At 42.3% G+C, this 288,358-nt stretch overlaps 15 protein-coding genes across 16 annotated transcripts; 6 read left to right on the top strand and 9 right to left on the bottom strand.

Moving 5' to 3' along the window:
- Positions 1–300: 300 nt before the first annotated feature.
- fhdc1 (FH2 domain containing 1) lies at positions 301–12,219 on the bottom strand (the record flags this gene model as incomplete). The annotated part of the gene is made up of 11 exons (XM_079219127.1): positions 301–2,481; positions 3,094–3,258; positions 3,402–3,519; positions 4,067–4,137; positions 4,740–4,847; positions 5,383–5,453; positions 6,924–7,024; positions 7,816–7,901; positions 8,061–8,163; positions 10,196–10,257; positions 11,737–12,219. The coding sequence occupies 11 exons, from the start codon at positions 12,217–12,219 to the stop codon at positions 301–303; spliced, it is 3,549 nt and encodes a 1,182-aa protein (XP_079075253.1).
- Positions 12,220–27,619: 15,400 nt separating this feature from the next.
- Positions 27,620–40,035, bottom strand: arfip1 (ADP-ribosylation factor interacting protein 1 (arfaptin 1)). Of its 2 annotated transcripts, XM_079219642.1 has the most exons (10): positions 39,987–40,032; positions 38,230–38,618; positions 34,562–34,663; positions 33,804–33,912; positions 33,198–33,299; positions 31,724–31,836; positions 31,266–31,487; positions 30,233–30,390; positions 29,062–29,236; positions 27,620–28,977 (listed from the first exon to the last, which is right to left on the bottom strand). In XM_079219642.1, exons 2-10 carry the CDS (start codon positions 38,614–38,616, stop codon positions 28,822–28,824), a joined length of 1,524 nt encoding a protein of 507 aa, XP_079075768.1. In that variant the 5' UTR covers positions 38,617–38,618; positions 39,987–40,032; the 3' UTR covers positions 27,620–28,821. The 2 variants fall into 2 exon arrangements, with proteins under 2 accessions (XP_079075768.1, XP_079075769.1); XM_079219643.1 differs by lacking the exon at positions 38,230–38,618 and having other exon boundaries at positions 39,987–40,035.
- Positions 40,036–41,421: 1,386 nt separating this feature from the next.
- On the top strand, positions 41,422–58,504 carry fam193a (family with sequence similarity 193 member A; the record flags this gene model as incomplete). The annotated part of the gene is made up of 23 exons (XM_079220351.1): positions 41,422–41,643; positions 42,724–42,792; positions 44,657–44,899; positions 47,360–47,535; positions 47,630–47,797; positions 48,460–48,706; positions 48,841–48,965; positions 49,214–49,361; positions 49,493–49,567; positions 49,669–49,743; positions 49,836–49,948; positions 50,735–50,977; positions 51,108–51,264; positions 51,430–51,576; positions 51,841–52,119; positions 52,917–53,139; positions 53,240–53,605; positions 53,930–54,212; positions 54,347–54,533; positions 54,790–55,032; positions 55,177–56,077; positions 56,817–56,898; positions 57,501–58,504. The coding sequence occupies 23 exons, from the start codon at positions 41,422–41,424 to the stop codon at positions 57,592–57,594; spliced, it is 4,866 nt and encodes a 1,621-aa protein (XP_079076477.1). The 3' UTR covers positions 57,595–58,504.
- A 3,903-nt stretch (positions 58,505–62,407) lies between these two features.
- On the bottom strand, positions 62,408–65,657 carry tnip2 (TNFAIP3 interacting protein 2; the record flags this gene model as incomplete). Its single annotated transcript, XM_079219974.1, has 6 exons — positions 62,408–63,545; positions 63,639–63,755; positions 63,910–64,161; positions 64,309–64,398; positions 64,570–64,872; positions 65,343–65,657. The coding sequence occupies 6 exons, from the start codon at positions 65,655–65,657 to the stop codon at positions 63,252–63,254; spliced, it is 1,371 nt and encodes a 456-aa protein (XP_079076100.1). The 3' UTR covers positions 62,408–63,251.
- Positions 65,658–68,525: 2,868 nt separating this feature from the next.
- sfrp2 (secreted frizzled-related protein 2) lies at positions 68,526–71,370 on the bottom strand (the record flags this gene model as incomplete). The annotated part of the gene is made up of 3 exons (XM_079220078.1): positions 68,526–70,252; positions 70,560–70,640; positions 70,869–71,370. 3 exons carry the CDS (start codon positions 71,368–71,370, stop codon positions 69,948–69,950), a joined length of 888 nt encoding a protein of 295 aa, XP_079076204.1. The 3' UTR covers positions 68,526–69,947.
- A 17,412-nt stretch (positions 71,371–88,782) lies between these two features.
- dchs2 (dachsous cadherin-related 2) lies at positions 88,783–116,212 on the bottom strand (the record flags this gene model as incomplete). Its single annotated transcript, XM_079219975.1, has 20 exons — positions 88,783–91,373; positions 92,995–93,136; positions 93,838–94,124; positions 94,245–94,375; positions 95,325–95,476; positions 95,595–95,806; positions 96,494–96,607; positions 96,690–97,550; positions 98,060–98,269; positions 99,878–100,012; positions 102,940–103,179; positions 103,777–104,620; positions 106,210–106,379; positions 106,463–106,562; positions 106,978–107,165; positions 107,810–108,835; positions 110,846–111,082; positions 111,870–112,101; positions 112,261–112,452; positions 114,482–116,212. 20 exons carry the CDS (start codon positions 116,210–116,212, stop codon positions 88,783–88,785), a joined length of 9,795 nt encoding a protein of 3,264 aa, XP_079076101.1.
- A 3,914-nt stretch (positions 116,213–120,126) lies between these two features.
- plrg1 (pleiotropic regulator 1) lies at positions 120,127–125,932 on the bottom strand. Its single transcript, XM_079220260.1, has 15 exons — positions 125,837–125,932; positions 125,503–125,609; positions 124,634–124,770; positions 124,387–124,440; positions 124,177–124,270; positions 123,961–124,051; positions 123,757–123,855; positions 123,555–123,647; positions 122,823–122,972; positions 122,611–122,712; positions 122,271–122,373; positions 122,060–122,168; positions 121,148–121,287; positions 120,783–120,976; positions 120,127–120,685 (listed from the first exon to the last, which is right to left on the bottom strand). The coding sequence occupies exons 1-15, from the start codon at positions 125,843–125,845 to the stop codon at positions 120,626–120,628; spliced, it is 1,542 nt and encodes a 513-aa protein (XP_079076386.1). The 5' UTR covers positions 125,846–125,932; the 3' UTR covers positions 120,127–120,625.
- Positions 125,933–128,123: 2,191 nt separating this feature from the next.
- Positions 128,124–132,006, bottom strand: fgg (fibrinogen gamma chain; the record flags this gene model as incomplete). Its single annotated transcript, XM_079219752.1, has 9 exons — positions 128,124–128,314; positions 128,560–128,837; positions 128,982–129,166; positions 129,629–129,762; positions 130,175–130,305; positions 131,219–131,300; positions 131,475–131,661; positions 131,753–131,800; positions 131,944–132,006. The coding sequence occupies 9 exons, from the start codon at positions 132,004–132,006 to the stop codon at positions 128,124–128,126; spliced, it is 1,299 nt and encodes a 432-aa protein (XP_079075878.1).
- Positions 132,007–140,368: 8,362 nt separating this feature from the next.
- lrata (lecithin retinol acyltransferase a) lies at positions 140,369–142,905 on the top strand (the record flags this gene model as incomplete). Its single annotated transcript, XM_079219600.1, has 2 exons — positions 140,369–140,908; positions 142,753–142,905. The coding sequence occupies exons 1-2, from the start codon at positions 140,372–140,374 to the stop codon at positions 142,903–142,905; spliced, it is 690 nt and encodes a 229-aa protein (XP_079075726.1). The 5' UTR covers positions 140,369–140,371.
- A 1,462-nt stretch (positions 142,906–144,367) lies between these two features.
- Positions 144,368–146,024, top strand: LOC306737636 (lecithin retinol acyltransferase; the record flags this gene model as incomplete). Its single annotated transcript, XM_079219385.1, has 2 exons — positions 144,368–144,859; positions 145,869–146,024. The coding sequence occupies 2 exons, from the start codon at positions 144,368–144,370 to the stop codon at positions 146,022–146,024; spliced, it is 648 nt and encodes a 215-aa protein (XP_079075511.1).
- A 7,955-nt stretch (positions 146,025–153,979) lies between these two features.
- On the top strand, positions 153,980–155,098 carry npy2r (neuropeptide Y receptor Y2; the record flags this gene model as incomplete). Its single annotated transcript, XM_079219976.1, has 1 exon — positions 153,980–155,098. One exon carries the CDS (start codon positions 153,980–153,982, stop codon positions 155,096–155,098), a length of 1,119 nt encoding a protein of 372 aa, XP_079076102.1.
- A 5,430-nt stretch (positions 155,099–160,528) lies between these two features.
- On the bottom strand, positions 160,529–171,794 carry LOC306737632 (PDZ and LIM domain protein 3-like). The gene is made up of 7 exons (XM_079219381.1): positions 171,645–171,794; positions 166,872–167,023; positions 165,455–165,539; positions 165,162–165,349; positions 162,946–163,073; positions 161,793–161,904; positions 160,529–160,992 (listed from the first exon to the last, which is right to left on the bottom strand). The coding sequence occupies exons 1-7, from the start codon at positions 171,735–171,737 to the stop codon at positions 160,803–160,805; spliced, it is 948 nt and encodes a 315-aa protein (XP_079075507.1). The 5' UTR covers positions 171,738–171,794; the 3' UTR covers positions 160,529–160,802.
- Positions 171,795–173,295: 1,501 nt separating this feature from the next.
- sorbs2a (sorbin and SH3 domain containing 2a) lies at positions 173,296–222,185 on the bottom strand. Its single transcript, XM_079219720.1, has 26 exons — positions 222,123–222,185; positions 203,147–203,202; positions 202,018–202,107; positions 200,339–200,365; positions 200,090–200,214; positions 199,271–199,873; positions 198,172–198,579; positions 196,512–196,632; positions 195,282–195,457; positions 193,539–193,605; positions 192,580–192,630; positions 192,238–192,451; positions 192,013–192,127; positions 189,253–189,324; positions 187,630–187,686; positions 186,914–186,963; positions 185,991–186,166; positions 183,817–185,625; positions 182,660–182,739; positions 182,314–182,360; positions 181,830–181,944; positions 181,408–181,536; positions 180,889–181,083; positions 176,214–176,251; positions 175,919–176,025; positions 173,296–175,494 (listed from the first exon to the last, which is right to left on the bottom strand). The coding sequence occupies exons 2-26, from the start codon at positions 203,154–203,156 to the stop codon at positions 175,433–175,435; spliced, it is 4,944 nt and encodes a 1,647-aa protein (XP_079075846.1). The 5' UTR covers positions 203,157–203,202; positions 222,123–222,185; the 3' UTR covers positions 173,296–175,432.
- Positions 222,186–241,982: 19,797 nt separating this feature from the next.
- On the top strand, positions 241,983–245,139 carry tlr3 (toll-like receptor 3; the record flags this gene model as incomplete). The annotated part of the gene is made up of 4 exons (XM_079219134.1): positions 241,983–242,435; positions 242,537–242,731; positions 242,886–244,735; positions 244,908–245,139. 4 exons carry the CDS (start codon positions 241,983–241,985, stop codon positions 245,137–245,139), a joined length of 2,730 nt encoding a protein of 909 aa, XP_079075260.1.
- A 1,994-nt stretch (positions 245,140–247,133) lies between these two features.
- cyp4v2a (cytochrome P450, family 4, subfamily V, member 2a) lies at positions 247,134–254,063 on the top strand (the record flags this gene model as incomplete). Its single annotated transcript, XM_079219079.1, has 11 exons — positions 247,134–247,326; positions 247,473–247,585; positions 248,139–248,224; positions 249,991–250,181; positions 250,295–250,364; positions 250,476–250,602; positions 250,692–250,865; positions 251,275–251,377; positions 251,718–251,852; positions 253,606–253,785; positions 253,894–254,063. The coding sequence occupies 11 exons, from the start codon at positions 247,134–247,136 to the stop codon at positions 254,061–254,063; spliced, it is 1,542 nt and encodes a 513-aa protein (XP_079075205.1).
- Positions 254,064–288,358: the final 34,295 nt, after the last annotated feature.

Here is a 288,358-nt window from a genome sequence, read left to right on the forward strand (position 1 = left end):
GAGGCTCCTGGGTAAAAACAACAACTTGCCATTTGTCAGTTTAGTTAAGGCCCACTTAGAACAAGAAAGGGAAGTTGTGAAAACAACAGCAACCAAACCGGCGCACGTGGAGCAGCTCATTGCATCTTGCTCTTTGCAGAAGCAGCTACTGGGGGAACCGTAAGTGTGGGAATAGCTTAAAACTTGTTTTCAGATTCCTGTCTTCTGCAATTCGTCTGCATTGTAGAAGGCGAAGAAGAGCGGAATAAAAAAAAAGTTCACGTCAAAGTGTCTCTTTCTTCTGTTTCCGCCACGTTAGCTTTATTTCCAGCTTGGTTTAGCGCCTCTGCTGAACGTCACCAGGTCTCTGGAATGGATGGACTTTTCAGAAATGCTAGCCTTGCGACCGTCGTCCCGTGCTGCGGGCGGCGGGGGCGTCCCGCTCCGGTAGGCGCTGCGACTGGTCGCTTTCACGCTCTGCACCCGTCGCAGGTTTGTCCCCTGTGGCCGCTCTTCGGCGGTGTGAACCGCGGGCGCCGACTTGTTCTGCTTCGCCGGGCTTTGTCGACCTGGGAGCGAGGGGCTGCGAGACGGCGTGGAGGGGACGGACGGGACGGCGGGGTCGGAGGGCACGGACAGCATGGCCAGCTCCTTCTTGGTCCTGGAGGTGGAAGCCACGGTGTTGCGGAGGAAGCCGGGGACATCGGAGGCGTTCTTTGCGCTGAGCGTGTTGCAGCTGCTGTTCTCGGAGGAAGCGCCGCCCTGAGCCAGAGCCTGAGCTTGGGCCAGCGCTCTCATGGTGGAGCGGCACATCTTCTCCTCGGGCGCCGGCTTGGGGATGTTCCTCAGCGGTTTGGCGCTCGGCTTGCTGATGGAGGCCTTCCTCGGAGTCGAGTCGCGTGCCCACCTCGAGACGCCGCCCGCGATGCTTCCCCTCTGATCCTTGGACTCTTCCGGAGGCAGACTGGAGTGTCGAGGAGGTCTTGTGGTCCTGTCGCTCCTTCCTCTCGCTGGGGTGCTTTGGTCACGGAGAGGCCGGAGCAACTCTCTACGCGCCAGAGGCCTCTCTGCTGCCTTGCTGCCACCCGTCCTTGTGGGCTTGTTGATGGGCACCACTTTCCTCATGCCCTGGCTCTCGCTGCTGGTCAGCGTTCTCACACCGCGACCTCCGCTGCTCTTGGCTGCTTTGCTCTTTGTATGCGCTGTTGGTTTTCTGCTGCTTCTCTGTGCATCTTTCTCCGCACCTTGCTTCCCCTCGGCCGTGTCACAGCTCTCTGTGTCCCACTCCTCTGTGGCGGCAGGCACCGGGGTCATGGACGCAGATTTGGGCTCCGAAAGCTCATTGGTTGAGGCGGACTGGTCCTTGGGCGACATGGACTCCAAATTAGAGGACAGAGAGCTCGGCTCTCGCTTGCTCTCCTGATCGGATCTCCTGCGGCCAACCGTTCTGATGTGAAGTCCCTCTTTCGTTAGAGACAAGCTTTCAACCTCGGAGTAATCAGAGGTGACAGAGCAGTCCGTTTCTGTGCAGTCTAGTATACAAACCGTTGGTTTCTTATTGGATACAGATGGATCTAGAGGGAGGGGTGTATCGCAGGTTGTTGATGAAACTGTGCTGTTGTCCTCTTCTTCTCTCTCAGGAGAGATGCCAGCCGGTGTGGGAGGATCTATTTTCTCTCCCCAAGCCACCCTGGGACCTGCTTCTCTTTCTAAAACGTTCTCATCCTTAAAGTCCAGATTTACAGGAAGTGACTGTCTGTCCTTTTCCAAATCGGTCACCACGACATCCCCCTGGTTGACAATAAAGTGCATAGGATTACTGTTATTGTTCGGACTAGGGAGGTCAAAAGCTTGAGGGCCTCGAACCAAAGTGTGCGTCTCGACACTAACGTTCATGTGGCTGCTGACCGCTGGGTTGGGGAGCTGGGAGGACTTCTGAAAGACACAAAAGGGACGAGGCAGAGCGCTGCCCTCTGACACGGACGAGTAATTGTTGTTGCTGTATGGTTCGTTGTCATTCAGCCCGGAGGAGGAAAACCTGGCCAGCGGGCTGATGGGCTCAGTCTCCGCACGCGGAGACGTCGCCTGTCTGTCGCAGCCCAGCTCGCGGTTGTCGACCTGGTCCGAGATCCAGGGGGTCGTCCTCCGCTGCACGGAGCGGCTCGACCGAGGTAGGCTGTTATACTTGGAATAGTCGGTGGGCTTCCCGGTGCCTCCTAATAGCTCCAGGTATCCTTGGAGATCTCGGTCCGCGATGGAGGTCATGGTGTGGCGGTGGCGGCGGGCGCTGGCGGAGCGTCCCAGCGGACTGTGTGGACTCTGAGACCTCTGCTGGAAGAAGTCCAGCAGGCCTTCCTTGGTGAGCATCTCCACGTCGTTCTCGCTGCTGCTCCGACCAAACCCACCGCTCTGATCTGCAGCCATCCAAGCGAAGCGCTTTTCCTCCAGCTCTCGCAGACGACGCTGTCTGGCCGCTTCCTTTAACTCGCGGTCCACGTTGTCCTGAGAAAGAGAGGAACGCGGAGAAATGTTCACAGGCAAGCAGGAAGACAGGGACACAAATGCATCTTAATATCAAATTGGACTTTAAAAAAATCAGCATTTTTTTACCTGGAACTCATTTGAATAGATATATCCCAGCTATTTCATCATGGCTCTTACTTTCATAGATTTAGCCATGATTTATCACAGCACAGTGCTTTGGTTGACAGAATAGGACAGAACCGCCCAAAGCTTGTTCTCATGATTAATCAAATAATCCAACAAGGCACACATTTTAAAAGGAAAAAAAAAATCCCCCAGGGGCTAATAAAGTTAAAGCTGAAGTTGAACGATGAGGTAGACTGTAATGGATGGTTACAACAAACAGTTGGGGTATTAATCTTACAGTTACATTTTTTTCTTCTTTCATTTTGCAATTAAAATTGGCTACGGTGGGTTCTTTAAAACTTGTGTATTTTGTCTTGTTGTCTTTCCTGCCCAGTCTGACCTCTTTTTACAACATTTGATGTGTTCCCTGATCTCAGAAATAAAATGCTATTATTACCCGCTGGAATGAGGCACGACTACAAAAAGTTGTGAATAAACCAGAATAATCGTTTCACTAACGCTGACCTTCACAGCTTTCTTGAACTTGATGCAGAAGTCCTGAAAGATGCGGAAGCACTCGTCCAGCTTAAAGGTGTCCTTGTCTTCGCAAAAGAAGTCGATGAGAGCGTTCCCCTCTTTACGCAGATCCAGCCTGCGTCTCTTCAGGTCCTGCAGGGTCCGCGCTGAACTCTGAGACATCGGGAACATGCATTTTTATGGGTGTCATTATCTCCAGCACTTGAGTCAGCAGTGCCAGAAATGTACAGTGGCCTGGATCCAACTTTCTGTGTGTGTGTCTGTGCATATGAAGTATTTCATTACTGCTGCATCACCTGCAGAAAGGGCTCCAGCTGCTGCAGAAGCTCCTGGTCTCCTTGAACTTTCTCCTCCAGGGTTTTAATCCGAACATATAAGGAGGAGAACTCCACCTCGATGTTTTCCACTGAGATTCTATGTGAAAACATTACAGCAGGGACATTCAAGTCAGGAACATGTTCACAGTGTCCTGATAATACTGCTGAGCATGATCGTGTTTGACAGACTGTCATCGGTTTAAGGTAAAGATATGACCACTGTGAGAAAAACTTTCACAGGGAGGGAGGGAGGGAGGAGACCTTGTGAAGCTGATTGAGCCGGACAGCCACCAGCATCACACTGCCTTCTGAACTCCATGACTCAAAAGTGTTTAAAGAGGCCGGATATTGTTGTCAATTCAGCAAAACACAAATGTTAAACCCACGGTTTTTGATCAAATAAACTTTTGCCCATTTACAGAACACAGAAATAAAAATAACTAGGTACTTAAAAACTAATGTCCCTGCATGTAAAAACATTAAAGAGAGGCTATTATGGAGAATAAAAGTAAGTGTTGGAGTAACTGGTGTCGTTAAATATTATATGAAGCGGTTTTAAATGTGACGGGTGCAGGACGAGTCGTGCTGCAAGTTACCACAAACCAAATATTGTTACAACGTTTCCGATTTAGTTTGACGTTTACCTGGATGCGCTCTGGACATCCTGAACTTTCTCTGGAAACTTGAGCAGCTTCTCGTCTTTTTTCTTTGCCTCCTGCGTGGAGAGAGAGAGAGAGAGAGAGAGAGAGAGAGAGAGAGAGAGAGAGAGAGAGAGAGATCACACTCTGTGCATCTAAACTGATTTGCGTCTCACTTTACTTTAACTTCACACATTTGAAGTTGTGTGTGATTTAAGTGCTGTGATCAGGATAGACTATAAAATATTAATAGGATGAAATTACTGTTGAGTTCTTTCAGATATACCGGAGCAGTGTCTCCGAAAGAGTTCCTATAGTAGAGTGCATTACTTAAATTTACTATTATGATGATGAGTAACTCATAGATAAAGTATGCATTCTTCACTTTAAATATACACAATAATGGCTTTAAAAACACAATCAAATGTATAATATTCTATCTAGTAAAGTATGTAGACTAGAGGTTTGATGTAATGCAACCGGCTAAGTAAACCTGTAACAATCAATAGCACTGGGAAGCTTTCAACATTACAATTTATGTTGACATTGTGCCAGAGAAGTGTTGACATGGTAATTTTCTGACGCCCCACTTTGCCGTACCGTGTCCGGTTACAGAAGATAGTGCAGCTCTTAAAAGGTATTGTGTGCGTCATATTGTATCCCTGGAGTCTTCACTAACCATGGCGACAAAGTGCAGCAGGTTCATCCCCGGCTTGTTGGCCTTGGTGTCGGCCAACGAGAGGAGGGACGACAGCTTGAAGCCCACGGCGTTGCCTGCGTACCCGCCCTGAGACGCACAGGAGGACCAATCAAAGAGAAGCAGAGGCAGAGCAAGAGGCTGAAGGTTAAGGCCGGTGATATTCTGTATTTATTGCCTGTGCCAAAGATACACATGCTTTTAAAAAGGAATATGTTGACATTTTGAAAAATATGTTTATTTGCTTTATTCTCAGGAGTTAAATAAGAACATAAAAATGTTTTATTTGTCGATATCAATTAGCTTAGAATGAAGACTGGAGGGTGGAGAAAAAAGACCCTGTCTTCGTCTAAAATTCAGCATTCCTGAACACAATAAAACAAACTAGAGATAAAATGTTAGTTAGTGAGCTTTAAAAGAAGTGATTCTTAATGCTAAGCTCAGCTAAACATCCCTACCAAATGCACAATTTACTCCCGTTTGAGAAATAATTAACACAAACTACAGCGCCCAGCTGATTGAGGACATTTTATTTTAAGTTTAATATTTGTCAGCCTAATCCTTTAAATCAGACAGAGAGGAGAATGATGTTAATGCATCAAGTGAGCATAACTGCTGGACTCACGGCGTTCATGATGTTTCCAGCCTGCAGCACCAGATGCAGGATGGCATGAAGCTCCTCGCAGCTCATCAGCTCTGTATGATGAGATCAATAGAAACTCACTTAAAGAGTCCAGAGCAGATGTCATTACACACTTCTTCACCTTCTCAGCACCGCACAGAACGACCAACAGCAGGAAGAAGGACCCTGACTCAAAGAAAGTTGACATGCATATATTTTTGCCTGTTTAGTACAAACAGAAAGAGTTTTAAATTGAATTAAACGGTGTCACAAAAGTTCAACTTAATTTGTCCCATGCGGCGGTTAACTGATGGCTCTGCATTGCAGTGAAAAGGTCACGGTACTGTAGAAGGGTTTAAGAAAAATCCAATAAAGCACAGAGCGGCAGGACATTGTGACTCAGCTAAAATGACACAAACTCAAGTGATGAAAAAAAGGCCACTGTGAATTTTTTTTTTTCACAGTTTCTAGGTCAGTTTATAAACACCCAGAATATGTTTTGAGAGACAGACACAGGTGTCTGTGTGTGTGTGTGTGTGTGTGTCACTTTTACATTTAACAATATGCAACCAATGGCTGCTGGCATGGCTGCAGACTCTTAGACCAACATTAGCAACGCGATAGATAAAGACTGAGGTAACAATACACAGGTGTAAGCTGAAATTAAACAATAATTGGGGTCATTTTGGCAAGCGTTCATGGTAAATATTTATAATTTAAATAATGTATGAGATACAATGAGATAATCCTTTATTAGTCCCACAGCGGGGAGATGTGCAGTATTATAGCAGCAGAGCAACAACAAGAAGCATCAGTAAAAAATAATAATTTAATAGACAAACAGTTAAGATATAATATATAAATGAACAGTAAAACTAATATAAATAATCAAATTCAATTAAATATAGTCATATATGTAATAGTCAGAATATCTTTATTCCATTCTATTTTAATAGTTATCCCTGATTTTATTTGCTTTGTGTGTGTTGAATTTGTGCGCCTCTGTGTTGCATGTCTTGTTGGTACTTGACAATGTCTAAGAGTCTCCTGAATAATGATACTACGTATATTAATATTCTCACTCTATTCATTGTTTGTGCACGCATTGTAAAGCGTCAATATTGTATAACCTTGTATATTTAATCTTATTTCTGTTTTTAGGTTTGTTTTGTAACATCTGCCTCTCGGGACTACAGATGAAAAATAGCCTCATGGCTAACTCTGGCGCATTTACAGAAATGTTTTTGCACTGTCCCCTTATCACATAAACCATTATTAAAATAATCAGACAGAAAGTATCATTTATATGTATGAAAACAAATCAACAGAACAAAGAAGACACAGCCATGTCTTTCCATTCTGTCCCCACATCCCCGTCTCTCAGGTGACTCATTCTCACTTCTTGTGAAGCAGCACCACTGACAGCTCAAATATCTGGGTCACCTGTCTGAGCACATATGACCGCGTGTGTGTGTGTGTGTGTGTGTGTGTATGTGTGTGTGTTTGCGTCTCTCTGTGAAAGCAGCCGAGTCGTGTGTTATTACCTTGAGTGGCGACGCGGACGACATCGATCTCGCGGCTCATCACAGCGCAGGACGGGCAGAACTCTTCGCGGAGGACAATGGCCTCGATCCGGACATCGAACCTGTTGGAGGCGAAGCGGAGAGCTTTAAAAATCTGTGATCTGAGGAGAATCTGGGAAATAGAGATGGGACGGACGTCTTTTAAAAAAAACTGGCTATGTTTCTGCAGAGAAGCCTAAACATAATTTCCACTGTTCAATTTCCAGGCCGAGCCCAGCTGATCGAGACTATGACTCAGACGGCACTGAAGGTGCAGGTAGAAAATCCACGGTCCGCCACTGATAGAAACTGTAAAAGGGTCCAGTTATTGCCATTTTCCCGCAAAAAATAAAAAATAAACTACATGTCTACACAACAGAGGCTGCTAAGACGTTTCTACATTGTATGATTTTCAATAAGATATTCTCTATTAGTCCAGCAGTGGGGAAATGTACAGGATTTCAGCAGCAAACAGGGTAAAGTGAACACAAGAGACATAGTAAAAAATCAATATAAATAATAAACGGTAAAAACAGGCCAACTATATAATAATATATCATATCATTCCAATTCACATGATACTCAGCAGGTGCATCCTATGACTGCAGGTCATTTTTTGGAACGAGATTACAAATACCAAATTTTTCCAATTTCTGATGCATAACATTTTAATTGCACAGCTAAACAAATGCATCCAGACAGATCCGATACTTTTGTAGGAACACGTGTGAATGAGGAACAAGTTCGTTGGAAAGTTCCCACAAAATGCAAATCCTGACTCACAAATTGCACGGTGCAAGCCCTTTCTTCTTTCGTCGACTCTCCCTTTGACTGAAAACGACGCTATGTACACACAGCAGTGAAATCCACTCACCGAGGCACCTGGATCAAGAGGAACATAAAGGAATCCACCAGTGTCAGCTTGTCTGGGTCTCCTTTAAACGCCTGGAGTTTCTTAATCTGTTGAGGGAAAATAAAGAGAGAGAGAGAGGAAGCTCAGCATATTGTTTTCTGTTTACATTCGCAGTCGGTTATCATCAGGTTTGGTCTTTCGATTCAAAATCTTGACACTATTCAGGATTTTCTGAAAGCCACACATTGACATTCATGGACACAGACCTCCTCCACGTCAGGCAGGAGCTTCAGCAGGTCCCTGAGCAGCTCCGCTCCGTACATCTTTCCGTCTCCCTGTCGTATGTCTTCCACAATGGAGCTGTTGGACCTGAAACACATTCATGTTTAGTTCAATGGATAAACAGCACAGGTGCTCTTTTTTAAAGCTTTCTCCCCAGTGTTTACAAGAGGACTAAACAAAGGGCTGACGATGACAATGTTCAGCCGTATGTGTGAGCAATTCTTCACACAGTTCAACATGTATCATCTCATTATTTGTGGTGACATTGATCTATGACACACCCAAGTCACTAGTGCTGCAACACAATCCCAATTACATCACTGCTGTCAACAAAAAAACCTTCATTGGCAATATCCAGTCAGGTGACACTCACACACACAACATGATGTAACCCAATGCAGTAGCTCGGCGATAACCTTTGAGACTCGTAATATTCAACCTTTGTTGTTTTAGATACAAGTTGGTCCAACTCTTCACGCCACAGTTGGATCAACATTCACTGTAGTTGTAACAGTAGAACAGTCATTTTGGACTCTATAGATTCACAAACTGGTGCAGCATGAACACTCTTTTGTTTAGTACATAAGAGTGACTTACATGCTGTGTGTAATTTTTTGGCGTAAATCAAGGGATTGTTGCATGATTGATTCAGCACAAAAACACATTTAATAGAGGATAAGATATTAATGTCCGTTAATAAGGTGGCGGCATACGAATGAAAACATAGTCATGGGTATTGTATTCCATTTCTGCCAATAAATAACCCTTACACACTGCTGAACAGCTGAAAGACTCAAAAACCCCAGCCCTATATAAGCCCTAAAAACCCCAGCCCTAATATATATATATTAGGGCTGGGCAAAGTTGAACAAATTTAACTGATTAATCGCATGATTTTTCTGGGATTAATCACGATCAATCGCATTATGCGCCAAATTCAATAATGAAATAAAAACTACTATATTACGCTCTTTTATTTTAAAGTAATGTTATCAGAACAATATAACAGGCCCTCTGGAAAAACAGCAAGTTAACAACAGTATATACATCAAAAATATATGCTAGGGAAGAAAAAATATATTTCATTTTTGTATGTATCTATATATCTATATAGGACAGAGGATAAATGCATACTAGAGCAGAAGAGAAAGACACAAATAAACCCTCCCAGTGATGAGGTCATAACTCAGTGCAGTATGGCTGACATTCAAATGTCATTTAAATACAGTGGAGAGCCATGCAAATACACCGGCATGCAAAAAAAGACACCCAACACACTTTTTGTTCTCCTCACGACAGACAGTGTCAAACACATCTCGAGATTTCCCGAACCAATTAACTATTGAGAGCTTAGAAATAATAATGTGGTACGTGAAGTAGGATGAACCAAAAAATGAAATAATCGCTCTTACTCCTTTTCCCCTCAGTTTCCCATCACCTCACTGCCCTCCTCAAATATCTCTCTCTCCTCAGTATTCGTGAGGACAGTTTTGCCGAGTTTGACAGTTTGATCGGCGTTCACAAACAGTGATTGACAGCTGCTTTAGAGACTCGACCACTCTGATTGGTTGTTTTTTTTCGGGGGCGTGGAAATCCCAGAAGCACCGACAGGAGTGCTCAGACCGGTAAAATGAATGAATGAATAAAATGAGGACAAGTGATTGACAGGGTGTGCTGGATGTTTCGGCTCCTTCAACAGTCAGAGTTTGTCATCCGACACGTCTGCCCACACGACTTCTGGAGCATCATTTCCAATCATCGATTCGTCAACTCCCCGTAAAAGCAAAAGCAATCTGATCATATTTGCTCTTCCAGCAACTGTACCATGACTACGTTTTCTGTCTGTGTGGGATGGCAATCAACCGACATGCGGGACACAACACACAAGCAGTCTTTGGAAAACCGCTCCCCGCCACCGTCATTAAAACACCAGCGAGGGAATAACGAGTCTTATTCGACTCCAGAGAATCTATAACAAGGAGCATCAAAGCCGTTCTGGAGGCTTACTAAGCGGTTTCAGGCTGGTTTTCATTTTATTTTGTCTGAAATCTGTAAACACTCCACTGAGCTTTATGGAAGCAGCTCTTCCGTCAGGCAGTGAAGCAGCTGGAAGACTTACTTCTTAAACTGCTTCAGGAAAATGCCCACATTCATCCCCCTCTTGGAGTCAAGGATGCTGATCTGAAAACAAAATGAGAGAAAGTTGTGGTCAAACACACAATGAAACACACTCACACACACACACACAAACCCACCCCCTCCCTTCTTTTAACCACTCCTGGTTGTTGTTGCTCGTGCTGCCTGCAGTACATCCCCCCCCATTGTCACTCTGGGAGACTGAAACTCCACCGGGCCTCACGTGGTTCTCGCCTCCTTCATCAACAATTACATTATGTACAGTACATTCTTAAAAAAGGCTCCCTCACAAGACACAATTAGAGATTTTAAAAATAGCAATTAGACACTTGTGGTTTGAATGAAAGATGCTAAGTAAAGGTGAGGAGGAGGAAGAAGACAAGTAAAGAAGAATCTTCAACATACCTGAAGATATGTAATAGAGCTGGAATGATTAGTTGATTGACAGCGTATCAATATAAATTTGACTTTTTGACTGCAGCCCTAATATGATGAATATAATGTAGATCTTCTTCCCTTTGTGACCGTCGCAGCAATGTAAGGATTGGGACAATGTACTTCCTGTATAATACACAAAGAGCAGCAACTGGAGATACAGTATGCTTCTTTGTGCATTATCTCAAACTCCCAAAGGAGTCTTTAGGAACGGCTCACTTTGAGGTTTGACCAGCTGCAGCCAGCTCATTGTGAGGACACAGAGGCGAGTTATCCTGTGACATGAATCTCCCTTCGCCTCACGCTCGTATTGAGTTGCAGTTCACATGTTACTGTCCAGGAGTCCAATATGGCGCACGCATGCTTTTGTTATGTTTATGAACACAAATCATTTCTTACACTCAAAAAAAGCTGTGACCGAGCACTGCTGCCTATAACTTGTCCCTGATGTCTTAATACAGTGGAAGCAGGGTAGAGTTTTGCATGGTTATGAATCTGGGACTTCCTGATCCTGTCAGTGGTGAGTTCAGTACCTGAGGTAACTAGCACGTTATGCACATGTTCGCAAAAACAATGGCAGTGGACGTCAGAGTTTGGAGGCATTAGGACTCCATACTTCCACTAATCAAGCTTGTGTGTTTTCTGAAGCTGAGATTTGTAATGAGGGACTGGAACAGAATTACAATAATCTAATATTGTCCATTACGAGCTTTAGAGCATTTCATTTGGTAAGATTCAGGCCCGACTGTCACATATTTCTGGTTTACAGAGTTATCAAGAGACAATAACACTTACTGGTGTGCAAAACCTATTTTCTGCTTCAAATAAGAAGAAAATAATATAAAATCTAAATCTGGAAAACCCTTTCCTCAAGTTCAGCAAGTAAAAAACGTAAGCACAAATAAGGGCACTTATCTCGTAATCTTATTGGTCTAAAGTAAATCCAGGGAATTATTTATCAGACATGGGCCACTTAAATTTTAAGAGGATTGATGTATAACAGCTGTGTCAGGACTCTTAACTCCACCACCACCTGTCATCTTTGGTTGAGTCAAACTGTCCCAGTGTTGCTGGCGTCAGCAGACTCACCTCATCCTTGCTGCTCTCCTTGAAGGAGCGAGTCCTGGAGAGCCGGGTCGAGGTCCCGGAGGCCGGCGGCCCGCCGCGCGCGCCTGTCGCCGTGTCCTCCTGCTGGCCGAACAGCTCCTCCACCGAGCGAACGTCGATCTGATACTGCTGCTGCCGCACCGCCATCGTCCAGATGTTGGGCTTCCCGCGTACCTTCTCCTCTGGTATCGGCTTCCAGAAGAAGCTGCGGACGCGGCGCTTCTTCCGCCCGTTGTGGTTGGCGGAGGTGGTCGCCGGGGGCGGGGGCGGCAGGGGAGGAGGCGGGGGAGCTTCGTGCTTTGAGGTGTGAGGGGCATCGCCGACGGAAGGTAGGGCGGCCCGAGTGTGTCCGGACATAGAGGACGGGTCAGAGGTGGTGGTGGAGGAAGCGGTGCGGCTGCTTCCCTCACTGCTGCTGCAGCTCTCTGGCTCATCGGTTGTGGATGGACAACTCATAACAAGCATCACAGGGATGAGCAGTCAGCATATGAGCTCTATGCTGAAGTAGTGCACAAAGTGAATATATATTTCCTCTTCTTCCTTTTATTATTTCCAAAGGATGTGCGTCAATTGGCTCTGAAGAACATCAAAATGCAGCAGTGTACGTCCCCTCACGGCTGGAGGAAGGTAGACGTCCCTTCATCTGGTCACAATGAAGGGAGCACGTCCTTTGATTCCGGCCATCTCCATCACTCGGCTGGTCGTCCATCGTGCTGAGCAGAGCCTTTGAAGGTTACCTCCCAGGGGGAGAGGGCGGGCGGCGGCGATGGCCATGGAGCTACGAGAGCGGAAAAAGAAAAAAACAGCATCGGACAGGATTATACAGGAGGTAGTCATGCGTGGTTGTCGTGGACAATCTGAAATTAGGAGAAATTAAGGGGTGCGACAGATCAAAAGAGAAGGGGTCCCCAGTCAAAGGGGCTCACAATGAGGGAAATGGCAAATCCTATTTTTTTCTATTGTTGAAAGGCTTTGAAGTCGGGCTCTGGAGTGTGTAATGGTCAAGAGACATTACACCCACAGCTTAGCTCCCGTTACACAGTTTGGTATAATTTTCCTTCTTCAGGAGTTCTCATGTAGCCGACCACTAAGAGAGATACAATGTTATTGCAGGTTAAAAAAAAAAATCTAATTTTTAAATGTTATGTGGCGCTAATGATCTCTACCGCTCTTGCATCAGACCGACACATCAGTGAATGTGTCAAATAAACAGATAAATAAATTCTAAATAAAATAAAAGTCTGTTTAATTATTTCTGGCTGTTGACTCTTCAGTGTTAGTCTAATAATTGAATTAACCTATTTCAGTATAAGTGTAACCAAGTGAAACGCAACAATTACTAAAAACTCAACTAAAGATTTCCTGATTTAAATCAGAGGAGCAGATCCTGGTGGCCAATCAGCATCCAGGAGGACTGTAATTATATGGAAAACAACCAGCGGTCTCTTGTGTATTAAATCCAACGTCATCTGTTGCCATAGGAGCCGTCACGTAAACAACAGGGCACCAGAAAAGTTGAAGTTAGTCGAATTTTGTCAGATTGCCCTGCAAGGTCAACCCGGAAAAGAATGTCATGACAAATCCCACCAAAGCAACTGAAAAGCACGTTTATGTCTCGATACAAGGCTCATTTTGCTCGATGGCAAAGATGAATCTGTAAACTGCACACTATTAGAGGATTAAACCTCTCAAAAACACCGGAGGATCATTTATTTAATTGGTCATTGATAATGTGGTAAATGACGATGGGAGAACCTCTCTCTCTCTCTCTCTCTGTTGGAGGGAAACTGATTCTGTTTCAGGACAACACATCACTCACTGCCATAGTGGACGTGGCTACAGTGATCCGATACTCTTCTTGGCCCAAACAAAGAGACGAGGGCTGCTTCTGACAAAAAATTTTAAAATAATTGTTGTCGGCGCGTTAACCAAAATAATTTGGTTATTTTCTATCTTTGGGATGCGTTTTGAGATTATATATATATATATATATATATATATAATAAATAATTATTGGCACAAAATACTGCATTAATGGCCACTTTGTGGTTTCTAGAATCAACACTCATCTTATACTATATACTACTATATAACTTGGTAATATCTTATTAAGACCCTCCGATTAGTTATCAGCCTTTTCCACCTGATACCCAGGGAGTATGAATTATTAATAAAGCAGACGTCACAAATGGCCTCATGTTGCTAACATCAGCGCGCAGCTCAGCCGTCCTCATACTGGACCACACCGTCGCTCATGTCTAATTCATAAGACTCTGTGAGAACAGCTGACCTCACACCGAGTCATCTTCTTCTGTGGTGTTAAAAACGTGGCTACATCTAACAGATGCTATGGAGAACTAAGGAACAAAAGAGTTCAGCTGTCCATCTCTCTTGTTACCTTTTCTATCATTATTCTGTTCATCTCAGCTGCTTTAAAAAGGGAATAGTTTGACATTTTGAGCTTTACATTTATTCGCTTGTTTTGCAGAGAGCTCTCATGTCTGTATGCTATGAAGCTACGGCTAGCGGGCGGTTTGCTGAGATTAACTTAATTTAGCATACTAGAAACAGGATGAAGCAGTTAAAAAAAATAATCTAATTTACGAACATGTTTCATATTGATCAGTACAATAATTTAAAGCCCTGAGACTCCCAAGTCACTGCGTCTGACCAAGAAATAGTCCAGCACATAACCATAAAACAACAAATAGTGATTTATACGCTTTGTTTTTTGTACGGATTAAACAAAAGAGACTTTTAGAGGTGCTGGTAGGTATTTTCTTTATCCTTTCAAAAAGCGCAAAGCTAACTCCCACTGAGTTTCATGCTGTGCTAAGCTAATCGCTGCATAGGCTTGTCATTACATAGCGGTAGCCAATTAGCACCATAGATTAATTTTTGGTATCCAATTCAATAGTCAACTATTTTCATAGTGTTTAAAAAAATATAAATTAAACAAACAAAACACAACGTAATGTGTTATTTAATGAGCTTCAGCAGTGCTGCAACGCATATTTATTTATTTTTTACCTCTGGCTATGTTAAGCTAGCTAACAGGATGATCACAAATGAACACTACTTTCGTGATCTTTGAAGTGTAAATGGCATCAGCAGAAGTAGTAAGCCACACTCGCATGACTTCTCATCACCACCAGACAGTTTATGTCGGACTAGTGTTCATCGAGATTACGTTAAGGAGTCCCAGTTGGCTACTTGTTAGCAACCACCCTTTTAAAGACGTGTTTTAACTGTCGTAGAGCAAAATGTTAACACATCTTAAGCTCTAGTTAACCACAGAACTTATTTCAGGCCACTTACCAAAAACTAATTCAGAACACCCATTGCCTTTGAGACCAGAGGGAGCTCAATATCCCGGGTTTTAGGACTCATTCAATGCAGCGCTGCATGTGCTCAGGCTCCAGGTACATTAATCCAGCCTCTCTAAAGAAATCAGCTCTGTGACAGTGATTGATGTGTGGTATTTCACATTCATTTAATTATATTTCAACCAGCCCACGAGGCGGTAACGCCTAAATGCTCCTTTGCCTAAAATGATTCCCAGAGGAAGCACACCTGTCAGTAACCCTATACGGAGAAGCCCTGAGGGACAGAAACACAGTCTGTGGGTCTGGCTTCCCCACATCCATCTGCTGCCTTGAATGAACACAGGTCGTGGGGCTGGAGGCCCACCTGCAGTCGACCCAGAGGCGTTCCCTATCAGTCTTCATTAGTGACAAGAGGTATCCCTCTGCATTAGTCTGCGACAGGTAACGCAGCCCAGATCAGCAGGGCAACGTTAACATGGATGCATAAATGGACAGCAGTGGTCTCAAGGGAATCCAAGACAAATCCGAGGTAGAGGTTCTGACGGGGTCCCTCACTGAGCCCCAGACCCATGACCCGAGACGAGCCGGGGAAAAATAATACTGAGACTTATTGTGTCTGCGTAGCGGCCCTTTCTATTGTCGTTTGTGCAACTTTTTCATTGTTGACTAATCCTTTTCTTAAGTAATCAATTAACTTGGGTTTTTTTTTTTTTAAATGTCAGACTAACTGTCTAAAACCAAAGGATGTCTAGTTTACTGTCATAATAGAGGTTGAAACCAATTCATTTTTGCTTATAAAATTATTTAAAATTGTTTGCAGTTTAATTATCTGACTATCAGCTAATGAAGCGGTTGGTGAGTATAAAAATGATGTGAATTCTACGCCTTTGCAGTCAGCAGATATTGATCCACTCATGTGAGGGTCCAAAAGCACAGTGAGCAAACATCTTTTAGAAGAATGGCGTTCATCCCTCCAGTCGTGTAGAGACTTCATGCGGTCTCGTACTTTCATTTGTCACCTGTCTTTAGTGTCATAATAAACTAAACGTGACGCACAGAGACCTCTGACTGCCTGCCGGATTGTTTTCCTTTTTCCCTTGTTCTATAAAAAAACTAATTTGGGGAGAAAAAAAAAAGAAGAGGGATTTCAACCGGAGGTAGCCGTCAACAAGCTTCCAGGGAGCCACCGAGTCCAAAACAAATAAAATCCGCTCTCACTCACTACTTTGCGATGCTGAAGGTCAAGGCGCCACCGGCTGCTATAATAATCCCCTGTTGCTAACTTCCAGTTCGGTTTCCTGAGGGTCAGTGAACGCCCCGCAGAGCGGAGGTCTTTCAGTGACACCGTCGGGGCAAAGAGGTGCGTTCAGGAGGAATTTGCCCAGTTGTGCTCCTTCATCATTACCATGGCGACGCTCGTTAGCAGAGAGACGCTTTGTGTCGGGCTCAGTGGGATGTCGCTGTCAGACCTGTTTGTTTTTTGATCTCTGCTTGTCCAAACGGTGGTGAGTGGGGGGGATGGACATCATCACAGAGCCGCCATTTAAAAAAAAATTGGTGAACAATTATCACAGTTGTCGTTGACTTTTAGCACAAGTTTAATCTGGAAACAATCCTTCTGACTTTGCCATTAAACTGGGGATTCGTTTGTTTTATGTCTCTCCTGTCAGATTAACAGATTCAATCATTGAAGTATAACTGAATCTATTAGGTACAATAATTATAATAATAATAAAACAAAATACAGACACATTGTGTGTTTCGGTGTCGTGCAGCAGATGTTTTCTGGGACTTCCTGGATGAAAAAGACTTCATGTCCACTTCTTTTCAATGTAGTGCTGCCATAAAGATTATTTTCATTGTAGTTTAATAAATTAGTTGTTATTAGTGTATACAACCTCATAAAATGGTGAAAAAAAGTTAATCAGATGACATTATCAAATGTCTTGTTTTGTCCACAATTCAAGAGTTTAAAACTAAAATACACAATATTCACTTTTTTTTCTTTGCTAAAGTTACTCGGCTATCAAAATAGTGGCCGATTAATTCAGAGTTGACAACTAATCAATGAATCGTTGCGTCTCTTCTTTACAGCGCCGGCTTATCTCTGATTTCCATGTCTTGTTTTCAAAAGAGAGGACACACAATAGAAAGAGAGAGCGGAGCATATTATCAGCAACAAAACACACACACACACACACACACACACACACACACACACAAACGGCCACGACTGCCCGGATACCAAAGACAAAAGGACCGTGTTGCCGAAAAAGCTCAGAGGAAATGAAATGACACCTTTTAGGTGCGTGAGGCAAACAGAGCCAAACGTTTACAGCACAGCGGTTCTAGGCAACAGCAGAGAGGCTGCAGTTCCTCATTCAGACGGAGCAGAAGGTGACAGACTGCAGCACTAATGTGTTCACGCCCAATAAATCTGATCTGCTATGAATTACCAAAAGGCTCCCAGCCTCAAACCCAATGTACCTCTCGGTCAAATAAAGTGTGCATTGCTTCTGTGTCAAACAATTGGACAAAATGTACTGAAGTGGCGCACTAAATGTCAGATATGTGGTGACCTGCAGGTTATGTATTACCCCGTGCCCCTGCTTGTGTAATGCGCCACAATGCCAGAACAAAAACACAGCAGAAAAAGTCGTCTAATCGGGCAACGCTGTGGACAAGGGGCCCATTATTCAGGAAATCCTGGATTTGTCAAATATTTTGAGCGATTGAGCGCTCGGTACCGTTATGACTGTGTTTTCTGAGTGAACCCTGACAGAGTAAATTATTCATGTTACCGTGAATAAAGCAACCCCTCTTCAAACCCAACCTTCTGCTCTTCCTGAGCAGAGACCCAGGAGCAAGTCACCTGTGCACATTTATGGCTCGGTGTAATATTTATGATGCAGGAGGCAACATGTTCAACTTCTGGGTCTTATCGAGAAAATAGACACTTTTTGGGCTGTGTCAGGGTCTCTGCACAGTTCAACTTTCTTTTACCACAAAGAATGCAATGAAATACTTATTTCATGGTCATACCGGTACGACGATATGGATTAAAACCAGTAGGGGTGATATGGCCTGATATGATTTACTTAAGTGCATAGATTAATTTATATTATGCGTCTGTGCTTCCCAGTATTATAATCGACCTTGGCTTGTTTTAGCACCAGACAATGGATGAATGGATAAACCATGCAGTTAAAATAATAACTAATTAATCCAAGGTCAACATATGAATTTGACATACATGTCAGAGGTCTGACCAACAGATTTGTGCTCAAATCACATACAAAAATATCTTATAACCAACATAACTGACTGAAATCAATGCTGTATCAGATTTTTCAGCGTCTTATAAACGCAGTGTGTAGGTGGATATTTAACACTTAAGAGCTAAATTAGCTCCATATCACCTTATAAGGGATGACTGAGTTAAAACACTTAAGCTTCCAGCACCGACTCCCTTGGCACAAAGCCATCAGGATTTGTACCATTTGAGCAAATAGATCAATGAACGTGTCAGTTCTCTGTCCCCGAGCTGTCCGATCAGATAATCCCCATCACGGGAGTCTCCTTCATTTCCTCTACTCACTGCAACACGTCTGCTTAGCTTTCAGCTTTTCTTCAAAACTTGTTAGAGTTCAAGTCCCGGCCCCTACCAGGCTCTTTGTTTCCTAAACCATCCCTAATTTAATCCATGATAAAAGCCGGAAGTCATTATTTGGTAACAAAGAGGGAACTCTGATTAAAGCCGCTGCATGTGACGTGCAACTTCAAAATAACTTTGCAGAATCAGTCCGGCTACATCAAGAATTCAGCCTGACCGGTTTGCTGCAGGCCAACAACCTCCAAAACAATGATACAGTAGGCTCTGCGGGGGGGATTAACACTGAACAGTTTCTTCACCCTCAAATCTGCAAAAACTGGCGTTAAGGGGATTATTACATGGTGTTATGTGTCTAGAGTGAGGAGGCCAAGGTACAGGACTTAGCACTTCATGCCATGTAAAACTAAACCTGACTTATTGAAGAACATGGACCTCTGCCTCACAGCTTTATCTGCTAAATGTCAGCAGAGGATGATCTCTGTCTGGCTTGTCACCAATAATCATTCTAACTGAATGATGTTAAGAGGCAAGAGATAGGGGAACAAATGCTCCTTAAAAAGTGAGAGGTCTCCTACAAACAGCTTCTTTTTAAAGTCTGCACTGCGCTGCAGACAATTAAGGTCTTGCTCGATGTTCAGCGCAATTAAATTGGCCTTAAAACTGTCCTTGATGTTCCTCTGCTCCGGTCTCAAAATTGGCACACAATTCACGAGCGGTACTATAAATAGGCCGCAATCTCCCTTCCATCTCTCCCTGCGTCAATGACCCGTTCAGAGTGGGAGGAAGGCTGTCAGCTGGAGGTGACAGGGCTGTCTTTTTAATTCATAAAGTTTGGTTCACAGCTCGATTAGAAACCTCCGAACGTCAATTATCGAGTTGTTGATGCTAGAGGATTAAAATAAGTTACTCTGTGGGTATTTTGTTTTATTGTTAAGGATAATTGGACGACAATGAATATCGTCTAATCGAGTTGTTTGAAACTTCAACAACAGAGTTTTTATCCATGAGTTGTTACGGCAGCAATGTGGGTTTCTGGGTTATGTAGGGCGGCTTGGAAAGTACGAAACACTTAGTGGGCTATTTGGAGATCTTAAAGTTCTGATTAATGATCACGTCGGATAATTATGGCATTGTGTTCTGCTGCTGCACTGAGTCCTGTTTAATGAGTCATGAAGTGCAACCGTATCATCTACTGACTGAGCTTCTCTTCATTAGGAATGACGGTGATCTCAGTTTTTTTTAAATGCCCATGACCTATAGACTGTATGATACGTTATAAAACTGGTAATATGTATTTAACAGTCAGTTTTTGGTGCTACAGTAATGTTTAATGGAGCAGCACCATCATTGTAGTTTTCAGATTTGATTGGCAGATGAAGAGCACCTCTAATGTGATTTAAAGTGATAACGGACAACATCCACAGTTCCTCTGTGCAAAAAAAAAAAGTTTCAAAGATTTATCTGACTTCAATTTGAGGCTTTCAGCCACAACAGTTAGATATGCGCCAAAGTTTTGTTTTGATTATTTAGATGCATCTTCTTCACCTGGCTTATATTTAAGGTGCCTCGTCATTTACTGCCTTAGTTTTTAAGTCTTAATCGCTGCTTTTAATTTTATTTCTACCTCTTGATCCTATTCTAGTGAATTCTTTTCAAATCTATTTTAACATTTTATTGTTGTAATTGTTTGTCTTGCAAAATAGTATTGTCTGTTATTTAGTTATTTTATTGTGTTATTATTTTGTTCGTGCTGTTTTAATCTTGCCCTGTAAAGCACTTTGTGCTGCATGATTGCATGAAAGGTGTTAAAAAAATAAAGAGTTGAGTTATTTACTTCACCAACAGTTAATGGAGGAACTTCCCTTTATAATTATTAACACATGAAGAAGACTCCCAGCACATTCACACTCCTTGTTAGTGTGCGCCAGCCTGCAGACTGCTTACTCATGTCTTATAGGAGCCTTAACAAGTGAAGATCTTATTAATAACATGAGATCTATTGGAATTAAAAGCTGGAGATCGGCCAAAACACTAGGAGTGCCAACAAATCATATCATATATTACATCATCTCTGCATAGCAACATGTAATCAATACTGTTCTTGCATGTGGAGGAACAATCTAACAGAGATGCATAGTGACAAAGTGAAAACCCTTGACTGCAAAACAAAAAAACAAGCAAACTGTCCCTCTGCCTCGTCTCGCTGCACAAACACCTGCAGAGCCGGAGGAGGAAGGGTTTTGTAAAGACTGTGTGCAGATGCAGTCGCCCCAAACACAACATATCCCCCGAGCTTAGCATAAATCTGGTAATAACAGCCCGTGTCTGAGATGAGGTTCTCCGATTTTGAAGATTAAAGCTGCGAGTTTGCAGAACACGCGATGCTGCTCCGGCAATGACTGTTTAAACAGCTTCAGACGGGTTCTGCTAAGACTAATATGAAGGACTATCTCACCTGTAACACCGGTTACAGTCAGCTAACCTGTAACTGAGGAGGGAATTCATCTAATCATACAACCAGCGACTAAACCTTTCTAAACCCGACTCAAACAAACCAGGAGTCTTATCCTCCTAACGACTGCAGGCAGAAACACGTCTCACTCATTACAGTTTTGATGATAAACCGCTGATAGTTCAGAACTACGCGTGTGTATGTGGGCTCAGAATGATAATATCCCACACACACACACAATACAAAATAATTATTTGTTGTAATGACACACATCAACCTCAAACTTACTTCGGAGAGCACGTCTAACACTGCTGAAGTAATAAGTGGACTCTTTGAATATAGTGGATCGACATGTTTTGATTGATTCATCATTTATTAGGCATAAACTTCAACTTTGCTGGTTGTGGCTTCTCAAATGTTAAGGATTTGCTGCTTTTCTCTTTTTCACTGGCGCAAACTGAATATATCTTGTGTCAATTGTCAGACATTTTACAACACCATAGTATCTAAACTCAGTTGCCACTTTATTAGGTACACCTGGGTAATACTAAGAGGTGTTAAAATACATTCTCCACATATTTATTTATACCCATGAATGTAGCCTGAATATTACATTACTTTCTATTTATTGTTTACTGGTCTTTCATTGTTTTATTTTTCATATTCAGTCTCTCTTTGAAACTCTCAAACCAGTTTGTGATTTCTGGAGTGGAAAGACTTACTAAAACGAATGAAGGAAGTGAGTTTTACAATAACTGGTAAGTTGAAATGTTTGTCAATGGAGTCTAATGGCTTTGAGGAGAGCATATTACTTATGTTTTGTACCTTAATAAATAAATAAAAATGTATATTTATGACATTGTGCGTCTCATAACATCGCACCGCAAAAACGCCGTCATTTGTCTCGGACACAACAACTTAGTGTTTCCTGAACTTTACTTTATATCTTGTTAGCACAATTAAAACCAACACAGAGGAATTAATCCATTCAACCCACTTCTAATAGGAACGACACTGTTGCATACATAACACAGCAACTTTTCACAATACATTACGCTTCAGATGTTAAACAAACACTGAATCTCTGAATAACAAATAAATACAAATGCATTACTCACCCAGAGAAAATCTAAACCAGGTGAAACAAAACCCACTCAGGCGAGGAAATGACAGGAAGGAGGGAAGGGACAGGACAAAGTACACCATCTGCGAAGCCACGGATCAAAAACAGAGCTTTGACTCTTCTTCCGTTTGTTCTTTTGTTAACAGGTGATCGGTGTCCGGCCTGCAGCACACCACTGCGCCTGCATCACCTCTGGCTCTGCTATCCGATTGTTGCTCCAGCAATCTGAGCCATGGTGCCAAGATCAGCTTTAGGCAAATCTCGCCGTACCTCTTGGCTTTCACAGTCTTGTGCAGCACTAAACCAACGTCGGCCACGGAGGATTACAGAGTTTACGCTTGGAGCGGAATAACACGTGCGTCGTTTGATTTAGTTCAAATTGGCTGAAAGCAACAGATCCTTAGTGAGGTTAGTTTTATACATTGGTGACAAATAAAGCAGGTGTTCAGGTCACCATGGAGACAACAGCAGGGAAACACGGGGGGAATGCAAACATGTTTACATGGCGGTGAGGAAAAGTGTTTGCCCAAGGGCCCAGAGACACAGCAGGCTTCATTAGAATACAGCTTAATACCTGCAAAACACTACTTACAGGCACACAGGTCACATTGCAGACTCTCGAAAAACACCAAAGCCACTGAGCAATGTTCAGAAATCCCCAAAACAATATTTATCAAGACATATATTGTAATTTTGCATTTGAGTTTGAGCTGAAAAGATGAGTCAGGTCTTGAAACGTTTCTTCAGTTTTATTTTGGATTTTACTTTCTTTATTAGACAGTCTATAGCTGAGCGATCTGGGTGGTAACAGGTGGGAGTTTGGGGGAGTGACGTAAGAGAGAGGCATGCAACCAAGAACACTTTGATTCTTTTCCTTCTTTTATTTTCTTTTTTTAATTTCCTTTTACGGTTTTTCATGGACGCATATATAAGACGAGGACAGGTTTTCAGGCAATAAAGACCGCTCGAGTTGACCCAAGTTGGCGACAAACTATTCAGCACCTCTCCTGCTCCCACAGAAATAAATCAAGCACCCCAGCATCTTCGTCCCAGGGGATGACGTCAGAGAATTGAGTTTTCCGTGTTACTCTCGGCTTCCACAGCAACCGGTGGGGTGAGGCGGGTGTGGGGGGGGGGTGGGGTGACACCGCCCTCTCCCTTGACCTGACCCGGGAAGAAACCCCTTTTTTTCCACGGGGGTATTGTTCCCAACACTTGAATGGATTACCCTCTAATTCATCCCAGCATGTATAGTCGGGTACAAAAGCCAAGGAAGCCAGGGTCTGAGGTGCAGAACAAAACCAACAGGGGTAGAGTTATAAAGCCATACATGCTGAAGTAAAAGGGCTGTAAGTCCTGTTAGTGAATCCACAACAACCGCCGCCAACAGCGAAACACTGCTTCCTACTCCAGTCATCACTGTAACGTGGGAGGAAAATGCCCACCAAAAATACAAGTTCATCTGAAGTATCAGAAACTGTAAAGTACGGAACATTAGCATTGAATGTCTCGACAGATCGGAACAGAACGTTTAGTTAAATCATTTCAATTTTATGGACGTTTTATTTCGGCAAAGTTCTCGTATGTCTGGCTGTGAAAGGGCTTTTGAAATGTGAGAACTTTGGCTATAGTTTCGGTTAATTAAAACAAAGATTTTGTGGGAAAGTAAGTATCGGGAAAAGTATTACATTTGTTGCCAAATACCAAAATATATAATGCAAATATCGGAACATTGCAAACTATATGTATGAATAATACAACATGTATGGATCAAGCCAAACATAAACGCTGCAGTCATCTGCAAAAAGAGACTCTGGACTGAAAGCTACAAATAAAAAACTATTACCCCAACATGAAAAACTACTACATTGTATTGAATAAAAGTATTCTGATAATGCCATGTTGTTGCTTTCTGTTGATCAGTGTAAAAAAAAAAACTTACATTATTCAATGTTATAATGTAACACAAAAAACATGAAGACTTTCTACTGAATGTGTCTACCTATCTTACACTACAATGCAGTTGTTACTTAATGACATTAAGTAAATTGAACATTCTTAATTTCTTAAGTAATACTTTGCACGTGGGCTTTCCAGTACATACCATTCTTGAATGGAATATTTACAATACAAACAAGCCAATGTTTCCTTGAGTGTTTACATGGCCAGCACACAGTAGTGCAACAGACTCAGGCCTCAAACTGCACTAAATCTTCATTATGATGTCATTTCGGACCCTGCCTGCATTGCAGGACACCTTCTGCTGTCCCCTTCAGAGCGAAAAGAGACAGTGGTGGGAAGGTCAAACGCTCTGCTTTGCTAAAGATGCAACCAGCATGACACCGCTGTAACGGTACAAGGACTTCTCACGCACACACACACAAACACACGCACACATATGCACACACACAGACAGTGATGCGGCGGTGCCGTCCTGCTTGACTTACCGGGAGGGATGTGAGAGGGGCTTCGCCGGGACACGTCACGCGCTCCGACGCCGTCGGGGAGTTAGTGGTCGATACTTTTCAGAGGAGAAAATCTGCGCCGCGCTTCAGGTTAGCAGGCCGGTCAGGTGAGCTGCTGCCGGGCTGCAGCTCAAGAGCACAAACACTCAGCAGCAGCAGCAGCAGCAGACGGCGGCGGCGGGGAGAGCTTCCTCGTACGTGATTGGGGCAGGTGGAACAGGCGCGTTCACGTGTCCCCTGCGCGCGCCAAACGCTGCTTCTGACCCACTGGTGCAATCTTAAGGCTGCAACCAGCGATATCAGGTGAGTTCATGTATTGAGGTACTTTTACTTAAGTGCTACCATTAATTATACATTTGAGGGACTTGTGTTTCCATTGTTATACAACTTTACATATTGTACAAATACTGTACTTTTTACTCTACTCTATTTATCTGGCTGAAGTACCGATTGGCTCCATCTTGAACAACTGCAACAGTAAAATGCTGCGTTCACGGTAATGCATCTGTAATATGAATCCTATAATATAAAGTATAGTAACTTTTGAATGCACAACTTGTAACAGAGTAAACGTACTCGGTGCTATTTTCTCTTTAGTCCAGGTCTAAATACTTTACTTTAATTTTAAGCAAAAATGTAGTTTATTACACCACATTTATCTGTAGGTTGTGCTTCTCGTTTCAGCTTAATGACATCATGCATTTGAGACATTATTTGGACCTGTCCTTTCTTTTCATTTTGTCCGTTTTTGTTTATCCTTCCTATGGAGGATTTTGACATCGCAAAAATCCATAAAAATGTGAAGATAAAGCAGCAACATATTGGCTACTTGAGAACATTTTACTGCTTAAACTTTTAACCAACAATCTGAATTGCTATAAATTGCTACTTTACGAGTTGAACTCTTCATCTACAACTTGTGAGAAAGTGAGAAAGAAAAGATGACCAAGAGATTCTTCAGGGGTGTACTGGAGTGTCTTGTTTTACACTAGTGACAGAATTAAGTTAATCGCTGCTTAAATATCATGATATAACAACTGATGAAGCTTTTTTTTCTCTCACAGGAAAAAGGTTCACAAGTCCACACACGTTGACTGGAGACGAGGGGGTTCACATGTTTGCCCAGAATCAAAAACAAATCTCGTTAGGAAGTAGAGAGTTCTATTAAAGTTCTTTGTCTTTTTTTATTTTATTTGGCAGAACCTGCTGATTCTGTAGTTGATAAATGATTATTCCATATATTATACCAAATAAAACTCAAAATCAGAGTTCTGCTAGAATAAAATACATTTACGCGAAATCAGAGAATTATACACCTTAAAAAAAAAAAAAACAAGGATCGAGACAAAAATCAAAACTATATTAAAAAAGCACATCAGAACTTTTCTATTCATTCATACATTTGCACAATTAGGTTTATACTATTAAAATAATAATCAAAGATTGGACCAGATGTATTTTCCTCCAGTTATATTACACATCCTTCCATCTATGCACAAATTACTGAGCAACAAAATAGATGCATGAAAATAGTTATTCGTTACTGAATTAAAGGCATTTACAATTAAAGCACTTGCTTTTTAAAATTGCAGATAAGACTTGACATCTTAGGACTGCAGCCACTGATAAACATTAACCTGCTGCTGTGAGTCTGATTAAAGGTTATCTATTTGCTTTGCCACAATTGATAATTTAATTGACAATGTACCTCAACAGTCTGTGACCAACATCCTCAAGGCTTTCCAGAGGATTAACCAGATCCTGTCAAGTGTATAGGCGAGGGTGTGGCGGGGTTGTGATCATGAACACCTAAAAAAGGGAAACCTAAAAGCACCTGGACTTAAGTAAACACCAGTCATATTGAATCCACATGTCAACAGACTATAAAACCGTCGCTGACTTTCTAGACGGGAACAAAAAACAGGATGAATGCAAAAAAGGTTTACTCTAAACATAATTGTAATATTTCATCGGGCATATCGGAAGCTTTTCTTGCCCCCTCAGTGACAACATGTGCATCTTCTTCTCGCTCGGCGTTTCTTTGTTGGCCCCTGCTGGTGACTTCTCATACAAGCCGCTACTACAAAACACCACGAGATGATAAAGAAAAGAAACTTTAATCTTCCCAAAAGAGTTTACACAACATTCCGAATCCTTTTCTCAACTCAACATTTGTTATTGTTTTATTATTACAAAAAGGTAAAGACCCACTAGCAAATACTAGTACTAGCACATCATTCTGTAGGTCTTCAGGAAAAGAAAAAAAGAAAAACAAAGCCAAATGGCGGCATTGATTGTAAACTACAAGGTCAAATAGAGAAAATTACAAATATATATATCAGTCTATTTCAGGGAAACAATAGATTGTTGTACAAGATTCACACTCACAAACTGCTATGGTGAGCCATAGGAAAAGTACAAATCGAGTGAGGACGTGACAGCTGGTTATCCATAACAGAGCACAGTAGGTTCTCTTTGAAAAATATACTTTTATAGCCCAATGAAACAAACCGTCAGCAGCTCTGACAAAGGGATGCTGGTATTTCAAATTTACAAAAAGTTAATCGTATTTTGGTTTTCACCTCACATATACAGTTTTTTTTAATTAGTCTCAAATGCATAAATGTGCATGTGTGCAATATGGATAAATATCTTTGAGAACAGCAAGCCATAACAACATATTTAGACTCTCTGAATGTTACTGGAGTGTAACACAGCTATCCTATGTGTGTTGAGTGTTTAAACATGTACAGTTGCACAGGCTCTAACTGTACGGTCCTCTGAGAGTGTGTTTGGTCCAGTCTCTTCCTTTGAAAGTTGGTCCTGAAAACCGGAAGTGAAAGCTCCTTTCCCCGCCCCCCTCCCCCCCCAAACCACAAGATCAAATATCAAAGCACAGGAGGGAAGAGATGAAAAAAAAATAATCAAGAATTCAAGGCACATTTAGTCACATAAGGCTGGTCCTTCATTATTTCTCTGGGATAAAAGAGAATCAAAACACTTTTACCCATTCAGTCATATGTTAACCAGAGAATGATATCGATTAGAAATAGCATCCTGTCAGTATAGTCATATACATGCAGCGTTTGTTGTGAACAGACATAAACATAATTTTAACGTATCGATTTAAAGAAATAGTTTTACATTTTGGGAAACACTCATTTGTTTTTAGTTAGACGAGAAGATCAAAAACAATTTTCATGTTTGCACTTTTAATCTAAAGCTTCAGCTAGCAAAAGGATAGCTTAGCATAAAGACTGTAATCAGGGGGGAACCGTTAGCCTGGCTCTGTGCAACACTCTTGTACACTCTTGCACTTTGGTCTTCATATTGGTGAGCTTAAGCGGTGCTGGGAGACTAACCGTTGTTCACCTTTTGAGAGAGCCAGTTTACCCTGACTGCTAACCATTTCCAGTCTTTATCCTAAGCTAAGCTAACCAGCTGCTGTCTGTAGTCTTATATTGAACAAACTCTCAGCAAGAAAGCAAATAGGCTCGTTTCCCCAAAATGTCAAACTACCACTTTAATCAGTTTGCTGGCCAGTTTCCATGCATGATCCATACATCTGAATACCGCTTTGCTCCGTTTATCACAACAGGTGTCAAATCAAATCATGAGAATTCATGTTCAGAGTCTCCTGAAGCCTCCTGATTAGACTTTCATAGAGTATTTGTCTAGTATTCGTCAGTCGACTGATAAGAGTACTGGAGCCGGCAGTCATTTGAATCCCGTAGCCGTCCTTACAGAGCCAACAAGTCCGCTGTGCTGAGATACAACATTCATATGCTGGATTGCAAAAGGCCATTTACAGTTTCCAAATGTGTGGACTGCGGCAACTCCTGTTCATCGGATTTATCAAACAAGTTTAAAAAAGTGTGTTTCTTATGATTTCAAATCACTGCAAGATGAAAACAATGATTTAACAACAAGAGTAAAAGGATTGTAGGATTGTTTTTTTGTATCATTTTGCGTATTGAGTTAAAAGATTTACAATTGTGAAAGTTTGAAAGGCAGTGACAGTCGAGTTAAAGGGGGAAGGAAGGGAGGGTCCTGCTGAAACTGAGCCGCTGTGGCTTCAAACGGAGTGATTAGTGCTCTTCCAGCCAAGATGGACTGTCCCCACCTGGCATTTTCAACTTGATGTGGAACTGCTTGAGAGTCTGTTCCAGCTGCTGTTGGTTTCCGGCGTAGTACGCAGCGATGGCGTTGTGGAACAGGATGAGCTGGTTATGCAACACCTTCACCTGTTTGGGGAAATAAAGAGACGGTGAGCACACTTGGACCGTGAAGCCGTCGCGTACGTCGAGCAAACCAACTCTGTGGCCGACCTTGTTCTCTTCCAAGAACTTCAGCTTGACGGAGACGGCGTTCCGCATCCTCTCGTACTTGTCGCGGTAGACCTGGAACTGCTGCTGGGAGAACTCGATCTTGGGCATGGTGGTGGCGTCACGTGGCCCCAGATTCAACTCCTCCAGATCTGTACGGTACGCGTCGTACTCGACCCTAGACGTGCGGTATTCAAAACAAACATCACTATCTGGGCACAGACCGTTAGGAAAAAAAAAAAAAAGGGTATGTTCATATGTGACTGAACTGAAAAATATTTGGTTTTGTTTGAAAGAATACTTTAAGTTCCACCTTAGGGTACCCTAACTAACTAGGGTCCTTGCCTTTAAAATAAATTATGTTTAAACTTATTTTCAGCATAAATGTGATCAAAAGTCATGAGTCTGAGCAAGATTCCCCAAAAATGACTACCTGAGAGCTCCAGAGTTTTTATACAAGTATTGTTTGGTGCCTTCCCAGCAACCCACAGACTAATACTGCACATCTTTAGAAAGACTAAGACCTAAATCATCTACATCTGCAACACTGCACAAAATGACATACTTTGAGCTGATTCTTGCTCGTACCATGACAAAATGACCCCCTACTTCTGCATGTGCATTCAGAAGCATTTTTGTGCATTTTATGTAAAAGCACACGCCTCTTCTCACAAGGGTTATGGTACTTTAGCAATTTAAATGATTTAAATCGACCATGTGGATGAGGAGATAGCACAGTTTACTTCTCATTTTTGGGAGAAGAGAAAAAAAGGGAAGTTTTAATATGTATTCATTCACATGTATGGTTTGAATATTTCTGTGCAGATGCAGTATTCAAGTCCCTGCCTGTATGAGAGTGTACATGTTAGCTTGCATCAGGACTTAGTTGGCATTCTTATTATGAAGAATGTGGCATTTGCCACGAAAGCAAACAATGTTTTTTTCTTGCAGAAGACAACACAATCAACACCTTTTTTCATTATCACAAATAATACTCTTTACAGTGCTTGAGGTGAGGACAGTAGAGTTTCTATGGAGGTCTTTTGACCCGACTATGGCAAAACATATTTGATCTCACAAAAGATCCAGCCAGGCCTGAAACTCTTTCTCCTGATGGTGAGATATTATCTTGTGGTTTGGAGATGGTGCCCACACATGATCAAGCATTACCTACCTGGCAAATTCATACTGTTTGATATTAAGCAGGGTGTCTTCAATCGTTTTGTCCACGAGTGTGTTCACACTGGAGATGAAAAAGTTGATGGCACTCAGCAATGTGTCTCCATTTTTGGACAAAAGCTTTTGGGTGTCAGCGTTGTAACCAAACTCCTCCTAAAAAAACAGAGTCAAACAAGTTTTAGTGAATTTTGCTTATTTGGCCCTGCTGTCCTGAGTGGCTACTGCAGGTGTCAACATCATACCATTGATTTGACAAGTACATATACAATAGGGATCGTGATTGTCAAAACTATATGTGACACAATAATTTCTGCATTAAATTAAACAGAAACATTTAATCCATGGAGAGATCAACTCCTGCTTGTTCACCTCTACCAGTTTGCATCCAGTGTCCATCCATTGTGTGAAATTGTCATGAATAGCGTTTGGCTACTTGAGTTAGGTCTCAGTGACCTTTGACCACCAGAATCTGATCATGTCACCCTTGAGTCCAAGGGGACGTTTGTATTAAATTTGAAGGAATTCCCTTTTGAATAGATCGGGCGAATGGACAAGCTAAAAACATAATGCTGCCGGCCACGGCTGTAGCCGACGCACAGGCATAAAGATCAATGACTGCACTCTGTAGAATATTATAATAATAATAGAAGAGCATCAATGTCTGAGATACAAAATACATACTTGTATTTCTGTAAGAAGTATTTTGTATACAAGACACTCAATCAAATATAAAAAAGAATGCTCTTGGTATTTGAATAATGGAGCAATAACGATAAATCATCTAACACACTTTGAGGACTCAGGAAGTGGAGGAGGACCCAAACTTGAATTATGCAAGATTCTTTACTGCCTTTGAAGCCAATAACCTGTGACGCTTCAATAGAATACAAATAAACACGAGTCAATAAACATTCTGCATGACTTTAGGACTTTTTGCTGGGACACTTAAGTGAGGATGATAACACGCCCCTTCCCGTTTATCCAACGCAATCTGATTGACGAGAAGGTGCGTGAAGACATGGACTCACGTGCAGTTCTGGTGACTTGAGACTGAGGTCGGCGAAGGCGTCGCCCAGCTGCCTCTGCGTCTGCATTATCTCGGACAGCTGACTGGACAGCGTCTGGGCCAGCTTGATCACATTCTGGTACTTTCTCTTATTGTCGCGGAGGACTTCGATTTGAGCCTCCAGCTCCATGTCCACGGTCCGCGAGCCCCGACCCAGCTTCTCCGACAGGATCTGCCTGGTACACTGCAGAGGACAGAGCGTGGTTAAAACATTACGGTGGGGGTCGCCACAGCTAAGTCGAAAAACAAGAAAAGGATATCAACGATTTGCGTTTTTCAGTTTGGGGCACAGTTCACATTTCTGCCAACACCCTAATGAACTGAGAGGAGATTAAGATTGGGACTAAAGATGAGAGAAGAAGCAGGGTAAGGAGGGACATGAAAAAAAAAAAAAAAAAGAAATCAAGGACAGAGGATTACTTTATATGTGTTGATGCTCCACTTCCTCACTAGGTCCAGTTTTTCCATGGCCGGGCTCTTTAAGTCCTCTGAAAGGACCACCGCTCCGCTCATTGGCTGTTCATTCATCGTGCCTGGACAATTAAAAGTCATTCACTTAGTGGGTGACTAAGTTATTGGGTTTGCAGGCTACAGAACTGTGGTGGAAATGAAAGGAGGTACAATTCAAAGTGTTACAATCATCAAACAGCGTGGTGAGATTGTCATGTTAACACTAAAACTTCAACACTGAATTTAAGGCATTAGAGGACGCTGATGACATCTATGGTTATTAAAATCACAATGAACAATTAAAATACAATTAGTCATGACTTACCGTTTTCAAAAAACAGTCAGGGTTTAAGTGAGGAAAAGTGCTTTAATATGGTTTGGGCATAGAGGGGAAATGCTGGAATACATTGAGCGCAGAAACTGACAACATATAGTTAAAAAGGATATCAGACAAGTAATAGAATATAGCTGAATACATCATAATAATATTGTTAGTTAAAAGGGCCAGTGTGTAACATTACGGGGAACCTATTAGCAGAAATGTAACATAATAATCATAACTATGTTTTCCTCAGTGTATAACCACCTGAACCGTTAGCTTAGAATGAGTCCTTCATATCTACAGAGGGAGCGGCTGCTCTTTACGGAGTCCGCCATGTTTCTACAGTAACAGACAAACCAAACACTGGCTACTATTTTTACTAGAGTCTTTCACGATCTGCAATCACACCGCTAGATGTGCACTGTCCCTTTAAATAATTAAAATGTTGTATAGTTTTTTTTTTTAAGTTTCCTTACCAGATAATATGGTTGATTACAATTGCGTGCACTGACTGCTGAAGGTTGATGAAGAAGGTTTCATTCAGCCAGGCAGCTATAACTGAAAAGGCTGGTGGTCAATGTGTTTAAGATTTTTTTTAAAAGGATCTATTGATGTATTCTGTTATATCTTTTTGTCTGACAACCTTTCCCAATGTGTGTCACTTTTGGGTCACCATAGAGAGAAACTAGGGGAGAGTATAGGTGCGAACTTTTGCATGGACAAAGGTTACAAGCAGGAAAACCCACTGTGATTAAGTGCGAAAGCAGTGCTTTTCCCAGCCAAGCAAATGCTTTCGGCACCAAGAGGTTTCATCAGACCTAGAAATCCTGAGACGTAGATCCTCTGAAAAAAATGACTCTACGGGGCGTGTGAAAGACATTTCATTAGACACTGCAGAGCAGAAAACTACTTCAGTAGACAGTCTGGAGAGCCAATAAACTAGGAAGGAGAAGAAGAAGAAGAAGACGAACGGTTTGATTAGGAATGGAGTGCAGCCTGTGGGAACAAGGAGCAGGTAAGAAACTGATGAAAACCAAAGAAAGCTACGACAGGCCTGCGGTGAGTTCAGTGAATTCAGTGTGCACATGTATCGTCCAATTCGTACTCCTTCGCTGCTGGTACCTTTCTCAGCCTGACTATCGCTGGAAGAGCGCGCCAGGCGGCTAGCAACAGCCGAGCTGGGCGCTACAGGTGCCACGGGAGACGCGGGCAGGCTTGCTGACCCTGGGAGATATTCAGAGTTATGATTCATTAGTATGTCGCCATCCGGCCTCCACAAGCGTAAGAGGGAACTTCTCATTGATGTTGATTTCCCGCTCGTGTTTTTTCTTATCTCTCCGTGTTCGCAGGATGAATGCGTTAATGAACAAAAGCCGACCTCAACTAAATCACATGGAACATAGCCATGGCAACATGGGCTACAACAGCTCCCCATTCTATGGTGGAAATGTTCTTATTTGCATTTATAACAAGGGCATGGTGATGAAAAGGAGAGTAGGGTCACAACGCGGAGATCAGAGAAAACTCATTAAATTCAATTGGATGTTCACCTTTACAAATTCAAATGTCTGCCTTTCAAATTTCCCCGAGATTAAAACAAAAAAAGTGGAGCGCTGCGTTGAGAGTACACGGAGAGAAAGATCGCCTGTAAACACAGAACGCTGCAAAGCAAATCAGATAAACGGTGAGCGAGGAAACGGTGCACACGCGAAGGGAGAGATGCGTTACCTTTGTACGGCCGTGATTCAATGATGCCCTCCGTTGTTGAAGCAAAGTTGCTGGAGGTGACACAGGACTCTGGAAAGTTTGGGGCCCCGGGGACACTAGGGTAAGAGTCCTGTGGAAGAAATAAATAAATGCGTTGGGAAAATGCGTGTATGGGCAGAAGCAAACGCGTCGTGACATTCATGTCACTGATGATTGAAGTTAACTCACTGCAAAGCTAAAGCAGGGAGCTGCAGCTGCCTGATTTAAAGTCTCAAAGCTGCACACATTCTTGTGATTGTGACGTCTTCTCTGCCGCAGACCGTCAGTCAGACGTCTCCAACTAAAGGACTTCACTGCAGAGGGATCTGACCTTGAGTATCTGAGAATGTCTCTACTACACAGAACGAAACCCATTGTTGCAGATCTGCAACAATTTGTTGAATATTCTTTTCTGATTCATTTAGATAATTATGGTTAATTGTTGCATCCCTACTATTTAGCATACAACGCCAAAGATATAAATTATACATATTTGTTTGCACTGTACATTTTTATTCAGAAGCAGAGTTTTCAATATTACAAGTTGAGCCAATTTAATGCGAGATGAACTGTATTTAACTTGACAGACATCATAACAAGGGTTAGGTTGTTGTTACAAACACAATTTTCATAAGTAAGGACTTTGAAGACCTCGTCAAAGTTCTGTTTGGGAAACCGGTGAACTCATATCGACAATTACACAGTTCTGAGGGATGCTGCTCTCAAAACAAAGCCCTTACCCTCTGGAATACGGTCTCAGGGTTCTGATCCAAGTCTCCATTGCTGGTGACTGGGATCTCAGCGGCTGAGCTTCTATGGGACTCTTCAGTCATTGTGCCTTCCTGTAACAAACAAGGTGACATGAAGCAGGCTATTCTGGAAAGCTTTCCTGAACAACTTCAAAGAGGGAAACCCCCTTAAGAAAAGAGGACTCAGAATCCAAGACACAATAGGACACAATAGTGGTGCCATCTTGTGGACACAGCCATGGTGGAAATCAGGAAACGACAGTTGATAATTAAAGTTGTGGGTTCCACATAGTGATGACATGAGATATCTGGGTAAGTACATTGGTAACAACAAGAATACAAAAATGGACTCCGATTACAGCTGAACTGTGCCACCCCAAGAAAATATTTGCATTAAACAAGCCTGTATTCTGGTAAATCCGTCCTCCTTCTATGATTTCCGTCATACATTTTCATGACAGGACAAAGAGCATAGTGAGGTATAATCATTACATCATCTACCAGGATAGCTGAGGTTCTTGTGCAACAACGGGCATCAATTTTCGACACTCCCCTATTTTACAACACCGTTTCTGTTTAATTACTAAACACCGCTGGACGGAATATGTCACCAAGCGCATTACCCCATCGTCACTCTTTACATACATTCTTCATTTAGTGGAGTATTGTAAAGATGATATAATAGGTCATAAAGGTTTAGTGCACAACACCTCCACTCATGCAAAAAAAAAAAAAAAAAAAAAAAAAAAAGGGAATCAAGCCATTATCTCCAAACATCTGCTGTTCTCCATAGCAATGTTTTTGGACCGACAGTATTTGCTTCCTCGTTGCCACGTTCATGTCAGTGTTTCCCAGCAAAGACCAGGCCTTACGTTTTACAGTGACATCAATTACTTCCTACCACATTAAACCCGGCGTGCCATGTTTTATAACTGGTGATTTTGTGGTCCAACTCAGAAAGATCCTGCAATGCAGCAACACACAATAGAACAAAAGTCTCTTTGACCTTGAATATAATTAACGATCACAGGGAAAGAGCTACTATAATCTTTAGGAAAACATACAAATCATAGCTCCTCCTACTTGTGCTTGTGGATTAAAATGGCACAGTGACACATTGGTTTGCATGTCGGCTCGTTTCAAGCCTCGGGGTGGAGACAACAGTTTGTGGATCAGTTTTGTTCAGCCTATAATAAACTAGACGTCTGAAAGTTCCTTCCAGGATGAAAATGCAGCTGTGTTAGTTTTAGTACAATTTATGGCCTAGTCACTGTGGATTTAAGAACTAGGACACTGACCCAACACTGTAAAAGCTTTACATACGAGAGCCCTGTGAGGTCTGAGAGTGTAAAGCTGGTTAATGTGGATTAATGACACGCCAGCCAAAGCGGCTGGCACAGAAACAATGTATTATAAATCAGAATGTTCATCTTTGAACAAGCTCCTTCAGACAATAGGCAGACCTTGAAAAGTGTCTTAAATAATGCAAATAGCTACCAGATCACCAGGTAACGAGATCTGGGACTTGTCTAAACTGACCGACTGGTCTTCACCGTGTGAGCAACAAAGCAAGTTTAAATCATGGGTTTATATTAATAACGCATTTCATATCACAGCTAAGCAGATGTATTTACTGACAGCTTCAATTCCCTAAAGTACTGGGTCAATATATTGGATTCCAGCTTTGAATTATATTAAATAATACTAAACTTAAAGAAAACACACAGAAAAGGAAGATGTGACTGAAGTTAACTCCTTAAAGGATAAGGAAGCATGTGATCATAAAATGACTGCCAAACATTTTTTTTTATCACAATGTGTCATTTGATACTGTTTGTGTGTGTTTATAAAAGGTTAAAACGTGTAAAGAACCTGCTGATATCAGGCTCTCTCGAAGCCAACCCAACCTCTAGTAAAGCCAGAACCAAAAGAAGACCTATATGCATAACCAGAATATAACATACTAAAAAAAGACCAAAGGAAAGGTTTCATGTTTGCATGTGCAACAAAGACTTCACTTTGGATCATGTGACAGACACATAAATACTTAAAAGGTCAGATGACGCCCGCATGCAGGCAGATCAGTACAGACATACACTGGTAGGCTTGTCCAGCCACCTGCAGATAAACCAGACTCCTGCCTGATAATCATCAGACATCCAGTATAAACAGGTTGTCTGGGTGATACACATCTCTGATTCCATGCATTTCTAAAACAGGGTGTAAATTAAGACCGATTGTAATGATATTTGCGGACAAGCACAGTTTGTTTTCTTTTAATTTAGCTGTTGCAGAACTAGCCCATGTTTCTCAATTTAAGAGGATTCTTATATTGCACTGGGACTGATTCAGCCGGGGATCACCAGAGGTCTCAAAGCCAACACGACCCAACCCAACATCTACAGACATTAGAGCAAGCTTCCTTGCAGAATGTCTATTAAAGCCAACATGACCCAACCCAACATCTACAGACGTTCTGCAACGAAGCTTGCTCATAATGTCAGCCTGCTGGAGCGAAGTGGCTGCAAATGAATCAAGCCTTTGAAAAAGCCATGGTATGGCAAGTCACTGTGTGTCGCTCCCTACAGTTCAGTATCCTGGATACGTGCTAAAATGACGTGGGATGAAGGGATAACAACAATAACCTAATTGTCCCAATTAGCTGCATCAGCTGAAGAGGAAAGAGTCATAGCTTGCCTCTCAAACTACAGAAGACACAGCCAAGTAGGACGATGCCGGGTTTAAGCTGCAGACGGAAAGGACGGAAAATGCATCTGAACGTAATATCTGACAAGTCTGGGTTACAACTGTGATGCATTTATGGCTTCTAAATGAAGAGGGTTTACAAACACGTTTGCTTTTTGAATTCCTGTAATCTGACGTGTAATACTGGCACTGAAACCCAAAATGTGAATCAACAGCGCGAGCGAGGAGTCACACATTCCAGCAACGCAAGAATTGTGGGACTGCCAGAGAATGTGCAGTCGGGACTCCAAATCTTTTTCACTTACCCAGTCATCTGTTTGACGGTATGTAGAATTCAAAATCTCTATGTACCCAACTTACAAACAGGGAAACATTGTGAGGAGGAAATGGTGTCATGTGCACATCATGTACGTCAGTGTCCAAAAAAACAAAGCAAAATGTAGAGAAGTGTATACTTACTGACTTATAATAATAATAATAATAATAATAATAATAATAATACACAGATTTCATGGTAATAAAGACAAATTAATCCTTCTCAACAATCACTTTGAGATAAGCCAGCATTGATTCAAAGCAGAGGAATTGTATAAAGCCTTGATCGTCCCCAAACACGTTAGGCACCTCACAGAGCAACACACAAGTAAAAGGAAGAAAGCCATCAACTGCACCATCAACACAGAGTGACAGCTACACCCTTGAGCAAAGCAGAAGAAAATCAGAGGCACGTCTACCGGGGAGAAACAAACTCAATCTCTTGAGCTATGACTCAGGTTCATGTTGTTGATTATATGAAAGAAAGCTTCACAACTAAAGTCAATCCAATAATAAATTGGTTGTATAGGAAAGAGACCACCACCAGACCAAGTAAAGATCGGAGCAGCAACATGAACACAAGCACAGTAGGGAAGCGCTTAGAGAGGTTGAAAGTCCAAAGTGAAGGCAAATATCACCTTTGTTTCAGTGTGAGAATCTCCACTTTCCTCCGGTGTTTCAGCGGATTCAACATGATGATCTGTCTCCTGTCCCCCATTTTCTACACTGTCAGACACGTGTGCAGCGTCGCTGTCACTGCGCGTCACTGCACTCTCCCTCTGAATGCCCTCATCCGCCTCCAGAATGGCCTCGTCACCGTTCTTTTCTGCATTTTCTTCAGTGCTGTCAATGTCAATGTCGTACAGCACATCGTCTCTGTCATCTCTTCGCCTACTGTCGTCTACACTCTCCTGTTTTTCATCCTCACTCAAACTTTCTTCCGATTTTTCAGCCCCCTCACAATCCATCTCAGAGTCCTCGGCTGAGATCTTCCCCGATTCAGCCTCAAGACTAATTTCAGACATACCTGAAAACAGACAAATAGAAGGGTATAAATGGGTCCTACCAAGCCACCTGATAGCTTGGAATGCACCAAAACAGTACAATAAAAAGGAGTGAAATACAAACCTACTCCCATTTTGAGCTTGTATAATCATTGTATTCAAGTCACAGTGCTCGGCATGCATGTTTTCCTTTGAAAAACACACAGGGTTGTCTAATAACATTTACTGCTACTGCTGTTTTTTCCCTAAGCATCTGGATGTAAAAAGTGTTCCAGGACTGTTTTATAAAAATATGTTGTTACTATTCCTGCCATGCTGTGACACTATTCTCAGGTGGTAGCTGGAAACAACATATTTCCTTGCTCACTTTGTACAACACAAGAATAATAGTAATGTATTATTGTGAGTAAAGGTATGTATAATAGATAACCTTAATTGTATCCTTGTTGTTTGCAGTATCTATGCCTATGAAACATATATGCATCCATACAGCACGGGCCAGACCGACCCACACAAAACATGTACACATAGAAATAGATAGATAATTTGGACTCATGTCCTGCAATTTAAGCAAAGACGTATTTCCATCTAATACTATTTGGTTGGTTTCATCACTTTGTAACTTGCCTAACTTTGTGATTTACAAATATAGACTATTTCATCAGTTTTTTTTGCTGCTTCTACTGATCTCAAGCCTTCATCAATAAGACATGTACAAACAACCACATATCGGCAGTCACCAAAGCAACCCTCGCCTTGAATACAGATGAACACAGTGGAGCTTATTGCCAGCAGGGCAATGCTGAGGAGGGAATTTCCTGGTTTTCAGCTCCCTGCAGGAAAATCTGACTCATTTACATGGCGATTGCCAAGTGAGGTTGGGTACTTTAGTGACGAAACGACGTGGATGCTATTATTCGTCCAGTTGACAGTCAGACAGCACAGCTGTTTTTCACCATTTTCACCGTTTCTCTCGTTAACGTCCCACCCCGGAACTGGATCACACGTTTGCACAATTAGCCTACCTGTTGCAGCACGGTCACGTGACTAGCAAGGGCGTCCAAAAAGTAATGAAAACACTTATAAATGTCCTATAATTAAGTGTCATTGTTATTATTGCATGGTTAAGGTTATTCGGAAAGCAAGCACCGGGACAAACGTGCCGATAGTTTCCCCCTCCCGGCCCGTTAGCTTTTCACGATTTCCACTAGTTAACGAGCATCAGAGCTGTTGACGTGTTAGCTAACGCTGATCTAAGCTAGCTAAACAGCGGACCACAACTTAAATAAAAGCACTTTAAATGGCCGCTATACGACTATTTTGCCAGATGTGCAACTATACGCCACAAGGGAATAGCGATGCTCAAAACTTTGGTCAACACACGAACTCACCTGTGTGCGGTCGTGGCTAACTATGTAGGTTAGTTAGCTGCAAACGGTTAGCCGTTGTCACGGTTCAGACCCTCGGTGACGACAAGGCGCTATGGTGCTAATGCTGCATGTGTGTACTACCAATTCACCGCCGACGGTCCTCCACTCTGCGTGGTAAACGCTAGACTTGCTGTTTGAACCCCGGAAAGACTGAGCCAATGTGCGGGCCCTCGGCTGTCATCAGACGCGCACCGCATCGTTTGCAAAAAATTGTGCTGCACGCGCTCTCCCCCTGCTGTTAAAATATGCTAATTGCAAGGTTGTGTCCAAGGTCTAAAATCAGTTAAAATACTTTTTTTTCCCATAACCGAGTTAAAATATTGAGGTAAAACATGACAATGAACAGGCTAATGTGCTGGCAAAGTCTTAAAAAAGAAGCTATTATCAATGTTTATTCATTTTATAAATTGTCAATAAGAAATGGCAAAACCCCTTTAAATACATTTAAACTAACATGCCAGGGGGGCAAACGCAGAGAATAAAAAATAAACAGAAAAAAGCTTAAACATAACATAAAATTAAAAAAGGGGCACTATGGCACAAACTCTGATTGTGTAATTACAAACATATAAACATGCAATGCATGTTGGAACAGCATTAGATACTTAGAGACATTTTAAACAAAAAATGGCTATTTGGCTTGTAAACGTACACTTATGAATATATAAGTTGGCTAACCCTAACCCTAGAATGTATATTAAAAAATATATAAACATGATTTTTAATTACTGTGTTTCCTTTTGTTTCAGTTTGGAACGAATCACAAGCATTAATGTCCTCTTTCATGAAAGTTTATTTCATACATCATACATGTACGCCCTTTCCTAAAAGTGTCTGTCATAGCTAAATAATCAAAATATAACATGATAGTAGAATAATGCAATTGTTTTGTACAAAACATTGCTCGTACATTGTGAGACATTTTCCCATCACTGACGATGCCAAAAAAGATGAGACACAGTTTCAGGTTGAGCTGTGCAAAAGGTACAATATCTTTATATCTAAATATTTCTTACATTTCTTTAGAACATGCTTTGCAGGGTCAAGTCTTAGTCATCAACGTTTATCTCAGCTATAACCACTTTTTGGGGTTTTCACTGCTCTGCTACAAGGTAATATCACACAACAAACTCAATTTCCCAGAAGCCCCCGCGAGGGAGACGTACAGTTGCGTTGCAACGCAAGCTGCCTAGTTGAAGGCAGCACAGCTAGAGGCCATATTGGAATCTATGAAGTCGGTTTGCACTTTGATGGAACTGAGTGTCTGTCGTTTTTGGGGAGTCTCTAAATCGCTGTCCCGGATTCACACCCGAGTGATCGCAACAGACATTCCACTCGAGACCCCGCCACGTCCGGACGGCACGTTGTCTCGCTTCATTTCGTGGGGGGGGGAAAAATGAGTCCAACCGATGCTAAACGAGGGGCTAAACGCAGGAAGAACAAGCGGGGCGGTGGCAGCAGTTGCAGCGCTGTCTGCAATACCAGCGGTGGCAAGGCCGGGGTTGCCTCGGCCCTGGGTTGTGCGGGGACAGCAACACCTGCCTCGGTCGTCAGCTTTTTAACAACCGGCAGTGCGGGCAGCGGGAATATCGGGTCCATCACGGGCATCAACGGAGAGGTGAGAGTGTCACGCGTTGTGAACCGGCGGATGTCAAAACGGAAGGGGGGCGACTAGCTAAGCAGCGATATCAACGACACAAATCTGATTTGGGCCCGACAGCGATGCAAGGAGGGCAGCTAGCGAACCAACGTTTGCGTAGCTGGACATGAACAGGTTTACATGCAGATAAATGCTGGGTGTTTTTCCAGCTTCGTGGTCCGCAGTGTCGGCTGACGAGTCGCACAGCCGTGTAGTCGAACTGGCCTCGTTATATCTGTGTTACACTGTCGTAAACATTAGCGTCGGGCTACTTGTGCGCTCGTTAGCTCAAGTTAAGATATCGCAGCTGAATCGACAACAACTTGAGTCACCCAAGAAGCGTTATTTGTTTTGTTATTTTAGCAAATGCAGACCAGGTACGTTAGGTGCAGATTATTTAGGAGTGTGATAAGGTTTCATACAGTTGGACCGTGGGGCTGCTTTTACGCAGATACACATTAATGCTAGCTTATGCTAACAGTGAGGAGTACTGACAACTTCAGCCCCGTCGGGCCTCGATGTGTACAAGCTGACCTTCCACTTTTCTTGCTGTTATAAAGAGTGTAATATGATTATATTCACAAGAAAATACGCTAAACAAACTAACTACCTGTATATGTCCAAAGTAGCTTAGTTGTACGCCATTAGCACAAAAGTAGACACACAAACCCATACGTTACAGTGACACCATGAGATGTGAGCTAATTTATTTGTAACCGACCTGTTTTGATAGTTAAACTCAAAGATGTAGTTTTGAAAGATAGTTGGTTAGTTTTGGGGTCAATCTGTTTTTACACAAATTGCCAAAAGCGTAAAGAAAACCTCAAGTAGACGCTACTAAGTACAAGTGGGCCAAACGCCTCACCATCTGTTAAGGACACATTGTGTTTATATTGTAGTCTATCTGCCTTCCCTGAGCAGGGCTGATGGTATTACTTCACACATTTTAGAAGATTGTAAACACATCTACTTTCACAACGTAAGAATTGTCGTTACACTAACTCTGATTAATCAAGTGTGTAAGTTCTGTGTAAACATTGAGTTGTTTGTGTCCCTCAGGTAAGCAACAGTGTTACACCCCAGTTTACGGAAGGACCAGTGAATGCTGACTTCTCCGGGGTCCTTCAGGTAAATTCACATCCGGTGTTTCCAAAAGTTTGTGTAAGGCCACAGTTATAGATTTATCTTCCGAAGCCGTGCCCCTTTCATCCCAACATATTTACACCTTTTATGCCAGATTTGTAGGCGCACTAGATGGGGAAGCGCACTACAAGACTTCATTTATTCACCTTACGCATAACATTTTAAACGTTTAGTGTCTGAAGTGGCTTAACTGTCACCAATATCAAGAATATATTAAATTCTGATGGGCACCAAATCGTTGTGCGCTCTGCCGCAGCATGGCACCAAGATGGTTCAACATCTGTATTTACGCTACACATCTGGAACGTGACTGAAGTCTCGTCGTATTAACAGCTCGCCCTAAGTGATCAATTACAGCAGTGATTTCAGTCTCTGCAGCACCTTTTTTTGACAGCAGTGTTGGAAAGCTGCATATGCATTATCAGCACTGTTAGCAGCTCGCCATATGTAAAGTGACTGTCATCGAAACATTTTCTTGAATTCAATATTCACAAACATAGGTAATTAGCTGAACTGAATGTCACAACATCAGGACAATTAATGACTAACATTATATCCAAATAAGTGTTATTTGAATGTATGCCTTACTGCATACAAGGAACCGTGCCCGTATCTCAGTAAAAATAATCCACAATATAATGACTGTTTTGATACTGTTTATATTTATTACTTGTTTATTATTTTACTACCATCTCTTGCTTCTGTAATCCTGCAATTTCCCCACTGCGGTACTAATAAAGGACTATCTTATCTTATCTTAAATCTCTTGTCAAAAAGCCCAAATGTTCTATCAAAACCAAATTAGTCTTATTTGCAGTTCTAACAAAAGTATTGACATGTTCATTACTAAACATGTTAAAAATATGTTGTACTGCTTTTGTGCATCAGTGTAGTAAGTAATCATTTGCGCTGTAACAATGTGTTTCCCGTGTATTGTTAAGAACGATGTATATTTTATTCAGCACATACAACAAATCAAATAATGCACCCTGCCATGTCCAAAATGTCATGTGGCTTTTGCTTGAATTTTTTTAGATTGTGTTTTGTCACCACACCTGATTTTGTTATGTTGTTCACACCGCTTATGTTATGCAGACAAGAAATTACTCTAAATAGGTCAGGCAAAAAAAAAAAGCTTTAAAAAAAAAAATGTAAAAACGGGAGGAACATTGTAGGGTACTGCTTTTTTGTTGCGTTAAAAATGTATTCAAATGTGACACAATTATACTGGATTGAATCAGATTATTTTAGTTGGTACGCCCCGTCTGACCTTTGCAGTATACCAAAATATACAAGCAAGATAAGAACTCCCCAAAAAATACCCCTGCTGGAGGAGTGACTGAAGCTGAATAACCCACAGCACCCACAGATTGAGAATCTCCTGGAAACTACTGGTACACTTATAAAATGTTGCTGAAATAGATGCAAAGGCTTTGTGCTCTCTGACAAACTGCGCTGTTGTGGAGATCATTAATTGAAACTTCTGACTCATAATTATGTGTGTTGTGCCACTCTGTGGTTCACTCACTGAGGAGGCTGCACATTAAGAGCAAGTTCCAGTGTTTTAATGGCGTGCAGAGGGGCGGTTTAGACAGCTGGCGGACCCAGAATGCAATGGCTTACAAAGGAGTATGACCTGCCTTGACATCATGCAGTTTTACTGTATTGGTTAATCTTGGAGACAGTTTCTATTTGCACATTCTTTTTAAAGAAAGGCTTTAGTTTGACAGTCCATATTGATTTACATGATTTAATGTTTTATCACACTTAATGCACACATAACTGCAATCTCACTGTATTTAATAATGTATTGCTACTTCCTCTCACTCCTACTAAACACTCACCACAGACCCCATTCACGTTCGGCTTGAACCAGCGGGCCCCCTACACGGCCGGCGATAGCTGCCTCTTATGCCGATGTGAGCGCAAAGACACTTCCGTGCCTCCAGAGGCAGGGATCTCGGGCCTGAACGGTACGGCGCAGCCCAACAAGACGCCCAGCGCCCTCCAGCTGCCTCTGTGGGTGTGCTCTGACTGCAGGCGCACAGTGGAGAAGGAGGACCGACACACTGCTCTGGAGCAGTCTTTGGGGGTAAGGCACCTGGGTACAGACAGAGTTTGGAAATTGTGGGGAAGGTGTTTGAAGTTCAAAGACGACGGACAAAGGTTTGTGGGTGTAGTGAGAGATCTGCGGGTTTTCCAGTTCTTTGAACGATTCCACAGTTTCCAATCGGCATCCGTCTCAGTGCTGATATGTCTGCCGGTTAACTCACACAGCTGCAGCCGGTCTTTCAGTAGATGGCGTAGCTCTCGTGTTTACATCCGTTTCTTTGCCAGAGAAGCAGAGCAACAGCTGTTGCCGTTTAAAAAAACAAAAAACAAAAAACGTTACAAACAACATACTATCCTTTAATATTTTGGACTTTGCTTCACTTTTATCTACAGCTAAATAATAGTATTTAGGCAAATTCTGTCAAGCTCTTTAAACAAAGGACAATGCAATGAATCAACGGCTACTATGTTCTTTTCAGTATGTGTAACCGTAATGTTCTTTAAACTTAGTAGTTGGATCTGCTTGACACACCAGCTGTACATGACTGTAAATATGCTCTCTGGCCTATGTTGTATGATGCCATGATGTCTAAGACTAATGCCTCTTCATATAAAGAGCTTCTTTATGTTCGACAGCCTGGCTATGTGTCTTCGTGAGGACATCATCAGTGTAAAAGTGCAAACATCTTGTGATTAAACATAGTTTTTACTGGAATACAAAGTCATTACTATATACTGAAGGCACTCTCTTTTATTTATTTTGTATTGGATTGAAATCACACAAGTTTTTACTTGTGTGATTTGATTAAGTGCAAGTTATGAGCAGTCATTTGTTGTCTAGACTCTAAGCAATAGTTTCATATTCCATTATTCCTTTTTGAGCAGAGCCAAAGGCTGATTGTGGTTACTGTTTACATATATCTTCTGCCACTTTGCTGTGCTACATTTCAGTTGTGTGACCTGAGCCTCAAGTAAACTCTTATCTATCATAAATCATGTGTAGCCATCTCTGCTAACAACAATTATTGCATTAACACAGAGGTAAATTCTGGATAATTTCGCTGTTTACACATTGATGACATGTCTCTGACTTGTTCTGTTTTGTTCCTGAATCATTAATCAAGCATATACTTGGATTAGGAAATGAAAAATTAGAAGAAGAAAAAAAAAAAAAACACCAAATGGGGAGTTTTGTAACATTGTAACATAATTTCATAAATAACGCATGCGTACAGCGTGCTGGGTGCAAGATTTCTTGACTACAATGACATGGGCTCAAAGACACACTGCCTTACTGACCTGTTCGCTTAAGTTTACACTTGTAAGTTGTATAACTCAAATCCTTATTGAGTACCTCAAGTTGTCGTAATGGATGCATTGCTGAGCTGGTACATATACTATTGATAAGGCTTTATTTTAAAGTTGTCAGGTATGTCGGAGTGGTTGGTTTCCTTGTTGTGGGTCAGCAAGGGTGTGCCTCGGCTGTTTTGGATTGGGTTTGGTTTCCTCATTAATGTATTGTTCCTCTGCATCCTCACATCAGTGGGGTTGATGCTGACTCATGATACCATGATCCCCGTAGCAAACAGAGCCAAACCACTGGAAAGCTTTTACTGTGAAGCAGCTGCTGCAGAAGGTTGGCCTGAACAGAAACATTCTAGCGCCAGTAGCTTGTTGATGATTAGACCAGACCGGCCGGACTCCTCTCTTAGTTACATAGGTGTGCAACTTAACAATGGTTTAATTAAAAAAACACTTGCCTCATGACACTCCTGTTGGCGCAGGACTCTCCTTGGATTGGCTGATCCGAGCTGCTCTGTCTGGACTTCTTCTGTTATCGGTTCATAGCACATATTTCTTCTTTGTAGCTGCCGTAGTGAACAAGGAGAAAAATAATGCTGAGCTATATCGATATTCAGAACTCTGATGTTCCAGCTTCATATAGATATCCTTCATTATTGGGGAAATAACGTAAAAAAACTTCTAAATATATTGTATTGCACATGATACTATGCTAACAGTTACTGTGCTCGTCATATGCTGTGTTGTTGCAGCATGTTTTGGATTTAAGACATCAAAACATCCATTATCTTTCACTGCTTATCCTGGTCAGGGTCACGGGAGCCGATTCCCAGCTGACATTGGGCGATGGTTGCAGAGCTGACAAATGGAGACAGACAACCATTCACGCCTACTATTTAGTGTCCTCGATTCCTCTTAATCTGCGTGTTTTTGGACTGAGAAGAAACCCGGAGTGAACCCAAGCTGCCACGCGGGGAACATGCAAACGCCACACAAAGGGCTAGCCACTACACCACTGTCACAGCCCACATCGAATACGATGAACACAATCAACAGAAATAATTGTGACTTGACAAACAACACAGCCAGTTGCTAAGTTTCTTTAAAACGTTGCGCTCTTGCATCTTGAGGAAAGTAAAAAAAAAAATTTAAAAAAAAGTTATTTATCTCAGTGTGCCGTTTGTGATATTTCCAACAGAGCCAGGACTTCCTTTTGCACATGCCCGTGGGTAACGGAAACCTGGGCCAGGAGGCAGCCACGGGGGACAGACTGACCACTGCTGTGCCTACACTACCCATGCTCCCCGTCCCGGACCTCACCGCACCAATGCCTGCTGATACAGTGTGCAGCTGTGAAGCCTGCAACGAGAGACGGTCAGTTCAGAGGGATCGCCGTTGAAAGGGAATTCCTTGTTTTTAATTTTCTACGTTTTTAAAGTTCTCCATGAATTCCTGTCCTGGATCACAGGGAGATCTCTGCTGAATCAGAGAGGGAGTCACAGCAGCTACAGAACCACTGGTCGGAGGTTCGCTACCTGGTGCGCTGCATCTACCGTCAGACAGGAACGCCGCTAGCAGACGACCACGACCAGCCCTTAGAGAGGGACAAGGAGGGCATGAAGGAGCTGGTCGATAGGTAACGTGACGGTCTTATTTCTCTCTTTTCGGTGTTTGTCCACTAGGGGTCTCTATTGAACTGTGGATGCATTACCCAAAAAAAAGCCTCTGTCAAATCTATCAGGCCTGACGACCGAAAGGAATGATGTCAACAAGTTGAAACTACTTCCACCTCAACTGTATCAGTCAGATTAAAAGCCCCGTAAACTCTCGTCTTTATTTCCTTGATATGATGTATTTCCTGTTGAACAGGACCATCGGCTGTGCCATGACTCACTGGGGGAACATTTTAAACTGTAAACAGGGGGAGGTTAAGGAAAGAACCAGTTTTGTATGGCCGTAGTTTTGAGAGTTTTATTATTGTTTTAATTTACGCCAACCTGTCCAGTCTGAACCTTGCATAGTAAGACATACCTCCTCAAGGATGGTCTGATTGCATCTATTATATCTGGTATATAGGGGAAAAGACCCTCTTGCTAAGTCATTTCTGAAAGCTAGCCACATAGTCTTGGTCAGCGTTGAGCAGAGGATAATGCGACGTTGCCCTCGCAAAATAAAGGGTGCAGAGTAGCCGGAGGGGGGGAGGAGAATGCCACGTGAAATACTCGACACAGTCTACATTTGGAGAGTCACATTAGTCCAGTCTCATTGTTTTACCATTTCTAATTTTTACCCCCGTAGGCTCTGTGAGAAGGACCCGTACCAGCTGTATCAGCGGTTGGAGCAGCAGGCGCGTGAATATGTCTTGGAAATGAAGGTGCGGCTACTGAAGCACCTATCGACAGGGCCCAAGACTACAGGACCTGCGGGGACTGTGGCTGCAGCCCTGGGTCCTCCTCAGGCCTACCAGTTCATTTCCCTGCTGCTGGAGGAGTACAACGCCCTCTGTCAAGCTGCACGCACCATCAGCAGCTTTCTGCTCACCCTGGTTAGTTTATCTCGTGTGTCACCAGAGCTACAGCTTTGCAGAGATGCGGTTTTAGTTGCCCTACAGGTGGCATTAAAGGCAATTCATAGCCTGTTATTTACTGACAATGTTTATAAATGTTGTTCTTTTCTCAGGAAAATGAGCACCTTCAGAAATTCCAGGTGACGTGGGAGCTGCACAACAAGCACCTTTTTGAGAATCTGGTGTTCTCTGAACCGATCTTGCACAGCAATTTACCTGCACTGGTTGCACAGCTGAAGTAAGATATAGTTGTACTAGTTTAATGAAAGATATGATTAGCTACTCATTGTTCATCGTTATAACTTAATCTGCTATTCTTGACCCAATTTGGACCGATTTGCCCCCCACTGTTTCAGAAGTTTAGAAAATAAAAGTTGCAAATTAACTGCTGACCTTCGTGAACGCAAATTCTACACATCTCTTGTCCATTAAACCATACAAGTGTCTTTTAATGACTTGTCTTATTTTGCCTCTGTTTTGTTTTAGACATGGCACAGCCTCCCATGATTCATACAATGAAGATATGTACAGGACCTTGTTAGAAAGCTACCATCAGCTGCAGAGGGAGATGGCTTCGGTGGCTACTGAATGGCAGGAGTGTGAGAAGAGGATTGATGACTATGTAGATGAACAGGTATATACATCCGAGACAAAGCATGAACATATTTGCTACAGGAAATAACAGTACGTTTTTCTTCTTTTTTTTAATGTGGTACTTTATGAAGATTGCGTAATTAAAGCTCTAAGAATGTGACTCTTTTGCAGCTGCTTTTTAAGGTGGAGGGTCAGAGTCTCACCAACCAAAGAACAGAGCCACACAAGTCTTTGATTAGCAAAAATGTAAGAGACTTGAAAATGATATTGAAACAGTCAGTTTGTTATCGTATCTTAAAATTGTAATTCATTTAAATTTACTTTTCTAATTATCTGCCTATTTCCAGACTTTGAAGACTAAGCAGCGAATGCTGAAGGAGGACTGGGAGTTCTTTAAGCAGAGAAGATTTATAGAAGAACAGGTACACCACAGTGTTACGGAGCCGTCACGTCAGATTTAATTGTGTAGTTCTGCCCCTCAGAGCCGTTTTTTAAAATGTTGTTCTCTTTATAGTTACCGAACAGTAAGAAGCCCCCCACCGGAGACCACAACTTCACAGACACTATGAGAATGCTCTCATCTCGTCTGAGTATTCCAGACTGCCCAAACTGCAATTATCGAAGAAGGTGAGTCTATCATATCACTTTCAATAGCCAGCGTTTCCACTATCGCGCCATTTAGAGCTTGGGGCAGCTAGAACGGAAAATATTTGCTTTTCTACTATTGCACTCTCACACTATTTCCCTAAAATCCACCTAGAGTTCTGCTTTGTGAAATATGGCAAATTTATCATAAGAACTGAGTGACTTGTGAAAAGTATTTTTGATGACTGACAAGGAGGCAAATTCTCATCAGACATTTCTATTTAAGGTGCGACCTAAGACCAGAAGTGACAATGGACAGGAAACTGGCCTTGGCGTGCATGAGATCGCCCGTGTTTGGCGCGTTGGTAGAAAAGCGGCTGTTATATAGCGAATTTTAAATATACTTGAAACTGCTTTTATTGACAAATGAAAGAAATGTATTCTATGAACAATTTCATTCCCCAACTTTGAGTTGAATTGAGCCCATATTACGTAATCATTGAGCTAAAGTGTGAAAACAAAGCATTTATTGGTTGTGTTCTACATTGATGGATGCATCTGTAATTCTGGGTTAAATTATTATCCAAAGTAAGGCCACCATGAGCTCGACTTTTAATTCTGCCCTACCTTTATCCCCAATATGTGAGGTTTGGTAATAATTTGTTCCTATTGTTTTTTCTTTATATTGTATTATATCAAAAATATAATTGTTATATTGTAAAAAAAGGGATGAACATGAGTCGATGTGAATACTAATAATGGTACTGATAATAGTGTCATAGGTTTTGCAATATTGAGACCGTCCGTATCGTCCATCACTACCAACAGGTGCACATGTGATGACTGTAGTCTCTCCCACATCCTGACCTGTGGCATCATGGATTCTCCCATCGCTGAGGACCTCCACATCAAGCTGCCCCTGCAGGGGGAGCCGCCCCGCGACTACCTGGCAGAGGTGCATCCTCCCAGCCTCTCCTCCGGCAGCTCAGCCTCTGGCTCCAACTCCAGTTCTCCCATCACCATCCAGCAGCATCCAAGGCTCATTCTGGCTGAAGGAGATACCAGCACTTTGTAAGTTACTGTCCCATCAAAATGGTTGTTTAAATTTAGGCACAGATCATAATTGCACACCTCTTCCTGTAAACAATAATCCCCCCACACTTTCCCCTAACACGACTACTCATTTCCCCTCTTCTTCTAGTATCAGTGATGATGACGAAGTGCCTCCGTTGTCCAGTAAGTTCGGGGACATCTACCCTATGACTGGTTATGAGGATAACCGCGTTGTGACCGCTGCTGTGAACGGCCTCCATAATGACATCAATGGGGAATGTGAAAACGTGGAACTAAAGGCAGGGGTGAGTTCTGTGCTGCGGAACATTACTAAGATTAGTTGTGGAATTCCCTGCCGAGTTTCTGGATGATGAAACTGATGTTCGTTATGAGTGGGCTACCAGTTTTGTGTCCTTTTCCTCACCTGTTTCCTAATTGGTTCTTCTTTGTTCAACACATTTCTATCGCAGTCTCCTCACATGACCAGCAGCAGCAGCTCATCAGAGGGCGACGAGGAGGAAGTTGACGGTGAGGTCGGTGGGGAGCCCAGGGGCCAGCTGGAGGAGCTTTCCTCAGGAAAGACCATCAGCCCTCCACCTTCTTACAACCACCAACAGGTGTGGTAACACCTTTTTAATAAGCTTTCTAAAGTCAATAAACCTGTTGCACATACACAGTTAATACTTTAAAGTATGATAACTTGCCGACCTGCGATTAACTATAGTTTTCATTATTAATTCATCTTTTATTAATAAAAAAATCCGAAACATAATTTGAAGTTGATGCAAAATCTTAACATTGAAATATATGGAACCAGAAAGGTTTCTGCCACACACACACACACTGCAGAACATATTTTTAATTTGTGTTCCGACTCTCAGGTAGAACAGGTCCAGCATGCCTGCGAGTGCCACGTGTGCAACCAAGACCCCAGCTCCTCCGCCCTCGGCCCTGCCGCATGCCTGCCCCCTAGTCGCCTCCACGCTGCACCTCCTCCCACTGTTGGACACCAGTTCTTCACAGACAGCAAGACGCCCCCTACCCACCCTGCCCTCCACCTCTACCCCCACATCCACGGCCACCTGCCCCTACACAACTTCTCCCGGCCCCTGCTGCACCCTACACTCTACCCTCCCAGTCCTCCTCTCACACACAACAAGGTGAGGATTGAGCCCATACATCACTAAGGCTACATATCGTCACCATCCTAAAATAATGGCCCAAGTCGTTTTTTGACAAAAAAAATGTTCTGGCCTAAATCATCTCCTCGTAATACTGGCCACCTCTGGTAAAATCCCTTACATCCTCAGTTGACTAAATCATGTGATTCTACCCCTATAGTATAACAGCCTATGTCAAGAGTGTGACTTAGGGCTTTTTATTTTGCCAAGTCAAAAGACAATGTGACTTAGGCAATTTTACAAGGTTAGTTCGCATTTTTAAGCTAGCATTTAAGCTAGCAATTAAGTTAGCATTTTTGTCAATGAAAATGAACATAATATTAGTAATCATAACATAATTTGACCGGTATTACAGTATGCCTGTTGTGCAGTGTATAGAGGCAGCTTGTGCACCCCGATTACATTTGGTCAAGTTTTTTGTGTTTTCTGAAAAACCATTATTTTAGGAAGGTGACAATATTAAATATTTTCCTCCTGATTACTTTCTTTATCTAGTGTGTGTAATTATAGCGATGAGAGTACTTTCAAGGGGAATTGTATTAATTTCCTTATCACTGGTTTTTTTTTTAAGTTTCCAGGAACAATACTGAGCTTAGTTATATTCCAGTTTCACTTAGTTTCCCTGTAGTATTAATCGTCCGCCACAAGGGGTCAGGCTGAACCAATCCAGGCCAAGGCAATCCCAAACCGTATTATACACCAGCTCAAATCAGTGTCTCATAATCCCAAATTAGTGACAGGATTTGTTTTGTAACTTATTTCTTCCTTTCCTGAAGCCTTTGCCCCCAAACCCGACATCAAACCACTCAGCGGCCAAGCAGCCGGCCTTCAGCCCGTCATTGCCGGAGCACGTTTACCAGAACTGCTTTGGCGGTGCATGTGGAGCTGGTGACTGGAACAGCTCGCTGCAGTGCCTCTCGCTCAAGTTTGAGAACCTTTGGGACGCCGCTGTGATGAAGAGCTGGAATCCATCTGTCCTGTTGCCCGAGTCCCTTCCAGGTGAGCCTCCCTGCCACTGCAGAAATAATCAATACACTAATAAATTCAGCAAGTCAAACAGTGTTGACGGCATGAGTTGTCTGTCATCATTTATCAACAGGTGACATGCTTGGCCCGCCCCTCGCTGACATGCCCCTCCCCCCAACATCATCGATCGGCCCCCAAGGGGAACACGCCTCGCTGCCCACCCCTCTACCCCCTTCCTGCTGCGCTTCCTCGTCATTGTCATCGTCTTCATCATCGTCGTCATCGTCGTCGTCATGCTCCTCTTCAGAAGCCAAACAGCAGAAGAAGAGTGGCGCCAAGAAGAAGTGTCTCTACAATTTCCAGGATGCCTTCATGGAGACCAACCGAGTAGTGATGGCCACCTCCGCCTCCACGTCCTCCGTGTCCTGCACTGCCACCACTGTCCAGTCAAGTAATAACCCACCCATCCACCTAGCATCTAAAAGACCCAACTCTTTAGGTAATATGGGCGAGGAGCAACGCTTCGATTTGCACTGATGTTGACCGATTCATTGGCCACTTAGAAAATCATCCCGTCATTCCAGGGTTGTGACATCCATTGTAAAAACCCATCAGGCAAAAATGTTTTGCCTTTTTTTTTTTTTTTTTAACCGTCCGATAGACATACAGATCACAAAACAAAAATCAAGGAAACGGATATGAGTGCTAGTTAGTTTTCTGATAACTTGCTACTTTGTGTGAACTTTGTGATTAACTGCATGTTTTTTAAGATCAAAGAAAAACTAAACAATGCTCTCAACCAATGTATCTTTGTTTCCTCTAGACGATGTATTTCACAATCTAGGTAAAGAGGACCATCGGCAACCCGCTCCAGCCCCCCCAAGAAACTGTCCCACGGGACTGACCTCCCTCCCTCCACTCTCGGCCCCCACCCTGCCCCCAGCACCCACCACGCACCTTCCCACAATGGGATCCCAGCCCTTTCCAAAGATGGCTGCTCCAGCCCCAGACTTCATGGAGACCCACCAGGGTTTGTGCCTCCCGCCCGCCGAGCCACCGGCCTCCTCAGCAGATGGTCCCGTCAGTGCCCCACCCAGTGTCTGCAGGTAAGACCACCAGCATGTCCTACAGGCTCACGAAGAAGGACATTAATCAAAGATAATACCAATGACTGGGACGGATCGATTAGAAATATGCGTTTGTATCTTTCGGGACCAGTTTTAAGTATGATTCTTTTCAGTGATCCTGACTGTGAAGGCCATCGCTGTGAGGGGAATGGGGCCTACGAGCACCAGCCGTACGACGGGGAGGAGAGTCAGGACGAGGACAGCTGCTCCGAGCACAGCTCCTCCACCTCCACCTCCACAAACCAGAAAGAAGGAAAGTACTGTGACTGCTGCTACTGCGAGTTCTTCGGGCATGGCGGGGTAAGAGGCGCATATTTATTACTCACTGAAATTAGCATGTTCACCTCAAATGTACATGTTTTTTGGGGGAGGATACAGTACTTTTTGAATTTCAATTCTGCATTCAGTTTGTTTTAAGCTAAGAATTAATATATTTTAAACGGGCATTGATCCCCTTGTACATAATGTAAAACAAAAAAAATGGAGATTTGCAATCTAGTGAATCATAGAGTAGCTTAATGTAATAATGTATTTGATCATTCTGTTTCATTCCCAGCCCCCAGCTGCTCCTACCAGTCGAAACTATGCAGAGATGCGAGAGAAGCTGCGCTTGCGTCTGACAAAGCGGAAGGAGGAGCAGCCTAAACGGGAGGAGCAGCAACCAGTGATAGAGCGAGATGGAGGAGGGGTGGAGGACCACAGGCGGGTGGAGGACCTATTGCAGTTCATCAATAGTGCCGACAATAAACCTGCCTCCAGTTCTAAAGCAGCCAAACGGGCCAGGCATAAACTAAAGAAGGTAAGCGTCCCTCCCAATCACTTCACAAGTCTTTTTTTTTTTTTTAAATGACAGCAATGCACCAGAGACTCTGGTAGTACTTCATTGTTTTGGGCCGAAGTTGTTGGCATACTGAAAGTGTATGCATGTCTGTGTGTGCTTCAGATGGAGGAGAAGGCCCGTCTGGAAATAGAGGCCCGTGAAAGGGAGGAGCAGCAGATGTTGGAGGAGCAGCAACGACGACAGCGGCAGCAAGAGGAAGAGGCGGCGCTTCAAAAGGAACTGCTCCGGCTTCAAGAGCTGCAGCAACATCGGGCGGCCAAGAAGAAAAAGAAAGAGAAAGCGAAGGAAAACACCGCTCCGCCACAAAACAACCCACAGCCCCTCCGACAGACAGCTCAGAACGTCTTAGATAACCTACAGAACGGAAAGTCACACTCACTGCTTCAAACCCTCATCAGGCTCCCCGAAAAGAAGGAACCAAGAATAGAGCCCTTACCCCGCCCCAACACACAGCACAGCCCACGACACACTAGTGAGAGGGGCTTTTCTACTGAGACCAACATCCCCAACTGTAAGGCCGTCCTCCACAATGGCACTCCTACATCCCAGCTTGAGGTCAACAGTAAAGTAAAGGCCAAGCACTCTTCTAAGGTGGCCTCTTGTGAGGCTGCTGTAAAGAAAGCCCCAGAGCTTCTCAGGAGCTCAGATGTGGTAGCAAAGCTAGCGAATGGCACCACCCCCACTACACCAGACATCAAAGCAACGCGAATCAGGCCTGCTGAGGCCCTGACTCCCCTCCCAACCACTGAACCGAGGAGGGAGGACAGGTGTCACATTGGAGGCGGTGGTGGAAAAAGGCAGCATCAGCAGCTACAACAACAACCGCTGACCCAAACAAAGGAAGACAGGCGAAGTCCACCTGTGTCAAACCCTTCCCCGTCACCCCCTCCAGCCTCGCAGTCTGAGCAGAATGGCAAACATCCCAGTGCAGAATCCCCACAGCCCAAAGGCAAGACCAAGAGGGGCAAGAAGAAGAAGGGGGACAAGATGAACACCTCAATAGGTTGGTTTTGGGAATTCACAATGAAATTTTGAGGATTCGGGTGTGTGTGTTATGTCAAGTAGTTGTCTCACTCCTGAAATAACAGGCGTGGCTTCCCAGACATCATGCTGGTGCAGGAAATACGAACTGTGTTCTTAACGGGGAGATCTATTTCCTCGTGTGTGTGTGTGTGGGTGTGGGTGTGTGGTATCACAGCGTTGTTAGTGAATGTGTGCACTGCAGATTGCTGCCTTTTACGTCTCACTGTCAGGAGCAGGTTCTATGAGATGCTTAAAGTAGTTTTACAATATGTCACAAATATTAGTGTTCTACTTATTTGCAACGTGTGGTGAAACTGGGCCCCAAACACAATCTCAAAGTGATGTGAACACTCTGCCTACTCTCACTTTGGCCTTTTTTTAAACCTGCTGAACGACAACCAAGCGAATGCGGGCGGCTAGAGAACATTTACAACAATCTGGTCCAGAATCTGCTGATCTGCTCAGATGGTTTTGTTTGGGGATTCAGGTTTGTCTCACTTGTGGCTGCTACAGCTTTTATTCCTCTGACAAACCGTCTACATTCAGATACTTTTTTCTCTTTTATTCGAAGCTACTATGTGCATCATTTCCAACTGAAACATTGGCAGCCATGCGTATCCAAGTTCCTCTCGGAGACTAATTTCATAATGCACTTAGAAAAGTCATTTATATATTAAACATCGCAGCAATTAACTTGCATTTGTGTTATTTTGTTTTAGATGACGTATTCTTACCCAAAGACATCGACCTGGATACCACTGAAATGGATGAAACGGAGAGGGAGGTGGAATATTTCAAAAGGTATGTGTATTGCCATAAATATATATATATATATATATATATATATATATATATATATATATATATATATATATATATATATATATATATATATATATATATATATATATATATATATAGATATATATAGATATATAGATATATATATATATCTATATATATATATATATATATATATATATATATATATCCACACACACCCAACGTGTGCCAACTGATGAGATATTCCTGAAAGCTTTTTGTCAACTTTAAATGTACCCTGTGGCGTTTTTGGCCACCAGTAGCGCTTTGGAGTAATGTCGTCATAAGTGGATTAATGCACCACAGTTATACGCTGTTCTGTTGATTGACAGTTGAATAGCAACGAGGCAGACGCACATTGATTGCTGCTGACAAGCAAACCAGGATATAAACAATGTTGTTTTGTATTTGCCTTCCATAATAAAAGATAAATATTTTATGAGGAAGGCAATTGGTATATTTATTATACCTCAGAGCTACACGGAATGTGTTCTGGCAATAAATCTTACACAAAAACATCCCAGGTTTTTAAAAACAATGACGTAGTGTGTTCATGTTTTTTGTTTTTGTTTCTCCTGCAGGTTTTGCTTGGATTCTGCCCGGCAGACCCGCCAACGGCTTTCCATCAACTGGGCAAACTTTACTTTGAAGAAAGCTACGTTCGCTGCACATTGAGGCTGTTGGTCAGTGACTGTCGGGACACAATCAGTACCTCAACAGCTATACCAACCCACACGTTCCCCCCCGCTCATCCCACAACCTCCACCCAGCTGTTGTCCTCCCAGAACTTCTCTCCTGCTGTGCCCAAATCACACCCACGCTGCCTTGCTTTGTTCTTGTCGCTGTGGGGTTCCAACACCGGGACCCTTCTGGATCGATTCCACCTGCAGAACTGAAAACTGAAAAATGAAATTAAATGACACAAAGAATCACAAAATGCTACTTTACATCTGATTTAATTTTCCTTGCGTGCTTGTGTGCTTTTAGTCCGAGTTGGGCATTTCTTTTGACTTAAAAGGCCATGGTCTGAAATTATTTTTCTTTTAATGGCTTACCTGTAGTCAAAAGATGCTTACTATGTCTGGATGGTTTCCTTCCAAAAAAAAGAGACAATGGAAACAAAACAAAAAAAAAGAGAAATGTAATTAATTAAAAGCTGTATTTGAGATATTGTGGCTTAATATCCCATCGTTTCCCGTTCCTAGCACGACATCTCATCCACATGATTGGCAAGGGAACGGGCTTGGTCAGCTGGTCTCCCCCCTCCCCACCCACACCCCCAACCACCCTGTTTCACAGAAAGGAGGAAAGCGTAATACTTGACAATGTTCTTTTTTTTTTTTTGGTTTTTAAGTTCTGTTTAACAAACTGTTGAGTAAAAGTGTACCAGTTACAGTTTTTGTTTTCTTTATTTTTGACCTGTAGCCAGCTTGTATCAGAATACTTTCAGAATGAAATCGAAAAAGAACAATACTCACACTATCAATCTGTCATAGAGTGTATATTGTATTAACACTGAAGCCAAACTGGCTACTTTTAACATATTGTTAAGTAATATTAAATCTTGTCTTTCTTTTTTGAAAGATGGAATACAGTAGTATGGCAGGATTATGCGTCTTGTGTCAAATCTTATTTCTTACACACTGTAGAAAGTTCCAATAACGGGGCATGAACACTTAAAACTACACATACATGGAAATAAATAGTTTTGGGACAGAAGCGCACTCACAAAGCTCACAAATGTGCACGTCATAATGTATTTGTTTAATCTGTTATGAAAGAATGGCACGTAAAAATGACAGTTGGCTGTTTTACAGACCAGCAGCACATCACCTCTTTATAGAACGGCATATATTTCGCGTTTTTACGTTCACTTCTTTTTTTACCGATCAAACAAATGAGATGTAGCATGTTGATGTGTGTTTTAGAGGTGGCGATTGGTGGAATTTTTGTTCAGTCTTTGTGCTAAGCTAAGCTAATTTGCTGCAACTTCATTTTCAACAGAAAAAAGAGAATCGTATCAGAACCCGTTTTCCAATTTTTTATGTTTTTTTTTTTAAATACATATTTTTTAATGTGAGATAATCCCTTTCAAGGTCCTCCGTGTGGGACGGTTGAATACAGCATTACTGCTTGTGATGGCGCGGGAATTCTCACCCATTATTTCTGCTCTGCATGTCTGCAGCCACAAGAGTTTGCAGGGTGAGTCACACCCTCAAATAAATACGTGTTCCTTTTTGGGAAATCCATTAATTGTCATGAACAATCTATAAGGCCACCGCATGTAGATCCCGAGGTTCAGTTTCAAATCCAAAGTACGTGGAATGAAGAAGAAAAAAAAGGCAGCTGCCATCCGGCCGGCTTCAGGCATTTACATAAGCGGCCCCAATAAATGTACATGAAGCTCTTGGGAAAATTGATTTGAGGCAGTTTTGAAATCAAGTACATTCCCTCGGCGCAAAAGTGAGCGTGAAATGAGGTCAGGCTTATCTAGATGTAGATGAGCATTTAAAGAATCAGAATAGTCACATATTGTAATTCTTACAGAAAATGAAACTTAGAATAAGGAGCTCCGGGTTTAAAAAATAAATCAAAAAAATAGTTAAAACATGCTGTGAAAGTACAGTATGTTCATGTTCAAAGCCAAATGGATGTGTAGAGGAAGTGAGTTACAGTTGTGTTCCTCAGACTGCTTCCTCTCAACTTATCAAAGGGTGACTGTCTCTTAAAACCGAGGGATTTCACAATGAAAAATTACCACTCCTACAAATTTGATGATTGAGAAAACTGTGGTAAAGGTACTTCATTCAAGGGAAGACAAAAGGTTTTAGTTTGTGAGAGCCACCAGACCCCGTCTGACTCATAATTTATTTCAGGTATGAATCATGTTTGTCGGGCGCGCTCGCTCTCAGTCACCAGTGATGTAAGATGGGATCTACCACATTTCAGCAAATGCCCCGCAAAACTACGCTAACGTAGACGAGCCAAAAACACCGAGCCAAATGTCTGAGAGACGTATGTGGGCCATGATCTAAATAAAACATGACATTGGCACAGATTTTAGTTTTTTTTTTTTTACATATGCAGAGATTAGAGATACTTAAGACAACCATTTCCCTCAGTTAATGATTGATTTATAAGTCAAACAAACAAAAAAAGTTAAATTCCATCATGTGTTATGTTCAAAAATGTTTACTTGTTTTGACCGTTGCTGTAAAGAAACATCTGGGTTGACATGGAAAACACACAATGGTCTGACAATGACGGCCGAGCGCCAATAGGATTATTAGAAGGGATCACAGCTGCCTTGTAGCTTGTAATCAGAAGGCTGATCTTTTCATTGTCGACTGCCTGGAGCGCTTCAGGATCACATACACTTACAGAGGGAATCCCCCCCACAACCCCTTCTTGTTCCTGACTACATCTGCCACAATTTTAATGGTTGAAACCCTGGACTTTCTTTGAAAAAAAACAAAAAAAACCTATTCAACATTAACACAAACTACCTGAACCGACATATTGTACATTAAATCAAAAATGATCTGCTCAAGTCGACAACGCTCTATTTTCAAATAATAAACTTGTCTGCTTTATTTTTGGGAATTCCCTCATGATGGCGGGAAATTCCCGTTCTTTTAGGATACACATAAGATTAAAGGCCGTATATCCATCCATTCTGCATTTGTCTGGATAAGTGTCAGGCTGAAGTTTTCCCTCTTTGTTAAAGTACACGACGGCTAAAGCGATACATCCTGATGCTTTGAATCTAGTTTCCAACAGGAACTGATCTTCCGCCGTCACCTGACTTTTTCTTATTAATTCTTTTGTTTCTTAGAAAAGTTCCCAGACACTCAGGTGGGGACTTGTGACCTATTTCTTTCCACTCTCAGATCAGTGGGTAGCGCTTCTTTCTGTGTGGAAGTTCAGTCACTTATAGACCCTGTTTTAAACGCGTGGGTGTGTGTGTGGCGGGGGGGAGAATCCCCAGCAGACAGCTCGTGGCCTTTTTAGGGGCTGTGTGTATTTCTACCAATGCAGAAAAAAAGGGCAACAGACGACATACTGAAGTTGCCCTTTAAAGCCAAAATAAGAACCAATCGTTCTGCGGGCACATGAACTAGAGCCATATGTAAATTACTTGAATTATTGAAACTAATTTAGCCACAGAGATCTTCCACAGTTAGCTGATGAGTAAGTTAGCATGTGATGCTGCGTTTGACGAGTTGGGTGTCATTTTGTCTTCAGATAATCCTTCAACACTTTTTTCTTATTATAAAGCTTGATAACCTCTGGTTTTGGTAGAAAGATTTGAAATAGACCACCAAGACTAAATGCAAAATATACATGAAAAATTATTATATATTTTGGGAAATACATTTAGTTTGAGTTTTTTTTACAGTAAATATGTTGCTACCGCCCGCAGCCAAGTTAGTCTGTCTAGCCTGGCTTTGCCCAATGTTACAAAATCCTCCTCCCAGCACCTCTAAAGCACTTAACAAGTTAAATGTTGTGTGTTTCTTGTTTAACGAGTAGCTGTAAGACAGAGCCCCCCCGCCCCTCCGCTGCAACCAAGCTTTGTGCTAAGCTAAGCTAAGCTAACCGACTGCTTCATATTTCCCATATATACAGAGAATCTAATGTTCACTGATACAGTATTTAAAGTGAGACTATGCAACGTTGTTCAAACATGAACCACATGTATCGCTTAAATGATGCTAGCAAGTACTGGCGGACTCCAAGCAATCTCTAGCTAGCTAGGTAAGAATGTAGCGGAAAATAAAACAACCTGGCTGTGTTGAATTGAGCAAAAGTACGTGTTATTTCTCATGGATTCAACATATCATTTTAAGAAGGACGTGTAGCTTCCTCTTTAAACGGTTTCATATTTTTATTTTTTAAACAATTATGTTATTTGATCAAAATGCGTGTGTTGTGTTCATTCACACACAGACACCGCGGTGGTTTGGCTGAGTCTGTTCTGTGCACTTGCACCAGCCTACTTCCTTTTAAACAGGGGATGTCCAGCTTCCTGTGCTTACTACTCTAAACCCATGACAAGTGAATCACCCGAACAGCACTGTTGACCTAAATGTGTCAAAAAGATACTGCAAAATGTGTTGGTCACCAACCAAGCCGCAGGATGTAACTTGAGCTTTCTCTGGTCCTCTCAGTGGCCCCGTAGTGTTTTGCTGTAGCCACACAACAGCTGGGAACATGGCTGTGACAGTACAGCGTGCCCATTCAGGCAACTCGGAAAGGGGTTTTCCACCCGCGCACACAAGCACATGCACGTGACACAGATGGACACACACACACACACACACACACAGAGACTTAGATTAAGTAGCGCCAGCATTTTCGTGGTGAGGCTGTGATCTGTGGTTACAGCTCGAGGCTGCAGACTGTCAAGAATTAAAATGCACCATGCGATAATGTGGCACACTTGAAGCTAGATAAATCACCCGAAGATAACAAAAAGTGTGGGTAAACAGTATTTTATTACAAAAATAATGTGCCAGCTCAACAGAAAAAGGCACAGGATCTCCAAAAATAAGTATATTATTGTCAGTTGGGATGCAATCTTTACATACGCTGTTACACAAAAAGAAATTGGATAAAACATATATTTTTCCAGTTATAATGTATAAACATTTATCCTTAAAGTGTACCAGGAAACAAATATTTCATGGCTTCGGTGGGAAAAAGGCATCAAAAGCATTTGCCTTTTCCAAATATTTATGCAACATGAATAAATATTAATATAGTTATATATTTTTAAATCTCTTATTAAGAATATATAATTTACAGGACAGAATATGTAAATTTCAATCAAAAAAACAAAACAACTAATAGCACCACATTATCCAAAATAAGAAGCTTATGCGTCATGAATGTCTTAAATCGTACGATTCCTCGATTCAGTTTTGGGCTAAAATGTCAAGAAAGTGCAAACAGGTTTGTAATTTGACACATTGAGGTATATGATATTTGATATATTGCATTGACATCCACTTTCCCACCATAGTAATCTCCTGCACTGTCACAGGGGAAAACTCAGAACCTGACTGCTCACTATGCAGACTTTTAAAAGCCTGATCAACTCATTTCTCTTGCATCGGGGGAACTTTTGGGTTGTACAGTTTTGCTCCACGATGAACAAATGTCTCCAGTCAGTCGTTTCATTTGTAGTCAAGTCTCTCCGGATCGGAAACTCCACACTGGTTGTTTTTTTTTGCCGTGTAGTGCTGCTCTTCAGTGTTCAGTTACTGTCAGCAAGTGATAAGTGTCTTTTCCCAAAAAGAAAGGAAAGAAAAACGAGGCGATGCTCCGTTTTATATTCTTGCACACTCTTCACAATGGTTCAGGTACTCTACGGCGTCCGAGTCGCTGAACGTGGCGAGGCATCGCGGGCACTGTAGCTCTGACAGGCCCGGCCGCTCGCTCCACATGGGGCTCGGTGTGACCGCTGCTGCTGCTGCTGTGGCGGCGGCGGCGGGCTGTTGCTGAAGCTCAGCCGTGGTGCTCAAGCGAGGCTCTGGAGAGTCCTTGTGTCGCCTCGAGGTGATCCTGTGCCCGATGTGCACCCGGCACATGGGAACCACTTCTCTGCTCTCTCTGCTCGCTCCCTGCGGAAGGCAATTAGCACATCGACTGTAAGGATTGCACAAGGCAACACGAGATATGGAATACATGCGAGTTTTTGAGGGCTGTCGTCTCACCTTTTTGTGTAGCTGCTGTTTCAACTGATGAATCTGCTCCTTCAGGTCTTGGATCTGGCCCTGTGCTCGCTCCCGGTCGGCTCGCTCGGACTTAAAGTCATCTGCGTAGATGAGGACCTGATGGAGGGACAGAAAGAACTTTTAGTCAGTTTTTTAAAAGACATATCAGAAGCCAAAATAGACGTTTGCGAGTCAAATTTGATTGGTGAAATCTGATTGGACGTAGCATAATATACAGATGTGTAAAGAGAACACGGTGTGGGGTACAGACCTGCTGCTCCAGAGTCTGGAAGCGCTCTTTGTCGTGCCTCCTCATCTCCTCCACTTCTTCACACTCGTTCATCTTCTCCTCGAGTAAGCCGTTGAGCCGGGAAATCTCCTGTTGAAGCAAACCGGTGCTTATGGGGCCGATCCCCGGCATCAAGCCCGGCCCAGAGGTCTCCTTTAGCCTCTGACATAAACCTCGGATGTAGTCCTCCCTGCTGGAGTCATACTTCTGCCACTGAGAATTCAGACTCTGGACCTAAAAAGAAGGAACGACAACAAGTTGAATATATTGAATATATATAACAGCACCAGGTTAATATCACGTATAAATGTTTTTCTTTCAGGGGAACATAAGTATAGTCCTTGACCCCAACTTGTAAACTTGTTCTGGGTGAAGACTTACATATGCCACCCGCTTCTTTAGCTGTTGATTCTCCTCTTGAAGTTGACAGATTTGGGCGTTAACGCCACTCATGTCAGAGGACTCTGTCATCTTTCGAGAAAATGGTGAAAGAGAGGTTACAAGCGAGCTAATGCACAAGTAAATAAAGGCATATTCAACACAGACAAAGGTTCTCACACACACACACACACACACACACACACACACACACACACACACACACACACACACACACACACACACACACACACACACACACACCTCTTTAGACTTTTGCTGGAGAGCCACATCCTCCACTTCTCCTCCTCCCTTCTTATCCGTCTCCAGCCTGGCCAGCAGCTCCTGGCACACCTTCACCGTGGCGCCAAGCTGACCACGCAGCTGGTCAGCCTCCTCCGCCAGGGAGGTGCAGAGCACGGCCCTGGTGGCCTCGGCCCGCTCCCGGTCCTCCAGGGCCGCCCGCAGCCGGTGGACCTCCTGGTCCTTCTCGTGGTCCGGCTGACACCGGACTCTCTCCAGCTCCAGCTCCTTCTCTCGGAGCTGCATGGTCAGCCTCTGGATCTCCTGGGGAGGAAGAGAGATGAGTTGCATGGCCCATGTGTCATCTTTTGACATATTTATAAACATGATTTTTAATTACGGCGTTTCCTTTTGGTTCAGTTTGGAACGAATCACAAGCATTAATGTCCTCTTTCAGGAAAGTTTAATTTCCATTAAATAAAAGATGTCATTCTGATCATTACCAAATATTAGATTTTCTTTCAAATAATAAGTATACTTGTACCTATAAGGAAGTAAAACAATACAACATCATCAACAGTCTACATTTGAATATAGAAATAGGGATTTGAGGGTTTTTAAAGCTTATTAGTTGTTAACAAAGAGACTTTATTTAAATCTACAATTAAAAACAGACCTGTCTCTGTGCTAACTTTTCTCCATTTTAGGCTCCACTGCCTACAAAACACTCAAATGCACGGAACATCGTATCAAAAGCGTGTTTTATTTATTATTATCATGATGTATTCTTTTACCTCGGTTTGTCTCGACGCCTTGAACTCCACGTCGCTCCTCTTCAGTTTCAGTTTGCAGATCTCTTTGCACAAGCTCTCCAGCAGAGACTTGGACGGCCCGACGACCACGGACTCGCTGTCCCCCACGGCCATGCAGATCCTCTCATACCTGCCCAGCCTCGCTTTCAAATCTACAATGATATTGTCCTTCACGTTGATCTGTTTGTTCAGAAGCTCGATTTCCTGCCGCGTCTCGTGGTACAGAGTATTCAGCGTGCTGCAACTCCGGAGTTTCACGTCGTTATTATCCGAGGAGTTCAAACTAACGTGGTCCATTGTGTTGGCTTTTATTTGACAGACGTTGACGTTTCTTTTTTTTTAGTAATCCAGCATTTGACACCTCTGCCGACAAGCCCTGCGACTGTAGAAATGTGACCGGAGGAGGCCAATTGTGTCGACTCTCTGGCGCAGAATAATATCACCGTCTTGGGGGATTTCCTATAGGGAACTTCCCCGCGGACTTTTTTGAGCTTCGTCAAACTGAGCCCTGCCTGCTCCTAAAGAGTCACCGAAAACAAACAGACACAATACATAATAATAATCTGGAATACAAGCTAAAATGAGTTTTTAAGTTAGGTTACCGCTAAACGGCTGGAAAAGAAGAAGAAAGAGATATAGAAAGAAATAGTGGTGCTGCCTTTCATGACGGTCGTAAACTTGGACTCTTGAAGCGAGAGGCGCGCTTTTTCAACGCACCAAACGAGTAAACCGTGAAAAAAAAGAAGAATTAAAAGGTTTCTATAAAGGATTGTTTGATTTTTGTGAAAGGGAGGAAACTTAAAACATTTTTCCCCCACCCACCCAAAACAGTTGTGATTGTAGGCTTCCAACACATATATATTAAGTCCCCTAAAAGTATTAGCTAATATGTTGTACGGAAGTACAAACAATACTATTTCAACAGCATTTACATTTTCCCAACGGTAGTTTACAGGGTTTCCACGCATGCCGCCCCACAAACGTCACATCGGTACCTTTAGTGTTTCACAACAAATTTCCCCACACTCACAGAGATGGTGATTTTTCCCATTATTATGAAGGCATCGTAATTGCGATCGCTTCCCGTAGTAATTCTTCTAAGCAGTCTGGGGTTGCGCAGTTATGGACACACCAGTGTGTGTGCGTGGAGTTGTATTGGAGCCGTCCGGACCAGGCCAATGGGCAGATTCATACATTATGAGTGACCTGTATTCCTGATCATCCAGTGGGGGCATTTCCATACATTTCTGCCCTCTTAGATATTGAGAAAAAGCATAATTTCTGTTAAAAATAAACTAGCCCACATTATTCATATTAGGAATTAGCCCATTGTGCCATCACGATACTTTAGTTTACCACAAGTGATATTTACACAGTATCATAAATTATTATCAAAAACCATTCCTCATTGCGTTTGATGTCTTTCCACAACCGATGATGATAATTGCATCATGTGTCTGTAGCAGACAGCCCGGCCCTCTGCTCTGAGCATGATGGTGAGAATAATACAATATTCTATTGTATTATTCTCACCATCAATATTGTAAGGGGTTTACAAGGCAGTTTACAAGTTAAGTTATGGCTCACTAGCACGAACAACACCGCTGGTTTGAACGTTTATGATCAAGTGGATTAATATTGTAGCTGTTCGAGGTGGAGCCAATTTATTTTATTTAGAGTTTGTATAATGAGAAATATTTAATAAAAGGGACTGCATGTACAATCTTACATTTTGTGAAGTCGATTAACTCTCAAGTAAATGTAGTGAAGTGCAAAAGCACAATATTTCCCTCCTGAAGAGGAGCAGAGGTATAAAGGTCCAGAAAATAGAAATACTCAAGTCAGGTTTGAAATTGTACTGAAGCCTTTGCAGGAGCGTTACACACACAACTCATAATCATTCACACCCATAAATGAGCCGGATGTCATATCTCGTCAGGGTTGGACCCTGGACTATAACCACTATCATCATCATAATCAGGTCAAACTGAAACCGCTGTCTAGACTCTAGACTGTAGGTGGACATGAAAAGACCTTCTGCACTCTTCAGGCCTCATCAGCTCTGCTGGCCGGTGGGGAGTCCCAGGTATTTCTGGATCAATCATACAATAATGTCACGAGGGCTCCAGAGGTGAGTCATTGAGGTCACATGTCATGTGACAATTGACAGAGCCAACATGAATCAAGGTTGAAGTGTGTAAAACCAGAGAGAAGAGAGTATCGCCAGTAAAACTTCCCCACTTGACAACTTCCATGAACAGAATTATTTTACAAGTTTTCTGACATGAAAATGGATGAATATGAATATGCAAATGAGGCTATGACTTATGACATATGTGCTAATTTGCATACATTTACCAAACAGATATGAATAGTCAATCATGAAAATAATCATTCATTACGGCCTGAGTTTGATGTTTCCAATTTTTTCTTGGACTTGGATGCCTTTTTGGTAATAAGTGAAAAGAAAATAATGATTTTTATATGGCACCTGCCAAAATAAGTCTCAAAGGTTTTTAAGTGAGCAGAATAGTGACACGGCATTAAAACACAAATCAAAATCAAACCAGTAATGACGTGAGACAAAATCAATAAGTAGATAAGGTTTTCCAAAATGTATGGGAAAATTGCAATAAATGGGCCTTTTGGCATCTTCTTCCACAAAAAAAAGTACCTGTAATATTCTTAAAAGCATCCGGCCTCTTTCAGATTCACAGTGAGTGAACAATACAAAAATGTACCACAGTAATCTGTAAAACAAATGGGCATCAGGAACATATTTCACAAATTTCCCCTTGGGGATTAATAAAGTATATATCGATCATACAATAAGTGCCAATGCGTTTCTTAAAAACGTGGTCAAAATATAAAACCCTTTGTATGAAAAGGCTAGAGCTTTATTTAGCATTATAAGCCTATACGTTCAATGGTATTTTTCATGGTATATGTCAAAACGATAATTACATTGTGTTGCAAAAACATCACCACCCATATTTGACCAATGACTTCCACTAGATGGCGGTGTTCCATCAAGATTATACACTAGGTTTATTTTCATTATTAAAACTGTGGCATATGATTCATTTTTTTAAATTTATTTTTTAATTCGTGAGTATATTGATTTCCTGCCACACACGCACCAATGAAATGAGCCACTTCAAAACATGACGTTGGCAGCTTTTATTAGCTGGACACTATACAAGAATAAAAGTCAGTATTTGATATTTACACAGTAATACTTTCAAACATACTTTTTACATTGCACACTCACGCACGCAGGGGCACTTGATTATAGGCGCCTAGCAAGTTACTGCTCATCAAATCAAGCCAACCAAAACTCAGATATTCATCCTCTATTAATACCACAAAAAAATAATCAAACAACAGCGTAAAGATGCAAACCGAAACTCAACATAAACGTTTAACTGAAATATGAAAGCCTGGAGTAGAAAAATATTAGTTTTAACATACTGTGGTAGAAAAGTATGCAGTGACTCAAGTATAAAAAGATGACCGAGAGTATTAAGAGAATATAGCCAGCTATCTCTCATTTTTTGCTTGAGAAAATGGTAGGAATACAAAAACACTAACATATTTGTCTTTGAACATCACACTACGCACACTGGGATCACAGCTTCACTTAATATGCACCACACAATATGAAATCAGCAATTATTTAGAACTATGAGAGAATAGTTTTATTTAGGACGACTTCAAACTCATAGTTGTTTATTCATTTAAGGCCTTTGACCTTTGTGACGTAATTTGTTCCTTTTACGAGTTTTGAATAATCCCCCAAAAAAAAAACTGCTGATGATGTCACCTTGTTGGAGGAAGCCCCCATGAAAAATAAAAAAAGGTTAATTTTTTAGGTTATGATGCAGAAGCAGAAAAAAAATCCCAGGGAATACCAGAGGGGAAAAGAAAAACGTCTTAAAATCACCCCCGGCCGGGATTTAATGATAAGCCACATCTGCCAATGCATTTGATAGTCAATCATTTCTTAATCCTGTATTCAAAACTCTGCTAGTTTTCACTCTAACCGCGTAATTGGGGATCCAGATGAGTGCAATTAGGTGACAGCGAAGGCAGCACCCCCAGGAGAAGACGCACCACTGGCCACTGGGGGGCGCTCACGACTCACTGAGTGCAAACACAATGGGATGAAAACAAAAATATCATATTACTACAATCCTAAGGGACTTTTTCTTTTTCTTCTTCTCCTCCTAGACCTACTCACTCCTGTACCTGTACCAGATGTAAATGTGTGCCCTACTCAGAAGACATGGACACGTAAAAGAATAGGAATAGTGTGGCTTCAATGGTGAAGATAGCTTGAGTGTATTAGCGTAGCACCTTTTAGAACATGAAAATCCTTAAGAATTATAGAGTTTTTAGTTTTTTTGCCAGCACATGTGCTTTATATTGTCTATTTTTTGGAAGTGGATCAAATACAAATCGTTGCTGGAATCTATAGGAATATGATCCACAATTGACAACTGGAAAGGGGTAATTGCAAAGGAAGCTCAACTAAACTTTTTCTTCACCGGTGACACATGCAGTCCCTCCTACCCTCCCCCTCGCTTCCTAGCACTGCAGCTTGCGGATGCTGCGGGAAATCCTCTTAAACTCTCGCTGTCCCTTCTGCCAGCGCTTCAGCGAGGTGATGACCAGATGGCCGTCCATCTTCTGGCCCATGACCAGGTAGGCGGCGTGGATGTCGTTCATCTCCTCACAGATGCACTGCAGGCCGTCCTTCAGCCACAGCACCGTCTTCCTCAGTTCACGCTCCGTCACGCCGTTCAGCTTGTAAATGGTCTTGCTCTTGTTCTCCGGCACTATCTTGGTGTCCCCGTTGATGTAGGAGATCTCTTTAACTTTGATCTTCAGAGCTTGATGCAAACAGGAGAGAAAATAAAGGATTTGCTTTCACAACATCTGTATAAAGATCATCTTTCCATCAAAATTGAAGCCATATGAGAAGGCCTATTTATGGTTTTGTGCTATGCAGGTCAAATCAAAAGTAAATAGAAAAATCCTGGTAATAATACTCATTCTTTTTTTTTTTTTACACTTTTTTAGTGAATGAAACACATTTAACAGGGAAGTTTTCCTGAAACTTCCTCCAACCTCCATTCATGACCTCTGGGGCCCCTGAGCGTCACCTTGAATTATAATAAAATAGTTGGCTGTACTTACCAAAGTCATTCTTACACAGGTTGTCCACAATTTCGTTGTCATTTTCATCCGTTTCCTTGCAAGCATCACACACCCTGGGCACTAAAAGAGAAGTTAGATGAGGTGAACATGATATCATCTCCCACATTTTAACCGGAAAGGAGCTTAAATAAATAGGACACACAAATCCAGATGTGACCACAGTGTACGATGGGGTAATAAATGCACAGATAAGAGAATGATTTGTATGCGCCACAAACTTAATGGAGCTTTTACGCACAAGACTTGGGGGTCAATGTGCTCCTAAAACACAGTTTCACGAAGCCTTACCTTCTTTGGTGACTGGCACAACGTTCTCGAGGCCTGCAGGCGGAATGCAGAGGTCATTGTCGAGTGGGAAACGGTCGCAGTCCAACATCTTCGGCCAAGGGAAGCCGAACGCGGACATCACGGGCACGCAGCCGTCCTTGACGCTCTCGCACAGAGACCTGCACGGCTGGATGGGCTCGTCCAAATCGTCCAGGCAGACGGGGGCGAAAAGGGAGCAGAGGAACTTCCTCGTGTCGGGGTGGCATTGCTTCTGCACCAGCGGGATCCAAGACGACGCCTGCTGCAGGACTTCGTTCATAGTTTCGTGTCCGAGCAGGTTCGGGAGGCGCATCTCCGTGTACTCTATGTCGTTGCACAGGAGGAGATTTGCCGGAATCGCCTTGCAGTTGTTCTTTTTGTGGAATAACTCATGCTGTCCGAAATTGTACAATCCGTGGATAGCTTCCATGCAGGGTATTGTCATCACCCACAGCACTGTCACGGTGGAAATAAAGGCCCTCATTTTATGCGCGTAAAACCTGCAAAATGTAAGTCGGGGGTTGCTGAGCACCAGTCAGCGTGGATGGAGTCTCTGTCAGTGTCCAGCAGCTACTGTTCCAAGAGGTTTTCTTCCAGGCGTGTCTGGGAGGAGTCTGCATGCTGTGCGTAAAGACCGTTTCTCCATTCAGCACTTGGTTTCCTCATATCAGGTGAACCTGGAGATAAATGGGTCTAAAAAAAAGGCCCTAAATTCTTACTTGTTGCTCCTCTGGGTCTCACAGGTATTTTTGATTTCTAATTAAAGTGCATGGTGTTTTATCACCAGACGTTTTTTCCCCTGAACAATTGCCCCCTCTATTTCATCTCCTGCCCTTCGTGGAAATCACAACAAAACGTGTCTGACAGCTTTTCCTCATTACGCCCAAATCAACAGCAATATATCCCGAGTGATCCCTTTAACTTGCTGTTTTTAGCCCCGTGCTGTAAATAGTTGGGAGATGTTGTCAGTGGGGGCATTTAGCTCAGCTCAGTGGAGCGTTAATTTTCCATCATTAGGGGGTTCAGCGGTGAAGACCTCTGGGCAGGTCTGCAGGTTCATACCACATGGTGAAATATTGTTTGCCCTGGTGTGAGAGGCAGACCTCCACTCAGCACACCCAGGGGTGAAACCAAATCTGCAGCTCTGGCTCCGCTCTCAGACCCCCTTGAGCTACAGTCTGGTCTGCAGACTGCAGTGTGGTTCTTCTCAGGCTTGACCCTCTTGCTCTGAAACCAGTGAACACTTAAATCTCGCATGTGATGTTTGTGGAATTTCTTGCTAAAAGGGTCAGTTCACCCAAATTGCAGAAACATATTTTCCCAGTTACCCCTTGTGGTTTCTAGACATTCGACTATTTTTGGTTTTACTTTGCACAGATTTAGAGACGTGTCATTGAGACGTCTGCATCCAATAAAACTAAACGGTACATTACATTGACATTGTGATTCTATTTCCCAGGGGTAATACATTGATCGGCATTCATCTATTTTTAAAAACTCCTCTGCTGTGAGAAGTAGCCTCACATGTTGATTCCTGTGTCGCCGGCCTCTCAGAACCTGCTCAGCTGTCGGTTCAGTCATTCACCAAAGGCTGCGAGTCACTTCTTTTAAGTAGTGGGGGAAAGTATTTGAATAGAAAACACAGTTGTAGTTTATTTTCTCTGAATTATACCTGTGATTAGAGTTTATAGCTCTAGGTGTGCCAAATTTCTTTTTTTTGCAGACCTGAACAAAGACGGTCGTTTTGGAAAGAGGCCCCGCTTCTTTTTCTTTCCATAGGAAAAACAAGCCAGAACGTATTTAAAGAAAGATCGTGAACGTGGCATGTAGAAATAGTGTTTAATGAATAAAGTGCTGCACCCTTAAATGAGGTGTTTGATTGTTTTGCCAATGTAGGTACGTACGGTAAATGTTTCCTGACTCCTTCACAAAAGAGCCTGAAGCGTCACACTGTCTCATGATGAATCCACCTTATTGACATTGATCGTTAATATTGCTCACACCCAGAAACTGAGAGGTTACTGTACATGAGAGCAACACAGCAGTAAGTGTGCATGTTGTAACTGGTGACGGATACAATACTTCAATACTTATTTCCAGCGAGACTTTGACTAATTAGCGTGCACCTCTGAGTCTGTCCACGCCACATCTCGCATTCTGCTGCAGCAAACAGCATTATATTTTGGGGTTCCAGCTCCAGGGGCTTAAAACAAGGTGAGAGCGGTGAGAGTGAATCAAAACAGTTGCAGGAACTCAAGAGTCGGCTGAACTCGTGTGACATCTTTCACGATCCACGCGGTGATTTGATCCACACTGTTAGTTCTGAAAACTACCGGTCATAGCTTCTTTTAAAGAGAAAACGTCTTACGAGCTTATTAGGATTGAGCTGGCATGCAGAGTCGAAAACTGCGTTGGTTGGTGGGGGTCGTGTTGCTTCAGGTACCAGCGAGACATGAAATACGATCCAGGAAGTGCAGTTTGAGTGACAGGTCCATGAGTTTGAAGGATTGTTAGATGCCAAAACACTGCGTGACGGTTTATAATACTCTGAGACAGAATGATGTCATTCTGCAAAGTTAACGCGCTGGCAATTATCATTTGTCACAATGATTTCCCGCTGCAGCACCAGATCTAAACAAATGAATGAGAGGGTCTGAATGCAGCCGAGAACACTGGAGGAGGGACTTCAGTCTGTGTCGGAGGTTTAGCTTGTTTTTATAGGGCAACTCTCCCCCTCTTATCCCCTTTCCTTCAAAGTGTGTTCATTCTATTCAGGTCTCTGTAGAAACACTTATACGGCCATTTAAGGGCCTGAGCCCCCTATTAACCTGCAACTGGACTCCCTTTAGCCGAGCAGCGGGTCAGCTGGCTAAACTGTGGTGTGGCAGGTCACATGCTAACCTTTCTTGGGCTACTAAATGTGATCAGCTGTAAACATACTCCTGGGCTGTGTGAAAACTCTTATGGGACATGCATTGAGGCGTTATATATATTCAAAACATTTGTGCTAAGGTAGTCGGAGTGATACATCCTCTGGATACGTCCGCTCATCTTTTGTGATTACAAGAAACAAAGACGACGAATCATGGAAATGGACTGCAGCTAGGATCGGATAAAGCCTTATCAAGCTTAAGACTATAGATAGCATCCAGACTTCATTAACAATACACTTTCACAGACAGTTAGGGTCCCGGGATAGAGGTAAGCTGATCCTAGGCCTGTGCTTATAGTCACCCCAGCGGGTTTTCATTACAACTCTGTGTGAAAATGAGACGCAGCTTGTCAGACCTAGTGGTCCATCTGTTGCCCCTTCGTTCTTTGTCTTTCCCTTCCACTACCATCAACCCTTTACCCTTTTCTTTCATAAAATATATATATATATATATATATATATATATATATATATATATATATATATATATATATATATATATATATATATATATATAAAGAATCAAGGGCTACACTACTGTCAAAAACAATCAGAAGATATATGTTGCAGGTTCAAAAGAAAGCCAAACCCCAGTGGGAATGTTTTGAAGAATCAATTTATTAAGACTCAGTGTGAGGAGCATCAAAGCCATCAGAGCTCTAATGTAAACCAAACCATCTCTGGTTCTTTCTTTTTTTAAAGTCTTGTTTCTTGGTAGATTCCCCATAGTCACATTTTATACAGAAAGGCAACTCAGCTCCAAACAGGATCTTGTGATTTGGACAAAATGACATCATAATAACAGATTAAAAGATAGGTCTGGTGATAGATAATTGTTGTCTGTCTGGTCAACGCTTATTCCTCAAACAAAAACTATTAAAAAACACAATGTTGCACTGCGTGAAAGTACTACTTCAACGCTAAGAATATGGACACCTTAGTTTATTTTGAATCAGACCTTCATATGACATCCTGCTGCCGTAAACACGCTAGTGCACCGCATGTGTATTCATCCGCTGATGAAAATAGTCCCCAAGAAATGTATTATTAGTTGTATGTTTTGAGTAATGTTGACTAAAAACGTCAGTGTCCAGCTGCTTTAGGAAATTACTGAGCCTCCTTTAAAAAATAATTATTCATTTATCTTTATAAATAAATATATTTATAAAGATAAATGAAAGAATTGACTTCGGGCTGAGTGACATAGACGCTCTGGAAAAGTCGGAGAGCATTGAGAGATAGTTATGGCTTCTTAAGTAAAATGTAGAGTAATGACAGCCTTATCCTTTAAAAGATTGTATCTTTACAAAAATGTTGTTATCTGCCTGATATTAGGGATTATTTAGTAGCCTATAAAAGACTCTGAAGCCTTCACGGTTAGGCCCACTAGTCTTCATCTTCCACGGCCCCTTGACTGCCAACTTATCCATCATACAGCGCTGAACATTGTCTTGAAGTGCACTAATGAGCTTGTTAACTTCAATCACTCCTTCTGCATTGACATTTGGGAAAGAATGTATCCCATCCAAGAGGAATTAATCTCCAGAGACATATGGAGCTTAAAGCTCCAGAGACATATAGATTGTGCCTGCTTGGCGTAATTGATGTTCCTATTGTACAGGTCTAATTGACTCAGTATGGGGGTTCAGAGCAGCTGTGGGACACGTAGACGACTCGACCAGACTTTGGGATAACCACATGTATATTATAGGGCACTGTACGTAGCAATGGACAAACATGTGACTGTTATTGAAGTATTGAAATATACATATTTAATGGTAAGTGATCAGCCATTTATGAGTAATGGAAAGCAATCATTTTGACTTATATGCTTACTTGCAGAGAGTATGATGAAAAGATCTCAGAGGTGGAAGAACTCAGAATAATATATGTAAAAGAAAATATGAGTGATGCATTGATGAGTAAGCATCACGAATGTTGCAGCTGCTAAAGGTGGAGCTAATTGTAAATACTTTCTTCAGGCCTATATAGGGTACTGCTGGGTAGCTTAACTTAAATATATGTATGTATATATATATTTTTTTCTATCAATAATCAGAATCTGCATCATGATGAGTAAGAACAATAATGGCTTCCCGAATGTGGAGTTTAAGAATAAATAAGCATCAAATGAAAATACTCAAGTAAAGTACAAATACATCAAACATTGTCCATAAGTACTTGAGAAAATGTACTTAGTTACATTCCATCACCGGAAGATTGAGCCCACTCCATAAGTATAAACCACCAGATGTTAGCTTAGTTTAGCATGGCTAACAGGCTTTGTCCAAAGGTAACAAAAAACGCCTGGCAGCATCTCTAAAGTTCACTAATTCAAAAATCAAAGTGTTATATCTTGGTTTTTTAAATCATGCAAAAAAACTAAGTGTACAAGTTACAAGTTGCGGTTCGGTGCCAGACTAACCTGAAGTAAAAAGACTTCTGGAAGTCACTTGTGTGTTACGGGATCCAAAAACAGTGTGTTTGTCCCATAACACACATCAGTGAGCCCGGAGGGGTTATGCTGCAGGATGTCCATGGATCAGTGTGACAAGCAGATCCTTCTGTAGGGCCCTGCTCTTTGACCCCTGACCGAAACCAAAGCTGGAAGACTCACACTGTGAAGGGCTCTCGGGGGATATTTTACAACTTAGACAAAAGTATGAGCAGCTCTGCCGTCACTGAAGTGTTTTCTGAATGACCCGTACCTGATCACCCCATACGGAGCCGGGCACCCCGCAGGCCGGCCCCTCGTCACCTTCGTGACATTCCTCTCAAAGGAGACGTTGCTGTTCTCCGCTTAAGGAGGAGATGAACGCCAACGGAATCCACCATGAATGAAAACCAGAAGATGGTTTAGAGGTTTCAAGTCAAGTTCTCTCTCACAAACTGTTTTTAAATTTGATGGAGATAGATACCAGTCAGCATTCTCTACTTTTGACGACCTTAAGAGTGAAACCTTAAACAGAGGTGATAACAAAAAGAAAACATATCATTGGTTGTGATGAATAATATGTTAGCTGAAGTAATATGCACAGTTTAAAATTGGCTGGTTTTTAGCTGCTACGTTTGCCTTTGATTTGAACATTTTAAATGATGCTACACCACTTTTTGTTCCCTTTTTTATTTATTAATCACGGGCAGAAACAACATGACTGTGGAATTGTTGATGCTTATCAATGTCCGACTAAATTCTCAAGGTTTCCTTTTTTAAGTATATGTATTAGAATGTTGTTGATTAAACATATTACTTGCTAATGTCGATATGAAGGATTATGCTCAAATAAAATTAAAATTACATTGTTTTAGTCACATTTTCTGGAGTCCTTATTGTCTGTGAGAGGCTTTTCCTGCTCTGAGCATATACTGTATGAATTACATATTATATATAGTGTCGAAAACTACTCTACATTTCACTGTACGTGGGGTCTTCATAGATGTTTGTTATTAATAACACTCTGCAAAGAACAATTTATGTTTCTAAATTGGCTTTTTAGAGCATTCTCAAGTGTCATTTTGAAGTGTTTTAGGTACATTTGATAAATGTGGGTCCTGGATATCAATCAGCAATTTGAATGGTCCGTTTGGTTCTTTTTTATCTAATTTTCGATTAAATATACAATTTACATGTTTATTGGAACAATTAGAAAGACAAATGATGTGATCCTTAAACACATTTAAAGTCAAGTCTTCAATATTATTTACTTCCTGCAAAGACAAGTTCTCCTTGACAGAAGCCATGGATCATTTGCCTCTCGACAGTTTATGTTGTGAAATATAATCTCACAAACCTTCATCAGAGGAATTTGGGGGTTAGAAAAAACTAAAAAGAAAAATCACCCCTCTTAATTTTAGCGATCGTGGCAGCGGGTTAGCAAGTGACCCACAGTGACCCCTGGAATACCAGACACGGGCTCAAGTGTAAATAAAGGTTTGGTATTCATTCACCGTTGTGACACAGCAACAAGGACACATTTAGTTCGGAGGTATAGCTGAGAAGAGACTTTACACAAGTTCAGCGCAAACTCTGAACAACCTCCGCTCACCAAACTTCAAAACAGCCACTCTGAACCTTGAAACAAGATTTGACTTGTAGTTGGTTTCTACAGTTTCAAGAATGGGACAAAGCCATTAAACATATATCTATCTCCATGCAGGAACCAGTGGAGCACAGAAAACAGATCTCAAAGGGGATCATTTAGATTTTCACAATCATTTATTTCCCCTGACACTGTAAAATATTCAGTTTCTCCCAGTGTAATACAAGTAAGACTGATAACTCAATTCTATTATTATTAAGAGTAATTTAATCCTGAGACCCACGACTTGGCAAATATACACCATAGGATTCATGGCTGCGATGGATTTTAATGGCCGCAGAGTTTCATGACCAAAAAATGGTCCATATACTGTTATTTTTCAAATAATTTCTCCAGCATAAGCCACTTCAGCCTAAATATGCTGCTTGTATTTGTCACCACAGTCAGTTGTTTATGTTTGTAATTCATGATGAACGTAGATGCGTGCAACAAAAAAAGAAAAGCGGTAGTAATAACCTGTACTATCAGCCTCAAACAAGCTTTTTTTTACTATTATAAAAATGTTTTCACTACTTTGTACCTCATCTTTTCATATTTAATCTTTTCCATCATACAATGTCTGGCATTTTTATTTCATTACTTTGCAGACTTGATGTCATAGCTTATTTCCAAAAATAGACATATGTTCTCCTCCGTAGAGGTAAGTGCTTTTCCAAGAGTGCCAACTACGTATGCTAAGTATCGTCTAATGGACCCACAAACATGTCATCGCTGCTTCCCTGTTGTGTTCATAAAAAGGAGGCAACTCTAAAACCCCACATGCTACATCCTCCGACTGTGGTAAGAGAGGGAAACACCCTAAATGCAGTCAGAGGGAATCACCAAGACCTTTATGATTCCTCAGTGGACTCGTGTTAGCGCTGTCGAACAGTAGCGTCATTACTTTGTGTGTGTGTGTGTGTGTGTGTTTCTGTCTAATGGCAGATGGAACAAGCCGGAGGCAGTGGGCATTAAACCTGCAGAGTCCTGCTGGGAGGAGGAGGAGGAGGAGGAAGAGGAGGAGGAGGAGGAGGAGGAGGAGGAAAAGATCTTGCGTTATCCTAAACTCTTTGGGGAGACACATCACTGCACACACTTAAAAACCGGCCTCACATTAACTAAACGATGGCTTCCCCTCAACGCAGGCTTTTGCAACCCCAAACATCCAACAAAAACGACCTCATCCAGAATGCTGCTGCTTTAATCTTATGACATTCCGCTTGTATTTATCACAGATGATTATCACATGAAACAGAAGCTCTGGGAAAGTGTTTTAGAGCATCATCAGCGCACCACAAGGGCACACGACCAGAACGTAAACACGGCCATGCTAATCTTTTAGCGCCTAATTAAATTTTTGCAAATCGTAGCTTGACCGTCCTGGTTAAATTAGGGTGATGCCGTCATATATAGAGGTATCACGTGCCAACCGGGCCTCATACTGCCAGAAGTTACGTATGCCCATATCAGATGACACATTCAGTGTACACAAGCTTAAATATGACATTCATTCTAATCCGTTCCATGCGTGATGTCTGGGTTTTAAGGCTGCTCTTACAACTTTGATGGGAAGCAAAATGTGACAAACTCAAGATGCTGCGACTGCTTTGTCTGCCGTGTTTTTTGTTGTTGTTGAAGAAAACCTTTTGTTACTGATGCCCTGCCAAAAAGAGCATAAAATATCCCATTGTTTATAAGAAATAATATAACCAAAAGCTTTTTTGTATTCTGAGAAAATCAAACCGTCATTCAATACTCCAGAATACCAGATTTAAATGATTTTAGGTTGGTGTAGTGCATGCATAATGCATTACTGCGTCCCAGGCCTAAAGTATCATTATGTACACGACAACATGATGTACGTGCTTGCAAAAATTATGATATTATGATATAATGCTGTCTATCAGAGAACAGAGATGATTCACTGTTCTGCTGCAGCCCGGCTTTACAGTTTGCATTTTACTTTTAGATAAATACGGCTGTAGGTTCAATAGACATATATTTTTACATACATGAGAATTTTAGAGACTGAACTGAAGTACATGTAAATACCACAGGGAATAAAAGGTAAGTTAAAAGAATACTTGTCCCTTAACAACTGTATGTTCACTGTGCTGTTTGAAGCAGTTTTTGTTCAGCTACGGTATATCTTTATAATGTATATATATACATATATATATGTATACATATGTATACATATATATATATATATATGTATATATATATATGTATATATATGTTTTTGCACTGTATATAAGTACATAAAGAAACAGACGCAATCCTACATACATAAGTGTAAACCACATAGATGAAATGAACACATGCTTTGTGCGTCTACATTCTGCAGATTATCCTCAAAATGAAGGGACAAAATGAGCTCCACATGGAACACTGTGCACACACACACACACACACACACACACACACACACACACACACACACACACACACACACACACACACACCAATCTTTCCCCCCTGTCTCCCACATCTGTGTCTATGGCCCTAATTGTTTAATACCTTTCCCTTCCAACCTCCCTGTGCAGCTGAGGCACTAATAGGCCCATCAAATAGCTGCCGGGGCCTCTGATTCTTGTTACCCTGAGCTAACCGTTGGGGATTTCACTGGTCAGTGGATGAACTCATGCTACTCACCACCTGTGTATATTCCACATGGCTGTTGCTGCTGGGTTGAGTGGAGGATGGTAGAGGGGTTTGGGGTATTGCTTCTTCAGTGGGCTGAGGGGAAGAAAAGGTTTCTGCTCTGCTTCTTTCAGTCTGTCTGTACATTTAATACGTACATTTATTTTTGCTGCGTGCATAACATCATCTCTCTTTTGCTGAGCAGGGCAAAGACAAAAACTCAACGATATAGCACCACCAGCAAGATCGACATTTGCTACCTGTTTAAAAGTTCTACTACGTGAGGTTGGAAAGACTTGACCCTAAATGTGTTTGACCCCACCTCCATCTTTCCGATGTCCCCACAGACAAAAATGGATGGACTCCTTTTGTACTAGAAGGGAGGAAAGCTGTCATTGCCACCTCGTCTACGCCGTGTCAGACGCAGCCGTTTGAACCTGAGGTTGGGGCATAAATCTCCACTCTCGGGCCAGCCTTGACATTCTGTTCCCAGATGGTGCCTCCCCCGCTGTGGACTTTGCCCCAAAGGGGCCTGGCATCTCAGCCAGACCCATCCATCATAGGAGAACCAGGCCCCTTATACTGGGAGCGGAGGCCCCAGTAGGGAGCACCTGCCTGGTCTTCACCCTTGTGGCTAAAACAACCCCCACCCTCCGGTGCACACTTCATCCCCCGCTGCTTCCCTAAGGGGTTAGAGGTCACTTGTGGGTGTGAGGCAACTTTGCATGTCCACAAACACTCTTTTAAGGTGACATTCACACTCTAAAATCTATTAGGCCTCATATTACAAGCAGGTCAAAGGTTGAGATATGTTAACAGAAGGCCACACAAGCGACGGACAAAACACGACTCGAACGAATGCTGAGAGTGAAAACTACCAAACATCACTTGAAAGAAAGACCACAGTATGGAACATGAACAAATAGAAATTTCAGAAAAGAAAAAGAAAAAGCGGCAAAGCACAGATCAATCGCCCTAAAGCAAAAACGAATGTTACTTCTTCACTCCAAACAGCTTAAATACAAAAGATTTGCACTCCTCCTATTTTTGGTCCATCTGTTTTATATAGTGTGGCCAAAAAAACATCACTGATTTGATTGGACCCAAATGTGATGCTTGAGGCTCCTTCATACATCCAAAGCCTGTTTGACCCTCCCTTCTCCTGCCCTCCACCAACAAAGCCTCCCTCTCCCCACTGGTCTCGTTCAAGGGGCTCCAGGCCCGTCGATGTGTGTGTGTGTGTGTGTGTGTGGGAATGAGGAGTCTGGTTGCAGCTTATTGGGTTTCGGAGTATCAAACCACCTGTAGGCGTAAAAGGTGGCTCTGAAAAGTACGGTTTGCTGTAGCCAATATTTTGGAATATTTTATTTATGCAGGTATTTGGGCATAAACCAAAGTATTGGACAAAAAACAACTTACAATAGCTGCCAAATATCATGGCAATCCATCCAGTATCTATTTACAGATATTTAATCAGGAACAAAGTGGTGGACTAACTGACAGACCGATATTGCCATCCATGAAGCCATGCCCTTCGAATGGCTTAAAAAAGTAAAAGGCTTTTTTTTTTACACAACAAAATGTGTCAAAAGAATATATACATGTAATGCTGAATGGCTTCTTCTTATATTACCTTGCATTGTATTGTTACACTATTATTTATGGTGCATCTAACATTGTAGTACATCACATCAGTTTGTTTAATGTTAACTATGAACTGTTTTAATCTACTATAATCATACTTTAAAAGGCCATCATACATTTTGTATCGAAAATCTGCAAAGTAAATATAGTAGCTTACCGATAGTCTCATTGTAGTGCAGGAAGAAGTACAATATTTACATCTATAGTGTAGTGCTGTATTATTATAAATAGCATAAAATGGAAATACAAAGTACAAGTAGCTTAAAATTGGTGACGGCTAGCAGCTAATGAAGAGAAGCTCTGATTACGACACACAGTGACTTCTCTGCTTAGGTAGACATTGCTTTACATCGCAAATAGCTGTTTGCTGCAATATTATTGGTCAGAATATCAATTTTAACACCTTCAAATACTTCCCACTATTGCTGTGGTTCACTGTAAATAATATAAATTGGGTTTGACATATTTAAGAGGTATGGTTTTCCTTTAGCCAATGTACTTCATGGTGCTTTGGAATCAAACTCCACAGTTGGTGGAGACATAAAAAAACATAAACTTGATAAGAGCCTGGAAGAACGAGCCAGTTTCTCCACTCTTCAAATCCTTGTTCCCAGCTCTGCTCAGCTATCCCACATCATGTCTGTGTTCATTTCCATCAGGATCACAGCAACTACTCTGGCATACATCATCCCACACACTTGTCAAACATCTGAAAAAGAAAAGATAGAAAGGACGCTCCACATGGTTCTGATAAAACGGCGGTAAGTTGTGGTCAGCGCAGTTTACTCGTTCTCGTTCTGGGATTCTTTTACGTAAAGTGTGTTGCGATTCTTTCGTGGAAAATAGTAGCATTATAAATAAATGTTAAAATTGCGCCGCATTATTAACACATCATAACATTTCTCTCTTCTGCTATCAAATGTGCCCTTTTGTTTCAGTGGAAGGAAGCGAGAACAGAAAACGTTGGATTGCTTCCAGCTTGCAAATGAAGCGTAACGCGTGCTCTCCGTGTGACCGCGTTTACACAATCTTTCAGCAACACAACTGAGATGAACTTACAGATTTATGGGAAAATATCAAGATTCTGTGCATATGTTAATTGTCTGGAGTCAAAGGACCCAGTGGTAATTTATGAAACTGAAGATGGTGATTTATGTTTTCGCCACAAAGCTGCTGACAGACTGCAAACAGATTCTGTCTCTCCTCTAAACTAAAAACGCTCTCCTGCAACCACTTAGTCAACGCGGAGAAAACAAGAAACACAATTATAATGACTATTGTAAACATTAGATCTGCTTAACGTCAGCATGGAAACATTGTCATTGTGAGCATGTTAACATTAAGCTCTAAGCACTGCTGTAAGAGCCATATTAGTCTTAATAAGATGTGTTTAATGATGTGGAAAACAAAAATGTTGAAATGCTCCTTTAGCTACGCCACTGACTACGTCACAGCCAACATCCCTCAGTCGAGGTTCATCAAGACCGTTTTCTAACTGTTTTCTGACAGTTTTTTGGACGTTTTCTGACCTTTTTCTGACCAAGTTGAGCGCAGAATTAATCTTGTAACTTTATTTTTGTTGAGTAAACCTTTTATGGAGTTACTGCCTCTGGAGACTCATTTCGCGTCACGCTTATTGCCAATACACAGCCTGCAACAGTAGCGGTAATGTCGATACATTGGTCTGTAGACTGCCGTTTTGAAGCCTTGAGTTTGATATTTTGGACGTTGCCATCTTGGTTGGGCGGAGTTAAGTATAACCGAACGCTGAAAAATAAAAAAAATTAGCCGATCAAAAAGGTTACAGTGAACTGAAAACACACTGTATAAGGGTTTAAGTCGTGAAATAAAACCACGGAAAGCTCTCAGATGAGACAACACAGTTGTAGTGGCCTGTCAATCACAAGGTAGCCACACCTTTAAGCATAACCTGCTTTATTGTTTTATTGTATTTGACTCTAAATGGGGCCATAATTTACTAATTGAACATGTTGTTATGAATAGACTTGAAATTGTAGAGATTGAGACCATTTGCTTGTGTTTACAATGTTTGCTGAGGGAATAAATCAAGTGAGAAGAAGGGTCATTTTCTCATAGACGTCTATACAATCAAACTTCTTTTTGCAACCAGAGGAGTACCGAAAGAATGCAGAGTTAAGGCACTCCTGCATGTGCTTCACTATACAGACCCAAATGCTTAACACTGGAAAGGTAAAAAGCTAATTATTCTCTTCTGAAAAAATAAATAAACAGTTGAGGCTGTGATGCATAAAATACACATGCATTTTTTTTTGACCATGAAAAAGTCTAGTATATAAGAAAATATGCACAAATAAAATGGCTTTTGAAGAGCAGTTTAAGTTCCGTCTATAATCTATACCATCTTTCATGTAACATAACTTCAGAGGAGTTCCTAGAGGCTCTTGTTATAGCTTTACTTACAGGTGGAATTTTCTAATAAAAAGCACATGTCACAAATCTGCATCACATATAGATTTTTTTGTGACTGGTATTCAGGTAAAAGTCTAACAACCCACTGTTCTTCTGGCACCAGACATAGCAAACCAGGATCGGACTTCTGCATATTGGTTTAGTTAGATTTTACATTCATTAATGGAAAAAGTTCCAGTTCAGCTAAACTCATAGTGACACACAGGAAACACAAAACCACCATCTAACACTTTTCTGTATTTCTTCAACTCCATCAAATCATATTTTATTCAAAAGGAAAATTTAGCAATGCATCAAAACTCTTATTACCGGATATGTAAACATTTTAAAACAAATTATTATTTAATCAACTGTCACCCCGACTTCACCTTCCCGGTCTACAAACAATTCTCCGCCAAGTGTATCTAATCTAAATTCTTTCAGTGCATCGCAGCCTAAAGTTCCCTGAGAAACAAAACCAGAAACCACAATGCAGAACTTGTTTGGAGGCCAGTACATATCTCAATATAATGCAAACAGATATATATGTGAAATTCAAGCCAGAATGAGAACACAGCTGTGCTTTATTTGTCAAAAAGCTCCCCTTCCAAGTGATTATCAGATTGGACTAACAGATGATAATCTTTTCTTCAGGGGAATCTATGAGCTCACCCCCGATCAGATTTGACAAGTGGTGATCTAATACAGATGAGTATACATTACTGTGGAGCTTAGAGATCTATATTGGCCTTAATTTGAGTTTGTGTTTTGTGTTTTGTTGACACTGCTCTGTCCACCAGTATCATTTGCTCAATGCATTCTTGATTACAAACTGCCCAAAGTGGGCATCTGCCCCGGAGCCCAAGAGCCCGATAGGCTCCAAAAGCCCCAGGTTCAATGTGTGTCAACCGGTTTGTGGTAATTTGATGAATTAAAATGTTGTTTGGGAATATATATAAGTCAAGAGACATGATAAAGGCCTTAAGGTTGTCTCTTGACGAGGGTCCCTGTATGCGCCTGGCTCAGAACCTCTAAAGTCAGCACACATTTCCATTTTGTTCAGTAATTCAAATGCGATATGCAGGTTGGCACAGCTCTGCAGTCGGTCAACTTACAGGAGTAACACCTCCTATATCATTTCATTTAAAAGACAAATGTGGTTTGTGCCGAGCAACCCTGAATGCAGCGTCTGTGTAGACTGAAAGTGGCGTTTACGGGCCCCTACGCCAGTCACTGCTGACAGCTAACATACACACAAAACAGTGCGATTGCGTGCACTTAAAGGGACAGTGTATATTATTTGGTGCCATCTAGTGGTGTGGTTGCAGATTGCACCCAACTGAATACCCCTCCACTCACCTTTCCAAGACTGCGGTTAACGCATTTTCACAAGAACTACGGTGGCTTTCAGGTCGGTGAAAATCAGAAAGGCTCTTTGTCGAACTTTGGTTTGTCCGTTCTGGGCTACTGTAGAAAAATGGCGGCGCAACACAGTCGGCTCCGTGAAGATGACCTGCTTCCTGTAAAGATATAAAGCGCTCATTCTAAGCTAACACAAATAAATAATTAAACACTAATAAAAACTAACATTATTTTTGAATGGTTCAGAATTTCAGGCCTTGTTACAGGATGTTCTGGCAGGCTATCATCAGAACTGGTAAGAGGAAAAACAATGCAATAAAACAAAATGAGAGAGCAAAGAATAAGAAGAAAGAAGTTAGCAAGCACCAAGCATGGGGCCAGGTAGTATGTCAGCATCCCATACATGCTGCAAATAGAGTGCAACTTTGCCAAAGGGCTCCCTATATAGCAGGTTAATCTGCTAGTAATTTGTTAATAATCTCAAGTATGCATTGTTCATAAAAAAGTGTTTCTGCCGATCCAAAAAATTCTCAGTCTGTTTAAGAAATATTTTTGTACTCGAGACCTTTTGACCTCTCTCAGCAAATTTCGTTGCCTGACTGACGTTCAGCGTTTGATCCACTGAACAGGACCGCTGAGCTGTGTGCTGAGACACAGAAGCTTGTTTGGCCAGATCACCTGATACGGCGAGAGATCTCCTCCATCACCGTGATCCCGAGGCCAAGGACCTGCTGAAATCACAAATACGCAGAGCTTGTCAAAACCCACCGAGGTGCAGAGGAGAGACTGAACAGAGTCAATAAATAATTACGATCAGTGACTACATGCAGGACACACTTGGCTGGTGTGGTTCGTGGTTCTGGTTGTTTATTATCTTTCATGAAACTATCTGATAAAGAATTTAGCTCCTCAGCTCATATGTTCCCAGAAGCCAGCACATTTGGATTCACAGCAGACCAAGTGGAGCCATGTTCAATCGATTTGTATTTCTTTACGTTTCTTCTTAGAGGCAACATTCTTAGATCTTCAGATCATTGTTACAAGCAACAAAAATTCAAAAGTATCTTTAGCTATTTCTATAATAAATAAAAATTGAACCAATAATTGATGGAACTGCTGAAGAGTAGGACTACTTTGCTGAATGTAAGAGATTCTTAAAATGAGCTGTGATACACTGAGATAAAGGAAAAGTGTAAAATGATTTCTAGTAAAATCAATATGGAAAAAAACAAACATCTTTCACTCGAGCATGATGTGGCCTCAATGAAGCCTCAAAACCAGAGTTCACTTATAAAGTGTTGTTCTCTATCATATGGAAATGTTTTTGAAACTTTGAAGCTACTTAAGACAATTTTTTAGGAAAAACATCACAAATCACGAGATTAAGATCAGGCTTGTAATTATGGCATTCCCACCTATTATTATGTGAAATGCAGTATGAATTGCTTCACTTTGGAGTCTTGTTTATAAAACAATACAGAGTGGACTTGAGCAAAATTAATTCAGGGGAAAATGCTCATTAAAGCAAAAATATAATAAATCCTATGATACATTTTGAAGAGATGCAGTTAAATTCCAATATTTGATGTTGCAGTCTCAGCTCAATGTGGTAACATTTTCTTGATTTATTATCCTATTTTCTTTGTTCTTTTATTATTTCCCCAAAGTTAAGAAAATTCTAAATTATTGTTTTTTAATTTAGTAAATTGAATGAACATTATGAAATCCTGTCTTTGAATATAACATTATGCACATGCATGCTGTAATTAATCATGATGAAAGACAAGCAGTACCACAACACCATGAACTACGTAATCAAGAAAGATTCAGAAGAAAGTTTCTTTATTGCTAACTTGTTTGTAAATGAATTAAAGTTTAAATTCATACAATTCTCTGGAAATTGTACATAAAGTGCTGTCTATTATCAGGGTGTCTGTAGTCTAGAGTTAGCAGACACAAAACCAATCATGAAGGGACAGGCTATTTCTGTTCATGATTAAAAAAAGTAGGACGGACAGAATCTGGAACTAGTTTATGAAAATCTGCTATTATGCTGACCAGTGACATGACAATGAAATGAGATTTATTGAATCTGTACTAAATCAGTGTCAATGAAGAATTTTGTTTTGTCTGCATGACTCTTAGAATTGAAAGACACAATATAACATGAAAATTAAGAACAGTCCTTGATTGAAGGAATACAATAAGTTCAGTTTGACAAGAAATTTCACTGGCAGTTTATTGGCAGAATATATTAAAGAAGAGGGAGGCAAAGATGGCTTCGTATTTAAAGTCCTGTTAAACACAATATTGCTTTCCTTCGCTTATTAAAGTTGAACCAACCTTGAAAGGTTTTCACGTAGAAGCTGCAACCAACCGCATTAACACAGTGTTTCATTTTCTCCACATATAAACACGTTTACAATAAAACATTCAATAATTAATTGCCGACTTGAACATCTGCTCCTATTCAAAGTGTAACATTACACGAATATAATAAAAAACTGAGTTCAGGCTTTTCCAGATATACATTTTATTACAGAAGCGAGTTATGAAATCAATCTCAATGTTATCGTAAGTAAGTAATTAAATTAATACATTATTAATAAATGTTCAAATGACAACTTTGCCTGATATTGCCCCTTTCAGACCAAACCCATGACACCATGAGTCTAAAACAATAAAAAAGTTGTCAATACATTTTTTTACTTAAAATGTGTCCCTTAAAGCCTTTTAAAATACTAAAGAAAATACCGTCAGATGCCGAAGGAAGATTATTATAGATAAACTTGATCAAAGTGTGTGTCTATACCTGGATCTCTGCCTCTAATAGGCTTGCAGTAAGGGGTCCTGAGTCAAGTCTGATACCCCCCACCCCGGTCTCAGAGACAACTGGTGAGGCACTGGGGGTCCTAATGGTGAGAGAAGTCAGCGATGGGGAGAAAGTGGGCGTCATGGCAGAAGGGGTAAGTCCTGTGTTCCTGGCTAAGGGGGAATATGCATATTTGGGGTAAGATGGCTTCCTTCTCAGACTCGGCATGCGCCCCAGTTTTCGAGGAGGCACAGTCCTAATGCCAGGCTGAGCTACTCCTGTGATGAGAGGCGGTGGGTACATGACGGCCGCCAAGTCCTCGCGGCCGCCTTGAAGCTCCTCGTCAGGGAGCATCCCGATATCGGCGAAAACCGAGGCCAGAGGCTGGAAGCTTGGCTCCCAGTCCAAAACATAGTCCCAGCTGTAGCTGCCATGCATCTGCTCCTCAAGACACATTAGCGAAGAGAGAGAATCTGCAGAGGCGTGGGCTTCCGAGAGGGGAGCGTACCCATTTGTCCTCATGCTCTCTTCCAAATCCCTCACCCGAAGTATTGCAGGAAGTAGCCCCTCGCCGCCTCCCTCCTCTTTGAAGTGATGGAGACTTTCTGTGCTGGCCATCCCTGTGACTAAACGTTTTTTGACGGATAAAATGTGCTCTGGCCCTACATCTATAGAGTGGCAGGAGATATCATCCCCAGGTAAAGCAGAGTCTGGGAGCTCGGTGGCCTGGTTGCCTTGAGATTGGTCTCTTTTACGGCAGGGGTACTGATTAATCCACTTAATCTCCTGGTCCTCAGCAGTCTCACCTTCTGCTGACCCACGGCCGCTCGAGTCTGACGGGTTGTATGTGTTCAATGAATCCCTGTTGGTCACCAAGATGGGGGGCTGTTTCATCTCCTGCAGAGAGATTGCACTTTGGCTACCAGATCTATCGAACGAGTCTGTATCGTGGTTCAAGTTTGCGGCGATCGCAGCAGCCTTTTTGATTGCCGCTTCCTTGATCTTGTACCTGAGAACCAAGCCCACAAAAATGAGGAGGACGAGGAGGAACATGATTAGTGAGACGCTCAAACTGAGCATGTGCGGATCAAGAGGCACTCCGGTGAGCGCTTCAGCTGAGCTGGAGATATTGACGAAAACTAGGCAGGCGGTTGTCCTGGAGGCCAATCTGGGACTACCTGCAGACACGACCAGCTCCACCATGTCCTCACCGGCATGGCTGCCTCTTCTGCGATATACAGGACCTGACACGAAAATGGCGCCAATTGTTTTGTTTATTGAGAAGAACGGCGATGACCTTACAAGGGAGTACTCCACCAGCCCATCCACCCCTCCATCGTGGTCCATTGCCATCACGTAACCAACTGTCTCTCCAGGTTTGGCGTTTTCCGGCAGGAGGAAATGGTACTGCTTTTGGGTGAAGACGGGGCTGAACTCATCTGCTCCCTTGATGGTCACCTGCACTCTCACTGTAGCTGCTTTGTCACCTTTGTCCCTAGCCTCCACTACAAAGCAGTACTCACTCTCGCGTTCGTAATCAAAGGTCTGCCTGGTGTGAATGTCGCCTGTTAAGGGGTCGATGGCAAAGGCCTCCTTCTTCTCAGGGTTGCCACTGCCGTAGTCCATGAAGCAGGAGGACACAATAGAGTAAGAGAGCTGGCCGTAGAGGCCTAAGTCGTTGTCGACAGCATGGACAGAACAGGTGTGGGTAAACGCCGGGAGGTTCTCCAGCACCGAACAGTTAACGGTGGGGAACATGAAGTATGGCGTGTTGTCATTTTCATCCAACACCGTGACGAAGACCACCGTAAAAGACACTTTGCGTTGTTCAGATGATTCGACACCATCAGATGCTCGGATGGTGAGGGTGTACTTTGAGTCTTCCTCATAGTCAAGTGAGTGGTTGACCACCAGAAGGCCAGATTGGCGGTTGAGCTTAAGGTGACCTTTGCCGTTCCCTGAGATAATGTCGTAACGCAACAGGCCGTTAATTCCCAGGTCGGGGTCCTGAGCGCTGACCTGGACCAGCCTGGTACCGACATGGCTGTTTTCACTCACCTGAGCATGGTATCCTGTGCTGGAAAAGACGGGGGCGTTGTCATTGCAGTCTGTCACAGTAACCATTACAACAGCAGAGCTGTTCAGTGGAGGCATTCCTCGATCAGACACGCTCACTGTTAGCGCATAGCTCTCCGTGGTCTCACGGTCTAAAGGGTTGCACAGAACAAGTTTTCCTACATTTCTCATCTGATTCTCAACCTGAACCATTTTTACTTCCAGACAAAATCGCCTTTCCTCATTTCCTTTGAGGATGCTGTAGTCCAAGTGGGTGTTTTCAGGGCTCCAGTCCTGGTCCTCTGCAGACAGCGTCAGCAGGGTGGTGTCCGTGGGCGTGTCCTCTGGGACGGTGAGTGTGTAGATGTCCTGATGGAACAAAGGCTCATGGTCGTTGGTGTCCAGAATCAGCACGTCTATGGCGGTGACAGTAGACTGCACAGGTTCACCTTCGTCTCGGGCCTCGACCAGAAGATGGATCAGGTTGCTGTTTGTGATGGCCTTCAAGGGCTTATTGGTAAAAACAGACCCTACAAGACAAATCATGTGTTATTGAGTGAATCATTTTTTCCAAAGCCGCCCTAAACCATTTTTTATAGTATAAAAAGGATCCAATGACAGTGTTAAAGTTGCTGATAGTGACAAAACCCACGGACTGTTGACGCCTCAGTTCTATTGGGATTATTTTAGCTAATTCCTGTTGTTTTACGACCGGAGTGGAGCATCTAGCTGGCACAATGAATGCTCCACCATGCCAAACTAAAGTTACATTTCATAGGAGTTGGCAGATTTGATTTGGATGTAAAAAAAAAGCAGTCGGGTAGGATACTAAAATCTGTTTCAATTTTATCAAACCATTATATTGGCGAGACATCAAGCACTCATTCAAACAATGTTGATTTTGTTTTACAATAAAACTCTTTAGAAAAACTCCAACATCTGGTCTCACCAATGTAAAACTATAAAAGTGTTTTCGATTGATTTAACAGATGGTTAAACAAATACAGTGATTGTTTCTGGATTAGTTAGTTTCTTTTCAGAAAAAAGTAACTATAAAACATGTCCGTTTATATGACAATATACTGGCAGTTAAATCTAAATTATGCCATTAGATACCGCAATGCAACATAATTTCCTGTGTGACTATTCTTTAATTAATTCCATATGCAGACTGTAATAGCAATTGTTCTTCTTGGATGACAATACAGTGTTTGTCCATTCAATTCATTGTTCTACTTCAATGCCACTTAAACTTTTCCACAGGGTAACTTTATTAATTCTGAGGCTCTACACTAAAGCAGCGCCATTCATTGTCTGTGAAACAAATGGGTTTGGAAACACTGAGAGACACCGCACCACAAAAGCACCATATTAAAGTTCTTGATTTAGACAGCTTTGGTCAACATTGAAATGCAATTTTCACTTTCCATTTGTGCTCCTCACGGCGAAAATACGGACAAAAAAACATTTCTTTGATATTAAACTTTGGAGTTCAAACATGACAGAAGCCCATAAATCACACTTGAGTGGGAAAGACTGGCCAGAACTGAGGAGGGGTGGTTCCATTTCAGCTCTCCGCGATTTATCTTCTTTCTTTGGTTTAGACATTTTTAAAAGGGCGATAATAGGATAGGCATGGCTCCTCTGAAGCACTTTATCTCAATGCTTTCTAATTGCCTTCTCTGCTGCTTCTCTCTCCCCCCGTCCAAGAAACCCACTCGCATATCCAAGACTAGCGAAATATAAACACTGGAGAAATATAGTGCTGCTGGCAGAATGACAACGTTCAGTAACCCCTGATACTGTATGCTGCTCAGAATGAGGCAAAGTCTTTCCCTGTGCCCTTTTCTTTGGCATGTGCCCCTTTAACTATGCCAGAAAAACTGATTTTAATGTAGAGAATAGGAGGAATGAATATGAAAATCAGACCAACAGACAGTCATAAGTCATAAAACCTGTAAAGCTTGGGGTAATGTATTTTACAGAAGAACTGCAATACATCTTGGATCATTTTCCCTCCGCTGACTTCTTAACCTCTAACTTTTCTATCTATAAATATACTCGATATACATACAGTGAGGTTCAACTGTCAATGAGACATTCATCAGAGCTATTGCAGGATGTCTTTTCCATCAGAAAAGCTGTTCTTACCGTTGTCCGGCTTAATGTAAAAGCCCTGTAGAGGAGATGAAAGCAGTCGGTAGGCGATCTTTCCGTTGAGTCCAGAGTCACTGTCGGTAGCGGACACAGACAAAACCAACGTGTCCGCTGAAACCAACTCCGACAACTCAACCTTGAAGAGTGAACAAATAATGAGTCACACCTGCAGTAAGATCACAATGTATGATCTACATTAACGGATATCTAATAAAGGAATATCTATATATCCAGTCAGCTACCACTTTTTTTATATGGTTAATTCACATGTATTAATGCTTTATAACTTTATAAAGTACCAACATTTTGGTTGCCAAGTTTGAAAAATCTCTACAGCAGAATTTGTCTTTAGTTAACACTTTATTTCATGGCCTCCTCAAATGTATAGTCCTACTCTTAAACTGAACAACATTACTGCAACAAAATTCATACATTAGCAATTAAAAACTTCTGACTTGCTCAAAATGATTTACTAAGTTTCCATGATGTGAACTGTATCATCCAGTGTTTCTGTAGATTGACCCATACTAGGGACTAAAAGTCAGGATCTGTCAACCTGTTCTGCTTCAATTTGGACTATTCTTTTCTAAATCTGCCTTTTGTGCATTCTCCAACATTACGGAAATGACTGACCAAATCACTGGAGCACAACGACTTTTACAACTCGTCAACCCAACAGATTAATCACTTTAATAATAAACATTAATAAACAATGTCATTTACAATGTATAAATCCTGACAAGACATGCTGTATTTCCTGCATCATCTTATTTTATGGCTTGTTGACACCAACCTGTCATCCTTGAACCCTTTGATTGATAAATATCTCATCTGTACCTGGTAGGAGACCTTGGTGAAGACCGGGGCGTTGTCATTGACGTCAAGCACTTCAACTTTAACCTCTCCGGTCGTCTGGTGGAGGGAATCAGACGCCCAGACCGTCAACGTGTACTCTGTCTGCTCCTCATAGTCCAGGGCTCGAGTCAGGGTGACCACACCGGTGTATCGGTCAATAGCAAAGGGAAAGTTGGTGCTACTGTTGTCTGAAAAGCTGTAGGTGATGGTTGAGCTTAGGTCTACGTCATTCGCAGTCACCTGGGTGACCATGTAACCTGCAGGCAGGTCTGAAGCAAAAACAGAAAACATCGAAATAAGTCCACAAATAGATAAAGAACATAGACAGTGTTTATATCTTAATGAGTGTTTATCATTGCAAGCAGTTAGAGAGCAGCAGAGTGTCTTACTCTCTGCTATAACCACAGGCTCCATAGGGGGGATGGCAGGGCTGTTGTCATTGACGTCCACCACTTGGACCCTGAAGGTGGCGGTGCTGCTGAGAGGAGGGTTCCCCCTGTCTGCTGCCTGCAGAACCAGCCTGTAAGGCAGGAAACACATGATGCATATTATGGAGGGAGTACCATTGTATTATGCTGGGCTGGAACTGTATAAAATATAGAGTCCCAATAATAGAATAAAGCTGATATTTTAAATATTTGTACTTTTTCTTTATATTCTAAAAGCAGTAATAAGATAAGATAAGATAATCCTTTATTAGTCCCGCAGTGGGGAAATTGCAGGATTACAGCAGCAGTGCACACAAGAGACACAAGAGAGTAAATAAAAAAAATAAAACAATCAAGAAAAATAATTATTTCACTTGCACAGATGTTTGACCCTTGCACTGAATTACTTTGAACTACTTTATAAAAATGTAAAAAAAAAATCCAATTAGAGAGCTTTCTATTAAAATAGATTTTGACAGTGCACTGTCATAATAAAATAACTGGATCAGAATCAGGGGCCCAATTCATCAAATTTGCCGAAACAAGATAATTTCCTCTCACTCATCACAGTCGACATGTTTCAATTATTAAACGAGTAAACCATGCATGAGCTTGGAAGATCCCTGTAGATCTTGATTGCAACAATGACTCTTCAAACATAATAATGCTGCAGGCATCTGCGATCTGCCCGCAGAGCCAGAACGGCCCTCCCACTGCAACCACATACATTTAATGACTTCCCATTTATACTTCCATCTCCTAACAAACAACAATTATTTTGTTTGCGCTCGACAACTACAACTTCCACAGGGGTTTGACACTGAGCCAATGGCAAAGACTCATGGGAAGTTGTTTGCTGAAACAAAGTAACTGTTGTTAAATGGCTTGTTGATAATATCCGATAGAATACTGATAACTTGGGAAACGTAGAGGCTAGCTATGAGAGGACTCTCCGAGTAGAAACTTACAGATATACTGTGGGCTCATCCTACATTCTAGAAATGCTTCCATAATACTTTTTAATACACGAGGTTGGCGTACTTGTATGAGGGAGTGATCTCTCGGTCCAGTAAGACTTTGGTGGCAAGGATCCCACGAACAGAGTCTACGACGAAGGCGTCGTTGGGGTTACCGGACACGATGGAGTACTCAATCTGCCCGTTCATCCCGCTGTCGGCATCAGACGCAAACACCTGCAGAAAATACGTGATAAGTGATGGTTATTAATACAATCTGATCAGAACTGAATATGTGATATACCCACACGGTATTTCCAATGGCAAAGAGGGCATAACTACTCATAGTGTCTACCTGCATGATGTAGGTGTTGTGCGCTTGCCCCTCCCAAACAGCTGTTCTGTAGTTGCTGTGTTCAAACACTGGCGCGTTGTCGTTCATGTCCAGCAGGCTGATGGAGACCCGGCAGTGAGCCGTCTGCAGCCCGTTGTCGGCCAGCACCACCAGTTGGATGTCAGGGCTCACCTCATAGTCCAGAGAGTTATCTTTCTGCACACGGATCTCACCTGTATGAGAGGGAAATATATAAAAGGCACCGTATGCCGAAAACTGTGCAAACACAACATTAGAGACTAGAATAGCCTATTCAAGTTTTTGTTTTTCTAAATTATATTCGGGAAAAAGGAAGTCACTGTAATGGAAAGACAAACATCACTTTTCATCTATTGAAAAAAGGTGTTGATAGAAGCACTTTTAGGTTCAAGTCTTTGTGGCAATCCTAAAAAAGTATTTATTCCGATGTCGGTATATGAATGTGTATTTAATTGTAACTGTGACCACCTCATTACTTTATGGAAACATGGGGTAGAATATGATAAAATCAGGCAGGCAACAATCATAATTCTTGAGGAACCAGATGAAGCAGATTTGCTGACATTTAGAAAAGAACCACAGAAAACAACAAAAGCCCAAAATGGTCGGATTAGACGCTCTTTTTGGTGAAACACAAAACAATTGCGATGACTGGAAATCCAAAGTTATTTTTTGGATGCATTTGTGGAAAATAAAATGGATGAGTGAATGAGCATTTGTGCTATTAGCATAATTCAATTGATGAAAGCATGCATGAGTTTCCTGTAAATACATAACAAGAATCCCATCTGCTAATCATAACCAGTGAACTCCAGCAACGACTTTGGATGGGAGCAGCAAGAAAAAAGCAAGAAAAGCAATGTTTTGGTTTGGTTTCTTACCCGTGTGACGGTTGATGGAGAAAACATGATTCTCATTGCCACTAAATATGGTGTAGGTGATCCTTTGTCTGCTGTTGGTTTGGTCACTGGCCTCCACTTTGGCAATCCAAGTGCCTTGACGAAGAGACAGTGAAATGGTCGATGAGAGGTTTTTAACGGCATCGAAACAGATAGAAAAAGAGGTGGGAAAACCTACCAGCTCTGCTGTTCTCCTTGGCGGTAGCGTTGTACACTTTGTGTGTGAACTGTAGTCCTTCGTGCTCTCCCTTCAGATGGATGAAAACCAGACAGGTGGAGGTTAAGACAGGTTGTCCTTTGTCTGAAACCACAACCTGCAGTTTCCTCCCAGAGAAACCTGCTCTCACTCGTCTCCTCAGTGAAATCTCTCCCGACTCGGCGTTGATGTCGAACAGGTTTTCCTCGTCAGACAACGTAAACCGCACAGTCCCATTGTCACCCTGGTCGGTGTCGGTCGCCGCCACCGTGGTCACTATCTGGTTGGGTAGAGTCCTCATGGAAACCCACGCGTTGAGGGGATTCTGCTCGCATGCCGGCACGTTGTCGTTCACGTCCTCCACCTGTATGGTCAGCGACGCCACAGAGCTCAGTGGCCCTTGGGTGCAGCCGTCGGCGGCCACGGCTCTGAGGGTGTACTGCGCCCGGCTCTCTCGGTCCAGAGACCTCGTGGTGCGGATCACTCCCGTGAAAGCGTCCACCGAGAAGGCCCCCTGGCTGCTGTCCTCTGTCAGAGAGTAGGTCAGGTCCCCGTTGGAGCCCTCGTCAGGATCAAAGGCGCTAACGCGCAGGACCTCCGCTCCCGCAGGTAGGCCCTCGCTGGCGGAGGCGTGGTAGCTCTTACGGGCGAAGGAGGGAGCGTTATCGTTCTGGTCCAGCAGCACCAGCTGGAGTTGGGTGGAGGAGCTGAGCGGGGTGGGGCCATAGTCACGGGCCTGTATGGTGAGTGTGTAATTCTGCCTTTCCTCGCGGTCCAGGACTTGTGTGGTGCCGACGGCACCAGTGTGGCTGTTGATGGTGAAGCGACCCCTGTAGTCCTCATCTAAAGACAGAAATTAAAAAGGAAGTTCCTGGTTAATTTTTTCCCCATTATTGAAACATTTAACTCACCAAATGAATTACTGAGATCTTAACGTTGTTGTTGGAAAACAGACAATAGTTGAGCAAAATAATCTAAACCACCTAAAATGTCGCAAGTAATGCCTCATTGCGCAGACAAACTTTGCAAGTACAATAATTGATAGCATGATTGCTCAAAGTTGAGCCGGTAAGTTATTCTGTTAACTGTAATATATGTTTACAATGGACAGTTTGTGACGTTTTATGATTTACCTCCATTTTCTCTCCTAAATGAGTTTGAATTACCTCAGCATTTGCTTAAAAACCTGCATGATCGCTTAGTTTCGTTCCCCTTTTGGACCTCTTTTTCATAATGCCAATGAGTTATTAACTTGGTGAGAACAATTTTATTACCAATAGAAATGACAGCCCAAACTACCAAACCATGACCCCAAACAGCTTGATATACAGAGCACTCTCCGGGCTCCCTACCTAAAATGGAGTAGTGTATAGTTCCATTCTCTCCGTGGTCTGGATCCGAGGCCTGAGCGGTGTGGACCACCCCTGGAGGAAGGTTTTCTGGCAGGCTGATCTGGAAGGAGGACTGCATGAACTCCGGAGGGTTGTCGTTGTCGTCCAGCACAGAGCAGAGCACTGTGGCCGTACCCGACAGAGGCCGCGAGCTGCTGTCACGAGCCTGGACTGCAGACATGAACCAAGAGGAAGTCACACCTTACGCTCACTGCAGACATCTCTGTGTGGAATTTTATCTAATTTTGATCGTCATGGGAAGTCAATAATTGAACCAAGGGCATTGGAAATCACAATATATATAGTTTTTTCACCTCTGGGCCACAAAGACGTACTTTTTAAAATGTTTTACTTACTTTACTTTGTTGACATGCAGACGCTTAAAGGGTCTAATGTTTAACATAAAAAAATAAAAAACATATGACCAAATACCTCAAAAGCTTAAGTATTTGAGGCATTCACTTATTTGACCTGATGATGGTGCTACAAGTAAATTCAGGGGGTCAATAACGTCCTTTGGGGATTAAGTATAATAATTAAAAAAACAATGCTCCGGTCAACATTACATATACTGCTACAGCTTTTAATACGTGCTGAAAATAATTTGTATTTCTTTCCAAATTCATCTGTCGGCAGAGCAAATTGTCCCCACATATTTCAATATTTCCCAATAAGCCCTGCGTGATTCTGGCACAACTTCAAGACCTTTACGCTTTTCTGTTATTAACTTTAATTGTTCATCAGACTGCTGACTGTGCTAATATTATGATAAAACATCTGAAAGCAGTTTATCATTAAACAGGGCGGAGTAGTTTGAATGTAATAGCTGTGTCTGCCCACGGGAGAGTGAAAGCAAACACTTCAAAAGGCACAGGGAGCAGTCAGTGGAGGTTAGACATACTGTACCTCAGCCCCTTAAAAGTCGACCGTTTCCTCAACATAAATCAATCGGCTGAATTATGTTGCCGTCAAACAAAAGACTGAATTCTTTATGACTTTGGCTGTGAAGCACACCAAGAGAGAAGGTAGAGAATGAGAAACAGAGAGCGAGAGAAATGTGTCCGTTTGAAACTGTAAACTGTATGTGGCAGCTTTACATTTCTTTTTGATATTTCTACAACCCTTAGAATCACAGGCCTTCAAGCAGTTGGTTGGGGCTGAGCTTTACACTGGAGAAGATTTTCATTAAAAAACATTTTTCATTCAAGAAATCCATATCACATTCCTTGGTAATGTACTGTAGGTCTAGCTGGTCAATACAAACGTTAAACCTACATCAACTTAATCTCTAAACCTGTGTCCATCTGGAGATTATGAAGAGTTGGATTATTTACCCATCGGCACCTGACTTAAAAGTAAGTAAAAACTCTTCTTTTCCCATCTGGACATTGCAAAATGATGCTCAGCGAAGGAAACGTACGACGTGATCAATCTGAGCGGAATCAGGCTAACGGCGCATTGCATCGTTATCCATGGAGATCGAAATGGCGCTCATTAGCAAACTCATTCATTTGGTGTGTGATGTAGCGCCACTGCTCATTTCCCATGAAGCGTAGTGATCTTTACATTTAAAGCTGTTACCTCAATGTCTTCTTGACTGTCTCTTCAACAGGGTTTCTGAAGGGGCAGGGTTTTATTAAATTACAAGTAACACACCCTCAAAGTGAAGAGACAAACACCATCACTTCAAACTGCTCGCCAAGGGCCAGAGTGTGTTTCAAGGCTCTATTTCTAATCCGCTCTTGTGTGTCTCTCAGGTGTAACGGGTTTGCGTTGTACCTCTGAGAGTGAAGTGATGCTGCTGCTCTCGGTCCAGGTAGGAGGTGGTGGTGATCAGACCGGTGTACGGGTTGATGCTGAAGAGCTCGTAGCCGGCGCCGGGCAGCAGGCTGTACCACACCACGGCGTTCTCCTCTGGGGGAGGAACACGGGAAGGTTAACGCTTGTTTACAGGCTTCAAAACAAAATTTCATAAAATGTGTGGGAAACTACTAAAATAAGCGAAACCCAAAATGTATAATTACGGTTCCAAAATGATTATTATTATGGTTATTGATTTAGATTTATTTATTTAAGTGTTCTGTACCACATGGTGCCCGGCATGTGCAAAAACACTTAGAGAGAAATGTCCTCGTGTGACAGACACCAGGAACTCTTTTATAAATCTCTCAAGCTAAAATATCATCCAAAAATACCTCATTTTCCAGGCTGTATAATTAACATATGGCTCTGTATAGAAAGCTGAAAGTTATTTCAGTTATCATTCTTCCATGCTGGATTAGACATGAAATACTGTCTTTGTCATGAATAAGACCTGAAAAGAAGTCAATAATTACATAAATTAGCTTTTTTTTCCTTCTATAAAACAAGATAAAACTACTTCTATAATCATATTTTCTTTCAATCTCAGCATTCACATCAGTCCTGAGGTTGAGTTCAGCACCTCATCAGGTGAGTTGATGTTTATGGCTTCCTTTTCAGACAGGCATTATTAACAGATGCCATATTGAAAACAGGACCACAGGGTTTAGTAAATCACAGAATCACCTTTAAAAAAAACGGACAGCGGAGGAAAACCGTAATCTGGGAGCCCTTTGCTGCAGCAGACCGGCCCTGAAACTGTCCTCCGTTTACCTGGACTGGACAATGAATGGATGCAGTGTTCAGGGGGAAAAAGACAATATGAGAGCTGGTGTGATGAAAAAAAACCCTGCATCATGCAGTCATTAAGGCCGACTTCTCCTCACTGAGATCAGTTTTCAGTGGAAGTATTTTCTCACAAAGAAACAAGTCTCTATGAAAACTGCTGCTCGCTCTGTGGATAAATATGTTTGATGGTTGTTGTTTTTTCCAGAACTAAAGTGAGAAATGTGTTTTTTGTAATTTGAGTAAACCAACATTGCTGACAATTGTTCTGTAACCGGATTGAAACGTTTGAATGGTATTTGATATTTTCTCTTTTCCTAAGATATGGGTTGCATTTTTAATACAATTTTGACCCGGAGGACAACACAGCTATTCTTTAAAAATCCCTCAGAACGTCTGAACAAAAGTGGAACCCCGAGGTTAGCTGTCTCACTCGTTGATATTCTACTTCTCCTCTGACTGACTTCAACACATGGAAACTCGATACCGGGGCCGACACGAGCACAAAACAATGGTCATCTTTGGGGAGCGTTGGTAGGGGGGAAAAAGCAGCAGAAATGATAATCAAATAAGACTGCTGGGAGAGCGGGCTGAGCCGCCAGACGAGGCGATTTGAGGAGACAGATGAAAACACGGCGCCTATTGGCACAGATGGCTTGGATTATGGAAATCATCATGAGAGAGGACCTCTCAAATCTCCCAGAGGAGCTGTGTGCTTGCTGTTCTTGGACAATTCTCACCCCCAGTTCACATCAAAACCTCCCGTGCAGATGCTCCTGCCACATGCCGTCCACCTTCAGTGTTTAAAGGGACTCGTAACACGACGAGATGAGGTGGAACCCCTCCTGAGCACGACGTGGTTAAATAAACAGGACTGATGTGTAGATTTGTTAATATGATTATGGGGTTAGATGAATGAGATTGACTGGGATGCACAGTGAACATATAGTATATGAAGAGGAAGAAAACGGGGGCAGGGGTTGGTTCCAATTAAACCGCTAATGGAGTGAAACAAAACAGACGACCTTGATTCACTGCACAAGTTTAAAGAAAACACGGCAGCAGCTCACACAGTGAGCTGCTGCGCCACTGCATTTGTCATGTGGGGTACTTTGCTTTAAAGGCAATAAAAACAAACTAGTAGCGCTTAAAACAGAGACATGTTGAAGGGGAATTTCCTCTTTTTGCCATTTAGTACATTTAGTAATATTTACATTTTTAAATGCTACAGAAAAAACAAACTACTATTCATGTCTTCATTATTGTTGATCAAATACACCAGTATCTTTTTAGCTTAGACCCTTTTTTATGTGTTCATTGTTATATTCATGTGTCACTGTTTGGTTTTATGCATTTTGAGTCTGTGCATGGTTTGAGGCTGTTCGGCCTCAAGGAGACAAGCTAGTGCTGCCATCTAGGCTCCTTAGAGGCAAACTGCCATCTGCACTCCACAGAAGGATTTCAGGCTGGACTTGAAGGCTAAGGGATGGAAATCGCAGCTTGTCTAACAGTTTCCTCATAAAACATAACCAAGATTTTAAGGAAGTCCAGTGATTTTCTTATAAATTGTAGTTTTTTTTTAAAACCAATCTCCATCAATGGGAGCTGAGGTGTTGTTGGGTCGTCCCGGTTCAGAGTGCATTCAGATCATTCTTTATTTTCTCATACTTAAAATAAAATAGCATGCTCCCTCAGAATGTATGTCTAGCCAAACATAGGCAGTGTGTATATTTGTAAACACTACATAAAAAAAACTAGATATGCAAGTGTGATTTTTTTTAAGTGAATAAAAACCTTATTTCTCTTAGATGGCTTGCAAACAATGTTGTAAGGATTTGGTGATATAAATAATAAATATTAAATTAAATTAATTAATGTGATAAACTTAATGTCTTATGTCTTTAAATGTTGGTTGGGCCAAACACATCTGGATCATCATCTTGGGCCTTTGGAAATTGTGATGGGCATTTTTCAATCCAAAACGATTATTACATTTATTTAAATTATAAACTGTAGATGAATTATTATTATTAACATTTAATCCAGGGCTGCGACTAGTGATTATTTTGTATTGTGTTAAAATTCAACCGAATTATTTTCTCCCATTGTTTTACTTCTATATGATAACATTAACTCAAAAACACAGAATTAACACCAAACATGCTGATAATTCCTAATAATCTGATAATTATCACCTGAATCATCGTCAGCGGCAGAGACCCGGATCACTGGTTCTCCGGGGTCTCTGTTCTCCGCCACACTGGCGTTGTAGACGCTCTGACTGAAGACCGGCGTCTGGTCGTTCACATCCCCCACCTCCACCGTCAGAGTCTGGGTGGAGGAGAGCGAGGGCCGGCCGCGGTCCACCGCACGGACGGTCAGGCGGTGGAAGCGCTGCGTCTCGTAGTCCAGAGGGGCCGACAGGAGCAAGAGGCCTGTGGAAGACGGAGGGAGATGAACTCTGAATATGATGATGACGTCTGGTAATCGTGCTTTAAACTTTCTAGAGTGACATGCAACAAAACAATACAACATACCGATTTTTCAGTAACAATTATTTGGTGACACACGTTAACTTCCACATGAGAATAGGCAAACATTTAAGATTTTAAATCAAGTTTTCAGGCGCTTCAATCCTTTGACCAATCAGAATATGTTTGTACTGCAGGAAAAGTATTCAAATTAAAAATGTCCAACCAATAGTGGAGGCAAATACCAATATTAATATTTAAATGTAACGATATATATCTAATATGATCTTGTTTTACAAGCACATCACATAAACAAACATTATTCATAAGGTACTTCTAAAGAACCTGTACCCACAATATCTACAGACTGAGACATTTCACAGTTAAACTTGTCGGTGCTGTGGATGAAAAACAGTAAAATGGAAACAATGCTTCAAAATATCCTGCACAAAAATGTCTTTTGTCTGATCTATTGACACAGCAACACAAATATAACAGTAGTGAGCTAACATCTTCTGATATATCCGCCCAGTGTATCTCTAAATAAAATAAGAATCGTACCTGTTTTCTCTGCCAGTGTGAAGAATCCGTCCTTGTTTCCAGCGATAATGACGTATGAGACCACCCTGTTTTCCCCGAGATCTCCATCTATGGCCACAAAATGATGCAGCAGACTCCCCACTTCTGCATCCTCCATCACCTGGACCGCGTCCGCCGATATGAACACCGGCCTGTTATCGTTCACATCCAGCAGGAACACCTGTGCCGTCACCGACGCCCGTCTCCGCTCGGCCTTCCTCTTCGCCTGGTCTGTGGCCGTCACAGTGAAGGCGAAGCTGGGGTTGGTCTCGCGGTCTAGCGGCGCCGTTATGGTCAGGCTCCCCGTGTGAGGGTTGATCTGAAACGGGAAGCGTGAGGAAGGCCTGCTCAATTCAGGGTCCAAAGTCAGGGAGTAGCGGAGGTCGCTGTTAGGAAAAGTCCCATCGGCGTCCCTGGCATGAAAAGCGAACGCCAGCGATCCGACCGCGGCGTCCTCCCACAGGCCGAACGTCACCAGTTTGTCAGGAAACCAGGGCGTGTGGTCGTTGACGTCCTCCACGATCACACTGACCAGCACAGACATGTTGGCCCCGGGAGAGAGAGCAACGTCTTCAGCTTGCACCATGAGGAGGTACTGCATGGCCGACTCGTAGTCCAGCGGCTGGTTGATGTAAATGTCCCCAGAGGAGCCGTCGATGCCGAAGTGAACGCTCCCGTCGCCCTCGGAGATGGAATAGTGGACTCTCCCTTGATATGAAACAGCGGCAGAGCCGATGACGGTCGCAGGCTCAGTGTCCTCTTTCACCGTGAAACGCCTCATAGTTTGGTGTTCGGCGTGGCCGTACAGAGCCTCCAACCCATGGACCTGCAGGGGAAATACAGTTTAAAAACTCACGGCAAAAATGTGACATAACAAGCCAAAACACTGGGAAGAATTAGAAGGTAGGAACAAAAAAACTGCCATGAAAAAAAATCTCGTTACATACGTTAATAGAACTGTTGGCTACTTCAATACATATGGCACAAAATCATATAGCATATGCAAATTGGACATTATTGTGATGTTCCGGACCTTTGCATGAGGAAATTCTCTCTAACTAGAACTCGCTGAAATTTAGTTGAATACCCCTGAGGTCAGAGTATAGAACCCTAAGGTCAGAGCATGGAACCCTGAGGTCAGAGAATAGAACCCTAAGGTCAGAGCATGGAACCCTGAGGTCAGAGAATAGAACCCTGAGGTCAGAGCATAGAACACTGAGGTCAGAGCATAGAACACTGAGGTCAGAGCATAGAACACTGAGGTCAGAGTATAGAACCCTAAGGTCAGAGCATGGAACCCTGAGGTCAGAGCATAGAACCCTGAGGTCAGAGCATAGAACACTGAGGTCAGAGTATAGAACCCTAAGGTCAGAGCATGGAACCCTGAGGTCAGAGCATGGAACCCTGAGGTCAGAGCATAGAACACTGAGGTCAGAGTATAGATCCCTAAGGTCAGAGCATGGAACCCTGAGGTCAGATCATAGAACCCTGAGGTCAGAGCATAGAACACTGAGGTCAGAGTATAGATCCCAAAGGTCAGAGCATGGAACCCTGAGGTCAGATCATAGAATCCTGAGGTCAGAGCATGGAACCCCATAGTGACCATTTCCCATCGTGAGTCGTCACTGTATAAAATGACCTGCGGTGACCTTGAGCATAATCACAGCTTCACGAACTTTTACAACCACAGATTAGATACCTTGGGCTTTCAGACGATATATGGCTTCCTTCGCTGTACTGACAATAAACGGGTTTCTGAGAAGTTTCCCGAACAGAAGTGCTCGCCATCAAACTGTCGAAAAGCGTAATTCTTGCAGAATTCTCCAAAAGTCAAAAGTATCTAGATAACAAATCACAGTATGACTCTTTCTATGGTGTTCCTCAAGATCTTAGTGTCTTAATGTGGTATTTTGGAGTCACTTCACATTTTGATCAATTCTAGAGTGGTCAAAAATGGTTACATTTCGCACCAAATCTGTGTAACAAATGATGTCAACCAAAAAATTGCTACAATTTATGAAACCTAAGTGAGCATGGGAGTGGCCGTCATATACTTCCATCGTAATGTTCAAAGTGCCTGAATAGGCGCCGGACCAAGACACAATGTTTATTACAGATTTAATGACACAGTGCTCAAATTAACTTTAACCCTCATGCAGGAAGAAACTGATGTTTTTGCTTGTGACACTCGTCGGATAATGCTGAAATAATAACAATAATAACAAAGGCAAAGTGTTTTGAAATAAATACATAGTAATAAACTATATGTTTGTCGAATTGGAAAACACTGACGTTTTTCAATGTTGTACAACAATTACAATTCCATAGAAACTCACACGGCTAATTTCTGAGTCAGAATCAGTACATGCAGACTCCCTCCAGTAGTCGTGGTACGAAGTGGAGCGATAACCGTACCTGGACATGAATGACTGCAGTGTCCTCCAGAGGTGGGACTCCGCTGTCCTTGGCCGTTACTTTAAGGGTGTAGAGCGGCTCGGTGTTCTCGGTGAACAGCTCCGTTGTTCGGATGTCTCCGCTTTCACTGTCAATCTCAAAGTGTCCAAAACCCTCAACCTGTAACTCAGCTGAGAGAAAACACAAGACGGTGCTACCCAGGAACTCATCCATAACACGGGAACAGGGAACATGCACAGTGTGTGTAACTCACCTGTAACCATAGTCAGTGTGACTGTTCCATTTTCTCCTGCGTCTAAATCTTTGGCAAACATGTTGGTCACCAAGGAGCCAGCTGGGAGACCGGCCCATATCTGCAATAGGTGGAATATACTGGATATGTAACCACATGTCAGCCACATGGCACACTTTAAAGATGCATATCTGCATGTCTGCTGATGTATTTAAAAAAAAAAAAGTTTTACATTACTATAATCTCACCGGATGAAAATATAATTGTTAATGCTGCAGACAAGTCATTAAGGTGAAAAGGTGACCGGAACACATCACAAATCAAGAGTGATTGATGTTCAGTGATCCACTCTTACAAAAAAGGGGAAACTCATCTCAAGGTCATTTTCATCAGAATAAAACTAATAGAAGAAAAAAAGTACACACTCTATATTCTATCAAAATAATCTTTCTTACCACCATCAAAGGTCTGTCCGTCTACCAGGACCACACACACTCTTGTAGTTCAACATCCAGGTGAGATTCTAACACGATTACCTGCACGTTAAGCTCCTTGCTGGCAGGCAGGTGTGTGAACTGGGGCGTGTTGTCGTTGATGTCCGTGACCAGGATGTGAGCGGTGGCGGTGGCATTGAGACGAGGGTGGCCCTGGTCCGTAACCATCACCTTCAGACTGTGCTGGCCGTGCTGCTCCCGGTCCAAAGCCACCCAGTTGATAATCTCACCTGGAAGGGTAGAGAGAAGGGACAAAAAGGTGAGGACGCTCAGTAAAGCCCAATGCGACCTCAAGGTGGCGCTATCGATGTGACTCCTTGGTTATGCTTTATACATCCTAAAGATACTTATAATACGTTATAATCTTCATATCACTGTATAATCAAAGTTATAAGCACTCATACATATCAATAATGCTTTATAACAATAATCATAGCACATTATAAAGCCTTTCATAATAACTTATAACGGTTAAATATCAATACTGACATTGTTTTCCCCAATGATCACAGTGTATTATAGTTTCCACTGTTTCACTATTAATAATGCATTATGCGATTATAAGTTACTCTAAATCGCTTTAAGTAAAATATTACTTCACAACCTTTTGTGTTATTCTTTCATAGATGTAATGATATATTTTAACTTGACGACCACTAAGAGTAACTTCTAATCACATAATAATGCATTAGAAATTATAAAAATGTTTGTGAATGACCAGCTCAGTATTATGATATTTCTTACGATGCTTTTTGTATAACGCATTGTGAATAATAATGATTGCTTATAACTATGATTACACAGGCATATAAGCAGTTAATAACACACATTGTAGACATGGGTGCCATAGCAAGCGTTACCAATGTGTTTTTACCTGTTTTCGCGTTAATGCGAAAGAACTTCCCGTCGGTGAGCAGGATGTAGGACAGCTGGGCGTTTTTCCCAGAATCCTTATCCACGGCCTTGACCGTTCCCACCAGGCCTTGAGGCGACGCCCCCTCTGACACGGTGAAGTAGTAGACCTCGCTGCTGAACACCGGCGGGTTGTCGTTGATGTCCAGCACCAGCACGATCACCGTGGCGGTCGCCGTCATGTTCGCCAGCGGGGCCTCCCCGGCCGCGGCCAACACGCGGAAACGAAACGTGGATTCTGTCTCAAAGTCCAGATTGTGGGAGAGGAACAACCATCCGGTGTTTGGGTGAATCCGAAACGGAGCAGGAGGAAATCCGGCCTCCGTCTCCAGGGAGTAGCTGAGGCCCGAGTTGGACATGTGAGCTCCCCGGCTGCGGTGCGCCCTCACCTGGATGACCCTGGAATCCTTCCTGTAGCCCTCACCGATCTCCACCTGGTAGACCAGCGTCTCGAAGGCCAGGCTGTCTTCAGCGGCGGTGCGGTCCACGTTGACCGTGAGGGTCAGTGTGGAGCTCAGGGAGAGTTCCCCTTCATCTTTAGCCACGATCTCTAGGCTGTACCTCTGCTGATGACCCGCCTGTAAACTCTGGATCAACGTGACCGTCCCGAGGTCGCGGTCAACGACAAACATCCCACTTCTGGTACTTTTCAGGTGATACTGCACCCGCCCGTTGGCACCGCTGTCATAGTCGTGCGCGTGAGCGATGAACAACACTGTGCCCGGGAGTGTGTTTTGGGACACTGTGATGGTGTCGCCCGGTTTGGGGAAAACCGGAGCGTTGTCGTTAATGTCGGCAATGGTGATGTTGACCTGTGTGGTGCTGTACACCGGAGAGGTGTCCGTGAAGGACTGAAGCATCAGCAGGGCGTACGGCTGGGACTCGTGGTCCAGAGGGTGGACGTTGCTGATCAGGCCGGACTTCGGGTGAACGGAGAACAAACCCTGAGGGTCTCCAGAGGAGATCCGGTAGGACACTGATTCTGAGTCTGTGAAGGCGAAGCGTTTTTATTAATAGATGAGCATCAAAACAGTAAAGGGCCTGTTCTACTAAATGCTAAAGTAAAAAAAAAATGGTCCAGACTTTTTTGACATCTCTACCTCCCCAAAACAATGGGGGTTTATGAAAATTTCCAGTCCATTTGTTCTTTTTCACAACGATAAAAAACAGTATCTTCTACATATTAATCTTTACAGTACACAGTAATTTGCAGTTAGTATACCAAAAATATACTTTACTGTTTGTTTTTGTCAAAGACTAATTTTAACATAAAAATGTGCCATCAAAGATGTTTTCAGTCTATAGAATATGAGTCAACATGTCTCTGCAGCACAACAATATTAAGTTGAAAATGGTATTTAAAACCACATTTTGCCTCCCGTGATTTGAAAATTGCATTAGGCCATATTGCAATTTTGATAACATTTTGATTTTATCTGCAGCCCTACACAAAACACAAGCATTCTTTCGTATGCATACATAGATAAAAATAAGTATATATTTTGTCAGTTTTCCAGTGTGAACATACCATACACTTAAAGCCTGTTTAGAATTAATGAGCCGGATTAAATTGTGGAAGAGCTTGTGTCTCCATTACAGCGCGGTGATACACAGACCAACTGTAAACAGTTTTCAGAGGCACTATTTCTTTGGTAGAAAGTAGTTCTGCTGAAAACAGCTCATAGTTGTCTTGCTGATTATTTATTGTGGAAAGTGCTTATAGATGACTTTTTTAAATGTAATTTTTTGCTGTGAACACCACAAACAACATTCAGCTACTTTGCTTTGGGGAAGAGGTGGAAATGTCAGAGACAGAAATCCCAAAAGCAGGACAAAGAAAACCAAAAAAACCAAATAAAAGGAAAAATAGGAGAACAAAAAATGATTAAGAAAGAAACTAAACTAAACTGCCTAAAATTAGTATATTAATTTGCAGTCTTATGTGGGAAAAGATGCCCAGAAGAACACCAACATGAACACACAGCACACACAATAAAGCAACAATAAGTAATTACAGCTCAGGAGATCTCATTAATCCCCTCTAAGTGTTTGGTGCTCTTCAATTGCAACCAACAAAACACTGAAACACACAGACAGCTTATGGGCCCCTGACCCTGTCAAACAGGCCCAAATCTGTTGTTTCTGTTAATCTGTTAATTGATTAGACAACCTTAAATGACTGTTGAGTGTCAGGGAGCGCTTTAGCTGCTGGAGGGACTAAGAGGAGTTAGTGACACATAACTATGGGGCGATAAAGAGATCATCCTGGAGGAGCTAGTTTGAGGTACATCAAATATTATGCAGAATGCAAACTTCTTTATCTCCTCTATTTGTTATGTAAAACTCACTTTTACCTTTAAATACATCAAATAAACTCTTGCTAAACAAATGCTATTGTGATAGGGCTGCAGATAAAATCCCTCCAAAAAATAATCAAAAAGAAATAATCAAAATAAATCAAAAAGATAAGATGCTATTATGATAGGGCTGCAGATAAAATCAAAATATTACGAAATTTCCTCTTGGGGATTAATAAAGTATATATTCATTCATTCATAAACATATTTGTAATAGCAATACATTCTACACCAGTCCAGGTGTATATGTAAGTTTATGATTATCTTTCACCTCTCAGAATACTGATATAAAATATAGTGTAGAGTTGTCTTTGACCCTTTATCAACTGTGCATGTGGCTAATGAGGATTAAAGATTAAACCTCTTCTTCACTGCTGGCTTCTTCATGTCTGGAAGGAGATTTAAACAATGACAATGATCGCTCAATTGTGTTTGTCACGATCTGTCAGGACAAAATCCTGCTTTAATGCATTCCTGCAACATCCTGTATTTGAGAAATGTGCCTTTTAAATCATTTAGATCACCTTATTTATTTTAATATTTTTGTTTAAACCGGTCAGGGTAAATTCCAATGTCTCAAAACATCAACCTCCAGCTGTTCTCAGACCAGAAAACGAGAACGTGTCCACATATGCACTCACCCGCTGGGTTTATGGCCTCCACCGTCCCCACAGGAGTCCCTGGCGCTGCGTCCTCAGGCACCGTAAAGGTGTAGCGAGACCTCTTGAACACAGCTGGAGCCTGAGCGCTGCGTAAAACATTGATGGTGACCTCTGCGGGCCTGACTGAGGTCAAGCCCTCCCCATCCTGTGCCGTTATTGAGAGCTTCACACTGGCTGCACCCAGGTGGGTCAGAGTGGAGGTCAGCAGGAGCATTCCTGCAGGGACAGAAACAAGTTCAATGTTTTAGTCGTGAAGCTCAGACAAGGCGATACATTCCTCTACTTAATGGCTAGTCATTGTTATTCTGTATTTGCCTTTATCTAACCAGGTACAAGTTTCATTAAGATTAGTGCTAAAATTAGTTGAATACCCCAAACATATGTCAGTCATTTGATCATGTCAATCATTTTTCAAGCATTTTTCTCACTTGAAAGAATTTGCAGATTTTTCCTGTCAATTAAAAATATTTTTTTTTTTTTTTTTTTTTAAAAGTAGGTAGCACATGAACAGTGCTACATACAATAAAGACAACAGCAGGGTAAAGAAAAAGATAGTCTAGTTAAGATACCTGTTGAAAATGTTGGTCTTATCGTCATACTTTATTCAGCATTACATTGCGGCTGCGTGGAAATCTTCCGCTACTCTCGGCCACATGGGGATATAAAGCTTTGGGCCTTCTGCGTCAACCCCTGCTGAGCAGTGACACTGGCGATCACGAGGACTTACACAACGTAAGTAGTTGTTTATCCCTGAATGCTGCACTGCAGTCACATAAGTTACTGCAAGACGGCTGAATGGATCTTTGTGACCAGTCAAATTCAATAAATCTTTGTGGCAAAAACATGCAACCCAGCTAGTCAATAAAAAGAGTTATTGTCTCTGCCTTTGCTATTTTGTGATGTTCTTTTTCAGTTTTGTAAATGTGTTTTCTATTATTGTTGTGTTTTATTCTTATAAACCACTAAAGATGCTAAAAGGCCGTGTTTTCTCATGGCTGCCCACCTGTTTCTTTATCCAGCGTGAACAAACTGGACATGTCCCCGGGAAGGACATCGTAGGTGACCCGTCCGAAGCTGCCAGCGTCTCGGTCGGTGGCGATAACGTTGAGGATCTCCGTGCCGGGCTGCGCGTGGCTGCTGATGCTCATGGCGTACTCGTCAGGGTTGAACACTGGAGCGTTATCGTTCAGGTCTTCCACCTCTATGTGCACGTAGGTTTGAGCGCTCAGGCCTCCCTGGCGTTGGAAGAGTGAGGAAAGAAGAGAGTTTTGTTTGAGAAAAGTAAAATCGACGCTGCCGTTCTCGTCACCATCACAGTGCAGGGGGTAAATGATGATGCTTCAGGAAGAGAACTGCATGTGAAAGCTAATTGCTCCGAAATGAAGTCCACTCACTGGATCTTCGGCCTTGATCAGAACGTCGTGGACCGTCTGCCCCGAGTCTCGGTCGATGTCCTGAGAGACACACAGCTCTCCGGTGCGGGGGTGGATTTTGAAGAGCGGGTGTTTGTCCTGCATGTCAAAGCCGTCGGACAGAGAGTAGAGCAGCGTGCCGAACTCGGGGCTGTCTGCGTCTGTGGCCACAACCTAAAAAGTGATAAAACACCGTTATTAACATCTGAGGCGCATTAAGGAAGAAATACAAGTATCAGGAAGAAGGAGTCTTATATAATCCTCAATGGATTTCCCTCAAACATCCTCTTGCTGGAACTGCATTCAATGATTTACTGAATAAAACTAGTGGAAAGAGACATTCTGCCCTCAAACGCCTCACTGTTGTAATATATGATGTTGTATTATGCATTTGTATGTACAATGATGTTTTATATGTTTTTATGTACAATTATGTATTATGTGTTTTTATACTTGATGTTATATGAATCCATTTTCATGTCTTTAAAGCCACTTGTGTAGCCGTTGTCGCTACACATCTGTTATAAGCTATAAGCAGAAGGGCCGTCTGAAGTCAGCGTTATCTGTCAATGTTAAGGTGTAACCTCTGTTGTAATCGTGAAGCATAATACGTGTCTTGTTCTTTCAGAGAAGGTCAACATCATAAAAGCATAAAACAATCATCATAATCAAAGGGGGATGAGGATCACTTCAGTGGAAAAGAAGCGGCGGACAAACTGCAGAGGAAAAGTCATGCCTCGGATCCTTTCATGTCTCGCCTTTCATAAAGATAAATAACATCTCAGAGTTTCTGAACTCTGATCAGAGGGAGTTTTACAGACTTGGGTCATAGTCTGACTAACACACTGGCTTTTCAATCAACTTCCTTTCTCTTTAGCACTGCCAAGAAAACTATTCTAATGTATTATGTTTATCATCTTTGTATTTTGGACTGTTGGTAAAGATCACCTTGATCTCTGGGATAGTCTTAATCTGAAACTAAATCATCTTAATTGATTATGAAAGCTGGCCGAGTTGCTTTCACTCTGTTGAACAATTACTGGTATCGCAAACTCATTACCACATAATTCTAAACACACTTTTTGCAAATAACTACACACTTTTATCTCCATTAGACACATTGTTTTAAACTAAACACTTCTGAGATACCACACTCAATTAACAGCCACCTGCACCCAGAATGCACCTGTGAAAACACCCGTTATCAATTAGATCACTTATAAATCAGAGAAAGTTCATGGCATCTTCAGTTAACGTAGTTGTGTGTGTGATGTTGTTCTGAGTGCTGAGAAGAAACCAGTTGCATTTGTGTTCTTAGTCTACATTTGATATTTTGATATTTCGGTATTTAGTGAATATGTTTTTGGTTTTCGTGAGTAGTTTTTGACAAAGAGGACCCTAGTTTCAAAATGTGTTTTTCAGAAATTGAAAAAAAAAGTATCTATATATGCAGTCAATACTTAATCTGTTTGTTATGTTTACAGAAACAACATTGGTCAATGTATCTTCTGTGATGGGCTTCAGCAGGAGTGGTACCAGGCATCACAACTGCCATTAGTCACAGTGCTGAACTGGGAAGGGTGTGTTTGTTGTGTTGTGTGTGTTCAGGGCGAACACTGGTGTCTTTGTGTCTTTGTGTCGTCAGACTGAAGGCTACTTTTGTCTGTAGTGTAAAAACCTTGATGGCAAGAATAAGATGTTGAATGATCACACTGGAGACTATTTTTAATTGCTCTGGTTTGCACTCAAATCCTGAGCTTTTTGTAAAACTAGTCGATGTATAATTGTCAAATTTAAAGTGTGAGTAAGTGTGTCGTTGATCAGCAGTTTTGCCACATGATCCTTTAAAATAAAGCAATGCTTACTTACGTCCTTGTCAAAAAGGTAAAACTAAGAGACCTCTTGTTCTAATCCCTGTGCTGACATAAACTAAAACAACTCCTCTTGTTTGTCTGAACAAGTCTTTCATTTCACTCGTCTTGGAGGCCTAAACCGGATGGGATGAAACTTGATCTAGTAGTCTTCACTTCCATCTTCATTTCCTGTCAGCTTTCGACTACATACTATTGAATAAATTGCTTAAAAATGAACCTAAAAACTTGAAAAGTGTACTGGTGTGTGAAGGCAAATTTCTGCTATTTGCATGGGGGTAAGTGAGAAAATGATTTTTTGTGCACTTTAAGCTAAATATCCCCCAACATACTTGTAAAAAGCAGCTCCCGACGTCACTGTGCTCGGGTATGGACACGTTGTACAGCTGCTGCTGGAACACAGGCTCGTTGTCGTTGACGTCCTCCACCAGCACGGTGACCGTGGCCGTGGATGACAGAGCCGGTTCCCCTCCATCGGCCGCCACCACCAGGAACCAAACCTCCGCCTGCGTCTCTCTGTCCAGAGCTGCAGCTGTGGTGACCAGGCCCGACTCCGGGTCGATGCTGACCAGGCTGTCCCGGCTGGACTTGGGGATGGAGTACCTGACATCCGAGTTGACGCCCTCATCGTCGTCTCGAGTCCGCATCTGGATGAGGGAACTCCCCTGAGGGGCGTCCTCGGACACACTGATGATGTACGCGTCCTTCTCGAACACTGGGGGGCAATCGTTGGTGTCGGTGACCCTCAGGAGGAGCAGCATCTCACTGTACAGGGGTGGGCTCCCAAAATCGGATGCTTGCACCTTCAACTCATACAGATCCTGCTCTTCCCTGTCTAGCTCTGCGTTGACACACAACGCATACAGGAAATCATCCGTTTGGGTCAGAGTGAACTTCCCATCGTCCTCCTCGAGCGTGACGGTGACCCTCTGCTCCTTAAAATCCGGGTCCGACACTGAAATCCGGGCAACGTAGTCCCCGACCCCCGCGGCCTCGGACACAACCGCATCGCCCGCCTCGCTGAGAAACAGCACACTGATGGTGGGGCTGTTGTCGTTGATGTTGAGCACCTTCACGCCCACAAACGTGCTGCTGTACTCCGGCTGAGCCCCGTTGTCTCTGGCGCTGACGATCAGCTCGTGAAAAGCCTGAGTCTCGTAGTCGAGCGGCTTGTTGAGATACACCACCCCGCTGGTCGCGTCGATGGAGAAGACCTCGTTTGGGTCGCTCTGCCGCCTGTTGATCTCGTAGGCGATCCGGCCGTTGTCGCCCAGGTCAGGGTCGGTGGCGTGGACCCGGCACACGGCAGACATGGCCGGAGCATCCTCGGGCAGCGAGGCGTGGTATTCAGTCTGGTTGAACGCGGGGGGGTTGTCGTTCTCATCCAGGACGCGGACGTTCACCCGAAGGGTCCCCGTCCTGGCTGGGACGCCTCCGTCGAAGGCCTCAATGGCGAGGGAGTAGAAGTCCTGAGTTTCTCTGTCTAGTTTGCTTGTGAGGATGAGATCCAGACTCCGTTGGTCCTCAGACCCACTGCGATACTCCAGGTGGAATAACTCCCCCATCTCACTCTCCGTGATCCTGTACCCCTGGGTACCAAACTCACCCTCATCTTCATCTTTAGCGCCCTCGAGCTGGAATCGACTCCCCGAGGGGCTCAGTTCGGAGATTTCCAAGTCAACCTCCTCCGAGGGAAACACTGGCGAATGGTCGTTCACATCCTTCACCTCTAGTTTCACTCGTATCATCTCCCCTGTCAGAGTAGCTGCCACAAACTCGTATTTATCTCTGCTCTCTCTGTCCAGAACCAGCGCGGTGGAGATGATCCCCGTGTCTGCGTCTATTTCCAAGTCTCTGAACACGTAAGAGTCTCTGCTCTCCGAGATAAAGAATCCGGTGCTTGGCCTGCTTAACCCCGCTCCCAGATCTCCAACGATGGTTTTAGCGGGCAAACCCTCTTTGATGGACAGCGTCAGGTTGAACACCTGTCCGAGCGCCTGTGCGCAAAGCTGCGACAGCAAGAGCGTCCGAAGGAGCCACGTTGCGGCACTTTGGCGACCCATATTGCTCCTTTTCCACATTGCCTCCGTTGACCTCTTAGTATGTGAGTCGAAGTTGAGCTACATTATTTCCGTGTCAAAGTCAGGCTCCTCAATCACATTCCAGAGCACTTCTCCAAACAAAAACAGGTAAACGCACCGTGCATTTTTGCGCGCCGGGAAACAGCCAGCAGTCATTCTCCATCACAATATTCCTGCAGCTTATTGCGTGATTTTTGGAGGCTAGAAATCCACGCATCCAGCAGCGCAAATCCCCAGGGCTGCTTCTTCACACATCGTGGTACGGAGTGGCCACAGAGCACCAACTGTGCGCACTGAACACACCTCCTCCTGCAGGCGGCACGTCCCCGCGCTGATCGGCTCCATCTGTGGCCCTGATTGCTTAAGATTTAATGAGCCTGAGGGATTACCTCCAGTGCCGCGTGCTGAAAGGTGCCATAGTGGCTCGAGGTTGACCTGTTGGAGATCCTCAGGTGTGCATGGAAGTGGAGGAAATCAAGATGGAGCTCATGCAGAGTGAGGTGCTGAGAGAGAAAAGTAGAGCTATATACTGAAACCTGTGATCCAGCCCGCCTGATTTTGGTGAAGTTATTTGAATAAACCGAATAAATAAATTGTTTAACGAGGTTCACTTTTGGCAAAAGTCCATTTAGTATCGGCATGGCACCCTCTTCTGGTAAAAAACGACAACTGCAGGCACTGCACAGCGGAAGTTGTTGATGCAGCACAACCCCAAGCAGACAAACAAGCACTATTTGTTGTTAAATGTAGTTCAATTATGGACTCAAATTATGGATTTGACTGAAAAGCTCAGGGGACAAACTGTTGGGCCAATTTAAAGAGACATCCACCAACCAGGAAGAGACTTTGAGTATAGAACGATTAAACAACCACAAAGAGACACAAAACCACAAAGATATCTGTGTCCGAGGAGAGGGATCCTCCTCTGTTGCTCTCCCTCAGGTTTCTTCCCTTTTTCCCTGTGAAACGGTTTTTACTATCTTTATTTGGGGGAGTTTTTCCTGATCCGATGTGAGGTCCCGGGACAGGGATGTTATGTGTACAGATTGTAAAGCCCTCCGAGGCAAATTTGTATTTGTGATTTTGGGCTATACAAAATAAACTGAATCTGAAATGACTGTATGGACACTATATGGACATTGCTTCACAATAATAAAGTCTAAAATAAAAAAAATGTGGAGAGTTGGTGGGGCCTTCTGCACACTTTGGCTCAAAAGTGTGTATTCTAAAAATCTGAAATGACGCTTGGAAATAATTTCAAAATCTGTGGTTGTCTTTGTAAACCTGTGAAAAAAAAATGAAAATGAAAAATGTGTTTGATGAAGTTACAGAAGGAGGGTTCTCCCACAGTTTTCAACTTCCACTCTGTTTTTCAAACAAGCAGCCCTTTATCGCATAGTCATAAGTGCACACATATACAGGTGTTGACATCTTTCACCTTTTTTGAGGCTATAGCCATTAAAAGGATGACAGAAAACTGAAACGAACCAACAACCGCATAATAAAACATGTATTAATGAAATAATACATGTATAAAGATGAAAACATAAACATCACATTAGGATTTATTTTTACTTTGAAATTCATAGACAGTACATTTCAAACCATTCTAAATGAGAAAAAAAATATGATTTTAAATACATTAACTACATGACAAATACAATATGTGTTTCTATTGTATCACGCTCAAAATATCAAAAAACAAGGAAAAGGTTCAGGTAAAGTTTCAAAAGGTTTTTTTCAATTATTCCAAAAATATCCTGAAGAAAATACACTGAAAGAGTAACGGATTAAAAACCCTAACCAAACAATGAGTCCTTCCGTTTTACACGTAAAACCTTGATTATTATTGCTCAGCCCTAACTGGTCCTGCGGGGCTGAGTCGCCATCATGCAGCCTCCCATCGGTGTTTGCCAGCCTTGTAACCGAGCAACAGGTAACCGAGCAACAGGTAACCTGAGCGCCGTACCTGAGTAAACACGCAGCATAGCTACGCGTCCCTCTTTGTCTCAGTTGGTCCGGCAACGCCACACAACTCCACCACAGGAGCCTCGGACAGGATTACTTGAAAAAGAGGGAAAATGCCGTCTCACATTATGCTCTCCTACCAGTGGGACGACCAGGCTCTGGTGAAAAACATATACACCCGCCTCAAAGAGGATGGCCTGTCAGTGTGGATGGATATCGAAGGAGGGGTGACGGGGAACATAAACGACGCGTGAGTACCGTAACCACCGATGGGATAAATGTGTCAGTGAGGTAAGTTAGACCACTCTGAGCAACATGGAAGTGTGTTTTCAGGATGGCTGCAGGCGTGGAGGAGGCCGTGGTGATTTGTCCGGTCATGACTCCGGCTTACCAGGCGTCCCGCAGCTGTAAGAAAGAGCTGAACTATGCGGACACCAGGGAGGTCATCATGGTGCCCATCATGCTGACCAACAACTGGGAGGCCAGCGAGTGGCTGGGGCTGATCACTGCAGGTCTGCTGTGGGTGGACTTCAGGTGAGGAGGCCTTTTAATAAAAAAAAAAGGACAGGTGACACAAAGGTTAAAATGGATGAATACTGATGTTGCCACAAAGATATTTCACATCTTACTGTCAACGGTGTCCTATTAGAAATGCAGAGAAGGGAGAGGAGCACTTTGAGATGTGCGTCAGGTCTCTGGAGGAGGAGATCATGTTTAATGTCGGCCACCTCCTGGCAGTTGAAGAACCTCAGAGGGAGGTGGTGGACCAGCCAGAAGCATCCAAACCTCGCCTGAAGAAGAAACCCGGCCGAGGGTTTCGCCATGCTGTGTCACAGCTCTACATCCGCGAGTCAGGTAAACACCAAAGGAGCTAGAGTCACCGCCTCGTGGTCCTATGTCAGGTTGCAGTTTACAGCCACGTCTCTCCAAATGTCATCACTTATCATTTTTCTCCTGTTCAACAAGTGTGTGAAATTGTCATAATTAGCACATCAGTTCTTGAGTTACGTCCAAAAAGATTCTTTGTGAGGTCATTGACCTTTGCCCACCAGATTCTACTCAGTTCATCCTTTGGTCCAAGAAATTCTGTCAAAGTATTCCTGACATGTCTCGTTCTCGACAATGAGACAGACGAAGACAGACAACCTAAAAAAAATACAATCCCTCTGGCCACGGCTAAACTAAACTTAAATAAACATTTTGACTGACAGCTCTGAGGTGTTTTGCCACACTAACGTTTTCACACTGTCACTGTTTGGTAGAAATAGCTCCAATTACAGTAAACATTGATGTGTGAAAGATGCAGGGCTACGGGTGGACATGGTGAAAATGCTGCTGAAATATCTAAAGACTCAAACAGCTGGATCGGGTATCATACATCATTATCTCAGTCAATTACAATTCACTATAATATATCATAACATGTATGTATTTGTTCAATTTAGTTTGAAAAACAGTGTTTTCAGTCAAGTCTGATGTTGATTTACACACACACACGATCCTAGTCTCTTGCATGGTGAAGCGTAGCGCTCAATGATTAAAACACACAGAGCCCAGGTGTGTGTATCGTTATCACGTCTGATGAAAAGTCAGGTCGGTGCCACTGTGTGGGCCAGAGAGCACAAAGTGTATTACTTGTAATTTGGGTTTGTCTTTTCTAATCTAATAGCACTAAGCCTTGCACTTTGAAACGTAAGCCTTCTCTTGTGCCGTGTACTTGGCAGGTGAGCGTGATGAGCAGGTAATCCACCCACCTGGTGGCAGCAGGAACTCAGTGCGGCTCAGTGAGACGTGTGGAGATTATTGCTGCTGGGTGGAGATTAAGGCGAACGGCTGCAAGTACTACAGGAGCGTGGTCACCAGCAGATACCTGGGTGAGCGAGCTAACTTGTCTTGAAAAACAACAACAAAACAGCAACATATGTGAAAAATGTTTTTATTAAAACAGAGCAAAAATAAACTTCACATTGAAAACCAGAAAAAAAAGGGCACAGTTTGTTTCAGTATCTGTAAAACTGAGTCAATCCTAATTTTTTTTTCTTCTTCTTCAATTATGAAACGCACCACACGTCCTTCTGCAGGGTTTGACGCCAGCAGGAATCGGGTGCACTCGGAGGTCAGTCCGTCTGCGACTGAAGAGTGGCTGATGTTGGTGGATCAGACGGACCAGAGCCACCAGAGAGCCGTCATCATCAAGAACAAACACTGCGGGAGGTTCCTCGCCGTTCAAAAGGGCGACTTTATTGGACTAACATCGTACAACGAAGACTGCAAATGGCTTTTGGAATAAAACGGGACAATGTGGTCGCATTCGATGTTATGAAAAAAACAGTAGTGAGCAAAGCTTGATGGGCGTATCTACATCAGGAGGTTTGGTAGAAATAAAAATTAACAATGCTACGGTGACAAGAGCAAGTGGAAACATGATTAGAATCGTTTTCTCTTGAGGATTTCTGGTTTCCAGTTGACTGGATGGCTTTCTTCCGTCTGCAAAAAAAGGGAAACAAGAGTTTTCAAATGATCCACCTGCTGCCCGCGAGCCAACACTAAAATCTAAAACGATAAATATCAGGGTACAACTTACAGCGGTGTCGTCCTCCTTGTACACCTTGATGGTCTTGTCGGCCTCGGCGGTGATCAGTCTGCTCTCAGAGTTGTCGAACTTGCAGGCGAAGATGCCCGACTCGCTGTCCAGAGATCCGGGCTGCACAGCGGCGTGAATCCGCTGGAAGTTGTAGCCCGTCCTCCAATCCCACATGTGGATGGTTCCATTGTCGGCTACAGAGAGAACAGAAGAGTGAATCATCATCATGCGTTTCTAATCCAGTACTGTAATCATCTGCATCTGTAATATCCACACAAATAAAAAAATAAATATTATCACACACTAGAAGTTTAAGATTTTTTTTAAAAGACAAAACAAGTGACCGTGTGGCTAGTTATGAATACCTCCAGACACCAAGACGCCATCAGAGTTAACAGCGAGAGTGTTGATGATGGCGTTGTGGCCCGACAGGTTCTGGATGAAGTTGCCGTCTGGGAACATCCACTGCTTGATGTTGTCCGCTGAACCGGAGGCAAACGTGTATCTGAGACGGGGAACAGGAGGAAGAACGTCAAGCACTTTATAAACGCTTCATTCGCTTCATGACGGTATAATTGGTGTTTCATAAAGCCAAAGGGAAAACAACATCTTGCTGTTCTTATTAACTAAAAAAAGGCTTTGACCAACTGTAATTTGTTGTAATATTGATTTATTTTAGGATTACAAGTCTACAGAGCCCAAAACAAGTTCTTCAAATTGCTTATTTTGTTGGTAAGAAAATCCCAAATGTATTCAATTTAAAAAAGACACAAAACTGAGAAAAGCAACATCCTAAAAAAAAAAAAAAAAGAAAAAAAAAAAAAGGAAACCACGGTTGAATAACAGTTAATCAGATATTCAACTGTTGACTATAATCAACATATTGTTTTAGGACTACACAAAACTAACCAACAGGGCTGTAGTCCTTGATTCTGGTCTCACTTTCCAACACATTCTTTCAAGTCTCGCTGATGGCCGGTTAACACAATGGATGTTTAATGCACCTGTAACCTGCTTTGAACTTGCTACATTTGCCATTTATGTATTTTGCTTGCATTAACCAAAATGATCTTTAATCTAAGCTGTATGTGCACGGTTACGCAGGAGAGCAGAGCTTCAGCATTGGAAAGACACTATTGCCTACAATGGTCTTGGAAAGGACTCCATTTGCTCTGGACCTGGTCTTGGTCTCGTCTTGGTCTCGTATGGAGCGGGTCTTGAACCACAGCCCTGCGAACTAATCACACACACTACATTTCAGGGTTGTATAAACTTACTGTCTGGGATGCATCGCCAGGGTTCGGACGGACTTCTTGTGGTTCGTCAGAGTTGCTCGGGTTTTCCCAGCGATCAAATCCCACAGTCGGATGGTGGAGTCGTGGCTGCCTGCGAGAAGTCAATCAGTTGTCAGAGTAGTAGCTAAAATGTCAACCAACCAGCTCTAACTTTCATGATGTCACAGAACAATGTGTGAGGTGTTGGTTTTACCAGTGATGATTTGTGGCTCTGCCGCTTGACATCTCACTGTGGCCACGGTGTTGGTGTGGCCGGTGAGTGTGTGCACGTTAGCTTTTGACCTGATGTCCCACACCTGCAGGGGCAAAGAGGAAGTCCAATCAGTTTAATTACTTACACATTATATTCAAAACGCATATAACTACTGATGAAAGGTTGTCTCTCTAAACACCAGGTCATTCTGACACTTTTCCTCCTTCAGCTTTTTTTTTTTTATTACATATATTGATTCTATCTGAACTTGGGCACAGATCACAGAATAACTACATTAAGACCAAGTGAAAAATTGTGAACATGCAAAATGTGAGCTTACCCTTGCGGTGGCATCTCTGCTGCACGTCACCAGCACGTCAATAGTTGGATGAAGGTCGATATCATACACAGCACTAAGATGTCCGTGGTAGTGCCTGATGACCTAATGCACAAATTGACATAATCAGGAGAAAACCAACTGAAATCTCCTTTTATGGACTTTTAAGACATAACCGGCTCCATCCTGTTAACCTCCCTCTCATTACATCATACCTTGTTATACTCCAGATCCCAACACTTGACTTGCTTGTCTTCTCCACAGGAGAACAGGTAAGGGCTACGGTTGCTGACCGCCACGCCGCGCACTGTGCTGATGTGTCCGGTCAGGGAGAGTTTCAGCTTCCCACTGGCCAGGTCCCAGATCTATCAAGACAAACGGCATTTGTGTTATAGCAGGAGCGTTATTAAACATTCCAGAAGCTGTGTCTCTAGGGTGCCATGTTGAGGTGGCAGGGGGGACATTATGATAAACGCTGCAGTTGTAGACACTGAAAGAAAACGTGTGATATGTAGCTGGGAACAGCAGCAGCATCATACACTCTGTCATCAAACATTCCAGATCAATAACAGTCGATTTATAGAGAAAATAAATGTAACAACGTCGGTGATGGGAAAGTAGAAATTCTAAAAAGGTGCTCAGACATCCTACATCAGTTTTTGATCAGTGTTTAAAAGTATCTCAGTTTTCATCATTTGATCAAACTAAGCAAACTTAAATTTGCTGATGAAGACCATGAGATGTAGTTAAAAGCTCTGCAGACAGAACGAAGACTAAGTCATGACTACTTTGTTAAACTACTGTTCTCATGGTCAGAAAATAGCTTTATTGTGTCTATTCATTAAGACAGTTGAGAGGATAAACCTTGTGGATGACATTTGTTATTGTTTTATAAATCTTATACACAAAATAATTAATCAAATTAAATGATTTTCAGCTTCACTCACCTTTATGGTCCTATCAGCAGACCCTGTGACAAACCACTGATTCCCAGGCTCCACAGCGATGGATCTCACCCAGCCAAGGTGACCACTGATGACCTATCAGATCAAACACACTACTGTTAAAAAAAAATAACCCAGAGGACACGTCCCAGGCGCAGGCCTCGCTTTGGCATCATCGCGTTAAGTTCTAAGTATTTGTAGTTACCCGAAACAGCTTCCACGGTGGATGCCACTGGGGTTTAGGCATGGTCGGTGCTTTCCTCGCGAGCGTAGAATTTCTGGTTCCGCCTCCCTCCGACAGCGACTAAAAGAAATTGAATCATCTGTGTCAGCTTTGCACTTCTCTCAGGGATTTTCACAGCACGTGTAAACCAGATATCTCATCACGTGTAAATACACCTCAACCTACCACAGCAGTCGACGGGGGGTGAGATCTCTCTGCTCCTCCGGCATGTCGATGGATGTCGGCGACAGTGGCTGCAGTGCGGCTTGCGTCCAGCCTGAAATAATAAAAAAAACACGTGGATATTGTTTATAAATGTGAATAAGTTGTACATAAAAACTTCAACTTAAGCGTTTACGTCAAATTAGGACCAGCAACACTGTGGAGGGGAAAAAGGTTTACCTGGCTTGTGATGGCGGCAAAGCCAGCGCCATGGAGTGGACTCCTCCCTCACTTGGATTCCTGTGCATCTTTGTGTCAGCAGTCAAGGCCACTCCTATTGGAAGAAATGTAATGCTATTAAATGCGTGAATAATGCTGATGCAGTTCATCGAGCGGGCTCAGCACGATCACATGCATGCAGCTTGGTTACACCAGTAGCACAGTGCTCACCAGGTCCAGAGGGATAAGCATGTGTCCCGGTGATCAGGTATTCTGGGTCATCCCCTGAAACACATTGGGGGGAAAACCACCCACACATGAGCTAGTTTTTGAGCACCAACAACAAGGAAGATTTCTTAAAACCGGTCCAAATAGATAACAAGACCTCTGCTAATACTGGAAGCACGGAAATAAAACATCTGCATGGCTGCATGTCTTTATAATCAACTGTAAAATACTGCGTTCATGTGATCCTCACCCGGCTGCGTGTAGCTCTGGTGGCCGTGCAGACTGCCGGGAAGCTGCGACACTCTGTCCGTCCCTTCCTTCAGGACAGGCATGTGTAAAACTGCACTGTAGTCCGCCTTCAGTTTCACACCCATCTTCATCTTGTGGCTGCGAATACAAGATACACAAATGGTGCATCAGACTTGGCGTAAAGCATTGTTTTTGGAGCGATTGCTATCGATCAAATCTTTGCTCGTGGATTGGTGTGTTACTTTAGTGCATAACTAACATGGCTAATGGCTAACAACTCATGTGGCTGACACATTAAAAACCAATTCATCGGTTTTGGTTAAGCCAATGAATTATAAACCCGACTAACCATCACATTAATTGACCAATATTACCAAAGAGCAGTCTCACGATATATTCCATTTATATCTTGGACAGCCGCATATTTTTAAGTAATAATGGAACATTTTCCTTATCAATACCATAACAATGATCTTTTAGGATATATTGCCCAGCCCTGCGTTTAAAAGTCTCTTATTTACTGCCTTGCAATCACACTTAACTAACTTTATTTGGTCTTGAATTACAAGTTAACAAGCATTGAGGCTTTTTGTGAAAAGCTATTACACATCTTTAAAATAGCTATCAAACAGCTACTATAATAACAAGTTTGTGAAGCCGAAAGATTTGTTATTCATCATAATCATGGAAGCGGAAATACGTGTCACTGGTTCTTCTTCTCTTTACTTTACCAAAACCGGACTGGGTTCACTGTATTATATTACCCCCAGTTAAAGATGAATGAATGATTAAATATAACAGTACTTGTAGAAACAAATGAAATGGAGCTCAAACAAGCTGTGTAACAGAGAGACATTTAGCCGAAGTTACCTCTCGTCATCCAGTGCGATGGACTTCGCGTGGTCGGACACAAACATATCATGCGTCCGTTTCAGAGACCTGAACACCAGAGTGTGGACTGAGTGCTTCTGGACATCCTGTACAATGAAATAATCACATTTAATACAATGGTAGTGTACTCACAAAAAACTGCAACATTTTTACATGGCTCTACTCCTTAAATATAAGTTACACGGGCAATGAATCGTAACGTAGACCTAACGCGATCCAGCACTTAGCCGGACCCGACACGGTGTACATCCTGGAGCAGCCCTGAGCGGGAGAGAAAGAAATCACCGGGACAAGACTTCCAACCGCGGCTTACCTCGGCCATCTTGGTGATATGAACACGGAAACAACACCACAGCTGAAGAGCTACTTTCTTTTTTTTATGATTATTGTTTGGTCGCTCTCAAAAAATGTATCACAATCCTGAAAACATGGCCATCACAGCAAGCCGGTGACCGAACGCCCCGGAAGTGAACGTCCCCAACCGCAGCTAGAAGTCTGTTGGCGCCACCTACCGGCCAGGAGGGGGATACCTATGCAATTTAGCAAAACAACTCAAACAAATAAAGAAAGAAAATAAACCACCACGGTTGCACAAGATAATGTTATGACGTGATTCATGAAATCACTTTTTTTTTCACTAGTAATTATTGTGTGTACGTTCGGATGCAATGAGTGTAACTTGCAGTGAGAACAAAAGGCCAAAGTTTGGTTTACCTGCCTCTGAGTCATGTTTGCCCAATTGATTCATGGTTACCCAGTCCTTCAATGCCAAAACACATAAGGTAGTTGGTGCAAAGTGTGTGGGTGGCCATGCAGTTGCATTGTAGGACTACAACCAACAAACAATCTGGTTTAGGACTAAACTTGTTCTTGCAATTTTTACTTTTATTAATGTGAGACCAATTTTGGAAAACAACCATTTACTTTAGGGACTTTGGAAAACTAGCCGTTTTGCACAAAGATACTCCCTTATATTAGGCCAATACAGAGGCATTTCTTATTGGGCACAACTGTCTGCAACGAAGATGGAATTTGGACTACACACATCGTTGTTGAGGTGAGTGTGATGATGCATGAGAACAAGTACACAACGCAAAGTATAAACTGTCCAAAACCAAAATAAACACGCCATGCTCTGATAAGAACTCTGCTCCACTCTTTTGGTGTCCTGAGTAACAATGAGTCATATTCACTACCTGCAGTCAAGTCTTGGAGGGTCGGCCATGGAAAGGTTTGTGAATAACCTGTCGAGGCAGCGTAACCTTCGGGTATTAGTGAGGAAAATAAAAAACTGCTCAACAAATAAATAAAGGTCAATGCTTTAAGCGATATTTGTCAGAGGATTACGGCCGAGCTGCACATTACCGTAAGTTTAAATATTCTTTCAGGGAGAGGATTTTTTTTTTGTTCAACTAAGAGTTTGATTGAAGAGCACTTCAAATTAGATATTTCAATTACATATTTCCTAACTTATACTGGGATGGTTTCAAGTGCTCATTAAAAGCACTTTGAGTATCACTGGCTAGGTCAATATTTTTGAATTATTAATTGTATGGAGTGAATAGGCGATGGATTGTGTTTTGTTTCTTATAAAGCAAATTGATTTTAGCCATGCTTCCTTCAAACATGCCATTTCATTTGCTTAAAAGGTCCTCCAGCCAGATCAATAATTAAAAAGCAATTCATTTTGATATAATGCAAGTACAGCTATTTTCTCATGCTCATGTGTGTGTGTGTGTGTGTGAGAGATCTGTAAGAATATGAAAAATCAGAAAGCTAAAAAAAAATCATCATTTCCCCATACTTATAGATAAATGCTACATTTGTGAGACTTTAATAATCATTTGAATAGTTATTGACAGCAAATGAAGTGGACACATTATTTACATTTGAGATGTTGAGATATTTATTTCAAGGCTGTTGCATTGTACAGGTGCATATTTCCAGTCAATTCAGTGACATATCTTGTGGCGTTCTTGATTATTTATTTCCCAGAGTTGTTTTTGTCTCTCCTCAGCTGCTTGTCGCATGGACTCTACTGTTTGTGTCAACTGAGTCCAAACTAAGGCCATGAGGTAATGATCATTTTAAGAAAAGACATGATTTAGTGCTAAAAACAACACGGAAGACAAACAGTGTTCTTCTACGTCAGATCAGTAAAACATGAAGCATCATGGAGGCAGACATTTTCCACGGATATATGTCATTTCATTTAAAAAGGGAAAGTTCACCCCAAAATCACATATTTTTCCTCTCACATGTGGTGCTACTTTTGAATCTACAGACTTTGTTGTGAGCAGTTTCATGGAACTTCATACATTAAACTGCATCAGTAACCGGGTCATGATTTGTGGAAAGAGACATTGCTGTTGAGTTTTTCAAATGTATTTGTTTGCACTTGGCCGAGATACATCTTTATGTCAGATAGCTCCAAAACTAGGAAACTACCAACAAAACAATCTGGATTGATAAATAGCACTACATGCAAGAGGAAAAATATGAAAAAGAAAAAAAAGAAAAAAAAAGTAGACTTTGAGATATTTTTGTGCTGAACACCGAAACTGCAGATCACAAGCTTGTTTGTCTACTTTTTAGGCAACTTAAAGTCCGCCAAACTCTTTCAGGCCCCCCTGCCCTCCCGTCTGCTGTCCGCCGCCCGCCGTGATGCGGTTGAGGGGAATGATCTTCATGGTGGTCTCCTTCAGGGAGTACCAGCGGTTGTGCCAAGTCACCCAAATGATGCCATTGTCGAAGCCAAATTCACCTGCATCCTTTTCGGTGTACCTGCCACCTAGACGGAGAGAACACAGACAGCTTAGAGTGGAAATGATTTCTACTTATTCATGTATTTGGATGAGAGTTTTGTCGTTCTGTGTGCGGGAGTTCATTGTTCAAACAATTATTATCATCATCATCAATAATAAAATGAAATAAGAACAATAATCATTCTTCTTCTTCTAATAATACTGCTCAACAGATCATTCAAACACACTTCAACAAACAGACTTGGCATTGCTTTTCGCCATGTGTTCTCACCCTGGTAGTATTTGCCGTTCAAGTGTGCAGCGTGACATCTGTTCATCCACCAGCCGGAGCCGTCCTGCCGAGCGCAGTTGCCCTGGTACTTGTCGTTGTCCTTGTCCTCAGTGCTGAACTGCATGCCGTTGTGAGACGTGTAGAACTTGTCGCTGGGGTCGTCACCAAAGTCAAAGCCGTCGAAAGCATCTCCAGCATCACCGCCAAAGTAGTAGCCGTATGTCAGGCGGTACATGTCGGTCTCTGATCCCAATCGGAACGTGGTGTAGTCGGCATGTCTGGAGAGAGGCGGATGATTAGTTTCTGGTAACCTGTTGAGTCATTTTCTTTCCTCTTCAAAGGGAACCTCCTCGGCAGGTCATGTTTGCCCTGCCTCTTACATAATCTGTTATCGTTTGTGCGTTTTGTGTGCATGCATATACCTTTTGTTGCCCTCCCAGTCAACAAGCTCTATCCTCAGCACAGTTGGCATGGTACTGGAGGTCGTCAGGAGATGGATCTTCTCGTTCCCGAGCCAGAACTCCGTGCTGTCATCCGGTGAGAGGTAGCCAAAGCCATTCTTGTACTGGATCCAGTCCTTGTGGAAGTCCACGCTGCCGTCGCGTCTCTGCGGACGGGAAGAAGTGATCAGTGTCAGTGTCGGGGGCCGGGGACAGTCTTATTATAATTTATGTTAACCTTCCATTCAGTCAAATTATTATGAATTGATCAGACTTCTGATTTAATACATAACCGGCCTCCATCATGTCTTCTTATTTATATATATTCTGATTCTGATCCTGGTATCCAAAGAAAGTGTTAATGACACTTGTGAAGGCCTTTTGCTTTTAAAAATCTAAACATATGACTCCTAATATCTTTCATATAACCCCTTATCAGTTTGTTGCTCTCAGGATTGGCAAATTCCAAACTGTTTTTCTGAGTATTTAGTTCTACTTCTTAAGCAAAATATCGATGTGTAGACAGCAAAGAGCCATTTTCCTTCCTTGTTCAATTTGATTCAACATTATTAATCCACAGAGAAATGTGTGAAAACAGACAGGAAACAGACACGTGCAGTGAAGCATACCCTCTGAATGACTGTAAAGCCGCGTCCAAAGCTGTCAATCTCACAATAGACCAGGAACTGCTCAGTGGCCTTGGCCGGCCTCACATAATAAAGGCCACTGGTGGTGGCACCTTTGTTTGCAACATCCTGGCAGTCTGATGAAAGAAAAGGGAAGAAGATGAAGAAGATGAAGAAGATGAAGAAGAAGATGAAGAAGAAGGAGTTTAGTTCAACGTGTTATTGATTATGTCACAACAAACCCTCACAAAACAAGACAATAACCATCACATTATTTTCCTGCTGTTGGATTACTTTTTTAAGTAGTTGTGTCCAAATCTATTTGAATTACAACACTGAGAATGAGCTTATTAGGAAAACGGTCTCATCTGATTTCCTGTGGAATAAATCTGTTTACTTTGCATCGATGCAGCGTATTGATTTTGAGTCCCTAACTAAACACTGAACAAGGACAAGCGTGGTTCAGATGAGGCGGGATTGAGAAACCTCTTGTGAAACAGGAATGACCAGAGGGTCAATGAATTTGTTATTTTTTGTTATTTTTCCTACCTGTTCCCGTGAGGGGCTGGATCTCAACGGATTCTTTGCAGGGCTCACTGCATCTCTGCTGCATCACAATGGAGAGTTTTTTCAAATCTGACATTCTCCTCTCATTGGTTGAAACTAAATTCTGAAGCTCACTGGAAAGAGGGAAGAAAATATGAGTTGTTGTACGAGCTCTAAGATGATTACATAGTGAGGAGTACAAGACAATGAAGCTCAAATATATTCTTTAATAGATAAGACAAGAAAAAGAAAATGTGAAAATGATATCGAAGCAAAAGGAAACCATGAGGAACCAAATTTGGTAAAAGACGTTAAACATAATTGTGAAGTGTTTTCTGTTAAATATCAGGAGTGAGTCTGAGTTCCAGTGAACGCCCATTCCTGTGTGGGCGAGGATGGCCGGCGTGCATTGACCTGAAGCTGTGGGCGGCCGGGACGAGTGACAGGAAAGTATCAAAGGTAAAAGTACACACTATCTTTTTATACTATTGACATTAGATTTAAATCAGAATATTATTACTGATGTCTTCGTGGGTAAGACGCACTTCACGTGCAATTTATAATAATGCATCATGATTTATATGCTGATCACATTTAAAAAGTGGCGTTAGCTAGTTAGTTATGCACACAGTGTTATGACCTAGCCACACGCTAGTTACTGGAACACACACACACACACACACACACACACACACACACACACACACACACACACACACACACACACACACACACACACACACACACACTCACACACTTATCATTGCCCAAAAATATGTACATTTATAGTTTTTGTACTTTCTATAGAATTACATTACATTAGCATTACATTTTGGACCGTGTATATTTTAACACCACTGTCTAAAAAGTTTACTTTTAACTACAGCTGTCAAATAAGTCTATTTGATTATAAAAGGTGTAACATTTCTTTTTAGCAATGGAGTGGAACAGATGTAGCTCAAAATTGTCCAGCACTTGAGTAAATGTGCCGAGTCATACCAAGAGTTTATGTCAAATGGTTTAATTTCATTGCGACTGGTAACTTACTGTATTTGCTGTGCCTGTGTATTGTAGGTCTTTTCAAATCGAAGAATATCATCCAGCATATTTGTTGATTGTTTGTAGTAGTCTGAAATAAAAAGAAGTCTGTCAGTAATGTTCTCAACGCAGTTTCAGAACACTTAACACCAGTTTTAAATACTTTGACTATATTAAGAGTTTATAAAGAGGAGTTTAAAGTAGGTAAATATCTGATCGTGTCCTATTAATAAGGGGACTCAAGCGCAGCTGTGATGTGTGTTACCTGGCTGTGTATTCTTTTGGGCATGAGTAGTCGAATCTTTCATGTAGTCGATTGTTTTTTGAGCCCCCTGGGTCAAGTTGGAAATCTGGTCAAGTTGCTGTTGCATTCTATCCAAATTCTGGTCCACGTTTGGCATGTACCTCAGGAAGTAATCAGCCACTCCACATGTTGTAGGACAGTACGTTCCCTGAATACACATAGGGCACGTACAAAGCCATTTATATTTACACCAACAATCCAAACAGAAAGAAGAAGATTGTTTTTTTGTAGCTACTTACAAAGCCGTCATTTGGTGTGCATGGTCCAAGGTTGTCTCCTCGGGCTGGCTGATGAAGGTTGTCTCCTCGGGCTGGCTGATGAAGGTTGTCTCCTCGGATTTGCTGCACAAAAAAACAACAACAACGAAATGATCTCAGTGTTTGTGCTCAAGAAAAGCGAGGCAGCAAACAATCAAAATTCAGTGACTTACTGCCGACGAGAAGGAGAAAAGTAGTAGAAGTCCTCCCGCTGTTACAAGTAGGGATGGAGCCATGCTGCCTTCTATTTGGAGAATGACAAGCTGCTCCACTCTGTGGGATATTTATCTGAACGAGGTCAGTGTTGGATCAGGGGTTCATACGCAAACAACCCAATCGCTGCGTTGGGACAACACTGTGACTCAAATATTGATCATTTCTCAGATTTGATGGGCACGGAAGTTGCGCCAGCGGGACCCAGCGTCATGCGACTTCAACATTAACTGTATGTGCCGGCTATGACAAAGGAAGTTGAAAAGTATGACGACTCCGCTTTGTATATTGTTGCCCTTTTTGGTAAAATATTTGATGGCATTTTATTCTAATGAACTTTGACTGTCAGTCAAATTGGGTTTATTCCATTTGGGAACTACGCACATTTATATAAATCAGAGACAAATGACAACATGAGTCATTCCTTACTGACAAAATGTCATTAAAACAACTTCCCTGTGAAATATTAACTTCAGTGTGTAGTCAATAAAGACATGCCAACTTGTTGGTGAAACAAGAATACAGAAAGTACTCATTTTTAGTTGGCTTGCAGAGTTAAATATCATTATAGGGCATCTGAAATATATACTGAGGCCCATTTCTGAAAAAAAAGGAAAATAAACTAAAATAGAGGAATAATTCTGAAGAGAAAACAATCTGCAGGCCTCTCATATGTCACTCAAAATAAAGTTAATTTTGTAAGTAAATATGATGAGACTGTTAATTGACTCTTGTCATTAATTTTAGATAGTAAGTCAAAACTTTTAAAACTGTCCTTCCAGGACAACATGTTGGATTTGGACACAGCAGACTTCTGTCCCTCCCACCCGTCTGTTTCTTTTCTCCACGACCCAAAGTTACTTTAACAAAGTAGTAATTTCACGCCAAGGTAAGTCAGATTTTGACATATTTCACAAACACCAGCTACAGTACTCAAAAAAAGCTGCTACTTGCAAACAGTAAAGGCATTATTGTTGAGGCACACAGCCAAGGAGTAAACTGACAACAACACCTCATTCTTCTTTCTTCACTTGTGTTGCTCTCTAAGTTCGGTGAATGGTGTCGACTCTTCTTGGCTTGGCAGCACTGTGAGGTAACACCACTAGTGGGAGTGGAACCACAATCAACCAAACATGCATACCCAATAATCAGAATGCACGCCTTCAGATTGAAGACTTTATTAACATTCAGAACCCAATTATGTAGTTTAGGTTAAGAGAAGACACACATGGAAAATTATGAGGGGAATGAATTGAGATACATTTGACTGTTTGCAATGACATTTTATATGAGATAAACATAAATATGACTACGATGTAGTATATCATATAATACAACTTAATATAATTGGTACACTGGAGATAAAATAACGAATTTAACTGAAAAGCTGTGTGCAAATGTCTTTGTTCATTTGTGGCGCATAAGGAAGACAAATCAATCGCTGGTGGAGTTTTAAAAAGTGTTTTTCTATTAGTTTACATGTGGCACGGATTCCCCGTCATGTTAAGTGTTTTCATCATGTCTGTCAGATTGTCTTGTCCATTGTGCCAAACTCTCCAGCGTATCTCTGTACTTTCTGCCTACCTGTTCTGACCCTGTTTTTGCCTGTCTTGCCTACCTTGGATTTTGCCTGCCCCTTATTGGATTTGTTTGCCTGTTTGATTGATCTACTGGTTTTGACCCCTGCCTGAATATACAACTACAGAACTTTGCCTGCCACCTGACTCTGAGTTGTGCTTTTGAACTTGATTGTCTACTGTGCCTCACAACATGTTGCATTGTGGACACAGAAGAGCATTAAATCGCTTCCTGCAGTCTGCATGATAATTAGCGTCAGAAAACAAAGAACGTTTCACACAGGCTTAAGTTTTAAGAAGCACATGCATGGCTGAGCTATTATTTAGAGAACTGGAACCAAACACAGATCGATGGACAAAATAAAAACAAGTTAGGGGGGAAATGTCCAAGCAATTATGTAATAAAATTAAAATTCTCTAGCGTGAAGGCTGCATCCTAGGATGTACACTCAGTATGTGGGTTGCACTAATCCAGGTACCTGTTACTGACAGAATTCTTTTATGAAATGCACATTTTGAAATTAAATTTTAATTATATATTAATTATTTTAATAATATTATTTTAATAGTTTGTTTTGAATAAAATAATAAATTAAAAATGTAATAATTAAATAATGCTTTTAACTAATAAATGTATATTATATGATAATAATATAATTTTGACTTTTAGCATAGTGAGGGTTGCTGTTTTTTTTCAGTGTGTGAGAACGGCTGGAGGTGCCCACATTTTCTTTCTTTTTTTAATGCTTATTGTTATTGCTCTTGAGTTATCCCCAAAATGTTTGTGGACCCAAATTTGTCTCCTTCTGACTGTTCCTCATGAATAGTTTCCTCTCAGCAGCAGATAACACAGCAGCGTCGCCAGAGTGGCGGCACACAGGGTGATGAAGTATCCCAACGCCGCTGAGCCAAAGAGCTTCATTTACCACCAAAAAGGAGAATATTGTACCCGACTACAGCCACTAACACTGATATATATCATACTATAGTAGACTGATTCTAACAGTGACATTGGTATGATGCGTTTGAGGTCGGGATGAGACGATTTTTGTAGTATATCTAAATGAGTTGATCGTAAAAAAAAGAAAAAAGGTCTTCAAAGAATTATCATGTGAGAAGAAACTCATACGATGTTGATAACCTTTATTTATGCAGAAGGGCTTTATAATTCATGATTATCTTATCTTAAGTTTTGTGTTTTTCACTAAAAGGAGATGTTTGTCCTGTTAGTGTCTTTACAAAATGTAAAGTAATAATGATAACAGTGTTTTAGGGCCTTTTTTAAAGAGTTTTAAGTATATTTGAATGATTATCGGGATTATATTGTGAATCATAATTATTTAGGCTCGGATAACGGCGACATGAGACTTTCATGATGTAATTTAGAAATCAGTGTTTTCATATTGTGAATACTTTTACACTGAAAAATGTCTTGATCGCTAATAAAAAAAACATGGGATCGTTATTAATATCAAATAAATAACAGTCGATAGGTTATCTCTGAAAGTTCTACGCTCTATTATAAAAGTTCAGTCATTCATCGATTAGTCGATAGACAGGTAATTATTTTGCTGATATTTTGTGGCATTTATTTTTACTTTAATACTAATAATAATAATCGGTTTATTGCGAAAACGATTGGCAGATTAATCATTGGTGAAAATAATAATTAATCGCAGCCCGAAAATGTTTGATTCATACTTTTTTACTGACATTTAAATAACGGTCAGTTGTTGTATCTGAACCTAAAAGTCACTGAAAAACAAAGTATATTCAATTTAAACATTTTTCTACGATAATTCTTCGTTTGTCCGCACTGTCCTTACTCACTTAAGATGGAGATGAGCATCGCGAGTGCGGCGAAGATCCCGGCCAGACCCTGACCGCTCATGAAGAGGGAGCTGTAATTTGGAGGGAACAGACTGACCAGGCCGTACAGGCTGCTATGCAGCACCGCACTGAACACTACACACACACACACACACACACACACACACACACACACACACACACACACACACACACACACACACACACACACACGTATTATTATAACAGGTGTTATGAAGAGCAGTGATGTTCATTTTAAAGCTACTACGAGGAACTTTCATTTTGTTGATTTTGGCGACCCCTGTGGACAAAAGCGGTAGTGCTTCCAAACACATGTAATTTTACTGCAGCAGGGTCTGACAGTCCTTCTTTCCAAAAAATGGAGTTGGCTCCCTCGGAGTCAGAGCTGAAGGAGTTTTTTGGGTAAACCTGCATGATTTCATCTGATTTTGCGATGAATTCTTTGGCACCGATGACAAGCATTGAGATCAATCTTCTCGCTGGCGGTCTTGTTTCCTTATTCAGGGTTCATACACATTGTGACCAATGGATTTCCATGACTTTAAACCAAATTTCCATGACCAAACATTTAGTGAAATCTGGGTGTAAACAGTAAAAAGTGAGTAAATGTAATATTTAAACTAACAATGAGAATACAAAGCATACAGTAAACCTTAAATGACTCAAATGAATGAGACAGTAGTTTGATTAAAAGAATAAACATTTATATAGATGCCTGTATGTATGCCTGCTTATATTTTGAGCGTCTTTCTTTTAAAAGCATATTAATTATTTCAAACTCAGCGTAAATGAACGTCATGAACACATGAATATAATACATTTACATGACTTTTACTAAACTTTTTGAAGCAGTTTTTTTGTGACTTTTCCAGGTGTTCCATGACCATAAGAACCCTGCCTCAGTATTACATTGAGTTTTATAACCAGTTAAAAGTTCCTCACGGTAACTTTAATCCGCGTCAATGAATGAATAACCTACTGTTCATGAACCAGATGGTGGCCATGGTGACGGAGAAGAAGGTGTCCGGCCGCATAGGCACCTGGACCATAGCGGCGGTGAGGCAGAAGAGCAGCAGGATGAAGATCAGGCTGACGGCCACGCGGAGACGCTGCCGCACCCTGCAGAGACACGAGAGGGTGAAGCCGCTGCGTTCACACGGGACGCGAAGCCGCTGCTTGCGTTCGGGAGTTTCTTACCGCTGGTGCAGGAAAGCGTTGAGCAGCGTGAACAGCAGCAGGGGCAGCTGGGAAAGCAACACCATCCAGCTGTCGTAGTCGTAGTCTTCACTGGAGCCGCCCGACGTGCTGTTGGAGGTGGTGTTTGGTGCCGCTGCGAGGCGCTGGTTGAAGTACTTTTAACACAAAAGGTGGAAAAAGAACAACGTCTTTATATAAATATAGGAAAGTAAATGTCTGGGAAACTTAGTGTGCACTCTTTGTTATATTTACTGTATTTATGCTGCTATTACCGAAAGTCCTTCCTTCCCGCTGCTGTCAGGCTGCATAATAAGCTGAGCACGAACACTGTATGCAATATACATACATATAAGTACTTTATATACTTGTTTTATTCAGTCTGTATATTTAATTTAATATTGCTACTGTATTCTTCTTCTTTACTGTTTTTATTATTACTGTTTTACTGTTTATTTATATTACTTGACTTTTTTATTTACTATGTGTCTCTTGTGTGCAAGGCTGCTGTAATAAAGGATTATCTTATTTTCTATTGTCTTTGTTGTCCTTGTTTTTAGCTGTGTGTGCATTTCTATCTTTCCGTGAGAGGTTCTGTGTATAAGTACATAGACAGCAATTTAGAACGCAGAATAAAGTTGCTTTCTGTTTCTGCAGTTTATTTGCAATTATTTGTTATCGTCTTGTGTTTCTTTGTAGTATCTTTGCATCTCTTTGTAGTTGTTTTGTGTCTCTTTGGGTTCATATTAAGTCTCTTCCTGTTTGTATGGGTCTCGTTGAGTGACCCGCATTTTGGACCCTGGGCCTAGCAGGCCCGTTCAGTAATCCATCCATGACCACAGAGCTCATGGTTTCATGCTGTTGTGAGTCACACTAAATAGAAATAGACTTTGTCCATTAGTGACAAATGCCCACATTCAAAAGAGAAATATGTGTCTGCTGTTTTAAAATCATAATGTCAGTGAGTTAATAAATCTTTCACTTTATCATTGTAAATTATATGCATTTTTTAGCAGTGCTGGGTGAAAATGAGAGGGGTATCAAGAGCAATGTTTTGCTTTTTCCCCTGAGGAATGTTTGCAGTTCCCCACTGTTCAAGGTCACTGGTATTATCACTCCAATATGCTGTGCAGTGTGCTGCACAGTTAAACTACTACCACACATCTATGTAGCTACATATAAACAGTGGAGATGCATGTCATAAACTACATCTCGATAAGGCTTCATCTGTGGGCCCCATGTTGACATAAGATGATAAATTGTCCCTTTACTACCTCTTGTGTGACCTGGTTTTATTATGTGGAAAAAAACAGGCCCGGGACGGGTATACAGCCTCGCTGACCTGAGAATGAACTGCCAGGCCCATGAACCTAAACAGTGCTGAACTTTTGCTGAACTGGCCTCTTTGTGAGAAAACACCAGATGGAAAGTGTTTCTTTCTTTCTCAAAGTGCCATGAAGACTTTGGGCACTCTCTGTGAACACTGTATCCAGGATGTGAAGACACACTTTGGGCTGTTGTTGTTGTGTGATTCAGACACTGAGGCCGACACTGACATTGAGTGTATCAGGATAGAAAACAACTGAAAAGATAAACAGAGTTATTGTATTTCTGTATTTATAAGACATTGGGAATACGTCCGTCGGTAATCAATTTAAGTTTCGAAGGCCGAAGAACAAAGTCAGCACAGTTCACAGGTGGTCGGACCAGGAACTACATTTAAAGAGCCCTGTTAGGGTCCCCTGTCGGTCACAACTATAAGTCTGGAGCCATTTGACCATGGCGTAAATCTCCCCCATGACAGAGGCCAAAGGTTTGTTGTAATACCGCCTCAGGGTTCAACCGGTGGTCACAGACGGTAAATCGACTCAGCCGAATGAAGGAAAAACATACAGCGAGCTCGACACTTTGTTTTTCACACACCATGAACGACTTTGGGACGTCTCTGGTTTTCAATGAAACTCAGGTGACCTGGATACCCTCATATGAGCACGGCCATATGAAGTCATTCTTCTCTGCTTGGCTTCCATGTTCACATACAGTTTAGGGTGCGATAATTTGGCCCTGCAGGGACACATCTTGTATATTAATTTGTCTCTGCTCATTGTGCCATTTATTAGCCGGCTTGGTATTTGTACTACGTAGTTATTTATCGGACGGTGTGATATTATCAGCTGTCATTTCCATATGAGAGCAGTGCAGAGAACACTTGCATCTATAAAACATGCACTAAACTTTAGTGCATGTTTCGGTTCAAGATTTGAGCCGATAGTGCTGTGAACTCAGTAATCACACACACTTTTTCTCAAAATGTGGGACAAACTAGTTTTCTCATACCAAAAAAAAGCAGCTGTCTAAATTAAAACACATACAGCGAACATGTATCCCTGCTGCCAGGATTGCGTCAAAGACACAAGAAAAAGGCTTTCTCAAAGTATTTTCTGGGTCAAATGAAGCCTACAGGATTACGGTAATCTGGTGAAAGGAATGTGTTATCTCATATGAGAAGGTGCAGACCATCCAGCACAGGGTTGTTTTCCCCCCAACAGTGATTCTTGATGATGGGACAGAACAGACCGGCCGCTGTGAGTCAACAACGTGCTCGGCCCACCAGGTCCTCTGCTCGGCCGCATCAGGAGCGGAATCGGCTTAAATAGTCTAATTAGACATATCTTTCACATAGAGGCAGTCAAATCATCAAAAGGGAAAACAAAACTTGGAAAAACAAACAAAACAAACATCAGTTTAGCAAAATTAAAGCAAAGTTGTTGTTTTTATTCTTTATTTTATTAATTCTTAATACTTTTTTTGCATTTATGGACTTATGCTTTGATCTTGTAAAGATCAGTAGTGTAAAGTTACTAAACACATTTACTTAGGTACTGTATTAAAGAACAATTTTCAGGTATTTGTACTTTATTATTTCTATTGCTCCTCTGTACTCCTATATTTAAGAAATAAATAATGTACTGCAGGATATTTACTTTAACCGGAATTGTTACTTTTAAAAAAATCTGCAAATTAATCTGCCATCAATTCATATAACACGCAAAAGAGAAAATGTGATCCCTGCATGATAGGATTGATGACGATTTACATGCATCATTGTATCAAATGTGGTCAATCATCAGTCACTTATCAAGGTTGTTCCCTGTCTGCTGTAAGACAATGTTTACGCTGTAATTATAAGAAATCCCAATACATCTGTTTGTATGATTTCAACGCTTTAGATATTTTAAAATTGAAAAACTGACACGGAAAAACACAATTGGGCCCCTTACTAATGTCAGTCCAATATTCACTCTGGTTTTGGTCTCCACCACAACTTCTGAGGGAGCTATTGGACTGTTGAGCTACAGGTGCCAACTGGATTCATCTGAGCTTCTTCTCTGAAATAGCTGTCTGCTGCTGTCAGAAAAAACAATTAGGAGTAGGTTATATTTTTCATCCATGTTATGCATTCTAATACTATTTTTTATATTCTTATTATTTGTAAACATGCTTCTTCTTTCAACTAAACTGCCTCCTATTCATCCGCTTTAGTATGTAAGGCGATTATTGTAAGTATTTAAGAAAGAGCCATAAGCCTCCGGCTGGAGAAAAATACATCATACAAAACATATAGAATATGCTGGAGGCTGCACGTGCACAATGGTCACTCGTGGCCACTCCTGTCCTCGGAGCTTTCTCTCCTCCTCGTGCCAGTGAGGATAAAAAGCTCCTTTGACTGGAGCACTTCAGGACACTTCCCCCTAAAGCTCTCGAGATGCTGCAGCTGCTGACCTTCCTGGTGGAGAAGCTCTCTCTATTCTCCATCTTCAAACTCTTTGAGTCCAGCTGCGCGGACGCCGGTGAGGACCACGAGCGGCACGCGCAGCGCGGCCCCGCGCCGCCCTTCCGCAGGGGAGACCTGCTGGAGGTCCCCAGAACCGTCTTCACCCACTACGGCATTTACCTAGGCGACAACAAAGTCGCTCACCTGATCCCAGATATCCTTCCCGTGTTTTCAAACGACGAGGCGCTCATCGGTTCCGTCATCACGAACAAGAGGCTCATCCTCGGCTGCATCTACAGGCGCGCCACGGTGCGCGTGGACGCGCTGGAGGACTTCGCGTACGGCTCCAACGTACTGATCAACCACATGGATAAGACGGCGCACAGCACGGCTCTCCCCAATGAAGACGTGGCGCAGAGAGCGGAACATCTCATCGGAACAGTTCCGTACAGCCTGCTGTGGTACAACTGTGAACACTTTGTGACAGATTGCAGATACGGGTCTGCAGAGAGCCGGCAAACAGAGAAGGTAATCATCATTACGCGTGATGGAAACGACATGATTAGTTCGGACATGTGCACGGATTGAGGTACAATACTGTGTACCATCATCATCAAGAAAGATGCTGTGTTCAAATCCTCTTTCACTTTTTTTTTACAGTGTGCTTGTTGTCAGTCTAACTATGGGATGGATGTGTTGTGGAGGCCCAGATGTTGTTGTTGTTGGGCCCCTGTTGACTTCCCCATTGGGCCCCTGCAGCCTCTGTAGATGGATTTGAACGCCTCAAAGTTCCCTTTAAAATCTAAATGGAACTTTAGAGCCCAACCATGTTATCCTAATATTAATTAATACATATTAATTAGAATATATCCCCTGCACAGCCCTTCATACCTCATATTTAAATACACATGTCACTTTAACATTACACTTATACACCTACAGTACACTTGTCTATAGTACTGTTATTTTATATTCTAATGTAAATGTAATATGTTTCTATTTCTGCACTGTGCTGATTGTTGTTGTTTGTCTAAAGTATATGCACCACCCGCCAAGACAAACCCCTCGTATGTGTAACATACAAATAAATAGTTCTGATTCTGATTGTAGTTTAGGTCTTTGTCTCTAAAGTTTAGATAGAGTGCTCACAAAGACCTAAACAACAACTATAGTACTCTGTTGGAGCAGCTTTATTCAGGAATATGCACCACGTGAGCAGATCATAACTAAAAAACAAGGTCTTTACATTCTGGCACAGGATCCTCCCAGACAGGTCCACACATTGAGGTCAGGTGAGCCGTAGGAAGGTTTTAACCGAGGTGTGCGACCCAGATCCTGACAAATCTCGTCTCGTGATCAGTTCACTTAAGAGCTCATGGTCTCAACTAATTTACAACCTCAACCTGCTTTTATAGGCGTACACAAAGCACGACATGTGTAAGACACTCCATGTGTCATGATAAAACATTTCAGGTTTTTCATGTGAAATGTCTGCAGTTAGGTTTAGGTAACAAAACCACTTTGCTACTTTAAAAGAAACAACAACATGGTTGATCTTAAATAAGTACGTACACTAAGTAAAAAGTAAATAATGTAACATGAGTACGAAATCCATTTTCTGACTTTTATATACACTGGGTTTCTCTGAGCACAACATATTCCATTCAGTTTATTTTGTAATGCCCAAAATCACAAATCACAAATTTGCCTCGGAGGGTTTTACAATCTGTACACATCGGACATTCGTGTCCCGGGACCTCACATCGGAGAAGGAAAAACTCTCCCAAAAATATAATAGATATTCACTCTTATGTGTTTACATTGCAGTCGGTGCAGACTGCATGGCGTAAAATAGCGAAAAGCATGCAAATTGTCGTGTCATTCATTAGTCATTTGAGTAGATTTACCATGTGGGCCGTCTTGTTCTCTAAAAAATAAAAAAATGTATGTAATCCTTTTTCTCTGGTGTTAGCAGAAGTTTTCTATATTTCTAATTCGGCTATAAAATATCGCAAGCAACCTTTATAATGAAGGGCATGACTTGGTTCTTATTGTACTTTAAGTGGTGCACATTCCAACGCAAATCGGCAAATCTGATTAGCTGAAGCAACAAACACTGATTGGGCCTCGTTTTTGCACTTCAGAGCCAAGTGGCAGTCCCGCTTTGCAAAATTTGTAATCCAGTTTAGAGTTTAACCGTCACTGGTGGGGAGTGCTGTTGCTATGGTTCCCTCCATGCTAACCACGCACACTGATTTAATGTGGTGGTCAAACTATGAAAGGTATGATTTTAGCAGACTTTTTCTATGCTGCAGCCATTGGACATCAATCACAATGAGTGAAATAATGAATTGCATGTCTTTCCTTTGTAGTTCTGTGAGTGCTTGAAATCCGTCATCAGAGACCAGCGCAGCGTGATCTTCACCGGCCTCCTCGGAATGATCTCCATCGTGTTCTTCGGCATGGCACCGTCAACTACATTACCCACAGTTCTTATTCCCTTCACTCTGTGGATGGCTGGTTAAAGGAGTTCAGCACTAATCACCTGCACCTGAACTTTTATTTGGCACCAAACTGACCTGAAAGCGGTCAGTTCGGTGCCTTCGATGCCTTATGAGTCTGCATTACAATTTGATTGTGTAGACAATGTTTAATGTTTTGATAAATGCATTAATAGTTCGCTATCTGACTTATATCTGCCCTCTCATAAAAGTGTGGGGAAATACATTTTTGATATGAGAATACAGATCGCGATCCATTTTTGCTCACATCTGAGTCGCCACTAAAATGAATATAATGTACAGTGGTGCTTTGACTACAGCAATATCTTAATGTATATACAGTATGATTGGTATTTTATAGTAGTGTTCTTAATATATTGCTATAAATATGACAAATATTTAATAAAACAATTTATTTGTACTTGTGTGCCCTGTATGAGTGAGTAACAATAGCACCATTTCAATCAATCACATGAAAGCAGTGTCAATAAACTGCTGAGTCTTTTTGCTTTGTCTGTACTGACTTAACATTTCAATAAAAATATTTAAGATAAGATAAGATAAGGTGAGATAACCATTTATTAGTCCCGCAGTGGGGAAATGTACAGGATGACAGCAGCAGAGGGTAAAGAGAAAAAACAAAAACAAGTATTATAAATAAGCAATAAAAAAAGAAAAAAAACAGTAAAGAATCAACAATAACTGAAATATATTGATACAGGCAGAATAACTTATTGCACAGTGCATTTATATTGCACAGTGTTGTGTGGTCTACTGGAGCAGAGCTGGTTGTGCAGCCTAATACATATACTATTATAATTGTTTTTTTCTTCTTCTAAATGTCCAAGAAAGTGCTGAATAACGGTGAAAAGAATTTACAGCGCTGCACAACAATCCACGAAAAACAAAGGCCGTTTATTTCATTATCCGAACCGCTTATCCTGTTCAGGGTCGCGGGCCGCTGGCGCCGATCCCCGTTGACAATAGGCGAAGGCCGGGTTCACCTGGACAGGCACGGCACCATTCGCGATCCCATTCACACCTATGGGCAATTTAGAGTCCAATTAACCTAAACTGCATGTCTTTGGACTGTGGGGGGAAACCGGAGAACCCGGAGAGAACCCACGCTGCCACGGGGAGAACGTCAACAGCCTGGACCGGGAACCACACTTTGCTGTGAGGTGACTAGCCACTAAACCACGTGCAGCCCAAGGCAGTTTATGTGATTGCTCAATATGAGTGACCTTTTCAAAAAGGAGGATTTAACTTGTAGCCAAGGCAGCCTTCTTATTGAGGACCTTTGACCTTCTTACAACAAGGCATGAGTTGGAAAAACCAACCACACAGCGAAGTGATTAGAGAAAGCTCCTTTATTTCTTTCAAAATCTTACTGAACTGTTGACCAATCTCTAATCCTACAAAACCGCCCCTCCCAATAACAACTGAAATAAAACGGGTGTCCGGCACTTTGCAGCATACTGCCATCATGTTTCTTTTCCAGCTGCTCAACTTTTTCTACGTAGCGTCCAAGAAGGAGGAGGACGGCGACTCGAAACATGACCTTTCTCTTTACAAGCGTGGGGATCTATTAGAAGTCCCCAGGACGTTGTTCACGCACTTTGGCATCTACCTGGGCGATAATCGCGTGGCTCACCTCATCCCGGACATCCTGCCTGTGATTTCTAAGAATAAATCTGCAATTGCAAAGATGGTAACAAATAACCGCCTCCTGCTGGGGGTTCTGGCTAAGATTGCCAGCGTCAGAGTGGACTCGGTGGTGGATTTTGCGTACGGCTCAGAGATTCTGATCAACCACATGGACAAAGTGTGCAGCCAGCCTCCTTTGGACGGGGACGAGGTGGCCAGAAGGGCGGAGAAATTCCTGGGTTCAGTCACATACAGCTTACTGTGGTACAACTGTGAACACTATGTCATGTACTGCAGATACGGCATGGCCATCAGCTACCAGACGTACCAGGTAGAGTCTCTCTTCTCCTCTCAGCAGAAAGACTAAACATCAGTTTTCATTTTTCTGTCTATACTGTCCAAAACCATATTGTGTCCTCGCCAAATCCACAGTCCTCATTCTTTGACAAAATGCATTGCAATGTGTCACCAAAGCTAACAGGAGGCTTTAACAATCGGAGTTTGACATTCTAAGAAGGTACCTTCCAAAAGTACGTAAAACATTTTTATTACAAAATGTTTTATTTGCATTGACAAACTTTTCTTGCTGAGCTACAATTATTTTGGACTGTAAATTGGAACCAGGGCTGTACATTTGTTCCCCAATCACTTTGATTGTAATTGCAGGAAAGAAGCTCTTCTACCGATTACTAATTTAAGGTCATAAAAAGGAGTTAGTATTAAAATAACAAACTAAAAAAGTACCTATACAAGAGAAATCCAAAGTACTTTTAATCAATTCATTTAGTTTATGAATCTATATAAATCATTATTTATGTTATGGCTGAAAAACTTTTTTTTTTAGCAAAGATTTAAAAGTGATTTGTTGAACTGTGTTCATTGTGACTCTTTGCCTGAAGTCTTGCCCAGTGACTCTTTGCCTTCTGGAGACCATGAAATGAGAAAGATCACATTCAAAAGCCAAAAGGTGTTCAGTTCATTGCTCGTGCAGCATTTGCAATGTCATCAGTTGTTTTTTCCCCCATGGATTTAGCATACATTAACTGTGGATTAGAGTTAATCCACAGTTAATGTACTTATGATAGTGTGTGATTATTTCTCAATGACGTTAACACTGAAATTTACAGATTTACTGACATTGTCAAAAGTAAATCTCACAGCACGGTTGTTTGTTTCAGTATTCACGAGGCGAGTAGCTCCACCTAGTGTTACTTAAACGATTGCCCTTCCGTAGCTAATGAAGACCTTTCTCCCTCCATGGCAGACCTCTACCGCGCTGCCAATCTGTGATTATTTAAATCTCAAAACACACTGACTAATTCTCACTCTCTTTCTCATAGTTCTGCACAACAGTACGGAAGATTGTGTGCAGCAGGATGAGTGCCTACTTGACTGCACTGTGTGGCGTGGGAGCCGTGCTGTATGCCGGCTGCGTGACGCCACTGACAGTTTTACCGACCCTGCTCATCTCATTCACCATCTGGATGGCAGCCTGACGGCCTTGAGTGGGACGGACTAATTTAACACACTGGTGGAAGCTGAAGCCAAGTCCTGTGGTTGAGCTGCATGACTAAAGACGTTGGGAAACAAAGATGTTCACTATAATAAGAACGTCAGTATGTTTTTCTGTTTAAGTTACTTATCTTTAATGTTCACCAGGCTCTATTCAACATTAATCTCATTTTACAATAGCAACTCGTAGATTATAGACTTTGACTGAGACTGAAAATCTGCACATGATGGATGATGAAGGAATGTTTTACTTTTCAGTGTGCTTGCCTTGGACAAAGTGCCATATGTTTCTTAATGGAATAGAGTATAATTTTGATATATTGTAAACGACAAATGTTCCATGTGTTTGTCAGTCCATTAAACATGCATTTCTACCTGCTTCATGTCGCATTTGTGTTCACTACTTTTATCTTATTATCTCAAAGTGAACTCAATTCCGTTTTGTTTGTGTAATATTGTCAGTGTCTGATTTGCCTCATTGCAGTCCTGGATTGTTGTGAACCATGTCACGCACTTTGTGGCTTTGTTTAGAAAAGTGCTGTATAAATAAAGTTGACCAGTTGTATTATTATTAAAACATTCCCTGGATTAAAAAAAAACATACACAATTTGAGAAAGTCCATGGGAACATACTGATGAACACCGGCATGGGAAAAAAATGCTACAAACAATTAAATAGACTTAAATGTTTGGCTCATGACTGCAGATACTTTGGTCCACCTCCTGTCACTGTAATGACAAGAGTCGCATTAAAACACTGGGAAACATTCCTAAAGCGTCTTTCAGCATTTCCCTTAAGAATTCATAGCAAGCAAGCAAAATCGCCCCTTTATGTGGTTCAACTGAGATACACATGATAAACGCAATGGAAAACGGTAACAAGACCAACAGGAACCACATATATATATACATACACACATACACATGTTTCTGAATTATATTTTAATTATTTGTACAATGTGGGCCACCAAATACAAAGAGACGAAGTAGGCACGCAAAACTAAAAGCTGGTATAATAACTACAGTGCAGGTATATGTGTTTACGCTGTGGAGCTGATGAGGGAACTGTGTGCAGGTGGAAGTGGACTGGAGGTGAACATTGAGAACAATTAAGGACCCCTGCTGGACAGGAAGGGAATAGCAGGTTCTGTGACGACAGGAAGCTTGAATTCTTCAGACTGGCAACAGCGCAAACAAATATGCCATAGTTGATGTCACTTAAAAAAACATAAAATTCAGACTCTTTGTTTGATTATGTATTACATAATGGATCAACACAAAGGTAACCCTGGTTCTATGAGAGGCTGTTAAAGGGAATGCCTGTGTGAAATAGGACTGCATGTTGTTGTGTGTAAAGAATGAAGTTACGCACATCCTGTTCTTCTCAACTTTTTTCCAATTAAAAAGGATCCATTTGAACATTTTTAACCACTACTGCAATGCTTTGATGATTATTTTGTGTCTTGTTCATGTGCACATTCCTACTGATAGTTTTATAATATTCCATTGATCAACATGCCATTTCTCACTAGTTGGTTACCATTGCATACCAAGACACATAGCAGTGCTCCAGCAAAGGTGAACAAGTAAACTTTGTTGTAAACAATGCATGTTTCAAAATATTCAAAGAGATGGCTTTGCAAAAAAAAAAAAAAAAAAGGAAATACATTGGACGCCAAAGACCATCTTTCTATAGAGATGGGAGTTACAATCTTGTGGCCAGAGTTCAGTTTAAGTTTCATACTTCAGTAACTCAAGATCTATTTACTACGGTATGCTAATGCATGTGGATTGTAGCACATGCCGTAGTAAATAGATAGATCGATCGATAGATACAATAATAAAATGAGTTTGTCTATTAATCTTTCCATGATGATGTTAGGAACCTCTTGCTCCACATAGAGTATCTCTTGAATCATCAGAAGCTCTTTGGCCTGAGCTCAGATCAAACAAACTGATGTCAGGGTGCACCTGCTCGATGTAAAAAGTCACTGGGGTCAAACTTCTAAATGTATCTCTGCCTTGAACCTGAGCAGCACAGGTAAAAGACCAGTGCCAATTATGGATAATTGCCTTGCCATTACACTTCAGCACTTATCCTGCAGAGAAGCACTCTGTATTGATTGCACAGAGACCGGTGCAATGGGCTCCAGCCCCCAGGTTCTATTAAGAGGACTGCAGGTGCACTGTCCTGCTGAGAAGCGTCACTGAGTGTTGTCACCTCTGAAATTGACACCGTCCAGCTCAGGGGAATCTGATTTTTTTTCATATCAATATTCCCATATGGTGTTTTCTTTATTTAGATACATGGATCAAATGGCTGATTAAAAATAAATCCGCCAAGTGTGTGTGTTGCCCTTAAATGTTCTGCTTTTGAATGTCGACTGTGATTATATAGCCTATTATTGGATCTTGGACCATGCAGACTCCACCATCATGGGACTTTGTGAACCGAAAGGAACAAGCTTTATTGTTATTGATTACAAATTCCCAGCAGTCGTGCTTGAAGTTGCCTCATGATCATCTCATTTAGATTCATAAAAGACTCCGGTGTGTCTGGAAATACAGATCGAGTTTGAAGTAAACACATCTAAAGAGGCATCTCTTCAGTGAAACGTGCACATCCATATGAATGAAAAATACTAAAAATAATAATTTCCAAAGCCATTTTATTGTAATAACATATCTGCAAATGTGTTCTTAAAAGGGGTGTACATGTAATTGTGTTGCATACTCTCTCACTTCTCTCTCCCCTTATTTCCTGTAATGTCTCTGCTGCCACTATCAAAATAAAGCATTCAAATGAGATGAGGCACAATTTGTAAAAGGGTTTGAATTCCTCACAAGGCAACACAACAAGCAGCGAAACCTAAATATAGACTTGGGTTTTTTGCAAAAATATATTATACAACTTTCACATAGATCAGAATAAATGGTGTGGATGCTTATTTTTCATTGAATATGTGATAAAAAGAGCATAATAACAGCATAAAATGATAAATATTGTGTGTGACGTTTCCTTGGTTAACCCCTTCACCTTCAAACTGATAATTGGTCTTTGCATGGGGCATGCAGGGGTTTGCAGTTTCATAAAGAACAAGTGACATTTAGTCAATTATTTGATCTATTAGGCTGTCCTCTGACATAAGGGCCCTATAAAGTATATTAATATCTCTGCTGTGTCGAGATCTTCTAGACACTATGTGTACGCCGTTCAAACTCAAGCAGGTATTTATGTATCACTTCAGATATCGCTGAAGCATGGTTCTGTCTGGATCAATAACCAATCAATACTGTGTGCGGTCGTGTTCCGGTGTCAGCTCAATGCATGTAGTTGTATACGGCAGTGGATGTGGACTACTAATTTATAAGATGCAAGTTAAGCCAAGGATATAACTCTACTCTAAATCAGATCAATAAAGAATATATAAAAAGAAAACCCTTAAAATGAAAAAAATCTATTTGGAGTCATTGACAGTCATGTCATTGGCTCACAGGAAAATGCAGAAAGTTGGTCAGTGCCCCTCTGAATCTTACACCGATGCATGACACCGATTATGATAAGTCCAAAGGAAACCCACCGGAGTCATTATTAGAAAGTCTTTGCAACTGACGTAGCATAGAGAGAGGGATTGGGTGGAGAGGTCAACCCAACGCAGGACTTATGCAGGAGACCCGTGATATTTTGTCTGTCACATGAGAATCACGTGAGATGTTAGTTCCTCAGTAGTGAGCAGGTCAGGTTAACGTCAACCACGCTCTTTTCTTAACCCTAACTTAATGGTTTTGTTGTCAAAACCAAACTTCCTGCAAAGATAAAGTTCATTTAAAAAGACGCTATTCATGAAGCGAGTGGAAACTGACCCAGGTTGAAGCTTAGAGCCACTGACCAAGCGTCTGACAATCTGTGAGTGAGAATGTGTTGGATCCCTTTACAACAACAACCCAAGGAATACACGATAAAGCTGCGCCTATTAATATGTCAACAAACTGTTACGGTTGCATTTCAGCTGGACCCAAGCACAGACACGGGGACGGCAAGGTAAGGGTAGGAACGGGTTTTATTGAACGAACACAGATGAGTTGGTGGGGCAGGAGGCGAGTGCAGGCAGGGCGGTGAGGTGGCGTGAGCGGCTGGGCAGGAGTGCAGGCAATGGAATCCGGGCAAAGGGAACAGGAATTTAGTAAAAGTCAACACGAGAAAAAACACAAGAGAACTCTAAATCGTTAAACGGCGTAAGAGCTGCCGAGAGTCGCAATACCATGGTGAAATAATCTGGCAACTGGAGAGAGGGAAGCCGGGGTGTTTTAACAGGAACACTGGACTGGAGCCGGAGGAGGGCCCAGGGGTCACCATATGTCACGCTGGCAGGCCGGAGGGCAACCACCCGTCGGGCAACCATGCTCAGGGGAGCGTGCAGGAGGCCGGTGACCAGAGGATGTGGATCCGGGGAACTAGAGTCAAGGAAACAAGGCTCAGGGGAACAGGAGTCCGGGGAACGAGAGTCCCTGGAACTGTGCTCAGGGGAGCGGGGACCAGGTAAAACCTCATTGCTTTGGTTTTGCCACTTTGATTGACTCTTAAAAAGGACAGTGTGGAGGATTTAGCGACATCTAGTGGTGTGGCTGCAGATTGCAACCAACTGGATCCCCCTTTGCTCACTCCTCTCTTTCCAAGACCGAGTAACGTTAGCCACTGAGTGCAGAACATTGGGAGGGCAATTTGCCTTCCCGGCCTGGTGTTTTTTCTCAGGAGTTGACCAAAACAGAGCCAAAAGGAGAGTGAATATTGGAGTTACAGAAAACTACAAATCCAAATTAAGGAATTAAGTGAATGAAAATTAAAAGTAATTTCGCCTCATGTCCGCTGGATGTAAGTAAAGGCAAATATTTGCTGACATGTTTGCTCCTTATACTTATAATGTGTGTTTTCTGATGACCCTATTTGTAAAAAATAATAATCAGTTAAACCACATCGAAGGACTAAAGCACAGTCTCCCTGAGGAACATGTGTTATCCCATTTACAACAAAATACAAATATCATGCTGCTGTGCTTCAAACTTGTATAATAAAAAAATCATTCCAGACATCGATTGGTTTCCATTCTTCTCTTTTCGGTATGAACACATGCGCAGACTCTACACTTTCTTGAGTTGTGTAATCCATCACAGTGAACATCACTTCTACATTACAATTACTTCATAAATCATGACTGATGAACAACAGTTTACTGGAATTGAAGGAGAAAAAAACACAAACGTGCACAACACAACACAACAAATGTAAAATTGTGGAGAAAGTAATCAGCAAAAAAAGTTAAGTTTAAAAATATGATGTTCAAGAGCTGAAAGCTTAAAATCACATTGTTGTGAGTATTTAATGACAACAGAAGAATATGTTTGTGTGCTGAAAGAAAGAAGAAAGATGAAATGATCCTTTATTAATCCCCTTGGGGAATTTCTGCATTTGACCCATCCTTGGTTAGGGAGCCCTCCATATAACATCCATATTAAAACAAGGACATCATTTACGGTCTTCTCCACCTCCTAAAACCATTGGGGACACTCTTGACATGCCCTTCTCTTCAGGGTTTCCTGGTTTCTCTCATTACTTCACCATCTGTGTAGTTGCACTATGGGCTAAGTAGGTTTTTGCCAAGGCGGCTGCATGACGGTAACTCAATTTCCAATGGCCACATGGTGTCTTGGTTTGAAAACAGTGGTGATCAGATTATGAGCCCAATTACCTGCCGCAGGCTTCACAGTTTGAAAGGGGTCAGCTCTTAAAACACTCAGCGTCATTGACCATGATATCAAATTAAAGGTATAACTTCAAGTGAGGTTTTTAAATAATGATGCAAATTGTGGGTCAATGAAGCTTCTGGATTTAATTTCTCAACGTAATCTGGGATGAAATGATATTGCTGAAGGCAATCAGAGAGTTTGACTTTTGACCCTAATGTATTTAGGCCTTTAGGTGACTTTATGTTTGAAGTATCTGCTGGCAATGATGCTATTCCTCCAAAGAAATTTAGAAACAAAGCATGTATTCATGTAATCATGTTCTGAATTACTTAAGCATGACTGTGTGAAGCAGTTTGTGCTTTTACTTTTACTTTTTGTCCTTCTTCTTTCAATCAGCAGGAAGTTATCATCAACCCCCTGTTGAGAAATGCTCATCGCAGGCAACCCAATGTTATCTTTGTTTGAAAACATCTCTCAATTTGGATTGACTTTCTTCCCCTGTTGGCTATTAAGGGAGAGTCGAACACAAATGCTCACTTATATATGAACGCCATCCCTCTGTTTGTCATTGAAACACGTCATTTGGCATTCCAGCGCGAGCAGAGGCGCGTACACCCGCTCAGAACTAAAGTGCATCCTAAACGACCCATTGTGAGGCAGCGAGACATCATCTCTCGGGTGGAGGATGTTGGAGGAGGAAGGACGTGTTCCCACTCTCTTCCTCAACCAGCCTCGCAGGGCAGGTACAGTAATGCGCCGCCGACGTTACGCGCTGCAGCGCGCTCTGGCACATTGCGCGCGCGTTGTTCCTCCTTGAAGAAGATTCTTCCGTCGGTGCTTGAGTGGTCCATATTGTTTTTTGTGGAGTTTTGTGGACACACCAAGGACGAGAAGAAGGGGGTCAAAAGCTGTCACTAAACTTTACTGCAGGACGAAACAATGAGAGGAATCTGAAAATCTCTGCAGATGGAGGTGAGTAAAAAGACAATTTTCCAGTGGGAAAAAACTGTTGTTTCACTTCTGACCTACGTCACGTTTCTTTTAGCTCCTGTTAGTTACTAATTTAAGATGTCCTGTCCAGCAGCAGGTTGCCACTCGTCCTCACTCTTGATGTTCACAGATTCAGATTTATCTTCTCAGATATATAGTAAGTGAAACATAGCTGTGGATCATAGCTGTGTGATAGTCCAATATCTTTAAAAAAAAGGGAAAATCCACTTCAAAACAATATGCATCGTGCTTATTGGTAGTGAGAGTGGAGCTTGGAGTGACTGACAGTATTATGTCAGATATATTTTGAGTTGTATTTGTTTATACCTGTGAATTGGAGATGTGCTCATTACAGCCACATCCCCTCGGCGGCTTTCAGAGATTCTGGTTTTTGTTGTATCGGTGAATCAGCTCTAGGATCAGTATCCTGCAGGCATCACCTGCAGTGTTTTTAGCTCATTTTAGACTTCAAATTCACAAATCAATGTGCCGTCCAATATTCGAAATGTTGAATGTGTATAGATTGAATAGATTATAGTCGATCTTTCAGCAATAAAAACACTTAATATTTTGAATGCACCCATTTCATCTTAAAAGTCTTGTGCATATGTGATTTTAACATGCACACATACATCATAGTTGATATTCCACTGTAATGCAATTTAGATATTTAGAATCTCTTGAAATCTTCTTCTCCTTGTCCTGTCCTCTGCATCTTCCTCTATCCATCACCTGCATGTCCATCACCACATCTATAAACCTCTTTTCCTCTGGCCTGGCAGCTGCATCTTTACCATCCATCTCCCATATACCTAACAGCTCAGTTTTGCCCATGTCCCAACCATCTGTCATCTAGCCTGTTTCTCTCATACACTCATTCCTAGTCGGTTCCATACTCGGGACTCCCATCTAAAATCTCAGCATCTTCAACTCTGCCACCACCAGCTCTGTTGAATCCTAAACATATATTGTAAATAGTGTCACTGCTGTCTGAAGGCAGAATACCTATTCTTTAAATGCAATGCTTTTTAAAATGTTCCAAAAAAACAACAACACTGTTTTATATATTTTAGATGCCACCTTATTGTTTTAAAAGAGATATTGAAAAAGTTTTTTGCCATTCAATTAAAAATAAAAAATAAATTTCTCCGTCATATTGTGTGTGTCCATCTTTTCCCAGAGTGACTTCTGGGGACTGTTCGCCATGGACACAGCAGATCAAGTCAACGCCACTCAAGTGGAAGATTCCCAACTTGGACTTAAATCTTCCAACTGCTGCTCAAGTGACGGCACCGTAAATAGGACGACCTTTCGGATTCTAGAGGACAGCACTAAGCTTGTTGGAGTTCAAGTTGTTCTCATCCTCGCTTACAGCACAATCATATTGTTTGGCGTCATCGGAAACTCCTTAGTGATATATGTCGTCTTCAAGTTTAAGACTCTTCGGACTGTCACCAATTTCTTCATCGTAAACCTGGCTGTGGCAGACTTGCTGGTGAACACGCTGTGTTTGCCGTTCACGCTCGTCTACACTCTGGACGGCGAGTGGAAGTTCGGCCAGGTGTTGTGCTTCATGCTGCCCTGTGCTCAAGGCATGGCGGTGCACGTGTCCACCATCACCTTGATCGTCATCGCCATGGACCGCCACACGAGCATCGTCTACCACATGGAGACCAAGATGTCCAAAGGCATGTGCGGCGCCGTCATCGCCATCACGTGGGCCGTCAGCGCCCTGTTGGCCAGCCCGCTCGCCATCTTCAGGGAGTACAGGACGGTCGACCTTTCACCGGAAGAGTCTATCCAGGTGTGCATGGAGAAGTGGCCCAGCAGCAGCAGCATCAACGGAAGCATCTACAGTATATCGGCGCTCCTCGTCCAATACATTCTACCTCTGGCCATCATCTGCGTGGCCTACATCCGCATCTGGAATAAGATGAAGAATCAATTGATTTCCAGAGGTCGAAATGACCGTCAAGGTCGCAAAAAGAAGAAGACCACGACGATGCTGCTGACCATGGTGGTGGTCTTTGCTGTCAGCTGGTTGCCTTTCCACGCGTTCCAGTTGGCCGTCGACATCGACAGCACCGTGTTGTACATGAAGGACTTCAAGCTGCTTTTCACTTTGTTCCACATCGTGGCGATGTGCTCGACGTTTGTCAATCCCATCCTGTACGGGTGGTTGAACAACAACTACAGGACGGCCTTTTTGTCCGTGTGCAAGTGTTACCGGCCGTTCACTTCCAGGTCGGGACGCCCCAGAGGCAGAGAGACGCAAAATAATGTTGGCATCTTTTACACAGATTGCAAATCAACAAATGTCTAAGTTTGCACTTTGTGTTGCTTATTTGTGTGGGCACAAGAATAAATGTGTTGAAAGAAACCCAATCAATACTTGTCAACTCACAAGTATGTATGATTGAACTATGGGTATTCCCAGTCTGTTGATGCAGTTTGTCTGCCTTGTTTCTTTATCATTTTTTGATGTATCAAATTAATTCAATTTTAAATTTGAACACAGCTGATTCAACCTTTGGAACTCAGTTAATTGCATGTCCCCTTCACTTTTATTGTTCCAAGTTGATTTTCTTTCTCATACTCTCCAGCCATGTTCCAGATGATACAAATATTAATTCACCCATCTGAGAAGCCTCCAGTTATTACTTCTTTTGTCCTTGGCTTATAGTCAATATGTTTACTTCAAAAATCTTATACTAATAATGATACTATTAAGTATATAAATACTACCAGGCTATTTGAAGTTCAGATGCAAACAAAGTAGTGTCAATCAGAATTAATTTTAAATGTATAAATTAAACATGATGATTTTGAGTAATATTAGCATTTCTCCACTTCTGACATCCATGTCCTTGAGACTGCCTTCATCCAAAATTTTAAATATATAACCCTCCCTACAAAAAAAACACAAAACTAAAACAATCTAAAAGAGAAAACACCACCTGTCTGCCCAAGACATCCTTATGCAACCTTGTCTGACCCAATTTCAGACATAAACAAGTAAAAAACGAATAAGAAATCAGTTTTACGTTTTTCATACAGTTTTTTTTATTATAAAGTAATAACTGGAGCTTTTGTAGATATATTAAGATATAGACCTAATCAATGCTAAACCTCATTGCCAAATGAAATATTTTGTAAGTAAAATATGCAGCTGTTAAAGGATTCAAGATGGGAGCATTGCCTCTCACTGGCTCTTAACATGACAACGGCTGAGCCGGCGACTTGCAGCTAACGGTGCTAACGTGGAAAACACCTGCTAAAGAACTGAGAGCGCTAACCGTGTTTACCTGAGCGCGGACCGGAGGGTGAGGCGCTACGCTGACGTCACAATGTCAGAGCGGCGGCCATGAGCTCGCCAATGGGGCACGCTCACGTGCACTGAAAGGCAAAGTGGCCAAACACACACACACACACACACACACGGAGAGTGACTTCATTCTCTGCTCAGGTAGACGTTACTCCACTACATCTTTATAGAGCTAATAGTGGTTTGCTGCTATATTAATGCTAAGTCACAACTTGACCAATCAGGAATGAACTGCATTCATCAAAAGACACATACTGTATAACCTTGTAAGAAGAACCCTGAAAAAAAAAGCTTTTACTTGTGTGTTAGACATGTCCCATGTTATCGGCCTGTGTGAATGTCAACTGTGTTCTGTGGTAAATTATTCTGCATGCAAAAATGTACAAACAAATATTAAGTACATTAATGTACATGTAGAAAGTGACGTGTGAAGGACATTTAACTTTGTTCCAACCTGGAGGTTTAATGCCGTCTTTGTGTTGTGGGGTCTGAGCTGCAGTCGCAGAGGGATGCAGATGTTTGGATTATGGGCTGAGCAGGAAACTGAAATAGTGTTCCTTATTAGACAAATGAGGAGTTCCTCCCCCTCCCCGACCTGTCTTTGTTTCCAGCGAGCAGCATAATTGTCTAGGTTTTGAAGAGCCCTTCCTATTGACCGGGTCTTCACTGATTTACTCAAGTGCGTACGTGAGGAGGTAAGGGGCTGATGTATTACCTTCATGTCCATGTTTAGTCAGCTATTCAAGTTGCATTCAGCAATAAATCTATATTCTTTTCTTCAACCGTCTGATGTTATTGAGCTGCTGGACTCTCAGGAAGAGGATACTTGATAATCATTGTAAATTAACAAGCGCTTTGAAACTAATTTGATTCATCTTTTGTTTGCTGATGATCTCGTCTTTTAGCTTTCATTAGAGGAAGGTCTTACATCACTCGTCGTCATCCACATGCATTCATATTTGATTAATGGCATTCTGTCCTGTGACCTGCCTATTGAGTTGGTCAATGTATTGTAGTTCCATTGGGAAATAATTCAAATTGTAGAGGATTGGGACAGAAGATGATCACTCATGGGTCACTTATTTATGTGGTTGGTGGCTCTGGCTTCTTTTGGGATGTTGTTAACATACATTATATTTGAGGGCACACTAATTCTCAAAAATATGTTGTATTAATGACTAAACATTTTTGTGTGGTCCTCATATATGAACAACATATCAGTTACCATACTTACACATCCAGCAGACATGGAGCAACGTTATCATTGAATGAGATGTATTCTTTGGAACCTGAATCATGTGAAAGCATGTATTCACCGGTTTTGCAGTTTGGTCCAGCAGGTAGTATGCAGTGGGTGTATTAGCACTTTCTTTATGCAAACAGCCATATGAGGTAGATAGTTAAAGCATGCTGAGAGTTAACTATAAAATGTTTGAACAATGAAACAACAAAACAAAAACATCTTGTGTATGTTTGTTACTGTGAGCGACTCATTTCACTTGATTTGATGTTAATATGAAACATAACTTAACGCAGCTTCAAAAAGAGACAGCCCCCACCCAAATAAAAAACACATTTTTCCTCTCACTTGTGGTGCAATTAATCAAATCAAGATTGTTTTGTAGTGAGTTGATGAGTGTTGAAGAGATGAGCTGTAGAGGTGTTTGCCCTCTTGAATGTAATAGAACTAGGTCAAATACATTTGAAAAAAAACAAAAAAAACTCTACAGCAACGGGTCTTTCCAGAAACCATTACCCAATTACTCAAGATAATTCACATATATGCCCACAACAAGATCTGTGAATCTATGCACAAGAAGTGGATGTAGTCACTGTTTTTTGCCCGATCTTGGTTCTTGATCTTGACCATTTCCATCTTGGCTTTTTGCACTGAATAAGACATTTTTAGATGACTGGAAAAGGTTACAATTAACATTTCTGAACTGAAAATACACTGTGAAAGGGTTGCAGTTGTAAGATGACAACTTGTTAACTCCCAGACCGAACAACGATGTGGTAGTGAACCTGTCAATCACAAGGTAGCAACTCCCTAAAACCATTCCTTGCTTTATGGGCTATTTTACTCTAAATGTGTAACTGTACTGTTAGCTTGCTCAGCGGCGCTCGGTGAGCTAGCAGTATCACTTATATAGAAGCTCCAAACATAAGTGGATGTACGCTTCCGCTGTGTGGTGATGAAGAGGAAAACTATGTATTTCGGATTCTGGGGTGAACTGTCCTTTTAAATAAATTCATGATAAAAATAATCATTATTTGAGTGAATTCAGCACCACATACAGTTCAATATCCTATACTTTCCTAATGTGAGGCTCAAAGAGCAAAAAATTAGACTTTAGCTCCCCCCGCTGTGTCAACAGGGTCATACCACGGCAGCAGGACTCACTTCTCTCAGTATGTGTGCAGTACTGTATGTGCTGTGGACTAAATCATTGATGTATAGGCCCATTGCTGCTACTGTTTAAACCTTAATAGAATTATTAAACAATGTACCTGTATGCATTTGCACCCCACAGTGCAGAACTGTCACTGAGAGCTTTAGTTTCTATTCATATATCTTATATTCTATGTATTGCAGATGCATAACAGTATTTTCAATGACTGCACCGGTAGCATCAAATGAAAATATTAATTTTTTGGGTGGATAATTTACCTCAGTTTCAATGAAATCAAGTTCTGTAGTTTTGAAAAGCACAACATGAGTGAATAATGCCGGACTCACTGGCTCAGTGTGCTTTATCCTCAGCGGACTCTGTTGTGTAACCGTCTGGAGCAGACACAGGAGTCGAAATCTCTTAATCTAATCAATTACATCTTTATCCCCGCTGTCCTTTTCTTCTACACTTAATTAAAATGAACATTCTAGCCAACAACTCAATCAAAAAGGGAACGGCACAGTGTGTTACACCATCGGAATAGTTAGAGTTGTACAATGGATGCTGAAGCAACCCAAACAAAGAGGACGCTCCATCGATACTCAGTGGACTGAGCATTTTGCCAATAGCTGCAGGATCAATACTGGTGTTACAAGGAGGTGTATAACATCAGCTCATATTAACTTCCCCTACATCACTTCATCAGGGTTTCCGTGGGTCCGGGTCTACCAGTCTGCTCAGCAGCAGTGGTCAAATACAGCACTGTGTGGCTGCTGGCCAGCGATGATGCATTTTTCCTCAAAAAGAACAGATGATGAAGACCAGGCTGCAGAGACTCACCACAAATACCAGATGTAACCAAAAGTGCTCCATCACACTGTACGCATGTTGAATTTGAGATGACGTTAAATTCAAACTAATCCGGGGCTGGATTGTGTTAAAAGCAGAAGAGACATGTATTGGTTATAGATTTTGCGGTCGGACAGATCCCCAGTGTGTCAGGTTAAACTGCACCATGTGTATGTTATGCTGAGGCAGCACTGATTGACCAGATTTTATAGCAGATCGGGACGAAGCCTGCGAAACCAAAATCAATGCTCTCACAAAGGGAAAACATGCCTCTTTGATAAGAAAATGTGTACAAAGGGCTGTCAAAGAAAATAGGCCAAGAAACACATAAAGCCTGCAGGGTTGTGCACAAAGAGCACAAATATCTGCCCTGATGCAGGTGTAAAGATTACATTTTTCCTATATATATATTCACTCAGACTAGGTTTCACAACACTCAACATGTTTCTGGCTAAATCTTACTAAAATGAGGTCTGCCTTACGTTGAGAGAGGATCACAATGTCCCGGATGAGCAGTTCCCCACCTCACGAAAGCCCTAAAAGAAAGGGCGATGTAATCATGATTGGCCAAGAGGAGAAGTGCACTAAGCTGCTCTCAATGTCTAATTAGGAGCCTGCACAGGTGGTCTGAATAACCCACTAATTAACTTAGTGGAACTGTGACGTTTAATTAAAATGAATTGGGAAAAGGGAAACGGCAACAAGTGCCAAAGAACGAGGATCAGCGAACGTGCTCTTTGCTTTTTTTGGGGAATAAAAAGAAATACAAAATATATATTTGCTTATTCTCTCCCGATAAATGCTTGAAAGTTTTTGTTTTTTTTAAGTTATACTGGTAGGAGCAGCAGCCATCAGCTTAAACTCCAATCAGTTCCAAAAAATGTTTTCCCCGCAGCTGACATTTTGAGCACAGGTGGTATTAATAATATTAAAGATGGCTCCACTCTATTCAAGAGTGGAATATAATACATCCCCCGTGAATTGCCGCTTCTCAAACCCCAAATTGAAGCGTTTATTTAGGCTTCAAGTCCATTTCCCCCCCCCCACAAAATGCTCGTAAACCTGAGATTGATGCCCAATAAAAAGGCACAGAATAACTGCATCTCTGGCCGCAGAACAGCAGCGATGCACAAAGATGTGTGTGTTGTTTTCCCACAGGTGGTGCTTTTCACAGAGAGAGGCTATCTACGGGTCAGTATGAGCAAAGCTCTTTATTGCAAAGACAACGAATTATGAGAAACTGGCAAGACTCAGTGTGTGTTTTGCAGTCACTGCCGCTGGGCTCTAAACAACCAACTGTTCCGACACAGAGAAAACATCTTGCTGCAATGAGTAAAGTGTGTTCTTATCGATATATATATTATTGCACACAGACGACATCAGATAAACAAGTGCAGACAAACATACACAACAGATGTAAGACACACAGTCGTCTGTTCCTCTGTGTGTTTGTTGTGAATCTATGCAGAAGGGAAAGTTGTGATGAGGTCGTGTCCCTCCGGTGGTCTCATGCGAGCGCGAGCGTGAGTCTCACAGTACAGCTGCTCCTCCACGAAGAAGTAGCCCTTCTGTTTGAGGTTGACGTCACAGTCGGAGCACACAAAGCAACCGGGGTGACGATATTTGTCTCGTGCTTTGACCACCGTCCCGCTGCAGCATAAAAGACAAAAGAGGGAGATGTCAGAAGAAAAGAATGGCGTACGTGTGTAGTGTAGTGTAGTAATGGTGAAGCCAGTATAGTACACTATGGTATGAATACAGGTACCCTAAACTGGTCACTGACAAGAATAACCTGAAAGCAACACTGAGACTGAACCAACAATTTCCACACACATCATAATAAATAAATAATATGAACTATTTAACTCCCCCATAGCATTTATAATAACCTAATGAGCGGTATAAGGTGCGTAAGTAAACTAACTAAATTACTCCTCTAATGAAGCATCTATAACTGGTGTTTAAACAGGAGTACTTGTATCATTACTATTAATATACATGTACAAACTATTCACAAGCTGATGATAGATAATTGTGAATTATTCCAGTGTATGTTACATTCATATTGCCATTGGTTTGCTACATGGAAATGGCCTTGGCGATGAAATGACAAGCTTTTATTTTAACTTTAAAAGGGACATCATCATTATTATTGCTTCTTTAAGATTGAGGTTAGTGTGGTCAATTAATAAAAGGATTCCTATATGTGATAAACAATATATATCTGTGTTACATGGGTGTTTTAACAGTTCAATTATGCACAACAGCCCTGCAATATAAAGTATTTTATGAAGCTTGGACAGTAATGTGCAGCCTGCGTATGTTCAGACAAAAGGGATGTGTTGTTGCTCTGGACTGTGATGCTCCTCTACGTCCCCCTCCTTTTGTTAGTATCCATACATGGAATGTGATTCACAGATGATTATGTTTTTCTCCTATATTTTACTCACACAATCCCATTCCCACACTTGTCGCAGACGGGCAGTTTCTGCAGGTTTCCTGTGGGCGGAGTCGGTTTGCTTGTCGGGGCTTTTACCGCCCTGGTCACAATGGGACGAGTGCCTGCCCACATGGGACAGAGACCACGCATCAGTACAAACAAAACACTCAAGAGAATTGAGGCAAGGACACTTATAGCCTCTTGAAGTCCGAATGAATGCATCCTTACCGGGTATGAGCATACTTCATAACTTCAATCCTATCAGGATGCATTTTTACAACTCAATTAGCAGAGGAAACACATGGAGGAGTGCTTTTGTAACAAAGCATTGTGTAGCTTCAACACTACACTTGAACATGGGTAAAACATGAGGGCGCGCCTTCATTATATATTGTGTAGCATACTGTGTATGTTATTATGAGTCATGCAGGCTAAAATAATTAGAAGCCATATAATTGTTTATGCCACAGTTAAAAGGTCATCAACTGTGGCGTAGGCGTTACAGCGGGTTGTTCGCATGGCTGTTGGTTCAATCCCCGGCTCCTCTTGTCCACATGTGGAAGTGTATGTGGGCAAAACACCAACCGCCCAAAAATGGTCCTGATGTGCGTAAAACTGCAAATAGCTTTTGAGAAAAGTAATCTGTAAGAAATCAGAAACATTTGTACTGTTGCACCTTATGAAATGGCTCTAACTCCAATGATGTGCTCCAGCCCTCATCCCTTCAATATGAACTGTAGTATAATTGAACTGAATCCTTCTACACGGCCACAATGGCATTCCTAAAACCCCCAAAAAGAACTGCGGCGCATGAAGAGAAAATTTAAGTAATAATTCAAAATACTTTTTAATACCCGGAACACTTTGCTTCACATCTTAAGTATTTTGTTTTAACATTAAATACTCATCAATGCATAAGCAGCAATGTAAAAAAAAAAAACGAAAAAACCTCTTTAGGTATTTTTTATCAAGTGTTCATGCAAAACCCCAGAACTCATAATAAAAAGCTAATTTAGAAAATAAGTTTCTGTGGCCTTTAAAACATCTGTGAGGCATTGTGTTTGTCTGTCGGTAAGAATACAAATATGTGTCTGTAATCATTTCAACCTGTGAGATGTTTTTGTGTTGTGGAAGTAATAGTCTGAGAAAAATGAAGAGCTCACCGTCGCTGTCGATAAAGTCCTGCAGCGCTCGGAACGAGCCGGACTGCCGAGGCTCTTGGGGCTCCTCCTGGTCTCTCTGCAACATCTGGTACACGTCAGAATCCTCGATGCTGGTCAAAGTTCTGGGGCTGAGACACACACACACACACACACACACACACACACACACACACACACACACACACACACACACGATTATAGTTCAATATAGTTCAATAAACTTGAGAAGTAGGAACATTTTCAAGTTAATCAGAAACATTCAAAATCTCCAAACTTGGAGGTACATGGTTTCAATAGATAAGGTTCTTTTTGTTGTTGTTGATAATGTTGAGTTGTCATAACATATCATATCTTGTTAATAATATTACGTTGTCATATCTCATGTATATTCATTTTGTGAAATTGAAATATTGTATATAGGTGGAGGCTTCAAATAAGCCCAGTGAGGTTTCTGCCTCTTCCACTGTGATATTATTTATCTTTGTTATGTTTATGTATTTTTTTAATTGAGCAAAATAAAATGAAATAAACTCATGAAAAACACGAAAAAGCTGTCAGACAAAAAGTGGAGTAAAAGGTTTCCACTGAGACTAGAAGTGTAACGTTGCATAACATGGAAGTACAAGTATACTAAGTAAATATACTTAGTTATAATACACCAATGCTACTATCTAGCAACCTTGAAATATGATACGACAGTGATAAATGTAATGTCTTTTTTCCAGACCACTCCGAGTCAGTTTTATGAAGAGGGATTCATGTTCTCGGCAGAGATGATGCATTTCGATCTTAACCGCAGTGGTCAGGTGAGAAGAACCAGCTGGAGATTACAGCGCTGCAACACGCTGAGTCAGCCTTAAAAGGAGAACGAAAGGTCTGGAGGCTGAATGTGGGACGAGTTCGACCATTCATGAGCTGGACCACAAAGAGGAATAGAAGGAAACAGGAGGAAGGCGTCGTTTTGACTGTTTTTATTACTGTTTTACTGTTTATTCATATTACTTGTTTTTTATTTTACTATGTGTCTCTTGTGCACTTTACCCGTCTGCTAATCCTGAGATTTCCACACTGCGGGACTAATAAAGGATTATCTTATCTTACATATTGCAATATTTTCTTTCCTTCATCGTTCTATAAAGCAATTATCATCTGTAGTTGGTTATTATGCTGGTCATAAATACATTACAGTGAAATCAGAGTGATGTAGAGTGAGTCTGTGTTGTATTGGCTGACATGATTTAGCTTTGAGGAAAATATGAAATATGTCTTATTCTGAATTCATGGTCAAGGCATGGCAGATTAGTTCCTGTGGTAATATGTTGTCCGTGTGACACGCTGTATATCAGGTATGAGGGGAAGGCTGAAGGTCAGTTCTGTGGAAAAATATTCTCTTTTTGTTATCAATAAAAAGCGAACTGTGAGTTTATATTATTTCATCACAGCTTTGTGTTTACAGTAGTTTGGCTGAAAAGTAAGAAATCTATTTTATTTAAGACTTTAATTAAGCAAGTTTAATTAAGCAATGTTCTTTATCTCTTTGTGTTTTGTCTATTTCCCTTTTCTGTTGAGAAGATAACTGAGACTGTTGTTAGCTTTGAGCCACTGCTGGCCTTTCAAGACCCTTTATAAATGCTTTGTAAAGCATAGTCTTCACTTTAGATGAGGTCACAGAACATACTTAACTAATACTTAACTAACGACCAGTAACTACCTGAATTAATCATGAATTGCAGTATTAAAAAACATTTATAAAGCACATGTTAACCATTAGTGCATCATCTATAAGTCCTTCATATTTGGTTTGTAATATACAGTATATGACTTAATTCGTTAGCAATATATGTATGACTGAATTTACTAATTGAGAATCCATCATTTATTAGGTATGAAAACCCAATCAGGAAACGCATAATAGTCAAGCTTATGAATAAAACATGTATAACTGTGTTTATGAATTGCATACTAATAAGCTACTAATGGGGGTTAATGTTGAAAAATGCTTCATAAATTATGAATTAAGTGATTACTCATGCTTTACTAATGCTAAATAGTGTGTAGTTATTACAAAGTGCTACCAGATGTAATTATTAGGACATTAGAGCCAGCTGACTCTCACATATATGTCAAAATAACAAACTGATTCTCCTTTTTAAGATATTGATGCAGGGCTTTGGCTGCCACATTTAGGCTGCAGGTAGAGCGAGAACCATCATCACCTGTCAGGCTTGGGTAGAACCAGGCCTCGGATCTGGCCCTCCATGGCGTCCTGGATGTTGCCTGAGGAGTAGAGGCCTATCGGGGTGTTGTAGGCGCTGCTGACTACCTGATGCGTGTCATCGATGTTCGCCGCCGCCACAAAGGGCTGAGCTTTCCGGTTGTGAGCCGTGCCAATGGGTTTAAACTCCTGTGAGGAGGAGAAGGAAGCAAGGTCATCATTGGTGGGATAATGATGTGAAGCAAAACTGTAATCTTTTAACAAATGTGAGGTTATTTCTCAAACACTCCAAACCTGCTGTTCTGCTTCTAGGTTCATCTTGTATGGGTGAGTTTTACCCTCCTCCACTACACGTGGTGACCACAGTCTTGATTCACTCCTGGAAATTATGAAAACAGATTCTGGTCAGATGGTCAGCACAGCATTACTAAAGGCTGTTGAATTACCTGTTTTTGAGTCTGTGAGTGTTTATGAGTCATCTATAATCCCAACCTATAAAATAACTAAACTTAGTTTTAAACATCTGCTCACCTGTTGGCCTTTTCCTGTCATACCATGGGAAACTATTTTAAAGTTTTTTGTATCTACTGTTGGATATATCCAACAGTAGATACAAAAAGCTGCATTATGGGACAATAGTATACTACTGTCTCATAATGCAACCCACAAAATCAAGGTGTAAGATGCTCACAGCAGGAAACGATTCAAACTAAATTCAGATGATGAAGGTAAAGCTCCAGAAACACAAGTTTTCTATAACAGCCAGTTGACCGATGTCCTCACACTACTAAACAGACTGCGGAGTAACACAGTAATGTGTATAGCTGTACAACTGTATAGCAGAGGTTCACAACCTGAAGAGATGAAAAGATACATCTGAAGGGTTGTGAGATGATTGACAGGCAATGTTGACTCAGCCGGCCTCCAACATGAACACTCACACGAAGAAAGGTGACGACTTACATTCATCCGAGGTGACTAGGGATCACAAGGAGACACTACTTTGCTTTAAAGAGCTCTAACCCACACAGGCTCCGCCCTCTACTGGACGCTCTGGGTAATACTCTCCTCCAATCAGAAGCGACCGTTCACCAACTGACGGTCTTCCCTGCTGAGTCACCGGCCTAATCTGTGGTTGACAGTGAAGATGGCGGCACTGCGTCATACATCAGAACCTCCCCACCGACATTGCTCCGCCGGGGCTACCCTCTTGAGATGACCACTGCGGCCTTGTCGGTCCTGATCCGGGTTGTTGGGTCGATTTTTACGTCGCAAGCTGTACGTGCATTCGTCGGGCTCCACCCACTGTACCCATAGAGTCCAGTAGAGAGCCTGTGTGAGTTACGACCAAGGTTACGATGTTGTTACTCTCGTTCTATAAGCAGAGGCAGAGCACTCGACCAAGGGAAATCTTAAATATATAATAAACCATAAAATAAACCATTTCTGGCAGAAAGCCCAGAAGGCTAACTTCTCCCATATGCAGCAGACACATGCTCCCAGGTCGAGGCCTCGGCCTGTGCTAATAGAAACTGGGGTTACAATGTTGTAACCTTTGTTAAAAGCCAAAAAGATTGGGAACCAGTGCTGCACAGTATCAGCATGTATTATGGAGATTTAGGCTAATGTATTATATTCCATTATACCGTGCAGGTGTTGCCTCTACTGTGGCCGCCACCTGTTTGTGTGCATGCTTGTTGTTGCTTATAACCTTTCAACAGTAAGGCTGAGCTTATGGGTGGACTCTTTTATCTTGTTCTGGGCCTCGCAGTGCAGCAAGTCGGTGGCTGCGACTCCCTCGATGGCCAGGACCACGTCACCGGCACACAAGTTGGCCACGGCGGCCTTACTGCCGGGGGTGATCTGGAAGTAGGGAGAAGAAAAGAATATATAAACAGAAATATAGACACTCTATTTGGATTCCTTTGCTAATTAATCTCCCAAACGTTTCCTTTTTACGTTACTAAATATTAGTTTACGCCCTTGAAAAAAAGATTTCTATGTAATCAATTTTGAGTTTCAACCACTAACAAACATATCACTTGCTCAAATTCAACTGACATCTCTAATTGATGGGGGTCGTGCGAAGTTTGGGACCTAAAAACAGTCATGAAAACCTCTGTTTAGCACATTAGTGGAAGCGAAGGGACAATAGTCTGTTGTTTATACTGGGTTTGTTTTTCCTATTGAAGTTATTTTGGTCCTGTTAGTCTTGCATTAGGCTATATTTAGTCTTCCTATTTAAACAATACAAGCCTTCTAGCAATACAGGCTTCTGGTATTTAGCTTGAGAGATGTTACTCCAAATTGGTAAGTTCTTCTTCCATTATCTTTTTCAATGTATTAAAGCTTCCATACTCCAGGTATGTAGATGCATAAAAGACGGTACTGTCCTCAGAGTTACTGACATTAGAATGAATCTAAAGCAATGTCATATAATTTGTCTATATAGAAGAAGAAAAAATCCTCCCACTCCAACGGTCCTGTATGTACAGGTGGGCAGCGTTGTGAAAAGCTCTGGTCTGTTCTCCGCCACTGGCACTTCATCTCTTAATGCTCAACTCTCTCTTGTCCCCCATCTGGGATCATGAGAGTCTCACCTGGCCTAAATACTACTGCGAAATACAAAACACAGACTCCACTAAGAAGCCCAGCTATTCAGTCAAACTCATAACAGAACAGATTCCGGCCGTTCATGACCTAAATCTACCTTCTTTTTTTATTTTCTTCCACCACCATATGCACTCTGCCCAAGCACTAGCTGCTCAGTGAGGTGCAGATTGAGCCGGTTGGTATGCGTCCATGTAAACCGCTCGTCCCTTGTCATGGAGATAAAGTAAACAGGCGCTGCTCCCCACTAAGAGACAGCATCCAGATGGAATCAGTATTCCGCTGGCCAGGAAGTGACCAAGATGAATAAGAACTCCCAGAGAGCCACTAGAGTCACCGAAAAATACCGTAGGAGGCAACTTCAAACCCAACTGAACATTCCCGCACTCGCACTACACGGGCCTTGACCTATGCGCTGCCATATTGCATTACGGGACACAGCTAGATGTTGCATTGAAACTTGAATGAGGTCACCTGCCTATAAATAACCGTGGATGAAAGTGCTGAGGGGATGTCTCATGCTGCCAAAGAGGGAGCAGTGATTTACAGCGGAGCATTTGTTGGAGGGCTGCTGCCATACTGTTTGTTTAACTGCTCGGATGTCTGTTACCTGGATCTGTGCACAACTATGCTTTTTATTGGATTCTTTCGCTTACATGTCAAACATTTGTCTTTTTTCCTTTCTGTCTTCTTCTGTCTTTGCTGCTTCCGCTACTTTTTTTCCTTCCCCCCTTATATTTCCTTCCATCTTTCCTCCCTTCTTCAATTGATCTGCTAAAGCGGAAGAAGAAACAAGATAAAACTACATTCTGCATTGTTACTTTAGATACTTCAGTACAATATAGAAATATAGGCGTGTGTTGTTTTGTAAGTAAAACATGCAACGTAAGAACGAATGAAGTGAGGGATTCAAAAAGTGAAGCGAGAATCCAGTTCCAGTAACAAGCTTTCCAATAAGAACCAATCTGGCTGGGCACAATGTTTGCTGTAGTGAAGCATACAGTATTCAAGCTAGTACTGTATATAAAGCTGCGATCATCATTATTTCAACAGTGTATCAAATGACTATCTGCAAAGTAAAAGGGGATCACGGTTAGTGACAAACTAATTAGGAATTCCTGTCACCTGACTCTGCAGCCGGACCGTGTGAGAGACTAGCTGGTGAACATGGTGGAGCAGTGAGCGGCTAAAGAGACAGAAATCTGCCCTCAGGAGTTGGTGGAGACTCAAACAAAGCTAAAAGCAGATCGGACTGACATTCCAAATGAATCATGACGTTTCTCTGTATTTGCTGGATGTTTTCAGGCGACCATTTTCTAACATTGTGTTTAGAGGTTGTAGCGCTGCCCCCAAGTGGCGAAAAAAACCTGATAATAATTATTAAAAAACACGTTGGAGTTAATGCAACTTTAAAGTTTGCAAACTTGCAAGAGACAGATTAGAAAATAGATACAGCAGAAGCTAAAGAACGGTCTGACTCTGCACATTGTCGTTCTTCTAGAGGGGAAAGGAACACTGTGGCTTGATTGTATTTCTTTAAACCAATCAGAATTGTCTTGGTAAAGCGCAGCGACAGTGCTCATGCAAAATAGATAACGGAGGAGATGGCCGTGTGAAATATGGTGCCCACTGCGGGCTTCATATCCACAGTCTACTATTGGTGAGTCATACGCTTCCCATAGTACAACTAAATAGCAAAGTCCCGGCCTGCCTGGTAACTGAGTCAATCAAGGCCCGTGTTTTTAACGCAGGCGTAAGGCCGTTACACACAGGGTCTTGTGCCATTAATTGGCAGGTCAATGTAGTTTTTTAAACTGTTGCTTTTGTAGTAGTACTTTCACACAAATGCAAATACTACGCGGCAAAACAACTAAAATGTTTTGGAACTTTTGCACCACAAATAAAGGCATCAACCAATCACCTTGTGCGGAACGGACAAAAATAAAAAATGCCATACACAGCTATACAATAATTTACCTCAGGGTGTTCTGGATCAATAGGATCCTCTGTATATTGGTCATCTGCCAGCATGAATCTATTCAAACTTTAAGTTGTGCAACTGTAGCAAATTTGCATTGCTGCCGGTATGAAAAGTTGTGATGCAAAATATTCACAGGAGAGAACTTACTGTGTTTATTTGTCACACCTCCAGTGTGCAAATACCTTTTATTGTTACCAATGTATAGCCTCCGCGATCAAGCTAAAACAACTCCGATGACATCACCAGGGTTATTTCTCTCCAACAGAAGACAGCAAACTGTTTCCACATGCTCAGGACATGAAGATGAAATAAACTGATCACGATGTGTAAGTTCGGCGCCGTGCCTCTTTAAGGCCGCCGCCTGCTGAGGGAAGAGATGATTATCGCTCATGTTTACTTTCCTCGACCAGCTGGGAACACCGGCCGGTCATGAAGAGGAGGACAGCCCTGACCAAAAATGGCAGTGAAGGAAGACATTTGTGTTTAAATGAAGCCGGATAGTTCAGCGACTGTATTGGTGAGATGTTTAGTCAGGTTTATCAGAGCTTTTTCACTTTTCTCCCTCACAAGTACATTTTAAGACATTGCTTCTTACTCATATTACTGCTCACGTATCGTTTACCCTGCCAGATTCCTCGTCCATCCCTCTCATCACATGTCCACTAACACAACAGCTGTGGGGTTATTGGACAGAGCCAGTGGTTTGGAGACCTAAGTATGCTTTTAGTCACTGGTTCCTGAGGTCTTCTTCTAAATATAGACAGACAGACATAACCCCAACAGAGCGGGATTACTGGGCCTCCTCTCATCTGAGCCTGTGTGACCTCCGACTGCTGATTAACACACCGCTGTGTATGTTCAGCGGGTTTACATGAGGTATTTCTTTATATACTGACTTTGTAGTTTTTCTAAAATGATTCATTTATCTTTTTTTGTGCTAAGCTAGGCTAACCGTCTGAGTGGCGTTGATCGTCTCATATAACTCTGGCCAAGAAAAGGCAAATGGGTGTGTCGAGCAACTCCTTTAAATGGGATACGTTTTTATCAGTTACTGTCTGTTTTTTTTCTTCTCTCCATGTGATTTAGTAACTGTGGTTTGAACAGGAAATACCAAATTAGCCTCAGGAAATCATTTCATCAACAGATGAAGCTAAATTCCATCTGAATCCGCAGCATCTGTCCACTGTGAGAGATCACTGGATCATCCAAAGGATCTGTAACTCGGTTCCGAAGAGTTTCCTCTAATGTCTAATTGTCATCAAGCCTGCAATAAGGACGCGCAGCGTGATGCTGCGCGTTGACCTCACGCCGACGTTTACAAGCGTTTGAACAGCTGCACCGCGGTGATGCATAATGTGACGCTGTGCTCATCTCCTCCAGGAAAGACACATTCATGTTTCCATGTGTTGACTCGGCTGTCAGCGCCAATGTGTGAAGGATTAAAACAAATAACGATGTTCCTACATCTGCAGGACCTTTCTTTCCCTACCAGTTCTTTTGTTAGAGTTCAGTAGCACACTGCGCTCCTTTATACTCTGAAGTGTGTGTGTGTGTGTGTGTGTGTGTGTGTGTGTGTGTGTGTGTGTGTGTGTGTGTGTGTGTGTGTGCACATGTCAGAGTACAGTGTAAGCTGCTATTTGTATCTAAGCCTCTTGCATTCACTGTGGCACAGGTGCAAGCCCCATACCGGCCCAGACAGACTCTTTCTAGAACGAACGCTCCTGGAAACACAACGTCGCATTTTAGAGACTTGGCTTCTGACAGTAGAAACATTGTCAAATCCTTGATAGGCAAATGATCAACCAGTAGTAAATGGCTGACGAAAAGGTTTTTGAAATCATCAAGTTATGACGAGGATTGTTAATAGAGACCCCCCATCACTCACTCACTCACCCTGGAGATGGTCAGGGGCTGGTTGAAGTCCTTTCCTCCGGCCAGGCGGAACCCCCAGGGGGCCGGACCGTCCAGCACGACTTTGAGTGGCATGACCCCTTTTAATGTCCCGCCCGCTGTTGGAGAGCAACAGCACCGACAGTAAACTGCACGCTGCGGGGAAGCAAGTTGAAGAGCAAAGGGATATCAAAGGGATGGAGATTTTGACCCATGTGGGTGGGTGCAGGGGGAGGAGAATGGACAGACCCCACCCCACAAGAAAAGTAATTGGTCAGATTTTGGGAACTGGCTCCCAGACTAGTTCTACCAGCACTTGCCTGCCAGTCTTCCTATTTCTCTTGAGCACCTTTTCTTATTTCTTCTTTTCTCCGTTTCTAATTCTCTCTCAGAATATACACCAACATATCAGCTGCTACCCAGGCTTCAGTCGTCCTAAACAAATCCAGTGTTGGCTCACGGTCTGCGAGGACCTACATGGGCACTTGTAGACGGAGTGAGGATGTAAACCAGCTCACAGTCTGGCTGGCCTCCTCTCTCTCTCTCTCTCTCTCCCGCTCTCTTTCTGGTTGACGGGTCTTGCTGCTCCTGTCCTTATTTGGTGTGGAGGCGCAGCTCCACTCTGAGGCCCTGGACGTCCCACAGGCACATTCCAGCCACTATTGATCTGGACGGGACCCAGGACTCTCACCCCTGAGCTCGCCAACAATCCAGTTTCAACTCATCGTCTCTCTTTATCTGTGTCAGAAACAGGATCTGTGTTGACCGTTTAAATTATTTGGTGTTTTTCATCCCTCAACAAATGTCCTCCAGTCTACAAAAACCTTATTAACTCTGCTCTTTGTTTGTGATCACAGGGCTTTTATTCCAGCCAGCTGAGGGTATCTTTTGGAGTTGCCAAATTGTCAACAAAGTGTGAGTGAGGCTGTATCAACACCCATAGGCTTTCGCTTATCGCTTTTCCACGAAGTAACTGAATCAAAGTGGCAGTTAAGAATCACAGCAGAACATCTACCAGCTGCGTAAAGGCTCAGCTTCACTTTTCAGACTCATTCACACCTGCAACAAAAGCATTCTTTCTGCCATTCATTGATCCTATTACATATATTAAATATCGTCTGTGCTGTCAAAGCCTGATGTAGAGCCCCCTCCTGTTTTTAATCCAGTCTGAAAATAGTCCTCAACAAATACATGATTTACTCTTGTTTGAGTAATGTTGCTAAAATCAGTGCGGTGCCAAGACGTTGAGAAAATGACTGCTTCTTGAAGCAGATCGGTTTCAGAATGGGCACGAAGCTACAAGACAGACGGTCCAATGAACTGTTGGTTTTTGGTACTTTGGACCACTGGTGGTCGACAATAAAAGGTTTTAGATTAGAAAGATAACCTGTTTTTATTTTTGCACACCACTGCCACCATCAGTCCATATGTGGAACTGTGTGGAATAGAGAGAAAACCACCTTCGTGCATAAAATAAAAACTATTGTAGGAAAGTGGTTGAAATCTCTGGATTGTACCTTTTTTAAACGACACAAATTAGATTTTTCTTTTTCCCGTCATCAACAATTGAAGTCGTCTTCCTGTTAAGCTGAAAAGATGAAATCATTGGAAATATTTCATCTACCAGCTGGATTTTATTAGCAATACAGCCCCATGAAATCATCCAACAAATGCTAAGATATTGTAGAAATACTTAGGTCCAAGAGTGTGCATCAAATTTGATATTAACACCAATAACATATAAGATTAGCATTTTCATTACATGTATAAACATAGCAGGAGTCAAATCTTCAATCCAAATCGGTTCTTCATGTTGTATCAAAGGCAGACCAGAGGGCCAACACTGTAGTGTGTGAACCTTCTGTGCACACCGTCCTGATGCTTTCTACACTAGATATGCATAAATTAAAGTTTTTTGCATCACAAAAGAGTTTTACATATACATGGCTAGTAACTTAGTGAGTTGGATGTAAGGCAGCAATCACCAACTCTACTCACTAACTACAGTAACGTCATTTTAAATATGTCACTGGCTTTTAAAACAAGAACGGAGATCTGGAGGAAGAAGAAAACAAAAAATGGCCGACATGAAAAAGTGGAAATTGATGCACCACTGATGAAGAATGTGAAGAAAGAAGGAGAGGAAACCAAATATGATGGTGGGTGAGAAAAAGCTGACTTTATAAAGCAAGTGGATGTTGGCCATTTTACAGCTCTCATACAAAAGGCATACAAAAACACCACAGTCACACACACACACACACACACACACACACACACACACAGTGTCCTCACACCAACTGAAATAGTGGATGACGGGGTGACGTGAAGGACGGTGAATGATAAAACAAAAATATATCTTAAGGTGCTTTAACAGTTGTTTTGTTGTCCATGTGAAACACATAACATGAGAAAATAAAAACTCATACATCATATTCACTGAGCATGACAAGCTAAAAAGGGCCGATAATAAACAGTATATGACATGAAAGCGGTGAACCGGCAGGTTTTAAAAAGATGAAATGTCTTCCCATCCTGCGTCTGAATTAAATAACTCGGCATAAAACATCATGACACCTCTCATCATTACAGCCCATGAACTGTTGTGTTGTTTTGTCGCCTATCTGGACAACGATACCCGACAGTAAAATACCACGCCTTCAAACGTGCGATGTTAGAAAAGCATCGTGTTGTTCTGAAAACCGTCTCATAACGACCAGCACTTGTCCTCTAATAAATATAATACCTAAAAGGTCGGTCACCTCTTTGCACGTCGAACTTCATCCCGAAGCGTTGGTCGCGTCCGCAGTCACAACATCTGGTGTGTCAAATCTGAAGTGAAAATTGAGATCGAAACAAACACTAACATGTGTTTAAAGTTTCGTTAAAGTGCATCAATCCTAGTGTGACGATGAAGAACCAACAGGTCGAAAACATGTTTTCTTTCCTAATCTTATACTTTAAAAACTATTACATCAGGTCTAGACAGCAAGTGCAAGAATCAACGATACTTTTCACACTTCCTTCATTTGTAATATTTAAAATAATTGCGTGATAGTGATTAATGATCGTCTTTCATATCCCCAAACTCCTGTCGACCGATCAATACATTGGGCGACACATTACACATTGATACATGCACAGTCTTTTCCACATGTACGTGTGGAGACTCGACATCCTTTGACCTGAAGCATCGGCTGCATGGCTGAATCCCTCCAACACAGTCGGTAATGCAACGGACCCGCTGACAGAATACTGCTCCTACAACTCTCTCTACGCTGAACGTCTTTGGGGATATTTGTGATATTCGAACACTGAAATGAAATGTAACAAGTGTTTTTAAGTTTGAAACAAACTGGAGACAGATCAAAAATAAAAAAAGATGATCGTACTGGTGATCGTACTGCCCTGATCGTACTGAAAGAAAAAGCATCACAGCGGTGCCCCGTTTTCTATCGTTCGACTGTTCGCAAAGTTCCTCCGATATGCTTCCATCGCAGTCAAAGGTTAAAGGTCGCTGACTGGAGCGCAAAGTTTGGGTTCTCCGTGATAGAAAAATAAAAGGATAAAAAAAACAACAACATTATTTTTTTTTTTTAAAGAAGTCTTCCATTAAAGATGGCTAGTTAGAGCTAAAGGTTGTGTCTGTGTGAAGCCGACGAGCCACGCAAACACGCAAAGTGTGCGACAGCTCTCTGGGGAGGTGGCGTCCTGCGGGTGCTGTGCTGAGGGGCGAAGAACGTGTCACAGAAAGGGGGCGGAGCCAGGGGTGGTGTGGTCTGGAATCATCATTATAGCGGCTTCACGTAGTTCCCTGGGAAGGTTCCAAACAACTTGCTCCGTCGAGAGGTCCCTTCAGAAACAGGAGAGCGAAACAATGAGATCGTCAGTGCTTGAAACTTGGCAGCAGCTGTCACTGATATTATCACAGCTCACTGCAGTCTGGAGAGCCGCCAAACCCGGAGATCAAACCGAGTCACATGAGAACATCTTAGGAGGGCAAAGTTTTCCCCCAAAAGAATGTTTCAGATTAACAAACAGATTCTCAGGGCTATCAGACCTGCTCGGCTGTGAAGGATGACGTAGACGGTGAAGTCCTGACCATGTGGCGGCACCACAGTGCCATCTAGTGGTCTGGGCTTGTTTTAACATTCGCAAAGTCCGTCCGGACCAACTGTTTCATAGTGTACATTTGTTGCCCAGCTGTTCTGTAAAATATATTCATTTAGCATCATAACTGCATGCCTCAACAACAGCCCAGTGTTCCCTCCTCTTACCAACAAACCAGCCATCGTCACACTTCTCCATCACGTCTACAACGTCGCCCTCCTTCAGCTCCAGCTCGTCCTCGTTGCGAGGCATGTAGTTGTACACGGCCTGGTACCTGTGTAGAGTAATTATTAATAAGTATAAGTCATTCTTTTTTTAAATTGTGTGTACTGTGATCACCTTTTTTTATACCAATAAAGAAAAAGTACAAACTTATACTTAAACTATTTCGTGATTACAAATACCACACACATATTCAATTAACAGGAAATTTAAATATGGAGACATAAGAGAGATACTTACGGGTCTCCTCCACCATGGAGTACATCCTGGACCAATCGCTGTGAGAAAGACAGAAACAGACAGAAAGTCAAAATCGTACATTTGAAAGGCTTTTGTATCGGGTGTGAAGATGTTAAACGGAGAGACGTGTCTCAGGTTGTCGCTCATGAGCAATGAGGTGTAATTTCCTACAAAGAGGTGTGGCCAAATTCTTTGAAACAGACACACCAAGCACTCACAGCAGAAACACAACAATTGATCCTTTCTTAAAAAGGAAAATGTCACTATGTAGTTCCTATGTGTTGTGATCAGTAATGGATGATGCGGTTATTTCTAAAGTCGTCCTCCCTGCACGGAGACAAGAGTACAGTCGGTTGAATGAAGACATGCCCCCCTACCCTTCGACCTCTAATGTGGGACAGGTAGGAACTCCGGGACAAGATGGGGCTACGAGGAGGTTTACCACCAACAACTGCATCCTGCTTAACAGGCGGGAAGACCAGAAGCAACACACCGGTAATCTTCAACAGTAAACGAGTCAGCGGCCTTCACTACATGAGCTGAATGCACGAGCACAGAGGCTAATGGCATGCTGCAGAACATCACCCATCAACATGCAACACGCCAAGGAGCAGCCTCCCAAACACACCACAGCCCAACCAACGCGAGTGTTCTCCACCGGCCAGGGGTCCCACCACGGAGGGGGAAAGAGATCTGGATACAGCGTTGGGGGCAGGGCCAAGTCGCTCAGTGGCAAATAAAGACCCACAATAAAGACCCACACCCATAAACAATTGGACTCAAGAGGATAAAATGAACCGAATCCTCCGCACTGCTTCTGCATGAAGGGGTCCACAGAGCAAGAGGGTTTCCTTTCACCCAGAGCCGCTCGACCCAATGAAGAATAACTATGGATTTGGTTACTGTGCATTTTAAAACTTTTAAGACCTAATCATTTATATATGGGGTATTTAAGTGTTCGTCCTGCAAAGTTGATTTACTTAAAAGGCTACCCACTGAGTTACAGACGTATCTTCCCCGCTATATAGGTCAAGTCTTTTCAGGCCAATGGATTCACATGACTTCCACAGTTTAACTTGGGCTATACAGCTTAAGGCAAGTTAGATTTAAGACTCTTTAAGTGAACTAATTCCACTCAAAATTAACTTTAGGTTTCAAGTTTGTGGAGAGAAAAAAAAAAGCACCATTCCTCGCAAACATAGCCTGGTAATGGTTTCAGCCATCATATCTGTTAATCTGTTGATTAATCGTTTAGTTCATATAAAGTCCACAAATAGTTGGCCAAAAACACAACCTGGTAAATTGTGATGTGCCCTTTTCACTTACAGCCAGACAATTTACAAGGATATGAAACAGAGAAAATACCACAAATTATCAGGTCATTTTCCTGAATAAATAAGATAAGCGGTTAATGGATTAGTGGACTAATCACTTCAACCATAGCTTCAGCTTCAGCAAGGTCAAGACATACATCGTTAGAGAGAGGCATCATCAGATGAGTCCTCGGCACCACAAACAGGATCTAAATCAACGACATCATCTCAACATTCCAGCGTTACCTTCACCTTGGGTGACCTACATCCTGGAGGAGGAACAGTGGGGGGAGAGCGCGGAGAGGCGAGGGGAGGAGAGGCGGGTTTAGGGGGAGTCAGGGTGGGAAAGGGAATAGGCGACCCCGAGTCGGGGCCGGATGTGACCAGATGAGACGGGTGAGTGACAGAGAGCGGTGAGGGGACTTTTGGAGAAGGGTGAGAGGAGTGGAGGGGAGGTGGTGAGACAGGCGGAGAGGGACAGACTGAAGGGAGCGGCGATGACATGAGGTAAGGACGGGATGGGGGACGAGGGGAGAGAGGGGGAGTGGGAGGGATGGAGCTATGATGCTGATGCTGTGACCGTGAGAAAGAAGACAAAGAAGGAGTAAAGGAAGAAGTAAAAGAAGAGGAAGGAGTACAAGAAGAAGAAGGCAAAGAAGGAATACAGGAAGAAGTAGAAGATGAAGAAGGAGTACAAGAAGAAGTAAAAGAAGAAGGTGAAGGAATAAAAGAAGAAGTAGAAGGAGTACAGGTAGAAGTAGAAGATGAAGAAGTACAAGAAGTAGAAGATGAAGAAGGAATAAAGGAAGAAGTAGAAGAAGAGGAGGGAGTAAAAGAAGAAGAAGAAGAGGAAGGAGGAGGTAAGGAGGTCAGATGGGGTGGTATTGAGGGTGAGGGGAGGCCGGAGAGAGGAAGACGAGTCAAAGAGGAAGGAGAGACATCTGCCTATGGAGGTAATGACGCACACATCAATTATGAAGATGAAACACAGAAGCTAAATGCTGAGGAGTTCTATTGAGCCCCAGAAAGGACATGGAGGGAAAAAATGCACGATTTAAAATAAGACCTACTTTGTGTATACAGTGTGTCTGTACTTTAGAGTCGATGCATAGTTCTTCTTTGATTGAAGTTACTACAAGGAACTTTTATTTTGTGTTGATTCTGGCGGTCCCTGTGGACAGAAGCGGTAGTGTTTCTGAGTCCCTTTAGAAAAGCTCTCATTCTACTGCAGCATCTGCCCCGCTCAGTCCTGGCTCAGCTCTCCTGCGCCTCCATTCCTTACAGTTGGCCCAATAATTCTGGCCTGCATGATTTCGACAGATTTTCGAAGGCACAGATGACAAGCATGAAGATTAACGCTATAGAAACAGCCAAATAGCCAGTATTAAAGTGAGACTGCTTCATCACCAGTTAAAAGTCCCTCATAGTAACTTTAAAGGACAAATAATCTACTACCCTACCCGACATCATGTACAGTACTTTATCCTTACACCGGCCGTATTCAAGGTCACTCCCTATTTACTACGTAGTGCACTTGTCCATGGTTTGTACACTACTTTCTTCTAACAATCCTACAATTTACGTTCATGTGTCACATTCTAGAGACGCACAAATTACACAACACTGTGCCTGTGAATGACAATGTAACACGGCAAATTAATATGAAATCTCTATTTATTGCTCACTATAGAGTAAACTATTGAGTGCATATTATATATATACATATTATTAAGGAGCGATGTAGTTGAGGATATACAATGACCGTTAAACTTCAATGCAATCCTCAGTCTCCATTATTATCTGTCACCATGGACAATCATTTTGGCTTCCCAGATGACTACGTGACACGAGTACATTGACCTTTGTGTCAAACTTTTGAAAGAGAAGGCAAACGTAGGCGTATTCCTTTTTAAGATTGAATAACTTTCCCTCCATCTAACTTCCAGGGCCCGTAGTGCTTCCCCCGGCGCTCACACGATCTACCTGTGGACTGAGTCCCTCATTTACACCTTCAATGTCCTCCCCTTTGTCCTCTCTCGCTTCACCATCTTCCTCAATGAACAACTCTGTGTATCCCCTTCCTTTCACCGACGGTGCTCTCTGAGGCTCAGCTGGTTGCTCATTCAGAGTGTTGGACTGCCCTCCCCAAGTGACGGCTAGTGGCTCCATTGTGACCGGCTTGTGAAACTGCACCTCTAACCGAACGCCTGCCGAGTCGCTGGTTGGAGTTACTGCTGGCTGGTGGGATTCCTCTGCTTTTAGAGTAAACCTGCTCTGGGATTGCCTGGTTAGCACAGCTGCTGGGGATTCTACCGGGGACAATCTTGAAAAGTCTGTGCTGGTAGAACCATCCAGAATCATGGACAGCAGCTCGTCATACGGGTCTTTTACCCGCAACTCAACATCAGGCATTGTGCTGCTTTTGCTTACTTCCACATGTGACTTGTCCTGCAGAGGAACTTGTGTGGGTGACTTGATTGACTCTCGCATTGTGCAGGACAAAATCTCTGGCTTTGAAATATGTAATGGTTGAGCTACTACTTTGCCAGTGTTGTACCACAGTAAAGAGTCAGGCAGTGGAGAAGCAAATGATGGATGAGGCGGAGGAGGAGGAGGAAGAGGCAGTTGAGAGAAAGGCAGGGGAACTAAAGCAAGTCTCCCCGGAGGAGTTATGGGAAATCTCTGGGGCGGCGGGGCGGAGACTCTATTTGATGGCGCAGGTGAGGGTGTCTTAGGTTCCTGTGCTTTGAGGAAAGGTGCAAGGTCAGTGGGGAGGGGTGGTGGTGGTGGAGGCGGCACAGGGGTGGCTGTGAGGGAGCGAGCTGGAGCGGACTCTGAAGGGTCCAATGTGAGGGACAGCCACTCGCTGGTGACAGCTTGCAGGTCAAGCCTTCTCAACGGGGGGCGACGGGAGGGGAGGTCACGAGTAGCGGAGGATGGAGGTAGATGGTAGAGAGGCTCCATGAAGGTGAAGTGGAAGAGAAGGAACAGTGGAATTTATAAAAGTGGAACAGAGAGTACTGTGTGTGTGTGTGTGTGTCATTTGAGGGCTGGACAGAGCTAAAGAGCTGTATTTACTCCTTTATGCAGATGATGTATTTACTTATTTATCTCCAATTCAGTAAACTAGTATATTAACATTATCACTATTTTACTGAACTAGAGACATTCTTTGTTTGTTAGTATTTGTCATTTTTGTTATGAACCAACACTCTTGTTCTGAAACATAAATAAAGGCCCCAAATGATAAATGAATCAATCAATTCATTTATAAAGTGCTTGATAAAAAGAAGTAAATTTACTGTAGTCAATGTTATTGTTCATTTTATTCTATTGTCACAAAGTTGTCGTGACTCCCCTACCTTGATGGGTGTAGAGCTTGGTGTCCTGTTGCCAGGGTAACCATGTGGGTCTATATGGTGGCTGGGACTCTTGGACGGGGAGCGCTTGACGATGTCAATGTACGACACGGGAAAGATGCCCTGCTTGGTCGTGTCTGGGATCTTCCCCTCGTACCAGTTCTGGTCCACCTGCCGTATCACGACGACTCTCTCACCCTGCACACACACACACACACACACACACACACACACACACACAATATACACGGCCGTTAACTGCAACTATAAGCACTGTTGAACACAACACAGGACTCGTCTTTTTGTTTGTAGAAATAAGAGACAATCGCAGTGAAAACTATCCGTTACTTTCAACCCATTTGACAAACAACAGCTTTAAACACATCAAGTAACTGATGATTTTTGTTGTACTTCTTTGTCTTTCATTTGAGAACGTCTTGCATCTTTTGATAGTTCCTCCCATTACATAACCTGTGACATAGTTGCAGCTTTTCATTCCCACGCAAACAACACACAGGCTACCTTTCTCAGTGACAGCTCCACGTTAGTATCAGCATTGAAGTTGTAGCGAGCGACTCCCTCTCCGACCTCTCTGACGTGTGCTGGTGGAGGAGGACGAATCGGCTGCTGCTTCTCTGAGGACGGCATCCTCTGTTTATGTGTGCATTGGCGTAAATGTGTTGAAGAGGGAGAAAAAAGAGGGACAAATTACACATGAGACGCGAATGGTGCACATTCGTCGCGCTCAAGAGTCAAGATATTTTTATTGTCATATGCACAGATAACAGGCAGTTATTCTGTACAATGAAAAGCTTATTTTGCTGGGTCCTCCTAACACAGAATTCCAATAAACTTTAAGGGAAAAAAAATGAATAAAAATAAACTTAAGGCAATATTCAGTATAGACAGTATATTCACTTGCAGTTCATCAGCTGCACACTCACTTCTACGTAGGATATGGGTAATATGCCGACCCGTCCGCGGTGCTCTCCTTCGTACCAGTTGTTGTCTATCTGCCGGATGATGTTCACCGCATCACCCTTCTTAAATGTCAGCTCCCTGCAACACATTCATGTCATCAGAGTGCCAGCACACAAACGAGAAGAAGACATGAACCGGGAAAAAAAACTCCAGCACAGCTCATTTCATATGAACAGCATCAGCAACAGAACGTCAAACACCGAAACAGCCCAAAATAAACTTTATTCATGCACGTATTCAAAGGCTGCAAAACAATAAATCAGTTAAAGCCATCCAGGTGTGGTGGTGAGATGTGACAGTGAGGCAAATTAAACTTTACGCAAGAAATGCACACAAATGTGCATCGTAACTTAAATGCAATGAGTGGAGATGTGTTGATATGCGGTTAGGCATTCGCACTTCAAAGCTAGCTTCCTCGTGCGCGCGCTGTGCATTTACTGTACTCACTTAGCGGTTTGTGCCTTAAAATCATAAATGGCTCTCGCAGGCTGTTTCTGATGGAGGAGAGAGAACAGAATAAGTTGTGTCATCTGTTTATGGGAGACCTAGGAGATGAGAGTGAGAGAAAGAAAGCCGGCAAGCATTACCAGGCAAAACATAAAATAAAAAAGCTTTTTCAATATTTCTGAGAAGATGTACGGTAACTGTGCTGTGGCGTTGTGATGCTAAAGACAAAATGTTGAATCTGAAATATTTGTGTCGTGCCAACCACATTATTAAAGTGTACTTAATTAGGATAAAGCTGAGGTGTTATGTTCGTTGCATAAAATGAAATGCATGTTCAATGTTGTACCTCTCTGTCAGGAGTAGGCCTTCTACTCTGGGGCGTGTGGCGTCCATCCACGGTGGAATAACACCTGGAGACATCCTGGTCTGTGGTTAGCAGAGACACGTGAGAAAGGTAACAGGAGTTACCATAGAAACCACAATCGCATCACATGACGCGTGCTCACAATACAAAAAATTGTGCTTTGGCAAAGTACTGAATGGTACAGTGATCAGACGATGGCATTCCAACAAGTAAATGAGGGAATAAAAGCTCCGGGGTCAAAAAAAAGATTGTTTTATTTCCATTTCACTGGAAAAAACAAGGTGATTGTAATTCCCATAATATGAAACATGCAGTTGAATATCGCTGAAACACAACATGAAACGAGGGGAAAACAGCTCAAAAATGACTAAATGTACAAACATGAACATACAAGCAAATGGCTTGAAGGGAAAACATGATTGTGGGATAGAAAGACGACTCCATAAATTAATCTGCAAAACAGAAAAATCATATAACAAAAAACAATAATCAAATTATAAAACATACAGAGGAATATTCACCTGTATTAACTTCAACCAGAGTAATGCACTGTAAATTCTCAAATAACAGCCTTCAATTGAGATGTAGTATATTTTAGTCCTGGAAGAAATCTGTTCTTACTTATAGAAATATTGTTCCACTATATAATTCCAATTATTCCTACTTTGCCATTGTTTTCTTCAAGCTTTTAAGCGACTGTCAATCAAAGCCAGCTTTTTTTTTGCTGTATGTTTCAAATTAGGTTTCCAGCAGCTCAAATAGAATAATCCTCCCATTTCTGAAGCAGACCTCGAGTGTGAAACGCCAGCAGGACGTGTTTAGTTTCACTGACATCACAGAACGAAAGAATGTCAATTATTTTAACACCAGGCTTTACTTGAGAATTTACTGTAAACATTCTTACTGAATTTCACACACAGAAAAGCACAGTAATGGATGTATCGGCTGAACCGATTACGGGGACGGGGCAACAAGCCCATGCAATGCTGAGCGAGACATTGAGGTAAATGTCTGGCGATTATGTGTACATGTTTATTACTGTATGTGTAATCAAAGAAAACACTATGTGCTGGTATGACTGGCTACATGACACAGTGTACACATGCATAATGAAGGTGTAATATGTGCATCATCTCCACCTGAATAACAGAGACCATTTCCATTGCCCTGCTCCTCTCCATATTCGTTATTGTTTGAGGTGTCTGAGTGGCGTCCGTAACAGGCACTGACTGGTGACTGTAACCGCGGAGTGGAGGCGTCCCCTCCATGTGAGGCGTACTCAGTGGGGCTCCCATCTGGGTACAAAGATGTAGAGGACAGACCCCCGTGCCAACACCCCCTCCTCCCCCTCAAAGAGGAGCTCCGTTCAGGCACATTTGGCAGCAGTTCGGCGAGTATTCTCTTCAGGATGCTGTCATCGGGTGCCCTAGTTCCTCTCTGGCCTCGCTCCGCTTGAATGTGCTCATATATGTCTCTCAAGGCCGCATCTAGTGCTTCGTAAATGGCCTGTTTGGACTTGGGTCTGCTGCCTCGATCTGCGCCACCACTGCTTCTTCTGGAGGTAGGCGGGGAGCCCTTTTTCCTGCGGAAAGGCACTGGGCTGACGAGGAAGGCCAGCTTGGACATCGCTTGCTGGGACTGTGAGCTCTGGATTTGGGAATGGCTGCCGCGGCTCGGCTGTGAAGGTCTCTGGTGCTGCTGGCGCGCTCGCTCTCTCTCGTGGCGAAGCATGGTCGTGAAGCGGGTATAAGAGGCCGGGCAGCGGCCCTTGCAGGAGCTGATGAGGTGGCGGTGTTGGTAGCCCTGGCTCTGGCCTAAACTTTGGTGACCAGGCTGGTGGTGGTGGTGGTGACGGAGGTGGTGGTGAAGGGTGGAAGAGCCGTACAAGCTCTCAGAGGAGGTCAGTGAGCAATGGTCAAATTCACTCTCGCTGCAAAATGAGGAACCCTCCACCTGGATGAAGTCGCTGAGGTCGGACGCAACAGCGTCCTGTTCACTGTCGGAGTAGTCTGGGTTGGCTTGTGGGCCTTGAGGAGGAGCGGGAAGAGCGGGAAAGGACCGCCCACGGCTGGGCTCCGGTCCCACGCGTGGCTGACCCTCGGGTGGGCTGCGAGGCCGATGCCGGTGATCCATGGGGTGAGGTACTGGTCCGCTGTTGCCGTTGTTGTCTTCCTCTAGTAAAGACTCGATGGAAAAACGTCGTTTTGGAAAACTGGGTGTGACACCGCCGGCGCTGCTGGCTCGAGATGACGAGCCGCCCGGCGTGGTGGCGCCCGAAGGCACCTCGGTGTCACCCAAGTTGGGCATGGATTTGGACTTCTGAATAAGGGTCTCGTATGTGGAAATGCGGGTTGGCACCATATCGCGCGGCACCTCCATGCCCCAAGAGGGGGCCCAGGGAGAGAGGCGATGCCGATGCAGGTGATGCTGGCCCTCCAGCTCCAGGATGCGAGCGCGCACCGAGCGGATGACCTCAGACGGGATGAGGTGAGCGCGGTCGATCTGGTGCATCTTGCGGTAGAGCTGGAGAAAGCCCGGCGAGTCGTGTGCCCGTCGCCGGTGGAGGCGCGGCAACGAGCGAGAGGAGGTGGATCCGGTCGAACCTGAGGGATTCCCATCGCAGACCAGGGATCCAGCACTTTCTGAGCGGGTGGCGTTACGCCCGCCCGGGTTAGGATGTCCGTCATTGAGTAAGTCGTCGCAGCTGCGTGACCTGAGCTTGCCAGGGAGAGGCGGTACCTCGTCGGTACTGCTCCACGTCTCAGCATCCGGGCATTTCGTCGGCCAGCTGTTCTTATAACAGACAGACTGCTTGGAGGAGGAGCTTCCGTCCTCGCTGGCCTCCTCGTGGCAATGGACAAGGTCGGAGGGGAGAGAGGGGAGATGGGGGCGTTGATAATGACCTGGGGAGGTCAAACTGTTTGAATACATGTTGCATGCGTCCCCACCTTTCAGATGTCCAAGAAAAAGCAGCGTGGTGAAAGAGAAGAAGGAGGAAAGCATGTTTAGCAATTATACCCAGCAAAAGGGTGGAGCAGCTGGGGAGAGGGAGAAGTAGGAGAGAAAAGAGTAACGCTGGGAAAAAAAGAGGGTTTGATGTTTTTTTCTTCAGACTTCCACGAATACGAATCAAGGAGAATTATGACCTCACCAGACAGACATTGTAGGATGAAAAACATCACAGTCACAAATGACAACAAATCTTCTTGGATTTTTAGTAAGTAAGCACATGAAGGGTCTGGGGAAGAGAAGGGGCAAGAGAAATAGAAGGAACAAAAAACATCAAATAAAAAGGAGTTGTTTGTTTGTGTACCTTTGGCTCTGGAGGGCGAGGATGGTGAGGAACGAACCGAAGGTTTCTTTAGGCTGCTGCTGGGTCTGTAGGCATCCACTGGTTTCGGGGAAGTTGCCGCTCGGCTCTGAGGCGGAGCCTTGACTTGGGAACTTGCCGGCTCCGACTTCCTTCTCTTCCTGTAGTCGCTGGCAGCACTGAAACACAGTCGGACGTCAAGGACGACACTATACACCGCCGCTGGTGCATGCATGCGTTTGCAGAAATTTAATTCAGGTATTATAAATGTCTTATGAGTACATACTATTTACTATGATGAATACAATGTATGTAATAAATAATGAGCATCTCTATTTACCCTTTCGAACAACGTGAAAACATTAGAAAACATGCTTTTCTCTTTTCTAAACCAGCGATACACAGCTTAGATTAGGCCATTACCCACGTATCTAGAAAGATACCTTACCTTCTCCTATTCAAAAGGACTAAAAACCCAAATGGGCTTTCAAACACACTCCATGCGTACATGAATTACACGGCCTATTCATTCCTTTTCTGCTCTTTCTGTTCACCGAGGAAATTGCGACTGAATAAGCAGGCCATTGGTGAAAGGGAGTAGGACAAGGGGGAGCAAGAGGGGGAGGTGGAGGGACGGATAGGAGATGAAGGACAGAATCAATAGGTTTGCCGGGTTAATTTATTCCGGCTCCGTTGGTGAAAGGGTGATGCAAAGCGTCCTGCTTCAGTGGCAAAAGAAAATAAAGCCAAACACTAATCCTTGCATTATTAATAACGGACACAAAGGCTATTTGCGCCAGAGTCAAGGCAAGAAAGCGCAGTTGTGACTCCCTGCTGAATCACAACAAGGACCACTGCTGTTGAGAGGATGGGGGAGGATGGGGGAAGGGGGAGATGCAGAGGAAAATAAAAGAAACAGAGGTTACCTCGCAGGTCTGTCAGGAGCCTTGTCAGCGGGAGCGATGTGCAGGGATGTCTGAAATAGGGCAGACGACAAGAGAGAGAAGTGAGGTCGGCAGGAACAAAGACTCCAGGCAGAGCAGGTCACAATGCACAGCCTGCATGCGGGTGTTGTTGCTGTGCCACACTCAAAACGCTCCCCCAGCGGAAGGTGCGCCGGATGCTGGTTCCACATGGCACACCTGAGCGGGGAGGAAGGCCCACGGGTGTAAGCGGTGAGGATAAATTCCTGCTCTCTTGTTTCTGGAGGATGACGGCAAAAGGTGATAGAGCAAAGGATGCAATGAGCTCAGGGGGCAAACGTTGCCCTGCAAAATGTGGCACGGATCAGCCGGAATGGGTTTTAGTGGAAAAGAATGGTCGAAAACACACAATAATGTTGGACATGTTAAAAAAAGATTTCCAGTGAATTATATCTATATTTTTTAAATAGATCTTCATAAAATTTCAAAGGAGACAGATGTTTTTCATATAACCCCATGCAAAGAAATGAAGAGCACTTTCTATATAAATCTTAAGCAAAGCAAACATCATGCTCATCTCGTGGTGGATGTCTGACACTGTGACATCTGATAGCACACTCATTTGAAGAAATCATGTCTTACATTTTCCTGAAATAAAAGAGATTTTAAATTCCCGTGACTTAACAACACCACCGGAATACTCGTGAATGTGCGATTACCTCAATACGTTGGCGAGCGGAGATGTCTGGATTATAATCCAGCCGTTTTTTAGGAGGCTTGAGCCCCAAGCAGCAGCAGTGAGCAGGAGGAGGAGGAGGTGGAGGAGGAAGAAGGTGAAAATGAGGTGAAGGAGGAGAAGCAGTGGTGACATCATGGGGAGAAACCAAAAAAAAACGGGAAAAATGTGGAGAGAGCGACACTCGTTAGAGAATCAGAGTAACCAGAGATGGACTCGTTCACAAATAATGTGAGTGCACGCACACAAAACACACACACACACACACACACACACACACACACACACACACACACACACACACACACACACACACACACACACACAATTCATCTTTCATTCTTCAACAATAAAACTACAGTATGTCAATGTTGAAATAAATTAGACCTTTTAAATCAAACTTTATACACACACACACAGAGACACAAATGTGCTCATGTACCACACACACACACGCACACACACATGCAGAGAGTGAGAGCAAGCTATAGGGCAAAAAGCCGAGTGAAGCACGAGCTGCGGTGTTTAATTCAGAGTGCAGTGACTCAGTGCTGGGTTACAAGTGCAGATCAACAATTGTTCCCTCAGTCGGCCAAACCTCCTCGTGACTCAATAAACGCTGATCACACAATGAGGTTCTGTCCCAGCGGGACTAGTCAGTGCATGTAGGGGAACCGTCAAAGCTCTAAAGTCTTATTTAGTGGTGTGAAACATTCAAAAATATTGCAGGTAGAAAATCTCAACGCACAGCAAACACGATGTGACATTTTCTCCTGAACATTTTGAAATAAACCCAACAAACAATCACCGGGTGTCATGCTATGGCATGGACAGAGGCATGGCACTGTAAATCAGTCAGGAAGGGGGGGCGGGGGTTATCCCAGATCTGTGGATAGAGGCAATCCCTGCCCTGGGCTACTATGATGTCATTACCATATACGTCCAGCAGAGGACGCTACAGCATTTAGCTTGTAGATATGCAGAGCATCGCTCCGCCAATGGTGAAAATAAACAAAACTACAAGCAGAAATTATTAAATAATTAAGTGAATGAACTATGATTAAGGCGATATACAAGGATGAGGAATGTATGTTAGCATGTGCAAGAGATGTTGAAGAATAAAAGAATACTTTTCATCTTCAGAAAACTCATCGATGGCGTAAATATATATTGTTACGTTATATGTTATAATTAATTACTTCTCTGAGCAGCTCTACCAGTTCAAATTCATGTCATCTGAAGCATTTTGGATCTCTTTTTAATCTTTCTCCTGCTTATCTTTGGGCAAGATGCAACACCAAACTGAAATAAAACCATCTAGCTTTGTGCGTGAACATTTCAGTGCCTGCTAGCCACCAGACCAAGAAAACACCCAGCAACGCGAGACATCACACAGCCTGTCACAAGGGTGGAGGGAGGGGGAGGGGGAGGGGGGAGTCACAGCACCCAACAAGTACCACATGCCCAAACAACTAGCCACCACCCAGTCTACTGGTGGAGACATTCAAAATAAAAACATAAAACATCACGGGTGGAGTGGAGAGAGAGTGGGGGTCTGCCTATGGCAGGGTTGTGCTTGAGGGGGGTAGCTATGGCCCTGACTTACCGGCCGCCCAAACTCCAGCTCGGAAAAGAACTTATACCAAGGCTCGTTCTCTAAATCTATGTCATCATAGGTCTGGGAAAGCATGACAGTGACAGAGAGAGGAGGTAGAAGAAAGACAGTGTGGAAAAGAAGTCACACAAAGAAAGACATGGGCCTCATGGTTAGGAATGGACGAAGGTGGCACGGGGAGATGGGCACAGGATGAAGATTTCGACCGGCTCACAGGGACCAAAGCAGTGATGCAAAAACCCACATTTTACGACAGACAAATCATTGCTTCACTGCGTTAACTGGTTTGACATTTATTCCAAACCATTAGGGCCTCCAAAAATATTTGTCAGGCAGCGTACACTAGTGCCATGTTGAATAATGGAATACGCACAGGACATCTCTTCCCCCCATTGGACACCAGAGAGGCAGACAGTCTCAACACCTCGGCCCTCCTCAAATTGATATTCGTTAATTTCACGTGTATATGAACATCAACAGGGCTGTGAATCCCGCGACAGAATCCCATTACCGCCGCCTTATTCTAAGCCTTAGCGAAGCTGACAGATAATGAAAATCAGGATGTTACTTTGAGCATTACATATTTAACACCCAACCTCATTATCCACAGCTTGGAGCCGGCTCAGTGGATGGAATATTAAATAGTACACAGCAGTATGTCAGAAGGGGCAGGTAAAGGTACTCAGTGTAGTTCAGAAGAAGGGGGAGGGGCACATTTTGAAGAACTGTTTGGAAAGGATCATTACCTTAGGGGTTATTATTCACGTGGGTGTGCAGTAAGTTTCCCTTCTACATTGGTCGGAGCAGCAGGTATCAGTCACTTTCATCCATGAACAGGTTAAACAAACTGTCAATTCAATATATTTTTTCATTTTAATTACTTTTAAATACCATTAATGCGTCTTTTTTATATCACCTTGTTTTCTTTTAAATCCTGTCTTTAAGGAATACTTCACCCAAAATGAGCGTTTGTGTATCAATTACTCAGCCTGCGATAACCTTGAATTCTTAAAGAAAACGTTGTATTTCTTGCACGACCTCCACGGAGAAGAAGTCATGATGAATTGAACATAAACTGGGAGGCATAGCTCATGTGTTATGATCCAGGTCTCACTTATCCAGTCATATGTTTTTAACACTTCCCTAAACACACGCATACTATTTAAAACCCTTGCGTCTTGTCCGGACTCCACAGGTATGAGTAATTAATCTACAAATTGTCATTTTATGGGTGTAATATTACTTTAATGCCTTTTTTATGTCTCATGTAAAGCTGTGAATTGCCTCGCTGTTAAGAAAGAGCTACACTAATAAACTTGCGTTGTCCTGCCACACTCTCCCTCTGTCAGTTATCCCCATCAGCACCATAACCCCTTTATGTATTCATATAGGTGCTTTTAAAAGAGGAATTTACAGATAATTAATTCAAAGCTGCCATCCAATGTCGCCTTGTCATTTGCTTATTGGCTGGAAACTTACGTCCGTACATGTCCTCCACTATTTTGCATGGCATGTTAATGGTGGTTAAGTTTCCTGAAGGAAGTGGAGGTTTATCTTTCCTGACGATGGATTTAAAAACCTTCTGTTGCATCACAGAGAGATTCATTTTCATATCAAATCAACCTGCAATAAACTGTCGGATAGGATGTCTGTATTTGCATGCAACGAAATTAGACGGGTATAAGCCTCGCAGTGAGGCAAGTTAATCATCTCCTCTTTTTCAGTTGGATGTTTAAACTCAAACAGCTTTCTCTATTTTACACACTTTGGCTGATACTGCAGCCAGGAGGTGTATTCATTTTACTGTTATTTGAACTGCGGAGATGATGCGTTGGTTTACTACTGTCTGCTCCTTCTAACCCCATTTCCCACATGAAAATGAAACGCTGCCAGGAGATATTTGCGTAGGTGTCGAGGCGTTGCATCTCTCTTGTAAAAAAAAGAGAAACAGCTGAGAGACATATGAGTCATCCTGTAAAAATCGAGTCGAGAGCAGAAACTTCCAACTTACGCAAGTTCTGTGAATGCGCGCAGGAAAAAAAGAAACTAAAGAAACAGAGTGGCAGAGAAAGTGCTCTTTTGTTTCCTGTGGCTCATAATTGGACACTTTTTTTCAGGAGCCATTTGTTTCCATGGACAGTGGAGCGAAAAGGCTTCTAAAACAGAGCCTCAGATTAGACAGCGTGGGTTCACTTCTACTCTTCAGCTTTCTCCTTTCATTGCCTTATCAGGAACTGACTCATGCATTATTTCCCTGAGAGCGCTCTCTGCAGTCGTCGCATTAAACGTCTGCAAATACCTTTTCCCCCGTTTAATCTTCTCCCACATGACAGACTCCTCATTTACAACACCATCTCCATTATCCTGTTCTTCATCTCAGAAACCTTTTTGTCTATTATTTGAGCCATTACCTCTACTCACTAATTATCTCTGTACTGGCTGTTCACTCTGAGTGAGGAGGATGACAAAGCAGACAGCAGCACTGGAAACCTTTGCTTTTTTAACGCCCACGTCGTGCCTGACGGAAAAAAGTCCACTCAAAAGCCCCATAATATGAAAATACAGTCGGCAAGAAAGGTAAAGGTGCTTGTGACTCTTTTCTTAATACGACCATTCAGTTATTTTATGTGCCGTAGATCTACCTATGCAGTGTTATTTCACTTATTTTTGCTTAATGTTTTGTCATCAACCCCTTGAACCTTCTATAATGTCAATATAATCAAGTGACAGAACATTTTAAAATATACTCACTGGTCTTTCGTGCTCCAAAATGGAGGACTTTCCAGGCTCGTACTCAAAAATACTCTTCGGCTCTGCGCGGTACTTTCGTGTGTCCACCTTCCTGTTGGGAGGACCCCATTCATTCCTGGTGCAAGAAAAAAAACAAAAAAAACATGCTTCTTAGAAAACCGGCAGAAACAAAATCAATGAATCATCAAATGAATCATGAAAGAGATGAGACAAAGCTCGGCGTACGCGTCAGGCGAGTCTCTCTCGCGGTCGCTGTCTCTGGCCCTCAGCTGGAGGAGGGACGGCATGGGCGGAGGCGGTGGGGGTACGGGGGACGGCGGAGGCTCACGAGGGCCCGGATGCCCTCCGTTGTCCGAGGGGCTTTTGGCGAGTGGCCTGTATGTGTGTGTCCGGGGAGCAGGGTGGGCCATGGTGGCGCTGGACGGCAGGCTGTGGTCGTCTGTTGAGGACAGAGGAGACATTGGAAGGGAGAAGTAATGAGGCAGAGCGAGCCAGACAGGAGGAGACAAATGGGTTGGGAAGAAATGGCTTATGAGCAACTTCTGTTGCGCGTAGAGCATCTCTCACCGTTGTTTATGACAGCATATGTTGCATTGTATGTGTCAGAGTAGTCGTCATCTGCAGAAGAAGGGAACAAAGATTGATTGGTGTTCATGCACAAACAACTGTTGTGGTGCAGAGGGAACAAGAGTGCAGTTTGCTCTCCTGAGAGAACTGCACTTTTAGTCCACTTGAATACAGTCTTAAAAGTAAGTTCCAATAGTGGCCATTTTGCACAGCGGAAAATTATAAAACCACTCAAGCAGCATGAACTACTTCCCCTCCGTCCATCAATAAGCTCAGCATCTCTTTTTTTAAAAGGTACAAGACGAGCCATAGCAACTCACAGAGGCAGTGTATGTACCATATTGTGGCATAACTATGAGTATTTGATTTTAGCTCTTTTCTCTACACATTTTTTAATGAGCTCACTTGAAAGATTTGATTTGTAGACTTTGGTGGGACTGGATAATTACTTTATAAATTCACAGAGAATATACGAGTATTCAGAGTCATGGAAGATCTCCAGGATGCATCAAGAGAAGAGGTCTGAAGATGTTTTTAGGCACACACAATCATGAAACAGTGCATGTGTGTGTGTGTGTGTGTGTGTGTGTGTGTGTGTGTGTGTGTGTGTGTGTGTGTGTGTGTTGCAGTAGAAGAAGCCGGAGCAGTGTAGAATAAACAAGCTTTGAACTGACTGTGATACTGTCAAGCCCATAAAATTAGAACAGATTTCCCAGGACAGCTCTGTGTCTATTAGAGGTTTCTCTCAATCCCTCTTCCTCCACAGACTCTCTTGCTCTCATCTAATGAGTTCTGGCTCTGACGTTCTCTGGGTCTTTGGGTTTAATAATAACCGGCATGCGCATACACACAAAGATGCACACAGCATGCATACGTGGCCAAGTTCTAACGCCGAATGATCAAATCACAACACATAAAGGGACATTTCTGCCTTTCGGTGTGATGCAGCTCAGACGTACCTGCTTTGTGAACCTTGTGGATCTGTTTGAACATAGTTTTGTACCAATCCTTGGGCCTATCCACCGTCTGTGGAGAGAGAAACAGTCATAAAGATGTATGTGCCGTGAAATGCAACATAAACCAGATAGCTGCAGTTAGAGGATAGGAAGGGTTCCCACTGTTTTATGGGAGCGGGTCCTTACTGAGCCGAGCAACAAAAAACACACAGTCAGCCTTTCTAGAGATCCATATTTCACTCACCGAGGATGTAACCCACGCCGAGACATGAATAAATTAATTATAGAGATTTATTGTATGAGACACTCTCCATACGACATGAGGACGACTAAGTCTTGTCAAGAGTCATTTGCATCAGAATATTTCACTTAATTTAATGTACTTGCTCTTAATTAGTCTCCGTGAGATATTTAATCTATTTATCAGATATAACTGATGAGAAACAAGTCTGAACAAAATGTTGCATGGTTCTCACCACAGGCTGTATATAAAGCATATCTTTATGATCACACTCACATCGAAGACATCTATTGAAGAAACAGTCAAATGAAATGTATATTTCTCAAATTCTGTGTGCCTGGATTAAATGTTCATTTACTTAAATATGTATCAACGTTTTTTCATTTTTAAGTATTTTATATTGAACCCTTTCCTTTTTCTCCCTGTAAAACATTGAAAAATGTGTGATGACACATTGAACTCTGGGATGTATGAATAAATCTCTCCGATTGGATGTGACAAGCTCACCCGTCATACGAAACCACACATGACCATTAGCTTGTGGGCTGCAAGTGGCTAGCAGAATGACATCATAGTAAGCTGTATGTGTCGGCTGGGGCGAAGAACCACTTGATAAACCACAATTGCAGTTTGTTTTGGTTTTTAATTGAGCTTGCTTTCAGAAATCAATGTCAGCAGGTTTGGTTTCGCAGCACAGAGGACACAGAAGCCACGTTGCTACAAAAAAAAAAAACTAAGTGGGAGCTCCTGGTGCGGAGCCTGGAAAGTCCAGGAGAAACCCTGGTATGGGTGTCTTTGTGTATACAGTATAGATCTAACAGCCACTTCAAAAACGAGCTATCCCATGGCAGACTTAATCCCCCCTTTATTCAGTAGCGCTAAACACCGTGTCTGGACTCAGAGAACAGGCTGTTTGGCTCCAGTGAATGGAGCATTGGCACGGCCAGGAGACGGACCAATTACCACTTCACTCTCCATGGTGACCAAATAAAGTGCCCGCAAAAATGTTTGTCTTCTCACAACAAGGAGCGTCTGTTTTTCTTCTTTTCTCTTTGCTTTTTATCGCCCCAACTCTCATTCTTCCCGTTACTTTCTCCGGCTCGCTCGCTCTGCAGTTGAACAACCGCTTTGAAATGCCACCTCTTCAAGAAATGGATAACGGAGTGGAGTGTGAATACGTGAAAAGCCTGAACAGAGATAACACACAGACACACACTTGGACAAGTGAGCAGCGAGGACGTTGCAGCGCTAAAGCAAAAAGACCTCGACTGAGCTCATCTGTAAAACTAGCACACAGAGAGTCAAAAGATACCGAGAGAGTGAGAGAGAGAGAGAAAGGGCTTTTAATATGGGGTCAAAAGCTGCTGACAGCTGAAAGTAATCCACTCTCGTGAACCTGATCACATATCAAGACGACAGGTCAAAAGACTCATCTGTGCAACACACGACGGTGCCTCACCGAGCCGGTCTGCTGCATGCCAACACGTTTAGCTCTTTGACCTCACCGTGCGGATAGCAATAGGGATGCCGGAGTCGTCCACGGGGCCGATGCCTTCGTAGTGAGGGGCCTTGATGACGGACACCCTCTTCTCCTCCTCCGAGAAGCGAGCGATGGGCACTGTGCTGCTGTGGCTGGTGTGGCCCAGCACCACGGACTCTGTGGTGAATGACTCGCTGCCCTCTAAATATGAGGAGGAAGAGGAGCGAGAAAGAGAAAAGACACACCGTCATTTGAACCCACTAATAATCACAGAAATCCAAGGAGGAGTGAACAAGGCGACACTGACTCATCCGAAGATGAACTGCTTTTTTGTACACCTCCTGATGTGAGCAGCACAAGAACAACCTCTTTATCTGCAACTCATTTTATACTGTGCACCACAACTGGATGGCTCTGTATTCTACTTAAAAAGGTTTACACATATCACAGCCTGGGCTTTTCACAAATATACATTTTTATGGGCAATAATGAGGAGATTCATTTGCAAATATTCTTTTATGGCTTCTTAAAATATTTCTACATCCTTGAAGCTTTTAGCACTTCTCTGATCATGCATCAGCTGGTGAAACTGGAAAAATGCACATAAAAAAAAAATCTAATGGATGTCATCAAACAAAAAAAAATGAAATGCTAATTCACGGTAGATCGGAACAAATCTTACAAAGCTTTGATGAAAGAAATCTCTGTGTCCCGTTTAATTCTAATAATCCTTTCAGCAACATATAAACAACATATCAACTGACAAGATTTGTGCGATTCTTTCCATGTCTGATGTCTGATGCTAAAACACTTTTGCAAACATTTGTCTCATCGGCTTAATTACTGGAATACATTATTCTCTGACTTACCAAAATCAACTATTAGCAAACTATAACTTGGACAAAATACTGCTCACCAAAACTCGAACATTTTATAATTTTACTACTGTTCTTATTTCATTACATTGGCTCCCTGTTCATGCTGAATCAGACTCTTAAGATCCAACTTTTGACTTACACGAACTTGCACCATCCATAAATTGTTATACACCTACCGGGGCTTCACAATGTAATAAATGTCTCTCTCCTGACCTTTCCAAAATTACATAACACATCAGATGGATGGTTCTGGGATGGCCTTTTCTTACCAAGCCCCCTTTTTCTTTGCCATTATCTTCCTGTCAAATAATTGCTGATAAAACATAGTGTTCTCGGCTCAAATAAATTAAAAAAAGGGGTAAAAGATCATGACTCACCTGAACTCCGGCTCTGTCTGTAGAGCCCGCTGTGGAGTGAGGTGGGCGGAGGAGGGTAGGACAGAGGAGAGAGGGGCCTCTGTGGAGCACTTCCATTCATAGCGTGAGAGAGGACCTGGCCCTAAGAGCGGCCACAAGCCAGACAACACAGAAGATCACTCACTGCCAATCACAACTGGCAGCAACATGTACACATGTCCCTTTATAGTGTTGTTGCTCTGCTCTCCAACATTAGATTATTATGAGTATAACAAAATGAATAAAACAAGAGAATGATTAGTTTTATAAATCCGTTATTAGTCATTACATTATTATACATATTTATATTTAAAGTGGCAGAGGAGCCCATTCTGGAAATGAAGGTACACAGGTCGACAGATGTTGGGGCTGATGTTATTCAGTAATTACTGAATGAATCTGAAGCGACTGTGTCATGTGAGAACAGTTAGTGAGGGGGAGGGGCACTTATTGAGTCGCTTCACTTCAAAAACAAGACAGAAGAGATTAAAACAGTGATGTAAGCAAACGCAAGTCTTTCAGATTCCACATACATTTCATAATAAATTAGTTGTGACAAACAAGACAGTAGACACAATGGGAGGCTCCATTTGAAAAACAAATGCTCTCCCATTCAACACAGGGACATATGATTTCATTGGACAAAAGGGTAAAAACACAGCGTTTTCATTTTAAGGCCGGCGTTGATCAAAGATACATGAGAGCTCTAAAACCAATGGATATCAAAAATTTGAAATCAATAAACTCACATTAAAGCAACACACAAACACTGTGTTGACAGCACTTATTGCAAGTGTATGGAATGTCTACATAACAGGGTTTTTTCAGTCTTCTGTCTCGTACATTTGATGCAACAGATACACTTGGCTCATGTTTTATTCGGGCATTATGAGCGTAACATTTGTATTTTTTGGGGCGTTCAAATCCGTTTTCTTGGGTTTTTCTCACAAAACTAGAGTGATTTTGGGTTTGGCTCTGACAAAACATGTTTTTTTAGCATTATGACTATCGCCACCTTTGGCGTCAAAAGCAGGGGTTGCCACCTTGGGTAGACACTGAAGCTGCTAATCTTCTAACATTACATTAAGTCCCCTGTATCGGCAGAGTGTTAGTCCTACTTCTAACTTCTTCCTCTTGGGAATACCACTCTTTCACAGGGACCATTACATCTGCTCCCACAGCAACATAATGAGCCGACAAGGAACGTAACTACAGTCCTCGTGGATGTTATCTCAGATAACCGCCTCCCCGACTTCTCCCTTGGACAAGTTAAGTGTTTCATGATGCCAACAAGCTGCAGCCATCAGCTTCCATCACCCTGCTACAACCTTTCTGAAAAATGGTTTTGTCTCGTCATGAATTTTTGATATGAACGGGCCTTAATGGGACAGTACAATTGCATGTGATTGCAAAAAAAAGGCATAACAGAGAAACAAAGACAAGCACAAAGACATAGTGATCTCATGAGTAGAGGGACATTAACATTTTAAGGGATCATTAGGTTGTAGTTGAAGGTTAGTGAAAGGTACAAATACGGTGGTGAAAACACATTTTGTGAATTGTTTGGTTCAGCCATCCAAAGGAGAGCGGGGAGGCAGGGTACCATTTGTGTGTTACAGCAATGACTTGTTGGGATAATTACGTTAGTGACAGTGGCGGCTGCAGCAGTGGAGGCCACAAAGGTAGTTAGCGCATCATCAGGGCCAGCAGTGGATGTGTAGGCAGAGACGTGGCTGAGGGTGGGCGATGGCGTGGGCGAGGTGCCGGGGGAGTCCAGGCTACAGATCTGCAGCTCGTCCAGCAGACCCGTCGTGGACGACGAGTAGTGGCTGAGCGCTGACACCGTCAAGGGGGAGGCCGAGGATGACACCCAGCCACTCGCACTGCTCACTGTGGGAAGGCTCGGCCTGATGGCTGCACCGGGACCACTGGGAACATACGGGGTGGCCGATAGAGCCTTGGGCATTAGGCCTGGCAGGTAGTCGAGTGACTCTGAGCTGTGGCAGCGATATGGGGAGTGCCGTGCTGTTGGGTCAGGGGAGGGAGGCCCCTGGTGTTGGAGGGGAGAGGGGGGAAAGAGGGAGTTGATTGGAAAAGGAGGAAAGGAGTAAAGCGCTTAGTGATGTCACTCATTTGCCACGATGTCACACAAGATGTGCGCAAGCAACACGTGAAGCCTAACAGAAGGTGAAATGCTGCCGTGAAACCGCACTCAAGCGTCCACCGGCTGCAGCATCTTCCTCTCACAGGTGCCTAGCGCTGTGAATCCAAGAGGGTCTGTTAGTTTCAAACTCTGTGGGAGGCTGCAAATACAGAAGACAGACGGCAACAGTGGTATCAAAGACATTACATAGTTGGTTATCACACAAACAGTATGAGTTCACACATGGTCAGATGGCAGCAACAAGCCTAACGGACTAAAGGGCAACACACACAAGCGGCATCCTGTATGACGTGCATCAAAACACCTTGTTTTCAAACACTGGTGGCTTCATGGAACACCACTGTCATAAGACTCAGTGTCTGTATGAGTAAAAACTACCAGAAAACAGCCATTATATCACATTTAGCCTCTGAATTTGGCACACCCCCCCCCCCAAAAAAAGATATGATGCAACCAGTGTGTTACCCTTTTATCACCTTTGATGTCATCATGACACAAACCCAGCAATGTTGTATTTAAGTGGCCTTGAAATGGACACAATCATTACTTTTGTTACATTGTATAGTCGGTTATGTACCAACAGCACTGCAGGAGAAGGTCTTGGTGGAACTGCAGGAGGAGCCCTCGTCACCTCCACCCGGGCTGGAGCCGGGCTCGGGGTCTGATTCGGGCCTCGATCTGGGGACTTGAGCTCCGCTGTGTTGTTTGAAGGCCGACGCTCTGGATGTTTGAGATCCTCTGGGCCCAAGCGGCCGGAAGCCGGGGCTGCCTGTGGACCTGTGGCCTGGGACTTAGGTTGTGGGTCAAGGTAGGGGTCGCAGTGAGCCGGGGGGTCAGGGATGGTGACCGGGGTTAGTTTGAGGGAAGACACCTTACGCTCCTGGGCCTGTGAATTAGTGGTTGCAGAAGAACGACAGCTGCTGATGTCATCCGGGAGAGTGAACCGCTGTGCCTGTCGGACTGAGTTTGCATTGCTCTCCGAGTAAGAGTAAGAGGACGTGCTACTAATAGTGTAGGACTCTTTCAAATCGGCTTTCTCATTCTGCGTGAATGTTAGCGTCCCGGGGGTAAAATCATTAGCCAGGGCAACAAGGGAGCTGTAGTCTGGCGGGTTAGCGGCCGTGGGTGAGAAGTGGAAACTCTCTCTTCTGGGGGGTGGCAAAGGCATGTGATTGATATCCTTAGTGGCCAATTAGAAAGCAACAACCAACGTAAGTTCAAAGAAGAACAACAAAGAAAAATCCTCAGTGCAAAGCTTGATGCAAATCATCAAGTTGTTCCAAATACAACACTGCATGGTAAACTATAATAGAATAGTCAAAGGCACTTTTCACACAGACCACTGATTCCCTGTTTTGATTCAGCTATAAAAGCTTTAATGTGTGAGACATTTTACCTGTGTTGGTGACTTTTTGTCTTGCAGGTTGGGTCTGACGCTGCGGAAGCCTTTGGCAGCGAGAGATGAGCTGTTAGCGTCTCCGTTCTTAAAGCCATCTGTCGCGCTACGTGACCGCCAATTATCTGGAAATGGAGTTGGTAATATTAACATCACATACTGCAGTGTTTTTATGATGTTTTCTGGGCTCCAATGGGGTGTTTCCCAAAGAGTCTCACCTCCAATTGAACACAAGGAACAGAGACTTACCCAAGTCTGATGAGTGAGATTCACTCCCTGGGGAACAGAGAAGACACGGCAACGATAACTGACATGAGCGAACGCGTGGTCACATTCATCACTGAAGACGTTGATACTACTTCATAGGGTTACAGCTAAGAGCTAAGAGAAATGACTACAGGCTGTGTACAGTATACAAAAAATTGGGAGAGGAGAAGAGCTTAAGGTATTTCATGCACATCGAGACTTAATAAACCACTTCACTCCCAGGTCTAATAAAGGACGAAAATCCTCCAGAGCACACTAATGCGAGCCACATTATTGAACATGAAGATTCAAATCCACACAGCAGGATGAACACTGTGCATGGAGCCACACTTAAAAGGGTAATTTTAGTTTTATTTCATCCTGGAATATTTCCAATAAATGTGGCTATTGAGGCTCTATGGGTTGTGCTCTCACCACTTTGTTATAATTATTCTGATTATGACCGTCTCTGTCAATTGATTCCACAAGGCTGGTTATGTTAGCCAGCTCGCAGCAATATGCACGGCTAGTTTTACCCGTGGAGACGGCTCAAGCCGGGGTGGTTCTCTCCACGGCAAACACAACTGAACCGGCTCCTTAACCTTCCATTATTCCCTCGTCTGCGGTTGGCACCATCCCAGAGCTTACTTTTAGTTTTTCTAGGGACTCCAAGTGTACGAGTATGCTAAACAGCAATGGAGAGTGTACCGTACACCCCTGCCAAGGCTGAGGGTCCCTCAGAGGCTGACGCCTGCACATTAACGCTCTAGTAGCTTCACACAGGATCCCAAGGCCCCCCAGAGTGGTGCTTTAATCAGTTATACTATGCTCTTAAACCTTCTATATCGGACCACAGCTCATCAGTTTTCAGACAGCACCCTACAATTGTTGAAAGAAGGCTGACAGTGCTAGAATGCAGACTTTGGTGCAGCCGTTAACCTAGATGCTGACAGAGTCCAGACACCTCCGCTGCTCTTTCAGCAGAGTAGAGGAATATGCAGCTTTGGACGGCCAGCTGTGGCCTCTGGAAGCTGACAATATATTTAAGTGTACGCTCTTCCCCCTGCTACGTGAAAAAAAAAAAAAAACTCTCTTCAGCTTTAGGATGAAGGGGCTTATACATAGAGCAGATCTGCAGTAAGTTTGCTAAACCACTGATCCGTAACAATGGAGCAGATTGGCGCCCTTTTAGTCGACACACAAACACATCCACGAACATATCCACGTTCTCCAAAGTGGTCAACGGAGCTGTGTTGTCATGAGTAGTGGAGAAGAGTAAACTACCCATGAAGATGAAGCAGTGTGAGAGCGTGATACATGAGAGCTTTTAAAGAAAAGAAGAGCCAGCAGCAGTATAAGTGCAAAAACAAGCCCAGGACGGGAGAGACTAATCAAAAGAAAATGAAAAGGATTAAACAACGAACTGATTTGGAGAAAAACAAATAGCATCCCGCAGTCCAAACATTGCTTTAGCATACAGAGCCGTATGCTCAAGCCATATGAGGGGTGATGAAGGCTAAGCATGACTTAGAAAACCAGCAAGCCACTTTTTGAAAGACTTACCTCGTGCTTTGAGAGCTCAGTCCAGTCAATACGTGAACTGGCCTGCCTTGTTAGCTGTTCATATTAGTCTCCTTATTCAAACGGGTTCATTTGTAGTGTGTTTGCGTGAGTGTTAGTACCTGAGCCTAGATTTGGCGAGCTCTGGACCCTCTTCATGGGAGAGAGCATGAGTGACAAGGCCGAGCTTTTGCGAGCACATCCTCCGCTATCTGAGAAATCACAGCCAGGCAGGTGATCACAGAGGCAGAGAGCAGCAGCACAACATGCACATGCACGATCACGAAGACACAAATACACACACACCGAATGCGTCCAGGCAGAAACAAAACGCAAACAAGTGCACATGCATTTAAAATGACAATTTTTTTTTTTTTTTACAAAATGGGCTCAGGACATGTGATGAAGCTGGTGTGCAGCAGAATTTCAAAGGATTTGTAAAATGGAGAACTTTGAAGGTGTTACACAACGAGCTTTGTGTTCGTCACAGAAACTTTCCACACATATTTTCCACATTGAAGAACCTGACACAGTGAAAAAAAATCACTTCTGTAGCCAACGCTTAGCTCACTTTACAAATGAAGCTACTAGCCGATACGGGTGGTTTTAAATGTGTGCGTAAAACTCTGGTCAAATTCTGGTGGCTTTGTTGCTTGCCTTTCAGCACACGACAAAGCTTTTTTCGTTTGTCTTCTCGACTGTAAATAGAGGCAAACAACTAAGATGAGTCAAGCCACCGCTGGCAGCCACAGAGCGGTGGCGTGTGGTGTGTGGAGAGAGGTGCTCAGACGGGTGGCTCATTGATTCTCCAGCTGCAATACATTATTCTACCCGGGACGACTGCCAAGTACAGGACAACGCTTTGGGAACGTATTGAGGGAGGAATACGTCACCGTGTTTGAAAAGCAACAGGGTTACTATACCTTCTGATGCTTTTCAGTCACAATAAACACGGCCCAAAATGGACGATCACCAAAGTGGTAAAACAGGGTCAGTTAGAATTATAGACTCATGCCCGGGGTCGAAGGGAATTTAGCGCACATGGCGGCTTCTAAAATAGCTACGAGGTCTGAAATGTGGAACAATATTGATGTTATTGTATCAAATGGAATCAATAGTTGTATGTTCAGTTCATTTGTAGCACAAGAAAACATGATTATTCTGCTTTGCCGAACAAAATTAATGGACAACAATCTGTGTATGGTGTGTGTGTGTGTGTGTGTGTGTGTGTGTGTGTGTATTCTTAAATACCTGTATTCATATTGAAGAGCACTTCTTACTGATCTACTGCAGGGGGACACACTTTCCTGTAAAACAAAAACAAAGTATTTCAGAAAATACAATAAATGTCTCGTGAAACAGAGCAAAGCGAATCACGACAACGCAAAGTGATTTACAAAATGATTTTCCTGAGACTGCTACTATAAATCATTCAGGAGGCAGTCTCGTTGTATTTTGCATGAACTCTTGTGACTCAAATCTGAAATATAAGCATTTATTTTGGAAATCTGCCAGTTTCCCACTGCCCACTAGGTCACTTGGTTGACTTTGATCTAAATCACACAACTTAAAGAGCCAAAATCTGTGTGCAGGAAAAAGTCTGGAGAGATTAATGATGTTTAGGAATAGGGGGAGGCTGTGTGCTGCAAATGAGGTTTCACACATCTCATTTTTCCAACCTTGCAGACTTCCTGGTGACAAACAGGAAATTAACTGAATTGTTAACTGCACTTCTGAACTTCCAGACAAAATGAAGTGTGCAATAGTCTGGTTCCAGACCCGAGACCTCAGAGCAGCCATCCACATTCAGTCACCGATTCATAAGCGATGAACGGAAATGGAAATTCAGTCTGATTATCAAGGTGGCATGGACCTGTGATTAAATGTCAACATGAGGTGCTGCCAGAGTCAGGCCCCGAGCACCCTGAACAGAACAGGAGAGATAATGTGGCATGGATGAATCGCCAACAGATAATGATCCAGATGTTAAGGAATGCCTCAGACAGAAAACATCATTATTTTTGATTAACCGCTTTAAAGACAAGACAAAGAATATTAGACATTGAACACGTGGCAGGTAGAATCTTCATGTATATGTCCACTAAGTGTTTTCAAGATGGGCGGTAACGTTCGTCAACTGTCTGAGATTTGGTGCAACTAAAGTGGTCACTTTCGCCTCTATTTGACTCAATTCACTACACAGAAACTGTTCCAAACAAGTAAAGGATTCACGTAAATTATGGAAGGAAGATATAGAGGAGGAAATATCTTTAGAAGAATGGAGTGAGGCATGTAAAGAGGCACAGAGGCAGACAGTCAGCAGTAACCTAAAACTTCTACAGTATAAATGGCTGATGCGTACATATATAACTCCTGTGAAATTGCATAAGTTTAATGATTATATTCCTGACACCTGTATTAAGTGTGATGAGGCAAGGGGGACACTGTTTCACTGTATATGGGAAAAGTGAAAACCTTCTGGCAAGATGTTGTTAATATGATTGATCAAATTTTATCCAAGAAATTACCATTGACTCCCAAGCTTTTTATTCTTGGTGTATATCCTATCATACCACTTCTACAAAGCAAAGAGCTCAGATTCATAGATATGTGTATATTACAAGCTAAACGTATAATTGCCCTTAATTGGAGAAGTGTTGATGGCCCAAGAATTGGTGTGTGGGTTAAAGAAATGGCCTCAAACATGTCAATGGAAAAGATTATGTATATTGTTAGATGTAAACAAAATGTTTTTGATAATATCTGGGGACCTTTTAGGTATTTCTTAAGGCATAATACTAATGTTGGTGACTTGCTTCAGCAAGAACTGGCTCAAGGGGAGGAGGACAACTGTCTGATTATGTACATTGACTAGTAGGAAAAACAACAACAAAAAACACCCATTATTCAGTTTGTAAAGTATATTTTTATGTTTATGTTTCTTTTTATTTTATTTTTATTATCTGTTTTTAATTTAATTCAACTATTATTTAGTTACTTTATTATTATGGGAGGGGGAACAGGGTGAAAATGTTTGCTGTGTATTGTTTTGTTGATATTCAATTTGATGTGACTTGCAGACTGAGAATCAATAAATACATTGTTTAAAAAAAAAAAAGGATTCACGTAAATCTACACATGCTGCCCGTCGTGTTCGCAAAGATGTTTAAGCCAAAGCCTAAAGCCATGGGATCCAACCGTGGGAACATAGCTTCTTCCAGCTGAAAGACTTAATGACCTCAGCGGACGTTTTGCAGCACAAAGACCAAACGTAAATAAGGTAAATGACAGATGCAGAATGCAATGTTTACCTAAATGTGATGCCTGTCTCTCGCCATATGGAGACTTTGATTCTTTGAACTGTTGCGGTGCATGATTGATATGAGGGCGCACATCAAAAGCGCACATCAAAAGCCAAAAGGCGTAAAACAGGCCGCTGCATTCGCCGCTTGAATGTGTGCACATGTGTGTCATCACCGGACTTAGCGTGCATGACGGACACCGCGAGTGACAGCCGACAGTGGCTGCAGTGGGGATCATACATGTCTGGTATGTAAATAACTGACTCACACTCATAGCTGACCTTGACTTCCCCCCCCCCCACACACACACACACACTCATAGAGATATTGTTGAGAGGATTTGGGAATGTGATGTACAGTATAGCTGATATTTATTTAGCATCAACGGCTCCAGAACTCTTTACTGAAACAGCGCGACTGTTTCTCTCTATCAGGGATTTCAAGTGATTTTAATCCTGGCAATAGAGATGGTCACATGACTTTCCCGTGGAATATTCTTGTCCAATACAAATCACCACTGATAATCTAGCAGGTGCTAATACTGTACAACTAAATGTTCAGTAACAATAGAGCAGAGCATATACCTAATTTAATGCCTGGGATATTAATCCAAGCGTACAATGTACATACAAGTACAACTAGAAGTGCAAAGCAAAAGTTTGCACACCCAAAATCAATCAGAATGTCCTTTTTTTATCTAATCTTTCAGTTCCCATGTTGAACAGGAAGATAAATAGATGTTTTGGCTGCGTCTCCTTCAGTGAGTGAATGTGTACGAATGACGTGACATTATGGAACATAAAGTCCATGCAGGGTTCATACACATTCTGACCAATGGATTTCCATGACTTTTCTATGACTTTAAACCAAATTTCCATGACCAAACATTTTGTGAAATATCGGTGTATACATGAAAAAGTGAGAAGACGTAGTATTTAAACTAACAATGTGAATTTCAAAGCATACAGTATACCTTAAAAATGACACAAATGAATGAGAGACAATAGTTTGATTAAAATAATGAACATTTATATAGATGCCTGTATGTATGCCTGCTTATATTTTGAGTGTCTTTCTTTTAAAAGCATATTCATTATTTCAAACTCAGCGTAAATGAACGACATGAACATAACAAATTTCAATGACTTTTCCAAAACTTTTGGGATTTTTCCAGGCCTGGAAATAACCATTTTAAAATTCCATAACTTTTCCAGGTTTTCCATGACCGTAAGAACCCAACCACGTCTGGATTCATAAACAGACATTGTGTTTGCATATCTGTGTGCAGTGATCTTCCCCGACACATTAAGGCCGTGTGACAATGAAAGCGCATACCGCTTGTGCTTGAACTCGTGTTGAATCCTGTCACCGCTCTAGGTAGGAAATAAAACAACTGACAATGCATTCATAAGTGATACTTTTTGCTTCAACACGACGACAACTTCTGGGCTTCACATTGACAAGTAAAGTCCTGATAATTGTGGCTATTTTGGAAACGGTATGCAAGTATATTTTGACATGAATGTGTAAACTGCCTCGGCAGTTGGCTCTGGTGATGAATGGCGCTAGATGCGTGGCATAACATTGACACGTATTTGACCACGCTGAAAATTTTAAAAAGGCATTTTTCATACCTTCTTAACATTTCACCGGGTTATACCGTATGCGACGCCGCTGGGGAGCCGGCCATAAGGCCAATTGTCCCCCAGAGGGAACTAGCAAGTTCATTGTCAACTGTAAAACATGCCGCTAACTATGGCTGTGGTCACACTCGTCTTTTCAATGTGTCATCCAATCATGCCAGGAGACTGTAAAGTCTGCAGCTGATCAACCAGACCAGCAGTGGACACACATAGGAACACAAATTAATCTAACGTATCTGTATCAAGATTGATGTTCATGCTGTGATTTTATGTAAAAAAAAAAAAATACAATTAACACTGGCAGATATATTGTTATCTGATTTTGTTAAACTCCTGATTATCTTTATCAGTATTGGCCTCAAAACATCCAGTGTAAGTCTATAATTAGAACATTAAAAGGGACTGTAATGTATGTCAAGTTTGTTTGTTCACCTTATTATTACTTTCCTTACTTTGTCTCCATGCTGACCTTGAGGAGCATTGGTTGGTTCACGTTTAGGATGCTAGGATTTTTTTTTGCAAAATGTAGTTTCCATTAAAAAAATAAAAAATAAAGGTTATGCTTTGTATACACTTGCGCTTAGAGCCTTCGCAGGCTGCGAGTATGTAGTATATAATAGGAATAGAGGATTATAGTCTACGCGCTGTTCACTGCATTATTCCCCAAAACGCCAGAGGGCGTACAAACAAAATGAACTGTGACGAGAGTAACACAGATATGCCCAGAGAATGTAGGTGTAACCGGCTAAAAGCAATAAACTAGCATCAACCTTGCCAAGAAAGGAATGGAATTATCTGTTTACTTTTTTTTTCCCTCCACAATACCATGAATATCAGATATGAATTAAGTATTAAATGCCATATAAAGAAACCAAGGTTGAATATCCTGTAAACATTTTGCTTCGGCTGGAAAAAATGTTCCTTCCCTTAGGAACTTGATGTTAAAGCCCAACACTGGCAATAAAAACAATATACATATATATATATATATATATTTTGACTCCTGAGTTAATTTTTTTCACAGAACATTTTGTTCAACAAAATACAAAATGTTGTATTCGTATCCGTCCGGTCAAAACAATTTTGAATATGCAACAAATGACAAAAGCTTTGGCTTGATAAGTAGTCAAAAACCTTTAACCACCCCTTTACGAAATAAATCGACTGTTGATTTTCATGAAAGGGGTCATGTGAAGTTGCACTTGGAATCAAATAAGCCATCAATTATGTTTTGTATGCTTCCGTTTTGCCAAAACAGTGACGCAAGCCAATGCAAATGTTATTTCCTGATTTTGTTTTGTATAAATAAGTAATTATCAATAAACCTCATCTACCAACGTATCGCTACAACTACTTCGTGTGAGAGTTTCCAAACACTGTTAACGCTGGTCAGGAGGAAACATTATTACTTGTGGTGCTACATCAAGCCATGCACTGTGGTATACTTTCAGCCCTTGAAGACCGAACCCTCACCCTCATCCAGAGCGCGCTCGTAAATCTATCTCTGAAACACACACACACACACACACACACACACACACACACACACACACAAACACACACGCACGCACGCACGCAACGGGGTAAATCATGGGTCTGGCGTCGCAGCCAGTCGCCGTCCAAATGATGGTCAGATTATAAACAGGATCATGTTTCTTGGGGACAGATCGGCGGCGACACAGCAGCTGTGGCCGTGGTGTAATGTTATGGCTGCACACTTGAAGGAAAGCCCGCCGGGCTCTACACCTCCAAGTCACTCTCACGATCCGTTCAGGCCTTTTTAAGCTTTTAATCACAAAATGGGCAGCGCTCTCGAAAGCCGGAGATAGATCATTAGCAGCTCGTGCATTTTTCAGCGTGCATATCACAGTGTACCGTTTACTAGAGGAGGCACGGCATGTTTCCATTAATACCCGGGCTCCATGCAATGCTTACAAACTGTGGGTATGAATGTGAACATACCAAGCACTTGTTATCATGACGAACTTAAATTAAACAAAGGACTCTTCTCTGCCTTGAGAGCTATTTTATCTTGACACAACAAATGGAGAACAAACAACAGTTGTTTTCAACTTTGTTTCCTTGTTTGGCTGACCGAAACCGTCGCTATGTTAAGTGTCTTTGCGTTCTTATTTTGCCGTGGTTTATCCGCCGACTGTAATTTCGGCATTGGTGGGCCACTCTTGAGGCTAGTGTGTGTGTATAATTACTGAGTGTAATAGCTATGGGACTGCAAATACCCAAGTCAGAGCTATAAGCCACAGAAAGCAATGATGTCCAACACCACAAGCCCGAAAGGTCTCATTAGTCTGTTGAGTGACCTACTGGGACTCATTCGGTTCAACTCAGTGGACTTAAAGGGATTGAGCTCTGAGTGCTTTTTAAAAACACAAGACACTGTGGTGAGTGACTACAGTACGTTAGTAAGCTCATCCTCCATTGTTCTTTTCATTAGAGGAACCATACTATTGATTTGAGCTGATCAGCAGACATCATTGCCATTTTCTTCCCGTGTACATCCTGAGATGAGTTTTAAGGATCGCGTTGACCTCGACGAGACTCTTGGAGACACAAATTCAATATGGAAGACATTAGATAATTCGCAGGGAGTCAATCCATATCTGCGCTTCTTAAATTATCTCATCAAATGTGTGCGCAGACGGCACTAAGATGACAAAGCAAAACTCAATAAACGCCACGAGAGAAAGAGGTTAAAGCAGGTCGTAAAAATGTCATGTCCCTATTAACAAAAGTAAGGTCACTTGGCTCGGTTCTTACGCTAAAGGAATGTCCTGAAAAACAACAACACGGTGGCAGATGTAAACCAGGCGGTGTGATGGAAAAACAAAAGGAAGGAAAGTAAAACACAAACAATGTCCTCTAAGAGCACTGGCCGGGAAGCCATTAGTCACTGGCAGTCTGCCTTGGCACCAAAACAAGTGTCTAAAAACAAAGATGTTGCTATCGGTCCATGAGAAATTCTCACAATGAAAACGTTGAAAACTAAAGCAATACTTAGGCATTTTACAATTTTTCGAATCTTACTGTAAATGGCTAGATTTCCATATAAATGGAATATTTCCGTGTCATTTGTTTCATTTCAGACAGGCTTTTAACCCTTTTAAACTTGGAGCCAATTTTGGCTCAATACCTTTTTTTCTTCTTCCCTGTGTTTGAGTCGTCGTAGGAACGCTAAATTCATTCCAATACTTGTGTATATTGTATGTATTTGTTCAGCAAAGTCTGAAAAAATGTATATCTGCAAAAAAAATCACTTTTAAAAGATTTTTTGATCAAGATTTGAGCAAGATTTCCCAAAAATGCCTCCTCCAGCGGTCACCGAGTTTTTCAAACTTTATTATGGTGCCCTAACAACAGCCCACATACTAATAAGACATCTTTTTGGAAAGAGTAGGACCAAAAGAATCAGAATCAACAACAAAAATCATAATAGAACACAGCATTTGGGTGTTCAAAGGAGTTTCAGTCAAAAAACTGTGTCGTTCGGTTAAAAAATGTAGTTTACGTAAGTACTTAAACTTAACGGTTACTTTAATTATGTTTCACACCAGATGTATCTACTCACAAGGGTTGCGGTATTGTAGCACTTTAAATGAAGTTAAACAACGATGTGGTTCCGGAGATAATATGTTGTTGTTTTTTGTCTGATAATAGGCGCAGGGGGATTTTCGCACACTGTTTTTAAAGGGTTAAAGTTATTTGTGTGTGCGTGCGCGCGCATGTGAGAGAGAGTGAACAATCATTGGAGATAAGCCGCCTATGGCTTCAAGGGTCCTGACCCCTGGAGTGGTCAGTCAGCCTGAGACATACTCACAGGATGTCAGCAGATTAAGCTCCTTAGAAAATCTATTTAGAGGCCGAACCAAAAAGTCATCAGATAGATGTTATGTTCAGCTGGTCTGTGTACCAATGATTATCAGCTGTTGAAAGCCGGATAAGATATTAAAACAATACAAAATGGCAGAAATATACCCCAGGTGCAATATTCTAGAAGACATATTCAATCTGTGAGTAGGAGGGAGAACAAATCCCTTTGAAAAAAGGCGACAGAACGTCTCTGGAGATCCAACATAAATCTCAGTCGAAACACGGCTGGCCTGAAACCCAACTGACAGAGTGAGTGACCCCCTCCAAAAAAGGCAGAATCCAGAATTGCTTCATTCCTCGATGCCTGATTTGAAGCAAAGTTATTTTAGTGGTGCATTTTTGTGGCGAAAAGGTTGGGAGCTCAGGGTTGTGGTGAGAGGAAAAAAAGAGAGGCTTGGGAATCAAAATAAGAGTCTCTTGCCGTAGGTTATTACTCGTGGACACTGCTTTTTACAGCTTCAAGCATTTCAAACACTCAAGTATTCATGTTCGACATCAGCCGAACAAGTAAACATTTCAATAATATATCATTCACATGATCTGAAATGGTACTACAGTACAGGAGAAGGATTACTGCAGAATGGGTTTTGTGCACATTTAAACAGTGAACTGAAAGCATATTACATCCATATTCTTCTTCATTTTAAAGTTTGGATTACAGGATCATCAAACACTGGTCGTCAAGTCACGCTTTACTCAAAGCTACACGCAGAGGGAGCTTTAAGTTTTTTGTAAACCCTGTCTTAGCAGTAGAATGTTCCATCAGCTGCAGCAAAGACAACTTGTCACTTGTCGACTAAGCTAAAAAAATAATATTGGCTCTATGGCCACTCAACCTACTGAAGCGTAACTATATGGCACAGTGGACCTATTCATGTCGATGATTCATCGTTCAATAATGAAGCTGTTCAGATTGTTTAAGGCTGTGGTAACTTCAGATAGAGCGAAGGTCAATATCGCATATACTGCTTGGCACTGTGGGACCGTACGCATCTGGATTTGTGGAATTTTTATTTCCATACAAGCAAGAAGTTATTTTTAATGTCATAATCTTGTCATAAGGGCTCAACAGAGTCTCACCAAATACAACCTTGGAAAAATTAGGAAGAAAACAACCGTCTAGTCTACCATAATGGTCCCATCAAGTAAATAAAAGGAAACCAGAAATAAAAAAGTGAGAATGTGATATGAAGTTTTAATCCACATCATGGCATGTTGACTGAAGTGTTAAAATATTTTCCTGCTCATACCTCGGTCGCTTGGAAACAATATTTGTTTTGGAGACGTTTTTGCAAAAGGTTATTAAGAAGTTAAGTATTAAGAAGTATTACGAGTTAAATTTGTTTTACTTTGTGGGCTACATTTGAATTTCGAACAGATAATTAACCAGAGCCCTAACAGCTCAGGCCACGCTCTCCAGCCACTCAGAAATAGTGTGATATCCTACTAATCCATGGTGAATATCAAAATCAATACAACAGGTGTTTTAATGTATTTCTAAAAATGGAGAAAAAAAAGAGTCTCCTTCTCTCACGGCATAACAAAACATTTCTTTGACAAGAATAAATTCTACTTGTTGTAAGAAGCAGTCATTTTATTTATCAGCTCCATGTAACCTCTCCACCGCTAGTTGAACAACAACCCCGTCCCACAGAGCCTCCGTTATCATCCCTGTTAGTTCAACCTTGCCACTCATTAGCAGACCCCCCTCCAGCCGTATGAATGGATAGCGGAGGTCAATACGCTGACCCTGCATGCCCACTCGCTGCCCATACGGCTCTCAACAGAGGCCCGTGTGTTCTGCAGATTGCATCACAACCCCACTAACGAGCACAGCCACTGGCTTCGGAGCACTAATGCAATTATGCAACACAAGCCCCGGCACTGTGAGCCCGGGCCGTGGAGGGGAGAGGGATGAATTGGATGTGACAATTCCGTGGGTTTGTTATCTTACCATTTCTATGCAGAACTGGCGATGCATTCGCTTTATACTGCTCTGGTGCTCACGGAGAAGAAGACGGAGATACACAAATAAATAAATATTATGGACGAGCAGGGCAAATGAACATAGATGAATCACGGAGAAACAAACAAACGCGGATCGAAAACTGAAAGGAGACAATATTAGCATGTAGGATTACATAAACTGTCTGGCTGCAGCCGGCTGGGGACACAGCATCCATCGCGAGTAAACAACACCTCCAGAGCTGCCACGGTTTCATCTCCTCCTCTGCAAGACGCGTCCGCCGCATGTGGAGCTCGGTTAATAAAGGCTGCGGCACTATCGAAACCCTCCGGGCTACAAACGGAGTCAAACCACAACAAGCTACTGCATGCCAAGGGGACAATGAAATGAAAGCATGAGCAAATAGAGGGGACGTGGTGTCACAAGGTGCTGAACGCCCGAAGCAATGTTTGAAGACAAAGCTTCTCCTGACGAGACGTTTTCGACTCAAATGAATGTCATTATGCTCATAAAATAGTAAGCGCAGGCTGGAAATAACGACAGTAATGAAGCCATTTCTTTTCAACCGCTACGGGCATGACGGGCTTCATGAGCACTCCCCCCCCCCTCCCTCCTGAGAGCAGGAATCTCCGGGAGGTAAATGCCAAGACTGCCTGATGCAAGTGAATATAGGATCCACAGTAAGAGGAGTAGCGTAGCTTAGACGGGTCATACAAGACAGAAAAAAAAGGTTGTCGATGACAAATGCTGATCCCAGCATGACTGAGTACCCGATGCATGCGGCCTAAGATGATAACTGAATCTGGCACATGTGGTCATTAAGAGGCCTAATGGAGAAGAGATATCCAGGAACACAGACATTAGCTCCTCCACACTTTACTAGGATAGTAAACACTCTTTTCTATCTAGAGAATGAGTGAGGCAAACACACTGCTTATTATTAAATCACTCTTGTGGGGAAATTACTTCTGTGCAAATTACAGCATGCCAGCAAAGAAGGCTTGTGGATTATTAAACCCTTTGACAGGAAAGAAATGAGTGGCTGAGTATAAATGAAGCCGTCTTACGTCTTACCTTTAGGAGAAATAAATACGTGTGCAAATTGAATCCAAAGTTTGTTCAGGAAAGACTTTCTCTGCCGTTCTTTTAGAACACTTTCCAAAATCGAATGATGAAAACAATGCAAACATTTTGAAAATAGTAATTTGACGCAAGGGGGTACACTGAAGCAGGAGGACTATCAGCTGCGGCTAAGATTACATTCCCCCCTTACATAGTCTGGATTCCCGAGGCAGGTACCAGTGTTAAGTGTCAAGCATGAAGATAAGAGGGACTTGATTAGCAGGGGCGCTATATTTACTGCCAATAGGCAGGACCCTTTACCCTCTAAGGTGGTCCGGATCATCGCGAAAGTCCATCTGAGGAATGTGTACGTACTCTGGGCGTAAAGGCGCGGGTCCTTTTACATTTTTCAACGCCGCACTTCGTCATCGCGACAGGAAGTTTAAATCAAGTCGTCACAGGTTTGACAGTGAGGAATAAGATCTGTGCATTAGATTAAAAAACGACTTTATTTAATGTTTTGGCTCAATTGATTTCTCTTGTGCTTCTACCTCCATGATGGTCATGGACCGACACTGCAATGAGCTACACACACGTGAAGGCGGAGCTGTGCTGATGTTTGTGGTAATGAGCCACACAGCAAGTAATGAATCTGTTTTGTATGTCAGACAGAGAGAATCTCACACTCTCATGAGACTGTAATTCAAGAGCCTTGTGTTTGCCGTTATTCTGCAAAGGCAACTTTTGAATGCCTTTGTCCTTTTGTACATCAGCTTTTTAAACAAACACCTCGTATCAGGAAGGAATGAGGAAGAGGAGGGGAAAAAAGAGTGACAGTAGCGGTGGAATTAATGGTTTCAGCTGTTAATAGTGAAACAATAGTTTCTCTGTTGACGTTTTAATGTTTTTTTTTTACATTCCTCTTGTTTATTTGTATATCATATGTACGGCGAGAGCAATGTGTAATCGGAGTCAAATTCCATGTATGTGTACACACACATGGCCAATAAAGCTGATTCTGATTCCGATAGCACAGCCCTGGTAAGCTCCGTGATTTGTAGGACATGCATACCTCAAAGCATTCTAGTTTATTCAAGATTTATAAATAAATAAATCTGTGTTCAAACCTGACTTACTTTGGAGTAACTACTTCCTAATCCTGACAGCACAGAGTTGTACAGATCCAGCCGAGCAATCAAAGACATCTGTCTCAAACAGTGTGGCTTTATTTAACTGAAATGTTTTACCGGAGCTTCGTCGAGTTCTGCAAACACATGAAGTTGTAGTGGGACTGGAATGAATAATTTATGGTATTAATAATGTGAGAGTTATCGTGATTTAAAAAAAGGGCAGCCCTGTGGCATTTAGCCTATGGGTGAACAGACAAAGTGCCCCACTGTACGTCCGGTCCAGGAGAGAGGGAACCGAGCGAGCCCGGGCTGCGGGCCGAGGCTGGGAACCACCCCAAACTGTGTACCCAAGGGGTCAAGGTGACATTCCTCAACACCTCCGAGAGTGGCCTAATGGAGGGATTGGAGCATGGCTTTTGTTGAGTGGGAAAGATGAGACCAAGAAAAAGTGTGTAACAAGAGATGGAAGTATGTAAGAAAGGGGCAGAGGGAAGAAAATGGGATCGTGGGGCCAAATTATGGAAAGGTAAGACGGAAAAGGGAAAAAGAACAGGAAGTTCTTGGGGACCGCTTTCAAAATGTTCTCGACATTTAGCCAAACACAATATCAAAAATCCACTTCTCTTCCTCTAGGGTTGACATATAAAATGTTTCAATCCACAAAACTGTAATTTGCTGATGTGGCCGCGGTGAAAACCATTGTTTTATTTGACACCATTTCCCTTGCTCCCTGTCACGAAAGACAAAGGTTCTACTCTCGGCCTATAATTGTGGCATTTGGCAGAACAGATAAATACAATTCCCTTCTGGTGTTATTGGGTTGTAAAATCTATTCCAATCTCTTGAAATTGCAGTCTCTTTAAAAGCATCAACGCGTTCAAAAATGCAGACACGTCAAACGAAGGAGCAGACTGCGAAATATATATATATATATATATATATATATATATATATATATATATATATATATATATATAAATATATATATATATATATTATATGATCTGTTCTTTTCAATTGTTTCATTAAAAAAGCAATTTTTGAAACTCACTTTTTCCTAAATCATCCATGCATATATTATATGAATTATCTTTCATGAGTGAGGAAGGTAAATTAAACCTGTGTGTCAATCCAAAATCTTCAATCTGGTATTCAATAAATACAGTAATTTGGCATTAAAATGCACACGAGCACAATATTTCCCCATGACATGCAAACCCTGCAGTCCGGGTATCTTTTGTGACATTCAACCCGAAAAAGCCTGACCTCTCGACCTGGCAGAGTGCAGGTGCAACAGTCCATCAAGCGGAGGAAACGTAACTCTTACCGTCATAAAACCCCAAAAAGACTGGAGGCCTGCTAAGAAGAGCCAGGTATAGGTGAGCTGTGAGCCCAGATGCCTTTTCCTCCCACGTTCTCTTCTTATATTCTGATTTGTTTTGTCTGTAATTTGTCTTCCACCCTCCGCTCCGGATAAGTCTCTCCTCCCGGTCAAGCTTTATTCCCAGATCTCACCCTGTTTAATGCCTGGGGAGCACAGAGACAACAGAACGAGGAGAAAGTTAGAGAGCCAAAGAGTGGGAGTGACGGGGAAAGAGAGTCCCCTGTTTGGGTGAAGCAGTGATCAGATACGGCTATTTTCAGACTTAGGCATGCTCGTCTATGGGACTGGAAAGTTACCCCCCCTCCTGTAGGTGGGTGGGGGCTAAGCGACAGGGTTGACTATCTCTATTTTACCACACGCACACATGTTATGCATGCATGCAATACCACACAAGTGCACACAGAGACAGACACACACCCCACACATCCGCATACTGTAAAAAAAAACACAAAAAAAACACGAGCAGATTGGGTACTTCAATGGCGTGGAATGCGTCAGGTACGTAAGTTACATCTCCCGACACGTTCTGCGTGGTTCAATGATCCAGGATGACAGCGGGAGTGAGCAGACAGAGAGAGAGAGAGGGGTGTCGGAGAGCCTCCGCACGGCCATCTCTCCTCCGGGCTTTTAATGTCACACAGCGAGCCGATGTCGTCATCCCGGGCCGATGTCAAGTGGGCCACTTCCACGCGAAAGAAATCAACTGACAGGACTGTCAACTTGCTTCTCGCATGAGATTTTCTTTCACTTTCTGACACTGACATCTTTTTCGATCGCCTGGGAAGACGGCGGCTCTCTCCCAGATGAGCAAACACACACACACACACACACACACACACACACACACGCATGCACACACACAGAGCGGCAGACACAGCGACTCTTTCTCTTTATATCACCGCGTTCAGTCGGTGTGTCATATCAGGCTGTAAATACATACAGACTAATTATGTGTCCACTCACCTGTGTCATTAATAATCGTACTGCTGTGTAATCCATATGGGAATGTATATTTGGAAATGACCACACACACGCACGCACACACACACACACACACACACACACGCACACATACGCAGGCGGAATATATGCAGCAGGGAGGTCAGCCAGAGGCACCTCTAGACCCCAGACTCCCTGCTATTCCCAGAATGATGATGTAACAACTGCTATTAGCATCTCACATTTGGAGCCTGGATACCTAAAACCGACCAGCTACTGTGCAACGTGCTATTTAGATCACTCCCACCTCGTCCTTTCACACCCATACTTGACAATAAACAAAACGGGCACAAAAGTCAACATCCAACAAATTACTGTGCGGTCGGGTTCGGCAAGAGTTCAGCAGTCTCGACAAAGGAAATCCACTAATGTATGGCAACGTGGCTCCATTAGCAGCTTGTGTCAGTCTCCATCTCAAATGGATAAATCAGTGCAAGTGTATCACGAACAATGGACCAAATGCAAGAACATTTTCGGATACTTTTTTTCGTACGAGATTCAGCAAACGCATCTGCGTAAACATGATGAACGATGAATGCCACCCGTGCCTGAATGAGCGCATGCTCATGAGGATTAATAACATAACATAATTAACCCATATCTCATATCAGGCTACGCCTCCTCCTGCATGCCAATGAATCCTGAACTGAAGTCCTGCTTTCGGAGATCAATAAAGGAAATGTTTTTAATAGTGTCATCAGTGGATTTAGGGGACCTGCTAAAGCCAAGGGAATGGGACAAAAATAACTAGTGCTGTTAATATTGTGTTTGTGTACATGAAAAACCTCTCACCACAGCAAGGCGGTCGATGACTGCAACAGGATGTCTTGCAGAGATGAATATTGATATTGTAGTGTTATACAACAGCAATAGCCAATTTATATTAATGGGGATTCAGGCTATACATTTAGAATTACAATAGCCTATGAGTCGAGTCAAACAGGATAATGTCAATCATATTTTTAAGTGTAATTTATATGAGATTTTCAAACTCAAAATTGCTTCAAAGTCATTAATCATACAATCCGTCAGTTAAAATCTTAGTCTTGGATAACAACAGACTAACTGGACCACTTGTAAATTGTGTTTAAGAAAATTCCAGAAAGTCGTGGAATGCGGCGAGTTTCGCCCAAATCACTCATAAAAGCCACTTGAGATCAAATCTGTTCGTATAAGTGTTCTTGCATGAGGCCCAGGGTCAAGTATTTTGAGCATATAAATACACACAAACTGTTAAGCGTTGACATTTAAACCAAACATGGATGGCCTTAGTTGAGATGCTCTGGATCATCACTACGTGCGTCTGCCGTCATCGTGCCAGTGAGGAAGCGGGAGTGTAAAGAAATCCAAGCTACACGGTCACAGATCCAATAATAAGCAGCGCTCATGCCACTATGTCCACCGATCACCCGGGCTTCGGACCTCGAGGTGTTCGCGGCCACACCACAGTGATCGGTGCGCCTGCAGACATGGTCAAAAACCAGCTGCCCCCCCTCCCACCAGAAATGTCTGTTCACGAGCCGAGGCTCACGGAGCTATGGTGAAAAGCTGATAACTGACAGGTGCTAATGATGCAACTTCAGAGCCAGAATCAGGAGCCCAATAAAGTATTTAGTTCACTATTCCAGTTGTTATCCATTCACTTCAGAGATTATCCTTTAAAGCCATGTGACTTCACAAAAGATGACAAGACAACATCTGCATCAACATCAATGGTTTAACTGATGTGGCTTTACAGGTCTGAATCACGTCCCTCGCGTGTTAAAACTAACACGTGACGTTAATAAGCAACTTCTGTTCCCGTGCAAAGGGGTGATTTATGAAAACAATTAAAATGGACATGACACAGCAGCAGCAGCTTAGGAATGATCTCATTTAAGTACCAGAGCAAACTATTTTTATAGCGGCCGACACACATTCGTACTCAAACACACTGACACTTTGACCTATGAGCAACTCCGGACCACAGTGGGCCGCGTCGACATGGTCTCGCCAGTACAGTTTCAACACCTAATTCATTATCAGCTTCTGCAAGGTCCCGCCATTCCCAGTTAAGTAAGTGGCAGGTTATAAAAAGCAGGAGAGCCGTGCGTGTACATTAGTAAGTGTCACTGACTGGAAAACACTTAAATCCGGGAGCAGATTAAAAAAAGAGAAATATATATCCACCAACATATTGCTCAACAGAGACGACAGCAACGTGCAACATGCACGATGCAGCGGAATGTGAGCTAGTAGAAACCTACTGTTTTTTCTTTTCTTGATAGAGTAAATACATTTTTTAGTAAGTAAGAATATGTAAGCCGTTTATGATACATTTCAAACCAGCTAACCATAATCCCAAAAGGTTTAAGGCCTCTGAGGTCAAACAGAAGCATTATCCTCTCCAGAGCACGAAACAATTCATAGTCATTGATTAAAAAACATCACACACACACACACACACACACACACACACACACACACACACACACACACACACACAGTTGAGGAGCTGCATGTGTTTTTGACTACAATGAAAAGAAATTATGAAAAACTATGTTGTTCAAATTCTGCATGTGTTTCTCCATTAGCCATGATCTGCAAGAACCTGGCAGCAAACACTTGTCAAACATCATATAAAGCTCAGCATTTTTTTATTCTGACCTACTGTGTACTGAAGGTAGTCTTCCAACACTGGATGGATAAAGTCCCTAATGCCTCTGCGTTGAGTCTCTAATTAGTTTAAAGCATGTCTCAATCCTTGATTTAGAGCCTTTTTTTTCTTCAAGTCTGCCTTTTTATACTGCTGCGCTAAATTTATGATTATGCAAAACTAGCTCAATATCATCAACTAAAAGCCCAATGAAATAGATACATTCAAATTCACTGGACAGAAATAGTATTTAGGATATATAAAAAAGATAAGCATCCTGGAACTAACCACCCTCTAGAGATGTTGGTGGTCAGAAAGAGTTTTTTAATGTATTTTTTTTAACACATTTTAAATGGAAGGGCACACACAAAAAATGCGCTCTACACTTCTGATAATAGCCATTTTCATCTCTTCCACTAAAACATTTACTCCCTGTAAACATGAACATTGCCCAGGTGTCAAGTGTGTGGCACGTCGGCTGCTTCCCGTTGTGTCCATTCTTAAGTTATTTCAATTAGAACACTTAACAAAAGCAAGACCTGATTATAGACGACCATTGAGGAAGCTCAGGGAACAAGCTTTTCCTGCGGGCGGCCCCCTATAATCAGTGAAGCTAAGAACTGGGCAAGCTTTTCAAACGCCACACTCTGAGCCATGACATCAGCCTCGGAAGAAGGAGGCGAAAAACAAGTGCATGTGCGTGCGATGGAGTGAAATAAAGAGAGCAATAAGCACTATGAGAGTAACCCCCCTGTTACATTCTGTACTTTGTATCACTGTCTCCTATTCCCTGATGGCCTGCCCTGATCCCCCTTTCCTCCTCCCACTCTCTCTTCCTCTTCCTCTCTCACTCAAATATGCACACACACCCACACCCACACCCACACACACTCTCTCTCTCTCAGTAACTCTAAACTGGCAGGTGCAACCGAGTTGACGCTAACAGAGACATACTTTCTGGCTCATTGGCCATCAATCAAGTCAAAATGCAATGATCCCCCATTAAGAGTGTATATTTAAGCCTCTATGAGAACCTGTTTATCGGCGCCCCTCGCCAGACAGATAGCGGCCAACTGTTGCTTGTCATACTGCGTCCCGCTGTGTCGTTTCCTCTCTCCAAGACGCAAGTATTCAGTCAGAGAAATACATGGCGATACCATCCAGTAATGCCTACACACACACACACACACACACACACACACACACACACAGGCCAGGTAGGACACACTGGGAGTGGTGTGAGGTTCCCGGAGGGATAGTGTTACACTGTGTGCATCCTGAACACCTCCCCACTCACCCAGTTCACCCGGCATTCAATTGGGACTCAGATACCGTCCATCGCTGCTGGCCCTTTTTTCTATGTTTCCTCATTACATCATCCCTTTATATCCGTTTCAGCACCAAAAAAGCAAAACACAAAAGGGGCTGATACTACTTACTACTTTCTGTCAGATCTAGAATATGACAGATGTGTCTTAAAATATGACATAAAACACACGACTGCAGTACCAGAGGCCCACTGGTTTTCATTCAGTAAGAGTAAATGCAACAATAACATGTACTAGCTTTTTTGTATAATAAACAAAGTAACTTCAATACAAAACTCAGTCCTATTTTCTCTAAATGATAAAGTATTGATGAAAATAAACCTGCACCATTGACCAAACTAAGACTACAGTATCTTTTTTTTCTTTTTTTTTACCACATGCTGCACTGCACTGTTGAAGTGCAAGCAAACAATAGAGATTATCCTGAGCATTTGGGATGTAGGTTAAACATGGATATCCCGATTGATGCGTATTGCTCCCACGCAGCAATGTCTGCTAATGTACAAATGTACTACTAATGTTAAGCAACACATCTCTACAGCTTAAAATCTTGTGGTTTTTTGGGGGGGGTATTTAACATCCTTCCCAGACCTGACCTCATCTCCCTTTAACGCTCTGGAAACAGCCATCACCCTGGAATGCACTTTAGTGGAAGCAGAGGCGACTCACCGCATCCCGGATGAGCCGATTCATTTGCCCCAACACAATTAGGTTATATGTTAATTACTGCTCGTAACGCACGTTAATAAAATAAACTCAAAAAAGATGTACCTCCTTAATAAAATAAATCGGAATTCAGGTCCCGGGTTGGTCTCCACTGCAGCTTCTAAAAGCGCGGAGGAGATAAAGTAGCCCCTTCAACAACAACACGGTCTGTAACGGCGCCTCACCTCACAGCGACTGCCGCTTCACTCGGCCGCTTCCGCCACATTTCGCCAGGTAACCGGCCTCTTCCATTTAGCGAAGACCGACCGAAGTCCTCAAGCCGTAAGGGGGACGCAGCCCACGGGGTGGGGTGCAGCGGCGGCTCGGCGGGGAGAGTGCGAAGCGTCTCCCTGTGATGTGATGAAACCGTACACCTGTTTGTCGACGCGCGCGCGCGCGCAAGGATGTTGCACCCGGTGTCGGCCAGCAGCTCGCTATAAAGGCAACTCCCTCTCTCGGGGGGTCACCGGTAGCAATGCGGTGTGAAGCTGCCCGGGTCCCACTGTGTTTCCTCTCGACACAAACCTCAAAGGCAAGAGGCGGCAAGTAGTTACAGCATGTTTTTTTTTGTCTTTTTTTTTTTTTTTTCTACACTACACACACTACCGCAGTCGCACGCCGCGCCTACCCATCCAGAAATGGACTGAACCTGCCTCCCGTTTCCGCTTTTATTACTCCTTGAATGATGCTTCGTGCGCAAAATGGCCTCTGTTATTTTCATTCAGCAACAGTCCGCCGCGAGCTTCTCATTGGGTCTTCGCGTAGCCATGGTAACGCCCGCCGTTCAATCAGTGCTCGCGCGACAGAGGACACAAAGTAGCGCCTTGTCTGTGTGTGCGTGTGTGCTCGCGCGCGCGGCTCGCTGCCATTAAACAGAAAAGTGGCAGTTTACCTCTCTATCTGCAGGAGAGTTTACACGGGGCTGCACGCTGTGTAGTAAAGGCTAGAACATGACAATAATACAGTCGGGATTAGTGAGTGAGCCACAGAACCATGCTGGGAATAAAGATAGAGCTGTGCCAAAATGTCTATCTGTGTGTTTCCCCGGCAGCATACCGTGTTGTCATCAAACCGTTTGAAGGCAAATGTTGAGCTATTAATAAATGACAAGTAATTTATAGGTTGACGTTTGAGGTGGGCTTGTGTTTTGAGGATGGGGTTACAAAGTCTATACAGAACATGGAAAAGATAAACCTCACGTTAACCTGCATTATGGGCCGAAATAAGCATTGCCTTTTACTTTATTTAATTATTTTTCATTATAGCTACACTGTAGAGATTATCAGGTACAGTCGACATTTTGTTTTTAGACAAGTTATTACTTGAAAAAAGCAATTATTTTGTTAATTGATGAAAGTATAGGATTCCAGTAGACTATATTGACACCGCTGTGAGCTGTTTTGGATGAATTAGTTTCTGTTTTTAGCTTCTGCCAAACAATATTAAACATCGTGATGCATCCCAGCAGGAAATGGTTCAGTGTGAACCCTGGAAGTGTTGATTTTTTTCTCAGTTTTTGACATAGAGCCGTGTTAAACTCTAAGAGGTGTTGATTTACATCGGCTCCAGTGTGATTTATTACGCATGTTTTAAACAAAAGGTTTTGCTGCAAAGTCTTTAATGCCAAAAGTTGATTTATTTGTTTTGCTCCTAAGTCTTGCCATGTATCATAACTTTATTTATTTGATTGCTTAGCTTGGGAATTCACCCTCTCTGTCTGTTTTTCTCCCCCTCTCCCACCCACACCCCAAGCTGTTAAATTATTTACAGACTGGATGGGAGTCCTTTATAGTGATGTGCTGGTTATTGTGACCATGGCAAAAAACATGACCTTTACACATTTAGCACATTGTTTCACATGTTTGAAATGAAATAGAATGAATCCTTTGAATCTAATATGGTGTACTTAAAGAAGCAGATAAACCAACAAAAATCAATCCGTCCATCTAATGTTTGCACTCATTATGAAATGTGTCGTCTCAGTGCAACATCAGAGACACAGATCTGCAGATCTGCAGACTGCAGAGCATCTGCAGGAGAAAGTGAAGCCCTATTGCTCATGAATTCTTAAAACCTAGACGGCTGTCAGAGACGGTCTCGTGAATTGATATTGGGTCAAACACAAAGCAAAAATATCACCCTTTCACCTTAAGGAATGCATCCATTCTTCTGTAAATGTGACAAAAACTATCCTTTTTGAGCTTACGCAATACTGTCAACACTGTTCACCTATTCAGCTTCATGATTGTGCAAATATATATCATCAACTAAGAGCAGCATAGCACTGCTTCATTTAAGTCTTAATAATCAAACCGCTGTAATTAAACTGATAAATACCCTTGTTTGCTTTTTTTATGATGGAGTGCATTATTACCTGGTTTTATGTTTATTTAAAGCATATTCATATTAACAGTGCCATCAAAGTCAAACGTGCTGACAGTGTTTACGCTTCTGCGACAATGCAGTCGGTCAGGATGGCGTTATCAGCCAGTGGGACACGCTAACGCAAAAAGGCGTGCGTCGCCGGCCCGGCTATGTCAACTAAGCACAGAGAAGCTCGGATTACAACTCACACAGCGTAGACAGTAGACATTACTCCACTATATCTTTACATAGAAAACAGTTGGTTGTTGCTATATCATTTTCTTAATGTCAAATAGAGAACTTTTGAGGGACATTGACAACAAATAACGAGTTAAATGAACTAATTAAAGCTGAAGTGTCATTCTGTTGTTCACATGTGCATCGAGGTGGACACATTTAGACGGTTATTGTTAGCTGACCTTTCTGAAGTGTCGATGAGACCACATCTGTGCGTGTGTGTAAACGCACGCATGCATGTGTTTGGTCTTTTATCACCAGCTCTTGTCCACAGTACAGTCAGCCCCAACTGACCTCGCTGTTGCCATGTACTGTAGTTGCCTTTTTATAGGGGACATGTTGTCCACAGACATACTCTTAGCAATCCGTTTAGACGTGGCTGAGAGAACGATGACGATACATTATGTATGGTATGCGGTGGTCCATTAGTGATACAGTTGCAGAAATACTAAGGGCATTGAAACACATTACAGAACAAGACGGGCATGTCTACACGGGAGCTGCGTTTTTCCATCATTTATCTCACACACACACACGTAGCAATACCCTTCTATTTCAATCAATACAGCTGTCTACATACAGTAGGTAAAATGATGCACTTCACTCGGCTGTACATACACGTAACCACAAGCCAAAGCATCATCTTTACACTTGGACTACAAGGCCAAGTTCTACGGGCTGTAGAGGTGTAGAGGAGCCATGCTGGTGGCTCTGTAACGCCACACTAGGCACAGCGTTGCTTTAGTGGGCTCACCCTGGACAGGTTGCCAGCTTATCGCAAGGAACATATAGAGACAGACAACCATTCACACCTAAGGGCCATTTAGAGTCTCCAATTAACTTAAGCCAGGGAACCCGGAGGGAACCCACGCTGCCACAGGGAGTACGTGCAAACTCCAAACAGAAAGACCGCCGCGGAATCGGGGATCGAACCCGAGCCCCTCTTGCTGTGAGGTGACGCCACAGTGCAGACCCGTAGTTAGACGCTTACCAAAGTATTGCATACATCTACATATTTGACCTGATGATAGTGCTAAATGAAAAGTCAAGGGATCACAAACAAATGTCTGAATTCCTCCTCAAACCCATACCAAATATCACATATAATGTCAATCCAATTTCACGACATTGTTACCCTCATGGTGGCGCTAGCATAAGTCGACATCAGGGATCATGAATGTCTTTACAGAATGTAATAGCAAACCAATAGTTAGTTATCTCAGTCTGGTCCACAGACAATCCACTGAACGATCAACAGCCCTACGTTGCCATCACTCGGCCTCCTGGACTGTGTCACTACATACAGGCCTCTTTGCCAACCCCCTCTGACATTGGCTAAGCATCAGTAGTAGAGGTGCCACCAGTGTGCAACACTCATCTAGTGGAGTCAAGTGTTGATGAGAATGCGATCCGGATGCTGACCTTGGATACAAGATCTAAGCCTACTAAAGCTGACCACTACGTTACAATTTGGATCCGTTTCAGACCTTCTTCCAAATACAAATGTGTAATAATGCTTCCCTTAATAGTATTTCCATTTTAGGATGGCAACATGAACTTTATCTTAGAGGGCCTGACATCATCAAGGCATGTGTCGTGCTTTTATGGCTGCAGCTACTTAGCATTGTCCACATCATGTCTGCAATGATCAAATATCCAATACTACCAGCACACACACCGCATGGCCCCTCTTAGAATAGCCCACAATAAAGGAGAGCAGGCTGGCGCATGGATCTTGTGAGAAAAATAGCTCTTTTATCTAAGCAGTGGCACTCGCTCACATCTTTCCACTGATGCTCTCCAAAGAGATCCACATTTGGAACAGCTGATACTGAGGTCCGCTCGCCTGGCCAATGTTAAAGCGGTACAGTGGTGCTGAATGAGTGGATGGCGCATGAGTGCACGAGGACATTGTCCGGCAATGACTTAATGCCACTTTCACTTATATTCCAGTCTCGCTTTGATGTCTGAGAGCTGACCAGGTGAAATGCAGAAGCAAATCCGTGAGAGAACAAGGCTGCTGATGTTAGAGTCCTGCATCATCTCTCTATTTAGCGGTGCCACTGAAGTGCAAGTCGACCCTTTGCTAATGTTTGCACGCTTGCATTTCCATGTTAACAATATTGTTTGTTTCTTATTAGACACATTTTCATTTGATTAATTGCCGTCAGCCGTCTATCGTGATTAAGAATCCTTGGCTCCCACAACTTTTAACAGGGTCAATCTCTACCTCTCAATCACGGAGTGAAGGGGATGACGTGTTGAATTATGACAGCCAAGTATCATTCAAATGCTAAATTATGACAGCCAACTATCATTCAAACACCAAAGTACACTTTGCACGCTATCTAACCCAAGACTCACCTTGCCCTCTGCCTTCCTACTGTGCTCCATCAATCAAAGAGAGGCAACATTGACAGTGCCAGTGTCACACACAACAGAACAGAGAAGAATGGTGGAAAAAAGAAGATGAAGGAAAACATAATAACAAATGACACGGTGAAGGACATGGAGATACTGTAGGCTGAATTCTAGCTGCATTATTTGTGTACCTGATGATTACCTCATGAGAACCTTTAACTGCATGACAATGCATAAATAGACATTTCGAAACATTGATGTCTGTAACATCTGTCGCAAACAAAAGATCAACCAAAGCTGCAAAACAGCAACACAATATAAATGAAAGGTAATACTGGGGTGCTTATTTCTAATGAAGTGAAATGTAAATAGCGTTTTGCAACATCCTGGACTGGAAAAAGATACTAGCCATTAATAAATAATGTAAAACTTTCTGTATTCTAAATACGTATTGAAGTTTGTTTTAATACTTTTCAATTACTTGTAATCCATAATGCTGATGTTGTTAGAAATGACGAGACTCTAGGCAGAGTAAGGAGAGGCAGAAGTAAAAAAAATGTTATCTAATATTTTGTCCCACTATATAGTAACAGGTCTTATGACATTTGCTGACTTAGCTGGTTTAATAAAAAATAAGTGTGTGTTAATCCTGCGCAATATATAAAGGTTTGCTCATAGTGACAAAGTCGCGAGAGAATTATCCCCCAACTCTGCAGCACCAGAGAGATATTTAGCCTCTTTTAGCTCATTGTTTTGGTTGTACTGCCCCCAAATTCCATTCCCATAAATCAAAGTGCAGATAGTGCCTCGCTGTTGAAGAAAAGTTAAGCAGAAACACTTTCTCTCAGCAGGTGGAGACCAAAACAGAGGAACAATATGTGAAAGTCAGCTCACAAATCATCAATACAGCCGCAACTATTGAAATCAGCATAGTCTCGCAGAGTCATGTATAAAAAACACAGACTGCAAAATACTGAAATATGTTCTCATTTTCCTCATATTGAGTAGTCTCTCTTTTTCAAGGTGTCAGCTGACAGCAGTTACTTTCAAATTAGTGACAATATTTCATGTTCAGCACATCTGCATGGCACACTATGCTGTTTGGCGTGCCTTGCTGTTTTTCTCCCTTCAGATGAGGAGTCAGCAGCTGTCTAACATTCAGAGGGCAGCTCCCACCAACAGAGGCTGTCGTTGTATAATGAGTCAAACCCAGTAATTACAGCAGCAGAGCACAAGGGGGATATTAGGAAACCAGACTGACTAATTTATCTGCTCATTCCTCCCTCTCGCAATTTCCTGTGTGAAGCCACACTAGGTGATAAAACTTAATTTCTAAAACACAAACAGCAAATGTATTTAGACCCGAGGACCCGGATGTGAGCGAAATTCCATTTCAAGTGGAATCTGTCCTGAAATAGTGCGCTTGATACAATAATACATCCACACATTGTGGTGTCTGCCAGATGTAGGATCTTCAATAACATTCCACACATGCTTTTAAACATCCCCAAGATATTAAGGCTGCGCAGTAACATATCTCAACAAATGTCGGATAGATCGCCGTTAAATTTGAGACAAGACATTCACGGTTCCCAGAGGAAGAAGTGACTTTGGTGATCCTGTGTCTTTTCCTCCATTACCTCTGTCAGATTTGACCTGAAATGGCCAAACATTAATTGATGGATTGCCATGGAATTTGGTTGAGACATTCATGTCCTCCCCCCTCAGGATGAACTATAATAACTAATAACAATAAAGGCCTAATGTGTCCAATACTTTCGTTGACCACAAAATACCTGCAACATGTACAGATTCACATTCCCATCATCCTCAACTCTACTTTGTGTTCAGTAAACTAAGCTGGTAAACATGGTAAACGTCACATCTGCTAAACATCAGCAAGTTAATTATCAATGTGCACATGTTAGCAGACTAATATTAGCATCCAGTATCAGCCGCACAGAGCTGCTAGGCTGTAGACTCTTAGTCTTGTAAATCTTATTTTGATTCAGTATCAATATGCATGTTGATTGGTTTTGATAAAATCTGTACTAAGATCATTGTGATCCCTGGATATAAAGTACGCTCCACTATGGCAACCCTGGTATTGAAGCATCTAATCTTACTCTTGGAGCTCATGACCTCGTCCACCTCTCTGCTTTTCCTTATCGGGGCATGGAGCGAACACAGAGCGGCTTACGCTCGGTATGCAACACACCCCTTCATGTTTCCCACGCGTGTGTCTTCCAAACACAATTACTGATAGACGCCGTCTCCGGAACATATTTCTAATATTACTCTGCACTTCATCCGCCTCAATACCCTTCACTGACGATTGTCGGGCCAGGCCTCTCCTGTGTGAATGCCGAGTGGATTGATAAGCTTGTTGTGGCTGATGAAATGTTGCATAGCTGGATGCTGATGTGGTGTCTGCCAGAATGCTCACTAGAAGAGCGGGAGCTAAGCAAACATAATAGATGAGTAGTGTGGGGAGTAAAAGGACACAATGGACTATGAGTAAGTGAAAAGAGGGGCAGACAGTATGCAGGGAACAATAAAAAGTGATGTCGCAGAGAGTAAGAGCATCTTCAAGAGGATGTGATGCCAGTCAACTCGTGGTTGTGCCAGCTGGCTCAGACAGTGTCACAAGATCCCGTCTTTGAACCTTTGAGGTTCACACTATCAAGTGTTTGGTGAGAAAATACACTCATTGTCAGCTCAGGAGAGATGCGTTTGGGAGTGTCTTAGAATAATCCATCAAGACTTCACATGTACAAAATCAGGGAGTTTAGATGCTATCACGTAGCAGATCTTCTCATAATTATTTTTTGCTTCTTTGTCAATTATTTATTCAATTTATTGTATTTTTACTTAGCATATACCTAACTTTTATTTTTTTTCTAAATGTGTTTTAATGTGTTTTATGTCCCAAGACTACAAAAGTAAAGGAGATGAGATACATTGAAAGCAGCACATCTAGCAAAAAAAGCAATCCACTACATTGCAACAAAACCACTAACTATATCCTCAAACATGACAATGAATCTATGGTTTGCAATACATGATGCAAGCGTTGTTATCTGCCTCAAGTATAACTTTTAACAGTTACCATTTTGCAATGATTCTGACACTCTGTTGCATTCATGAGTTTTAAAAACACATGATAATGTGCTTTGAAAGTACCCCTAAGCATGATTCATGACTTACAAAAGGCCATTCAGTCCAGTATCAACCGCCCCACTAAATTCACCTGAGCTAATGGTCCAGAACCAACGACAATGTTTAAAGGCATCATGAAGCAGGAGCTGTAAATGAAATGTAACTCAGCCTATAAAAGGTTACAACAGAACAATCTTCAACACCTCAATTAAACATGAACATTGTGCAATCCTATATAAACCATCATAAAAAGCTGCATAGACCCAAATTCAGATATCATTTTTTGGGGGATGTTCTTTCCCTCTGTGGGTATAGCTTCCACACCACAGCATAAACCAAACCACAACCCAGCATAGCAAGAGTAACATTGGGATCATTGTATTCTGGTAGCGAACTTGCTTGCTTATCTTGGAGGGAACGCAGAGCACAGAGTCCTCACAGTTTTGGGCGAACTATGTGCTCGATGTCTCGCTTGAGATGTTCGTACTCTCTGCTATTTTAGCTGAATCTGTGCTGCCAAGTCAAATTCTAGGATATATAATATTTTGCCATTGCTGTGCTTTGAAACACATGTCTATCCTTAGAGTAGATGGAGCTTCCAGCCAGTCGAGGACAGCAGGTATAGGTATACCATCTCATTTGATCTATCCATCCAGTTTTCACACTTTTTAGATGCTATTATTGTAACCTATCCCAGAATGCATTGAGAAGGGCTGAGAGACACCCTAGATATGTTTCCACTAAATCACAGCAGGACTTCCACACTTAAATATAGTTACAGTAATAGCTCAAACTATCTTTGGCCCATGGTTTTGATCTTTAAAAAGGTGCACGAGGTACACTAGTCTATCTACCAGAGCTTCTCAAAGAGATAAGCCTGCAATCTGAAAAGGTTAAGTTATGCTCTGGACCGTGTCAACGTTCAAATGGAGGTTTATGGGCCTGAGCATGTTGAATAGGCTGTGTTTGGCTACGTTATGAAAACGCTGTGAACACACCTCAAAGTCACGTCACATGGTAGCACAGATGTCTTTACATTAAATGGTTGAATAATGGTAAATTGGTGAGCATGCGGTTTAGTTGCAAGAGTTGACACATCACTTTCTACAGTAGGAGTGTAATACATTATTTTATAGGTAAGGTATAGCCATAGACTGCAGAGGAGGAACATATGAATGTGCCCTGAAAGTCATAGGCTACCAGACAGATCATCACCGAAAATGTCCTGTGAAATTATCTCTCGAAAAGAGTGGGAACCCTGATTTGACATTTACCAGATTTTAACAAAAGGTTTGTGATGAACAACAGCATATATATTAATGTATTTCTGCACCCACCATGTTCACAGACTGAGTAATTATTGAGATGTTCCATATCAGCAGTAGAGAAACCAGCTGCAGTTGCTCATACAGAGTTGACAGAATCAATCACTTTAGCAGTTTCCATCATCTACTTGCTAATGAGCCTGTTAGGGACAACATTTTATAAAAAAAAAAAAAAAAAAAGATTTGCTTTGGAATTCTGTCCTTGATTTATTCCAAAAGCTGTAAATCCTCTTCATATATTTTCAGCTTTTTCTCGGGCTTCTAATTAAGTAATGGCTCGATTAATCCTATCAGACCTGCGTTGCCAGAGGGGAGAGTCAGGACATTCATTAGGAGGCAACAGGAGATTAATCCAGACCAAACATACAATAGCTGTACGCAATTATGTACATGAAGGTGCAAATAAGTGAACTTGATTTGAATCAGTGAAAAAACATTCAGCAATAATGAGTAAAATAAATACTGTATTGTTCTCGTTTGACTTCTTCTACACAGGATGTGCTGCAGAGAAAAATACTGCTATCACAGTGTCAAAGCCATCACAGGCTTTCACTTCTAAGTTACAGTGTGTCGTGTCACAGCTTTAGCACAAACAGGAAATGGTCAAATTGGAAATGTACAAGTCACAAATTGTCTTGCTGAACGTGTTGCATGCAGCGGGTCAAAGCAAAGAGAATCTTTTTAGGATGAGGAATGTGACCCATGAATCTCCCGCTTCCTTCTTTGGTAACAGCACTGCTCCGCTACATCAAAAGAGACCTAAATCGCTAAATCAGTTTTGAACACATGACCCGGAGAAATATTTGTGTATTTAGCCAAAGGAGGATGATCTTATTAGTGGACGGAGGAAAATGGCACAAGTGTTTATTTCTTAATTTATCAGCTGAAACCTACTTGAACTAAAAAACCTACGAAATCCTATCAAATAGTATCTTATTTGCTCTGGTCACATCTACTCTTCTTTGTTTGTTTTGCTGAAGATATCGTGAAATGTGAAATCATCTACAGCTAGCGGTAATTAAAAAGTGTTGTGTAACATAATAACACTCCTGAATGAGGAAGATGAAAAACAGCTAATGTACTGTACTTGATTTTGAGAAAGAAGAACTTCTGCAGACCAGCATCCTAAGTATGACATTTGTATGTTCAAACGAACCCGTGCAACTCAAACATTCCCTCAAACCATATGGCTTTTTAAATCAAGAGGGCATTACATCCCATCTGCTAACTATCACAGACAGGGGTGTTGGTACTGCCAGATTGTTGAAGCCAAAGCTTAAGGTGCTGCCACAAAGCTCTGCCTGCCTTCCATGCAATCAGTTTGGTGTTAGAAGGGTGTAATCTCTTCCTGAATAGGCCACTTGTTTCACAGCACATGGTCTCACAGTGGCAACTCTTCACACAAGATGTCTCTGCAAAACCGGGGCACAGTGCTCAAGGCACTGTCTGTAAACTGCATGCACAAATTAGATCTCATTACAAAGCCCTTGGAAGGTTGGGAGAAACTAAAATTGAGTAAACATCAGCTATTTGCTGCATAAGAGGTATGGAGTAACGTCTAGCTGAGCAGAGAATGAAGCATAGCCTGGCTGGATTGGCGTGCTTTTAGTGCATGTTTGTGCACGTGAGGGTGCCCCACCGGCAAGCTCAAGGCTACCACTCTGTACGGACTCATACGGCGGTTCCAGCTTGTCATAGCACTAGACATAGCATTCACCCTTGAGTTACCCCTCAGATAAACACCGTTAGCTAAGCATTTTTGCATAGCTTGCGCAGTTAGCGCCGTTCGCACCATTAGCCGCAAGGTCCATAGTTGCCATGATGAGAGCCAAGGCTATAAAAACGCTCCTCATCTTGTATGTAGCACTTCTAAAGTATGGTTAGCGAATATAGCTAATGAACATAGTGGAACATTTAGCAGCATCAGAGCCAAGTATTTTCCTCAGGAGTTGGAGGAGACCAAAACATAGCTAAAAAGTGAGGGAACATTGGACTAACGTTTGCTGGGTGCCCAGAGATGTTACTCTGTATCTCTTCTGTAAATAGTCAATTTGTCAATAGGTTTGCTAGCACACCAGCCATATCAACTTGCAAAGACGATACCGCGTTAATGTTGTGTTTACAGCTTGTTTCTGCTGCCCCCAAGTGGCCGAAAATCCAAAATGGAGGTTTACGTCTTTGTCTATATGTAATACATGCTATTTCTTTTAACTATTGCTTCAAGAGAAAATGGAATTGTAAAGCTTATCTATGGGCACTATATATAAATCACTGGTTTATCTAATTGAACAACTGCAAAGAGTTATCATCCCAATAAGGTTTTCACTGTATCTGCCATATTTACAGCCACGCTGCCCGCACCCTGAATTGTCTCTCCTTGCATTTTACAGAGCTGCACTGCAGAGAGTTAACAGCACAGTAGAAGATCCACGCTGCTGATTCCAGTTCACTATTGATATCCTGTCACCCCTGGGGACAACTTATAGTGAGAAGAGACCTGAATCAGCACTTTGTGAGCACTAGCCAGTGATGAGGAGCACATACCATCAGCTAATGCTCAAATAAAAAGAACACAATGATATGTTGATAATTGCGCAACAGTTGCAGCTGACAGTGAATGTTCTATAATTTTCAGTCTTCTATGTGGGTTTCATTGATCACATTGATCAGGAATAAAGGCTTCCACAATTCCTTAGAATGCTGCATCTGTTCACAGTCAAATGTCAGTGAATGCTTATTCTCTTGACTCTTATACACTGTCATATTGTGTGCCGTGTGACATAGTGGAGTCCTCTGCGTCGTGTGTGTCTGTGTGTGTGTGTGTGTGTGTGTGTGTGTGTGTGTGTGTGTGTCCTTAATAAAAGGACTAAATCTGATAAGGAACACCAAGAGTAATAGGTCCATTTTCTGTTCTGTTTTGTATCCTCTCAAGCATTTGATTGAATTACACAATGCACATTTGCCCCTCCCTTCCTCTGAGATGTAACAACCACACAAGCTGTGTGTCAGTGGCTGACACCGGTAGCAGAGCTTGGCGTCTGACCTCCAAACATCATTGGTCAGCAAACTGGGGAGGGGGAGATATACTGCAATGTTGTTTCTTTTCTTCTGCAGAGGGCAGAGAGAACATACTACAACATTGATGCTACTGCCTGCGCCGCTCCTTGTATGTACATGAGCTCCCCCCCTCTTCAACATCTAAAATCTCCTCATCTCACTTGGGATGAAGATGAATCAGAGCATTTAACCCCCCTCTTCCTCAAATATCAGTGCACAGACACAGTTTTTTCACTTTGAGCTGCTCATACACAGCAGATGCCCATTACGTCAGACAATTATAATGCACTGCTGGGAGACTGCAATTAACTCCATTAACGTCCATGAGGCATGTGGGGTAAATACGCACATAAACTCACAGGCACACAATATGAGAGTGTTTAGTGTGTGAGTGGGGAATTCAATTGATATTGGCATTACCTTGCTTTTAGGGTTACACAACATAGGTTAACATACACCATGTATAACAGTGAAGAGCCAAGAGGGCAAACTCACCTTTGGTTTCGAGGCATTCCAATACTCCAGAGATTCAGTCGGCAAATGAGGGAGAGGAGATTTACCCGAGCCGGTAAGAAGGAAGAATGCGGCACACACACACTCCCATTGATGGAGCCGCTGCCTCCCCCAGTTATCCCTCTTGCATGAGCGCATTCAATCACACGTGCGCATGGCACGCACTAGCCGCTCTCGGGCTGAAGTGAAACATGTACAGCAATGCCTGACACTCAGTCCAGAGTACAGTAGGAGGGCTTCACTGTACTTTTAATCCCTCATTCCGCTGCCACGTAGTGTTTCTCCTGAGAGAATCTGATGCATCTAATTCCTGCCAGCTTTCATGCCTGCATTTGCCTCCTTCCCCCAATGAGCTGTTGACAGTGCACACAATGAAGCGCCTGAATCTGATGCCTCCTTTTTTTAATCTCTCACATTACAAACTTGATCACCACCACAGTGCTATAGCTCTCTCCACTTTTGTCAGGTCTTCAGCAATCCAGCCATTGGCACAAAGCCTGTAAACTGCCTCGGCTTAACACCGAGCTAAACCAATCAGGTGGCCTGAGGCCTATCCCAGGACGGACCTGCTCTATTAATCTGAGGAGAGGATGAAGAGGAAAAGAGAAGGGATAGAAAAGTGTGTCTGTGTGACTAGTATTAATCCAGATATCCGAGAGAGGAAATGTGCTTAAATTAAATGGCCTACAGGGTCAGCGTCCTCCCTCCATAAATCTCCACATAATCAATAATCTATTAGCAAACAGGGTGTGCCGGGGTAAACGGAAAATATAAGCTTGTGTGCTACGTCTAAAGAGATTAAACACAGGTTTCTAAACACTCTTTTTTAAATAGGCATGTCAGAGATATTGTGCAGTAAATTCAATGACAAATACGATCCAGAAAACCATCACAAATATTATAGATTATTATATTAACCATGATTTATTACAAGTGTTACATTTTGGTCATGAAGCTTAAGAAGCTTAAGAAGTGTCTAAGGGGCTGGGACGTGGACAAATAATGAATCAATGAATATATACTTAACCCCCAAGGGGAAATTTGGTGTCGAGTAGCAGCAATTTACAGACAGAAAATAAGATATCAAAACAGCAGGGATGAAAGATATATACAATAATAATACTAATAAAATAAAAAAATAAAATAAAAATATCTGGGATGAAAGAAAAGTACAGTATTAATTTAGTAATTAAATTAAACTTAAACAGTAGAAGTGCAAAAGTGCAAGTATGTCTGTATGTGTATATTTAGTGTGTGAGGTGTAAATAAACAATCAATAACAAACAATAGGAGAGTGCAAAAATGCAAGCTATGTATGTAATATGTGAAGTGCGGATAAACATAAACATGTACAGTGATTAATCAGTCAGAGGATCTAGCAAGCGGTGACTTATTATATAACCGTAATGCCGTAGGCAGGAATGTTCTCCTGTAGCGGTCCTTGTTGCAGCGGAGCGTGAGGAATCTCTTGGAGAAAGTGCTCCTCTGGCCCTGCAGCAGGTGGTAGAGAGGGTGGTCCGGGTTGTCCAATATGGAAACAAAAGTTTCTTCAGCGTCCTCCTCTCCACCACCTGTTCCAGAAACTCCTACTTGCAGCCGATGATGGAGCCGGCCTTCTTAACTAGCTTGTTAAGTCTGTTGGTGTCACTGCCTCCAATGCTGCTCCCCCAGCAGACAATGACAAAGTACAGGGTGCTGGCCACAACCGACTGGTAGAACATCTCCAGCATCTTGCTGCACACATTGAAGGATCTAAGCTTCCTCAGGAAAAAGAGTCGACTCATCCCCTTCTTGTAGACAGCGTTGATGTTGGCCTTCCAGTTCAGTCGGCTGTCGATGGAAACACCCAGGTACCTGTACTCCTCCACCATGTCCACATCCTCTCCAAGAACACTCAGAGGACTCAGAGCCGTCGCCTTCCTCCTGAAGTTGACCACCATCTCTCTGGTCTTAGCCACGTTCAGAAGCAGGTGATTCTCACCAGCCCACTCCAAAAAGGCACCAGCTGCATGCAGGGGGAGAACCAGCATGCAGAGCTGCTACAAGTTTTCTAGGATGTAGGGCAACCCATATGGCAATGCATCACATTTTCTCCATTGGAGGACACCCATTAATGCACTGCGTTACATTTTCTCCACTGAGAAGACACTTTATCATGTTTTATCTGCCAAAGGGGCTTCCAAGACGACACTTTGCTCAAACATGGGGACACCGAGGTGGGTGGGTGGGTGCAAGGTCACACTCATGTGTGACCTTTGTCCTTCAGGGGGGGTACTAGAAGAAAACAAAAAAAGAAAATTGATGAAATAAATAATTGGTTTGAGCAGCACTTTGACACAGTGTGGCTTTGAATGGCATTCTTGGGACTGATGGGACACGGGCTCTGTTGCACGACAGCTGAAGTTGAGCAAATTAACACACTGTGGTTCACAGTGGCTGTTGGTATTATATGATTGAAGGTTTTAAATGACACCGAGGATATTTCAGTGAAAGACGTGCTCAGTGAATGCACTTTTTAACAGGATATTAAAGCAATCATGAAAGAAAAAAAAGTATTTGGGTTTGAAGTGAAATTCCCTTCAACTGAGAAGACATCCTGAAGGAGGAAATGACACATCACCTAACCATCAATTACACGAAGTGAATTGCTTTTGCTTTCATGAGTGCAGTTTGTTGATCAACTGTTGTTCCAATTGATTTATCTAGCACGAACAGAAGGTCATTTCTGCTTTTACGTTCGTGCTGACCTTTTCCAAATGGCTATGGCCATTGGTTTATTATTTGTGGCCTAAAACTGTTGTGATATATACGACACAATAAATTAGTTCCACTCAATTGCCTGCAATGTATTTCTTAGGGGAAATAGGTGCTAAATACTATATTCAGAGCATAATGTATTGCTGCTGGAAGAAGCTGCTCCTGTTGTGCATTTCCAAATAAAGCAAGAATCCCCGAAAAAGTCACATATAATGGCAAATCCTACAAATGCCTAAAATTATTTAGTAGCTACGCTGCAACAGAGAGAAAAAAGGTTGAGACGCTTTTTTCAAGTGAGCAACAACATATCAGATCATCTGTGATATTTTTTGACAAACCTAAAATATATATCTATGACGCTTGCTATTCAAGGAAGAAGCAGCATGCATGGCCACAGTGTCTATTGCAGGGATGTTGAGCAGCACAATACAAAGTAATGTACTGCCCTCTAGTGGTCATTTCAACTTAACCCAGTTGTTTTTTGGTCTAGTTTATCTCCTCTAAGTTTCACTTCTCTGATGTTCTCAAAGGGAACAATTTGTTTCCCAGATTTAGAAGTTGGTCCAAAGGAGTGAGTGAGATGACAACAACCTCAGGACTTTTAAAGACTCTTGAGACTGTGCTGGTCAGCCACCAGGGGGGTATTCTTCGTACCTGGCTAAACAAAGTCAAGCAAATGTCCTAATCTCCAGTTTAAATTAGCGAGATGATTGACATCAGGCTATCTGGGTTTCTTTACGGCTGATCCGCGCTGAAACGTCTCGTTAATTCTAGCCAGACGTCAGTCATCTGGATAAATGCGCACGCGCGCTCCTCTTCAGAAGGGATAATAATGGAGCACTGACACCACGATGTTCTAGCAGTACAATGGCAAATAAACTCAGAGGAACCTCTTTTTATTTCTCTAATGAGAAGCAGGAGATGATCATAAAGGCATATGAGGAAGTCAATACCGTAGTCATTCACAGCAAACGCGTTGCGAATATTCCAAAGTTTTTGCAACATTGTTGCCGTGAACGCAACTTTAACAGCGCCCCCGCTGCGAGACATAAGCGTCGCAAATATATCAGACAAGTTAAATGCGTCAGTGTTGAGAAAATGTATCGGCAAATTGTAAGTGTTTCATCACCCAAATCAATCAGATTATATTTACGAATAAATGTATACTTATGAGGATATATGTACTGTATGCGCGTATGAATCATGTACTATATATGTGTATATACATGTATGTGTAGATTACCATATAACTAGGAGTTTGCATATGTGTATGGGCGGATCAGTATGTTTGTATTATTCAGAATCAGAAATGCAATCAATTGAAGCAGTGAAAATAAATTGTGTGTGATTCTCTGTATTCTCATCACGATCACCTTAATCATGTTCTACAATAATGATATGTATGGTGTACTAATAGCACTGTCATATAATTATGAGTGCTTTCAACACATCCATAAGTTTCTGAAGCGCTAAATAAACTTAAGAACAGCGCGGCCTGCAGCGGCTGATAGTCTGTGTCTGAGACCGGCGATCAGCTGCGCCTGTGGTGATCAGTGTCCGCGGCTCGAGAAGCTCTCGTAAATAAATTATTTCTTGCCGGCAAAATCTATATCGCCGCGTACAGGAAGTCATGATAATGTAAAGGATGGATCCTGGCGATCTGAAAGAACTCTCTCCCTATAAAACTAATATAACTAATATCGCTCCTTCATCAATGAGGAAGGGAGCTGCCTTTTTTGTCCGGTGGGAGTGGCCAGTTTATCCAGTGAAGTTCAGTAAGCCTGCCCGGGAGCAGGTTTACATTTTTGGATGTGTTGCTATGGTGATTTATCTAAGCTTGCTTCGAGAAACCGAGAACGCCTGACCTACGTCATCTTATCCTGACAATTAGCCCGCTAACTCAGTAAGCCAGGTACGAGAAATAGGGCCCTGGTGTGTGTGTGTGTGTGTGTGTGTGTGTGTGTGTGTGTGTGTGTGTGTGTGTGTGTGTGTGTGTGTGTGTGTGTGTGTGTGTGTGTCACTGCTTATGAAAGAGAGTAGGAATACTCAGCAAACCTCTTAGCGAACCAAGCGTATAAATGTTTCTTGTGAAGGGCATTTTCTACAACCCAGTTAATTGTATTTTACAATATGTTATGATTTATTTTTAAAAGGCAGTGTTTCTGCCCCAGGGTGGTTTGTGATACATAATCCATGATTGTGAATATAATAGTATTTTTGTAATTTTCCCCTGCTGTGCATGTTGTCATGTATTCTTTAAAGGTGTACTAAAGTAAACTGATCTTCAATAAGTGCAGCAGTAGTTATACACTCTCTACTACTAACATAGGCACAAATACACTATTGTCCAGTGGCGGGCCGTCAGGGCCTGCTAAGCCTTCTCTGCTGGCCTAAACAGAATCACAAAGTTATAGCTATTTTATAATGTAATTGTTTTTCACAAATACACTACATGTATTATAATTATTTTTCCCTATTAGCTTATTTTCTCATTGACCAGCTCCGCCGAACAGCATCCCGTCATGCGTATTTATGTAATACGATATCAGGCAGGTAGACCTAGGTAGAAAATGCATGGTCTGCCACTGCTATTGTCTGAAGGCATCTCTTACTTCTGTATTTTTACTATTGTGGAACGTATTTTAGGGAAGCAAAAGCATCAGGTGAATAAATCACTCACTTCCTCCAGCTGGAATTATATATTCTATTAGATATATCATTTTAGAAACATGCATTTACAACTCATACTCTTCTTCCTACGTGACTTTTAAGAAGCGTGTACAAACACAATAAAAGTGATGCCATAGTTGCAAATGCTGACCGAACCTGAACAAGGCAGCAGCACTAACAGCCTCATGCACATAATGTGACACATCACAGAGACAAATGGGCGGACTCGTTATTTCAATTCAATCCAAGAAAACAACATTTCCTGTCAAACCTGTCCAGACCTTCCAAGGCAAGACTGGGCCGACATGTGTTCTCGAGGTCTAGTGTTCTAGTTCACGGATAAACGATAAAGCCGTGTTCTTGCCAGCTGCAGCACATCAATGGGCAGAAATCCGACGCGTAAAAGAGTAAAGGTGGAGAGAGCACATAAGGTCTGTTTCCAGAATACATAGCATATTAAACTATGACGGAGGCATATTCATATGTTACTTCAAAGTTAAAGAGCTGTAGAATAATTTATTTAGAGCAAACTTGCTGCAAACCATCGCCGAGAGCAATATTCAGACTATAGTGCACGAGACACTTGGATGTTTATTAACCTTAAATAGGCTGAATCCCGTCTGGTTTGTAGGAAGCAAGTATTCATTTTGTTCAACTTCTCATGTATTTCCGTTTATTATCATGCATGAAACAGTTAAATTATACTGTTGGTTTATGTGATGTGGAAGTGAAACCGGAGTTGACAGTTCCTTATTTCCGTATTGTCTGGCTTGTGGCTGCAGTGCGCGTGCGCAGGCTGCAAGACTTCCAGAGTCTCGTCTGCGCTCCCGAGCAAAAGAGACGCCGGTGCTGGGAGTGAATGCCTTCGGTTTCAAGTCTATGAAGTCTGATATGTAAAAAGGCAAAATCTGGTAAGAACTCTGGCTAATATTTCACATATAAAACCGACAGACTTAAAGTGTGGAATGATGCTCTGATTATCATGTAGTCCTATTAATACTCATATTAGTGTACATTTGATAGTAGTAATAATACAACTTATGAGATATTTTATGTGGACACCTTTCCTCAATATTGAGTCACACATTAATGACAGAGCTGTATATTAAAGTGGCACGACTCAGCATTTCTATATTTACAATAGATCAAATGAATGACATGAAAGATATTGCTAGTGATGGACAGCGAAACGTCACCTGACTCAGTTACCCTCTCCTCTCTGAAGCGTGTCAGCGTCTTGTTTTCCTTTTTTTTACGACCCACAACTTTCCTGTTTTGCGTCACTCTCAGTATTGGTAGGCATATCATGTAGGCAAAACACTGTACAAACAAAGCTAGCAACTAGCTGATGCCCATATAGGGGAGCATTTAGCAACTAAAGAACAGGATACTTCTCTCAGGAGTTGGTTGAGACCAAAACGGAGCTAAAAGGGAAAACAAATGGAAATATACTCCTTATATCCAGATGTGTGCAACTATTTGCAAACATGTATGCCTGATTAACTTTCTATTATATTGTGCTCCCCTTGAAAATGCAAAAAAAGAAAAGAAAAAAGGATGTAGCTTTTAATTCTTCTGTTGTTTTTTAAAGGTTTTGAAACGATGCATGCCCCACGCTCCCTTCCCCTCCTGCCGGTGATCATCATGTGCCATGTCATGACGGGCCCGCACAATTGCATGGCCTCCCAGAAGAAGACCTGTCACGTGCACGACGGCAGAGCCGACTGCAGCCACCTCAGCCTCAGTGCGGTCCCTCCGGACCTTCCCAGGAACATCACCGGCCTGGACGTGTCTCATAACAGGATGAAGGCGCTTCCCCCCGAGTCACTCGCCCCGTACCCAGGCCTCGTCCACCTCAACGTCAGCTACAACAGCATCACCAAGCTGCACCAGGGTTTGTGCCAGACACTGCCTCTGCTGCAGACACTGAACATGCAACACAATCAAGTGTATATGCTGAAGAAGGAGGACGTACGCTATTGCACCAATCTAACAGGGTTAATTATGGCGAATAATAAGCTCAAGTTTCAAGGGGAGCCCTTCTCTGCACTACAGGTATAGTTAAACTGATGAGGTGGGACTAATAACAGCTGAAGTAATAGCTCGTTTGATATGTCTCATGCGATACATTTCTACTCCCCCTTTGATGTTCACAGAGCCTGAGAGTTCTTGATGTGTCCATGAACAAACTGAAGTCGGCCCAGCTCAGCTCTCAGCCTCAGCTGCCCAGCCTTGTGAGCCTCAATCTGGCATTCAATGACTTCGCCACTCTGAAGAAAGACGACTTCTCGTTCCTCAGCCAGTCGTCGCTTCTGCAAGTCCTCAACATGTCATCCGTGTCGCTGAAAACGGTAGGAAACTTACCTAGAAATGGGAAATGAAATAGTGTGGTCAAAATTGCAACAAATGTTAGAAAGTAGTATTTGAAGCACATTGTTTTCAGTTGTCTGTTTTGTTTCCCTTTTTTGTATCTAACTGCAAGTCCTGTGTTATGTTTTGTTGCAGTTGGAGCCTGGTTGCTTTGAGCCCATTTCAGGCCTACGTACTTTGATCATGGATGGAAACAATTTGGGCACGCTTGTTATTTCCAAACTCTGCACGGAGTTGTCAGGGACAGCCATCGATGCCCTGTTTCTCCGGAAGACGACGCTGATCACGCTGACAAACACAACCTTTACAGGCCTGCAGAAAACTAATCTGACCTTTCTGGATCTGTCCCGTAACGGCATGGGCAAAATTGAAGGAGGTGCATTTAGGTGGCTGTCCAGACTTCAGACTCTAATTATGACAGACAACAACCTCAAGCACCTGGCCAAGGACACATTTCTGGGGCTCAAAAGTTTGAGAAGACTCCAATTGACAAAAGCTCTTGTGAAAGGTCAGCACACCCCGATCATCGAGGATTTCTCCTTCCAACCACTCAGTGCCCTGCAGAGTTTGATATTGCAGAGAACTGCCGCTCAAGAAATTAAAGAGCACACATTTACAGGCTTGACAAGTCTTCAGGAGCTCGATATGAGCTGGAGTAGTTACGTCTCGCTCAGAAACATCAACAACAAGACACTTCTCTCACTGGCGGGATCGCCTCTCCGAAAGCTCAATCTAACAGGGACAGCTATCGCACAGATTAATCCTCAAAGCTTTGCCGTTTTGAGAAACCTCACCACTCTCCTTCTGGATTTCAACTTCATCAAGCAAACTCTCACTGGCCAAGAGTTTGAAGGCCTGGACCAAGTTGAACAAATTCATATGTCCAATAACCACCAGACAGTCGATCTAAGCACCACGTCCTTTGTGAATGTGCCCAATCTGAGGGTCCTGAATTTGGGAAGGAGTCTCAAAGCTGAAGCCGTGAACATGGATCCCTCTCCGTTCTGTCCTCTGCCCAACCTCACCGTCCTGGACCTCAGCAACAACAACATTGCCAACATCAGAGAGAATATGCTGGAGGGGCTCGTGAACCTGAAAGTGCTAAAACTCCAACACAACAACTTAGCCCGCTTGTGGAAGAGCGGCAACCTAGGGGGGCCAGTGTTGTATCTCAAACACACACAGAGGTTGATGATCTTACAGATGGACAGCAACGGGCTGGATGAGATCCCGGCAGGGGCTCTGACAGGGTTGAGTAACCTCCGTGAAATCAGCCTGGCCAACAACCTTCTCAATAGTCTTAAGGACTCCATTTTTGATGATCTGAGCTCACTGAGGGTTTTCAATTTACAGAAGAATCAGCTCACGGCCGTGAGGCCCAACGTGTTCAAAACCCCCATAAGCAACCTCAAGCTGCTTCTCATGGACAAAAATCCATTTGACTGCACGTGTGAGAGCATGCTGTGGTTTGTGACGTGGTTGAACAACACAAATGGGACCAGTGTGCCCGGTCTCAGGGACCAGTATTTGTGCAATACCCCACTAGCTTACTTTAACCACTCGGTCATGGATTTTGACGTCCTCCCCTGCAAAGACATGACCCCATTTCAGGCCCTTTACATACTGAGCAGCACTGCCGTCCTTATGCTGATAGTAACTGCGCTTCTGGTGCGGTTCCACGGCTGGAGGATCCAGTTTTATTGCAACATATTGATCAATCGCACGTTAGGATTCAGCGACGCCAAAGTTGAGGAGGGCAGGGAATTTGAGTACGACGCTTACGTCATCCACGCGGAGAAAGACGCTAGCTGGGTGGAGAGAAGGATGGGCCCCTTAGAGAATGACAAGTGCAGGTTTTGTTTGGAGGATCGAGATTCGATCCCCGGCATGTCGCGGCTTGAATCCATCGTGGACAATATGAGAAAGTCCAGAAAGATCTTGTTTGTCGTCACTGAAACTCTTCTCAGAGATCCCTGGTGTAGGAGGTAAATCAAACGTATCTGCTTGATTTATACATTATTCTAGCTTGTATAGAAGGTTAATTAAGTAATAATAAAATGACGTCATTTAGAATTGTGTGACATGTAGTATATTTTGTGTGGTTGCACACTGAGTTCTCACAGTTGTCTCTTTGCCCTCGTCTCTTTTCTTATTCAGATTTAAAGCCCATCATGCACTTCACCAGGTCATTGAAGCCAGCAGGGACTCGGTGGTTCTGGTCTTCCTGCAGGACGTCCACGACTACAAGTTGTCTCGCTCCCTCTTCCTCCGGCGGGGCATGTTGCGCTCATGCTGCGTCCTGGACTGGCCCGTCCATAAGGAGAGGGTGCCGGCCTTCCACCAGAAGCTCCTCATCGCACTTGGCATGACTAATAGATTGCAAGAGTGAATGCGTTTCATTGGTAATTGGAATATCACTCTTGGAGTAGTATTTAACAATCTATGTTCAATTAATTGCAACCGATTGCAGAGATTGTTTTTCCCTCTGCTTACTCTAAATATGCACTCAGTCTTGTTGTACATACATTGCAGCTTAACATCAACACAACTGTATTGAATTGGCAATGCGTGAAAGGGCGTGTTGTGTATGTGTGCCTGCATACACAACACTTTACTCACACAATAACTATGTTTTATTTTTGTATAGAAAAATCATCAAGTTATCCAATGTTTCAAAGTCCAGCTGAACAGATACATTTAGCCAATCCTTATTTAGTAATTTACTAAATACATTGGTATTGTACATTGCAACATATCTAGAATAAAAAATATTTCAAGTGCAGATTCAACGATTTTATATTGCTTAATGTTGGCCCTTAACTTGACAAATCGAACCCCTTAACTAATTAAGATATTTTAAGTTATATATCTTAATCTCGATATGTCATGGCACAACTTTTAATTGTATAAATTAGATGGAAAATTCTTGTGGCAGTTATTTTTCATATTTTCATCGAATGGTAGTATTGCATTAATCAATCTTGGAAAGTTTTTTTATTTTCTTTAAACGCAGAAAATAAATCTCAAATGTTTCAAATTTGCTCTGATTTTATTTTTTGAGTTTACGCCAAGCATGAAGGCCTAAAGGTTTTCTCAAAGACTTCTCCACAATGTCAAAAAGAGAATTATGGGCGGAGAAATGCTGAAGTGCTTCATTATTCATTATTTTGTTGGCTTAACAGTTGTCAATTTGAAATGTATTGTGTATAAATACAGAAATCAACCATGTTTTTACAGAATGTGAACTCTCCAAATCCATAAAGATGGCATATATTCTACATGACCTCAGTGTCCTCACGCTATCTACCGCCTTGATGCTCAGTCTCTTACGTCACAGAGATTCATTCAACAGGTCCATTTGAAAAGGCACCAAGAACTACATGGCCTCAAACAACACAAATAATAAGGGTTCAAATTAAGTAATTGTGCTCACTTACTTCTTTAACTTTTTTAACAAAATATAGTCTACACTTTTGGAAAAAACGTTTTTTATTTAAAGTATTAAATAAAAACACAAAACATCTTTGCTAGCAGCTAGTAAAAATGATATTATGAAGAGATGGCACAGGATAGAACCACCATCACAAGATGGATGGCTGAAAATGTAGGATATGGAACGGTTCACTCACAGAATAGGAGCTCAAGAGGAGCAATGCAAGAGGAGCAATGTCGTGAGAAGTTTACACGTCAACGATAACACAAGATAAGAACACCTGGATGTTTCTCAGGATATATCATGACAGAGCAAACCAGACCCTTTTTTTATGATATTATTATTTATTTTTCATTTCTGTAGACATGTGTTCCGTCTGTGGTGAAAAGGCAAAAAATAAAGTAAACAAATTAAAATAAACACAAAACATATTGTATTAAAAAATGTATTAACATAAATTAAAAGTAATACATGGTCAAACATGAATATAAAATGGCCTAAATGTTCAATTCAATCTCATTCAAATCAAGGCCAAATGGCCAAATTAGGCTCCTTTATTATGTACACTGTAAAGCATGTTTTATTAATCATGAACAATAACCAGCACACGGATATGGCTGTTATTTATTAACCATTAGGCTTTACCTGAAGAGGACGTGTAGCACAGAGGTCTTGGTCAGGACAAGTGGAATATCATTAATAATTAACATGTTTATTATATCATTTGGATCAACATTTACCATCTTAATCTTTTTTCTTTTGTTTATCTACCTCCTATCTCTCACGTTCCACGATGACTAGGTGGGAATAACTTTAACCCAGTGAGCCGACGGAGGCTGTCCTGCAGACAAAAGGAGAGGCAAAGACCCGTCACATGGTCACCGCCTCGTACTTCTATTTAAACACACACACACAAACACACACACCGTGCGTACACACAGCACAAAGAGATGGCGGTGTTGCTCGGCAGTTACTCGATACCTTTACTTGGAACCAGCATCTTCATTGCCACTCTGACCTACCTCACCTACAGGCTGCTCAGCGATTACCTGCACAAATGGTTCACCATGAAGCCCATACCGGAGGCGGCAGGGACCTATCCCTTCATAGGAAATGCCCTGCAGTTCAAAGCCAACGCAGGTGGTAAGAACGCAATCAGCAGACTTCCGCAGGAGGCCCCACAGGCTGATACAGCACACTGTTATAATTGACTGACATACCTGATGAATTAATTGCCTACTTATTGCTGTATGAATACTGTATATGCAGGTATATTTTCTTTGTTTCAGAATTCTTTCGTCAAATTGAGGATTTAACCCGCGAGTTCAGAGATGCACCGCTATTTAAACTCTGGATTGGACCGATCCCATTTGTGATTCTGTTTCACGCAGAAACTGTTGAGGTACAGTGACTGACAACTGCACATTTACAACACACCAATTATGGCGACAGCGGGTGGAGCTGCTTTGTCCACATGCCTTATCTTGTCAATGTGTAATCTCAGGGAGTGAATAGGAGTAGAAAGTGTTATATTTTCAGCATGTAAAGTAGTCACGGTCATGTGTTTGCACAGAGCACTAACTGGTGAAGCAGAGGGACAACAGATAAATTCAGCAAAACAACCGGAGTTGACCTCAGTTAGTCCTTGTGACAACATGGTCTATCTAGGATGTCATTGCACTTTTACACACTGCGGCCATGGGCGCAGACAGTGGTCAACAATGGACGACAGTACAAACTGACTTTTTGTAGTTATTTTGTCTCTTTCTAGTCATTGTATATTTATTTGTGATCATTTATATTTTGATCCATCCATGACTGCAGCCTCTGTAACTGCTGCATCACTGCTAATGCTCCCCATTCCAGTTATCTATTGAACAGCAACTTTGAGGTTTTTGATTGCTTATTCTTTCTTGCACTTTGGATTTGTTTTTGCCCCTAATTGTCGTTTGTAGCCGATTCTGACCAACGGCGTCCACATGGAGAAAGCCTATGCATACAACTTCCTCCACCCTTGGCTTGGAACTGGCCTTCTCACGAGGTATTTACTTGTGGAGCTCATCTGCTCGATATCCAAAGCTTGTCAGTAGCGATCAGAAAAGATTATAACATTAAGGTTCCTGCATTAAAGAAAAGAAAAACAACGTCCACTGTAGTTTTTAAATCAGCGGCAACATGATGATTACATACATTTAAATAATAAGACCCAGAGATATCTCCCATATGCATACTGTCGCCTAATTCAATTCAGTTGATTTTGTTTAGCCCAAAATCACAAATTACAAATTTGTCTCTTAGGGCTTTATAATCTGTACACATACGACGTCCAAGGACTCACATCGGATCAGGATAAACTCCCCCCCAAAAAAACTGAAAAAAAAAATTTCACGGGGAAAAAAGAAGAAACCTTCGGTAGAGCAACAGAGGAGGATCCCTCTCCCGGGATGGACAGAAGCAATAGATGTCATGTGCACAGAATGAACATCCTAACAGAGTTACAGCACATTCAATTAATATGACATAAATTATTCATATCTAAGTCTAAAACCCTTCTGAGTTTGTGATCACATTGAAAAAAAATAACACAATGGTGTGTATACTTGAAGCCAGAGGGTGGTGCTATAGCAGCATACAAGTGTAACAAGTGAGTTGAATAGGCATTTGTCATTTGCTTTGTTAAATGATTGCACAAGTGGAAATGTTGGGTTGAAGGTGGGGAAAAGGTAAAGGGGTCCCCACAATCAATATGCAACCAGTTCCTAATTCCACCTGAAGGTGGCACAATAAGAAAGCACTCTGAAGGAATAGGGATCATCATCTGGGGAACACTTATGTGTGGTGAAAGTCTTCTCCAGTGGAAATACTGGCCCGATGGAGGAGCAAGGGCAAAGGCCAGAAGGTCACAATACATTGGTTAGAAAAATGTACTCGACACCAGGACATTTATTCGTTGCAAGGAAGGAGCAGAGAAGAATTACACAACATGATAGACAAATTGCATATCCTAGACTGCATGAGCAGAGGGATGTCAGCTGAATACTCGAAGAGAAACAATCAACATAGGCCCCCATGATGTCTTTAGGTTGGCAGAGGCATGGTCATATGTTAACAAGGAACTGTCTGTTCCTCAGACAGTTCCTTGTTAACATATGACCATGCCGCTGCATGGGTCTCCTGACCTTATCAAGTAGTTTGCCAGAGTTCATATGTACGTTTAAGGAGTTGTTCAATGAGAAGTCACAAGCCTTTACACAGTATATGATTAATAAACAGAACATATGATTATTAATATAACAGTGAAACAGTAACTAATCAAGAGTAAATACGTTTTTTCTTCCAACAACATTCAAATTTACTGGCTTGTGATCATGAATGTCCACAGCAAAGTTTTCAAGATACTGTTACATAATTTGGCTCAGGCTTGTAACAAGAGGGAGTCTAAATTAAGTTATTTAGTCAATAGGAAAAATAAGATGGGGCGTGGAGATATGGAAGGAGTCGGTGGTGTAATGCATGTGTGGAGATGTGGAGATGTCCATGAGGACATGTTGAGGCTGCCCATCAAGGCAAAGCTTAGCCTGCTGGGAGGGCTGCCCTTTTTGTGCCTCTTTCCCACTCCAACACAGTGTTACCGACATGTCAAAGGTCAAATCTTGACCCAATTGCTGAAATTAGAATCGCCGATGACCACATTTTGTGAAGTTAAAGTTCTCATCTCTGCTTCTTCTGTCACTTATTTTAAACGATATGTTCCTTGTGTAATTTCTCAGCGTTAAGTTCTCCTTGATGTCCTCTGCTTTTGGTCAGCACTGGGGACAAGTGGCGTCAGCGGCGGAAGATGTTGACCCCCACCTTCCACTTCTCCATCCTGACGGACTTCTTGGAAGTGATGAACGAGCAGGCAGAGATTCTGGTGAAGAAGCTGGAGAAGCAGGCGGGGAAGGGTGAATTCGACTGCTTCAGTCACATAACCCTGTGTGCCCTGGACATTATCTGTGGTGAGTGAGAATATGTGCATGTATGAATTAACCTTTTATCCTGGGCTGCACTTTAAAATGGTCTGAATACAACAAGAAAGATGTTCAACTCTCAATGTTTTTTCATCTTCCAGAAACTGCAATGGGAAAGAAAATTTACGCCCAGAGTCAGTCTGACTCAGAGTATGTGAAGAGGGTGTACAAGTGAGTTATTTCGACACTTCTCCATCACACAAAGAGACAATAACAGGGGATTATTATTATATGATTAATTGCTTCATGTTTCTGTCTTTTTCCAAACTTTTTTGCCTTTAGAATGAGTGACATCGTGAGCCGCAGACAGAGGGCACCATGGTTTTGGCCCGACTTTGTGTACAACTACTTTGGTGAGGGCCGGGAGCACGACGAGACACTCAAGATCCTGCACTCCTTTACATCCAACGTGAGTAACGGAAAAATCAGTGGACCTTCAGTTTTCTTTTACATTAAAATGACTCAGAATTCACACCTTGACCTCAATTTCCATCTCAGGTGATAAAAGAAAGAGCGGAGATCATTTCCAATACCGATTTGGAAGGGGACTCTGAAGTGAGCGCAAAGAAAAGACGGGCCTTTCTGGATATGCTCTTGAAGACCACATATGAGGATGGCAGCAGAATGAGTCATCAGGACATTCAGGAAGAAGTGGACACCTTTATGTTCAGGGTTGGTGCATAGAAATACATCTCATATTATTATCTCTGCCAGGAGTTACGATCCATTAAAGTTGGCACGATACGACATGAATAAATCCCAATTTGTGTTATCTACGCAGCCATCTTAACTATAAGGCACCCGGGTGGAACAATTGAGTGAGATTTAAGTCTTTCTTTGTTCGGGAGGGGGAGACACACCTGGCAGAGATATGCTCTCAACAGAGCTCACATTTCTAGTTTATTTGTTTCTCCTCCTCGCCCTCGCTCATTCCTCTGGTTACTGTTGCACCAATATATGACACACTAACACAACACACTTTCATGAAATTGCTAAAATACTCTCACTTACAAAAAAAACAGCTTTTAAAAATCATAAACAATGTGCTGTTTTTCTGTATTTCATGGCCTTCGCCGTGCAGGGACACGATACGACAGCAGCCTCCATGAACTGGGCCGTACATCTGCTGGGCTCCCACCCCGAGGCACACGGCAAAGTTCAACAAGAGCTTCGGGAGGTGTTCGGTAACAGTAACATGCCCTCTGCCCCGACACCCCACGTCTTCTAACTTTCATGACATCATTTGTTTTCCCGCCCAAAGGCCTTTTGACTCATCTTTGTTCAGATGTTGTTCTTTACAGCTCAAGGGGAGCTTCGGGGAGAATAGATGTGAAAGTCCTTGCCAAAATACATAGAGAACAATTGAATTATTTTCACCGCTTTGTGGATTCACCATGGCCACTATGTATTTTTTTACCATCGTCAATCTGATTCCCAACTGATTTCAGAGCTTGTTTACTCTCCGTTCTCAATCTGTATTTTGTGCTGAAGAGTTTAACATCGTTTCCTGTTTCATGTACAAAGGGGCATCCGACCGGCCCGCCAACATGGAGGACCTGAAGCAGCTCAAATACCTGGAGTGTGTGATCAAGGAGGCCCTCCGACTGTTTCCCTCTGTGCCTTTCTTTGCCCGCAATGTCGGTGAAGACTGCCACATCAGTGAGTTACAGATGAGTGATGACACTTGAATGAAACATTCATTTGCAAATCCCCAAAGGCAGCAGCGTTTTCTATAAGAATTCAGGAGAGGCTTGTTGGTCTTGTTGGAGCCGTCTCTTCCCCGGAGTTTCTTCAAGTTTATAAAAACAAGACCCTATGGATTGCAACATGTTGTAAATATTCAGTTTGGGAGTTTCGTTTTAAAGGGTAATTTTTATCCAGGAATTGAATTCCTCGGAATAGCAAAACCTTCTCAGCATCAAGGGAAACCACTACCTCTGGGCACTTTAACCGGGCCGAGTGGACAGCATTGAATACTTTTCTTAGATTTGAGGAGGGGTGTCGGCCTTGGATAAATCCTGTTTGATCAGGTGAGACAATATCTGGGTTCACACTCTACAGGCACTTGGCTAAGACAGCTAGATAGAGAGAGGCCTGTCTCAAAGTTACACGAAGAATGTCGAAGGAGAGTTTTTCTTTAAACATTTCTCTAAGAATAGGTACCAGCTGAAGGGAAAACCTTTGATACAATTCCATAGTAAAACCTGTTGTTGTTTTGCAAAGATTTTATGGCCACAATGTTTTCAGCACCCAAGATGACTATGGCGGAGATAGTCAAATCCTCAAAGATGTTATTTGAGGGACCGAGGTCATTACATTCTGAGGTATAAAGGTTAGAATACAATTCTGAAAAAGCTTTATTGATGTCGTAGCGATCCATCAACGTTTCTCCTGAATCTGATTGAATCTTTGTGATATTACAGGTGGTGTAATAGCCCATGTAACTTGATGGGCTTGCGTAGCCAGTAATATACTCAACGTATCTCCACATTCATAGACCTTATGTTTGCATTTCAAGAGGAGACGCGTTTCCTCGTCAGAGATACGATTAAAATGAGTTTCTTATAAAGATCTGGAGTCGGGGATTGAGCATATTTAGAGTTAACATCCAGGATGTGTTGGGAAACTAATTAAAACAGATTCTCTGTCTTTATGAAAAACAGAGAATTTTTACTGGTGAACCACTACTTCCAACGAATGAATGAATGAATATATACTTTATTAATCCCCAAGGGGAAATTTTGTGTCACGTAGCAGCCATTTACACAGAAAATAAGATAAGATATAAAAACAACAGGGATGAACGATGTATGCAATAATAATACTAATAGAATAAAGATAAAGATAAAGAACAGTGGAGTGAAAGACATTTTCTAGCCAATGTCCATCTCAACAAACACTTCATACTTTTGACATTAAAATTCTAAAACAACATTTATATGCTGTGCATGTCTATTTATTATGCTTTAACATGTCATTTCTGCACAGTTGCAGATATACTATTAGCATTATATTGCTGCAAATGGACATTCAACAGGGGACTTGTCACTCTTTGACTTCACTTTTTGAGGATATCCGTCTCACTTTGCTTTCAATGGTGTAAATAATAAAGTAAACAGAGCCCGCAATTCTGAGAATATGGTGACATAACTAAAGACAAGTTCAAAAGGGCACCAGCAGTCAGATATGTGCTGGTCATTGGACTTTGTTGTGGTGATTTCCCCTTTACCAAATACAAATGTGATACACTAGTTCTCAACCTTTTTTGTGTGGCATTAAACAGCTTTCATTTGTTTGTGATGATATGTAATGGCTTAAGCTGAGGCAGTACAAATTCATAATGATCTCACACCAAGCAAAATGTGTGAAGTGGTTAGCAAGGAAAGTAATTACGTTTCTGTTGTTCCTGCAGATGGTTTCAAGGTTCCCAAAGGTGCCAATGCCATCATCGTTACCTACGCTCTCCACCGTGACCCGCGGTACTTCCCCGAGCCCGACGAGTTCAGGCCCGAGCGCTTCCTGCCGGAGAATTCTGCAGGAAGGCCTCCGTACGCCTACGTCCCCTTCTCCGCTGGACTGCGCAACTGCATCGGTGAGACAGGTTTCATTTGTAGTTAATTGGACCCGTGTCCATGCATACTTTACACAGAGACTCCATCATAACTGCTGTGTGTGTGTGTTGCACTGTAACCTTCCTCAGGTCAACGTTTTGCACTCATGGAAGAAAAGGTGGTCTTGGCGTCCATTCTGCGTAACTTTAACATTGAAGCTTGTCAGGAGCGTGAGGATCTTCGGCCGCTGGGAGAGCTCATCCTGCGACCGCAGAATGGCATCCGGATCAAACTGGAAAAGAGGAAAACCCAAACTTAATCAATTCAGCACCTGCGCTCCGGTTTACAGAATATTTCTGCTAATGTAATCTTCCTTCGTGATCTCTATTCAAAGCACTCTCATTCAAATGGTGGTGGACAGTCTAATGGCTTCTAAATACCCTCTCAGGGGTCGAGGAGAATAGCAACCTTGGTGTTTGATTTGAGAATCTTGTCATCATTACAGTCTTCATAAATACAGAAACTACGCCATGTGAAAATAAATTGAGGTCTTGTGATTTGACATTGTTAGTTTTTTTAAGGGAAACAGCTCCGTGATTTACTATTCTGGCTCAACAACTCTGCACTTTTGTTCTCCCCAAAGAGCGTTAATAAAAATAATTGTACAAATAGGTTTTGCAATAAAAAGCTAGGAAATGATGATGGGAAAAAAATGAATGAATGAGTATGTGTGCATTGCTTTTAAATAAGTACCTGGTCGTGATGAAACACATTAGTGATTATTAACTGAATGATTTAGATGAATGGTGCTACTCCACTTGTATCAGTCCCTGCCATCCATTTTTCTAGGTCCCATGCTTTTTAAGATAAGGAAGGAATACATACTGAAATAAACAACTATTTTGGTTTACTATCATTTGTTTGGTAATATCCACAATTCTAAATTAAACAAAAACAAATAAGTTGAATTTTCCCATTATACTTGTTGAAAGAGTGTATGATAAAGGACCAATATGATCCTATACATATTTTTGTGGTATTAGATGGTAATGAAAGCCTGAAGCTTTAAAGTCAGTGGTGCAGAGCAGGACCTAATAACAAACATTTGCATTACATATTACATATTCATTACATTTACAAACACCTCAAAGATAAGCCTTTCATTTGTGCAGTATTTCCGCTGAATGTTAAATTCCAAACCCCCGAGCTACAGTTTCTTCCTTGTATGACCTCATACTGCAGATCTTTAAGTGTGTTTATTAATGGGATCGGGAGGTCGTCTATCTACCGTGCATCACTCTCTTGTTTCATGTGCGAGTCTGACTGGAAAAGCACAGTTTGTGTAACTGAAGGAATGTGAAGTGTAAACCACCAGAGAGGCGGAGCTAATGCAAGAGATTCGCTCAGTGTGCAATACACCTGGAGGCAATCGGGGATCCCCTCTATCTAGTGTGATGCAGAAGTCTAACACAGACCTCAACACGCAATATAGCCAACAAGATATCATGCTAATATCGTTCACAATAAGGTCGCTCGCACAACAACTATGTCCTGTAACAGAACAGCAAAATCACCACATTTTAAATGCCAAAGAGAATAAAAACAGACATATTCAAGATTGTAATTTCAAAAAGGGCAAAAACTTCTTGCACGACTCTGAGCAGTCAAATTCCCCTTCAGTACTTTTGAATAACCTTTTCATTAAAGCTCCTGACCTCTCATCACCCTGCTGGCTGGAACTCTTTGGAGAAGAGGTTTATGATTATAATGAGCAGAACTCTTTAGTCACTGAATCCCATTGAGGTCAGAAGGATCCATTGTAACAAAGTAGTAATAATAGCATGGCACACTTACAAATGATCCCATCCATAATGTCACAAGATGATTTAGCCGGCATGACTGCAAGGGTCATTGCCTAACAAAATGACATGACTGATGATGAATCCGTGTGCTCTTCTCCGATGCTATTATTTGAATTATTGAGCACGTCTCTAATCAATGGCTGGGTAGAGCCGAGGGCGAGTACATTTATCTGAGAATCTCAAATAAATGGCTACGATTAAGGAGCTTCTGCTCAGGTTCAGTGGCTGCAGTAGGACAATATGCAGATTATAATGATCAAGCGTCAATTCAAAAGTAGTAAAAATAACAATTATGTACACGTGACTATCAAACAGATTGTGGATGGTGCCAGAATTATTTCCCCGTCATATCCTTTGAGTAAACAATACATTTTCTGGTGTTTTATTTTTGGCAAATGTTGTGGGCAACTTGATCAACTTTTATAACATAAAAAGCAACAAATGGAAAAAGCTGAGGGTGCACAGGACTGACCCGGTTACGCCCTGCACTCTCCCATGTCCCAGTTCTATTGCGGTTACGTAATCATTTTCCGTTACGTTTCAGTAACTTATACACGCTGCTCACAGACACTCACAGCAAGGACTTTGTTTTGTGGTCGTAACTTTTTGCAGCCCAGATACATTTGAAAGGAGATCTTAAAACTGTGAAGAATAAATGTGGATATTCTTCCAGGCTTCATTAGTTTTCAAAAGTTCTTTATTCAAAAAAAAATCCCAACAACTTTAAAGTTTCAAGAGTTTCTCGACATGATGTTGAAACAAGCTGTTGTTGTCTCCTCTTCTTTGGCTAAATTCTTTTAATGTTATATTTCCTTTTTTTTCTTGACTTGTCAAGTTTAGGAACACTGCGTCAAATGATGTCGATGGCAGCTATTTATACCTTTAAATTATAATAAGTAACCTGCTTCTGGGTCATATTCTAAAGGAGATTACTATTGAGGCCATGACCTCTGTGCTGTTACATCTCTACCACCACAGACGCCGCTCAAGTTTAAAAGGAGTTTCAAGCCTTACACATGTTCCAACAAGTATAATCTTTTATGTACCGACCATTATTGAACATTGACCGTGTTGATCTCCTTTCAGACAAGCCAGCAGACACATGAGAAACACTCTGAAATAACAATACAAACATCATGAAAGACTTCAAATCAGACTTTAACGCCAGCTGCTTTCACCCCAGATGCACCCTTGGGCTCTGTGATGAAATTGAATGAAACCACTTTAAAGCGCCAAATGAAGATAGATTTCCAATTTCACTTTCAACATTTTTATTGAAGGGATTATGAAATGTTGCGACTCCACAGGGAGAAAATAGAACCATATGCTCTAAGGACACAGTACAGTCTTGACGTACAAGAGAGTAAAAGCAGTATGTTATAAAATGACCATTATTTAAACTCGTATGCTTTTTAAATAAGGTGTAGTTCAAGTTGATGTCCAGAGAGAGGCAGCAGTGTATGCGTTTCTGAATGTGTGTGTGTGTGTGTGTGTGTGTGTGTGTGTGTGTGTGTGTGTGTGTGTGTGTGTGTGTGTGTGTGTGTGTGTGTGTGTGAGAAGAGCACAAACAGCAGAATGTATCTACAGTTTTTTTTTTCCCGGTCGGAATGTTTTTTTTTCCCTGTCTGAATGCCCGGCAGCTTCATGTTTGAGTGACAGCTGTATTTAGCATGTGTAGTTTATAGCCTGTGAGTCTCAGATTTTCCTTGTTCTGACACTTGAATGACACAGGACAAATGTGCAATCTCCCTTTTAAAAAAAAAAAAAAGGTTAATTAACACATGTCCACTCTCAGGAACGTTGCAATACATCCGTACTGAATGAACTCATCCACCATGATTAATGGGTTTTATTTTCTCACTGCCCATGACTAACACTATGGCTTTTTACTCGCACGTGTTTTATTGCACGTACAGTAACAAGGATAGTTGCCTTCGACTCAAGTATTCTTCACTTCACCACAGCGGCCGATCGACTCTCCGTTCGTGTAGATAGGCCACCATTAACGTTGGGCCTTATCAATACATTTTTGGGTTTTATTTAGCACCGGGACCCGTTTAATACCAGGTTTCTGAACGCATCCCTACCTTCAGATAACGAATAATGAGAATGCTCTCTCTAGCCAGTGTCCGTTCTGGGCCACTGTAGAAACATGGCGGACTATATAGATAGATATTAATGTCTTTTCTTAGGACACTGTGATTCTTAGTTTCAGGTGATTATAAATTGATTAAAACATAGTTATGAATATTGTATTTAATTGCTGCTAATTAATCACCCTAAATGTTTCACATTATTCCTTTACTTATAAGAAATGACATTAGTTCAAATTTGGCCCAGTATTGTAGGTTTTGTCTGTGCGGCACATCAAATAACCACGTTGTTCCACAGAAAGGGGACAAAGAGAGACAGACAAACACAAATTTAGTTTTGGTCTATTAATGGAAATTGTTGACAAAGAAGACTCCAGGCTTATCCTTTACATAAGAACATAATCTATTTCACTTGTACTGCAGGGATGATTAAGACATAATTCAACGTTCAAAGAAACAAAAAAGGAAATTGTATATTGGCGTGACAAATGGATAGCTTAAAACAGCAATTTCTTAACGAAAAATTGTATGACATTGTTTTTTTATCAGTCTTCCAAAATCCATCTGATCAAAAAAAAAACTGGTGTATTTTTTTGTGGCGTGTTATTCATGCTTCTCATTGTGCTTTAAAGTCCCGTCTCGCGTGACACTCTTACAACAACCCATTCATGCGAGTCACGAACCATGACCTTCCGTTTATTGATGTCGTTAGCTTAAAACAATAGCCAAATCCCTGTTAATGACCATGTAAGATCGATAGAGTAGATGCTGCAGCTGCCTCTGGACACTAGAATACGGTGTAGTGGGACGTTGTAGTATTTATATCTACAGCTCTGTGATGTCTTATAGACCGCCCTGGCCCACAGAGCAACACCAGCGTTGAGGAGAATCGGATGTGACAGTATCCCTGGATCTGACTGAGCACCATGCTGGAGCTTCATGACACACTGCTATCTCTATTGGTTGCTTTTAGTCAGTCTCCCGCATACATACATTCATACATGCATGCATGCAAACACACACACACTTAAAGCACCCACTTGTTTCCAGCTCCTCTCCCTTTTTGCTCTCCCTTTTCCGTAACCTCAATTAAGTCTATTTTCACATCAAATGAATGCCCCTAATAGGGTTCAAACTCAGGATTGTGTCGTCCAATATGGAACGAGGCAGGGCGATGTGGATGGAGAGAGTGAAGGAGAACGAGACACACAAAGATTAAACAGAGGGAAAGCAAATGAGGTACCAGGCGGACTGGAAGCGTCAAACTAATTGAAATGAAGCGCAATGATCACACAAACCAGATAATCTGAAGTATCTGCTGATAGATTACATGGCAGAAAGGATTTCTCGGGGTTAAAACAAACCCATCTGCCTGCCATCTTTACTGTTCCCAGAAACATGTGAGCCAGTTTGCCCCAAACTTTGCGGTGGACGGGTGTGCATTGCTGAAGGCGGCGAGGCCACACATTCTTCTCTTCCTTTGAAGTACATGAATACTTAATCTCACAGCTAAATTGTTTGAAATGTGGGTCATGGCTCCAATTTTACGACAGTTGAAATCCAGCCAGAGCTCTCTATATATCAGTGCTTCGTCCCTCTTGTACCTTGACTCCCAAATAATCTTCGTACAGTCATTTCTCATTAAACGAAAGACTTTCTGGACATGCTTCATGTTAGGTTTCAATTATAAGTAGCCGCGGGTAAACAAAGGTGTTGGATTGGAGTCAAAACCATTTGTTGAAGCAGCTGATGAGAAGAACCAGGCACTTTAATATAAACTTGGTGCACCTGAATAATAAATAACCAGATTTTTCTTCTTTAAAAAAAAATAAATCAGCTTCTTTATTGGAACATATATCATGACGTTACACTATACATTTGAAGGCATTGTGGTCCTGTATGGACATTGAGTGCTATATAGTAATTTTAGATGTAAACTTGCTTAGATGTGTGTGTCCTTGGCTGTGTAGTGATAACACAGCTCAGTGTATCACCGATCCACAGACACTTTTAGTTTTTTTGGACAATGCATATAGCTAATGAACTGCATGGTGTGTCAACTAGCGACTCACAAACACCTTAAAGGAATATAGGAAGATTCAGAATGAAGTTCACTGGGCAACTACAGTATGCCCAGGCCAGGAATTTGACTCTAGTTCTCAGTAGCTCTCAATTTTCAAAGAAAGAGTTAAACACAAATAAATATACAGCAAGGAAACACACACACACATAGATACAGTGATCATACAATCATGTTAAATGGACTGCATTTACCTCGTGCTTTCATCCAAAGGGCAACCATCAGGAGCAATTTAGGGGTCAGTGTCTCGCCCAAAGACGCTCCAACAACTCGACAGGAGGAGAAGGGGATCAAACCACCGAGCCTGTGGCAAGCACTGAAAAAAATTGCAATGAATGCTTATCTCCTGAGGAACAGGTGGCACCTTATATGGTAGACTCTGCCACCTGTATAGTTGTGTGTGTGTGTGTGTGTGTGTGTGTGTGTGTGTGTGTGTGTGTGTGTGTGTGTGTGTGTGTGAGAGAGAGAATGGGTGAATGCTGGCTTGTGTTGTAAAGTAGTGTGACGAGAAAAAAATACTACATAAATGATCACAACATGCATAAACCGATTAACTCAATAATTCTCTTTCAGTGATAATGAACATTTTATTACTCCCATGAATAATTACAATTTCCCCCACTGGGAATACAGAGTGTGAAAATTGTACAAAAATATTTGCCACAGTTAAGTGGGACGGACCATGCATTTTAGTCAGCATAGATACTGGACATCAAAATAATAGACGACATCACAATGCAGGTATATCGCACGAGACTATGGTAGTTTAACAGCCTGATGGAACGTGGAAAGACAATTCACAGTCCAGGTTTTTCATATTTAAAGTCAAAACGAAAAACGTTATCAGTTACTGTGTTGAAAATGTAATTCTGGTTTTGCAACAAAAGCTCAGTCAGTGTAGCTGTCAGGCCAACCTGAATGCCGAATTTGACAAACGCATCGGGGCATCCGATAAGTGACCTCTGTACGAGTTCCCCCGGCGCGAGTGGAAGAGAGAAATGAAGAGAAAAAGGGGATTTACATACTTCTCAAACCATACACCTTTTCAGACTCTTCGGCTGGCTTCTCTGCCAGACCCCAGGCTGCCCCGTGGGATAAAGAAAGAGAGAAGAAAAAAGAAGAACTGTATGCCGAATGGATAGCACTGCATCCAAAATTGCCCTGAACCATAGAGCAGTGCATAACCATTTTGAGGGCAGAGCCGTGTGTTAAGGGAAGCAAAGTGGCACACGCATTAGCAGGGTGGACACGCACAAGAGGACCAAGGTTAAAGCCCCATCAAGGTTAAAGCAGGACTGAATCCTTAGCAGCTCCATATATGAAGAAGAAGTAGCACAAAGCATGAGTCCGCTCCTCTTCCCTCCAACACATTCTTGTCCAAAAGCTGGACATGTCCTCCAAAGATGGATATCAAAACGTAAGCTCCACGGTCCCTCGAACCAGTGCCAATCAATGTGTTGTTCTTTAATCACAGAGGTTGAATTAGAATAACTGCTCCCATGTTCGACCCCTTGTCCGGAAGCTCTTTCACTGTCTTTTGATCTCACGTACAGTATTTAAAGTCTGGACCTTGTTGAGCACCGGGCCATTTATGCGACCACAAATAATTCAATAATTTAATGATATTACATCCTACTAAATCTCTTGATCTATTCAATTTCCCTTGCCTGATTTTAAAGGATAAGCTGGGGAAGTAAAACCTGCACATAGCAGGGATGCAGGATGACGCGTGATAGGCCGAAACGGCCTGACCAAACAACCAAAATTGCCATGGAATATTTATTCTGGCAGCCACGTTTGCCCAAATATTAACTGTGCATGACGGGGAGGCAAATGTGACCCGTTTATTTGGATTATCGTGGACTTGTGTGTATTTGTTACGCTCTGCCCATCCTCACCTTGTGTGTACAAAAAAAAAGAAAAAAAAGTGACCTTAGCAGCTTCCTTTCAAATTACTCCACACAATAAGGATATTAGATATACCGAGATTATGTGTGTCTGCTCATCTGCAGATGAAACAATACACCAGCTAAATACTTTTTTTTTAAATGACTCCATTCCTAACCTCAAATCCATCTCCATCTCTCCAGTACTCCAATCCTCTTCCCATAAAAGTCAATTATTTATACTGAATTAGTTTGATTCAAATACATCAAAGCTGGAAAGAAGCTTTGACTGTCATTCATATATTACAAATTAAAAAGGAACAGTTATGTTTTAAGAAATGCCCTCATGCATATTATTTTTACGTTACAGTTATGATAGTAGTATTTTTCTTCTCATGTAATCAAAAGCAAGAAAGCAAATAAGCCTTATGGTGACAGCCATTTGTTTGTCCTGCACTCAAAACATTACTTCATAAAGCTGCTCTCCAGGCTCTCAGTGAGTGTCCCTCAATGCAAATCATTATTTTGATGAAATAGTTTTACAGCATACAAATGGGCTTATTGTGTACAGTTGCTAAATAATATTGCAAAATATAGCTCCCCACTTACCTGGAAACTGTTCTTTTAATAGAAAATATTGTGAATGGGCTCCATTCATTTAGCGCTTTTCGACCTCCAGGGACAAAGCGCTTTACAATTTCTACTTCTCATTCATCCATTCACACATCGATGATGGCAGAGCTGCCACGCAAGGCACTGGCCTGCACCACTTAAATGCTCAACCGTGTTCCACAGCAAGTCACTACCCAGTGCAGATAGTAAACAAAGAGTTTATACAGCTTTTTTCAATTAAGACTGTTGTTTGATACGAGTAAAAGGACACCGACAGCGGGTACATTCCAGGTCTTGTATTTGTCATTTCCTCGCGTGGACCTGAAGTTGTTCTGCGCCGCCATATTGCCGGCCGTCCCGAGGCTCTTGTTTCTGCTCTGAGGAGCAAGGGGAGATCTCTGAGGAGCCATGAGCGACGATGCACGAGAGCAGCTTCAAAAGCCAACGTGGTCCGCCACCTCCGGCTCCAATTGACATCTGGCACATTTAAAAAAAGAGAAGCAACACAAGTGTAAGTGCCTGTTATTTTATGAAATGTTACGCTTTGAAATCTAACGTTACACCAATGCAACACATGCTTGAGTTTATTCCATCCACACAGCTCCTCCACTCAGTGCATGCAAGACTGGCATGAATCAAATAGCATATGTGAGAATAAACATATGGACTTTGCATAACAGGTGAAAAAGATCTTGTATCCGCCGGCCACATTAACAGATGCCCTCTTATGAAACATCACTATCATGCATCTGGGATCATAACAGGAGTGTCATAAGTCGACATGTGTTGTTGTGCTCTACAGAGAGAGCATCAAGATGATGGGCCTGGAGGGATGCCTCACTTCCGCACAGGTCTCCTTTATTTATGAACAGTTCACTTCCATGTAAAGCATTCGTGCCTATGATATAGTGCCTCCATTTCCAGCGCTTTAAGTGCGTCCGCGCCACACTGAAATCTCCTTTGATATTTTACAAGAGCACAAAACGGGGACAGAGGGAAGGGAGGCCCCGGCCGCTACTTGGCTAAGGTTTTGTCTGACGTATGAGGCCATCGGGAGGCGGCCCTCTATTGAGCCCCCAGTCCTGATGGACTCGTGTTGGAGGAAACCACAAGGCTGTCGCTGACGTGGCCTTCAGTGGTAGTGGCTCATCATCTCTGGAGCTGGGGCAGCTACTGTACTTGTGGCCAGGCATGTGAGGAAGAGGGCTCTGCACAGACGGGCACAAGTAGCCGCACCACCACGGACGGGCCACTAGGGGTGCCCTGATGGACTTTTAAAAAGAGGAGGAAGAATACCTCCAGGCTACACAGGCAAACACCAGTAGATCTTTAGATTTATTTAAGCAGTTGGTCAAAAAAACCTATGATTTTTATTTATTCATTTATATATTTTCCAAACTGAAATTAGACCCGATCTGGCAGAAAACCCTGAAGGGATACTTCTTCAGGAGCTCCAGCTGTGCCGCCATCATCAGAAACGGACATCGCTTCACGTGACTCGACAAAGGAAAGGGCGTATACATACATTATTATATAATATAACATATTTTCTTGTTTTCTCTCTCCTCGCATGGTTTCCTGATGGGAGGGACTAAGACGCCAGAGGGGGAAGCGTGGATGTAATTAAGAGACTTGGGATGCTCCCCTGGTTGAAAGTCCTGTATTTCTTTGACTCATTCTCGCCGTTGATACGTCACCAGCTGTGTTGCATATTCACACGGGCACGTTCAACTAGTGTGCACTCGACTTATCCACAAACACATTCATATGATACCTTACGAGTTACACATTTTGTGTGTGCGTTTCCTCCGTAAATCCAGCAATACGAGTCAATTTCTTTTCTCTTAACATGCCGATAGTCTTTTCAAAACAAACTTCCGTCTTGAACTTCGGTTGAAGGTTATTTCACTTACGAAATTAATGTACAGATCGATTAAGTGAGATTTCTATGAATTACAGCAAAAAAAAAATGTTTTGATATAGCTGAAGGAGAAAGAATCCTAATTGATTTATCCTTCAGGGTCATTTCTCATCTTTCTGTTTGATCACGTTGAACAAAGTTGTGGGCTGTAAAATACTGCGCAGAGATTTGCCCGATTCAATGTGACACCTATCAAAACATCAGCGGAGACAGACACCCACACTCAAATTAATCATTGCTTGAAAACAGACGTCACAGTAAACCTCTGCACAGGTTAATTAAACTCCTCAAGAGACACATTTCTTCACCACTGTTTGTGTTACATTACTTTCATTGCCATCTGTTTAACAGTAACACCAGTGTAAGGATGTGTTGTAACTTTATATTTCTGGTTGCTACCTCAAAGTTACTGTAATATTTAATAAAAAAGATACAGGGAACATACAATGAAAAGACCAAAACCAACAAGTACGCCTATTATCTGTGTCTTCCCAGCCAAAGCCCCCCTTCATTATCATGAACACAGGCTGTAGTTCATCGTTCATTAATCCACGGCTGAAAATAGTATTCATTTCCTCTTGTGATATTTGCGCAGCCTTTCTAAATTATATGGCCTTTTGTGAGAATGTAGTTATATTTGTTTGAAAGATTTATCCCGAGAGGAACAAATGTCCTCTGGGCTGAGCGCAACAAGCAGGTCAGGGATGTCAGAGTCTCGAGAAATGTTCTGTCTCGCATGGAGACCGAACATGACCACGATCATGACATAACCTTAACCATGCGTTTATTATTGTGACCACAGCAACGGAGTTACCGTCTTAACCCTCATCTTACATATTAACGAACAAGGACCCCCAACTGGTGACCCAGAGGAACAACCAGCAAAGAAAAATGGTAACTTCTCAAAACGATATTAGTTGTGAAATCAAAAAAACTAAAAACTAAACGTAACTAGTTTATGAAAGCTTAGTGTGATACTTTACCATTCGGAGCGATGACAAACATCAATACAACTCAATAAATATTTTTTGTTATTTTGTCTTAATAGATCTGCTAAAACTGCATATGCAGAATTAATTGTGTTTGACTCCATCCCCCAGGATCAGGTATTTTATAAAAAGCACTAATTAAACAGAAATAGAAAACAATGACATAAAGGCGTTGTGAGCAATTTGCTTGACATGTCATTAAATTGGAATAATAACGCACCTGTGAGATATGATTAAGCGCCTGTGAGATATGACACACAGTGTGGGGTCTGTGGGGACCCCAGTCGATAGGATTAAGATCAAAGGGGAACTAAACCGGCTTTCATTGGCCCTCTATACATAATTACATAGATTCTTGTTGATACACAATAACACTGATTATTATTCCAACACAACTAAGGTGACCCCAGGAGTTCAACACACTACAACTAAAGAAAACTATTTGGACAAAATACAAGTAAATGAGGACAATATCTTTTGACAACACCTGCAAAGCGAGAAAACACTAACAAATACAGAAACACTGCAAGTGGCGTAGAGGGCAACCAACACAGTTTCAAGGGGAGTCACTCGAGCTGACTTCAACATCTGCATGAGATCACATTTTATTCACTAACTATTGGACAGGTACACCATTAGTACAAAAGAACTTTAAATTGGGACAAACCTTGCTGTATGTTGCAGGCCGTACTCTAAACATGACCAAAATCTGGAAGACAATGAAAGAGGACCTATACCTAGTATATACCTTTATATAATAAAAAGTGGTGATTGAAAGTAGTAGCAGTGATAGATAATGATTGCACATGGGCATCTTAAAATACAATCGACTCATGTGTTCATAATACCCTGTGCCGGTTGCGTTATGTGTGCAGTTTCTGGGTGATGGGAGACGCACACCGTTGTCACGTGATTTCCACATTGATCACTTCAGGGTCGAATGCATGAGCCCATATCAGATTTACCGCAAGGGAACTCAAGCATTAAGTTATGAAGAGGTAGATGCTTTTTACTGAGGATGATCGCAAGACTGCAGGGCTTCACAGAAATCTATACGTGATACGCATCTCCACAGTCAGGAAGAACGTGTGCGCTTCAAGGTCATCCGCTGCTCCCATAAACACACCACAACATTTGTATTATGTTTTAATAAGACAGATTTAGAAAAGGCAAGCGTTAAGCAAGCACAGATGTTTCGGCTCAACAACAATAAATCCTACTGGGATACCATATTTAAGAAAGTCTATTTATAAAACGATTCAATATGGTACTTACTTATACCTTTATACTGCCAATAATCTCTGAAGAGAAGTGTGGAGGAGCGATGTGCTCCTAAAAGGTGAATTAGACATCTGGCTGCTTTCATCTGTGTGCTTTGATGAAGTGGGACTTTGAGAGAGACTCACTTCAGCAACACAACTGACTGGTCCTCCAGTTCTCCACCGTCTAGACAGATAAACAGGCTTCAAGATGTGCTGACATACAGGTGAGTGGAGAGGATTTTTCTTCATAATTTGCTTGGAAGTTTGAGAAATTTTAGAAAAATAAATGTCTTTGAAGCGAGAAAGAGTTGTGTTGTTTAAGTCACGGAGACGTCTTTCCTTTTAATCAGCAGTGGCTGCACTGAAATGTGTTTTGTGAAATGAGCAAAACGTCCTTGTGAATTTCCATAGCATTAAAGGATTATGTGACGGAACTATGAAGAAGTCAGTACAAAGTGTTGTTGGGATGAGTAGAACTTTAATGATAATTTCCTCGAGTTAATTTTCCTGTTCTCCTTTATTGGAAAAAGATGTTTCTTTTATATTGCAAATATGAGCCCCACTGCAGCCCAGCACCGACTGAGCAGCACCATCTCTCTATGTTGAATCCACATACAGAAAAAGCCAATTACTTAATTTTCTATAGTTTTATTGGCTTGTAAACAGTCAAAATGAAATTAAAAATATGGGTGGAGGGAGGGGATGTAAAAGAAACCATTACTGTTTCCAAAACACATTGCTTGGGTGGTGTAGAGGGATATGCACAGGCTTTGTGCTCAAGCTGAAAGATGTTAAACTCGAGGACACATCTCTGGCTCAGTGCACTCTGCCTCGAGCAAACTTGTATGCAAGTGTGCCACAAATAAAACTTGCTCCGCTTTCATTCCGAGCACTTCTTTAGAGGCTCTGCTTGTGAACATTATTACATTTCGTGACAAGTGGGACATCCACAGAAGCCTCATATTTGAATATTTAAGCACACTGGAGACTTCTTAATGCGGCAGCTAAAACATTTGGAGCTATTTGCATGGGCAGTCAGGCACTTTAGCAGAGTTGTGTTGAAGAGTTTTCTCACCTACTCGGTTACAGTGTGTGTTATGGCAACTTAACCACCAAGGGGAGGGGTAGAGACAGAGAGGCTGTAAATGTTCCAACATCAAGCACAACACACAATGGCTCAATTTAATATTATTGAGTTATCTCTGCATGTGGATGCTTTTCTGTGGGATCTACTCCTACTGCTTCCTGCCATGGCCCTGCTGATGCCCCTCCTCTCAACCACTTTCCATTTACATGGATCGTGCATATCTGGACCGTGGGTCCATGTCTACTACTCATTATATGAATAATTTATGTCATATTCATTGAATGTGCTGTAACTCCGTTACATTGTTCATTCTGTACACATGACATATTGCTTCTGTCCATCTGGGGAGAGGGATCCTCCTCTGTTGATCTCCCGAAGGTTTCTGTTTTGGGGGGAGGTTTTCCTGATCCTGATGTTGTGACAACAAAACCTCAAATAAAAAGTTCTTTAAAAATTATCTTATCGTGGTATAACAAGAACCACTTTCATTTTTTGACTGACTGATTTTTTTATTGAAAAACTTGTCAAAACAACCTCAGCCTTTATGTTGTGACTTCATTTTCACCACTGGGAATGGGATCTTGCAGAAATATGAGTGTCCTCCCCTCATGAATAACAGACATAACCACACTCAGTATGGAAATTGGCATGAGCACAATTGTCGCATCCCTAAACATGAGCAGTATTCCCACATACACACATGCATGGAAATGCATTCTGCCCCAATTTAGTTGGAACCGTTTCTTTCCGATTGGATTACCAACACATGTGCATGCATGTTTAAACATCTACTGTTATTGTGTTTGCAGTAAAGCAAACAAACAGAGATTTGCTGTTTATATAAACAAAAGGAAAGTAAAACAAGAAGAGCCTCTTGGATTAAAAGAGTTCACCACGTTAAAAGGTGTTTTATCAATATTTATTTATAAACTAAAGTCTAAGGGCATTGCATTTCAAGCAGAAACTCTTGCCCGGATATCACAAAGGTCTGGCCTAATAACTAGTGGAAAGGTGTTCAAAGCAGCCTGAAAAGGGCCTAGAGACTGATTCTGCTAACCCAAGGTTGGCATTGAGGAAGGATCAGAATGCTCTAGATTTACAGTTTCCCACTTCCCCTGAGCCCTAAAAGAAAGGGCGTTGTCGCACCCTGATTGACCAAGAGAGGAAATGCACCAAGCTGTTCTCAATTCTTAATTAGGAGCCAGTCCTCGTACAACAGGTGATCTGAATAAGCCTCCAATCAACTCAGTGCAATTGTTGTATTCACCTAAAATGAATGTGGAAAAGGAAAAGGAAAGTACCAGAGAACAAGAGACTGCAGTCCGAATAGTATACCAATTAAGTTTGAGCTGGTTTTGATTGCTTGCAAGTAAATAGTCTGTGTAGAAAGCAGAAGATGCGGAATGCACTGGCTGGAATGAAATTTCAAACACATCGGCGATAGTCTGTCAACGATGTACCTTCTGGTTTGTCTTTATCAACAGATATCTGCATATGAATGCAGATATACAAGCGGCTTGTAGACTCATAGATGCAGTCGTCTTGTTGGCTACATCGGAAAGCCAGAAATATTGTCCGTTGCCCCCAGAGGCTAAAAAGTTGATAGCTGATGGGATCCGAAAATGTGTGTAATGTGAAACAATACACTGTATATAAGAAGTGAAAGTCATTGTGACGTCACCTATTGGTTTGTGGACTGTTGTGAGTTTCACTATTTGTCTTTCGTTTTGGTTTTATTTAAGTAGGCAGCTGTTGATGAACCCCTTATAGACTCCCTGAGCAGCAACAATGCAGATGTCGGCTAGCTAGTGAACATATTGCGGCATTTACCAGTTAATGAGCCATTCATTTATCTCAGGAGTTTGTAGAGACTGAAGAGGACTGATTGCACTTTCATTTCTATTATTGCTCTTTGTCTGCAAGATGTGTGAATGGGTAACTTTGCTTAATGCTATGTGTTGTTGATTTAACCCTAAGAGGCAACTTGACTGGCTTTGAGACCTTTTCCTGTGCCCTCATGCCTAAAAGCATCTTAAAGCAGAGATGATTTTATTCCCTTATGAGCTTACACTTCAGATGCTTTTGGGAAAAAGGGATCAGGTCATCTCCTCCATTTCCCCAGTGGTGGAATGACTCGATAATTGCAGTCACCATATAAATGTTGCAATTGCTTCTGGGATTTCCTACACACACATGAACAGGGAACATGTGTACCAGAGTGGAATTGGGTAGCTCATGTTAATTGAGTTCTTTATGAGCCAAATGAAGAGGATTAGCCTGTGACACTGTGTCTGATATGAGGTTAATAAGGGAATATACCAATTCTAAAATTCAACCATTAACTCCTCTTTTTAACTTCTTACCCCTAAAGGGCTTTTCCCACATGATGGGTCAAATAAACACAGGACTTTCATTCAGGAGTTCGCTGTCTGTGTCCCATGTGAAGTTACGTGTGTAATATAAACGTCTGCTGAGCGTTACATTATGTTGCATTGTAATTTGATCCCAAAGCAGTTTTGTTACCTAAACCGAACCAATCATTTCACAACATTGGAATTGGTCATTTCTATAAGCGTGACACAAGGCTGATATGATATGTGTTTCTCAAAAGAATACGATCATCTAAACCTCCCACCCCAAACAATAAAATTAACATTTCAGAGATAAGCTATAGTCTCCTTCAAATTGTATTTCCGTTGATTAAATTGTACCAAGGTCAAAATGTCCCATGGGCCCCCATTTGGAGACAGGAGATGTGACCATCAACCAGCCACCGATAATAGAGCAGTTATTAGAAAATGATGAAGAATTAATTTCAGACCGGGCTGCTATTATCTAAAAATTATTCCTCAGTCTGCCAGATGGCAGACTCATGCTGGATCAAAATTACATATGCTTTCAAGCACATCCATCAATTTCAGTCTGATAAGCATGAAACATTAAACATGAACGCAAGAAGCAAAGTCGGTTAAAACGACACAACAGGACGCCCAAAGCAATGGCTTGGTCAACAGTTTAATCAAGCGAGGTGGATATATTCAATATTATGCCACCTATTGGTTTGTGGATAATCATTTTACAGCCTTGAGTTTGGCATTTTGGCCGTCAATTAAAGTGACATTAGAGGGTGGAGCTAAGCATTTTAGGCAACCAAAATGTTCTACTTTAATTGAATTAACTGAAACATGTGAAAAACTTAAAGTTCCAAGACGAAAATACAGACAACACCCAAAATCGAACAACGTCCTGGAAGCGACCTGTCAATCACAAGGTTGCCCCACCCTAAAGCATACCCTGATTTCTGGTTTATTTGGCTCTAAATGGGACCATCATTCACAACCTGAAGATCATGCTGTATTTAAGAAGACTTAAAGTCATGTTCACAATGTTTACTGAGGTATTGAATCAAGTGAGAAGTTGGGTAATTCTCTCATACACCTCTATACAATCAGTATAACCAGAGGAGTCAACCCCTGCTGGCCAGAAGGGGTAAGACAGTACAAGTTTAAGTCACTTACACCCGAGTTTACAGTTTTTTTTTTGGATTGCTTACACACTAAAATTAAAAGTAGTACACTATTAGCAAAACCTTACACTCAAGAAGCAAAACATCAGCCCATATTTGCACAGCTATAAGCATATTGTCAACCTCAAACTTCTGTTACCTTTTCCTGTGAAATTACTGTACTATTGTATACTGTTTTTTTTTTTTGTGTCATGTCACGGCCCGGCTCAGGCGCCGCAACAAAGTACACGGAAGACGCAGCGTTCCGAGCAAAAAGGCTTTATTAGGTACGCACGAGGGCTGGCGAAACCCACAAGCGGCCGAGAATGACGACAACGTAGAGCCTGCTGTCGCTATCGAGAGAGGACCTTGGCCGGCCCAGAGGCGGAGCTTTATTCCCCCAGGAGCACCGGGCCTAGGTGCATCTCATCACGCCGTCCTGCAGGAAGCAGAGGGACAGACAAACAGACAGACAGGTAAGCAGACAGACAGACAGGGGAGCCGTCACACCCACCCCATAAGAGCTGGGTCCTGACGGGAATCCCAGCCTAAAAAACCCAACTGAGCCTAAACAAAGCCCAGAGGGAACTAATAACTAAGCTCACACCACTAGGGAGCCCTGGACAACGCGTCCGCAACCACATTGTCCGTGCCCTTGATGTGCCGAACATCTAGCCAATATGATTGTAACAACAGTGACCACCTCATCAACCTCTGATTAGGACACTGCAAGGAGTTTAGAAATGTCAAGGGGTTATGGTCGGTGTAGACCACCACAGGCACCACCCCCGAAGCGATGTAAACATCAAAATGTTTTAGCGCCCAAACCAATGCCAGCGCCTCTTTCTCTATTGTGGAATAACTCAGCTGATACGAATTGAATTTCTTTGAAAAGTAACTCACTGGCTTAACAGAACCCAGATTGTCAGCCTGCAGAAGGACAGCCCCCGCGCCCACGTAACTAGCATCCACCTGAAGGGAAAAGGGACGGTCAAACTGCGGGGCTGTCAAAACCGGGGGAGACAGGGGAGACAGGGGTTTTCCCCTGCTGAAGGGTTTTCCCCTTCAGCAAATCAGTGAGTGGCGCTAACACCTCAGAGAAGTTCCTACAAAACCCCCGGTAGTACCCAACCAGACCCAGAAAACGCATCAGCTCCTTCTTTGTGGCGGGTGCCGGATAACGTTCCACCGCGTGGACTTTCTCCTGCACCACAGAAACCGTTCCCTGGCCGACAACCCGCCCCAAGTACGTCACCGTCGCCCTTGCGAACTCACACTTGGCGAGGTTGATGGTCAGACGTGCCTACGCCAGCTCTAAATGAGAAGGCCACGTATCCGAAAAGACCACCACATCATCTAGGTAGACCGTACACCCCTCCAAATCTGCCAGAACTTGCGTCATAAGCCTCTGAAACGTTGCTGGGGCATTACGCAAGCCGAATGGCATGACCCTATAGGAGTATAATCCACTCGGCGTTATAAACGGCAAAATCTCACTCGCTCGCTCGGACAACGGAACCTGCCAATACCCCTTTAGCAAGTCAAACTTGCTAACAAATTTGGCATGACCTACCTGGTCAATACAATCCTCCATCCGTGGGAGCGGAAAAGAATCAGGCTTAGTCACTGCGTTCACCTTCCAAAAATCGGTACAAAACCGGGGATTGTTGTCAGGTTTAGGGACCATAATGCAGGGGGATGCCCAACTTGAAGACGAGGGCTCAGCAATCCCGCACTCCAACATGTACTTAAGTTCAACATCCAGGTGTTTACGTTTCTCAGGGTTAACCCGATAGAACCTCTGCCTAACCGGCTGAGCATCTCCAACGTCTATATCGTGTTCGATGAGGTGCGTCTGAGTAGGAGCATCACCAAACAACTGAGGAAAAGCTCTTAGGACCTCGGCTAGATCTGCCTGCTGCGACTCTGCTAAATGCCCCAGCAGCACAGGCAATCTATCCCACGACTCAGAGTTCTTTAAACGGCCTTGCAGCACCGCCGGATCCAGATCAGGCAACCCATCTTCTACCCCATCCGCCACGGGCTGAGGGGCATAAACCACAGAGACCCTGCCAACTGAACACGTCGGGCGCACGTCCTCCGGAGGGGGCCGAGCTTCAGCACCCGTCGGACCGGACACACGACCGTAATATGGCTTTAGCAAATTCACGTGACAAAGCTGAGTGGCCTTCCTGCGTGCCGGAGTGGAAATAATGTAATTCTGGTCAGAAGTTTGCTTCAGAACCGTAAGTGGACCTGTGAACTTCGCCTGAAATGGTGAGCTCACTATAGGGAGCAAGGCAAGTACTTGGTCACCAGGACTAAAGACGCGACACTCAGCGCGACGGTCATACAAGTGCTTCATCTTGACTTGAGCTACCCCCAGATTCGTTACCCAGGATGACAGCAACTCCCTGGATTGGAAAAGCCGGGCGCACAGCTAGCGCAGCCTCACCCTGGAATAAATCACATTGGAGTTTTACTCTGTGCAATGGAACCAACAGCACATTCAGATCCATCCCCCGAACCGGAGCAAAATCTCCGGTTTCCGATGCGACGGAAAAGGCAAGAACTCTAGCGAGAATAAACGAGTCAAACAACCCTGTGTCCCTCAAAATCGTCACTTGCACCGCCACCTCACTTCCCATCATGGACACCACACCTTCACGGATAAACGGCAGGTAGGGCTCCAAACCCACCATACCCGAGTCCTCTACCCGCACATGAGGACCGGCAGGAGCGACAATCTGACGAACGGGTGCGGCTAACCCAACGCCCTTGGGGTGGAACTGGGAAGCAGCCTTTTTTGGCTGGACCCTCAACAACGGAGAGTCCACTTTCCAGTGGCCTTGTTCATGACAATAATTACAGGTGTTCCCCGCCTGGCGGAGGTTACCGCTACCCCTAGCCCTGGGTTCACCAAACCCGTCTCGGTGCATAAGCACATAATCGTCAGCAAGCGCTGAGGACGCAGCAGCATCTGTTACTTTGTGTTCACTGATGTACACAGCCACACGTGAGGGAACAGACCTTTTAAACTGCTCCAGGACCATAAGGTCACATAACTGCTTAAAATCCTCCACCTCTGACGCAGCGCACCAACGAGTGAACTGGACAGTCAGATTCCGTGCAAACTCCAGATGACTCTGACCTTCTTCCTTTTCCATGTTCCTGAACCGCTGCCGGTAGGCCTCAGGAACCAATTCATATGCCTTTAACACCGCCCCTTTCACCAAAGAATATCGCTGACTGGCCGCATCAGTCAGTGAGGAGTATGCCTCCTGTGACCTCCCAGTCAGCACGCACTGTAGCATCAGTGTGCGCGCTGAATCCGGTCACGTGAATCAGCCACACGCTCAAACAAAGAAAAAAACAACTCCGGATTTTTTTCAGAAAAGGTTGGCACGAGCCTTAAGTTGCCTAAGATGTCAAAGTAATCCCCAGGCTGTTCTGAGGGTCTCCCTCAGAACTTCCCCCTTAGCCCAGCAGCAGCCAGCTTCCCCTCTTTAATCAAGTCTAGCCTAGCCTGCTCCACCTCCAACTTTGCGTTTTCCGTTTGTTGGTGCATCTTCGCCACAGCCACCTCCTTCTCCAACTGTGCCTGCACCTTAAACCTATCATAGTCCAGCTGCAACAACAATAATTCCTTTTGTTGGGAAAAGGTTAAGCTAGATGTGGCGAGGGGCGGAGCACTTACGTCCTCCCGGAGCACAGCTGTGCACCTTCTGTTAACACTTTTTTTCCCCCCCAACCTCAAAACGGCCTTAACTCTGTCTTTCAACCGTTTATCACCCACGTCAATGCCATAATATTCTGCTATTTTCAGCAGTTGCTCCTTCGTGCAGAGATCCAAATTCTTCTGAGAAAGAGAAGCCACGAAGTGGTCAACACTCTCCATAGCCAAGTGTGTCCGAAACCATCAACGGGAGAAAAATAAATAAATGAAGGCTACCGGTGTGTAGTCCACAGCCAATGACGTATCAGCAGCGCGCCCCTCTAGCTGACTACCTCCCCACCCACTAACTAAAACAATAAACTCAACCCTAGTCTTCATGTGGTTAATGGCGGCGGGTATTTATGCACTAGAGCCCAGTGGCGAGGGAAAGCAACCAGAAACTGGCGACTGCCCTGCACCATGGAAGTGCTCCCGAGACAAGACGCTCTAGCCGCGGTCACCACAGCACTACCAAAACAAAAAATGACGAAACTCAAAGGAGTAACGCCGCTGTACCTGACAGGGGAGCGCCTCTTCAAACTAAATCAAAATCAAATCAAACGGAACAAAAGATCCCGGACGAGCCCCCACATGTCACGGCCCGGCTCAGGCGCCGCAACAAAGTACACGGAAGACGCAGCGTTCCGAGCAAAAAGGCTTTATTAGGTACGCACGAGGGCTGGCGAAACCCACAAGCGGCCGAGAATGACGACAACGTAGAGTCTGCTGTCGCTATCGAGAGAGGACCTTGGCCGGCCCAGAGGCGGAGCTTTATTCCCCCAGGAGCACCGGGCCCAGGTGCGTCTCATCACGCCGTCCTGCAGGAAGCAGAGGGACAGACAAACAGACAGACAAACAGACAGACAGGTAAGCAGACAGACAGACAGGGGAGCCGTCACAACATAGGATTGAGGGTCAGGGACGACAAGGGGGAAAGCCTCCTATGTTCACAGAACAGCAAGAGAGGGAGATAGTAAACATGGTTTTGGCCAACAATGCTATAACACTCCAAGCTAACATTGTCAATAACCACGCCATTTTCAACGATATCCATCAGGTCTCAACATCAACACTGGCATGCATCCTAAAAAAAAAACATTCAAATGAAGCAAATTTATCGAGTGCCTTTCGAGCGCAATTCCGAAAGGGTGAAACGACTGCGGCATGATTATGCAGAGGTATGTATTCACTTTAGCAGTGTGATCTTGCATACCGTCTCATAATCTTTTACTGTAATATGTATACTAGGTCTACACTGAACTACACCATTTTGCCTGACACAGTTTTACGAATGGATGGAGAGGAGATCCAGCATGAGTTCATTTACATAGATGAGGCTGGGTTCAACCTGACGAGAACACGAAGGAGGGGAAGAAACATCATTGGCCACAGGGCTATAGTCAATGTCCCAGGGTAACGTGGGGGTAATATAACACTCTGTGCAGCCATTACACAGAATGGGGTCCTCCACCGCCATGCCCATATGGGCCCTTACAACACAGCACTCATACTTACATTCTTGGACCAATTGCACAACATAACAGCAGCAAATCAAATTGATCATATGAAATACATTGTTGTCTGAGACAATGTGTCTTTCCACTGTTCTGCTCTGGTTCAGAACTGGTTTCAGCAACATCCACATTTCACCGTCCTATATCTTCCACCATACTCTCCATTCCTCAACCCTATAGAAGAGTTTTTCTCGGCATGGCGGTGAAGGTATATGATCTCCGTCTCCAGGCTGAGGTACCCCTCATCCAAGCCATGGAGGAGGCCTGTGACCAGATGGAGGTAGCAGCAATGCAAGGATGGATTCGTCATTCAAGACGTTTCTTTCCAAGGTGTCTTACTAATGACAACATTGCCTGCGATGTTGATTAAATTCTCTGGCCAGATCCAGCTAGGCAAAGAGACAATGTCTAGCTTTTTTTTTTAAACTTACAATACGTAAAGTGACGTTTGGTTACAGTATTATGAATCTCCATGTCAACATTTTGGGCGTGTTGAGAAATAAATGAGTTTCTTCAGTCTACAACATTGGTCTTGTGTAGTGTTTGGTGAATTTACATTATATTTGTACTTTGTTGATAGTAGTCTACTCTAATCATAGGGAAGTAAAAGTGCTAAAAGTGTTTTAGGTTTATCACAGCAGAGTGTAACTCGTGCAAACAGAGTATAGTAATGTGAAATGTGTGTGTTTTCATATGGTAACAAAGTGTGGTTTTTAAAAAGAAGTGTATAGTTTTTACAAGAGTGTTTAATTTTGCAAAGGCTCTGTAGTGTTTTGCTAATTGGGTGTGTGGTTGTGCTAATTGGGTGTAGTGTTTTGAAAACACGGGCCCCGTTTTGAAAATCGTGCTTAAGCAATAAAAAAAAACTGTAATACATAGATGTCTGAAGAGAATTGGACACTGTTACAAGATGGCGCTCCATTGCATTTAAAGTTGCTCACGGTGCAGATACCAACATTTTCTGGGACTTTTGAGCCTGAAAATTATCCAACTGAGCCAGCTGACTTCAAGTTGCTGGTCCAATGAAACTTCTGGTAACCATAGCAACAACAGTGCTGCGTGATGTAACAATGAGCGGAGGACACACTGTATATAATACATCAAGTGTGTTAACACAATTATCCACACAGCTAACAATTGAAACACCTCAACCTTCCCTTTTATATTTTGGTATAGTACAACCTTGTTGTGTCACATTTTCCTGCTTTCTTACATGGAGGTTTTCAATGTGAACCTAGTTAATCACTTTGTATATTGTTATTGTAAGTGCAGTAATTGGTTGTGAATAACCATTGACAAATGTCCCACACTATAAACCAACAAGAATCAGTTTGCAGTGTTTTCAGTGCATCTGTTGCAACTGAAACACATGGCGTCAGCTCCCAGATAGTTTGTATTCATTGCTACATGATGAAATACCGTAACCTTTGCTGTCATAATAAAAAGGTAATCAGTGCATCTGGAATATATTACATAGCAGCATGAATAGTGCTGCATACATACATGTCATTAACATAGATGAGGCTGACAGCAGATGTGCGGCGCCACACGAGGAGCTCTCTCCTCCACCAGTCCTGCCAGTTTGCGGCTCCGCTGTCTGCCGGTGGACCGGAGGATGCAGCACATGCTCATCCTCTCCTCCTGCTCTGAACGCCCTTCAGAGCTGCCTTCGAACTCCTTTGACTGGTTACAAGAGTAATTGCAAGTCGTAGGCATCATCGCCCAGTGACTCCCTGTTTGCCATCGCTAAACGCTCTCTCTTTCTCCGCTCTCATCCTCTCGCTCAGCCTGAACTGGCCATCTAAGCTCCACCAAGGGCTGCTCCGCAAGGCATGATCAATTGATCACATTCGAGTCAGGCCTTTCCCCGTTCCTCTGCCATCTTCGTGACACTGGCAGACTCCAAACAGACATGTACCCTAGTTCTTAGAGATTTCTTTCTAGTGGCATATCTGCCTTGATGCGTTCTCACTCGTTGTCCCTGTCCCAGTTTCCACTCTCTCCTCCCTCCTCCGTTTTCCTTCCTCGGTTCGTTTCAAGTGACAAGCCAAGATTGAACGGAGCTTACACGTATCATCCTGAAGCTGTTCTGTGTCAGTGCTTTCTCTTATTCTTTGTTGAAATAACTTTTCAAAAAAAAAGGTAAACAAGAGACTGTGTAAGTAATTGAAAGGCACCTTTAAAGTTTAGTCTATTTCTCTAACGAAGACTTGCCTTTAATGAGGGTAGCAGTGTAGCTAATGTATGTATTCATTTACATTAGAGGCAAAAAGGATCAAAGCTAGAGTGACCTGAAAATAGATGTGAACAAACTGAGGCAGAGTCATAGAAGCCAGAAACACAACAAGCAATATAAATCGAGAAAGGTGTCCTTTTACTTGCTGACACTGTGTGGGAAGATGTATCACAGCTTGCGCTTGCTATGTTGGACCGCTGCATCTGGCAACAAGCAAGAAACAGTGGGAGCGTCACAGGCAACTATATGAGAGGGCTGAGGGAAAAAGACAGAAACCATGCTGGAGGAAATTAGCAAACGGTGTTTATCACGGTTATAGACTGACACGTCTGCAGGGTTAAAAGAGGAGGTTGTGAGTGGTTATATCAGAGACAAGGCGGTTGAAAGAGCCTCGGTAGCTGCTTCTCAAAGTAGGTTACAAAATCCTCGGGAGGAAGAGAGAGGCTAGGTGGAGGGTGTAAATGTTTGTAGCGTTTCAAAGCAGGAGATTAGATTTGAGAATGGCTGGTTGATTTTGCAACTGATGGTGGAGAAGATGAAGGGGTCATGGATAGGCTACATGTGTGCACACTTTCTCTTCGCTACTGAGAACTTTGTGTGCTTTAAGCTTCGAGGGAGTTAAAAGGGAAAGTCAGACTTTCTGGGAATAGACTTGTTTTTTTATAAATCCTCACTCTTTAAAAAGGTCAACATCCATTTCTTCTGTGCACCGACTCAGGACGGATAGATTCAGAACGTGTCTAGCCCTTATACTTATTTTATTTCAGTGATATGTCAAAGTCACACACACGTATTGTTCTTGATAGGAATAGCTAACCTAGCAACCCCACTGTGACAACAGGGTTGAGATGTTTAACACGGCGTTGTTCTTTCAAGAAACTGCACCTAAGAACAACAGTATCCCTCCCAATTCTTAGGCTTTGAAGTATTATTTTCTCTTTTTTTTCTATTGCTTTTCCCTTCACAAGGAGATCTCATTTAGCCTCCTGCGGCCCCCTCTTGAGACATTAAACATCAAAAAGACAGACAAAAAAACTAATTTATACTGGCTTCAACTTTGTCATTGATTAGGATTAGTACACGCACACACATGGCCATTTGAAACTCTTCGTTGTACTCATCAGTGAAGACCTGTCCACCTCCAGCCAGTTGAGGCTTAGGGAACGGCCTGCTTCAAATCCCTGAGCTGCACTTCCTTTGTTTCAAAACAGATAATTCTTTGAACTGCACCGATGTCATTTCCCTCAGGAGAGCCGATTTCAGCGTGAAAACCCTACGAGAAGCAGTGGTTCCCACGCCTCGGCCTTTCAATTGCTAATCCTAGCCAGACAGCTCTATATAGTGGGAGTGTGAACGTCCATGATACCAGTGTGCATTTGTGTGTAGGAGGAGAATGGTCCACAGAACGCTAACCTAGATTATGTTTACTCAATCAAGTGATGTGGGGGCTTAACCATTGATGGCTATTCATCTAATTTAGATCTTTAATTTCAAGCTTCCATTTTTCCCTTAAGTGTATACATCAATAAAATAAAAAAATGTAATAGAGCCTTTTGCTAATTCAAAGAGAAAGTCTTCTAGTTGACTGAGAAGATCAGAAAAGTCAAAACGATCATGTTTTTTTGGGAGGTGAGATGCACATGATTAACCTGATGTGCCAGATGGTTTATTCTACAAAACCCTCTTAGAAGCGGTTATTAGGCTCGTTCGTTAGAGCTGCGCCTCGCCTGGAATCCAGACGAGAGCAGGCGGCCGCAGTCGGACAGTTGTCAGCTGTCAGCTGTGTATACGCAGGAAGTCACAGAAAAAAGTACTTCCTGTTAGTTCCGAACTTTTGTTTACATATCACGTTTGGATTTATTATATGTGTTTATAAATATATATTTATGTAAAAATGAGTGTGTAGCTGCATCCTTTGGTCTTTTGATGTCTGCCTGTGAAATACATTACTAGTAGTTTTGATGTGTGTTGTATAGATACGATTTTGTATTAACAACAACACAATAAATGTTTTTAGATCAAACAGACTAATAGTCAATAATCCAGCGTTAAGTATTACAACTACACATAAAATAAGAATTTTCTACAACACGTGGTGTTTGCTGTCAGATCTAAGAGCCAAATCAGCTCTCTGATGTGGCGACAGCCAGGCGTTTCCCATCATGCACTGGGCCACGCAGTCGTTGGAAAGCAACTGCGGCGGCTGACTCTGAAATCGACGGTCGGCTTAGTCTCGTGAGAGTATCGTTGACCACGTGTGCATGACGTCAGAGCAAGTCGGACACAAATCTAACCGGCATGCATTGCGCGCCGATTGATTCTGCGCAGAACTGGCTCATCTCGAACGAGCCTATTGGAAACTGTTTGGAAAAGGGCAGACCCTTTCAACAGATACGTGGCAGGTGATTGGATAAACCATCTGTGCATCAAACTCGGGAGAAGAGTAAAAACATTTTTCCCATGGAGGAAGGTCTTCAGTCCCATTCTTTGCTCTATCCGTGAAGAAATACGTTTAAAAGTAATAGTCGCCTCTCTGTGTCATTGTGTCACACACCTTAACCTAAATTGGTTTAAACAATTGCTCTCTTGACATAAATGTAACCCAATTTGTGTTCTGGCTTTAGAAACAGTTTGTCAATCAATTTAGTTGTTTTTGTTGCATGTTTTTTGCCAGCCTTAAGCTAAATTGATCTGGTTTATAGTTTTAAGATATGCTTTTATTTTGAAGGCGGCTCGATGAGTTAAAAAGGAAGTCGCATTGTGCGTACTTTAATGTTGAAAAGCTATGGAAAATACGGTTCATTTTGTATACAAATTAGAAAAAGTAACGGTATTAGCACTCCCCCGAAGAGGCACACGGTTAGTTGAAGTTGTAATAACTGTGTATGTTTTAAAGGAAATTCTTTTTGGTAGGGCCATCTAATCAATTTCAGCAAACATCCCCGTATGATTCAATGACAAAAAAAGGTATCACACATTACTACTTTGCAGTTAAACATTTAACATGAATTACATGACATAATAAAGACATCTTCTTAATACAATTCAGTATATATGTCGCATAGTCCTCCGAAAGATAGTCCTGCACTGGACTGATTAAAAATGGAACTATAAGAATGTGTGTGGACTACAGGAGGACAATTCCTGACCAAGACACAGTCCAGCGTGTGGAGGATGCTCCGTCTTGCCTGAGTGGTAGCCAGTGGTTCAGTGTGCTATTATCAGATCCCGTTAAGTCTCTCTGACAAAGAAAAGACCAGCAGGATTCTATTAGTTTGAGGGGATGCCACAAGGGATTTGTGGAGCACCAGTCACATTTCAATGAGTTATGGAGAAGGCTGTTGGAGATATGAACTTACTGGAAGTTCTAGTTTACCTGGGCGATGTAAATCGTTTTTGGGAAAAAATTTTGCAGAACATGAGCAGAGCCTTCTCAAAGTGCTGGACGAATTAAAGGAGGAAGGACTAAAGTTATCCTTGGATAAATGGAAGTCATGCTGCCCTTCTGTAACCTGCCTTGGTCCCGTTGTGTCTAGGGATGGTGCTGCTACAGACGCGTCCAAGGTTGAAGTTGTGAAGTCTTGGCCACGGCATTTTCCTTGGTTTCTGTGTATATTACAGGCGATTTGTAAAGGATTTCTTCACAGTCTGTCACCGACTCAACCAGTGCATGGTAACTGGAAGGCAGGGGGGGAAAACAACGATAAAGAAACACAGATACCACTCCAAAGAGCAATTGGACCTAAGTGGGATTAAGACGGCGAAAAGGCTTTCGAGACCTGTTTTGGCATTTGCCAATCCAGAGCTGCCCTATGTCTTGCATGCAGATGCAAGCAGAGAAGGTTTGGGAGGTGTCCTGTATCAGGACCTAGGAGAGGGATTGCGCCCAGTTGCTTTTGTCTGAAAAAAATTATCCCACACATAAACTGGAATTTTTGGCTTTAAAGTGGGCTGTCACCAACAAGCTGCATGATTACCTCCATGGCGTCAAGTTTGAGGTACACACGGACGAGCCCACACGTGTAGCCCCCCCCTTTTCAATTTCAGTTCTAACTCAGGGTCCTCATACCTTGTTGCATGGGAGGTGAATTGGAGAGGGTCTACTAAAATATAGATTTACTGTCAGTGTGAGCTCAAACTCGGCTCAAAGGCAACTGTACTGTTTAACATAAATGATAACAAAAAAAAGACTGATTGCAAGCAATGAAGATCGTCACACAATCAAGGCAGACTTGACATTTAAGAGCACAAACTGCAACTCCAGCGTCCTGCCCTGGCTCTCTTCAGTCAGACATATTTAGCAAGATACATTTGTTATTTGGGTTTGGCGAGTTCAGATGGCACAGAGTTTGTGAGGTCAGGATTATCTCATGCACACAATGTTCAGAATTAAGAGAGACAAATTACATTTCCACAATAATCTACTATTCATCGGAAGTGAAATTAGTTTATAACTATGGACCATTTCCTTTAGAATCTAATCTGAAAGTAGACAAAATGCCTCATGAACTAATTTGAAGTCAGCTCATGAGGGAGATTTTGAAGGGCTTTTATTTTGTAATACATCAGAATGTATTGATTGTGTGTCTCTCTCTCTCTCAGCATCTTATCCTCTAAAGTACATGAAATGCTGAAGCAATAAGATTATAAAAATATTCATATGCAGACAGTAACTGCGAAGGCAAATCACTGTCAAAATCCGAAGGCGCAAATAAGATCCTCTCGCTAGAGCAAATTTTTTTTTTACCTGCTCGCAAGCAAGTAGTTTTTCTTTTTGACAGCAAGTGGGCGGACCCAGTCACTATTGTATCTCTACATCTAAAGTGGACTAAAGACTGTCTGTGAGAGTTACTTCTTAGTCTACAACAACGTATGGAGATGCTAAATCTCCATACACAGCATCAAGTCTACTGCCCTGAATTTGATAATGTAACAGGAATCGCTTGACTGAGACAAAATGGAACCAAAGCGGTGCAATGAGGTGTCACGGTACTTTTCTTGAAGTCAACTATTGATTAAGCAGTTCAAGAGCAGAGGCTGCTGGGGTGAAGAAAAGTAGTTGTTGTAAAAAGGAAAAACTTGCCTGGCTAACTGATTGAAAGAGAGTAGAGAATAAGATTTATTCAGAAGGTGCAGAGAAGACCAAATCATGGAGGAGTGGAAGTACATGAGCACATACTACTTACCCAGGCGTGTAACAATTGTAGTTGATGGACATTTATAAAAGCAAGTGGTTCCAGCCCCATTAAGGTTAATAATGGCCCCTGATTAACAAATGGCTGAGGTCAGAAAGCAGTGCGCAGATCGGCACAGCGGGGATGGAAGATTCGGGGTCAGACAGCTGAGAAAGATGAATTCATAATGCTGTGTAAATGGAGTAAAGACATAAAACCGAGATGAGGAGAAGGCAGGGTGGAGTGAAGCTGCTAGCTTATGTGTCCTTACATAGGTGATAAAATATAAATAGGGTGACGTTAACTGAGATAATAATAATACATTTGATTTGTGTAGCGCTTTAAAAAGGTTGGTTGGCGTCGTTGGCTTTGTATGCAATGTGTCACAACCGGGTGTGAGAGGCAGAGGCTCAGCAGCAGAGGAAACAGACAGGAGGCCAGGTGGAGGGCAAAAACCAAAAAGGTATTTTACTAAACAAAGACACATACTGGCAAACTACAGCTCGAACGCAAAGTACATATATGGGAGACAAAAGAAGGCAATCCTGCAACTGACCAATGAAAGACAGACTAAATACACGGGGACAGGCAACTAGGCACAGGTGGAAACAATGTGGGCGGGGCTTTGCAATCACACAGGGGAAACACACTTGAGGAGGGAGGAGTCTGGAACGAGAACAGGTGAAGGGAATAAACAATCAGGAAACACTGGGAAGACACACAGATAGAATACACAGAGTTACACAATGAGGATATTGTTGTATTCTTTGGTATATGGGAAGCTGGTGACGGTTTTGAAGGACTGAGGTGATGCGATATTTTGTAGTTTGTTCATGATTTTGATGGAGATCCCAGCCTTTCCACTCTAAAAACAGGCATGTAACCTCCAGTTAAACTTCCTGTAATGTCTGTAAACAAATCCTTTTTTGTCATTGTCAAGGAAGTTGGATTTCCATGCATGCATTGTGTCCTTTCTGTATTCAGCATATTGTAAGATCAAGCAACTGATGACTAATTTTCATACAGTCACACCCCTGTCAATCAAGCCCATGTTAATGGGAGCTGTGGGATGGAGAATTGAAAAGAGGCACAGTACAAGACTGCGCTTCTCCATGCTTAATGGCCTGATTAATAATAAATCCCTTGTCTAATTATTAATTGTTCAAAACTAATGAGATGTCTGCCGCCTGTTTTGCAATGAGTGTATTACTAATGCCACACAAATCATCCTCTATATATGTATTGATATGCAAAATCTGCACGTCATGGTCCTTGAAGGCTGCACAATACATGAATATGAAACTATTTGTTTTGCACGTACGCTGTTCCTGCTGCTAACAGGTGTTCAGGGAGGGAAAATAATGAAGTTCCTGGATGCTTCTGTGCGACTGCCTACAAACTCTTGTTATTCTCCCCGTGTCTGATTGCACATCAGCGGGGAGGGTTTGTCATATTTAGGGCTGTCTAAACCAGTTAGTATAGAGTTTGGTGAATTGCAACTTACATGTTCATCATGTGACGCACAATGGCCCAGAAGGCATTTTACATACACAAGCAAAAAGGAGCGTCTTTTTTTGGACTCCTTAACATTTCTTTTATCATTTGATCAATCCAGTAAGTAAGTAAGTAAAATGTATTTTGTAGCTTCATAATTACAACAAAACAATACACAGATTAAGAAGTACACATTTAACTTAATAAAGGCCAAGACAACCCCATGACAATCATAACAGCCCCAAGACAATTACACAACAGCCTGTACAAATAAATGGGTCGTAAATGGACTCGTGAGGCTGGATAACGGCGGAACTTAAATTATCGTGTGCGTGTTGTATGTTTGTCTTGTTGTCATCAATTCCCATGAAACCATCAACATTAACTCTGAACATATAATGTGGGGCCTGAGCCTGATCAAAATGTCGACTAAGACATTGGCTCCTTTGGATTGACTTCAGTTTTGTAGGAACCTTTAAGTTCCCACCCCTGGGGCAGTGATGGCCTAAAGGTTAAACAACCTAAAGGTTAGACAACCGAGCTGCTGACCGGGAGGTCGTCAGAACCCTAACCGCTCCAGCCGCTCTGTGAATAAATAAAGGTTAAACCATAAATTAGACGAGATGGCTTAGCCTACTATATTTTTCCCGTTGTCAGGCAAGGCAAGTTTATTTATAGCACATTTCAACAACAAGGCGATTCAAAGTGCTTCACTTAAAACCATTAAAAGCATAATGCAGAGGAAACAGGATTTAAAAATAGCTACGAAAACAGTCACAAAGCAAAAATTGTAATTTTAAAAAACAAGGTGGTGCCCCGAGGAACTCACTAATATTACTTTATTATTTAATATTTTTTGATAATTATTCATAACAAAATAACCTCTTTGCTCCATACAGTTCAAACACATTTCAACCGTATTTTACGTTTTTTGGGCAAAATTATTTAATATAATAATAAATATAAATTTTGCTTACAAATGAGAAATGTGGATGTGATTCTTATTTAGGAGATACTATTATTAGCACAATGTAGAGAATGAAAAAATTCACTATTTCAAATCTTGATGATCTAAATGTGAACGTTCAATCAGCGTTTTAAAATAGTCTGTGATAAAAACGTTTTGAACCACTTTTGACAACTGTTCACCGGTGACCATAGTCGACTTTTACATTTTAAAAGTCTCACTGGAGTATTTGGGAACTCTAGCTTGACCCACAACAAGCAAACAATTCTTGGTGGGCGACGCAAAGCTAAAAAGAACAAGGCAGGGTGAAACAAAAGGCAAAGCAAAATGCTTGAACATTACAACATAGAGAGCCTGAGTAAATAAGTCAGGTTTTACAACGAGATACTTCCACACATTCTTCTCAGTGTATAGGCAAAGGCGCATTGCTATTGTCAGAAGAGTGAGAACTTTTTTTTGGCTCATTTTAAATAATCAGTGTCGCATGGTGGAATTAGCAAGCTAATGGATAATAAGCTAACATGCTAATTTCACCATGCTTTAATGCCACACTGGTAACAGAAAACAAGCCAAATAGCAGATTGGCGGCAGCGCTAACGAACCCTCCACCTCATCTCCCCACCGCTCTAGAGAAGGACAAGCAATCTATCAAACTAGCCAGCCATCCGTCTCCATAGCTGCAGCCACTCTTCACAGCGGGCTGGGAAACACTTTGTCTCCATCATTATAATTTTCATTTGTACTAGTCAAATGCCATTCTTTATTTTATTCCGAAGAGGACAACTCTAATAGAGCAAATGGTGGACAGGTGTGGACTTACAAGCTCTGTAAAGTACAAAAGCCAAGTGGAGAATGTAATTCAGAAAAAGCAGCTAGAATAACAATCTGTAATACCCTACTTTCCTTTCTTCTTCAAAGATAAAGAAAGCCCTTCAATCCATCAATTAATTAAAAAAGATTGTACTATTCTATCGCTCATGCCGACTGTTTTGGATGACATCAGGCTTATATAAGATATTATAAAGTAACTGAATTAGCAATTAGTGCAAGTTGTCTAGCAGTATCCATGGTGGCTGTTGTTTCTTGCCTGTGGCAGAGAGTGGCAAGTTCATCCAACATTTTACTTGCTTTTATACCCTCAAGCCTGACTTTATACTGAGTAACACTCCATAGTGAAGGCTTAGCGGGTAGGAATCAGTTTGGGAAAGCAGCAGAGCATTGGCGCGTGACATCATGTTTAGACAGCTGGAATTCCACCAGCGGCATTAGAATTTAGGCCCCGAGGCTCGCAAGCAGAAGATGATCCGATGACCTCATACGGCATGGTATGCACACTGAAACAAAAAAGGTAATTTATATAATGACCACCTGTCAGCACACTGTGATCTTTTGCGAGTCTGATACACATGGACCGTGCAGATATCAAGGCTGCAGCTTATTTGACTTATTCATTCTTGTTGACAAATGTGTATTATTCAGTTACCTGACACCATAAGGGATGGGGGTATCTGTTTATGGGTTCATGCGTTAACATGTATTTTCTGTTTGACACATTTTTTTTAGGTGAGCCGTCGTCCGTGTAATCATCTGGCTCCCGCCTTGTCGTCGTATCGCGTTGTCTTCGGTGTCGACGTCCCGTGTAGTCGCTTGACTCCCGCCTTTTCTTCACGTGCCGTCGACAAGGGAAAGGCCGGAAAAAAAATCTCCTCAAAGGCCATTACAACCCATACTCATACGACGTCCTCTGACCTTTGAGCCTCACATCCAAAGAGGAACTCCCCCCCCAAAAGATCTGTGATCCGATCAAAAAAAATCTGACCATTGATGTCAGCGTTTCTTGATCTAAAAATACATTTAATTGGAAGGTTATGGGAGGTTTGCATTGCACACAAATACATTTGATCCACTTATTTCTACATATAGTGCAAAAAGAAAAAAAAAACATTTCCAAGATTTCCCTTTTTTTGTTCAGTGAGGAAATACTGACTAGTATAACATTTTAAAACTTACCTAATGACATTATTTGCAGCTATGGAATGTTTTGAAGATGATTTACGTTCTCATTATCAGGCACATCATGGCAACACATAATTGATCTACAACCGATTGTCCTTGGCGAGGCACTAAAGTACATGTTGGATCCCACATGTAATTGGTTACCATGCCACAATTTTCCCAGGGGTCACAATTGAATGAATTAAACATTTCCTCCTGCCC

This window comes from Taurulus bubalis (assembly GCF_910589615.1).
Source record: "Taurulus bubalis genome assembly, chromosome: 6".
Lineage (NCBI taxonomy): Eukaryota > Metazoa > Chordata > Actinopteri > Perciformes > Cottidae > Taurulus > Taurulus bubalis.

Coding starts and splice junctions, on each gene's coding strand:
- arfip1 (XM_079219642.1), bottom strand. CDS start 38,616: ATGTCTGAAATTAGTCTTGAGGCTGAATCGGGGAAGATCTCAGCCGAG. Junction 33,913..34,561: donor CTGAGACCGTATTCCAGAGG/GTAAGGGCTTTG, acceptor TTTCTTCCACAG/GACTCTTACCCTAGTGTCCC. Junction 30,391..31,265: donor TCAAGTCACCAGAACTGCAC/GTGAGTCCATGT, acceptor CTGTTTTTTTAG/GAGGAGTTTGGTTACAACGC.
- plrg1 (XM_079220260.1), bottom strand. Junction 124,271..124,386: donor TGCTTATCCCTCTGGACCTG/GTGAGCACTGTG, acceptor TTCTTCCAATAG/GAGTGGCCTTGACTGCTGAC. Junction 123,856..123,960: donor ACCCCCCGTCGACTGCTGTG/GTAGGTTGAGGT, acceptor AATTTCTTTTAG/TCGCTGTCGGAGGGAGGCGG.
- LOC306737632 (XM_079219381.1), bottom strand. CDS start 171,737: ATGCCACTCAAAGTCGTGCTGGACGGTCCGGCCCCCTGGGGGTTCCGC. Junction 165,540..166,871: donor CTCAGCCTTACTGTTGAAAG/GTTATAAGCAAC, acceptor CATAATTTCCAG/GAGTGAATCAAGACTGTGGT. Junction 165,350..165,454: donor ACCTAGAAGCAGAACAGCAG/GTTTGGAGTGTT, acceptor TCCTCCTCACAG/GAGTTTAAACCCATTGGCAC.
- sorbs2a (XM_079219720.1), bottom strand. Junction 200,366..202,017: donor CTCGCCAAATCTAGGCTCAG/GTACTAACACTC, acceptor TCTGTTCCCCAG/GGAGTGAATCTCACTCATCA. Junction 199,874..200,089: donor ACAAAAAGTCACCAACACAG/GTAAAATGTCTC, acceptor TTGGCCACTAAG/GATATCAATCACATGCCTTT.